Genomic DNA, 258,549 nt, shown 5'->3' with positions numbered 1-258,549 from the left:
TGGGGAAACGATAGATCGGGCAGGCTCATTCCTTGCGCATTCACAGCCATATAAGGAGACAATGAAAAACAGAGCCTCAAAAATCCTGCTCATTTCCTGTTTGAAGTTTCATCTTGGTTTCGCCTGTAGCATCAGTTCTGGGGCACTCACAGACAATATCTTTGCAGTTTTGGAAACATCAGAGTGTTCTCTTTCCAAAGCTGTCAATTATATGCATAGTTGAGCATCTTTTTGTGACAAAATATTGCGCCTAAAACGGGCACGTTTTTTTATCCAATAATGAAATAGCGCCCCCATAGATGTAAGAGGTTTTAACAAAGTTAACCATTTTCACTGTAGTGTCCAAAACGTCTTCCAAGCTGTCAGGCATTCCCTTGGCAGCAAGAGTCTCTCGATGGAAGCTGCAGTGTACCCAAGTGGCGTCGGGGGCAACTGCTTGCACGCGCCTTACCACTCCACTATGTTTCCCTGTTATGACTTAAGCGCCATCAGTACAGATCCCAACATGAGCAGCAGCTACGTCTGACTACATACGGACCGTTAGTGGAATTCCCACGAGAGAGTAACGGTTAATGTGATTGGTTGTTAATTATTTGACTAGGCTACCTGTATTTGACATTGATGTTATTTTGCTGAACACTAGATAGTTTCATTTTATTTTTGGCAGTGAAACTAAGTTATTCAGGCGGGGGAAAAAAACTCACCTAACTGTATAGCCCGGTTGGAATATATAAATGGACTTTTTAGAAATGTTTTTACAAATTCCCCAGTTTGGGAATACATGTATTAGAGGTTACATTTTCCCATTGTTGTTCATCATATCAAAATGGTGGACTGTTTTGTTGCCCCCTTCAAACTATATCTATTTTATTACATGACAACAAATTATCTTTTGGCATTGAGAACTTTCTGTACACATTTATCATTTACAGTAAACGAAAGCCTTTTATCAGGCATAAGGGTTACATGCAGAGGATGCAAACATGGTAACCTTGTTCATCCAAGGCTGTGGCATTAAACTTTGAATTATAATTCCTTTAAACCTGTGGACTGAATAACCCCACAAAATAAATACTAAACAGCCTAATAGTAGTCTCATGGGATCTGTGTATAGTCAACTTACGATGTGCCATTCATGTTCTATGGTGTGACATTCTCTTTGACAGGATATAGGTTTATCCCAGCAGCGGCGCTGTCTTATGAATGTGGAATCACATTGCGGTGACAATAATGGCACACTGTTTATTTCCAGGATATTCCTCATGGATGATTTACAGTAGCATAATAAATGACCAGTGGCATGAATCACATTGTAGCATAATGAACACTGTGAGTCACATCTCAAGCCTGATAATGCTGAGGTTTAAGACTAGGGCTGGATTGTCATAGCTCAATTCCAACAATACAAGAGTGTGTGTGTGCGTGTGTGTGTGTGTGTGTGTGTGTGTGTGTGTGTGTGTGTGTGTGTGTGTGTGTGTGTGTGTGTGTGTGTGTGTGTGTGTGTGTGTGTGTGTGTGTGTGTGTGTTTTCGTGTGTACGTGCTTGTGTGTGTATCCATTAGACCTGCATTTGTTTCCAAAAACGGCATTTAATCCTCTGTGTTGTCGCTGCGATAACTAAAATAAGGTTGGTGTTGGAATAGCTTTCCTTTTTTCAGCTGATGTGGAACAGGTCTTTGCTGGCTTACCTCCTACAACATTCATTAATAGTCTAGTCTATGATTGATGACCTCAGCTTTAGCTGCTTTGCTCCCATTCATCACCAGCACCGTAGGAAGATGGGACCCAAAATCTTTTTTTTCTTCTTTTTTTCGGTCCCTTCTTTTTCCCTCTTTGACATGAATGGAGCCGGAGTGGCGTTATGTGAAAAAGTAGTCACAAAAACGCTTGTTGATTTGATTAAGTCGGGCTTGTTGGTAAACATGCTGTTGTTGTCCTACAGAGGCAGTTTGCCGCCAATGAATCAGTTGCTGTCATATTGTTTCTGGTATGAATTATGTAGAATTAATGTATCTACTGTAGTACTATAGTTTGGTCTGACAGAGGATTGCAGGAATACATTTATCACATTATAAACACATTGTAATAGGTATAATACAAGTGTTTACTGAATGATTAATAATAGCTACAGAATCAAATCATACAAAGTAGTGATATTACTGAAGTTATTCAATTGTGTCGATTGGCAGTTCAGTATATACCAACCTGGACTCAGCGATAGACATAACGTAGAAAATGTAAGTCTGTCTCTCTCCATTTTGTTTGATATGTTACATTTTGTATGGTATGTATTATTTTGTTGATGTCCATCATATATTTTGTTTGATATGTTACAATCACAATTCGTATGATATATTATGAATTCCAATTTCATATTGCTAATGTTAGCTAGGTGGCTAAGTGCCTAATGTTAAGCTTGGCTAGGGGTTTGGGGAAAAGGTTAGGGTTAACTTCTACGATATAGGGGGCGCTCTTTTAATTTTTGGATAAAAAACGTTCCCGTTTTAAACAATATATTTTGTCACGAAAAGATGCTCGACTATGCATATAATTGACAGCTTTGGAAAGAAAACACTCTGACGTTTCCAAAACTGCAGAGATATTGTCTGTGAGTGCCCCAGAACTAATGCTACAGGCGAAACCAATATGAAATTTCATACAGGAAATGCCCCAGATTTTGAATGCGCTGTGTTCCAATGTCTCCTTATATGGCTGTGAATGCGCAAGGAATGAGCCTACATTTTCTGTCGTTTCCCCAAGGTGTCTGCAGCATTGTGACATATTTGTAGGCATATAATTGGAAGATTGAACATAAGAGACTACATTTACCAGGTGTCCGCCTGGTGTCCTCCGTAGAAATTATTGCGTAATCTCCAGCTGCATGCACGTTTCCATTTGGTTCAGAAGAGAAAGGCAACTGCCACGAATGATTTATCATCGAAAAGATATGTGAAAAACATCTTGAGGATTGATTCTAAACAATGTTTGCCATGTTTCTGTCGATATTATGGAGTTAATTTTGAAAAAAAGTTTGGCGTTGTAATGACTGAATTTTCGGGGGGTTTTCTTAGCCAAACGTGATGAACTTATTAACGGAGCGATTTCTTCTACACAAATAATCTTTTTGGAAAAACTGAACATTTGCTATCTAACTGAGAGTCTCCTCATTGAAAACATCCGAAGTTCTTCAAAGGTAAATTATTTTATTTGAATGCTTTTCTTGTTTTTGTGAAAATGTTGCCTGCTGAATGCTAAGCTTAATGCTATGCTAGCTATCAATACTCTTACACAAATGCTTGTGTAGCTATGGTTGAAAAGCATATTTTGAAAATCTGAGATGACAGTGTTGTTAACAAAAGGCTAAGCATGTGAGCCAATATATTTATTTCATTTCATTTGCGATTTTCAAAAATAGTTAACGTTGCGTTATGCTAATGAGCTTGAGGCTATGATTACACTCCCGGATACGGGATTGCTCGACGCTAGAAGTTAAGGTTAGGTTTAGGAGTTAGGAGTTAGGTTAAAGGCTTAACTTAGGTCAAACGTTTCCCCTGATAGAGCTGGTGTAACTGACTCAGGTCTGTAGGCTTCCTTGCTCGCACACGCTTGTTCAGTTCTGCCCACCTATTTTCTAGTGGATTGAGGTCAGGGCTTTGTGGTGATGGACACTCCAATACCTTGACTTTGTTGTCTTTAAGCCATTTTAACACAACTTTGGAAGTATACTTGTGGTCATTGTCCATTTGGAGGACCCATTTGCAACCAAGCTTTTACTTCCTGACTGATGTCTTGAGATGTTGCTTCAAAATAACCACAACATGGTGCTGCCACCCCCATGCTTCACGGTTGGGATGGTGTTCTTCAGCTTGCAAGCCTCCCCCTTTTTCCTCCCAACATAACGATGGTCATTATTGCCAAACAGTTCTATTTTTGTTTCATCAGACCAGAGGACATTTCTCCAAAAAGTAGAATCTTTGTCCCCATGTGTAGTTGTAAACCGTAATCTGACTTTTTTATGGCAGTTTTGGAGCAGTGGCTTCTTCCTTGCTGAGCGGCCTTTAAGGTTATGTGGATATAGGACTCGTTTTACTGTGGATATAAATTATTTTGTACCTGTTTCCTCCAGCATCTTCACAAGGTCTTTTGCTGTTGTTTGGCGATTGATTTGCACTTTTCGCACCAAAGTACGTTCCTCTCTAGGAGACAGAATGCGTCTCCTTCCTGAGCGGTATGACGACTGCGTGGTCCCATGGTGTTTATACTTGCGTACGATTGTTTGTGCAGATGAATGTGGTACCTTCAGGCATTTGGAAATTGCTCCTAAGGATGAACCAGACTTGTGAAGGTCTACAATTTTTTTCTGAGGTCTTGGCTGATTTCTTTTGATTTTCCATGATGTCAAGCAAGGATGCGCTGAGTTTGAAGGTAGGCCTTGAAACACATCCACAGGTACACCGCTAATTGACTGAAATGATGGCAATTATCAGAATCTTCTAAAGCCATGACATAATTTTCTGGAATTTTCCAAGCTGTTTAAAGGCATAGTCAATTTGAAAAATGACTTGTGTCATGCACAAAGTAGATGTCCTAACCAACTTGTCAAAACTATAATTTGTAAACAAGAAATGTGTGTAGTGGTTGAAAAACAAGTTTTAATGACTCCAACCTAAGTGTATGTAAACTTCCGACTTCAACTGTATCTTCCCGTCCACCCTGACCTTTTTGATGTTACCATACCAATCTTAACAAATTATACTCATTTGAGTGTCTCGGATTTACATTTACTATGTTACGTTTAATCTACGCGACCAGGCTGTATATACAGACCAATAGGGAATTAGTTAGCCCAGCACCCTTGAGCAGAAAGGGGGACGATTCGATTCCGAAGGATGGAATTGATCTGGCACCTGGATTTCTGCTGGGTTCACCTCCTCAAGACATTCCACTACTGTGGGGCCCTTGAGAGAGGCCCTTAACCCTACCATATGCTCTCCATCCAGGGGCAGTGCAGCTTGACCCTGTGCTTTTCTCAACTGTATGTGTGCTGTCTGGGGACTGAGGGTTGAGAACGGAGCAGAAGATTTCCGTTGTTCGCTGTAACTGGGACAGTGAAGTTGTATTGTATTCCACATTTAATAATAGTTTCATATATAGTTTCATTCACAACTCTTTGTGAGAAACTGTCAAACGGTTCAATGGTGTTACGTTTGGAATGCCCCCTACCAGCTCAGTGTCACACACTCAAACGCTTGACTGACGCACTGTCATTCACGTTTGACATAATCTCCAGGGCGCCACATGAAATAAAGGTTTTGATCATTTTTATTTAAGAAGAACAAAACAGTGTTACAATCATTAACCTCTAGCGTCGAGCAATCCCGTATCCGGGAGCGTAATCATAGCCTCAAGCTCATTAGCATAACGCAACGTTAACTATTCATGAAAATCGCAAATGAAATTAAATAAATATATTGGCTCACAAGCTAAGCCTTTTGTTAACAACACTGTCACCTCAGATTTTCAAAATATGCGAGTATTGATAGCTAGCATAGTATTAAGCCTAGCATTCAGCAGGCAACATTTTCAGAAATACAAGAAAAGCATTCAAATAAAATAATTTACCTTTGAAGAACTTCGTATGTTTTCAATGAGGAGACTCTGTTAGATAGCAAATGTTCAGTTTTTCCAAAAATATTATTTGTGTAGGAGAAATCGCTCCGTTTTGTTCATCACGTTTGCCTAAGAAAAAAACCCAGAAAATTCAGTCATTACAACGCCAAACCTTTTTCCAAATTAACTCCATAATACCGACAGAAACATGGCAAACATTGTTTAGAATCAATACTCAAGGTGTTTTTCACATATCAATTCAATGATAAATCATTCGTGGCAGTTGCCTTTCTCCTCTGAACCAAATGGAAAAGTGCACGCAGCTGGAGATTGCGCAATAATTTCGACGGAGGACACCAAGCAGACACCTGGTAAATGTAGTCTCTTATGGTCAATCTACCAATGATATGCCTACAAATACGTCACAATGCTGCAGACACCTTGGGGAAACGACAGAAATTGTAGGCTCATTCCTGGCGCATTCACAGCCATATAAGGAGACATTGGAACACAGCGCATTCAAAATCTGGGGCACTTCCTGTATGAAATTTCATATTGGTTTCGCCTGTAGCATTAGTTCTGTGGCACTCACAGACAATATCTTTGCAGTTTTGGAAACGTCAGAGTGTTTTCTTTCCAAAGCTGTCAATTATATGCATAGTCGAGCATCTTTTCGTGACAAAATATTTTGTTTAAAACGGGAACGTTTTTTTATCCAAAAATTAAAAGAGCGCCCCCTATATCGAAGAAGTTAATTCCCCCCAAAAACTTGATCTCGTCTGTTTTTTAGAATTCCAACAGATAATCTGGACTTCTTTGTATCCAAAATACTGCAGTCTAACAGGCTTATGTTAATTACTAATGCATGATCTCCTTTGATCATTTCTTCTGTTTTCTATACTGACTTTAGTTTAGACTGGTGAATCAACGTTGGTGAAAACTCCTGACTGTCCAATTGAGGTCAATGAAGATTTAACATTCAATGTTACTTCACGATTCCACTCCTTTCAGATCTGGTGATTTATGAACAGCTAAAAAGAGAGAGAGAGGCAGCTATTTTAGAGTGACTCTCCAATGGGGTTCAAGGTTGATTTAAAACATTCTTTAGCCCCTGATTCCAGTCCCTCAGATCTGTCCACTTAGGAAAAGCTAAAAAGGAAAATGCAAAGAGATGCAGCTATTTAAGAAGATTGGGGTGTGGCTGCTCTAGCTCAATAACAGCTTGTGTGACCTCTACAGCTAAATTCAGTTAGGCCTTTTAATTACGGCGTTTGGATGACACGGCTAATGATTATCTGTTAGCGCTGCCAATGTGATATAGATTGAGCTGGCCCCAGAGACACAGGGCGATAATGCATCTGTCTGATGTCTGTGTAGACGTGGTGAGGGCTAGCAGCCACCTCGGTAGCAACAAAGGGAACTGAAAAATACACTTAATCTGATACGATTAAGATGCAAAGATGTGTCACTGAATACAATCTTGTCTTGGCTTCTGAGGATGTCAGCTGTTGATATGACTCAGATGTGTGATATAATTAGAAGAAATGGAATGATTTGAAGATGTTGGTAGGATTAGAATTTGAAAGTGATTAGAACTTTTTTTATATACCAAGACATGAAAGCTGACTTCATTACGTGGTTCTTGTCATTTTCTGGTGACAACAAAACACTAAACCTAATTAAACTTGATCATTTAAACTGTAATATTGTAGCGGACAGGGGCCAGGGAAGTGAACCTGGGTCATTACCGTGAATGACAAATACCCTACACATCACACCACTAGTGTTATCCCGCTTGATTGGAATTGTAAAATGGCTCATATAGCGTGTATCACTACTCAGCCCAATCACCCTTCCGGGCAATGCTATTCCAATGGCCTCACAGCCGCCATCCCACTTCTGACACCAATGCAGCAAACGGCAGGGCAGGATCCTGCGACTCTGCAGTGAATGGGAAACAACCTACGCGTCGTGCTTGTAGGGTTAACACACTTGGTGGGAATAGTAACATGGCTCATATAGCGAGGATCGCTACAAGATGACAGATCTTTGTTTTATTGACAGAAGCACATTTGGTTTTTGAGCTGTGCAAACCAAGACCTGTTGACTTAAGTTTTGACCGCTTGTGCAGAATACTCATCTGACATTCCTTCTCCGGGTGTCAAAAACATTATCCATAACTGTTCTTTAACCTTGCTACTTGCAAAATAATACTGCTAAAAGACAGAATCTATTTTAGCTTTGAGATATCACCTGCCTTGGCCTCTGCTCTATTTTGTAGGTTAACAATTTTTTACTCAGGTGTTGACCATTTCCCCAGGAGAAGAGAAATTCTTGCAAGATCATCAATTGGTTTCTTGCAGGAACAGCTTGTTTATGTTCATGAAATTACACAAAGTGAGCGTGTATATTGGACCAACTTGACTTCACTCTATTTGGAGATGCATGCTCAAAGTAAAACTTATGATGAGGCATATTAATAGATAGTAATTATCTAATCCAAAGAGGAGAGGGTGGGTGCAGAAAGAGAGAAAGAGAAGAAGGGGGGGCAGAGAGAGAGAGAAAGAGGGTGGAGGGACAGAGAGAGAAAGAGAAGAAGCAGGGGGAGCAGAGAGCGAGAGAAAGAGGAGAGTGGGGGCAGAGAGAGAGAAAGAATTTAAACTCTTGGAATACATTACAATGTAAAACACAAATGTTGATAATGTATAAATAAACTGTTCATTGTTGGCATTAACCCAATGAGTCCCACCGTAACGCCGGCTCACTTTGGACTTCTAACCCCTTTTAAATATTGTGTGTTGGAGCTACAGACTTATGGGATGGACCATTGGATGAATCTATTACCTGATTAACGAGGGCTGAGCTAAAACGGTGTTTAAGAGACAACGGTGGATACCGTAGAGTCTGAATGAGCTAAAAACTATTACAGTAAAAGCTATCTATTAAAAACTGACTCTCACGATCATGCATATGTAACATGTTTCGCTCACAAGAGTTGTTAGAAGAGTTGTCTTCCACATAAAGATCATAGGAAATCCCATGATTTAGTGTCTATAATACTGTAATGAGCTCACATAGTTGCCGTCACAAACTCCAAAATCCACACAGTTGTCAATGACTAGTTGGATATTAATTTCCCACTGAGCAAACAATTTTTATACTTACAGGATTCATATAAATTCATTTTTATCAGGTTGTTGCTTTGGCAGATCTTATTTTTTACATTTGTCAATAATACTCATGAATGCAACCGTTTATGTGAAATTGTTTAGTGTTGCCCGGGTTGTCCTGAAAAGAAAATGGTAAAATACTTAATTGTGAGGCTAAATATAAAGGCTGGATATGCAGATAAATGAAAGTCAGATAAATTAAAAGCCCATTTTTGCTGGGGTCTCAGGACTGATAGGGTTAAGGGGAGAAGTTTTTTTCATCTCATAATTTGTCTTTTCTTAATTATTAATGAATAGTCATTACAATTGCTGCCGGCCTGTGGGTAACTGTATTTGTATTTCCCCCAAAAAACTATGTGTTTCCTGGCTACGTTGTGTGTGTACTCGTGTGGATGTAAACATTAAAAATGCTATCTAATTTGGGCAGGGAAACCAATAAGTTGTTGCTATTCCTGAGTCAACATTTAGTTTTGTGTCGATGTCTGGAATGCATTTGATAATGTTCTCTGAACTTTTAAAGAGAGTCATACTTTTAATTGATTGCACCAGTTTGGATGGCATATGATTTTCTACACTACTGTCCATTGTAGGCTGCTGTTTATGGGTAAGACCCATATTAAAGTACAGACGTTGGATCTTAAATTGAGCCAGTTTTCTACAGCAGAAATATAATCGTACTATGCAGATAATAATGAATGGACATTTTTGTAGGGGTTGATGCAGTTTTCAAAATTGAAATCTGAAATTTCATGCCTTACAGGAAAGTTATCCAGCAAACGGATGATTAATGTAAGATCCTACATATGTATTAGCCTTATTAAACTATAGGTCAGAAAACGTACTGTACATCATTTCATCCATTCTGAGGTACTCTAGTGAAATTTCCGGTCACAAATTGTAGACTTGTTTACATGCTGCTGTGTGGTTTGTTGCTAACCTGAATTTGCTACCTGACAACTTGTGGTTAACACTTTTTAATTACCGTTTTATATTTTACAATTTTTCCCCTCGCTCAACTTTTTCACCCCGGACGATTTATCTGGACGTGACTCGTCAGGACCTCCACCAGCCGAAGCTAAGTAGTTACACCAACGATGTTAGGATGAAACATTCAGAGGTCACCAAGCGCAACATAGCTTCAGCGTGTAAATTAGCTAGAAAGATGTCGCATTGAGTAATTGTCTCTGGACCCCTCCCAGTCAGGGGGAGTGATGAGCTCTACAGGAAAGTCTCACAACTCAATCGCTGGTTGAAAACTGTTTTCTGCTCCTCCCAAGAGATATAATTTGTAGATAATTGTCCCTCTTTCTGGGACACCCACAAACAGGACCAAGCCTGGCCTGCTGAGGAGAGACGGACTCCATCCTAGCTGGAGAGGTGCTCTCATCTTTTCTACGATCTAACTAACTCCCCTAGCTCCACAATGAGCCGGCCAGCTTAGTGGAGTCTGCCGCTAGCAAAGTCAGTGTAGTCAGCTCAGCTATCCTCATTGAGACCGTGTCTGTGCCTCGATCTAGGTTGGGCAAAACTCAACATGGCGGTGTTAGCCTTAGCAATCTCACTGAAATAAAGACCTCAATTCCTGTCATTTTTGAAAGAGAATGTGACATCTCACACCTCCAGGTTACACTAGTGACCCTATCCCCCACGCATCCCGCAAAAGAAGAGGTGTTGTTAACATTTGCGATAGCAAATTTCAATTCACAAGAAAGAAAAATGACTGCGTTTTCGTCTTTTGAGCTTCCAGTCATGAAATCTATACAGCCAACTCAATCAGTTTTTATAGGTACTATTTACCGGCAGTTTAGTCAGAAGACTTCCAGTTTGGTGTGGCGCCATTTCCGTTCCAATTTTCTGGAAGCTTGCTTCAGTCCTCGGGTATTTTCTGTATGCCAGGGAGCTAGTTTCTTATGACAAATGTTTTTAGTTTTTAGGGGTGCGACTGCATCTAGGGTATTGTGCAAGGTTAAATTGAGTTCCTCAGTTAGGTGGTTAACCTCGCTGGGATATAAAGGAACGCTAGCGTCCACACCTGGCCAAAAGCCTGTGAAAATGCAGAGCGCCAAATAAAAAAAATTCTAACTTTCATGAAATCACACATGCAAGATTCCAAATTAAAGCTACACTTATTGAGAAATCCAGCCAACATGTCAGATTTCAAAAGGCTTTTCGGAGAAAGCAAATGATGCTATTATCTGTGTCACGACTCCGACCGAAGGTGGCTCCCCTTCCTGGGGGGGGACATCGTTTCTGATCGGGGCGTCCAGTTCACGTCCCGAGTATGGAGGGCGTTCATGGACTGTCTGGGGGTCTCGGTCAGCCTGACCTCCGGTTATCACCCCGAGAGTAATGGGCATGTGGAGAGAGTGAACCAGGAAGTGGGTAGGTTTCTGCAGTCGTATTGCCAGGACCGGTCAGGTGAGTGGGGAAGATACATCCCCTGGGCCGAAATAGCCCAGAACTCACTACGCCACTGCACTACTAACGTGTCCCCCTTTCAGTGTCTGTTGAGGTACCAGCCGGTCCTGGCACCATGGCATCCGAGCCAGACCGAGGCTCCTGCGGTGGAGGAATGGGTGCAGCGCTCCAAGGCGACCTGGAGGAATGGGTGCAGCACTCCAGGAATCCCTCCAACAAGCTAGTGGACGGCAGAAAAGGAGTGCTGACCGCCACCGCAGTATGGCCCCCGTGTTTGTACCGGGGGACAGAGTATGGCTCTCGACCCGAAACCTGCCCCTCCGCTTGCCCTGCCGGAAGCTGGGGCCGCAGTGTGTAGGGCCCTTCAAAGTCCTGAGGAGAATAAACGAGGTGTGTTATCGATTACAACTCCCTTCCTATCATCGTATTAACCCCTCGTATCATGTGTCTCTCCTCAGGCCGGTGGTAGCTGGTCCCCTGCAGGATGGTGAGGTGCCTGAGGTCCCTCCTCCCTCTCTGAACATCGAGGGGTCCCCGGCCTACACGATATGGGCCATTCTGGACTTGAGAAGCCGGGTGAGGGGCCAGCAGTACCTCGTGGACTGCGAGGGGTACGGTCCGGAGGAGAGGTGCTGGGTACCGGTGGGGGACATTTTGGATCCGTCAATGTTGAGGGATTTCCATCGCCTCCATCCGGATCGCCCTGCGCCTTGTCCTCCGGGTCGAAGCGCAGCGGAAGCCGCGCATCGGGGGTGGTACTGTCACGACTCCGACCGAAGGTGGCTCCCCTTCCCGTTCGGGCGGCGCTCGACGGTCGTCGTCGCCGGCCTACTAGCTGCCACTGATTCTTTCCTCCCCCTCATTATGTGTTTATTGGTTACACCTGTTTTGAGTTTTTTGTAATTAGTTGGGCATTATTGTGCGGGATTCATTATTGTAACCTTTGTGTTTGGTGTAGACAAGCGTGTTGGTTTATGTTTGTGGAGTTTGCTGGACAGTTTTCGTCCCCTGTGTCGGGGGAATTTGTTTTGAGAACCCAGTGTTTCGTGGGGTGGCCGTTGTTCCCCGTGTGTGCATTAAAAGAGCACTATATTGAACTCTCTGCTTCCTGCACCTGACTTCCCACTCACGAACGTTACAATCTGAGGGTAGCACCTCCATAAACAAAGAGAGAAAACATATTTCAACCCTGCAGGCGCGACACAAAACGCAGAAATAAAATGATAAATTATGCCTTACCTTTGAGGAGCTTCTTTTGTTGGCACTCCAATATGTCCCATAAACATCACAAATGGTCCTTTTGTTCGATTAATTACGTCTATATATATCCAAAATGTCAATTTATTTACCTTTGATCCAGTAAAACACTGGTTCCAACATGCGCAACATGACTAGAAAATATCTCAAAAGTTACCTGTAAACTTTGCCAAAACATTTCAAACTACTTTTGTAAAACAACTTTAGGTATTTTTTTACGTAAATAATTGATGAAATTGAAGACGGGATGATCTGTGTCCAATACAGGAGGAAAACAAACTGTAGCTAGCTTTCAGGTCACGCGCCTCTAACAAAGAGTCTCTTCACTCTAGCCTCGTTCTGAACAGTGTTACTTCTTCATTACACAAAGGAAAAACCTCAACCAATTTCTAAAGACTGTTGACATCCAGTGGAAGCGATAGGAACTGCAAGAAGGTCCCTTGGAAATCTGGATTCCCAATTAAATCTCATTGAAAAGGGAGTGACCTCAAAAAATTAAATCTGAATGGTTTGTCCTCGTGTTTCACCTGCCAAATAAGTTATGATATACTCACAGACATGATTCAAACAGTTTTAGAAACTTCAGAGTGTTTTTCTATCCGAATCTACTAATGCATATCTTATCTTCTGGGGATGAGTAGCAGGCAGTTTAATATGGGCACGCTTTTCATCCAAAATTCCGTATGCTGCCCCCTATCCTAGAGAAGATAATAATACCCTAGATGCAGTCGCACCACTAAAAACAAAAGAAAATTGTCATAACTAGCTCCCTGGTATACAGAAAATACCCGAGCTCTGAAGCAAGCTTCCAGAAAATTGGAACGGAAGTGGCGCTAAACCAAGCTGGAAGTCTTCAGACGAGCTTGGAAAGACAGTACCGTGCAGTTTCGAAGAGCCCTCACTGCTGCTTGATCATCCTTTTTCCCCAACTTCATTGAGGAAAATATATAATTTATTTTTGATACTGTCGCAAAGGTAACTAAAAAGCATCATTCCCCAAGAGAGGATGGCTTTCACTTCCGCAGTGATACATTCATGAACTTCTGTAACGTCCGTCGTTGGAAGGAGACCAAAGTGCAGTGTGGTAAGTGTCCATGATTCTTTATTTACTCAGAACACCAAACAAACAACAAAAGAATAACGAACATCACGTTCTGCAGGCTTCACAGAGGTAACAAAAATCAAGATCCCACAAACACCAAAAGGAGAATGACAACTTATGTGATCCCCAATCAGAGACAACGATAAACAGCTGCCTCTGATTGGGAACCACACTCGGCAAAAAACAAAGAAATAAAAAACATAGAAATGAATTAACTAGAATGCCCACCCGAGTCACACCCTAATCAAAATAGAGAATAAAAGCCTCTATGGCCAGGGGGTGACAACTTCTATGACAAAAAGATCATAATTATGCTTCAACATAGAGATGGTGCCAGGTTTCCTCCAGACGTGACGCTTGTCATTCAGGCCAAAAAGGTTCATCTTGGTTTCATCAGACCAGAGAATCTTGTTTCTCATGGTCTGAGAGTCCTTTAGGTGTCTTTTGGCAAACTCCAAGCAGGCTATCATGTGCCTTTTACTGAAGAGGGGCTTCCATCTGGCCACACTACCATAAAGGCATGATTGGTGGAGTGCTGTAGAGATGGTTGTTCTTCTGGAAGGTTCTCCCATCTCCACAGGGGAACTCTGGAGCTCTGTCAGAGTGACCTAGGCCCTTCTCCCACAATTGATCAGTTTTGCCGGGCGGCCAGCTCTAGGAAGTGCTTGGTGGTTCAATTTTATAAAAATGTTTATTTCACCTTTATTTAACCAGGTAGGCCAGTTGAGAACAAGTTCTCATTTACAACTGTGATGTGGCCAAGATAAAGAAAAGCAGTGCGACAAAAACAACAAAACAGTGTTACAAATGGAGTAAACAAACATACAGTAAATAACACAATATGAATATCTGTGTGGAAATGAAGTAAGGAGGTAAGGCTATAAATAGGCCATAGTGGAGGAGTAATTACAAATTAGCAATTAACACTGAAGTGATAAATGTACAGATGAGGATGTGCAAGTAGAAATACTTGTGTGCAAAAGAGCAGAAAACAAAAACTAGTATAAACAACCTTGTCTTGAATTCAAACAATTTAATCTAGGCCTCGAGAAGGGGAGACACAAATTGTGCAATATCACCATCTAGACAGGAAGAGGAAATGATCGTCTTGAAAAACCTTTCCAGTGGTACTGATCTAATGATAAAGACTGAATATGTCCTCTGCTGGGGCCAATAAAACAGGCTACTTTTCGCTCAATTCAGAGTTGAGAATTTTGATAACTAGAGACAAACTAGAGAGTATTTTCTTGTATTTTCACCAAAACCAATTGCTTTCTAAACTATGTTTTTCCTAAGATTATATGTTGAAATATTGTGATGGGCCTAGGGCTACTTTACTGCTTTTCACTGAGAGCTGTAACTCAACAATCAGCTATTTGGTAAAGTAGGCTATTTGTCAGGCATGCTGCTCAAATTGCAAGCTTAAAACAATCCACAACTCATTGCTTTGTAGTATTTTGAATTATTGTATTTATTTCTGTAAAGGCACCAGTAATTAAATAGATGTTTTTTAATTAAATTTAATTCAGGGAAGCTTCCCCTAGGTTATGTGATGCACCGCCTATGCCAACTTCAATAACACAACATGACATTAAGGTGAAAGTAACCGATGAATAAAACAACTGTCTCAAATGCCGACATCAACATCAAAACAATAGGCGCCTTGCCTAAACGACTGACTGGTTATTTAAACCACTATCTCTGCTCTCTGAAAGAAAGGCGCACAGGGTGGTAGCTTCACTCTGAGTGATCTACATGGTCATAAAGCCAACCAACCGATACGCTAAAAAGCGGTGGTATTTTAATAGAGATTGGAATAAAAGTCAATTATTACTTTTTTTGTAGCCTACTTTTACGTTGATGGTCATGATCTCAGATGGACATGCCCATCTGATGCCCCTGCTTGCACTTAACTCTGTGTGCCTGGCTTCTGATCTCCGCTCATACCCAGCTAAATGCCAAGGCGGAGATCATTTACGCATTGTGACCGTCGCCGGTCCAGCTACACCTGGAGGAATTATAACTGGATACCCGTACGCATAGAGCTGGGTGATAAAAGCTTTGGAACTAGTCCGGGTGGAGTACTAACCAATTACTTGAGTACTAAGCAACACCCAACATGCAGGTGTTTACGAGGATGACACGAGTTTCACTGACGATGGAGTTACAGTAAAAGTCGCTCTGGAAGATTAATCTGGACTTAGTGAAAACGAGAGAGCGAAGCGGTCCCGAACTCCCGAGTATAGCGTGTCTGAGGACTGATGGCCGCAATTTGGAAGGAGAGACCTCGGATGAGCGAAGGAGTCCTGGTCCGTTACTGGACGGAAAGACTGGGCCGATTCAAGTGGAACACGAGGAGAGGAGAGGGACTTCCAGAGGAGAAGCCTCAGGCATCAGAGGAGATGATCCCAAACTAACCAGCACTACTTTCGCCTTGACACAATCATACAGTGGTTTGCTGTTTGGGACAAAACCGCAGCGTAAGTGATGATTATTCACCAAATGCATGTGGTTTTATATTATGACTGAAGAGAATTATGACTATTATGACTGAAGCCCTGTAAGGGCTTTTCATATCCTGCTGTCCAAGCTGTGTTGCGCATTGGTTCAGTTGGGCACATAGCCCAAATACTGTGTTTTGCCACATCCTGAATAAAGCATTCGGGACCACGTTGGACTGGTCTTGCGCACCAAGAGATGCGTGCTTGCTGCAGACTTAGTGACGGTGCATACCGATTGCTTCACATAGCGGTTGAAAAACATTCACTATAAAGTAGGTTGCAGGTAGGCTAGGCTACTCTGACAGGTGAATTCCAATATTAGTTTGAATGTAATATGTAATGAAAATGACTGCAATAAATGATAATCCTTAACTTGTCTTCTGTTTTTCAATAAATGTGTTTGCTAACAGGCTACATAAATTATACCTTGCTTCGGGTCCAATTTAATTGATTGGGCAGAGGTGTAAATATTTTTGACGGGGCAATAAATTCTTCTAACTTTGCTTGTAATCAAATTTCCATGAGAAGGAAAGCCTATGTTGTCATCTGAATTGCTGACTAGTTCTTACCACTTCTACCTTCACAATTCCTTTACAAAAGCTATAGATTATGCCTAGTTGAATTATTCGATTCTATGATGATGAATTATGTGGATTTTGTATGAGACGACCATTAAGCATCCTAAAAGCAACATCTGCAGTGGTATATTATTGTAGGGATACAGAGCCTGAGACAATGGTCTCTAATGGAATCAGAGGCAATGAAATCATCTAGTGAAGGATCTAGTCTTAACTTTCTTAGCAAAACATCCACAGCACTTATAACACTGTTGTAAATATGCCTTCGTTGGCCTCTATTATCAATATATGATGGCCAAGCGTGAAATTACATTGATTGGCAGTCTGTAATAGTGTGCTTACACATTCAAACAGAAGCATAGTTAAGTCATATTTGATTTTGGTCCATAACTGTTGCATGTTGTTCTGCCACCAACATCTGTCAGTCTACATAAGGGTATTAATTGGTGATGCACTACAACCCGTCTCATCCTCTATGAGTGAAGACAGCTTGTACTTTTTAACTGAGGTCCCAATTGAACGTGTAGGCCATGTTAATGATATGACCTGTCCCAGTTCTGGCTAATACTCCAGGTTTCTAATAAATACATGGTTGTTATGACACAGATTATCCATCTTCCAGTAGCAGCCAGATCATTCCTTCCCATTTATTTTGCATACTGAAAATATAGTGAAAAGATTTAATCCCCCAAAATGGGATAGAGGCCTTCATTTGAAACAGGATAGTGAAGCAAAATGAATAAAAGTCATTTCCACAACCACAAAGACTCAGAGTAGAGAAAACCACTGGGCCCTTTTATCATTCTCACATGTTCAATTTGTTGTTGTGGCTGCCTCTTTTTGCTCGAATTCATTTGGATGAAGGAGGAAAACAACTAATCTAACAGTTTCCGTCCTCTTGTCTGGAACGATGATGACATGCTGCATGAACTTGTTTTTTAACCCGTTTGGGGGAAGTGTGTGTGTGTCTCTCTTTGTGTGTGCACTCGTGTGCCTGTAAAACAGGGTTGCTGGGTGTACTTGTGCAATGTGAAACTGTGCAGATGTGCGTTCTTTGACAGCTGAGCTAGATATAACATTAGCGACGAAGATGGCTGAATTCAGTTAACCACCACCAGCACCATTCCTCGCCGTGCAAACTTCTAGTCCCGTGGAATAACTGGCTTGAACGTTTTAACACTTATCTCAAAGCTATGGACTTTTCTACAGTCTCCGACAAGCGGAGAACAGCACTGCTCCGTCACTGCCTTGGTACAGAGGGACAGAGGATTTTCAGAGCGCTTAGATCGGCTCCTATATTCACCGCTGCAGTCAGCCTCCTATGGAACCACTTCCCCGGGAAAGAGCGTGTGCTCCTCCAACACTACCGGTTACGGAAAAGACGCCAACGCCGGGGTGAGTCCATTCAAAGCTATGTGGCCAATCTGAGGGATTTGGCTAGCTCTTGTAACCAACTATGGGACACTTCAGGACGAGATCATTAGGGATCAGCTGATATAGAGTGGACGTTATGTGAAATGACAAGGGAGAAACTTATTTTGGAATCGGATCATTTACAACTTGATGGAGATAGCACTCTAGGTTGAAACGGCTTTGGAATGCTCTACTATGCTAACAGACAGCTCTGCAGCATACACTCTGCCCCCAGCCATTCTCACACAGCAGCTTCAGCTCGAGCAGGCGCACTACAACAATCACGCACTGCGCACTCCCTCCCATGTCAATAGCTGCATGGACATACACCAGACATGCCCGTGTAGCAGGCACACAGACAAACAAACAGAAGTAGCTGTGGCAACTGTTTATTTAATTTCACCTTCATTTAACCAGGTAGGCTAGTTGAGAACAAGTTCTCATTTGCAAATGCGACCTGGCCAAGATAAAGCAACGCAGTTCGACACATACAACAACACAGAGTTACACATGGAATAAACAAACGTACAATCAATAATACAGTTGGAAAATCTATATACAGCATGTGCACATGAGGTAGGATAAGAGAGGTAAAGCAATAAATAGGCCATGGTGGCAAAGTAATTACAATATAGCAATTAAACACTGGAATGGTAGGATGTGCAGAGGCTGCATGTGCAAGTTGAGATACTGGGGTGCAAAGGAGCAGGATAAATAAATAAATACAGTATGGGGACGAGGTAGATTGGATGAGCTATTTACAGATAAGCTATGTACAGGTGCAGTGAACTGCGGGGCTAGCTCTCAATATTCAAGGGTTTCAAACTGCTCAGCCCGTGGGAAAATATGCAAGAACTGTTCAAAATACAATCACTTTGCTAAAGTGTGTCGTTCTGCCCCAGCTACAAGCTCCACCCGGAACAGGCCCTTATTTTCATCTCGCTCTCAACATAATTACACTGACATCCGAACCGTCGCCACTAACCATGTGCCATTCAATATATGCACCGTACAGCTGGGTGAGTTGGGTTTGTCTTTGCTACTGGATACTGGCGCTGCAGTGTCATTGCTCAACCTTGCAACTTACTACAAGTTTTTCAGTCACCTACCACTCTAACAGCATTCCACTGCCCTGTGTGAGTATGGTAGATCCAAGAGACATTGCAGGCACCCTCCAGGTCCCAGTACACTGTGGTGCCAAGCACCTGCCATCATTTAGATTTCACGAGGCAAAGCGGGGTGCCTACCTCCTGAGCCTCGACCTCTTCACAGGCTTGGGGTTCACACTGAGAGAAGAGTGGATCAGCTATCCAACAAGTTACCGGCACATGGCAACAGAACTGGCCAAATCTGTTTGATGGACTGGGCTGCCTCACAATTTTTACTCACAGGCCCCACTTTGACCCCGTCTGCCCCACCATTGTCAGCTGTGACGCCTCAGCTGGAGCACTAGGAGCTGTCCTCTTACAGCTGCAGAATGGCATTGAGAGGCCCGTCACCTTCGCCTCAAGGGCCCTGAGCCCAACTGAACAACAGTACTCTGTGGGTGAACGAGAAGCACTGTGTGGCACTGAGAAGCACCTGTGTCTGGGCGTGCAAAAGGTGGCACCTCTACCTATACGGCCGGCTGTCCACGCTCCAAACTGAACACCAGTCCCTCACAACGCTACTGTCAGCATCAGGAACTGGCCACAAGCCACTTCGGCTGCACAGATGGGCCGACCGCCTCAGACAGTATGACTCTCAGCTGAAGTTCACTCTGGGGAGGGCATTGGGCAGACCTCCTCTCACGCTCATTTGACACTCCTACTCCGACCGTCTTGTCAGACAACAACGAAACATGCTCTACGCTCCCCTTCGGTCAGCCGTCTCACTGGAGGAGCTGAAGCAGGCATCGGAACAGGATCCCACCCTGTGCACCAACATGCGCACTGGTCAGCACGTGTGCCGGTAGAACTGGAAACTTTCACCAGAGTGAAGCACAAACTGTCTTGCTGGGAAGAAGTCTGTGTCTCTCTCGTTTTGCATTGTGGTCCCGAGTGGCCTTCGTGCACGTGTTCTATCAATGGTGCTTGAGGGTCATTCGGGCTTAGCAGCAATGTCAAGCAGCAATGTCGAGACCTTGTGTGGTGGCCAGGAATCGGCCATTACACTGAAAACCTGGTCAGGGATTGTGCTGCATGCCTCCTCAGTGGGAAAACAGGAAAGTTCACCCCCCTTCAGCCTCTCGCGTGGCCATAGCACCCATGGGAACACATCCAGCTGGACATCTGTGCCGAGATGAATGGGCATGCAGTCCCTCACCATCAGCGCTTCCTGGTGGTGACATATGACCCCCATTCTAAGAGGCCAGAAGTGGTTCCTATCGGAACTGTCACAACACAAGCCATCGAGGACATCCTAGAAAGCCTGTTCACAAGGTGGTGCCTACCCCTCACCCTCACCACGGACAATGGACCCCAGCTAACCTCTGTGAAGTTTTCCTCCTAACGCAGCAACGAGGGAATAAACACATCCAACTACAAACCACAAGCTAACAGAGGGGTGGAACGCTTCAACCAAACACTGAAGAACAGCATCAGAGCGCACCTGGTCCAGGGGTACCCTAAACGCTAATGCACTACAGCTCATGCAAACACACAACAACACAGGTCTCCCCGGCATCTGTCTTGCTTGGTCGTAAGATGGAACTGCCACTGGGCAGACTCCGAACACAGAGAGTAGCAGAACCGGCGACTAGGCTCCACCCAAGAAAAGCAGGCAGTGACCAGGCACCAAAGAGCAATGAAACAGCGTTTCGACAAGGCACACAGGGTGAAGAAGCCAACCATCCAAGTGTCAGACTGGGTCCGAGCCCGACGACCTCAGCGTTGCAACAAAATGTCCTCATTCTGGTCGGACCCCTTGCAGGTCAGTCAACAACTGGGGCCCACAACCTTCATGCTTAGCAATGGATCACACTGGCACTCCAGCCGCCTCAGAAAAGTCCCTGCCCCTCAAGGAACACAAATTCCCACAAAACTGACTTTACAGGCCAGAGACGCTACCTGATGGACCTCCTCCACTACTATCCGAGCCCCAGCCTCTGTGGGCTCCCCAAGGGCCAGAGCCCCAGCCTCTGTGGGCTCCCCAATGGCCAGAGCCACAGCCTAGGTGGCTGAAGAGCAGACTATGAGGGGAAAAAACTTGCCCTGCTCATCTGGGGGACTACTTAACCTCCGTTCATTCTTAGGCTCCGTTGCCATCCTAGTCAACTTCCAGGTCAACGAAATGAACTGGCTAGTTCGGAGAGTCGTTATTTACCTCTTCCGTTTAACTTCTCTAGGGTACATGAGACGGTAGCGTCCCACCTCTTCAACAGCCAGTGAAACTGCAGGGCGCCAAATTCAAAACACAAATCCCATAATTAAAATTACTCAAACATACATGCATTTTATATAATTTTAAAGATACACTTGTTGTAAATCCAGCCACATTGTCCGATTTCAAAAAGGCTTTACGACGAAAGCAAACCAAACGATTATCTTAGGTGAGTGCCTAGTCACAGAATAACACAGCCATTTTTTCAGCCAAAGAGAGGAGTCACAAAAAGCAGAAATAGAGAGAAAATTAATCACCAACCTTTGATGATCATCAGATGACACTCATAGGACTTCATGTTACACAATACATGTATGTTTTGTTCAGTAAGGTTCGGTAAATATCTGAGTTTACATTGGCGCCTTACGTTCAGAAGTTCCAAAACATCCTTTGATTTTGCAGAGAGCCACATCAATTTACAGGAATACTCATAATAAACATTGCTAAAAGATACAACTGTTATGCATGGAATTTTAGACCCACTTCTCCTTAATGCAACCTCTGTGTCAGATTTCAAAAAAGCTTTACGGAAAAAGCAAACCATGCAATAATCTGAGTCACAAATATATCCACCATATTATGCAGTCATATCCGCCATATTATGCAGTCAACAAAAGTCCTAAATAGCATTATAACTCTTCACTTACCTTTGCTAATCTTCGGCGGAATGCACTCCCAGGACTCCCACTTCCACAAGAAATGTTCGTTTTGTTTGGTAATGTCCATCATTTATGTCCAAATAGTTACTTTTGTTAGCGCGTTTGGTAAACAAATTCAAAGTAATGAAGTGGGTTCACTAAAAGCAGACGAAATGTCAAAAAGTTCCGTAACAGTCAGTAGAAACATGTCAAACGATGTATTGGATCAATCTTTAGGATGTTAACATAAATCTTCAATAATGTTCCAACTGGAGAATTCCATTGTCTTCAAAAGTGCGATGGAACATAGCTCCCTCATGTGAACGCGCATGGTGGAGAGCATGGTCAGCTCATGGCAGACCTTACTCATTCCCTTCTCCTTTGGCCCCACTTCACAGTAGAAGCATCAGACAAGGTTCTAAAGACTGTTGACAACTAATGGAAGCCTTAGGAAGTGCAACATTACCAATATACCACTGTATATTCAATAGGAGCTGAGTTGAAAATCGACCAACCTCAGATTTCCAACTTCCTGGTGGGTTTCTTCTCAGGTTTTTGCCTGCCATATGGATTCTGCTATACTGACAGACATTATTCAAACAGTTTTATAAACTTCAGAGTGTTTTCCATCCACATCTACTAATAATATGCATATTCTAGCTTTTATGTCTTTGTAGCAAGCCGTTTACTCTGGGCATGCTTTTCATCGGGACGTGAAAATAATGCCCCCTACCCCAAAGAAGTTAAGGGTTAATGTTTCTTTCTTGCAGGCATCACTCTAGGTTCTTGCCCGATGGACATTTTTACATATGGTACCAGTCTCTGGTTTTAGACAGGGGGGAAATGTATGGTATGACGCGCTGTTCGTCATACTGTATGTTGTTATGGTTTACAACATTGTGCTGCATTACAGATGGATGGGTTGTCAGAAGACTTTGAAAATGTACATTTGTGTCTTTCTCAAAGCTTTTGTCTACAGCTGTACACTGCTGCTACTCTCTGTTTATTTGTTTGTTACCTATGCATAGTCCCTTCACCACCACCTACATGTACAGATTATCTCAACTAGCCTGTACCCCTGCACAGTGACACGGTACCGGTGCCCCCTCTATATAGCCTCGTTATTGTTATTCTTATCGTGTTGCTTTTTATCATACATTTTTATTTTAGCCTACTTGGTAAATATTTTCTTCATCTTGAACTGTACTGTTGGTTAAGGGCTTGTAAGTAAGCATTTCACTGTAAAGTCTACACTTTGGCGCATGTGGCAAATAAAGTTTGATTTGATTTGGTAGATCTTAGAGAACAATTATGACCTGGCCCGACCAGAGAAAGTTCACCAAGGTAAAACGAGTACCCTTGGTATAATTCCATCGTCTTTCACAAGTTTCTCTCAAACCAGTCCATTAACTAAATAGAAATTACATTTGTGTAGACAATCTTAATAAAGCAACTAAACAAATTGCTGAACACAAGCACACAGCTCGGCGCTAGCCTGAAAAGGTTGGTCCAAGTTCCCCATTTGGAATCCTGGCCAAGACGTTAGCTCTGGGGGGCAAGTCAAGATGAATCCTGTCTAGTCGTAGCGGCGCATGGTGTCTTGCCACTAAGCTTCACTAGTTCCACTGCAGAGAGGAAACAAGGGCTGGGAAAACACATTTGTAAACACAAAAAAGTCCCTTTGGAAGAGGGCATTATTTATGACACCCCACCCTATCTTCCCCTCTTCCCTTATTCCTTCAGAGCAGTTAGTTACACCATAGCGCTAGGAAGCAAAATAGTGCCACTCTATATCCATTAGCATCACTAAATGGAAGGGAAGCCATCCAAGGGGTTAGAAGAGACAGACAGGGCTAGGAAAAAGCCCCTGTGTACATCCTACATCATGTTCCAGGCTCCTGCATGGATGCCAAAGCTGTGTTTAGTTTTGCCAACCAACTATGCCACCCTCTCCTCACTGTTGGGGGGGGGTGCAGTAAGGGGGTTGGCGAACAAAAATATTCTTCCAGACGAGTGGATGTTGTTGACTCAGAAAATTATTTTCAGTTCATTTCAAGACTTTCTAAGTTTAGTTCAGTTTATTTTGAGGGGAATAATCCATTTGTACCAGGATATTCCTTTGTTCGGGTTGAGGAGCCACGTGATTGAGTCTACTAAATGTACTGCAATTATTGAAACAAATTATCCAACTATGGTCTATACAGCATGCCTATGGTATGGCAATTAGGACTAACGGCCTAAATATTGCAGACGACAGTTACTTACTGAATGTGTATGAAAGACTTCCACATGTACAGTAGCCTTACAAAATGGGCCTCTTAGAGCAATTACTGTGTGTGTGTGTGTGTGTGTGTGTGTGTGTGTGTGTGTGTGTGTGTGTGTGTGTGTGTTTGCTTATGAACATTTCAGAAGGCCAGCTCACTTCATTGATAACATGCCAAATATATAATGAATTCTCTCCATGAGGTTTCTTACATTAAAAAACACTCACAGAATATGCAAATCCATATTTAGATTTTCCTCACTGGATGTATGAAGAACAAAGAGAAAACCGTGTGTTGCATGATGAAAAAATAACATAAAGAGAAAATAATTGACATTGATCACGCCAAGGCTGGCAGATGTTTGTGCAATATTGACAAACATGTAGATATTTACTATCAGTGAAGTGCGTTACTGGAAGCATCAACTTAAAAATGAGTTGATGGATGAAATAAATTATCAAGGTTGAAAATCCCTTTATGGCTTTTATGAAAATAACGATCAGCATGAGGCACAATAATGGCGGCCATTTTAAATCCACACTGGCAGGAAGAAGAAATACTGCCATTATATTTATAAACACCACTGACACTGAGAGACTCGACACTCAGCCCATCTCTCTCCCCATAGGGAGTCTAGGCTTGTATCCACCCAGAGCTCAGGCACACACACAGACAGACAGATAGACAAAGAAGACACCACATTATCCTTGTCTACATGCTTCAGAGGACACAACCTGTCTTGGGGAACATAACACCACTACTACCCAGGTCATCCTAGAGGGAATACTGGTAAACCACACCGCAGCACAGCTCAGGCATCACAAGCAGAGCATTCTGGGAGAGGTAGGGAGTAGAAGAGAAAAGGAGGGAAAAGCAATGATTTTTATTTCGATTATATGTAATGGACATACACAAAATTCACAATTGGTGAAGTGAAATGAAAGAAATAACTTGTTTCAAAACAACAACAAAAATGGAAAAGTGGTGCGTGCATGTATTCACCCCCTTAGCTATGAAGCCCCTAAATAAGATCTGGTGCAACCAATTACCTTGAGAAATCACATAATTAGTTAAATAAAGTCCACCTGTGTGCAATCTAAGTGTTACATGATCTGTCACATGATCTCAGTATATTTACACCTGTTCTGAAAGGCCCCAGTGTCACGCCCTGACCTTAGAGATTCTTATTTATTCTCTATGTTTGGTTAAGTCAGGGTGTGACTCGGGTGGGAGAATCTATGTTTTCTATTTCTTTGTTGTTTTTGCCTAGTGTGGTTCCCAATCAGAGGCAGCTGTCTATCGTTGTCTCTGATTGGGGATCATATATACATTGTGATTTTCCGTTTGGGTTTTGTGGGGAGTTATTTTCTGTTTAGCTGTTTTGTTGCATGACAGAACTGTGCACGGTCGTTTTTTTTGTACTTTGTTATTTTGTTGCAGTGTTCAGTTCAATGAACGCCTACAATGCTGCACCTTGGTCTCCTTCTTCAACCCACAAGAGCCGTTACACCCAGAGTCTGCAACACCACTAAGCAATAGGCACCACCAAACAAGCGACACCATGAAGACCAAGGAGCTCTCCAAACAGGTCAGGAAAACGTTGTGGAGAAGTACAGATCAGGGCTGGGTTATGTTTTTTTTATCAGAAGCTTTGAACATCCCACGGAGCACCATTAAATCCATTTTTGAAAAATAATGGCACCACAACATACCTGCCAGGAGCTGGCTGCCTAACAAAACTTACGGAGCGGGCAAGGAGGGCATTAATCCGAGGTAACAAAGAGACCAAAGATAACCCTGAAGGAGCTGCAAAGCTCCACAGCGGATATTGGAGAATCTGTCCATAGGACCACTTTAAGCCGTACACTCCACAGAGCTGGTCTTTACGGAAGAGTGGCCAGAAAAAAAAACATATCTTAAAACCTGTTGCGACTCTAGGGGCCGTATTTTCATTTTTGGAAAAAAACCGTTCCCGTCTTAAACAGGATATTTTGTCAGGACAAGATGCTAGAATATGCATAGAATTGACAGCTTAGGATAGAAAACACTAACGTTTCCAAAACTGTAAAGATATTGTCTGTGAGTATAACAGAACTGATGTTGCAGGTGAAAGCCTGAGAAATCCAATCCGGAAGTGCCCCATATTTTGAAAGCGCTGCGTTCCAAAGAGTCCCTAGTGAGCTGTGAATGTGCAATCAACCAGCTTACACTTTCTACGTATTCCCCAAGGTGTCTACAGCATTGTGATGTAGTTTTTTTACGCATTTATGTTGAAGAATAGCCTTAGGTGGCTATATTGCGTAAGTGGTCACCTGATGACTCCCAGGGTGACTCTCGTGTAAAATACAGAGGTAGCCATTACTCCAATCGGTCCTACTGAAAAACTAACTGTCCCGATGGATATATTATCGAATAGATATTAGACAAACCCCTTTGTGGATCGACTATTGTAACGGCTTTCTTCTGTTGAAGGAGGAGCGGACCAAAATGCAGCGTGGTATTTTTGAGACATATTTAATGAAGAATGAAAGAACACGAACAATACAAAAACGACAAACGGACCGTGAAAACCTAAACAGTCTATCTGGTGAAGACACAGAGACAGGAACAATCACCCACAAAACACTCAAAGATTATGGCTGCCTAAATATGGTTCCCAATCAGAGACAACGATAATCACCTGACTCTGATTGAGAACCGCGTCAGGCAGCCATAGATTATACTATACGCCCCACAAAAACCCCAAGACAAAAACACACCACAATAACCCATGTCACACCCTGGCCTGACCAAATAAATGAAGATAAATATAATATATTTCGACCAGGGCGTGACAGAACCCCCCCATAAGTTGCGGACTCCCGGACACACATCAAAACAATAGGGAGGGTCCGGCTGGGCGTCTGTCCATGGTGGCGGCTCTGGCTCCGGCGCGGGACCCCACTCTATAAATGTCTTAGTCCCCCTTCCTCACGTCCTAGGATAGTCCACCCTCGCCGCCGACCATGGCCTAGTAGTCCTCACCCGGAACCCCACTGGACTGAGGGGCAGCTCGGGACTGAGGGGCAGCTCGGGACAGAGGGGCAGCTCGGGACAGAGGGGCAGCTCGGGACAGAGGGGCAGCTCGGGACTGAGAGGAAGCCCAGCACTGAGAGGAAGCTCAGTACTGAGAGGAAGCCCAGCACTGAGAGGAAGCTCAGCCAGGTAGTTGGATCCGGCAGATCCTGGCTGGTTGACGGTTCTGGCAGATCCTGGCTGACTGGCAGATCTGGAAGAGCCTGGCTGACTGGCGGATCTGGAAGAGTCTGGCTGACTGGCGGATCTGGCTGCTCCATGCTGACTTGAGGCTCTGGCTGCTCCATGTAGACTGAAAGCTCTGGCTGCTCCATGCAGACTGGCAGCTCCATGCAGACTGGCAGCTCCATGCAGACTGGCAGCTCCATGCAGACTGGCAGCTCCTTGCAGATTGGCAGCTCCTTGCAGACTGACAGCTCCTTGCAGACTGGCAGCTCCATGCAAACTGGCAGCTCCGGCTGCTCCATGCAGACTGACAACTCTGGCTGTTCCATGCAGACTGACAGCACTGGCTGCTCCATGTAGACTGACAGCTCTGGCTGCTCCATGCAGACTGACAGCTCTGGCTGCTCCATGCAGACTGACAGCTCTGGCTGCTCCATGCAGACTGACAGCTCTGGCTGCTCCATGCAGACTGACAGCTCGGGCTGCGCTAGACAGGCGGGAGACTCCAGCAGCGCTGTAGAGGAGAAAGGCTCTGGTAGCGCTGAACAGGCGAGAGGCTCCGACAGTGCAGGAGAGGAGGAAGGCTCCGGTAGCGCTGGAGAGGAGAAAGGCTCTGGTAGCGCTGGAGAGGAGAAAGGCTCTGGTAGCGCTGGAGAGGAGAAAGGCTCTGGTAGCGCTGGAGAGGAGAAAGGCTCTGGTAGCGCTGGAGAGGAGAAAGGCTCTGGTAGCGCTGGAGAGGAGAAAGGCTCTGGTAGCGCTGAACAGGCGGGAGACTCCGGCAGCGCTGGAGAGGCGAGAGGCTCCGACAGTGCAGGAGAGGAGGAAGGCTCCGGTAGCGCTGGAGAGGAGAAAGGCTCCGGTAGCGCTGGAGAGGCGAGGCGCACAGTGGGCCTGATGCGTGGTGCTGGCACTGGTGGTACTGGGCCGAGGACACGCACAGGAAGCCTGGTGAGGGGGGCTGCCACCGGAGGGCTGGTGTGTGGAGGTGGCACAGGATGGGCTAGACCGTGAAGGCGTACTGGAGATCTTGATAGCAGTGTTGGCACAGGACGTGCAAGGCTAGGGATGTCCACAGGAGGCCTGGTGCGTGAGGCTGGCACCAACTTCACCAGCTGACTAACACGCACCTCAGGACGAGTATGGAGCGCTGACCCAGGTGCCATCAAATCCCCGACACGTTCCGTAGGGCGAATACCATGCAAAAAGCACCAACACAGCAACTCCCTCATTTCTCTCTCCTCCAATTTCCCCATTAACTCCTTCACAGTCTCTGCTTCGCTCACCTACAACACCGACTCTGGTTCTGGTCTCCTCCTTGGTGATTCTGTAACGGCTTTCTTCTGTTGAAGGAGGAGCGGACCAAAATGCAGCGTGGTATTTTTGAGACATGTTTAATGAAGAATGAAAGAACACAAACAATACAAAAACAACAAACGGAACGTGAAAACTTAAACAGTCCTATCTGGTGAAGACACAGAGACAGGTACAATCACCCACGAAACACTCAAAGAATATGGCTGCCTAAATATGGTTCCCAATCAGAGACAACGATAATCACCTGACTCTGATTGTTAACTGCCTCAGGCAGCCATAGATTATACTATACGCCCCACAAAAACCCAAGACAAAAACACACCACAATAACTCATGTCACACCCTGGCCTGACCAAATAAATGAAGATAAATATAATATATTTCGACCAGGGCGTGACAACTATAAACAACGTTTGCCATGTTTCTGTCAATATTATGGAGCTAATTTGGAATATTTGGGCCGTTTTCGTGACTGCAATTTCCAGGCAATTTCTCAGCCAAACGTGAAGAACAAACGGAGCTATTTCGCCTACAAAAATAAAACATTTTTGGAAAAAAGGAACATTGGCTAGCAAACTGGGCGTCTCGTGAGTGAAAACATCAGAAGCTCATCAAAGGTAAACGATATAATTTGATTGCTTTTCTGATTTCCGTGACCAAGTTACCTGCTGCTAGCTGGACAAAATGCTATGCTAGACAATTGATAAACTTACGCATGCTTGTCTTGCTTTGGCTGTAAAGCCTATTTTGAAAATCTGAGATGACAGGGTGATTAACAAAAGGCTAAGCTGTGTCTCAATATATTTAATTTGTGATTTTCATGAATAGGAATATTTTCTAGGGATATTTATGTGCATTGCGTTATGCTAATTAGTGTCAGGCGATGATTCCGCTCCCGCATGCGGGATGGGGAGTCAGTAGAGGTTAACTTCTTTCGACGAGCAATCCCGTAGCCTCAAGCTCATTACCATAACTCAACGTTAACTATTCATGAAAATCGCAAATGAAATGAAATAAATATATTGGCTCACAAGCTTAGCCTTTTGTTAACAACACTGTCATCTCAGATTTATGCTTTATGCATCTCAGAAATATGCTTTTCAACCATACCTACACAAGCATTTGTGTAAGAGGTATTGATAGCTAGCATAGCATTAAGCCTAGCATTCAGCAGGCAACATTTTCACAAAAACAAGAAAAGCATTCAAATAAAATAATTTACCTTTTGAAGAACTTCGAATGTTTTCAATGAGGATACTCTCAGTTAGATAGCAAATGTTCAGTTTTTCCAAAAATATTATTTGTGTAGGAGAAATCATTCCATTTTGTTCATCACGTTTGGCTAAGAAAAAAAACGAAAATTCAGTCATTACAACGCCAAACTTTTTTCCAAATTAACTCCATAATATCGACAGAAACATGGCAAACGTTTTTTAGAATCAATCCTAAAGGTGTTTTTCACATATCTATTCGATGATAAATCATTCGTCAATCAATGTCAATTATTTTCTTTTTATGTTATTTTTTCATCATGCAACACACGGTTTTTATTTGTTCTTCATACATCCAGTGTGGAAAATCTAAATATGGATTTGCATATTCTGGTAGTAGTTTTTAATGTAAGAAACCTCATGGAGAGAATTCATTATATATTTGGCATGTTATCAATGAAGTGAGCTGGCCTTCTGAAATGTTCATAAGCAAACACACACACACACACACACAGTAATTGCTATAAGAGGCTTTGTAAGGCTACTGTACATGTGGAAGTCTTTCATACACATTCAGTAAGTAACTGTCGCCTGCAATATTTAGGCCGTTAGTCCTAATTGCCATACCATAGGCATGCTGTATAGACCATAGTTGGATAATTTGTTTCAATAATTGCAGTACATTTAGTAGACTCAATCACGTGGCTCCTCAACCCCAACAAAGGAATATCCTGGTACAAATGGATTCTTCCCCTCAAAATAAAGTGAATTAAACTTAGAAAATCTTGAACTAAACTGAAATGAACTGAAAATCATTTTCTTACTCAAAAACATCCACCCGTCTGGAAGAATATTTGTTTGCCAACCCCCTTACTGCAACCCCCCAACAGTGAGGAGAGGGTGGCTAAACACAGCTTTGGCATCCATGCAGGGGCCTGGAACATGATTTAGGAGGTACACAGGGGCTTGTTTCTAGCCCTGTCTGTGTCTCGTCTCACCCCTTGTATGGCTTCCCTTCCATTTAATGATGCTAATAGATATAGAGTGGCACTATTTTGCTTCCTAGCGCTATCGTGTAACTAACTGCTCTGAAGGAATAAGGGAAGATAGGGTGGGGTGTCATAAATAATGCCCTCTTCCAAAGGGACTTTTGTGTTTACAAATGTGTTTTCCCAGCCCTTGTTTACTCTCCGCAGTGGAACTAGTGAAGCTTAGTGGCAAGACGCCATGCGCCGCCACGACTAGACAGAGGATTCATCTTGACTTGCCCCCCAGAGCTAACGTCTTGGCCGGGATTCCAAATGGGGCACCTGGCCCAACCTTTTCAGGCTAGCGCCGAGCTGTGTGCTTGTGTCCAGCAATTTGTTCAGTTGCTTTACTAAGATTGTCTACACACATTTAATTTATTATTTAGTTAATGGACTGGATTGAGAGAATTGTGAAAGACGATGGAATTATACCAAGGGTCCTCGTTTTACCTTGGTGAACTTTCCCTGGTCGGGCCAGGTCATAATTGCTCTCTAAGATCCATCAAATCAAATCAAACTTTATTTGCCACATGCGCCAAAGTGTAGACTTTCCCGTGAAATGCTTACTTACAAGCCCTTAACCAACAGTACAGTTCAAGACGAAGAAAATATTTACCAAGTAGGCTAAAATAAAAAGTAATGCTAAAAAGTAACACGATAGAATAACAATAGCGAGACTATATAGAGGGGCCACCGGTACCGTGTCACTCTGCAGGGGTACAGGCTAGTTGAGATAATAAGTACATGTAGGTGGTGGTGAAGGGACTATGCATAGGTAACAAACAAAGAAACAGCGAGTAGCAGCAGTGTACAGCCGTAGCCAAAAGTTTTGAGAAGGACACAAATATTAATTTTCACGAAGTCTGCTGCCTCAGTTTGTACGATGGCAATTTGCATTTACTCCAGAATGTTATGAAGTGATCAGATGAATTGCAATTAATTACAAAGTCATGCCATGCAAATGAACTGAATCCCCAAAACTTTTACACGGCATTTCAGCCCTGCCACAAAAGGACCAGCTGACATCATGTCAGTGATTCTCTCGTTAACACAGGTGTGAGTGTTGACGAGGACAAGGCTGGCGATCACTGTCATGCTGATTGAGTTCGAATAACAGACTGGAAGCTTCAACAGGAGGGTGGTGCTTGGAATCATTGTTCTTCCTCTGTCAATCATGGTTACCTGCAAAGGAAACACGTGCAGTCATCATTGCTTTGCACAAAAAGGGCTTCACAGGCAAGGATATTGCTGCCAGTAAGATTGCACCGAAATCAACCATTTATCGGATCATCAAGAACTTCAAGGAGAGCGGTTCAATTGTTGTGAAGAAGGATTCAGGGCGCCCAAGAAAGTCCAGCAAGCGCCAGGAAGTTGATTCAGCTGCGGGATTGGGGCACCACCATTATAGAGCTTGCAGCAGCAGCAGGCAGGTGTGAGTGCATCTGCACGCACAGTGAGGTGAAGACTTTTGGAGGATGGCCTGGTGTCAAGAAGGGCAGCAATGAAGCCACTTCTCTCCAGGAAAAACATCAGACAGACTGATATTCTACTAAAGGTACAGGGATTGGACTGCTGAGTACTGGGGTATTTCTCTGATGAATCCCCTTTCCGATTGTTTGGGGCATCCGGATAAAAGCTTGTCAAGAGAAGACAAGGTGAGCACCACCATCAGTCCTGTGTCATGCCAACAGCAAAGCATCCTGAGAGCATTCATGTGTGGGGTTGCGTCTCAGCCAAGGGAGTGGGCTCACTCACAATTTTGCCGAAGAACACAGCCATGAATAAAGAATGGTACCAACACATCCTCCGAGAGCAACTTCTCCCAACCATCCAGGAAGAGTTTGGTGAATAACAATGCCTTTTCCAGCATGATGGAGCACCTTGCCATAAGGCCAAAGTGATAACTAAGTTGCTCGGGGAACAGAACATCAATATTATGGGTCCATGGCCAGGAAACTCCCCAGACCTTAATCCCATTGAGAACCTGTGGCCAATCTTCAAGAGGCGGGTGGACAAACAAAAACCCAGAAATTCTGACAACTTCAAGCATTGATTATGCAAGAATGGGCTTCCATCTGGGCCACATCCTGACTGAAGGTAATTGACAGCAGGCCAGGGCGGATTGCAGATGTCTTGAAAAAGAAGGGTCAACACTGCAAATATTGACTCTTTGCATCATCTTCATGTAAGTGTCAATAAATGCCTTTGACACTTATGAAATGCTTGTAATTATACTTCAGTATTCCATAGTAACATCTGACAAAAATATCTAAAGATGCTGAGGCAGCAGACTTTGTGAAAATTAATATTTGTGTCATTCTCAAAATTTTGGGCCACGACTGTAGAAGAGGGGGGTGGGGGGGCAGGTTGCATGGTGGTTAGAGCGTTGGACTAGCAACCGAAAGGTTGCAAAATCAAATCCCCGAGCTGACAAGGAAAAAATCTGCCGTTCTGCCCCTGAACAAGGCAGTTAACCTGCTGTTCCTAGGCCGACATTGAAAATAAGAATTTGTTTTTAACTATCTTTCCTAGTTAAATAAAGGTAAATTGTCCTTTGGTGAATTTCATAAATTCTTCAGCAGTCTAATGACTTGGGGGTAGAAGCTGTTGAGAAGCCTTTTGGTCCTAGACTTGGCGCTCCGGTACCGCTTGCCGTGCGGTAGCAGAGAAAAGTCTATAACTTGGGAGACCGGAGTCTCTGGCAATTTTTAGGGCTTTCCTCTGACATGCCTGTTATATAGGCTATAGATGACAGGAAAGCTTCACCCCAGTTATGTACTGGGCCGTATGCACTACCCTCTGTAGTGTCTTATGGTCAGATGCCGAGCAGTTGCCATACCCGGCGGTGATGCAACCGGTCAGGATGCTCTCTATTGTGCAGCTGTGAAACCTTTTGAGGATGTGGGGGCCCATGATAAATATTTTCAGTCTCCTGAGGGGGAAAAGGTTTTGTCGTGCCCTCATGACTGTCTTGGTATTTTGGACCATGATAGTTTGTTGGTGATGTGGACACCAAAGAACTTAATTCTCGACCCACTCCACTACAGCCCCGTCGATGTTAATGGCAACCTGTTCGGCCCGTCTTTTCCTGAAGTCCACGATCAGCTCCTTTGTCTTGCTTACATTGAGGGAGAGGTTGTTGTCCTGGCACCACACTGCCAGTTTTCTGACCTCCTCCCTATAGGCAGTCTCATCGTTGTCGTTGATCAGGCCTACCACTGTTGTGTCATCAGCAAACTTAATGATGGTGTTGGAGTCGTGTTTGGCGGTATGCAAATTGGAATGGGTCTAGGGTGTCCCAGAGGATGCTGTTGATGTGAGCCATGACCAGCTTTCAAAGCACTTCGTAACTACCGACATGAGTGCCACGGGACAGTAATCATTTCGCCAGGTTACTTTCGCTTCCTTGAGCACAGGGACTATGGTGGTCTGCTTGAAACATATAGGTATTAGACTTGGTCAGGGAGAGGTTGAAAATGTCAGTGAAGACCCTTGACAGTTGGTCCGCGCATGCTTTGAGTACACGTCCTGGTAATCCATCTGGCCCAGTGGCTTTGGAAACGTTGACCTGTTTAAAGGTTTCGTTCACATCGGCTACCGAGAGCGTTATCAGAGTCATCCGGAACAGCTGGTGCTCTAGTGCATGCTTCAGTGTTGCTTGCCTCGACACAAACATAAATCGGCATTTAGCTCGTCTGGCAGGCTCGCGTCACTGGGCATCTCGCATCTGGGTTTCCCTTTGTACTCCGTAATAGTTTTCAAGCCCTGCCACATACGACGAGCGTCAGATGTGTACCGATGAATCATACCACAATCTTAATCGTGTATTGATGCTTTGCTGGTTTCGTGGTTCGTCTGAGGGTATCGCGGAATTTGTTATAAGCGTCCGGATTAGTCTCCCGCTCCTTGAAATCTAGTTAAATGTAACTACAGTTGGCTTATCAGCATTTGGGAGCCACAACAGGAGGTTTGTGCAACCTTAATTGGGGAGGATGGGCTCATGGTAATGGCTGGAGTGGAATCAGTGGAATGGTATCAATTACAACGTGATGCCATTCCATTTGCTCTGGTCCAGCCAATATTGTGAGTTGTCTTCCCGTCAGCAGCCTCCATTGATTTACCACACATTTACCAAATATGCCTGCATTGATGCCTGCTTTACAACATATTCAGGGTCAATTGCAATCACATTACATAGATTATATTTAGTTTCAGAACCAGGTACTAAGACCACAGAAGTCCCTAAAAGCCTTGAGGCTCATGTCTCCTCCATGGCTCAGAGCTACCCACTGGATGAACGGCTTTGAAGGTCAGCCAATAATCAAGCTAATGGTCTCATTATGTTTCCTGTACCATTGCCATGGTAGCGGTACTAGAGTAGGCCGTGGTGGAAGGATACGTTAAGACTGTTTGACTTGAGTGTAGTAATACGCTTGGCCACTGATCCCGTTCTGCTGTACAAGGGTGCCGACAGAGCACCGAGCCGAATGTCTTTCAGGCATGTGTGTGTTAGAGAGTGTCTGTGTGTGGGTGTTAATTACATTTATATAAATGACTGTCAAATGTGATTTAGTGTCATCTTCATTCTATTAAACTCCTTTTCCCACAGGGGTAACTCAAGATAAAGTACCGGCTGACCGTGACATTGTCTCTAGTTCTCTAACAGCTGATCTCAGTACAGTTTAGATGGTAGTGGTTGGACTGCATGGTGCAGTGTAGTAGGTAGATCGACATAGGTGGTATACGCAGCATGCTCCCCATGGGCATAGATTCTTGACCTTTGCCGCCTGCTTTTTTTTAGACAAAGTGGGATACTGTGTAACGTTGATCTCTCTTGGCATTTCCTGAACATTATCACACTAGGCAGAACGAGATGAGTCATTAATGATGTCAGAGGGGATGTTGAGGGAGGAGATCACCTACCTCTCTATCTCGTTCTCTTCTCACCCTCTCTTTCACCCGTTAATTTCTCTCTCTCACACACAAACACTCTTTCCCTCCCCCTTCCTCTTTCTGTTCCTCTCTCTCTCTCTTTCTCACTCAGTCGGGTGAATGGTGTCATGCTCGTGAGGGGTTGCCGTTGGTGCAGACTAATAATGACACATTATACCCCAGAACCTATACCCCAGGACCCACACTCAATTAACACACTGTCTAATTAGAATAATCTAGCGGTTTATCTATGAAAGAGACTGCGAGTGGTTGTAAAACCGGGCCACGCCACATTAACTTTACTATCCCCCTTCTCTTTTTATTCCCATTTAGATTTTAATGATAATAACCTGCTCAAACATTGGCCATTACCAAACATATTGCGTAAGCATCTTTCATTTAGTGGAGGGAAATAGATGCGGCTCAATGATAGGCAATTTGCTAACAGAGTCAGTCCGGGGAAGCAAGAAGTATGTGACTTTGAACTCCTGTCTCTCCATTGTATTTGCTAAAGGAAGGCTCTATTTCTATTTGTATCTCTCTCTCTCTTTCTGATCTTGACTATACTCATGAAAGTAGCCTCTAAAATAAATGATAGTCAAACAACTTTTCTCCTTCTCCCGAGCCTGCTATTTACTCACGGAAATAGATCTCTTTTTTGTATTTGTATATTTTATTTTACACTAGTATTGTTTCTTACTTTTCTCCACCCGCTCTGCATTCACACATTTACATTTTTTTATAACTCTTAAGGAGAAGTAAAGACGAGCTTGGTTTGAAATCTAATAATAGAGCAGTGCTCAGTAAAACAGAGGGAGAGAGAGATCATAGATATCAATGTATTATTCATTTGCAATTTCTTTAGATGAGTTTTGCTGAGTGAAAGGGGCATCAAAACATGAGTTGCTAGGTTTACCACTTTGGAATAGTTTTTTACAAAATGTGGGATTGTTATGAATGAAAAGGGCCTTGAGTTATCCATGATTGTGTAACCAGACCAGGAGATACTCTGAGCCCTTGTGATAGCCAAAACTAAGTGCATAAAGTAATACTCTGGGCCCTTGTTAATTAGACCCCACAGTTTAATCAAGTTAGGAAACGCTCAGGGGCCTAGTCATGAAAACACTTTGTTGTCAATGTGAATCTTATGAAGGCCTTGTGTGAACAATGCCCTTAGGTAAGGTGTTAATTGCTTCTAAATCTCTTTGATATGTAGGCTTGCACCTGTCTGCTCCATTGGACAACAGTCTATTTCTACCTCCAGACAGTCTACATATACGCAGAGGGGTTGTTACTGATTTCCTTTTGTATCTTGCCTGTCTAGGCATTCATCCCAAATGGCACCCTATTCCATATGTAGGGCCCATTGAGCTCTGGCCAATAGTAGGGCACTATATAGGGGATAGGGTGTCATTTGGGATTCAACATAGCAGGCGTCAATACAAAGACAAGGAAATTGCCTGATATCCTGGTTTGTCTGGGTGTGTGCCTTGAAGTTTCCTCAGTCCCCAGATTGATTATAAATAGCTACTACCACTGTTGCTATTGAGATGTAAGGCCATAATAGACTCACACACCGATAGACAGAGATATTCACACAGACACAGAGGGACATTATTAGATGGAGTTTGCTCAAGTTTAATATCCCTAGTCTCTACCACCATTGTCTCAGTCTCGGCGTCAGTCTCTATATAAATAGCTTCCTCTTGCTCTCTGTCTCCTGTCTCAGGCTGAGGTTGTTTGTTACCATTCCCGTTCACAGCTCACTTGCCACATATGAAAATATTTATGTGGGCCAAATTGAATTTAGTGATATATGGCTTGACAGACAGGGAAGCATTTGTAGGGCAGGCCATCTATGAAAGATGATGGAATCAAACATTGTCCTTCTGTGTAAACCTAACTGATTAACTTAATTTAACCTTGTGTAATACCCTAGAGGCAGTGGCACCCCTAAAAACAAAACTTTTGTCATGAGAAACTAGCTCCCCGGTATACATGAAACACCCAAGCCCTGAAGCAAGCTTCCAGAAAATTGGAACAGAAATTGAGCTACACCAAACTCGGAGTCTTCCGATTAGCTTGGAAAGACAGTATCCTGTAGTATCGAAGAGCCCTCAGTGCTGCTCGATCATCCTATTTTTTTCAAACTTATTTGAGGAGAATAAGAACAATCCTACATTTATTTTTGATACTGTCGCAAAGCTAACTAAAAATTCCCCAAGAGAGGAGGACTTTCACTTCAGCAGTGATAAATTAATTAATGAACTTCTTTGACCGAAAGATCATGATCATTATAAAGAAAATTACAGACTCCTCTTTAAATCTGAATATTATTCCAAAGCTCTGTTGTCCTGAGTCTGCACATCCCTGTCACGACCTAGGATCAAGGGAGAGACTCAAGATTTGTAATATTATATCTCTCGGCACATGGATGAAAATAGTAATGGCCTCTAAACCTTCAAGCAGCATACTGCACCCTATTCCAACTAAACTACTGAAAGAGCTGCTTCTTGTACTTATCCCTCCTATGTTGAACATAATCAATTTCTCCCTATCCACCGGATGTGTACTAAACTCACTAAAAGTGGCAGTAATAAGCCTCACTAGAAAAAGCCAAACCTTGACCTAGAAAATATAAAAATCTATCTGCCAATATCAATTCTCCCATTCCTCTCAATTTAAAAAAAAGCTGTTGCACAGCAACACACTGCCTTCCTGATGTCTAGTGATTTATACGAAACGCTTCTAGCAAAGTATACGAAACATGGTGGTTTTAGACCCCATCGTAGCACTGGCACTGCTCTCGTGAAGGTGGCAATTTACTTTTTAATGGTGCCAGACCATGGCTCTGCATCTGTCTTCGTGCTCCTAGACCTTAGTGCTGCCTTAGATACCATTGATTACCACATTCTTTTGGAGAGATTGGAAATTAGTCTACATGGACAAGTTCTGGCCTAGTTTAGATCTTATCTGTTGGGAAGATATCAGTTTGTCTCTGTGGATGGTTTGTCTGCTGACAAATCAACTGTAATTTTTGGTGTTCCTCAAGGTTCCATTTTAGGACCTCTGTTGTTTTCACTATATATTTTACCTCTTCGTGGCGTCATTTGGAAACATAATTTGAACTTTCACTGCTATGCAGATGACACACAGCTGTACATTTCAATGAAACATGGTGAATCCCAAAAATTGCCCTCCCTGGAAGCCAGCGTTTCAGACTTAAGGAAGTGGATGGCGGCAAATGTTTTACTTTTAAACTTGGACAAAACATAAATGCTCGTTCTAGATCCCAAGAAACAGATCTTCTGATGGATCTGACAATTATTCTTGATGGTTGTACAGTCGCATCAAATAAATCTTTAAAGGACCTCTGCGTTACTCTGGACCCTGAACATATCAAGACTCTTTCAAGGAATGCTATTTTCCATCTACGTAACATTGCATGAATCAGAATGTCTATCCAAAAATGATGCAAAATCAATCCATGCTTTTAGTCACTTTTAGATTAGACTTCTGCAATGCTCTAGTCAGTGCTAAACACAGCTGCTAGAATCTTGACTAGAACCAAACAAATGTGTTCACATTACTCCAGCGCTGGTCTCTTTACACTGGCTTTCTGTTAATGTGACCTTTTAAGTCTTTATTGAAGATTCATCTCTTCAGTAGGTCCTATGATTGAGTGTAGTGTGGCCTCGGTGTGAAGGTGAACGGAAAGGCACTGGAGTGAAGAACCACCCTGGCTGTCTCTGCCTGGCCACTTCCCCTCTCTCCACTGGGATTCTCTGCCTCTAACCCTATTACAGGGGACGAGTCACTGGTTTAATGGTGCTCTTCCATGCCATCCCTAGGAGGGGTGTATCACTTGAGTGGGTTGAGTCTCTGATGTGAGCTTCCTGTCCTGGTTGGCACCCCCTCTGGTTCGTGCCGTGGGGGAGATCTTCGTGGGCTATACTCGGCCTTGTCTCAGGATGGTAAGTTGGTGGTTGAAGAAATCCCTCTATTGGTGTGGGGGCTGTGCTTTGGCAAAGTGGGTGGGGTTATATCCTGCTTGTTGGGCCCTGTCCGGGGTTATCATCGGAATGTGGCCACAGTATCTCCCGACCCCTCCTGTCTCAGCCTCCAGTAATTATGCTGCAATCGTTTGTGTGTAGGGGGGCTAGGGTTAGTCTATATCTGGAGTATTTCTCCTGTCTTATCTGGTGTCCTGTGTGAATTAAGTATGCTCCCTCTAATTTTCTCTCTCTTTATCTTTCTCCCGCAAGGACCTGAGCCCTAAGATCATGCCTGATGACTCCTTACTGTCCCCAGTCCCCCTGGTCGTGCTGCTGCTTCAGTTTCAACTGTTCTGCCTGCGGCTATGGACCCCTGACCTGTTTCACGGACGCGCTACCTTGTCCAATACCTGCTGTTTTCATCTCTCTCTCTCTCTACCGCACCTGCTGTTTCCAACTCTGAATGATCGGCTATGAAAAGCCAAGTGACATTTATTCCTGAGGTGCTTACCTGTTGCACCCTCTATAACCACTGTGATTATTATTATTTGACCCTGCTGGTCATCTCTGAACATTTGAACATCTTGGCCATGTACTGTTATAATCTCCACCTGACACAGCCAGAAGAGGACTGGCCACCACTCTTAGCCTGGTTACTGTTTAGGTTTCTTCCTAGGTTCTGGCCTTTCTAGGGAGTTTTTCCTAGCCACTGTGCTTCTGCATTGCTTGCTGTTTGGGGTTTTTGGATGGGTTTCTGTATAGTACTTTGTGACATCTGCTGATGTAAAAAGGGCTTTTTAAATACATTTCATTGATTGGTGATTGATATTGTAAGCATTGTTTTAGCAAGTGCAGGGTAAGTTTGAATGGAATTGGTTTGTTTGTGATTTTGTTTTGGCTTTGTGTTTTTGCATAAACTGCAGACATTTAAGTATGACAGCATGGCTATAGTTTGTTTATGCTTGTATTGAATTCAAACTACGTAGGATTGTACAGTGGGATACTATTTTACAGATAGTGAATCCATACTGTATGTAGGATTGCACAGTGGGATCCTCATTTACAGATAGTGAATGCATACAATATATAGGATTGTACAGTGGGATCCTCTTTTACAGATAGTGAATCCATACTGTATAATCCTATATACAGTAGGATTGTACCGTGGGATCCTCTATTACAGATAGGGACTCTATAGGGGTCAGAACCAAAGCCCTACACGAGATATGGAGTTGTGAATTGAATTCCTCCACACTCTGTAGGCTACACATGTATTGACATATGGGGCGGCAGGGTAGCCGAGTGGTTAGAGCGTTGGACTAGCAACCAAAAGGTTGCAAGTTCAAATCCCCGAGCTGACAATGTACAAATCTGTCGTTCTGCCCCTGAACAGGCAGTTAACCCACTGTTCCTAGCCCATCATTGAAAATAAGAATGTGTTCTTAACTGACTTGCCGAGTAAAATAAATTTAATTAAATATAAATATACGTATGATGGATCAGATAGACAACACATGGGTTCTACTTCTAGATTCAACCCCCAAAGTTCCTCCTTAGTTCCCTCAATTTTCCAATCAGATTCCCTGTGCTTATTATCTAATTGTAGAATATGGCTGAGGAAGTGTGCTTGAGTTTCTCTGTTTTTCTGTTGTGTATGTGTGATATGGAATGCTAGCGTTTGTGGTCCTCTTTCTTTGTTTTCCATTCCACTGAATGCCGTCCCATGATGCTACAGTTCAACGAAGCAGGAAATGATACTTTGCAGAGCCACCATGTTTTCAGATCTTTCAAATGTATTTGTGTGTGTCTCTCTGTGTGGATGTGTGTGTGTGAGCGTAGTCAGCAGATGCACTGTGAGCTCTATGAGAGGGGCTTTTGTTGCAAGGTTTTAAATATTAATTGATTTTATGGTTAAACTGGCTTGACTATAAATGTTTCCTAGTTTGCCTTCTGTATTGACTGTGTTCATTTTTACATCTTTCTAGAAATAAAACTTAACCCTGAATTGTTTACCAATCTATTCAATGAAAACTAGAATGTAACTCTACAAAGTCCTACAGCAGGCCTACAACAGCATCATAACACCTAGAACTGGCATGGTAATTGTACAATCGTGTAACCGCAGCGTATGAATGAAGAGTGTCATGAAAACAAAAGAATTGTTCTGACTATTTGAATACATTTGAAGGTTACTGAGGGTCAAATATCATACCCCCAAGACACGCTAACCTTCCACCATTACAATAACAGGGGAGCTTAACATGTCTTGGGCAAATGATATTTGACCATCTGTAACTTTCTCAGTCATTATTCACGATTCATTCAGGATTATCCGTAATTATGGTAGCATCCACATTAATGTAGAAGTGTTTGGAAATATATTACATTCTTATTTACAATAAAAGTGACTCCTATATGAATTGTGTAGCAGATTACATTAAACAACATTAGAGCCGAAGGCAGGATTTGTGTATGTTTCAATTTGAACAAGATACTAGAAATATTGCCTCCGGTATACTGAGTAAGGATCAGTGTAGGGTGATTTACTAAATTTCTAAGAGCTCGGACATATTGGGCCATCCGATTTTAAGACATTTGAGAGAGATATCTGTTGCCGAAGAGAGATAATGCTTTGCTATCTCTCTTCAGTAGTGTGAGTAGACCAGAGAGTATTTCTTTATGATACTGCGTGTTCCTGAAAAACATTTCTAGCAAAGAAACGCCAATTGGGTTGAACGTGAGACATCATTAGTAAACCCGTTCCTGAATTGAAGGACCTGTGTGTGTGCTTGGAAGTTAACATTTCCTGTACAACAATGGCTAGCTCTGAATTCGATGCTAAGCTAACAAAGGGAAAGGAGACATTTCCCTTTGTTCCCAGCAAAACCCCACCCTTTGCGGGAATCCCTTGTGAATTCAACTTTCAGGGTTAAGTGACCGCTTGTGCTGAAGATTATTTTGTGAAAAAAGCAGAACTCATTGAAGTCGCTGATCAAATAATTGATGAGAGAACCCAGGTGAGAAAGATGGAAAAATTGGTCTCCGAGCAAGCTGAGGAAATCTCATCACTGAATCTCTCGCTCCACAATCAAGACCTCTACCTGCAAACCATGACATATAAGCATAAATCCTGTTAAGGATGCTGCAAATTTTCGCAGCTTTTTGTTAAAAATAAATCGCTCAACATTTCAATGTCCTGCTAGTCATGCCAGGAATATAGTATATGCATATGATTATGTATGTGTGGATAGAAAACACTCTGAAGTTTCTAAAACGGATGAAATGATGTCTGTGCCTATAACAGAACGTGTGTCGGAGTCAAAATCCCAAGGAAACCTGTTCACAAAATCGACGAAAAAAATATCAATCCGCCAGTCTCTGTGTTGTCTATGGCAAGGTAAAATAGATAGCGACCGGTTTACAGTTCCTACAGCTTCCACACGATGTCGCCAGTGTTGTGAATTGTATTGAAGTTAATCCTTGGTCAAATGAGTAATAGGCACATCCTGTCGTCGAGTCTTCCAGAGGAAGTTATGAAAGGGAGAAAATGGACGACGATTTCCAAACTTGCTGCTATTGAATACAGATCGCCCTGTGATCAATTTGATCGTTTATTAACGTTTACTAATACCTAAAGTTGGATTACAAAAGTAGTTTGAAGTGTTTTGTCAAAGTTTATAGGCAACTTTTGTAATTTTAAAAAAGTGACGTTGCGTTTTGAAACAGAGTTTTTCCTGGATTTGACTGTGTTCATAAATGGACGTTTTGGGCATACATGGACCGATTTAATCGAAAAAAAGACCCAAATTGTGATGTTTATGGGACATATAGGAGTGCCAACAAAGAAGCTTGTCAAAGGTAATGAATGTTTTATATTTTATTTCTGCGTTTTGTATAGCGCCGGCTGCGATAATTTTTTTGTTTACGTCCCCTTCGTGTGTTTCTGGGGGCTGCATGCTATCAGATAATAGCTTCTCATGCTTTCGCCGAAAAGCATTTTACATTTTACAAATCTGACGAGTTGGCTAGATTCACTGGAGCTTGGTGAAGCTGACAAGGTTTCAGACTTTGCCTATTTTTATTTATTTTACCTTTATTTAACCAGGCAAGTCAGTTAAGAACAAATTCTTATTTTCAACGGCCTAGGAACAGTGGGTTAACTGCCTGTTCAGGGGCAGAGCGACAGATTTGTACCTTGTCAGCACGGGGGTTTGAACTTGCAACCTTCTGGTTACTAGTCCAACGCTCTAACCACTAGGCTACCCTGCAACCCCAGAGTGTATGTCACTCTTCTCGTCATTTAGCGCCAACAAAGTCAAAGCTTGGCTTCTCCTCTTGGCCTTTCGGACACAATTTCCCCACAGGATGAAGTCAACCCTCTCCGTGCACTTGGCACGGAATGCCTTGACAAAATTGTCAAAAACTTCTGCACCTTTGACCCCGTTCCAGGATAGCCAAACGACACTAAGACGTTCTTAGCAGACATAGAGGATGCCTTGAATGGCTACCCGAACTACTGACAGGATTTACTTGTTGAAGCGAATGTCGAATATACACATGACAAGGTTCATCCATCTACAACAGCAACACATGCAAAACGACTGTGCGAAACTGGCCACGGATTTGAATATAGAATTCAGTGCTCCGGCAACTCACAACAAACGACAGCTTGCTGACTAACACTGTCAAATTAGCTCGGAATAAACACCCACAAGCATATTATCACAGGCTTCGTTCAGCTTACTTTGGCATACTCACTGAAACAGGAATGGAAGAGCTGTTCCCATTCAAACAAATGTTTCTGTCAAACATGTATCCCCGCTTCATTAACTACTTGCACCCTACAGACCACGTTGGTTTGCCAATCTCAGAACTTGAGATCACAGCATCTGAGGCATCAAAAAAAGTGAGCCGCATGAAGAGCCCTGAAATCTCGGTTTTGAACATTTAACAGGAGTACTCACTCCAGATAGAGGATGCATTAACAGAGATAGGAGCATTGAGTGATGACGCACAACAAAGGTATCTACCACGAAACCACGATACCAGTAACCACTATGGTCAAAATAGCTGTGAAGTATGTCTCCAGCGAAACGACTACCGCTACAATCAACCTGATCGCTACGTTCCTGCACCCAATCCACACAAAGTGTCAAGGCACAAGGGTAACAAAAGGTTCAATGATGACCGAAGCATAGAGCAATACTCTCTAGAAGCTCTGCTAAGAGAAGCACCAAAGCACCAACATTTTGAGACAGTGGAAAAAGATAAGTCACTATGACTAGATGTGGAATTTCCAGACAACAGGTTCACCGAAATTAACACCTTTAGCGAGGATGTTGACAATCAAATTACTCCCACTCTCACTCGAGACCCTAAGTCAAAGATGCCGTACTTCAAAACAGTCCTGCAAGACTGCTTAACCTGTGACGCGCTAATTGATTCAGGCTTGACAATTTCCCTCATCTCTCAAAAAATGTTCCATGATCTGAAAAGTGCTTTGAACCCAGCTAAATGCTCGTTAAAAACTAAACGATGCGACACTAAACTTCAAGGTTTAGACTACCTCACCTCTCACAATGAGACTCATGCTGAAAGTACACTTCCAAGACGTATCGCTTGTTTACCCTGTGTATGGTACCAGCCTCGAAACTGAACATCTGCTACTCGGAGCAGACATGATGGATCGCTTGTTTACCCTGTGTATGGTACCAGCCTCGAAACTGAACATCTGCTACTCGGAGCAGACATGATGGATCGTTTGGTCCCACTGATGGATTGTAAACGCAACCAATTGTGGTCACAGGTAACCTTGCCATCTCCACTGACCACACGTCTTCTCCTGACTGCAACACAGTCATCCACAAGGAGCATCTGTCGAAGGCACCCCTTGCAAAAAATACGTTTCGACACCTCTTGGTGCAGAATCTGACTCAAGCAGATATTACGATATCTAGTCACATTCAATCAGTAAACCTGATTGACTATTATTTTCATGATTGCGAGCCTACAGTCTCTGTGATTGAGCAACTTCCCTCCTCCTTGGAGTCATACAATACTGTAGCTAAGATTAACTTGTCTTGTCCTTTCGGACACTTCCGCGTCCACTGCATCTGTCTCAGGAAACAAAGCATCAACGTGCAGAGTGGACTCTGCTTCCGATGATACATTTTACAATTTGAGAGGGACTGAAACACCTTTCTATGGAACTAACGGTGTCAGTTCCACCACTGACCCAATGTCTCCCACTGGTGAAACAGTGTTCGCAGACAGATATCCTCGTCTCAGTTCACAGGTACTGGAAGGGTTGCTACATGTGGACGCTGTGGCGACTGGCAGGCCACAACAGCCACTGAGCGTTTTGAAGCACAAACATCAGGAGATCTGGATGAAAGATTACAGCCAATCCAGTAACAACGCAGATGCTGACAACTTGTATAAAGGGTCCAACCTTTTCTTTTGTGCCTTGGACACCAACACCTGAGACACAAAGGTGGGGGAGGATACTAGCCCAGACTTATGATGAGCCTTGTTGAGGCTGGTGGGGGGGTCGAGACTACATGCAACACTGTACGAGGCCGCCCGATCAGGAAACAAATCTAGTTATAAACTTCCCCATGATAACAGAGAGGAGCGGACAAGCCCCTTGACGGGGATAACCTTAGAATACATCTGAGATATGACTGTGGTGTACAACATTGGTCATAAAAGAAGTCCAGTGGACTTTCCACCTCCAAAAATAAATGGTAACAGTAATAATTCCTTGCCATGTTATTAAGTTTTCATCCAATACGTTGTCTATGCGATATGAAAATGAATTAAACTATTTTTGTTAGATATGAAAGTGGTTTTAGGAGTCATTAGAGATAACTTCTAATCATATCCTTTGCACATTGTTTCAGATGGACAGAGCCGCCCCCTTTGGCCAGAGTGTTTAAAAGAACTGGCTAAGAATTAACATCTCAGACCAGAAAACCGTGAGGCCGTGGTCTACACGTTGAAATGGTTAGATACTCTGAAGCTCTCAACACGAGGTGAAGAAAAATGAACTTACCAGACCAGGACACCGCCTGTCTGCAGCTACCAGTATAAAGTGCTTTGGAACTTTGACTATCTACCCGAGGAAAAGGAAACTCCCCTCTCAGACAATCACTGCTACGGCTAAGTAACTGACCTTAAGAAACCCAATGGAGACCGGACAACTAAGAAGAAGGACAGTGTGACCTCTGGTGGACAATCAGAGCATGTACAAGGGGCCCACAGGAAAGCCTCACCGAACCACATTCTTCCGAAGGAGGGCTCGTAACAACACGTAAATACATATATTATATCCAGTGGTGGAAAAAGTACCCAATGTCATATTTGATTAAAGGTATAGATAGCTTATTAGAACGTTGCTCAAGTAAAAGTCACCCAGTAAAATACTACTTGAGTAAAAGTCTAAAAGCATTTTCTTCTAAATATACTTAAGTATCAAAAATAAATGTAATTGCTAAAATATACTTAACCTCTCTGGGGTAGGGGGCAGTATTTTGACATCCAGATGAAAAGCGTGCCCAAAGTAAACTGCCTGTTACTCAGGTCCAGAAGCTAGGATATGCATATGATTGGTAGATTTGGATAGAAAACACTCTAACATTTTTAAAACTGTTAAAATAATGTCTGTGAGTATAACAGAACTGATATTGCAGGCGAAAGCCAGAGTACACACCATCCCCAAACAAACAAAAAATTCAATGGCTAGAATTTTAGTAATGAGGCCCAGTCCTCCCAGATTGCAGTTCCCAGGGCTTCCACTAGATGTCAACAGTCTTTAGAAAGAGTTTCAGGCTGGTTTTTGGAAAAATGAGCCAGAAATTGTAGTTATTCTATGTGGCTCCCATTTTGGCTGTAGTGTTTCCAAGCGTGTGGAGAAAAAAGCGCATTCTTTCTTATTTAACTCCAGTAATGAACATACCATTCGCTGTCTTAAATGTTATTGTTTATTTGCGTAGGATACCTAAGGTTTGATTATAAACGTTGTTTGACTTGTTTGGAAAAGTTTATTACTAAGGTTTGGGATTCATTTTGTATGCATTTTGATGGAGGGAAACTGAGTGGATTTTTGACTGAAGCACACCAGCTAAATTGAGTTTTTATGGATATAAAGAAGGACATTATCGAACAATTGGCCATTTGTGATGTAACTGGGACCTTTTGGAGTGCCAACAGAAGAAGATCGTAAAAGGTAAGGCATTTTTTATATTGCTATTTCTGACCTTTGTGTGATTTTCATGTTTTTGTATGCGGGGTGCTGTCTTCAGATAATCGCTTCATTGGCTTTCGCCGTAAAGCCTTTTTGAAATCTGACACAGCGGCTGGATTAACAAGAAGTTAAGCTTTATTTTGATATATAACACATATATTTTCAAGAATGTTAAATATTTAAATGTAGTATTTTTGAATTTCACGCTCTGCAATTTCACCGGATGTAGGCCAGGTGGGATACTACCGTCCCACGTACTTAAGTATCAAAAGTAAAATTAGAAGTTTAAATAATTTCTAATAATTTCTTTTAAGTAGAGCAGACGGGAACATTTTCTTGTTTTAAAATGTATGGATAGCCAGGGGCACACTTCAGCACTCAGACATAATTTACAAAAGATGCATTTGTGTTTGGTGAATCCGAACTTCTGGAGAGAGTTTGCTGCACAGAAAGTAAAGGGGCTGAATAATTTTGCACGCCCAATTTTTCAGTTTTTGATTTGTTAAAAAAGTTTGAAATATCCAATAAATGTCGTTCCACTTCATGATTGTGTCCCACTTGTTGTTGATTCTTCACAAAAAAATACAGTTTTATATCTTTATGTTTGAAGCCTGAAATGTGGCAAAAAGTCGCAAAGTTCAAGGGGGCCGAATACTTTCGCATGGCACTGTATATAATTAATGTGAGGACAGTACTAGAATGTATCCCTTTGTATCTCTCTTCCCCCCTCCATCTAACTTTACATTGTAACAAGCCGTCATATCTTGTCAATCCACTAAGGACCTTTGTCTCATGTAAGTGTGCATGTGTATTCTTCGTTGTTATTTAGTTTGCTAGTCAATTAACAAGTAAACCAATTTGTGTGGTATGCAATGATCAGTAAAGCTGGGGTTCTTGCAGATCCAAGAAGGTTGCGACAGTTCATATTATGAGAATAATATGAGGAAATGAATAATAAGTGACTGTGATCGATATATAATTTTTATATCTTTAGAGTTCAGTTCGGAAGAGGTAACTCTATAAATACCTTCTTCCTTGATGCCTCAAATTCCTAATTAGTTAATTGTTACATGATTAATTTAATTGGGTAACAATTAAACATAGGTATTGGATTGAATAAATAACAGTCATCAGATTAATGAAAGTCACGTAACAACACTGTCAATCATTTTGAAACCCATTGAATAAATGTTTTATTTAATAATGGAGACAGCGGTCATTTAGCTGACAGAAAAAAACCGTCACTCTCACAGCCCTAACACCCAGTATATACAGTAGCATCATGTCTTTTAAACAGTAAACAGATGCCAGTTTCTGGTATGAGATCACCTCCAGAGGTTTGCTACAATGTGGTAATCCCAACCCCCCTCAACATGTCAGTGAATGGTTTGACTCAGCCCTGTCTGACCTCACGTCAGCGGTTTATTGCCCATCACTCTGAGCTCGGGGAGGGGGGTGACGGCGTGTCACCATGGCCTTTGTACATTTCTTTGACAACTTCAAGCACCCCTCAAGCTGCAGCGATAGCGGCTCATACATCTCATGAATATTGCAGCTGGCATGGCGATGACATAAAATATGATATTTATTTACACCCAGGAAGGAAGATATTTTAATGCCTTTCCTGTTGAGGTATTGGCACTGGAGTAATAAGAAAAGGCAGATAGAAGGTAAATATGCAAATAGGAAGAAAAATGGTGATTTATATAATCCGCTTTAACCTCTGTCTTCTTCTAGGTTAATCCTGAGTTGTTACAGTACCAGGAAAGTTTTTTTCTTCAAATCATAGCAGCCTTGACTAATCTCTATTCTACACGGGGCATGTCAAAAGTCAGGCAGAGTTCAAATTAAGTATAAATTGAATTCTGCATCTACAGTTGAAGTCAGAAATTTACATAGATTTTAGCCACATACATTTAAACTCAGTATGGGCTTGCAGAATTCCTGATATTTAATCCTAATAAAAATTCCCTGTCCAAGGTCAGTTAGGATCACCACTTGATTCTAACAAAGTGAAATATCAGAATAATAGTAGAGAGAATGATTATTTTCCGCTTTTATTTCTTTCATCACATTCCCAGTGGGTCAGAAGTTTACATACACTCAATTAGTATTTGATAGCATTGCCTTTAAATTGTTTAACTTGGGTCAAACATTTCAGGTAGTTTTCCACAAGCTTCCCACAATAAGTTGGGTGAATTTTGACCCATTCCTTTTGACAGAGCTGGTGTAACTGAGTCAGGTATTAGGCCTCCTTGCTCGCACATGATTTTTCAATTCTGCCCACACATTTTCTATAGGATTGAGGTCAGGGCTTTGTGATGGCCAGACCAATACCTTGACTTTGTTGTCCTAAACTATTTTTTCACAACTTTGGAAGTATGCTTGTGGTCATTGTCCATTTGGAAGACCCATTTGCAACCAAGCGTTCACTGATGTCTTGAGGTGTTGCTTCAATTTATCCACATAATTTTCCTTCCCCATGATGCCATCTACAATGGGGCAAAAAAGTATTTAGTCAGCCACCAATTGTGCAAGTTCTCCCACTTAAAAAGATGAGGCCTGTAATTTTCATCATAGGTACAATTCAACAATGACAGACAAAATGAGAAAAAAATCCAGAAGATCACATTGTAGGATTTTGAATGAATTTATTTGCAAATTATGGTGGAAAATAAGTATTTGGTCACCTACAAACAAGAAAGATTTCTGGCTCTCACAGACCTGTAACTTCTTCTTTAAGAGGCTCCTCTGTCCTCCACTCGTTACATGTATTAATGGCACCTGTTTGAACTTATCAGTATAAAAGACACCTGTCCACAACCTCAAACTCCAACCTAGGTGTATGTAAACTTCCGACTTCAACTGTACATGAATTGGCTGTACTCTCCAAGTCCCCAGATGGATCCAAATCTCCCGAAGGACGAGGAACTCAGGCAATAAATTGTCTGTGGATTATTGAATTCCATCTTTCCCTCCCTTTCCTTCCCTGCTTCACGTTTGCCTGTCAAGCCTACTATCTGGCTCGCGTTCTCACAATCAACGATATCTGATATTATCAACAGCCTCGACGCAATCGGAATACATGCAATTGAACTTATGAATTTGGCCCATATTGTGAAATATGCAATATGTGGGAACATATGGGCCCTAGAGAGAGAGAGAGGTTGAGAGACCTGTTGGACAAAATTGAGACTTAGGTTCTTGTTTCGGTTCATGTCTAACACTATCCATACATGTGGAAAAAAAATATCACAAAGTCTGTGTTGGGAGCCTCCTCCAGTTCACAAGTAATGAATCTGGTCATTTATCTTCAGGCCTCTTGCAGCTATGTCATCATAAATCTGCTATGGGGATGTGAGATGAATGGTGATACATTATAATACTGCATTAGGGAGCCAAGATGGAGGAGGCTTTGCAGTCGTCCCCCACTATATGTTTACAAGCCAATGCATTGGCCATGGGTCCTAAAGCTTGAGTTCCAATGAAGTTTCTAGTTTGGAATACACATTTTCATGTCTAAAATGGAATAAAGTGCTTTATTTATGTTCAACCTTCCCAGCGGAAAAGACAGGTTGAGACAACGTCATTAGAAGCGTCACTATGACATTCGTTCAACCAGATTTCCCCAGTTTGCCCGCTGGATCCCTTCTAAGAGTTTGCATCCTTTTCTCTATTTTATTTCATTTCACCTTTATTTAACCAGGTAGGCAAGTTGAGAACAAGTTCTCATTTACAATTGCGACCTGGCCAAGATAAAGCAAAGCAGTTCGACACATACAACAACACAGAGTTACACATGGAGTAAAACAAAACATACAGTCAATAATACAGTAGAAAACTAAGTCTATATACAATGTGAGCAAGTGAGGTGAGATAAGGGAGGTAAAGGCAATAAAAGGCCATGGTGGCAAAGTAAATACAATATAGCAAGTAAAACACTGGAATGGTAGATTTGCAATGGAAGAATGTGCAAAGTAGAGATATAAATAATGGGGTGCAAAGGAGCTAAATAAATACAGTAGGGAAAGAGGTAATTGTTTGGGCTATATTATAGGTGGGTTATGTACAGGTGCAGTAATCTGTGAGCTGCTCTGACAGCTGGTGCTTAAAGCTCGTGAGGAAGATGTTTCCAGTTTCAGAGATTTTTGTAGTTCGTTCCAGTCATTGGAAGCAAAGAACTGGACGGAGAAGCGGCCAAATGAAGAATTGGTTTTGGGGGTGACCAGAGAGATATACCTGCTGGAGCACGTGCTACAGGTGGGTGCTGCTATGGTGACCAGCGAGCTGAGATAAGGGGGACTTTACCTAGCAGGGTCTTGTAGTTGACATGGAGCCAGAGGGTTTGGCGACGAGTATGAAGCGAGGGCCAGCCTACGAGAGCGTACAGGTTGCAGTGGTGGGTAGTAAATGGGGCTTTGGTGACAAAACAGATGGCACTGTGAGACTGCATTCAATTTATTGAGTAGGGTATTGGAGGCTATTTCGTAAATGACATCGCCGAAGTCAAGGATTGGTAGGATGGTCAGTTGTACAAGGGTATGTTTGGCAGCAAGAGTGAAGGATGCTTTGTTGTGAAATAGGAAGCCAATTCTAGATTTAAGTTTGGATTGGAGATGTTTGATGTGAGTCTGGAAGGAGAGTTTACAGTCTAACCAGACACCTAGGTATTTGTAGTTGTCCACATATTCTAAGTCAGAGCCGTCCAGAGGAGTGATGCTGGACAGCTGGGCAGCTGCGGGCAGCGATTGGTTGAAGAGCATGCATTTAGTTTTACTTGTAATTATTTAAGAGCAATTGGAGGCCACGGAAGGAGAGTTGTATGGCATTGAAGCTCGCCTGTAGGGTTGTTAAAACCTCTTAGAACTACCCATCCCGGATCTGGGAGAATTGTCATCAACTACACTAATTAGCATAGCGCAACGGTCAAATTTTTTTACTGGAAAATATTCATATTCATGAAATCACAAGTGAAATATAGTGAAACACAGCTTAGCGTTTTGTTAATCACCCTGTCATCTCAGATTTTGAAATTATGCTTTACAGCCAAAGCAATACAAGCGTTTGTAAGTTTATCGATAGCCTAGCATAGCATTATGTCCAGCTAGCAGCAGGAAGCTTGGTCAAGAAAATTAGAAAAGCAATCAAACCTCTTAGAGATCGCGCAACATTTCAACGTCCTGCTACTCATGCCAGGAATATAGTATATGCATATGATTAGTATGTGTGCATAGAAAACACTGAAGTTTCTAGAACTGGTTCAATGGTGTCTGTGACTATAACAGAACGAGTTCCGTGGTCAAAATCGCCAGAAAACCTGGTCACTAAATCGACGAAGAAAAAATCAATCCGCCAGCCCATATATTGTCTATTGGAAGGAAAAATAATTAAGGCTGACATTACAGTTCCTACAGCTTCCACACGATGTCGCCAGTGTTGTGATTTCGATTCAACTAAATCGTTGGTCATCTGAGTAATAGCCACATCCGGTTGTCAAGTCCACAGCTGTAAACAATGGAACCGGAAAAGTTAGTTATGTTTCCCAAACTCGTGCTTATTGAATACAGATCGCTCCGTGATCAATTTGATCGTTTATTAACATTTAGTAATACCTAAAGTTGGATTACAGAAGTAGTTTGAAGTGTTTTGTCAAAGTTTATAGGCAACTTTTCTAATTTAAAAAAATAACGTTGCGTTAAAAAAACGTGTTTTTACTGGATCTGACGGTGTTCATAAATTGACATTTTGGGTACACAAGGACCGATTTAATCGAAAAGACCCAATTGTGATGTTTGTGGGACATATAGGAGTGCCAACAAAGAATCTCGTCAAAGGTAATGAATGTTTTATATTTTATTTCTGCGTTTTGTGTAGCGCCAGCTACGCTAATTCCTTTGTTTACGTCCCTTCTGGTATGTTGGCGTGTTGCCTGCTATCAAATAATAGCTACTCATGCTTTCGCCGAAAATAATTTTACAAATCTGACTCGTTGGCTTGATTCACAACGAGTGTAGCTTGAATTGACTACCCTGCATGTGAATTTTAATGAACGTTTGAGTTTTAACGAGTGCTATTAGCATTTGGCGTAGCGCATTTGCATTTATTGTTGGCAGGGGGTGCGGTTGCGTCCCGGTTTGGCCAGACAGGTTAACCGGTTACCTTTGATCTTCTAATGTTTTCACTGACGAGACTCCCAGTTAGACAGCAAATGTTCCTTTTGTTCCATAAAGATTAATTTTATCCCCAAAATTCCTCTGTTTGCTTGTCACGTTATGTTCAGAAATCCGGTCACGACAACTCTGAAAAAATTCAAATTATATCCATAATATCGACAGAAACATGGCAAACGTTTTTTTTGTAATCAATCCTCAATGTCATGCCCTGACCATAGTTTGCTTTGTATGTTTATATGTTTTGTTTGGTCAGGGTGTGATCTGAGTGGGCATTCTATGTTGTATGTCTAGTTTGTCTGTTTCTGTGTTTGGCCTGATATGGTTCTCAATCAGAGGCAGGTGTTAGTCATTGTCTCTGATTGGGAACCATATTTAGGTAGCCTGTTTTGTCATTGTGGGTTGTGGGTGATTGTCTATGTTAGTTGCTTGTGTCAGCACAGTTCTTATTATAGCGTCACGGTCATTATTCGTTTGTATTCAGTGTTCAGTTCTTTCTTTAATTAAAGTATCATCATGAACACATACCAAGCTGCATTTTGGTCCGCTTCTTACGACGATAGTGACACTCAAGGTGTTTTTCAAATATCTATTCGATAATATATCAACTGGGACAATTGGCTTTTCATTAGGAGCGAGAGGAAAAATGACTACCTCTGTCTTTTACACAAGAATCACTCTGAGAGCCCTCAGCTGGCCACTTACGCAATGTAGTCGTTTACGCTCATTCTTCAACATAAAGGCGTGAACTTAAGTTCACCTTAGGCAATCTGGTTGATATCCCTTTCAGTGGCCAATAGGGGTGCATAGGAAGACAACGGTTTCAAAACATTAGTCACTTCCTGATTGGATTTTTCTTAGGCTTTCGCCTGCAATATCAGTTCTGTTATACTCACAGACAATATTTTGACAGTTTTGGAAACTTTAGAGTGTTTTCTATCCTAAACTGTCAATTATATGCATATTCTAGCATCTGGTCCTGAGAAATAGGCGGTTTACTTTGGGAACGATATTTTTCCAAAAATGAAAATAGTGCCCCCCAGTTTTAAGAGGTTAACACAGTGTCCAAAGAAGGGCCAGAAGTATACGAAGGGTGTCATCTGCGTAGGGGTGGATCAGAGACTCACCAACAGCAAGAGCGACATCATTGATGGATACAGAGAAGAGAGTTAGTCCAAGAATTGAACCCTGTGGCACCCCCATAGAGACTGCCAGAGGCCCGGACAACAGACCCTTCGATTTGACACACTGAACTCTATCAGAGAAGTAGTTGGTGAACCAGGCGAGGCAATCATTTGAGAGACCAAGGCTGTCGAGTCTGCCGATGACGATGTGGTGATTGACAGAGTCGAAAGCCTTGGCCAGGTCAATGAATACGTCGGCACAGTATTGTTTCTTATCGATGGCGGTTAAGATATCGTTTAGGACCTTGAGCGTGGCTGAGGTGCACCCATGACCAGCTCTGAAACCAGATTGCATAGCGGAGAAGGTATGGTGGGATTCGAAATGGTTGGTAATCTGTTTGTTGACTTGGCTTTCGAAGACCTTAGAAAAGCAGGGTAGGATAGATATAGGTCTGTAGCAGTTTGGGTCAAGAGTGCCCCCCCCTTTGAAGAGGGTGATGACCGCAGCTGCTTTCCAATCTTTGGGAATATCAGACGACACGAAAGAGAGGTTGAACAGGCTAGTAATAGGGGTGGCAACAATTTCCAGATTGTCTAGCCCGGCGGACTTGTAGGGGTCCAGATTTCGCAGCTCTTTCAGAACATCAGCTGACTGGATTTGGGAGAAGGAGAAATGGGGAAGGCTTGGGTGAGTTACTGTGGGGGGCGCAGTGTTGTTGACCAGGGTAGGGGTAGCCAGGTGGAAAGCATGGCCAGCCGTAGAAAAATGCTGATTGAAATTTTCAATTATAGTGGATTTATCGGTGGTGACAGTGTTTCCTATCTTCAGTGCAGTTGGCAGCTGGGACGAGGTGTTCTTATTCTCCATGGACTTTACAGTGTCCCAGAACATTTTTGAGTTTGTGTTGCAGGAAGCAAATTTCTGCTTGAAAAAGCAAGCCTTGGCTTTTCTAACTGTGTGTATATTGGATCTCTGGACTGTTTGAGAAAGAGAGAGAGGGGGGGCAGAGAAGGGGAGAGAGAGAATGTCAGGTAACATTGGAAACAGGCAGCCCATTTCTGATATTTTTTATACTAATTGGTCTTTTGACCAATCACATCAGATCTTTTCACATCAGATATTTTTCAGAGCTGATCTGATAGGTCAAAAGAGCAATTTGTGAAAAAAATTATCAGAATTGGGCTTCCGGTCTAAATACAGCCAGTGGGGGAACAAATCAAATCAAATATTATTTGTCACATGCTTCATAAACAACAGGTGTAGTCTAACACTGAAGGGGTATGTGGTAATTGAGGTATAGTCGATAGGTACATATTGGTAGGGATAAAGTGACTAGGCAATAGGATGCGGTGTACAGTTTGTCTCCGCCCCGGGAGGCTGTAGTAGCATAGGATCCTGGCCCGGGGCATGATCACTGCAGGAGAGAGGGAACATTGTTTTGAACTGTCCTGGTAATTAAGCACCGTCGTACAGAGTAAACCTCTCTCCTCTCTTCCGCTCAGTTCCTCTGATCATCCCCCCATCTCTCCCCCTGTCTCTCTCTTTCTCTTCTGTTCTCCCTCTTTTTCTCTTCTCTTTCTTTCTTTCTCTCGTTCACTTCTGCTTTCCCTATTTTAAACTTTCTCTCTTTCCCTCTGTTTTCCACTCTCTCTCCCTCACTCTTTCTTTCCCCGTTCTCTCAATCCGCTCCCCTCTCTTTTTCTAAGTGGGGAAAGGAAAGGAGGCCAAACAAAGAGTATTAATCTAGCCTTGTAATTAACGAGGACCTTCAGGTTTTCGCTGGTATATTTGATACGTCTTCAAATTCTATGAAACTCCTGCTTTTGCATAAAGGTACCTTGCAGTTAATTACTTCATGTTAATTATTTTGAAGTTATACTTCACCATTTTTAGATCAAGGTCAGTGATTGGTATATTGGGGTTACCGGTGACTGAAGTGTCACCACAGTTTTAATCATGCAGTGATACCTGTTTGATCTACATAATGGTGTGCTGTAGTCAGGGGTGAACTGGGACAAGAATTCATCCCTGCCATCTTATCCATGTGCTCTTTCTACTGTACGTTTATTGGCACCCTTTCCGTTTTACCATCCATGATCTTGTCTGTCTCTTTGCTGATGCCGATGATGCGATTAACTTTGAATGTGAGTTAGTATAACAGAGAAATTGCACACAAAAAAAATAAAGAAAAAAAAATATATTATCAGGCCCATATGAAAATATTTTTGTTTCGACCAGCCCACCCAACAAGAAAATGGTCCAGCACATCTGGCATTTGCCAGACTTGCCAGATGGCCAATCCACACCTGGCTGTAGTATGTCTATGTGTTGTCTTTGATGATATTGATGTTGTATTCAATTATAGAGTACTGCATGATATCTACATATTTCATGCTTGTCTCCACTTCCTACAACTGACTCTAACGAGAATTCATAGGCCTAGATTCACATGTTTCGGGCCATAGATAACGGTATGATGCTATAGTTTCATGTTATCCATCCAACGTGGAGAAAAACGGACATTACGGCGATATACTCAATCCAGTGATGTTCCCTCTTTGATGCCAAAGCAGTACATGACTGTTGGCCCTCAGACCTTCTTAAACTGTATTTATGAAGGAGGGAGAGAGAGAGAGAGAGAGAGGGAGTAAGAGAGTCCTGTGGGAAGTAGCGAGGGAGGTTGTAGCTGATAGTTCCTCTAACCCCCTAGAGGACAGGTACAACGTTGCAATGTGGCTTTTCACTCCTGTTGTGAACTGTACTGGTCCACATACAACATCTTGGATACAGGATGATATTACAGTAGCTCTTACATTCTGTAAGGGTTTCACTCTGTCTTGATCACTGTTATGTAATCCTGGTCCTGGGGACCCACAGTATGTGCAGGTTTTTTTTTTCACGGAGTTATGGAACAATGAAAGAAGTGAGGAGTGTGTTGAGTGGAATGAAAATTCATGGATTGTGTATATTCTGGATAAGGAGGCCTATAAATCATTTCAGATGATTTTCACTGTCTTCGTTCTTGATTTTGTATGTGCAGTATGTTTGTAATTCACACCTTATCCTTCCTCAATTACTCCCATGTCTCATTTTGCCACCGACTGAAATAACCGCACTCATTTCACACTAATGACTGAGCACCCATTCTACATGGGCTTCAAAAGGATTCAAAAAGCCCCAATCTAGCAGAGAACTCATGTTTACACAGGCTTCATCCCAGATGGCATCATATTCCCTACATAGTACACTATTTTTCACCAGGGCCCAAAGGGTTCTGGTGAAAAGTAGTTCACTATGGAATAGGGTGCCATTTGGGATGCAGTCACAGTGTGAAAAGTTCACCTCTTTCTGAATCAGTGGGCTGATTCATGTGTTTTAGTCGGCAATTTGAATTGGTTGGTGCTGTGATGTGAAAAGAATAAATTAAAGGCCTATGATCTTCCAAATGGCCATATCAACAGTGGGGCAATGGTTATGGTGTATGATGTAAATGCTTATGGGTGTTGGGCAAGGCCACATGAATGGACTTGCCCAATGCTACAATAATGATACACACATACATAATATATATATTTTTTCTTACTAGTACTATGCTTCCTAAACACAGTCCACTGTCATTCCTCTTGCTCAGCACAACATAACAGCATGTGAAGCAAAATGACATCCCAAAATGTTTTTTAACATTAAACCATTGTTCCTTTGAAACAATAGCCAACAATAACCTACCTCTTAATACATGGAATAATGCATTTGCCCTGAGCTTTTTATGTTCTTATCCCTGTCACTTAATTAAACCTATAAAAATGTTCCTCATTCATTCTCCATGTTTACAGATACAAACCCCAGAAATACAAACTGCATGCAGGCTTTGAGTAAAAAAAAGGATGGTTTGTTAGTTTTACATTTTTCTCCCTTTGTTATCTAGACCAAACAAAATGAATGGTCCCAGGAGAACGCGCTAGCAACAGCAAGAGGATGTCGGCCCTTGGGGGCAGAATCCTAATGACTGGGAAATAAATATATCATTTAAATACATATAAATATATAATGTGATCTCCTCATTAATTGTAGTAGGGAGACTGCTGAGAAGAGAGATTTCTTCCCACATCGCACCAACACTGCCACCATCTCTCATCATATGGGAGGAATTTGACGAAGGAATGGGGGGGGGGGGTGTGTCTGTGTATGCATGTGAGGTAAGTGGACTCATTGGCATATTGGTTAATCTCTGGAATTTTTGTATCTTTTCCTCAAAATAGTTACCAAATTATTGTTTACCTGATATATTCATATGGGTATTTTTACCTTCTGAGATGTTTGTTTACTTTGCTGCTATGAAGTGTTAGTGTCTGGGGTATTGATGTTAGATACTGTATGTGTTATTGTGATGGTAGATACTGTATGGGGTACTGATGGTGGATACTGTATGAGGTATTGATGGAAGATATGGTATGGCGTACTGATGGTGGATACTGTATGAGGTATTGATGGAAGATATGGTATGGGGTACTGATGGTGGATACTGTATGAGGTATTGATGGAATATATGGTATGGCGTACTGATGGTGGATACTGTATGAGGTATTGATGGAAGATATGGTATGGGGTACTGATGGTGGATACTGTATGAGGTATTGATGGAAGATATGGTATGGGGTATTGATGGTAGATACTGTATGAGATATTGATGGAAGATATTGTATGGGGTATTGATGGTAGATACAATATGCAGTATTGATGGTAGATACATTATGGGGTATTGATCCTAGATACTGTATGGGGTATTGATGGTAGAGACTGTATGGGGTATTGATGGTAGATACAGTATGGGGTATTGATGGTGGATACAGTATGGGGTATTGATGGTAGATACAGTATGGGGTATTGATGGTAGAGACTTATGGGGTATTGATGGTAGAAACTGTATGGGGTATTGATGGTAGAGACTGTATGAGGTATTGATGGTGGATACTGTTTGGGGGTATTGATGGTAGATAATGTATGAGGTATTGATGGTAGAGACTGTATGGGGTATTGGTGGTAGATACAGTATGGGGTATTGGTGGTAGATACAGTATGGGGTATTGATGGTAGATACAGTATTGGGTATTGATGGTAGAGAATGTATGGGGTATTGATGGTAGAGACTGTATGGGGTATTGATGGTAGATACAGTATGGGGTATTGATGGTATATAATGTATGAGGTATTGATGGTAGATACAGTATGGGGTATTGATGGTAGAGACTTATGGGGTATTGATGGTAGAAACTGTATGGGGTATTGATGGTAGAGACTGTATGAGGTATTGATGGTGGATACTGTTTGGGGGTATTGATGGTAGATAATGTATGAGGTATTGATGGTAGAGACTGTATGGGGTATTGATGGTAGATGCAGTATGGGGTATTGATGGTATATAATGTATGAGGTATTGATGGTAGATACAGTATGGAGTATTGATGGTAGAGACTGTATGGGGTATTGATGGTAGATACAGTATGGGGTATTGATGGTAGATACAGTATGGGGTATTGATGGTAGAGACTTATGGGGTATTGATGGTAGAAACTGTATGGGGTATTGATGGTAGAGACTGTATGGGGTATTGATGGTAGAGACTTATGGGGTATTGATGGTAGAAACTGTATGGGGTATTGATGGTAGAGACTGTATGAGGTATTGATGGTGGATACTGTTTGGGGGTATTGATGGTAGATAATGTATGAGGTATTGATGGTAGAGACTGTATGGGGTATTGGTGGTAGATACAGTATGGGGTATTGATGGTAGATACAGTATTGGGTATTGATGGTAGAGAATGTATGGGGTATTGATGGTAGAGACTGTATGGGGTATTGATGGTAGATACAGTATGGGGTATTGATGGTATATAATGTATGAGGTATTGATGGTAGATACAGTATGGGGTATTGATGGTAGAGACTGTATGGGGTATTGATGGTAGATGCAGTATGGGGTATTGATGGTATATAATGTATGAGGTATTGATGGTAGATACAGTATGGGATATTGATGGTAGAGACTGTATGGGGTATTGATGGTAGATACAGTGTGGGGTATTGATGGTAGAGACGTATGGGGTATTGATGGTAGAAACTGTATGGGGTATTGATGGTAGAGACTGTATGAGGTATTGATGGTGGATACTGTTTGGGGGTATTGATGGTAGATAATGTATGAGGTATTGATGGTAGAGACTGTATGGGGTATTGGTGGTAGATACAGTATGGGGTATTGATGGTAGATACAGTATTGGGTATTGATGGTAGAGACTGTATGGGGTATTGATGGTAGAGACTGTATGGGGTATTGATGGTAGAGACTGTATGGGGTATTGATGGTATATAATGTATGAGGTATTGATGGTAGATACAGTATGGGGTATTGATGGTAGAGACTGTATGGGGTATTGATGGTAGATACAGTATGGGGTATTGATGGTAGATACAGTATGGGGTATTGATGGTATTGATGGTAGAAACTGTATGGGGTATTGATGGTAGAGACTGTATGAGGTATTGATGGTGGATACTGTTTGGGGGTATTGATGGTAGATAATGTATGAGGTATTGATGGTAGAGACTGTATGGGGTATTGGTGGTAGATACAGTATGGGGTATTGATGGTAGATACAGTATTGGGTATTGATGGTAGAGACTGTATGGGGTATTGATGGTAGAGACTGTATGGGGTATTGATGGTAGATACAGTATGGGGTATTGATGGTATATAATGTATGAGGTATTGATGGTAGATACAGTATGGGGTATTGATGGTAGATACTGTATGGGGTATTGATGGTAGAGACTGTATGGGGTATTGATGGTAGAGACTGTATGGGGTATTGATGGTAGATACAGTATGGGGTATTGGTGGTAGATACAGTATGGGGTATTGATGGTAGATACAGTATTGGGTATTGATGGTAGAGACTGTATGGGGTATTGATGGTAGAGACTTATGGGGTATTGATGGTAGAAACTGTATGGGGTATTGATGGTAGAGACTGTATGAGGTATTGATGGTGGATACTGTTTGGGGGTATTGATGGTAGATAATGTATGAGGTATTGATGGTAGAGACTGTATGGGGTATTGGTGGTAGATACAGTATGGGGTATTGATGGTAGATACAGTATTGGGTATTGATGGTAGAGAATGTATGGGGTATTGATGGTAGAGACTGTATGGGGTATTGATGGTAGATACAGTATGGGGTATTGATGGTATATAATGTATGTGTTATTGATGGTAGATACAGTATGGGGTATTGATGGTAGAGACTGTATGGGGTATTGATGGTAGATGCAGTATGGGGTATTGATGGTATATAATGTATGAGGTATTGATGGTAGATACAGTATGGGGTATTGATGGTAGAGACTGTATGGGGTATTGATGGTAGATACAGTATGGGGTATTGATGGTAGATACAGTATGGGGTATTGATGGTAGAGACTGTATGGGGTATTGATGGTAGAGACTGTATGGGGTATTGATGGTAGAGACTGTATGGGGTATTGATGGTAGATACAGTATGGGGTATTGGTGGTAGATACAGTATGGGGTATTGATGGTAGATACAGTATTGGGTATTGATGGTAGAGACTGTATGGGGTATTGATGGTAGAGACTTATGGGGTATTGATGGTAGAAACTGTATGGGGTATTGATGGTAGAGTCTGTATGAGGTATTGATGGTGGATACTGTTTGGGGGTATTGATGGTAGATAATGTATGAGGTATTGATGGTAGAGACTGTATGGGGTATTGGTAGTAGATACAGTATGGGGTATTGATGGTAGATACAGTATTGGGTATTGATGGTAGAGAATGTATGGGGTATTGATGGTAGAGACTGTATGGGGTATTGATGGTAGATACAGTATGGGGTATTGATGGTATATAATGTATGAGGTATTGATGGTAGATACAGTATGGGGTATTGATGGTAGAGACTGTATGGGGTATTGATGGTAGATGCAGTATGGGGTATTGATGGTATATAATGTATGAGGTGTTGATGGTAGATACAGTATGGGGTATTGATGGTAGATACAGTATGGGGTATTGATGGTAGAGACTTATGGGGTATTGATGGTAGAAACTGTATGGGGTATTGATGGTAGAGACTGTATGAGGTATTGATGGTGGATCCTGTTTGGGGGTATTGATGGTAGATAATGTATGAGGTATTGATGGTAGAGACTGTATGGGGTATTGGTGGTAGATACAGTATGGGGTATTGATGGTAGATACAGTATTGGGTATTGCTGGTAGAGACTGTATGGGGTATTGATGGTAGAGACTGTATGGGGTATTGATGGTAGAGACTGTATGGGGTATTGATGGTAGATACAGTATGGGGTATTGATGGTATATAATGTATGAGGTATTGATGGTAGATACAGTATGGGGTATTGATGGTAGAGACTGTATGGGGTATTGATGGTAGATGCAGTATGGGGTATTGATGGTATATAATGTATGAGGTATTGATGGTAGATACAGTATGGGGTATTGATGGTAGAGACTGTATGGGGTATTGATGGTCGAGACTGTATGGGGTATTGATGGTAGAGACTGTATGGGGTATTGATGGTAGAGACTGTATGGGGTATTGATGGTAGATACAGTATGGGGTATTGATGGTAGAGACTGTATGGGGTATTGATGGTAGAGACTGTATGGGGTATTGATGGTAGAGACTGTATGGGGTATTGATGGTAGATACAGTATGGGGTATTGATGGTAGATACAGTATGGGGTATTGATGGTATATAATGTATGAGGTATTGATGGTAGAGACTGTATGGGGTATTGATGGTAGAGACTGTATGGGATATTGATGGTAGAGACTGTATGGGGTATTGATGGTAGATACAGTATGGGGTATTGATGGTATATAATGTATGAGGTATTGATGGTAGAGACTGTATGGGGTATTGATGGTAGATACAGTATGGGGTATTGATGGTAGAGACTGTATGGGGTATTGATGGTAGAGACCGTATGGGGTATTGATGGTAGAGACTGTATGGGGTATTGATGGTAGATACAGTATGGGGTATTGATGGTAGAGACTGTATGGGGTATTGATGGTAGAGACTGTATGGGGTATTGATGGTAGAGACTGTATGGGGTATTGATGGTAGATACAGTATGGGGTATTGATGGTAGAGACTGTAGTGGGTATTGATGGTAGAGACTGTATGGGGTATTGATGGTAGAGACTTATGGGGTATTGATGGTAGAAACTGTATGGGGTATTGATGGTAGAGTCTGTATGAGGTATTGATGGTGGATACTGTTTGGGGGTATTGATGGTAGATAATGTATGAGGTATTGATGGTAGAGACTGTATGGGGTATTGGTGGTAGATACAGTATGGGGTATTGATGGTAGATACAGTATTGGGTATTGATGGTAGAGAATGTATGGGGTATTGATGGTAGAGACTGTATGGGGTATTGATGGTAGATACAGTATGGGGTATTGATGGTATATAATGTATGAGGTATTGATGGTAGATACAGTATGGGGTATTGATGGTAGAGACTGTATGGGGTATTGATGGTAGATGCAGTATGGGGTATTGATGGTATATAATGTATGAGGTGTTGATGGTAGATACAGTATGGGGTATTGATGGTAGATACAGTATGGGGTATTGATGGTAGAGACTTATGGGGTATTGATGGTAGAAACTGTATGGGGTATTGATGGTAGAGACTGTATGAGGTATTGATGGTGGATCCTGTTTGGGGGTATTGATGGTAGATAATGTATGAGGTATTGATGGTAGAGACTGTATGGGGTATTGGTGGTAGATACAGTATGGGGTATTGATGGTAGATACAGTATTGGGTATTGATGGTAGAGACTGTATGGGGTATTGATGGTAGAGACTGTATGGGGTATTGATGGTAGAGACTGTATGGGGTATTGATGGTAGATACAGTATGGGGTATTGATGGTATATAATGTATGAGGTATTGATGCTAGATACAGTATGGGGTATTGATGGTAGAGACTGTATGGGGTATTGATGGTAGATGCAGTATGGGGTATTGATGGTATATAATGTATGAGGTATTGATGGTAGATACAGTATGGGGTATTGATGGTAGAGACTGTATGGGGTATTGATGGTCGAGACTGTATGGGGTATTGATGGTAGAGACTGTATGGGGTATTGATGGTAGAGACTGTATGGGGTATTGATGGTAGATACAGTATGGGGTATTGATGGTAGAGACTGTATGGGGTATTGATGGTAGAGACTGTATGGGGTATTGATGGTAGAGACTGTATGGGGTATTGATGGTAGATACAGTATGGGGTATTGATGGTAGATACAGTATGGGGTATTGATGGTATATAATGTATGAGGTATTGATGGTAGAGACTGTATGGGGTATTGATGGTAGAGACTGTATGGGATATTGATGGTAGAGACTGTATGGGGTATTGATGGTAGATACAGTATGGGGTATTGATGGTATATAATGTATGAGGTATTGATGGTAGAGACTGTATGGGGTATTGATGGTAGATACAGTATGGGGTATTGATGGTAGAGACTGTATGGGGTATTGATGGTAGAGACCGTATGGGGTATTGATGGTAGAGACTGTATGGGGTATTGATGGTAGATACAGTATGGGGTATTGATGGTAGAGACTGTATGGGGTATTGATGGTAGAGACTGTATGGGGTATTGATGGTAGAGACTGTATGGGGTATTGATGGTAGATACAGTATGGGGTATTGATGGTAGAGACTGTATGGGGTATTGATGGTAGATACAGTATGCTGTATTGATGGTAGAGACTGTATGGGGTATTGATGGTAGAGACTGTATGGGGTATTGATGGTAGAGACTGTATGGGGTATTGATGGTAGAGACTGTATGAGGTATTGATGGTAGATACAGTATGGGGTATTGATGGTAGAGACTGTATGGGGTATTGATGGTAGAGACTGTATGGGGTATTGATGGTAGATACAGTATGGGGTATTGATGGTAGAGACTGTATGGGGTATTGATGGTAGAGACTGTATGGGGTATTGATGGTAGAGACTATATGGGGTATTGATGGTAGATACAGTATGGGTATTGATGGTAAATACTTTATGGAATTGATGGTGGAGTTGCTTGAGAGATGGAAAACGTATTGCCATGGGGAAATGTACAGAGATATGCATAGATAGGTCAAACTCCTTTTGAAAAATGTTTTGTCACATTTCGTAAGCCAACCATATTCTGTGAGACATTGTTGTGATCAGTCTGCAGTTGTTGTCATCAGTCTGCCATTGTTGTCATCAGTCTGATATTGTTGTCATCAGTCTGACATTGTTGTCATCACAAAGTGCTCTAAGTTGAGTTGGTGACCACTACAGTAGCTACAGCTAAAGTAGACCATAACACTATAAGTCTGATGTACTCTAGACTAAAGGACTAAGTGACCCAGATCACACATTCTCAAAGCAACTCAACACAATGCTGATCTAGGATCAGCTCCCCCCTCTTAATCATTGTGATTTTAAAGGCTAAACTGATCTTAGATCAGTACTCCTACTCAGTGGTGTAAAGTACAGTACTTATGTAAGTAAAAAATACTATAAAGTACTACTTATGTAGTTTTGGGGGTATCAAGAAATAAAAAATTGTTACGGTTGTCTTCCTGGGAAGGAGAGGAGGACCAAAATGCAGCGTGGTTATGGTTGAACATCTTTAATAAAGAGAACAATATACATATACAAAACGTGGAAAAAAAAACAAAACAGTCCTAACTCGTGGAAAAAAACAAAACAGTCCTAACTGGTGCAAAACACAGAGATAGGAAACAATCACCCACTAAATACCCAAAGAATATGGCTGCCTAAATATGGTTCCCAATCAGAGAAAAGGATCAACACCTGCCTCTGATTGAGAACCACTCTAGGCAACCATAGACTTACCTAGAATACTACACTGAACACAACCCCATCAATCTACAAAACCCCTCGACAAGACAAACACATAATCACCCATGTCACACCCTGGCCGAACCACAATAATAAAGAAAACACAGAATATTAAGGCCAGGGCGTGACAAAAATAAAGAATTGTGCCTTCGGGTTTTCTTACTATAAGGTATTTCAAATGATTTATACTTTTGAAACTTCTGTTTTATTTTAGTAATTCCATTTATTTTTATACTTATGTATATTTATAAACAAACACTTTTAGACTTACTCAGGTAGCATTTTACTGGGTGACTTTCACTTTTAATTGAGTCATTTTCTATTAAGGTATCTTTATTTTTACTCAACTATGACAATGTAATATTTTTCCCAACACTGCTCCAACTCTGATATGCTTTGTTTATACGGGCCCAGGAAACTAGTCCAACAAGTAAACATTGTTTTCCAGGATCCGTCTGTTTCTTTAAATACCAATTTGTATTCTTGGCGTGGGTGTAAGACAAGGCTGGCAGTGCTTTGCTCTCAGTCTGGCAAAGTAGGCCTTCATTCTGGGGGCATATCCACTCAGTTTCACTAGGTGGTGCAGCAATTAACTATACACAGTGAAACTGGCTGCCTGGCTCTTTATTTAAAATTTTCTCTGTCAACAAATGGCTACTTTGTAGTGAAGATGTGAAGGAAAACTTCATGTGAATGAGGTTTATTGACATGTAGATTGCCATCAGGGAGGCAATTAAAGCCTACAAAACAACAAAATAATGTATTAGAAAAAACTTCTGTGAGTTTCCATACATTGAATGACTAGAGTATATATTATGGATACTTTGCAGAAACACCACTTTCTTTCAGACTCGGAAATAACAATGTTTATCGCTGAATGTTGGCTTCCGATGGGCTGCATATAGGCTGCATTCAAGTTGACAAAAGAGACCTATAATATACCGAGCCAAAGATAGACTTTTGCCGTGACAATCTGGCTAGTGGTTAGCGCCATTAGTGTTAGTGTGTTCTTGAGGTGTCGTATGCAGATCTCCTGTGGACTGACACATTGTTAGTTATTGACTCCCCTCCCCTTAGGGCCCTTCAGCGGTTTGCACTTATTGACTAATGTATCTCCCCACTTGAGGAATATCTCTTCTGAAGGGCTGGCCAGCTGTGATAATGTCATATAAATTATTCCTGTGCTCACAGACACAGAATGACATACATGTATAATAAGATTCTAAGGAAATTCGTTGGAACCGTAAACCAGCTTGGCAAGTTATCTGCTTATTTTTTTTTCAAGGGAAATCATGCTGTTTATGAGTAAACTTTGCCTCAGTGGCAAGATTGTTTTCTTTTATTTGTTGTTGTTGTCCCTTGATGTTACGACTTCCGCCGAAGTTGGTGCCTCTCCTTGTTCGGGCGGCGCTCGGCGGTCAACGTCACCGGCTTTCTAGCCGCCACCGATCTACATTTCTTTTTTCATTTGTTTTGTCTTGATTGTACACACCTGGTTTCCATTATGTTATAATTCATTCCCTATTTAACCCTCTGGTTCCCACATGGTTTTGTGGGTGTTTGTTCTTTGTTAAGTTGTCGCTCTTTTGTGTCGAGCTGGAATATTTTCCCAGTATGAAATTAGTTTGTGATTTATTAAAGTACATTTTACTTTACTCTAATAACCGCTGCACACTGACACTTAACACTGGGTGCCCTTTGTGCTTCTGAAATTTTCCCCTAATCACTATATAGTGCACTATAATTTTGACCAGTGCACAAAGGGATCTGGTCAAAAGTAGTGCACTTCATGGGGAGTCATTTGGACACAGTCCATTGACTGAGAACACAATCTTATTTATAGCAACGCCATGGGGAATAGTTACAGGGGAGAGGAGGGGGATGAATGAGCCAATTGGAAGCTGGGGATGATTAGGTGGCCATGATGGTATGAGGGTCAGATTGGGAATATAGCAAGGACACCATTGTTAACAACCCTACTCTTATAATAAGTGCCATGGGATCTTTAGTGACCTTAGAGAGTCAGAACACCCGTTTATTGTCCCGTCCGAAAGACAGCACCTTACACAGGGCAATGTCACCAATCACTGCCCTGGGGCATTGGGATCTCCTTAGACCAGAGGGAAGAGTGCCTCCTACTGGCCTTCCAACACCACTTCCAGCAGCATCTGGTCTCCAATCCAGGGACCGACCAGGACCAGCTCTTCTTATCTTCAGAGGCAAGCCAGCAGGATTACTCAGTCAGCCACCTCAGTGAACATTTTATTTTCCCGTTATGCTCGGCGGTGCAAGTGCACACAGAGGACTAACAATGGGCATTCTAATGACTTCCCACACTGATTAGCTTGAACATTTAATTAAAATGGAATAATCACAAAAAATAATGAGCAATTAAACACAGTATTTGGAAGTACTGTGCTTCATTTGTCATTTTAAAATCTGTTAAGTGGTACACATTTCATTGTACATTAATTATGGTTCTAAAGCCAAATCAGATGTCCAATCATATGTAGGCAACAGTAACATCATATCATAATTCAATGGTTATATAAGGTGGTTGATGGTTACTTTTGCCCTGGCTTGAAAAGTTTTTCTTTGTTCCCTATCGGTTTGTACCTTTTGTATTCAGAGGGGTGGGAGGGAATTGTTTAACCTCCTGTTCTTTCGAGTGTCTGCATATTACATACAGTATAACTGGCAGTTTAATTGTATTTTTCATTTATGCGCTGTGATGGCTGTAGCGCTAGACATTGACAGGGGAGAGTATTTTCAGACAACTCTCACAGGGATACAATTAAACAACTCAACAGAGACGGAGGATAGAAGAAGAAAAAAAAAATCCCTCCCTTGCGTGCACAGGGGTCATCCTCTCTTTCATTGTTTGTGTTTTCTCCTCCTACTCTTCTTTCTTTCCCTCTCTATCTCTTCCTACTTCTCATCTCCTATTACTATGTGCTTAAAAGGATCATTCAGACACAAGCTCCCCTGGAGTTTTGACTGAACACTCTCTCCTCTTTGAATGTTTGGCACAGGCCAGGTTCTTTTGAATTACGGCAACTTGGCTCATTAAAAGTCCGACTAGACTGTATGTGTCAAAGTCTACTACTCAACTGGGCTGCAGGTCTCTACTCTACAGAAAAAAGATCACATCTCTGTATTGCTCACTCTCTGTTTCTTTCAGATTGGCCGTCTCTGCTCCCATTCAACTCGGTACGAAGTAGTTGTGATTATCCTGGACTTTTATGTTTCATCTCCTCCTCCTCTGTAGGCCAGAGGAGAAGCCTGGTTTAGAGTTGTGTGAGGTGAATGGTAACATCTAAATGGTACATCTAAATATTTTAAAAACAAGAGACAGCGACAGGCGCTTCATCATTAGATAACCACTGACAGGGGACTCATTAAAAAATTTCAAATTCTCCCTCTTCCTAAAATAGTCCCAAAGCAGTTCAGCCTGCATACTGTTCGGTCCCCAGTACCGATTCAGTGTGTACCCATAGTCAAGCCCTCTGTCTTATATGATGTAGGCCTAATGGACTGGGTATGAAGTTGACATTAAATAAAACAATGGTAATGGTGGTCATATTGACAACATCATGTTGTTCAAGGATGATGATCTTGAAAATGATGCTTTCTATAAGATCCTTGCGCTTTTATGTTGCAGTTCAGAAAGGCAGGACAAAATACTGACCTTCCTATAGCACCTCTTCTTTATTAGCTAATGTCATGCTGAACTAATAGAACCTGGCCATGACCCCAGTCTCCAGGGTGTCTCATGGAGAGTGGGATGTGCAAAAAACACATTTACAATTCACACATGTATTAATAGACTTGTACATGTGTGAAATAGGACGAATATCAGCATCCATCGAATTATTATTAATCCAATATCACATAGTATTAGATATACTGTATTCTTAAGAGTCTATTCTATTCTCTCACTGCAGAAAAAAATCATACTGGCCTTGTTCATTTATCAAACAATGGGTCAGGAAAAAATCTCAAGAGTGTTTTCTCCCGGCAAGGATAGGATGCTTAGAAGACAAGTACAGAGTTAAGGCATTTTCTTGTTTGATATCATCCCTAGTAAAATATAAATACAATAAAAGGTATCTCTGTTCTTTTGCCTTGCTACACGTTTTGAAATGGGTCTGGGTCTGCGTGCTGTGTGAGAGTGAGTCTTCTCCCCTAGAAAACAGTATTCAAGGATTATTCCATAATTGGTTTCAGAGATAAGGTCTCCCTCATTCACAATGGGGATAACTCAATCCCTGATCTTGTTAGAGAGCTTTTAGGGCATAGAGAGGATCGACAGAGTCTCAGTCCAGCCTTTTGTTTTTATCTCACGGACACCATCTTCTCTCTGATGGCTCACCCTAAACCCCATAATGGGCTGGGGAAAGATTACATTAAGCATTCTGCTACAAATCAGATGAAAAGATTGTTCCGCTAGCCAGCCACATACAATGAGACGAGGACAAAACGGCACTGTCTGACTGTCTGCTCGCTTGGATGTTTACATTTTCTTCACACGTCTTTCTGAACTACAGTAATTTGAGCTAGCCAAGTAGCAGTACAGACTAACATTGTTTTGGGGGTTGCAATTCAGTCCTTCAGTTCAACCATTGTGACTTGTGTGTAAAAAAAAATGTCAGTGCTTGCCCATGGTCCTGTGTGGTCCCCTCTTATTGGGAGTTATTAAGGAAATTGGAATCATTATTTCATCAAGCAGATGAAATGTTTTCAGGTTTTGTGGTCAGGGCTTGAAATAAAAATCGATGCGGTGGATATTGAACCGTGGCCTCCCCTGAGAGAGCACAGAGATCTGAGGATGCCTTAAATACCTGCATTGTATTGATGACTGGATGTAACGGCTCTCTGTCTTACTGCTCTCTGTCAATTACACCAGAGTCAATGCTGATGTATAGTATCACATGTGTAAAACACGTATAGGTGATTATGTTGGTGCAGAAGCACCACTGAACATCATAATAATTGTGTTTATATTTTTTAAGTACATTTAAGTACCCATGGTTACCACCTAGTTTCCTAGTAAATACTTGGTAAATACCACTGGAAATAGTACTGCAATATAAAGTACCAATAATTGGTCAGAAATCTGTTTTCGAGGTCTGTTTATTGAAGTATTTTTGGGTCATTTTAGGAAGTCTAACGATTCTTAGATCAAATCAAATTTTGTTGGTCACACATATTTAGCAGATGTTCTTGCAGGTGTAGCAAAATGCGTAGTGTAGACTGTAGAGAGACACCTATATTTGTCCCACCCACCCACCCCTCCCTTCCTTTTTAAGAAACTTCTTACTGTACTGGGGGTTCTGCGGAGAGAGAAAGTTTGTCTCTGGTGCAAACCTGATCAGTTGGTATACTCACATAATCTGTTTTTCAGGAATCATGTAGTTGTATATTTCACTGGACAATCTGTGACAATACAGTGGTTCCTCCTTTAAAAGTTGTGAACCCCCCCTTGCTATCACAGACCAGATTTGCCCAATGTAATAAAGTCATGACTTTTCAAATATGTTACCTTACACGTTGTGTTGGTTGACAATATGTTAGCTAGCTACCTAATGTAAGTAGTAATACATCAAACTTGCCAGTATGTTAACTATATAGGCTAACTAACTAACCAACTAACTAACTACCCAATGTTAATTGACTTGATTTTTTTCGGCATTTTGAGTTTAGCTAAATGGTATAGTTTCTCATTGGACATTCTGGTGCTTTCGTAAATTTGTGTAACAGTTTTGAGTCCGTCCCTTTACTCACCCCTTTCTGGGCTCAAACCAGGGACCCTCTGCAAACATAGACAACAGCCACCCTCGATGCATTGTTACCCATCGCTCCACAAAAGCCACGGCCCTTGCAGAGCAAGGGGATCAAATACTTCAAGGTCTCAGAGCGAGTGACATCACTGATTACATTTGAACTATAAAACAACATGAGCAGGTCTCATTGCCAACAATAGAGAAGCAGGCCTTTGTCACGCCCAGTATATAGAGAGGCTTTTTAGTCTCTATTTTGGTTAGGCCAGGGTGTGACTAGGGTGGGCGTTCAATGTTCTTTTTTCCATGTTTATGTTCTATGTTTTGTATTTCTGGTTTTGGGCTGGTATGGTTCCCAATCAGAGGCAGCTGTCAATCGTTGTCTCTGATTGAGTTCCATACTTTAGCAGCCTGTTTTCCCACTGTGGTTTGTGGGTAGTTATTTTCTGTTTAGTCTGTTTTGACGGAGCTGTTTCGGTTGTTTCTGTTGTTCCTTTTTGTATTTAGTGTTCAGTTTATTAAAAATAATGATGAACACTTACCATGCTGCATCTTGTTCCACTCTTTCTCCCAACGACAACCGTTACAGAAACACCCACCACCAAAGGCCCAAGCAGCGTGGTGACGAGAAACAGCGATACTTGGAGAACATGACTTGGGAGGATTTTCTGGACGGCAAGGGACCCTGGGCACAGGCTGGAACTAAGAACTAACACAGCTAAGGCTGAGCGGAAACATTACGAGGAGTTGGCACGGCTGGCAAGGAAGCCCGAGAGGCAGCCCCAAAAATGTAATGGGGGGGGGGGTCACACGAGGAGTGTGGAAGAGTCAGGAGACAGACCTGAGCCAACTCCCCGTACTTATCGTAAGGAGCCAAGGATGGAACCAGAGCCGGTCAGGGTGAAATTGGAGGTGATCGACGGAAGCGAAGCAGAGACAGTGAAGGAGTTAATGGGGAGATTGGAGGAGAGAGTAATGAGGGAGTTGCTGTGTTGGTGCATGAGGCACGACATCCGCCCGACGGAGCGTGTCTGGGATTTGATGTCACCTGAGTAAGCTCTCCATACTCGTCCTGAGGTGTGTGCTAGCCGTCTGGTGAAGACTGTGCCAGCCCCACGCACCAGTGCTCCTGTGCACCTCCCTAGACCTGCACGTCCTGTGCCAGCTCGGCGCTACAGCTCTCCAAGACGTGCTTACCATGGCGGGCATCGTACTGGTCAGGCACCGTGTTATGCGGTGGATCGCACGGTGTCTCCAGTACGTGTTCTTAGCCCGATGCGCTACATCCCAGCTCCCCGCATCTGCCGGGCTAGGGGGAGGATCCAGCCAGGACGGAAGCTACCAGCCCTGCTCTCCAGACCCCAGTGCATCTCCTCGGGCCAGGATATCCTGCGTTGGCGCTGCGCACTGTGTCTCCCGTTTGTCTGCACAGCCCAGTGCGTCCTGTATCTGCGCCCAGCACGTGCCGGGCTAAAATCCCCATCCAGGCAGGACGGGTTGTGCTGGCTCTTAGTTCGAGACCTCCAGTGCGCCTCCACGGCCCTGACTATCCTGTGCCGCCTCCAAGGACCAGGCTGTCTCTCCATCTCCTTCCTCCAGAGTCTCCCCCCAGCCCAGAGCTGCCAGAGCCGCCCTCCAGCCCGGAGCTGCCAGAGCCGCCCTCCAGCCCGGAGCTGCCAGAGCCGCCCTCCAGCCCGGAGCTGCCAGAGCCGCCCTCCAGCCCGGGCGCTGCCAGAGCCGCCCTCCACTCAGGCGCTGCCAGAGCCGCCCTCCACTCAGGCGCTGCCAAATCCGCCCTCCACTCAGGAGCGGCCAGAGTCGCAGCCCCTCAGTCCAGAGGCGCCCCTCAGTCCAGTGGCGCCCTCTACGAGGGTCTTCAATCCGGGGCCCGCTGTCCACCTCTCGCACCCGAGCCGCAGCCGTAAGAGGGCCCACACACCTTTTAGTCTCTATTTTGGTTAGGCCAGGGTGTGACTAGGGTGGGCGTGCTATGTTCTTTTTTCCATGTTTTTGTTCTATGTTTTGTATTTCTGGTTTTGGCCTGGTATGGTTCCCAATCAGAGGCAGCTGTCAATCGTTGTCTCTGATTGAGAACCATACTTAGGCAGCCTGTTTTCCCACTATGGTTTGTGGGTAGTTATTTTCTGTTTAGTGTGTTTTGCACCTGACGGAACTGTTTCGTTTGTTTCTTTTGTCCCTTGTTGTATTTAGTGTTCAGTTTATTAAAAATAATGATGAACATTTACCACGCTGCATCTTAGCCCTCACCTTCTTCCACCAACGGTCGTTACAGCCTTGTGACGTTGAACAGTAAGCTGGGAATGGAAAGTTAGGAAGGCAAGTTGGTGAAACGGTTCTCAATGGAACTAATAGGAGCTGGCAGGGTGAAAAATGCACTAAACTAAGGCCTGTATTTTAGTGATTAGTTCAAAACGACCGCAAGCTTGACTACCGTTGCAAATCAACCCTAGTCCTCAGTGCTAACGTCCAGTGTGTGCTCCGAGAGCGAAATGGTCTGAATTTACAAACGGACAAATTTTCTCTGAATGGAAACACCATAATATGTATCAAATTAATTAAGCCAAATTTCTTATCAATCCTGGAAACTATGTTATTATAAAAAAGGTTTTAAATTATCTGGTAATGCCAATATGGAAAACTATCAAATGCTTCTCAAAGATGCCCCCTGGTGGTCAAACTAGCAATAACTTGCAGTAACAGAAGAAATGGTTGAGAATGAAATGCCACACAATTCTGCAGCAGCACACAGGGTGTGCCGCAGTATGACAACTTTTAAAGGAGGAACCAATGTAGCTATGAAGGACTGGACCTTTGGGATTGGAGCCTAGTTGGTACCCAGTTGATTTGATTTGACGGTAGAAGGGAAGCTCTACAGAGAGAGTGACGGTCTGGCGGTACAGATCGACCCCTGTTGTCCCAAGCAGACAATTCTCTCTATCTCCCTTAATTGCCAAGCAGGGTAGAAAGTGTATCACAGGTTATACTTTCCAGGAGGGCAAACTATGATGATGCTGTTCTGTACCCTGTGTCATGGTTCCATGTTCTGCACAGGCAGTCATGGAGAATGTTTTGTTTTGTAACATTTCTGATTATAAGCCCCCACCCCCTTCTCCCTTAAAAGGATAGCAGTAATAATGTCACAATGCATCAATGTGCAGTGACAAAAATGTCTAAGTGTTTAAGAAATCACAACATAACATCTGATTCCATTCTTAGACTGTGAAAGATAATTTGCTAGATATTTTTAGGTCCAAGGGTTATCTGTACATTTTACCCGGGTGTCACTCGCCATGCAATCGCTTTGTCTCTCTTGAATGCTTTAAAATTATAATTTTGGTCTCTGAATCAGTCATTATATTCCATCATAAAACATTGAGACACGAGAAACTGTAAGGTCTCAGACAGTTTACATCATTGTACTCCACCACCTACAATACAACTCTCTGTACAAAGTGAGATGTTATGCTAATTCAAAACAATGAATCAGCTGAACACAACACAGATCTTGATTAAGAGGTTCAGAGCTGAACTTTTAGTTTAGAATAATAGTCACCACATCGGAACTTCGGAATCTCAGAAGCATGAGTGACAAGGCCTGTTACGGTGGTCATTGCCATGTCATGCTAATTGCTAATGTTTTCCAACCATGTAAATGAATTAAACACACATAAATTGTGCTTTAATGGGTGTGTCAATGTCGTAGTAAGCAAAGCTGTCAGCCATCATTGCACACGTATATACATACATTCTCAAAATTAGGGTTATATTAATTTAGAATGGACATTTTGACTCACACGAGGGTCACCATAGTAGAAATGGCTTCCATCTAACCATTAAAGATGCAATATGCAGAAATTGCTCTGCCATTTACTGATTGCTAAAATTCTAATAGTTTGCAAAATGTCAATTTATGTGACAAAACAAGCAAGTATAGGGTACAGAATCATTATAGCATCTAAACTAGTGATGCACCGATATGACATCTTTGGCCAATACCGATATCCAATATTTTCCTTGCCCAAAAAAAAAATGATACCGATAAGTGATATTTAACAGTTTTGTGGCCTTTTAAGCATTCTAATACAGTTAAATAGTTAACACACACACATGGACGCAGTGGTCTAAGCTACAGCATCTCAGTGTATGAGGCGACACTACAGTCCCCGGTTCGAATCCAGGCTATATCACATCCGGCTGTGATTCGGAGTCCCATAGGGCGGCGCACAATTGGCCCAGCAGAGTCCGAATTTGGCCGGGGTAGGCCGCCATTGTAAATAAGAATTTGTTCTTAACTGACTTGCCTAGTTAATTAAAGGTTACACACACACACCATACTGACCAAAACATATTTGGTTGGCATTTACGTATGTCCCCATTACCAGCAAAACATCATCAGAACATATTTCTTTCATTTACTTGCTGTGCTGTTTCGTTGTTCATTTGTTCAGTCATTTCATTATTTCTATGGAACGCCGTTTGGGTCTTTGCTATGGAACGTTTGGGTCTTTGCGTGTCAAAATATACAGTATATCACAAAAGTGATTACACCCCTCACATTTTTGTAAATATTTGAGTATATCTTTCTATGTGACAACACTGAAGAAATGACACTTTGCTACAATGTAAAGTAGTGAGTGTACAGCTTGTATATTTGCTGTCCCCTCAAAATAACTCAACACACAGCCATTAATGTCTAAACCGCTGGCAACAAAAGTGAGTACACCCCTATGTGAAAATGTCCAAATTGGGCCCAATTTGCCATTTTCCCTCACCGGTGTCATGTGACTCGTTAGTGTTACAAGGTCTCAGGTGTGAATGGGGAGCAGGTGTGTTAAATTTGGTGTCATCGCTCTCACACTCCCTCATACTGACTGGTCACTGGAAGTTCAACATGGCATCTCATGGCAAAGAACTCTCTGAGGATCTGAAAAAAAAGAATTGTTGCTCTACATAAAGATGGCCTGGGCTATAAAAAGATTGCCAAGACCCTGAAACTGAGCTGCAGCACAGTGGCCAAGACCATAAAGCGGTTTAACTGGACAGGTTCCACTCAGAACAGGCCTTGCCATGGTCGACCAAAGAAGTTGAGTGCACGTGCTCAGCGTCATATCCAGAGGTTGTCTTTGGGAAATAGACGTATGAGTGCTGCCAGCATTGCTGCAGAGGTTGAAGGGGTGGGGGGTCAGCTTATCAGTGCTCAGACCATACGCCGTACACTGCATCAAACTGGTCTGAATGGCTGCCGTCCCAGTAGGAAGCCTCTTCTAAAGATGATGCACAAGAAAGCCTGCAAACAGTTTGGTGAAGACAAGCAGACTACGGACATGGATTACTGGAACCATGTCCTGTGGTCTGATGAGATCAAGATACACTTATTTGATTCAGATGGTGTCAAGCGTGTGTGGTGGCAAAGTTGAGGAGTACAAAGACAAGTGTGTCTTCGACTACATTCAAGCATGGTGGTGGGAGTGTCATGGTCTGGGGCTGCATGAGTGTTGCCGGCACTGGGGAGCTACAGTTCATTGAGGGAACCATGAATGCCAACATGTACTGTGAGATACTGAAGTAGAGCTTGATCCCCTCCTTTCGGAGACTGGGCCGCAGGGCAGTATTCCAACATGATAACGACCCCAAACACACCTCCAAGTTGACCACTGCCTTGCTAAAGAAGCTGAGGGTAAAGGTGATGGACCGGCCAAGCATGTCTCCAGACCTACACCCTATTGAGCATCTGTGGGGCATCCTCAAACGGAAGGTGGAGGAGTGCAAGGTCTCTAACATCCACCAGCTCCATGATGTTGTCATGGAGGAGTGGAAGAGGACTCCAATGGCAACCTGTGAAGCTCTGGTGAACTCCATGTCCAGGAGGGTTAAGGCAATGCTGGAAAATGATGGTGGCACACAAAACATTGACACTTTGGGCCCAATTTGGACATTTTCACTTAGGTGTGTACTCACATTTGTTGCCAGCAGTTTAGACATTAATGGCTGTGTGTTGAGTTATTTCGAGGGGACAGCAAATTTACACTGTTATACACGCTGTACACTCACTACTTTACATTGTAGCAAAGTGTCATTTCTTCAGTGTTGTCACATGAAAAGATATACTCAAATATTTACAAAAATGTGAGGGGTGTACTCACTTTTGTGATATACTGTATACTATTTAACATGATTTGACGTGTCAATTAAGCTTGTTCACCATTTTTTTTACGTAGTTATTACACTGATTACACTATCACTCGGATTTCATATGTCACAATTATTCATCGATACGTATGCTATGATGCTGGTAAGGTTATCTCGCGCACCTACAGTGCTGGTCATAAAAAAAATACATATATATATTTAGCTCGTAGATGCAAACAATGTTCTTCCCCAAAAACATAGCAAAACAACAATCTGTTTCAGTAGCTATAGTTAGCTAGCTAACTATATAGCTAGGTGTCATCATCTAAAATAACCCTAATTTATAAGACAGTTCTTATTTGATAAATGGTGGTCGGACCCATATATGTGAAGCTAGCCACAATAAGGATTAGCCACACGGTTAGCCTTCAAAATAAAACAGTATGGCATAATCTACTATTTGTATTCATTTGCATCACTGTCAATGACAAACTTTTATTTTGAAGGCTAACTGCAAATTCCACTATTATGCCTGATCCTTATTGTGACTAGCTTCGCAACACATAACCCGGTCCGGTCGAGCGTCACTAGCCAGATGAAGCTAACTGGCTGCTTACAATGTTAGCTTTGGGCAACAGGGTTCAGGGATCACCGCTGCTACCGATTGGATATAGTGGCTAACGCCACTGCCACGAAGCTAACACCAGTTAAACGTGAGCCAGGCACGTCTCCCGGCTAGCAAACTAAATTCCACAATACCTCTTTCGCCATCTGGCTTGGATTCTCTGTCGACACGGCGCCCCGCCGCACCACCACGACTGGTCTGCCGACGAATACTCCATCCACTGTGACTTCATCCGGCCTCCGTCGGAGCAGACGCTCCTACTAGCCCAGGGTTACTAACTTTAAACGCTGTGTCGCTAGCGTAGTGGCGGCTTCCCTGTTCCATCTACTGCTGCCCCCTGGACACTGATCACTTGGCTACATAGCTGATGCCTGCTGGACTGTCCATTAATCACGGTACTCCATTCTGTTTATTTTATTTTTTTATCTGTCGGCCCCAGCCGCAAACTCAGGCTCTGTGTGTAGTTAATCCAAACCCTCTCTGCCTAGTCATTGCCATTTTACTAGCTGTAGTTATTTTAGCTGATCAGCTGTTGTTGTCTCACCTGTTTTAGCTAGCTCTCCCAATCAACACCTGCGATCACTTTATGCCTCGCTGTATGTCTCTCTCAAATGTCAATATGCCTTGTATACTGTTGTTCAGGTTAGTTATCATTGTTTTAGTTTAGAATGGAGCCCCTAGTTCCACTCTTCATACCTCTGATACCTCCTTTGCCCTCCTCCCACACATTTGGTGACCTCACCCATTACAACCAGCATGTCCAGAGATACAACCTCTCTTATCATCACCCAGTGCCTGGGCTTACCTCCACTGTACCCGCACCCCACCATACCCCTGTCTGCGCATTATGCCCTGAATATATTCTACCACGCCCAGAAATCTGCTCCTTTTATTCTTTGTCCCCAACGCTCTAGGCGACCAGTTTTGATAGCCTTTAGCCGCATCCTCATCCGACTCCTCCTCTGTTCCGCGAGTGATGTGGAGGTAAACCCAGGCCCTGCGTGTCCCCAGGCACCCTCATTTGTTGACTTCTGTGATCGAAAAAGCCTTGGTTTCATGCATGTCAACATCAGAAGCCTCCTCCCTAGGTTTGTTTTACTCACTGCTTTAGCACACTCTGCCAACCCTGATGTCCTTGCTGTGTCTGAATCCTGGCTTAGGAAGGCCACCAACAATTCTGAGATTTCTATACCCAACTATAACATTTTCTGTCAAGATTGAACTGCCAAAGGGGAGGAGTTGCAGTCTACTGCAGAGAGAGCCAGCAAAGTAATGTCATACTTTCCAGGTCCATACCCAAACAGTTTGAACTTCTAATTTTAAAAATTAATCTCTCCAGAAATAGTTCCCTCACTGTTGCCGCCTGCTACCGACCCCCCCCCAGCTCCCAGCTGTGCCCTGGACACCATTTGTGAATTGATCGGCCCCCATCTAGCAGCCACACTCATGGTACTGGGTCCTGTGTGGCTCAGTCGGTAGAGCATGGCGCTTGCAACGCCAAGCGTCGTGGGTTCGATTCCCAGTAGGGCCACCCATATGTAAAAGTAGTGGCCCCAGCCGACTTGTAAGTCGCTTTGGACAAAAGCGTCTGCTAAATGGGATATATTATTATTATTATTATATTATATATTATATATTATTATTACTAAACGATATCATAACCGCCATCGATAAAAGACAGTACTGTGCAGCTTTTTCATCGACCTGGCCAAGGCTTTCGACTCTGTCAATCACCATATTCTTATTGGCAGACTCAGTAGCCTCTGTTTTTCTAATGACTGCCTTGCCTGGTTCACCAACTACTTTGCAGACAGAGTTCAGTGTGTCAAATCGGAGGGCATGTTGTCCGGTCCTCTGGCAGTCTCTATGGGAGTGCCACAGGGTTCAATTCTCGAGCCGACTCTTTTCTCTATAAATATCATTGATGTTGCTCTTGCTGCGGGCGATTCCCTGATCCACCTCTACGCAGACGACACCATTCTGTATACTTTACATTTACATTTACATTTAAGTCATTTAGCAGACGCTCTTATCCAGAGTGACTTACAAATTGGTGAATTCACCTTCTGACATCAGTGGAACAGCCACTTTACAATAGTGCATCTAAATCATTTAAGGGGGGGTGAGAAGGATTGCTTTATCCTATCCTAGGTATTCCTTGAAGAGGTGGGGTTTCAGGTGTCTCCGGAAGGTGGTGATTGACTCCGCTGTCCTGGCGTCGTGAGGGAGTTTGTTCCACCATTGGGGGGCCAGAGCAGCGAACAGTTTTGACTGGGCTGAGCGGGAACTGTACTTCCTCAGTGGTAGGGAGGCGAGCAGGCCAGAGGTGGATGAACGCAGTGCCCTTGTTTGGGTGTAGGGCCTGATCAGAGCCTGGAGGTACTGCGGTGCCGTTCCCCTCACAGCTCCGTAGGCAAGCACCATGGTCTTGTAGCGGATGCGAGCTTCAACTGGAAGCCAGTGGAGAGAGCGGAGGAGCGGGGTGACGTGAGAGAACTTGGGAAGGTTGAACACCAGACGGGCTGCGGCGTTCTGGATGAGTTGTAGGGGTTTAATGGCACAGGCAGGGAGCCCAGCCAACAGCGAGTTGCAGTAATCCAGACGGGAGATGACAAGTGCCTGGATTAGGACCTGCGCCGCTTCCTGTGTGAGGCAGGGGTGTACTCTGCGGATGTTGTACACTCTAGCACACTCTGCCAACCCTGATGTCCTTGCTGTGTCTGAATCCTGGCTTCGGAAGGCCACCAACAATTCTGAAAATTCTGGCCCTTCCTTGGACACTGTGCTATCTATCCTCCAAACAACCTTCAATGCCATACAACACTACTTCTGTGGCCTCCAACTGCTCTTAAACGCTTGTAAATCCAAATGCATGCTTTTCAACCGTTCGCTGTTTGCACCCGCACGCCCGACTAGCATCACCTCCCTGGATGGTTCCGACCTAGAATATGTGGACATCTATAAGTACCTAGGTGTCTGGCTAGACTGTAAACTCTCCTTCCAGACTCATATCAAACATCTCCAATCTAAAATCAAATCTAGAGTCGGCTTTCTATTTCACAACAAAGCCTCCTTCACTCATGCCGCCAAACTTACCCTAGTAAAACTGACTATCCTCCCGATCCTCGACTTCGACGATGTCATCTACAAAATAGCTTCCAATACTCTACTCAGCAAACTGGATGCAGTTTATCACAGTGCCATCCATTTTGTTACTAAAGCATCTTATACCATCCACCACTGCGACCTGTATGCTCTAGACGGCTGGCCCTCGCTACATATTTGTCGCCAGACCCACTGGCTCCAGGTCATCTACAAGTCCATGCTAGGTAAAGCTCTGCCTTATCTCAGTCCACTGGTCACGATGGCAACACCTACCCGTAGCACGCGCTCCAGCATGTGTATCTCACTGATCATCCCTAAAGCCAACACCTCATTTGGCCACCTTTCCTTCCAGTTCTCTGCTGCCTGTGACTGGAACGAATTGCAAAAATCATTGAAGTTGAAGACGTTTATCTCCCTCACCAACTTCAAACATCTGCTATCTGAGCAGCTAACCGATCGCTGTAGCTATACATAGTCCTTCGGTAAATAACCCACCCAATTTACCTACCTCATCCCCATACTGTTTTTATTTATTTACTTTTCTGCTCTTTTGCACACCAGTATCTCTACCTGCACATGACCATCTGATCATTTATCACTCCAGTGTTAATCTGCTAAATTGTAATTATTCACCTACCTCCTCATGCCTTTTGCACACAATGTAATATAGGCTCTTTTTTTCTACTGTGTTATTGACTTGTTTATTGTTTACTCCATGTGTAACTCTATGTTGTTGTCTGTTCACACTGCTATGCTTTTTCTTCTCAACTAGCCTACCTGGTTGAATAAAGGAGAAATAAAAAAATAAAAAAGTGACTATGCATATATGATGAACAGAGGGGTTGGCAGGTGGTGGGACACAATGCAGATAGCGCGGTCAGCCAATTTTTGGGAGCACTGGTTTTTCAGGCCAATTGAGGTAGTATGTATATATGTACATGAATGTATAGCTAAAGTGACTGTGCATATATGATAAACAGAGAGTAGCAGCAGCGTAAAAGAGGGGTTGGAGGGGCACACAATGCAAATAGTCCGGGTAGCCATTTGATTACCTGTTCAGGAGTCTTATTGCTTGGGGGAAAAACTGTTGAGAAGCCTTTTTGTCCTAGACTTGGCACTCCGGTACCGCTTGCCATGCAGTTGTAGAGAGAACAGTCTATGATTGGGGTGGCTGGAGTCTTTGAGGTCCTGGATGGCAGGCAGCTTAGCCCCTGTATCATTTTTGACATGCAAAGACCCAAACGGCGTTATGTATGTCGTGAAGCTAATAGCAGTGACGCTATTACTTTGTAACTCTGGTAGGGCAACATCTGAAGAATAGAGCATTTGGTAGTGTGTACCGGTGCTCGACCAGTCGGTGAAAGCCAACATCACCCACGGCAGAGAACGGTTGATTGTCAAGGGCAATGAATTCCATTATCTTGGCTTAAATGGATTTTGCCTTTGAGTTGTCTAGCTGAAAATATCTTACTCTTTCAAATGATTGCTCGACTTGTTGCCTGCTCGATCCACACAGCAGACATTGTGGGATAAGTTAGGAATGCTGTGTTGAACGTGTAGCGCCAAATTGTATGTGCCATAAATCCGTAATGTACTGTACCTACGTTATGTAGGTATGATTGGTTTCGCTCATAGGTGTTAAACTAGACATCAGCCGATACCGATGTTGGCATGTTTAGATAATATTGTCTGTTTCCGATATGTTCACCGATATATTGTGCATCCCTAATCTAAACCACTTTGAAATAAAGGTTCCATAATCCCAAATCTTGTATTTTCAGCTGTTTGAAGCTGGTGTACACAACCTGAGTTAAAAACGCACAAATTGTACTTAAGAACAGGAAGCATAGAAATAGCTTACATAGAACAGATGTACCGCTTCTTAGACTTGCTTTCAATGAGAATGCCAATTCTATAACACCCATTTCTATTTGAGTTTGGTTGGGTCGACCAAAAAAAGTGACATATTGCAGCTTTAAAGATTCAGCAGCATTATCTAATTACTTCATTATCTATCTCATGTGTTGACCGTCCGTGTTTCTTTTAGCAATTACAAACTGAGAATTAGCAGTATTCAACATAATCTCATCTCGTATTGATAATGTCAGAGTCTGTCACAATGAGCTGGAGTAGTGTATCATGATTGTCTGGCCATCATGGAGAATATGCCAATGAAATCCCTCGCTGACAATGAGAGAATTAATTGCAGGGACATTCATCTCCTCACAGCCATTTGTCCACATGTTCATTTGAAAATGTTTCTCCACAGAGGCAAAAGACAAGATGCCAAATGAGATAGATTGTCGAAAACATGACGCCCAGCTCGAATTATAACCCCGAAACCAATAAGGACATGACCTAAACTCATCATTACCTAAATTATTGAGAGAAGGTTGACATTGCCATCCTAAGCCTATTACTTCTCTCCTCAAATCTAAAATAAGTCCACACTGGAGATTTTGAAGAGAAAAAGGGAGAGAGGGAAGATTTTTTTCTCTTTTAGGGGTCCTATAAGACATCTGGCCACAATGTTCAAGGGCCATTTAGTTGTAAAGACATCACTTCTGATGCAATCTGTGTTTTCCTTCAGTAAGAAATGAAATCCCACAATGCACTGTAATGAGACATGGGGAGAAGTTGCCTGCATCTCTGTGGAAAAAAATAAATTCATATATTCACATTGAGTCCCGTACTCACATGGTAAGGGTTATTTTGTCGTCCTGACATCCTGATGAACTTTATCTAAAGGACAATTATTGTCAGCAAGTGATTTAGACAAATCAACTACTTTCAAATTGGACCTACTTCAAATCTGTTGAACAACTCTAGTTTTCTGAATCAGCTGTGGCTGATCAGCCAGTTATCAAATTAATGTAAATCTGAATAAGCAGTTTATTTTTCATAGTCAGAGTTTCAGTTCACAATACCAACTATGAATGGTGAAACATGGGGGAACAATAAATGCCGAAACGACTGCGGAGGGTCAAGGGTTAACCTCTTACATCTATGGGGGCGCTATTTCATTTTTGGATGAAAAACGTTCCCGTTTTAAACAAGATATTTTGTCACAAAAAGATGCTCGACTATGCATATAATTGATAGCATTCGAAAGAAAACACTCTGACGTGTCCAGAAATACCAAGATATTCTCTGTGCGTGCCCTAGAACGTGAGCTTCAGGCAAAACCAAGATGAGATGGAATCCAGGAAATGACAAGGATTTTTGAGGCTCTGTTTTCCATTGTCTCCTTATATGGCTGTGAATGCGAGAGGAATGAGCCTGCCCTTTCTGTCGTTTCCCCAAGGTGTCTGCAGCAATGTGACGTATTTGTAGGCAGATCATTGGAAGATTGACCATAAGAGACCACATTTACCACGTGTCCGCCCGGTGTCCTGCGCCGAAATTGGTGCGCAAAAGTCACCTGCCAGTATTTTTCCATGGGATACAGAGAGGAAAGCAAGCTTCCACGAACTGCATATTAATGAAGAGATATGTGAAAAAACACCTTGAGGATTGATTCCAAACAACGTTTGCCATGTTTCGGTCGATATTATGTAGTTAATCCCGAAAAAGTTTTATGTTGTAGGTGACTGAATTTTCGGTTCGTTTCGGTAGCCAGACGCAATGTAGAAAACGGAACGATTTCTCCTACACACAGACGCTTTCAGGAAAAACTGCGCATTTGGTATGTAACTGAGAGTCTCCTCATTGAAAACATCAGAAGCTCTTCAAAGGTAAATTATTTTATTTATTTGGTTATCTGGTTTTTGTGAAAATGTTGCGTGCTAAATGCTACTCAAAATGCTATGCTAGCTTTGCATACTCTTACACAAATTAGTCAATTTCTATGGTTCAAATGCATATTTTGAAAATCTGAGATGACAGTGTTGTTAAGAAAAGGCTAAGCTTGAGAGCAGACGCATTATTTTCATTTTATTTGCGATTTTCAGAAATCGTTAACGTTGCGTTATGCTAATGAGCCAGAGGCTTTAGTCACAAACCCGGATCCGGGATGGGGAGTTTCAAGAAGTTAAAGCGCTGACAGTCAAGTCAGTTCTGGAGGCAAAGAATGTGAATAATAGCCATTGTTGCAGTGATACAGTGGGGCAAAAAAGTATTTAGTCAGCCACCAATTGTGCAAGTTCTCCCACTTACAAAAGATGAGAGAGGCCTGTAATTTTCATCATAGGTTCACTTCAATTATGACAGACAAAATTAGAATTTTTTTCTCCAGAAAATCACATTGTAGATTTTTAATGAATTTATTTGCAAATTATGGTGGAAAATAAGTAATCTTGCTTGTTTGTAGGTGACCAAATAATTATTTTCCACCATAATTTGCAAATAACTGGCTGAATTTTCTGGAGAAAAATATTCTCATAATTGAAGTGAACCTATGATAAAAATTACAGGCCTCTCTCATCTTTTTAAGTGGGAGAACTTGCACAATTGGTGGCTGACTAAATACTTCTTTGCCCTACTGTAGATGAGGAGGAATCCTCATCAGAAAGTGAAAAATAAGTGGAGAGAGGGGAGACGGAAGTGGAGCAGGTGGTGGGATGGAGGGAACAGGGGAGAGAGGAGACGGTTGGAGAGATGAGAAAGAAGAGAACAAATTGGATTGCACCTCCGACGGGTATTGATGGTTCATATTGTGTAAGAGTTGGGAGAAAATATGAGGATTTAAGGGTTGAGATGTGTGATGAAGGTGGGATGACGAGGGTATCTGGAGAGATGGCAATCAAAACTGAAGAAACTTGATTGGATCTCCTGCGTGTTGGTTTCGGAGGGAATGCAGCCCGTCTGCCGGCTTTCAACCGGCCGGGGGGATCCTGAGAGTGGGAGCAGGAAGCAGAGGTGTGAAAAACGAAAGAAGTCTGTTGAGGATGCAAAGAGAAGACCACATTGGCTATGACAAAAGTGTGGGAACACCAACTAAAACACAATGGTGAGGATATGATAGGAGCGGATAGAGAGGGAGGGAGTGGGCCGGGGTTCAAGGTTGTTGCCTGGAAAGTAGTAGAGTGTTGTTAGAAGTGAAGAAGGACACAGTACTTGAGGCAAGAAATGCAATACAAGTGTTTTGACATTATAACAATGTGATGTAACATTGTCTTACACTATTGGATGGAGAAGGTTCTGAGGAAACCAAGAACTTGTTGAAATGGTTTGTTTGCCCAGGCTTATTGTGTTGTTAAAGACAGTACATTAGAGTTTATTAAGATTTATTCTATTAAACAGGCCTTAAAAAAATGTATCAGCCATTGAATGCCTTCACCATATGACCCCCATGGATTTTGATTCACAATACATTTTGAGTCCTTCTCTCATCTCCTTTGTACAACCACAAAGTATAGTGCTCTTACACATGGAGAGAGAGAATCTTGGGTCTCAGCAGTTGAACATGAAAGTAGTTTTTGTGAACGTAATGGATTCATTAATGTTCTACTCACATTCAAGCCCAAGGCAATGTTTAGTCACTTCATTAAAATGGGACACAAACGGCCAGTCCTGTAGTTTCTGCTCCATTTGACTCTGAGAAGTTCAGCCGGAATTGTCCTACTAGACCTACACTAAAGATCCAGTGTCTTTGAGATTCTCTACTGGAGAACAAGGGTGATGTGAAATTACTACAACTCATGAGAGATATGAAGCTAAACGGTTAATATCTATGTGTAGAGATAGATATGTTGTCTTCAAAATTCTCAACTAAACAACCTGATGCATGCTGATATAATCAGTAAATGAATAAAGAGCATTACAGGGGGTTGCTTGAGACTATTTACTGAATAATTCTGATTATGCAAAATGATCACAACTCTCAACTTATGAAAGATTGAGAATGACACGTACATCTGTGTACCGAGAGTTCATTACGTCTCTGACGATTCCACTTTTTCCGATATGACAGGGAAAACAGAATGCATTGACATTCCCATTTCAAACCCCTTGGTAAACGGCTCACACCATCTGTTCCTAAATCCAATGAATTACCTTTCAGGGGAATACATGTTGAAATGCCATGGCTCCCAGTTTGCCAGAGGCTTGGTGCTCCCAAAGCCTTTCTCTCCATGTTCCTGAGATGGTTTGGGCAGGAGGCCGACAGTGACAGAAAGTTGGTGTATGGAAGTGGCTTGGTTTCATATCTCTCTGATTGGATTGTAGAATTGACTTGGGAGTGTAAGGCTGCGTAAGACCATAGACATACAAGCTAAACCCGCCCTTGATGTTGTCTCCAAAGTCTACATTTAATCCATTAAGTTTATCATTCTCTGAATCAGTCTGATCATTAAATCAAAAAATATACTGTATGTTGGCAAGACGCATCTCAAGAACTTCAAATGTGTCTGAGCTTGTAAATAGACTTCTAAGAATATGTATTGTGTGTTTTTCATATCAGAGTGTAGCACTGTAGAAATATAGAGTGGGTTTAAGGTAATTTTCAATTCTAGATGGAGATATTATTTTGTGATATTTAAACATAATATTAACACAATATTCACTCTTTGAAATTGACAAAGGAGTAGAGGGGAAGGGAGAAACTACTCAGAGAGGATGTAAATGTGGTTTAATGTGAGAGAGGACAGCAAGGAGACGGAGGACACCCTCAGGTGGTTGGCAGAGATGAACAGGAGGAGAGGAGTCTGTGACCAGCATGATAGACGGACAGGGGGAAAAAACAAAGAGTGGAAAATTAAAAAAAAATGTTGAAGAAGTACACAAGTATCGTCTGCATAGGAGTGATAGGAGGCAACTGGGAAAGGCAGCGAGATGGCCCAGTGAGTGGGCGTCGAGTGAGGAAAAACAGAGGGCCGAGAGAGGAGCCCAGGGGTACAACGGTGCACTGAGGGTAATGAGCAGTGATACTCTCCAGGAAGCCAGAAGAAGTGAATGCCATTGGAAGAGTGGCGAGCAGGCGTGCATACAGCCTACTGGTGGGTTCAGAGATCTGCGCCACAGCGGGAAATTGAGAGCAAAGACCAAAAATAGTCCTTTTTTTAGGTTTTCAAAAAGAAGTGTGAAATGTTTGTTCTGTATATCCCTGTTTGATGAAGGACATAGAGGTCAAACTCACCCTTGGATATTTCCCTCTAGTATTAAAGTGATGAATGGCAAATACATCACTGAGATTTCATGAAAATAGAAAAGCTCCAATGAAATCAACCATCTTGAGCGATTCCCAGAGTGCTTCCACAGCAACAGTAACAACAAAGGAATGCAAACATTAATTATATTACTGTTTCAAACAAAGTTGTGAATAGGACCTATTTTTTCACAGTCCTGGACTCTGGTGACTTCTCGCATAGGGATTTTGCTGCTGTAATATACATGCACTGAATATGTGAAGAAATTAAGGAGCATTTGTAAATGAGCCCTGTCAGTTGGTTGTTGCATTTACTCTGCATGTTCACACAGTGAGTTCATATTGTCATGCTGACATTCAAGCTACATTTAATTTTGCAGTGGTTAACTGTGAGATCAAGTCACCCAGGGTGAGCCATGTGAATTGGGTGCCTGTTGTGGCCCTGAAACTGCTACATGTTCCCATTTCCCATCTCTTTCATTCACATTTAACTGATTTAGCAGTAGACTGGGAAACTAAATAATACAAAAAACACAGTCCTGCAAGATGTACTTTTTCTCACCCCTTCTTCTGCTAGGTTGCCAAAACAGAAGTACTAACAACGCAGCTCAGGGCTAAGTTCAACCTTTTCCCTCTAGAAGGAGGAGAGATGTCTGTTGAATTCTTCATTGTTTATAGGCCTAGTTGTTGAGGAGATTAACTGGGAGCAATTTTGCTTGGCAGAACAAGGGAGAGCCACAGGGGTGAGAATATAATTTACCCCGACTAACAAGACAAATCGCCCCCATGTTCCTACCAGCAAAATATTCTGCACAAGTAGACATACATTTTAGAATATGAATTCGTCATCAAATGGTCATGAAGACATTCTTTTTTTAAGTTAACATTATTATCAGGTTACATGGTATTATTGTTCATAATCTTCACAATTTTATAATGACATTCAATATTCATTCTCCATTGTTTTTATTTTAAACAGGCACTGATGCAAAGTTAAGGAGGGTGCACTGAGGTGTGATAGCACCATCAAGGTCCACATTGAGATGTGAAAATTATTAATGCAAATGACTAAATGACAGAGAGGAACATATCCATTAAACCTCTTGTGGGACAGGTGTTAGCTTGAGTGACAAGTCACAATTATACCCTGACTAACAAGGGACACTCACCCAGAGCTCAGGTAAAAAGGAATAAAGTCACAGTGTTGAATGTGTTTTAGTGACAGCAGAACCTAGAAGTTACTCTAAAACTCTTTAATCTACATTGAATACCTGCAGCCTTCTTTACGCTTTTGTTGCTGATATCACTTCTGAATTCGTACTCTTTGGGATTCAACATATTCCTATTGATGTCAGCTGCTTTGGAAGCGTTGCAGTCTCACAGTCACGCTGACTGGTTGCACTTGCCCTTTTAAGGCGCTCCTGTCTTTCTGTCTCTGCCTCGCAGACATGGAAACCAGGTGACAGCTGATGGGTCTAGCTAAGTCGGGTAAAGAACGCTCCAGATCCCAGTAATGAGGTACATGAGAGGGATTGTGTCTTTCTCCTTCATTTGACTTTAACACAAAAGTCTTTTAACTAAACTGTTTTGATTTTGTCCTGGATTTTCTTTGTTTCTTCTACGTTGAGGCTAAAGAGAAGCAAGTGTCTCAGAAAGGTCTCATAAGGTGTTTTCAATAGTTATTTTTCATTGCCATTAATCTATTTCCCCATCAGGTTGAATGTACACAATGTGTTTTTTCAGTGTACGTATCTTTGCTGTGTTTCCAGACTTGTAAACCAGTGACATTTAAATTAGGCGATCATGGGATATTGAATGGCTGATTTGTGGATAGTATGAGCTTAGGGGGTAATGCCATTTGACATAAATCTCTGATCCACATCAAAAAGAGAATAATATATCCTTCATAATGCATAAAACACCCTTAGTTATAATAGGTGGAAATGTTAAGTGCGATTGTCTGTGGCGTATGGACATCAGATGAGGATACACACTAAGTAGACACACAAAGTGGCTTTCCAAATATCTCTATGACTCCTTCCTTGTTTGTACATTTAGTTGTCAAGGAGTAATGACTGAAGGTGATTTAGCTGCAGGCTCTTAAGTAACTAACACTCCCTTGACCCAATTGGTTATTTTAACATCAAATTAATACCCTCAGACTTTCGTAAGTATTTGGAGTATTCATTAAGGTATAGTAGTTAAGTGGTTAATTATTTATATGGCAAACACATGCAAATAATATTTTTTACATATAATTCTGTATTTGGAGATCAAGGGAGGGCAAGTCATTTCCAGTTTGATGTGTGATGTTGTACAGGTGCACTGATGCATTGCCATTCTCTGCCCTAGTTTATAACTACTTTGTGGCTGATGTGTTTCTTAAGGACATGAATATTGCTTTGTGAGGCAGCCTCTGTGACCTAGACACAGACACCTACTCCATTTGAACACACACACACATTTAGCAATGCATTTAAGAACACACGAGCACGCACACACACTCATATACACACACACACACACACACACACACACACACACACACACACACACACACACACACACACACACACACACCTCCTCCATTTAGAATCTCCATATCTCCATATCCTTGGCAATATGAGGTAATAAACAGTTTCTCTTCCCACAGAACATGCAGATTCATCTTAATAATGTTCAATTTTGTGTAATATTTAACCCCAATTTGTTAAAGTGCAACTCCACCACTTTTCATCATCTCCAGCACCAAACCAGTGTCTACATACCGTATGTGATAACAGCCCAGAAGTAAAGTCCTAAAAAAAGGCTTCTCCATGACATCACAGGGAAGGATTAAAAGTAAAAACCTGTGATTTGCACTGTTTTTAAAATGCTCATAAACTTTGATGACATCATCGGGTGAAACTTTTTGAATGTTCATTTTTTTCTAAATGTAGAAATGCACTTTTTTTTCACCTATTTTGACATTAGTATTCCGCGGTAGATAATGAAAAGGTGGTGGAGTTGCCCTTCAACTTTTTTATTTAATAAAGAGGCCAGTCGTCTTCCAGGTGGCTCGCCAAGCATTTCTCCTCTTTTATTATCACAGGCCAAAAGTACAGGGGGAAGAGAGAGATAGAGAGAAAAAGGTTAGATATGGGAGGATGAGAATAAGTACTTTGCTATGGCACACACCTAACATGAGTGAAAACCAGCGGAGCCATGAGCCGAGGCATGAAGAATGATGGATTGCGTCAAGGTTCAAAGCAAAGGAAGTGAAGAAATATGTTTTAGCTGCAGAATAGAGTTGGAAAGATCCATTTAGTACTTGAGGGTGGGTTCACAACCTCTTTCCTTGTATAGTCCCAAACTCTCCCCATCAGCCACCCACTGCGGCAAGAGTGGTCAAGGTTTGCGGCCTTGGTCAGGCGTCTGTTTTCCTAGCCTCTGGTCCAGCAGAATGAACCCGAACAGTGGAAGGTTGCCAGATTGGATTTGTCTGAATACCCCTTTTGTGCTGTGCTGGTGGTATCGGGGTAGTCAGGGTGTTCAAAATAAAATAAATGACCAGGATGGTTGCGTTACCACGGAGTTCTGCTAGTCTCTACATAGTGGAATATCAGAGGAATTTCAATTGCCTGAGCAGCATGGGAGCTGGAACTAGGAATCAAAAAATATAGGGGAGTTGGCATCGAAATGACAAAGATAGTTTGTTTCTGAAATAGTCTTGTTACCTGCACATAGTCATTATACATCCATGTTCTGTGGCTGGTAACGGTCTTCATGTGAAACTTAAACTTCGATGAATGTAAGATCATCCACCGCATTTCTGCTTTCGTAGCCTCTCACGGATTGGACCCTTTTTTAAAATTTTCTCTGAAAATGACATACGCAAATCTAACTGACTGTTGCTCAGGACCTGAAGCAAGGATATGCATATTATTGATACCATTTGAAAGGAAACACTTTGAAGTTTGTGGAAATATGAAAATAATATAATTTCTTGTTAAAAGGTAGGGAACATGTTAATTGTTTATAACTCTGAAAACAACACGATTGAGACTCATTGTTAATACGACCTATATAGAACATTTAGCCTCTTCTGTTGAGACCGTCTTAAGACTGTTGTTTCATTTAACTTGTTGAGTATAGGGGCAGTATTTTGATGTTTGGATGAAAAATGTACCCAAATGAGACTGCCTATTTCTCAGGCCCAGAATCTAGAATATGCATATAATTGTCAGTTTAGGATAGAAAATACTCTAAAGTTTCAAAAACTGTCAAAATATTGTCTGTGAGTATAACAGAAATGATATTGCAGGCGAAAACCTGAGGAAAATCCAACAAGGAAGTGCCTAAGAAAAAAATCCTATGGCTTCCACATGGTGTGAACAGTCTTCAGACATAGTTTCAGGCTTATATTCTGAAAAATTAGCGAGAACGATCACATCGCGTAAGTGGATGGCTGGGTGCCAGCAGAGATTTGCATGCGCAACAGCTTGGAGCAGACATTTTCTCTCTCCCTCCGATTGAAAAAGCTACGGATACTATTTGGAATTTTTCTTCTGCCTGTCATGACCTGCACGAGCCTGTGGATTTCTGAACAAAACGCGCCAACCAAATGGAGGTTTTTGGATATAAAAAGTATATTTATTTAACAAAAGGAACATGTATTGTGTAACTTGGAGTCTCGTGAGTGCAAACATCCGAAGAGCAAAGGTAAGTGATTCATTTTATTGCTTTTCTGACTTTCGTGACTAATCTACTTTGCTGCTAGCTGTTTGTAATGTTTTGTTCGCTGAGAGAGATGTCCTAACATAAACGCTTGGATAGCTTTTGCTGTAACGCTTTTTTGAAATCTGACACGCCAGGTGGATTAACAACAAGCTAAGCTGTGTTTTGCTATATTGCACTTGTGATTTCATGAAAATGTAATATTTTTAGTCATTTAATTTGAATTTGGCGCTCTGCAATTCAGCGGATGTTGACGGAAATTATCCCGCTAACGGGATGGGTGTGCCAAGAAGTATTAAGCAACATATTCATACCTAAGTACCTTAGAACACCTCACAAAACAACACGATTGCCATTCAAGATTAATAAGACTGCCTATCAGATATCATTTTTAGCATCATGTTACATTTCCTTCATCACTGTAACTGTACTGCCTTTCACTTTACATCAGCAGTTTCTGATCTGAATATGACCTTCAGACTAAAGTTCAGCCTAGAAGCTGGTAGGAGCTTGTAGTCCGTCAGGCTTGATGAGGTGTCATTAGAGAGTGATTGATATCTTCAAATGGAAGTGTGGCGGTGAGAAAAGGCAACGTTTCCCCCTCAGACAGACGTCTGTATTAATAAAACATTAGTAGGAATAAATCACCAGATCTTTATGTGCTCTAAGAGGTTCTTAATGATTGTTGTTTTACCTCAGGTAGGTATACGTGTTCAGATGCAGTACTAGCACTTCTATAAGTCCTATAAGTCCTAAAAGAAAAAACTCCTGTGAACTTGTACCCACGTCACATTTCAACAAACATCTGTTCCATCCTTGATTGCTATGCAGCAACACTTCTTCTGTGTGTAATTATTTCCCTGCCTAGCTATGTTTTTCATGCATCGATTTGACATTTCAATCATTTGTCAGTTGCTCACAGGTTTCTAAAAACATTTTCATTAATTTGGGTGTGAATGGAATCATTATGCTAGTGGGTGACACAATGTTTTAACAGCTCTCTGGCGGGGATATTGCAGGAGCTTGTCATTTTGTTTACTGGGAAAGCATTTGGAGGTAATTCGTTGTGCAAATATTTACGATTTAATCTATATTCATTGTCCTGACTTGCTGTCTCTTTGTATTGTGCCTTTGCATGATGAACAGGGCAGTAACGATGAGGAATTCAATTCTGTCTGCACAGCACCGTTCTGAATCTAAAGTAGATTCACACACCAGCTGAAACAATTACAATGTGAAATGGTCTGTTCTTGTCAACTTCAAATTCATCTGTAGCCTACTTAGCTATGTTTCTCATACATTACACAGGACCATTTTCTTTCCTATATGGTTAATGTTGGCTGTGTGCCCTGTATGATAATGTTTTTAAAGTAATGTTCAAGGTACTGTAATAGAGGTAAATGTGATTCTTGTTTTAATAAAGCCTATGTCCAATAGCTACAATAGAAATAGACCGAGTGTACCCTCAAAACTCATAAGATAAAATATCCTGATTATTAGACATGTCACACGAACAGCCACATTACATCTGAGGTGTGCATACAAAGAGGAAATGACAACAAAACCGTATCCTCTATAATTCCCTATTCCATTTGTATTCATCAGGCCTCTCAAATCCTCAGTGACAGAAAATGACTCCCACTGGTCTCTCTGAAAGGATGATCGTCCTCAGAAGTTCATCACAGTGTAATGATAGGGATGAGAGACGGTACAAGGCAGGGAGGAGGGAAGCCATAATAGAAAGAGATTGGAGTGGTGGCTACACTGGCAGAGCTCACAGCTCACCGTAATGTAAAAATGACATTGTTGGAGAGGTGCCACCATACATTAAATAAAGTGCAATCCTGTACTCACTCACTAGGTGGGTTAATATGGCAATCTTCATGAGGAGGGGACCATGGCAAACCCCCATGTGGGAAAACAATGGGCCTCATTCAAATCCAACCCAATCAGAGAAGCCATAAACCAAACACTCGCTCGTACACACACACACAAAGACACACACACACAATCTGAAAAGCCATGAAATGGCATCTAGCTTTGAGTTTTACCAAACCATTGAAAATATGTTTTCCTGAGGACCTCTGTCTTTTTAAGTGACGTTGGTTGACTTTTATAGAAGCAGGCAGGTAGAGAGGGATCGTGGAAGAGAAGGGATGGAAGAAGGCTATTCGTCCCTTGTCACAATCAATTCCATTGAGTTACAACTAGTAACAGCTGATATCCATGTACTGTACCAAACTGATTCGGTTCATGAGTTTGTCCTCGTCTGCTGTGGTTTGCTCTGTAAAGAACTATCCACGTCACTGTGAACACATGGCATTTCACTCTGTCTATACAGAGCCATCAGAGTATTGTGCTGTGTCATGAACATTCACATTCATGCTGGAAACATTGACTTCTCACTCTTCAAATGCAAAAGTATAGGCCTAGTATAGCTCTAATGGGGATGGTGAGAACAACTTGTTGGACACACACACACCAGAGTCCAGTGTACCCACAGCGATGCTCTATTCCCTGTAGACTCCTAATTTGAGATGACATCATGCAGTAGATTTGGCACGACCACACAGAGAAGTGTCCCTCACCATGGGATAAAGAGCTGTGAAGATTAACCTCAAACCACAAAGGAGTTCCTTACTGGGTGTCAATAAGGCTGTTCAAAGGGTCTTTCTCTTGAGGCTTATAAGGTTATTTAGTTTTACACTGTTTACCATAAGTGCCAAGGCAACATAAGAGGCTTTTTTGCTCTTATAGCAATGTCCTTAAAGGGCAAATGGGATTGGGTTGAGTAAACGCATGTCATTATCCAGTAGTGAGTCAACAGTTTACTGTGGAGGGGCTCCTTGGTGACACAAGAGTCAGAGCAAGATCCTTTAATTAATCTTACCATGTTTTATCAACATCGCTGTGCCTCTTTGACACTCTTGCTGTCACACCTTGGTCTTAGTATTTTGTGTTTTCGTTAATTAGTTGGTCAGGCCAGGGTGTGACATGGGTTTATGTTGTTGTATTTCGTATTGGGGTTTTGTAGTTATTGGGATTGCAGCTGAGTAGGGGTGTTGCATAGGCTTGGCTGCCTGAGGCGGTTCTCAATCAGAGTCAGGTGATTCTCGTTGTCTCTGATTGGGAACCGTATTTAGGTAGCCTGGGTTTCACTTTGTATTTCGTGGGTGATTGTTCCTGTCTCTGTGTAGTGTTCACCAGATAGGCTGTAAATAGTTTTCACGTTCCGTTTGTTGTTTTGTATTTATTTAAGTTATTTCATGTATCGCTATTTTCTACATTAAAGACATGGGTAACCACCACGCTGCATTTCGGTCCGACTCTCTTTCAACAAACGAAGAACGCCGTTACAGAATCACCCACCACACACGGACCGAGCAGCGTGTCAACGGGCAGGAGCCACAGGAGAAGCAACAAAGGCAGCAACAGCGATCACAGGACTTCTGGAATTGGGAGGAGAAATTGTTCGGAGAAGGACCCTAGAATCAGGCTGGAGAATATCGCCCCCCCAAAGAAGAACAGGAGGCGACTAGAGCTGAGAGGCGCCGGTATGAGGAGGCAGCGCGGCGACGCGGATGGAAGCCCGAGAGTCAGCCCCAAAAATTTCTTGGGGGGGGCTCAGGGAGAGTGTGGCAGAGTCAGGAGTCAGACCTGAGCTCACTCTCACTGTTTATCGTGAGGAGCCAAGGAGAAGACCAGAACCGGTGTTAGAGGTGAGCGAAGCAGAGACTGTGAAGGAGTTAATGGGGAACTTGAAGGAGAGAGAAATGAGGGAGTTGCTGTGTTGGTGCTTTTTGCATGGAATTCGCCCGACGGAACGTGTCAGGGATTTAATGGCACCTGGGTCAGCGCTCCATACTCGTCCTGAGGTGTGTGTTAGTCGGCTGGTGAAGTTGGTGCCAGCCTCACGCACCAGGCCTCCTGTGCACATCCCTAGCCTTGCACGTCCTGTGCCAACACTGCTCTCAAGATCTCCAGTGCGCCTTCACGGTCTAGCCCATCCTGTGCCACCTCCACACACCAGCCCTCCGGTGGCAGCTCCCCGCATCAGGCTTCCTGTGCGTGTCCTAGGCCCAGTACCACCAGTGCCAGCACCACGCATCAGGCCTACAGTGCGCCTCGCCTCTCCTGCGCTGCCGGAGCCTCCCGCCTGTTTAGCGCTGCCGGAGCCTTCCTCCTCTCCTGCGCTGCCGGAGCCTCCCGCCCGTTTAGCGCAGCCAGAGCTGCCAGTCTGCATGGAGCAGCCAGAGCTGCCAGTCTGCATGGAGCGGCCAGAGCTGCCAGTCTGCATGGAGCAGCCAGAGCTGCCAGTCTGCATGGAGCAGCCAGAGCTGCCAGTCTGCATGGAGCGGCCAGAGCTGCCAGTCTGCATGGAGCAGCCAGAGCTGTCAGTCTGCATGGAGCAGCTAGAGCTGCCAGTCTGCATGGAGCTGCCAGGCTGCTTGGAGCTGCCAGTCTGCAAGGAGCTGCCAGTCTGCAAGGAGCTGCCAGTCTGCAAGGAGCTGCCAGTCTTCAAGGATATGCCAGAGCTGTTAGTCTGCATGGAGCAGCCAGAGCTGTCAGTCTGCAAGAAGCCGCCAGAGCTGTCAATCTGCATGGAGCAGCCAGAGCCGCCAGTCAGCATGAAGCAGCCAGAGCCGTCAATCTGCCAGGATCCGCCAGTCAGCCAGACTCTTCCAGATCTGCCAGTCAGCCAGACTCTTCCAGATCTGCTAGTCAGCCAGACTCTTCCAGATCCACTAGTCAACCAGTCTCTTCCAGATCTGCCAGTCAACCAGAATCTTCCAGATCTGCCAGTCAACCAGAATCTTCCAGATCCTCCAGCCAACCAGGATCTACCGGAGCCTACTACCTGCCTGAGCTTCATCTCAGTACTGGGCTTCCTCTCAGTACTGGGCTTCCTCTCAGTGCTGGGCTGCCCCTCAGTCCCGGGCTGCCCCTCAGTCCCGAGCTGCCCCTCAGTCCCGAGCTGCCCCTCAGTCCCGAGCTGCCCCTCAGTCCCGAGCTGCCCCTCAGTCCCGAGCTGCCCCTCAGTCCCGAGCTGCCCCTCAGTCACGAGCTGCTCCTCAGTTCAGTGGGGTTCTGGGTGAGGACTATTAGGCCATGGTCGGCGGCGAGGGTGGATTATCCCAGGACGCGAAGGGGAGGAACTATGACATTTATGGTGTGGGGTCCACGTCCCGAGCCGGAACCGCCACCATGGACAGACGCCCACCCGGACCCTCCCTATGGTTTTGAGGTGCGTCCGGGAGTCCGCACCTTAGGGGGGGGGGGGTTCTGTCACGCCTTGGTCTTAGTATTTTGTGTTTTCGTTAATTAGTTGGTCAGGCCAGGGTGTGACATTGGTTTATGTTGTTGTATTTCGTATTGGGGTTTTGTAGTTATTGGGATTGCGGCTGAGTAGGGGTGTTGCATAGGCTTGGCTGCCCTAGGCGGTTCTCAATCAGAGTCAGGTGATTCTCGTTGTCTCTGATTGGGAACCGTATTTAGGTAGCCTGGGTTTCACTTTGTATTTCGTGGGTGATTGTTCCTGTCTCTGTGTAGTGTTCACCAGATAGGCTGTAATTAGTTTTCAGGTTCCGTTTGTTGTTTTGTATTTATTTAAGTTATTTCATGTATCGCTATTTTCTACATTAAAGACATGAGTAACCACCACGCTGCATTTCGGTCCGACTCTCTTTCAACAAACGAAGAATGCCGTTACACTTGCACTCTCTCTCTCACACACACACGGGCAGGCATACACACACACACACACACACACACACACACACACACACACACACACACACACACACACACAAACGCATGCCACACCAACACACAATTGACACGACAACAAACACTCTTACACACACAGCAAATCCACCCGCCCCCACTTAATTAACCAAGCCTATTCAAATAAAATGTTATGTGTCACATACACGTGTTTAGCAGATGTTATTGCTGGTGTAGCAAAATGCTTGTGTTTCTAGCTCCAACAGTGCAGTAATATCTAACAAGTGATATCTAACAATTACACACAATCTAAAGTAAAGGAATGGAATTAAGAATATATAATTTGGACGAGAAATGGTCAGCGCGGCATAGACTAAGATACAGTAGAATCGGATAGGATACATTATATACATATGAGATGAGTAATGCAAAATATGTAAACATTATTAAAGTGAGAGAGCCCTAAAGTCACGGGCAGTGCAGTTGCTGTACAAGGTGGTGATACAGCCCAACAGGATTGTGCATCAGTTGTGCACCTGTAAATGTTTGTGAAGGTTTTAGTTGCCAAGACAAATTTATTCAGCCTCCTGAGATTAAAGAGGCGCTGTTGTGCCTTCTTCACCACACTGTCTGTGTGGGTGGACCAATTCATTTTGTCAGTGATGTGTATGCCGAGGAACTTGAAACTTTCCACTTTCTCCACTGCGGTCCCGTCGATGTGGATAGAGGGGTGCTTCCTCTGCTGTTTCCTGAAGTTCACGATCAGCTCCTTTGTTTTGTTGACGTTGGGTGAGAGGTGTCTCGTCATTGTTGGTAATCAGGCCTACTGCTGATGCGTCATCTGCAAACTTGATGATTGAGTTTGAGGCGTGCATGGCCACGCTGTCATGGGTTGAAAGGGAGTATAGGAGGGGGCTGAGCATGCACCCTTGTGCGTGCTCAGCGTTGAGGATCTGCAAAGTGGAGGTGTTGTTTCCTACCTTGCCCACCTTGTGGAGGCCCGTCAGGTAGTCCAGGACCCAGTTGCACAGGTCGGGATTCAGAACAGGGCCTCAAGCTTAATGATGAGCTTGGAGGGTGCTGAATGCTGAGCCATTGTCAACAAATAGCATTCTTACATAGGTATTCTTCTTGTCCAGATGGGATAGGGCATTGTGATGGAGATTGCATCGTCTGTGGATCTATTGGGGCGGTAAGAAAATTGAAGTGAGTCTAGTGTGTCAGGTAAGGTAGAGGTGATTTGATCCTTGACTAGTCTCTCAAAGCACTTTATGATGACAGAAGTGAGAGCTACGGGTAATAGTCATTTAGTTCAGTTACCTTTGCTTCCTTGGGTACAGGAACAATGGTGGACATCTTGAAGCATGTGGGAACAACAGACTGGGATATGGAGAGATTGAATATATCCGTAAGCACTCCAACCAGCTGGTCTGCGTATGCTCTGTGCACGTGGCTAGGGATGCCGTCTGGGCCAGCAGCCTTGCGAGGTTTAACACGCTTTAATGTCTTACTCTCATTTGCCATGGAGAAGGAGAGCCCACAGTCCCTGGTAGCGGGTTGCGTCGGTGGCACTGTGTTATCCTCAAAGTGGGTGAAAAAGGTGCTTAGCTTGTCCAGAAGCAAGCTGGTTTTCTTTTGTAGTCCATGGTTGCATGTAGAGGCTGCCACATACACCTAGTTTCTGAGCGTTTGCACTTTGTCTCGATACTGACGTTAGCTGTTTGATTGCCTTATGGAGGGAATAACTACACTGTTTGTATTCGGCCATATTCCCAGTGACCATGCCATAGTTAAATGCGATGTTTCGCGCTGTCAGTTTTTGTGCGAATACTGCAATCTATCCATGGTTTCTGGTTGGGTAGGTTTTAATAGTCACAGTGGGTGGGTACATGGTCTCCTATACAATTCCTTCTCAACTCAGTCAACGTCTCAATGTATTCGTCTATGTTTTTCTCTGAGGCTACCCGGACCATATCCCAGTCCGCGTGATCAAAACAATTTTGAAGTGTGTATTCCAATTGGTCAGACCAGCGTTGAATAGTCCTAAGCACGGGTACTTCTCTTTTCAATTTCTGCCTGTAGGAAGGGAGGAGCAAAATGGAGTCATGATCAGACTTGTCAAAGGCAGGGCGGGGGAGGGCCTTGTAGGCATCCCAGAAGTTAGAGTAGCAGTGGTTGAGTGTTTTAGCAGTGCGAGTACTATAGTCAATGTGTTGATAGAACTTCGGTAACGTTTTTCTCAAATATGCTTTGTTAAAATTACCAACCTCAGGATTTGTGGTTTCCAGTTTGCATAAAGTCCAGTGAAGTTCTGGTTGGGGATAGTAGTATTCCTGGTCGTAATGCTGGTAATCCTGGTGCGTTACCGTCACTGATATCCAAAAGTTTTTCCCGACTATATGTAATAACACAAGAAAATGTCCTGGGCTAATAATGTTAGAAATAACCCATCATTTCTTTTAAATACTGCAAAACCTCCTGAGAGCTTGAAGCACAGCAGCCCTATCCGTAGTTTTGAAAAAGGTTAAGTATAAATACTTACACTGAATTTCACCTCTCAATGTACCCACTTTGACTGCTAAGGAGGTATGGCATCACATGCAATTTGACTGACTGCTGATCTGTGAGTGCGCGTTAGACCTGGACAGCTGTCTAGCCCATAATGAAATGTGACGGATACAGAGCCTTGCATAAGTATTCACCCCCCTTGGCATTTTTCCTATTTCGTTGCCTTCAACCTGGAATTAGAATATATTTTTTAGGGATTCGTGTCATTTGATTTATACAACATGCCTACCACTTTGAAGATGCAAAATATTTTTTCTTGTGAAACAAACAACAAATAAGACAAAAAAGCTGAAAACTTGAGCATGAATAACTATTTACCCTTCCAAAGACAATACTTTGTAGACCCACCTTTTGCAGCAATTACAGCTGCAAGTCTCTTGGGATAGGTCTCTATAAGCTTGGCACATCTAGCCACTGGGATTATTGCCCATTCTTCAAGGCAAAACTGCTCCAGCTCCTTCAGATTGGATGGGTTCCTGCTGGTGTACAGCAATCTTAAAACCTCTTGAAACTCCCCATCCCGGATCCGGGATCGTGACTAAAGCCTCAGGCTCATTAGCATAACGCAACGTTAACGATTTCTGAAAATCGCAAATAAAATGAAAATAATGCGCCTACTCTCAAGCTTAGCCTTTTCTTAACAACACTGTCATCTCAGATTTTCAAAATATGCTTTTGAACCATAGCAATTCACTAATTTGTGTAAGAGTATGCTGAACTAGCTTAGCATTTTGAGTAGCATTTAGCACGCAACATTTTCACAAAAACCAGATAACCAAATAAATAAAATCATTTACCTTTGAAGAGCTTCGGATGTTTTCAATGAGGTGTAGGAGAAATCGCTCCGTTTTGTACATCACATTTGGCTACCGAAACGAACCGAAAATTCAGTCACCTACAACGTCAAACTTTTTCAGAATTACCTCCATTATATCGACCGAAACATGGCAAACGTTGTTTGGAATCAATCCTCAAGGTGTTTTTTCACATATCTCTTAATTGATATATCGTTCGTGGAAGCCTGCTTTCTTCTCTGAATTCCATGGAAAAATACTTGCAGCTGACTTTTGCGCACCAATTTCGGCGCAGGACACCGGGCGGACACCTGGTAAATGTGGTCTCTTATGGTCAATCTTCCAATGATATGCCTACAAATACGTCACAATGCTGCAGACACCTTGGGGAAACGACAGAAAGGGCAGACTCACTCCTCTCGCATTCACAGCCATATAAGGAGACAATGGAAAACGGAGCCTCAAAAATCCTGCTCATTTCCTGGATGCCGTCTCATCTTGGTTTTGCCTGTAGCTCACGTTCTAGGGCACGCACAGAGAATATCTTTGCAGTTCTAGACACGTCAGAGTGTTTTCTTTCCAAAGCTACCAATTATATGCATAGTCGAGCATCTTTTTGTGACAAAATATTGCGCTTAAAACGGGCACGTCTTTTTATCCAAAAATGATATAGCGCCCCCAGAGTTTCAACAGGTTAAAGTCACAGATTCTCAATTGGATTGAGGTCTGGGCTTTGACTAGGCCATTCCAAGATATTTAAATGTTTCCCCGTAAACCACTCCAGTGTTGTTTTAGCAGTATTCTTAGGGTCATTGTCATGCTGGAAGGTGAACCTCAGTCCCAGTCTCAAATCTCTGGAAGACTAAAACAGGTTTACCTCAAGAATTTCCCTATATTTAGCGCCATCCATCATTCCTTCACTCCTTGCCTGGTCCGTGAGTTTTGGTGGATTGTTGGTTGGTTTGTTGTGGTGCCATATTCTTTCCATTGTTTTTATAATGGATTTAATGGTGCTTCGTGGGATGTTCAAATTTTCTGATATTTTTTTATAACCCAACCCTGGTCTGTACTTCTCCACAACTTTGTCCCTGACCTGTTTGGAGAGCTCCTTGGTCTTCATGGTGCCGCTTGCTTGGTGGTGTTGCAGACTCTGGGGCCTTTTAGAACAGGTGTATATATACTGAGATCATGTGACACTTAGATTGCACACAGGTGGACTTTATTTTAATAATTATGTGACTTCTGAAGGTATTGGTTGCACCGGATCTTATTTAGTGCTTCATAGCAAAGGGGGTGAATACATATGCACGCACTACTTTTCCATTTAAAAAAAATAAAAAATTCTTTTGAATTTCACTTCACCAATTTGGACTATTTTGTGTATGTTCATCACATGAAATCCAAATAAAAATAAATTTAAATTACATGTTGTAACGCACAAATTAGGAACAACGCAAGGGGGGGGGGGTGAATACTTTACGTTCACTGTACGTGGCATGCTGAAAGTCAAGGAGCACAGCACACAGGACCATGTCGAACGAATCACAGCCACTAATGAGACTTAACAGTCTTAATTCTCCTCTCTCCATATTACATCCTTTATTTTCTAGTTCATACTCAGAGTTCTACAGTTAATTGGAAGCTATTAACAACAGGAGGCCTGATATTTAGGTATTTTGACGTGCCTAAGGAGATAATAGTAGCTTGGAGGATTGTGATTTGAGCCGGTTAGTTGTTGCAGACATGTTATTTACATGAAAGGATTGCAGAAGCAGTGAATACCTACTTTGGAAAAATATTTCAAAGAGTGAGGTGAAATGATTTTAGAAAATGATATGTTCTTTGAATGGGGTTGAGTTTGTTGTGGAATAGAATTTTCAAAAAACACAGAGACCTTAGAAGAAAAATAAAAGAACACTGTGGTTTATCTTGCCATGGAACAAAAAATATACCTGTACTCTTCCCTTATTCAACACTATACTTTCTCAAATATGCATTTACGTGCCTTAATATGTTATTTTAGCTCCAGTTGTACTTGTCAGCAGAGTAGAAATTCTCCAAGCTTTTTCTTATTAGCTAACTTCTGAAATAGTCACATTTTTGTTTTTGAGTGCTCTTTTGAGAATAAAGAAAAGCTACTTAACGTATAAACGTTGTCAGATCCTTCGGAGCCCAATCTTGTTAATAAACGACCCATGTTCTAATTCTCTCCACTGCTTAAATCTCAAATGGAGAGAGAGAGAGAAGAAAGGAGCAGAGCTCTCACATAATCTTATTATCATGCTCAATTGAATTGCTAAGTGAAAAGGCTGTTTTATCAAAATTAGAACATGGGCCAATTTGGGTTTTATCTTTTCCCCTCCAAGGCTGGGAAATTTTGGACTTCTAATTGGTTAATAAAGAGTCTCTCTAACACAGTTAGAGTACTGTAAAGAGACCTATATAAATTACCTTTACATAGTTATCTTGTAGGACGAACACTTTACTAGAGTAGTCAAGCAACCTTCTGTTTCATGGAAATAAATGTTTTAAAATGTTCATATGACCTTTAGTGCTCATAGACCTACAGTTTGGGTAACCCCTAAAAACCTCTCCAAAGCACTGGCGGCCCCTGGCTGACTGGCGGCTCCTGGTTTGTTTTTCTATGATTTGGGTATTTCTATGTTTCGGCCTAGTATGGTTCTCAATCAGAGGCAGGTGTCATTAGTTGTCTCTGATTGAGAATCATACTTAGGTAGCCTGGGTTTCACTGTGTGTTTGTGGATGATTGTTCCTGTCTCTGTGTTTGCACCATATAGGGCTGTTTTTTGGTTTTCCATGGTTATTGTTTTGTAGTGTTCGTGTTTATCTTTTTTTTATTAAACATGAATCAATATAACCACGCTGTGTTTTGGTCTGCCTCTCCTTCAAGTAAAGAAAACCGTTACAGGTATAGACAGTACAGTTGGTACCATAGCCTTCAGCTAACCTGACTTATTTCTTTATGCAGTTGTGATGGATCAAATATTGAACCTTGGTCATCTGCATGACTCGAGCAGACTGCATAGCCTTTAGCTCTAGGGGCTAACTAATCGGACTTTAGTGACTGTAGCAATAACTGACCTCAAATATGCACAAATCAACATAGCGCAAGCTGTGAACCTCCATAGTGATCGCCCTACAACCCTGCGAGTGTATCCCAGGCCTAGTCCGCTTTTCTGGGGTGTCTTTTCACTGAGTATGCTGCCCTAATATGGACACCTTAGCAATATTCGGATAATATTTTTGTTGATTCTGACTTGGTTGTGTTTTTAATGAGGAAAAAATTGTCCTCGAATTGAACAATAAATTATTTAAAATCTCCTAACAATTAAAAAACACTGCTTGTTTTCTTATTCTTAAGGTTTATTTTAACCAACAGAGATATTTTGTATTGTAAATATGGAGTTAGATATTCATGTTCTGCCATTAAAATAGTGTACAGATTTGCCTTCAGGACCATGTCTCTCAACAGGGGAAGATAATGAAAATGAATCTGTGACAGACAGACAGACTATGTTTCCTGTAAGTGTATTTAACACACTGTTTTCATCCCCTCTGTGATTCGCTATCATTTCTCATCGTTTACTCTGGAAAGACATAAGTATTAAAAGGTGCAGGGAGCAACTACTGCCAAAGCTATTCTCCAAAATGGCTGATCAATCATAAAGAGTCGCAAATAGCAATAATGGATGGCATCGTGGCTGGTGGGAAAGGATTGGCACGGTAACGCACAACAGCCATTGTCTACCCCCCTGACTCTGCCTTATCAGGATGTTAATGCTGGCGGGTGGCCCCCGCCAAGTCAAGCCGTTTTATTGGTGGATCGTATCACGTTGAGCCAATGGATCAGTTGGTTGATGGATGACAGCGACCATCCCCCCCCCCCCCCGGTGTCACCCGCTGAGGGAGAAACCATATCTATACGCAGGCCACTAAAAGGACAACATATTGCATTTTTAATTGCACCTGACAGAAGTCATGACTACACCGGCACACTATCGGTAACACTCCACTTTGAAAAGGATCATCTTTATTTTTACAACTCCTCCTCCATATTGGATACAGCTAGGTGACTGACAGGAAGAACAAAGTTGAAAAAATATAATTACAATTTTAAGAGATGAGGCTCAGAGTTAATCAGGTGTCCTGCTGTCGCCTTGTCGTGTCACCTCTGAGGAAGATTCACAATGACACACACTGGTATGCCTGTGGTGAAGAAAGACTCCCTCCTTCTTTCCCTCACCTCTTCTCTGCCTGACAGGGGGAACAGAGGAATATACCAGAGCTGTGAAAAATAGAAAGAAAAGGAGAAGATGAAAAAAGACTCCAAACTAATTCCTATCCTTCATTTTATGAATAAAGTAGAAAATGTCTCAGTAACCACAAATGATATGTCAGTGGTTAAATTAAATGGGAACGTGAAAGTGTTTGGGATTTGTTGCAGGAGGTGTTCGGTCAGAGAAGATGTTGAAGATGAATCTAATTGCACTTTGAAGACTGTATTTATACCATTCAGTTGTCTTGCTACTTCTATTGTAGTGTACTCTCCACTTATGACCTTGTTCTTAGACCCTAGTCTACTTATGTCTTCTACCCTGATGAACACTGTGCATTAGACCATACCAACGCTCCAGTATATCTCCAAACCTGGTCTCACATCACATCATCCTGCATTTTCTCTGGCACCTACTCTTTACTTTCTTGTATTTTAGTCCTTTACTCTTTTAGTATTTGTCCTGTGATTAATGTACCGTGAGAGACATTAAAGTCTCTGGCCTGAGGTTCACGGTTCAAAGTTGAAGGTAGAGAAAAGGAAGGAGATATCTCACCACTCAAGACTGGAGATAAGATGGAGTCAGAGAGAGAGAGAGAGAGTGTCTGGGTCCGCCAGGCCTGGCTTGTGCTTTTATCCTTCTTCCTCAGTGTGCACGTTCAAACCCCCACCAAGGATTCTACTGGGCAGCCAGATAGCATTTGATTCGCTCGACTTACCTCAAGGGCTATCTCCAGCCTGAGAGACAGTTGCACCATGGGAAGGGAAAAAAGGGCGACCATAATGTAATGTAAGAGAAGGACACAGCTTGTGCCCTCACTCTGGAAATGTCAAACATACAGAGCAGGTATAGAGAGCATTGAGAGAACACTTTTGATGACACTTTAAGTTAGCATTAAGTTAGCTTTTCCAGAGTTCCTGTTTACCAGGGATTAGGGTTGCATTATTCTGACTCTAATCTGAAATGGAAAAGGTGTTAATGACAAGTGATTATGAAGTGGAATGCGACCACATAAAGAATTCAGATCAAGATGGAAGAATGTTGTGTTGGGATGTGCCACGTAATGAGAACATGTGGAAACTAGTGCATTTCTGTTGGTGTGAAAGGTTACATCTTACAAATATATATGAAAAGCAGCTATTTCTCTTGAGATGGTTAAGTTAAATGAAAATAAATATTGACTGTGTTGTGTACATTTCAGGTGTTTTTGTGTAATAGCCTATGACGGTGGTGTGATCAATCGATCACATTTGAAAAAACAATAGTAGTGATAGATGAGAACACTCTCATTCCACATTTCATGGGAGGTCTTTAATTAAAATTCCAAACAGATAAGCACCTCCATTCCGGTTTAATGAGCATTCACTAAATGTACATTGATTTTAATTAGGCCTCCTCCTGGCAGTGTATAACTAACTCAACTCCCTTCTGCTGTAGGGAGAGAGAGAGAGAGAGGAGGGAAGAAGAGAGAGAGAAGGAGATGGTGTGGAGAGAGATGGTAGAGATAGGAGACAGAGATAGGAGATGGAGAGAGAGAGAGGATGGGCTGAGGGAGGTGGAGATAGTGGAGAGGGGGAGGGAAAGAGGGAGGGAGGGCTGTGGAGTGATAGAGAGAGGGAGAGATGGAAGGGACAGAGGAAGGGAGGGAGAGAAAGAAAGGATATGATGATAGAGGAGAGAGGCTTGGATGAGAGAGAACGAGCAAGAGGGGAGAGAGGGATGTGTGGGAGGGAGAGAGATAGAAATGAAGGGAGGACAGAGGAGGGCAGATAGAGGTGGAGGTAGGAAGAAAAATTGAGTTTAGAAGGGAAAGTACTAGCGAGAAAGAGGCAGCATGGGGGAGAGGCATGGGTTGAGGGAGAGGAGTGTTATAGGAGAAAGTAGGGAGGTGTCACATTCTGACCATAGAATTTTATTATTTCTATGTGTATTCTATGTTTTCTATTTCTTTGTTGGCCGTGTATGGTTCCCAATCAGAGGCAGCTGTCTATCGTTGTCTCTGATTGGGGATTATACTTATGCAGCTTTTTTTCCCCACTTGTTGTTTGTGGGATCTTGACTATGTATAGTTGCCTGTGAGCATATTTGTAGCGGTTCGTTCGTTTATTGTTTTGCTTTAAGGTTCACATAGCAATAAAGATGTGGAACCCAGATCATGCTGCGCTTTGGTCCAGTTATTATAACGATCGTGACAGGAGGGAGATAGAGGATAGGAGGCAGAACACCACAGGGAAACCTTGGCTTGGCTTCCTCCCTAGTTCTAATCACACTCGTTGGATCGTATGCGACAGGGACCACTACAGAATGATCACACCCGTTTGTCGATACGTGTGAAAAGGTTAAGAACACACAACCTTGTGATCCAGAGATATGGGATAGGATTGTATGTTCGATGCCAGTCGTAGACACTGGTTTAAATTGTTTTGTTTGAACCCTATCCCAAACCTTAACCATTACCTTAACCATTCAGAATGAGTGACTAAACTTAATCCTTAACTTAGAAATGTAACTAAGGCAATAAGAATCATCATCGCTATAATGGTGAACAGGCAGAGCTCCATCCAGACCTACTCTTTCATACCGTGTTAAGCACTCATTCTGAATGGTTTACCCTATCCCAAACCTTAACCCATGGGATTACACCCATCCACCACCCTGGTCCACAGCCTGTCCTCGTATCGCTCCTCCCACCAGCCTCCATTGGTGTTTGTGTGTGTGTGTGTGTGTGAGACCGTTGGCAAAAATTGTTAAAGCTGCACATTATATTCATGTGTTACATTTTAATGGGAGATCTCCCACCGTTTCCCTACCACCTGAGCCGGCGTAAACATGCTACCGAACAGACTATTTAACAGCCAGCGCTTCCCCTTGTTTCAGGCAGGGTTTAGGTATAGTGCTACAAGCTCATGTAGCTTCTTTCTGTCTCTCCCTCTCTCACGCACACACCCACACACAAATGTACTCTATGTACACACACACACACACAGACACTTTTTTTTTCTCTCACTATTGATTTATTTAACCATTATTTTACCAGATGAGTTCACTGAGAACACATTCTCATTTACAGAAACAACCTGGGGAATGGTTACAGAGGAGAGGGAGGGGGGGGGGGTGAATCAGCCAATTGGAAGCTAGAAGTAATTGTGTGGGGGCCATTAGAAAGGTGCTTATTAAATGCACTTACTGCCAGCTCTATAGCATACATGTCAGTCAAGGCAAATCGTGACATGAAAAGGGATCCTGTTTTCCAACGACAGTAGCTAAATAGAACACACACACACACCACTTGGGTAGAACCATCAAACCTCTCTTTTTGTGGTGTGTGTGTGTGTGTGTGTGTGTGTGTGCCTGGATAGAGCCATCAAACATCTCCCATTTCCCTTTCTCATAATCAAGCCTCTCCCTCCACTTGATGTAGTAGTTGCTTGGCCGCTGACACATTACTAAAAGGCTGGGGGCCTTAATCACTTTTGGATAAAGATAAGCGTTTTGTTCGGCTGCCATTCTGGTGTCGTCTGCTCTTACGTTTGCTTTTTTGGGGATCCGGACGTCAGATGTCAGTCATAGCCCTTTTTGTAGACTTCCTACTTGAGGAAGTATTGGATTCCAAAAAAAAGTTATTTAGCGCCTCTGTGGTTTTGAGGTAACGTCAAAGTCCAAATGTAAAAGGTCAGAGACATCAGGTAGGTTCCCTCCTCTAAGCGACACAGGCCTTATTATATATAGGTACTGACCTGTGACATATCAGCCGGCCTGTGAGTGAGCCCACCCTGAAAAGTGATGTAATTTGGAACATTGTCACTCCTCACCCCTACCTGACCCCATGATGGCCCATTGGGAGTTGGGGATGGGAGGCAGGAGGGTGTAAATGGCAAGGCAGAGATGGAAGGTATGTCCCAGATCAACCTTTCTCTTTCTGTCTTTCTATTTATTCTTTCTATTTATTTTCTCTCTCTCTCTCTCTCTCTCTCTCTCTCTCTCTCTCTCTCTCTCTCTCTCTCTCTCTCTCTCTCTCTCTCTCTCTCTCTCTCTCTCTCTCTCTCTCTCTCTCTCTCTCTCTCTCTCTCTCTCTCTCTCTCTCTCTCTCTCTCTCTCTCTCTCTCTCTCTCTCTCTCTCTCTCTCTCTCTCTCTCTCTCTCTCTCTCTCTCTCTCTCTCTCTCTCTCTCTCTCTCTCTCTCTCTCTCTCTCTCTCTCTCTCTCTCTCTCTCTCTCTCTCTCTCTCTCTCTCTCTCTCATTCAAATGGTGCTGTTCCTGGGCCTTCAGAGTAGAGTGTACCTGATCAGTAGTGTGGTTATGGGGGTTAAAAAGTGTAGCTACATTCTAGGTATGCAAAATAGAATAGGTACTGAAGTCTTTGAATGAGAGGAATCGCTGTGTAAACAGGCAGAGGTCTCATTAACATACACCTATACTGGTGTCTCAAGAAAAATATATTAAAACAAACGGTCAACTAATGTTCCCCACACGACGTTTATGTTTTAATGATTTTTCTTTGACATGTTGTATAACACAGCTTCTGTATAGTTAATTCAAGCATGATGTCACATGCAGCCCCAGTTATCCACAAGGACACGTTCTGAGGTGTTGTTTTATTAGCCAGGCGTTTCCGCCACACCACACTGATTTAACACTCCTGAGGGACTAGATACTCATTCAGGCTAATACAGTTAAACTTCTGACTGGCTTGGAGGAGTGGTGAACTATTTTCTCAGTCACTAGCGACCTATCATTAGCGCGCCACATAGCTAAATCAGCATTCAAAATTGCGTTTGGCACTTTGTATTGCTCTTTAACATTTTGTTATGCGAATAATATATTTTGCGATGCAACCAGGGTGTTCGGAGGGTAACGCCGCTGACATTTTTTCCCATTCATTGCAGGCCAATTGGGGTGAGTGTACTTGAAAAATGGCCGTGAAGTGAAACTTAGTTCTTTACAGTTTGTGCCATTCCGTATTGCATTGAATCAATTTTCAGTCAACGAAACAGGGCCAAAAAAGATTGCCGTTATGTAAACCAACTTATGTTACAAGGATATGCTGAAAGTTCAGTATTTTTCAAAACCGCCCCACATTTATTGCTTTCACCATTTGCATTCCGTTTGTGGTTGGGCGAGCAGGGCATTCTCTGAGACATGATTAAGATTTGCATGAGGGTGATACAAGCTGACACAACAAAAGTATCCTCTGGGATTTCAGCTGGTGCCCCAGTTATTCGATGTGAATTTTCTATTCATGCTGTCATGGAGGAGGAATGCTTCCTGTCTGTGTGGTGCCACCCCCTGGCAGAGGAGAGCGAGCTTGTCTGACGACATCAGGCCCCTTCAGGAACTTTCACACACACACACTCTTAAGCAAGAACATGCAAGCGCACACACACACACACACACACACACACTATCAACACTCCAAGAAAAACTCAGTTTTGCTTTGCATTTTACAAGCATGGCATGAATCCAATTTTCTTATTTTATGTTATTCTTCTTCTCTCTCTACACTGCCCTCTGGCAGTACAATCTTGCTGCGCCCGAACCATCTGCTCACAGTCTTAGGAAGAGGAGAGGGTTCCCGGAGTGGTGGCACCAACTCTCAGAGAGAACCATCAGTGGCTCCCCAGTGAGGTCCAGGCCAGTCCTTGGGACTCTTAACCTTTATGGGATCGGTGTTTCCCCCGCGAGACAGTTGCGCTAAAGTGGTCTAATGTGATTAGCATGAAGTTGTAAGTAACAAAAAAAAGTTCCCGGGACATAGACGTATCTTATATGGGCAGAAAGCTGAAATTCTTGTTAATCTAACTGCACTGTCCAATTTACAGTAGCTATTATAGTGGAAGAGCACCATACTATTGTTTGAGGAGAGCGCACAATTATGAACTTGAAAATGTATCAATAAACCAATTAGGCACATTTGAGCAGTCTTGATACAACATTTTGAACAGATATGCAATGGTTCATTGGATCAGAATAAAACATTGCACATACAATGCTGTGGCCAAAATCTAAATTGCACCTGGGCTGTAATAATACATTATGACCTTTGTCTTGCATTTCAAAAATGATAGGAAAAAATGTAAATGACACGTTTTTTTCATTCTATTACTTTTACCATATCTAATGTGTTATATTCTCCTATATTAATTTCACATTTCCAAAAACTGCAAAGTATTTCCTTTCAAATGATATTGAGAATATGCCAATCCTTGCATCGGGTCCTGAGGTACATGCAGTTGCGTATGTCATTTTCGGTGAAAATTTAAATAATGTGTCTAATCCTTAATAATCAAATTCTGGCGTCAACCTCGGAATTAACAACACAACCCGGAGGTGGTAATGTCAATCATTATTGACACTGTGACCATCTGACTATTGTGGCATTCATATAAAGACAGTGTTGTCTCACCAATATCACTCTTTGTTTGTCTCCTCCATAGACGCCATATGTGCCCTGGTTGCGTTAGCCTACCAATTAGAGGAGCATACACTGAATCCCAAATCAATCCCTTGGCCCTTTCTACCCACAAGCCTCGCCTGTAGATCTAAGATAGGTTTAAGCAGAATTTTCATAACTTTTTAACAATTTACCTTCTTAATAGGCTGGGGGGAATTTTAGCTGTACTGCTTGCACCAACAGTTGAAGTCGGAAGTTTGCATACAATTAGGTTGGAGTCATTGAAACTTGTTTTTCAACCACTCAACAAATTTATTGTTAACAAACTATAGTTTTGGCAAGTTGGTTAGGTGTTACGGATACAGGTATCCTGTGTGTATGTATCCTGTGTTTGCTCTCTTTCTCCCCTCACAGGTGAAAATCATCACTCCCCAATCAGTCACCAATCAATCAGAAGACACACCTCTTCCTGTTTTCCTACCCTATCACAGTTCCTTTCCCTTGGTTTAAAAACCCTGTCCGTTGTTTGCTCTAGAGCTCAATCTCTCTCTGTAAATGCCATGTCTGTAGGTCTCTGTGTTTCACGCTTGTTGTGTATTAACCTCTCTCTTTTGTTTGAGCACCTCCATAGCACTTTGTCATCACCTGTGAGTTTTGGTTATGGTGTTTGTTTGATTGCTGGTGGGAAAAGGGGAAACCAAGACAAGTCGCCCATGGGCATACACTACCCGTAGGTAGACTTTGTTAAATACACGAGTTAGAACTGGGCGGACCACCCACTGTATTTTTGGTTAGTTAGTTAGCTGTTGTTAAAGTAGGCTAGTCTAGCTTAAAGTTTTTTTGAATACTTATTGTTTCTTTCCTTGGGTCCAGCTCAGCCCCTTTTCCTGCTCCCCCCTTTACCGTGTGTTTATAAATAAACCTAGAGTTTGACGGTAGATTTCAGTTGTCCTGGTTGTTTTGTTCTCACTTTTACTTTGTCACAATTATAATTTGCATGAGTTGTTACGGGTCTCATTACCATCTCCCCCCTAGACTGTCGGGCCAAAAGGGATTCGTAACATAAGGACATCTATTTTGTGCATGACACAAGTCATTTCTCCAACAATTGTTACAGACATATTATTTCACTTACATATCACTGTATCACATTTCTAGTAGGTTAGACGTGTACATACACTTAGTTGACTGTGCCTTTAAACAGCTTGGATAATTCCAGAAAATGATGTCATGGCTTTAGAAGCTTCTGTTAGGCTAATTGACATAATTTGAGAAAATTCAAGGTGTACCTGTGGATGTATTTCAAAGTCTACCTTCAAACTCAGTGCCTCTTTGCTTGACATCATGGGAAAGTCAAAAGAAATCAGCCAAGACTGCAGGAAAAGATTGTAGACCTCCACAAGTCTGGTTCATCCTTAGGAGCAATTTCCAAAGGTACCACATTCATTTGTACAAACAATAGTACACAAGTATAAACACCGTGGGACCACGAAGCCATCGTCCCGCTCAGGAAGGAGAGCCGTTCTGTCTCCTAGAGACGAATGTACTTTGGTGCCTAATGTGCAAATCAATCCCAGAACAACAGCAAAGGACTTTGTGAAGATGCTGGAGGAAACTGGTACAAAAGTATCTATATCCACAGTAAAACAAGTCCTATATCTACGTAACCTGAAAGGCCGCTCAGCAAGGAAGAAGCCACTGCTCCAAAACCTCCATTTAAAAAAAGCCAGACTACGGTTTGCAACTGCACATGGGGGCAAAAGATCATACTTTTTGGAGAAATGTCCTCTGGTCGGATGAAACAAAAATAGAACTGTTTGGCCACAATGACCATCGTTAAGTTTGAAGGAAAAAGGGGATGCTTGCAAGCTGAAAACCATCCCAACAGTGAAGCACAGGGATGGTAGCATCATGTTGTGGGGGTGCTTTGCTGCAGGAGGGACTGGTGCAATTCACAAAATAGATGGCATGAGGGAGGAAAAATTATGTGCATATATTGATAAGACATCTCAAGTCATCATTCAGGAAGTTAAAGCTTGGTCACAAATGGGTCTTCCAAATGGACAATGACCCCAAGCATACTTCCAACATTGTGGCAAAATGGCTTAAGTACAACAAAGTCCAGGTATTGGAGTGGCCATCACAAATCCCTGACCTCCATCCTATAGACAATGTGTGGGCAGGACTGAAAAAGCGTTTGTGAGCAAGTAGGCCTAAAAACCTGACTCAGTTACACCAGCTCTGTCAGGAGGAATGGGCCAAAATTCACCCAACTTATTGTGGGAAGCTTGTAGAAGGCTACCCAAAATGTTTGACTCAAGTTAAACAATTTAAAGGCAATGCTACCAAATACTAATTGAGTGTATGTAAACTTCTGATCCACTGGGAATGTGATGAAAGAAATAAAAGCTGAAATAAATCATTCTCTCTACTATTATTCGGAAATTTGCGGAGCCCCTAGTCCAACTGTACATGCCTTAGATTCCTCCTTTGTCCCACCTCCAACACATGCGGTGACAACACCCAGTATAACCAGCATGTCCAGAGATGCAACCTCTCTTATCATCACTCAGTGCCTGGGCTTACCTCCACTGTACCCGCACCCCACCATACCCCTGTATGCACATTATGCCCTGAATCTATTCTACCACGCCCAGAAATCTCCTTTCATTCTCTGTCCCCAACGCACCAGACAACCAGTTTTGCTAGCCTTTAGCCGTACCCTCGTCCTACTCCTCCTTTGTTCCTCAGGTGATGTGGAGGCTAACCCAGGACCTGCGTGTCCCCAGGCACTCTCATTTGTTGACTTCTGTAATCAAAAAAGCCTTGATTTCGTGAATGTTAACATCAGAAGCCTCCTCCCTAAGTTTGTTTTACTCACTGCTTCAGCACACTCCATCAACCCTGATGTCCTTGCCGTGTCAGAATCCTGGCTTACAAAGGCCACCATAAATTCTGAGATTTCCATACCCAACTATAACATTTTCCGTCAAGATAGAACTGCCAAAGGGGGAGGAGTTAGCTTGCAAAGTTCTGTCATACTTTGCAGGTCTATACCCAAACAGTTCGAGCGTCTAATTGTAAAAATGAATCTCTCCAGAAATAAGTCTCTCACTGTTGCCGCCTGTTATAGTGCCCCCTCACCTCCCAGCTGTGCACGGGAACCATATGTGAATTGATTTTCCCCCATCTATCTTCAGCGTTTGTTCTGTTAGGTGACCTAAACTGGGATATGCTTAACAACCCAGCATTCCTATAATCTAAGCTAGATGCCCTCAATCTCACATAAATCATCAAGGAAACCACCAGGTACAACCCTAACTCCGTAAACATGGGCAACCTCATAGATATGATTATCACTCCAGTGTTAATCTGCTAAATTGTAATTACTTTGCTACGATGGCCTATTTATTGCCATACTACCTCACGCCATTTGCACACACTGTATATAGACTCTTTTTTTTCTATTTTGTTGACTGTACGTTTGTTTATTCCATGTAACTCTGTGTTGTTTCTGTCGCACTGCTTTGCTTTATCTTGGCCAGGTTGCAGTTGTAAATGAGAACTTGTTCTCAACTATCTCACCTGGATAAATAAAGGTGAAATAAAAAAATATATACAACAAATTCACATTATTAAAATAAAGTGGTGATCCTAACTGACCTAAGACAGGGAATCTTTACTAGGATTAAATGTCAGGAATTGTGGAAAACTGAGTTTAAATGTATTTGGCTATGGTGTATGTACACTTCCAACTTCAACTGCACATGGGTAGGATCTTTATTTGGGTCAGGAAAATACTTCTGCAGCAACAGGAATGTGAATTATGATATGGATTATAAAGATAGATTTTTTTTAGGTGCTCATACAATTTTTTTAAGGAAGAAATCTAGTTTGAAATTTCAAAGTGGAAATGGACAAACTACATAAGCCTTTTTAAACGTCAAATACTCTACAAGTTTAACATGTCCTACAGGAGTGCCTAGGGTTGATTTGGGATTCAGTGATGGAAAAAAAAACACTGAGTTCTCTGGTCTTCTGTTTTGATATCAAGTCTGACCACTGGGTCTCTAGAATATGGTCAGCCATCTTGGTCTGTGATTCACCCGTCACTGTGTTCAGTGGATTATCAAAGTCCCCCTTCCCTCCTCGCTCTCTTTCCCGCTCTACAAACCGCTCAGATCAAAGCTATCTGAACAGAGAGACGGACTGAAGGAGTGTGCTTGTCAGGGGCCAAGACTGGCAGCACTGAGGGATAGAGAGAGAGAGAGAGAGAAAGGGTTCAAAGTGGCATACAGGTTGGCAAAGTACTCCTTGACTAGTGTTGTGTTAAAGACAGAGCCAAAGGGACAATCATAACATGCCAATGTATAGACAAACACCTGTTATTGGTGTTCTAAGAGAATATAGATTAAGTTTGCCCAGTCGGTCATGTCTTCTAAGAGAATAACCTGTGGCATACTTAAATGTTTCTGTTTATTATCTAATAGGTTTGAGTTAAAGGCTTATTACATACTTATAACACCTGTGATGTGTTTTTTGTTTCCAGTTGATCCTGAATCTGACCAAACTCAAGGACTTTCACCTGGGGAGTGTTACAGAGAGCACCTTGTGGAGGTAACACTAGTAGCCTTTCTTCATATCTCCTTCTCTCTCACTTCCTCACTTCCTCTCTCCCTCTCTTTCTTTCCCTCCCTCCTCTGACACGTATTCAGAATCATCATAGGAACAATAGTGCAGTCTCTCTCCACCCTCTTTCTCTTTTCTACTCTCTCTCTCCCCTCCATCTTTCTCTCTCCCTCACTGCTTTGTACAAGACTGCTAGATACAAAGCAGCATTGCACTACTGAGCATTGGGCAGGGTGCCCCAGGTGAACAATGACTAGTCTTTACTCTTTGAAGCTATAAGCCATAACCCCCATCAATATATTTTAGTACCGAAAAGGTTGTCTTCATTCATTACTTTTGTTGCCGTTTTTCTTGTCGCTTTGCTAGCGGTGACTGTAGTGGTGACACAGCAAGAGCTTGCAGTCCTTTCAGGCAATTTGGTGTGTCAATACAATGAAAGTTTAATGATTCTTGTAAGATTATAGTGATGCAGCTCCTGCGTGTGTTTATGGAACCTGTTGCATGTGTCAGGCTGACGACAAGGAAGAGAGAGGGGGAAGGGGAGAAGAGAGGGACTCAGTGATTTTGTTTAGGGCGTGGTTGTGGTGGAGAGAGAGCGAGAGAGAGAGAGAGATGAAACAATGAACAGACTTTCCTAATTTAATGTTCTGTGTTTTGTTATTCCAAGACCTACATTTAATGAACTATAAAACCCTCTTTTTTTATCTGTTCAATTCATATTTATATTATTATCTGTATGTGTTACACATAATACTGCATCATGTTTGACTCCAGTACAGACTCCAGTAATTTGACTTGTTTAGATAGCCAGCTAGAACCCTTTATCTGTATGTGGCTATGGGATTTCAAGGTTAATACCTCTCTTCAGAACACAAAACAAATCTGCCCTGTTACGCTCGTTGTTTTGAATGAGGAGACCAAGGTGCAGCCTGGTAGGCGAACATCTTACTTTATTTCAAATGAACACCGAAAAACAACAAACTACAAAACAAATGTAAAGTTCTGCAGGCTCCACAGCAACTATACAAAATCAAGATCCCACAAACTAAGGTGGGAAAAATCTGCCTAAGTATGATCCCCAATCAGAGACAATGATAGACAGCTGCCTCTGATTGGGAACCATACCAGGCCAACATAGAAAATACAAAGATTGCCCACCCTAGTCACACCCTGACTTAACCAAATAGAGAATAAAAAGGCTCTCTAAGGTCAGGGCGTGACACTCCCTTCATATTTGAGGAGGTTTTCAGACAGATATTCAAACTAAAATAAGTCTGACAATGACAACTGGTATGTGGGGTTTTTCCTTGAGGCTAGAGAAAGCGAGCTGGTTTACTCTTTAAATATCTGCAAAGATTAGCAATGTTCTTTAATGGTCCCGTACTGTTTAATGTCAAGGTATGAGTCAGTTGCTGGACAGTCAAAGTGACACAAAATCTTTCAAAATAGATATCCAGTATCTAACCTAAGACATTGTTCAATCGCGAAGGTCTGTTTAATTAGTTACAGAGCAGAGAACAATCTGCTTCTGCGAGTCAGACTCCAAGAATAATCCAAAATGAATTGTTTTAGAAAATATATATTTCAACATTCACCAACAGTGAAGCTCTTCAAAATGAGCTACAGGGCAGGAACAAGGATAAATAAGCCAGGTGTTTTTGTCAGCATTTAAAGTAATTGAAGTCAGGTGTAGTCATTAAGAAGAGTAAATAGTCCAGGGTGTTAGGAGAACGTTGACATCCCCAAGCCTCTGAGATGTGACCTGCCATTCATTCAGCCGAGTCATATCCCTCCACCGTGAGAAGGCGGTTAGAGCAGTAACCCACCCGTTGTATGAGACTTGCCCTGCTTGGCTGGGTTTCTGATACGTCACTGTGACACTTGCCACAGTGCTGGGATTCCGAATCTACAAAACAAGGGCACAAAATATCATATTCGACTTTGTTCATATGAGTCCTGTTGGGACCGAGACAGAGAGGGAGGTTGAGAGAAAACGTGTAGAAACAGAGTTAGAGAGAGATCAATCTAAATACTAGTCAGAAACTTCCAGAACATGATAGTTCATACCCATGAATCAACAACTGATCGTACTCATAAACTTTGCTCTGTTTCTCTCTGTCCGTAATATTAATTGTTAATTGAGATCACAGCTATGCTAAGTAGATTTTGGGTCCGGAGAGATCATTAGTCTGTTTATACCACGGCGTCCATGCTGTTGGTCCACATGGCAGGACAGATGTTGACTTTTCAATAAAGGTCAAGACACCAGCCAATGCCTTCAAGTATCTGAAAGTCAGCCTGTCAATTTTAATGAAGGCCCTGACCTTAAACTATGGAAGAAGATCATTAATTCCTGTGAATAATATTCAATAGACTGGTCCCATATCTCCATGGGATGATTCAGGGATGTGAGTGAAATGAAGCCAGACTGTACCGTCTACCCCAACAATGATCATTGAATTCTTGCAACAATACTTTCTTTTAAGTTATTCAGATCTGCCTCCTCTTTTCATCTGTCTTCTGAGTATCTTCCCTTGGCGGTTGAGCAGTTTATTGCTCCTTAATTATTTAGTCTTATTAAATAGGTACACAGGTATAGAAACACAGAAGCTTTTGATATACATTGTGCGATGATTTGCGTATTAAACACCCAAGTGGGAAATTTCATTAGCATGCGATCAATGGGGAATTTGCTTTGGTGTACCCTTTTCAACTTTTGTGTAGGTGGCCAAAAATGATCTCCCATACTGAAAATCCTTGTTCCTCAGGGTGTTTATAATATGCTTACCGAAGAAACACTCACAGTATGTACCTTGTCACTTAATCACTCAGTCGGAAGTCGACGGAGGACACCAGGCGGACACCAGGCGGACACCTGGTAAATGTAGTCTCTTATGGTCAATCTTCCAATGATATACCTACAGATACGTCACAATGCTGCAATGTGATACAAACAAAAGATAAAAAAAACAGAACATGAGCGTGCATAACTTTTCACCCCCCCCCCCCCCCCTAAAGTCAATGCTTTGTAGAGCCACCTTTTGCAGCAATTGCAGCTGCAAGTCTCTTGGGGTATGTATCTATAAGCTTGGCACATCTCGCCACTGGGATTTTTGCCCATTCTTCAAGGCAAAACTGCTCCAGCTCCTTCAAGTTGGATGGGTTCTGCTGGTGTACAGCATTCTTTCAGTCATGCCGCAAGGCCATTCCAGGACATTTAAATGTTTCCCCTTAAACCACAAGAGTGTTGCTTTAGCAGTATGCTTAGGGTCATTGTCCTGCTGGAAAGGTGAACCTCCGTCCCAGTCTCAAATCTCTGTAAGACTGAAGCAGGTTTCCCTCAATGTCCCTTTATTTAGTGCCACCCATCATTCCTTCAATTCTGACCAGTTTTCCAGTCCCTCTCGATGAAAAACATTCCCACGGCATGATGCTGCCACCACCACGCTTGACTGTAGGGATGGAATTGCGGGGTGATGAGAGGTGTTGGGTTTGCACCAGACATAGCATTTCCTTGATGACCAAAAAGCTACATTTTAGTCTCGTCTGACCAGAGTACCTTCTTTCATATTTTTGTGGAGTCTCCCACACGCCTTTTGGCAATCACCAAATGTGTTTGCTTATTTTTTCTTTAAGCAATGGCTTTTTTCTGGCAACTCTTCCATAAAGCTCAGCTCTGTGGTGTGTACAGCTTAAAGTGGTCCTATGGACAGATACTCCAATCTCCACTGTGGAGCTTTGCTGCTCCTTCAGGGTTATCTTTGGTCTCTTTGTTGGCTCTCTGATTAATGCCCTCCTTTCCTGAACTGTGAATTTTGTTGGTCGGCCCTCTCTTGGCAGGTTTGTTGTGGTGCCATATTCTTTCCATTTTTGAATAATGGATTTAATGGTGCTCTGTGGGATGTTCAATGTTTTGAAAATGTTTTGTAACCCAACCCTGATCTGTACTTCTTCACAACTTTGCCCCTGACCTGGTTAGAGAGCTCCTTGGTCTTCATGGTGCCGCTTGCTTGGTCGTGCCCTTCGCTTAATGGTGTTGCTGACACTGGGGCCTTTCTGAGGCAGGTGTAAATTTACTGACATCATGTGACAGATCATTTGACACTTAGATTGCACACAGGTGGGCTTTATTAAACTAATTATGTCACTTCTGAAGGTAATTGGTTTCACCAGATCTTATTTAAGGGCTTCATAGCAAAGGGGGTGAATATATATGCACGCACCACTTTTCCTTTTTTTTGTTTTTTTGTTTAAATTTTTTGAAACAAGTAATTTTTTAAATTTCTCTTCACCAATTTAGGACTATTTTGTGCATGTCCATTACATGAAATCTCCAAAAATATATATTTAAATTGCAGGTTGTAGTGCAAGAAATGGGAAAAAAGCAAAGGGGATGAATACTTTTTCAAGGCACTGTTCATGGAACTCAGAAGGCATCAGTGCCATTGTGAAAGGTATACAGTGTATTGGGAAAGTATTTAGGTCCCTTGACTTTGTTTTGTTAAGTTTCAACATTATTCTAAAAATGGATGATTATCATTTTTTTCTCATCAATCTACACACAATACCCCATAATGACAAAGCGAAAACATGATGATATATATCTTTTTTTTACACAAGTATTCAGACCCTTTACTATGAGACTCAACATTTCAATCAGTTGCATCCCTTTTCCATTGATCATCCTTGAGAGTTTTCTACAACTTGATTGAAGTCCACTTGTGGTAAATTCAATTTAGAATAAGGTTGTAATGGAACAAAATGTGGGAAAAGTGAAGGGGTCCTAATACTTTCAGAATGCACTGCACTCTGGGGAAAGTCTTGGCTGGCTAGACACACAGGTCTTCTAAAGGTAACGTCTAGTGAGTTGGAGTGGAGATGACTTCCCTGCATCTTTGCCTTTCCATTGACACCCTCCTGCCCCCCATCCCCCACTCCCAATGGGCCATCATGGGGTCAGGCAGGGGTGAGGAGTGACATTGTTTCAAATTACATGAGTGCCTATATATAATAAGGCCTGTGTCACGGAGAGAAGGGAACCTACCTGATGTCTCTGACCTTTTACTATTGGACTTTGACATTACCTCAAAACCCCAGGTATCCAATACTTCCTCAAGTAGGATGTCTACAAAAAGGGCTACAAAAAAGTTTTCAGAACGAGTCTCGTATTTTGTAGAATATCTATGTATATCCTATTGTGTTATCGGCAAAGCACATACAGTACATTCCATATCAGAGCAGCTCAATCTTGATTATTCATAAACAGATGTCATCCAGGACTCAGCTGAAAACACAGGATTTGCCAACATAGTCCTTTGGGTCAACAGATAGGCTTTAGTCCATGGCATTGTAACGATTTGAAGGAATCCCTTCATTCATCTACATCTTCCGTTTTATGAAAAACTATATTGTGTTTGCAGTCATTTCAATGGGCACATCCTTCTCCCCTCCCATTTCCTGGGGTCTGTTACATTGATCACTCATTCTATTATAGAAGAGGTCATTTATGTAGCTCCTTTCTCACAATATTTAAATTCAAAGCTTTTCAAATTAATGACATACTCTTGGGTTTCCCCCTCATATCCTGAAGCACACACGTTCTGTCATAACAGTAAATGGTTGGATTTCGTCACCAGCTCTAACTGCCAGCAGGCTTATATTACGGGTTTTCAACACAATAGCGACAGAAGAGCAGCTCCCATTTGAAGCCGCAGCTCTCGCCACCACGTGTCAGTTATACAGGCAAAATCATTTTACTTCTGAGCATAAATGCGTGATTCATTCGTTGTTTTTTTCGTGTGGCACAGAAGTTGCCGTTCGACTTGTATGACCTTCTACCTCGTTGATGTGATACTAGTTTATTTTTTTATTTTGTATAAACCACTGGACTGGTCATGAATCCAAAATTGGAAATGCGGTCTTTATAATTCGTCCAAGGATGTACAGGCCAGTGTGTACTTGTACAAATTGTACACTGACCAGTGAATGCAGACTGCACTGTACATGTTGCCTCAGATTTTAGTCTACCATTCCTACAAGTCATGCTGTGTGTGGCCTTAGAAGTCTTGAGTGCACCACTGTTATTCTAACATAAATTACATAAATACTACAAGAAATGTCACTTTCTGACAACCGTTGTGAGGGATCCTGATTGGTTGTCTGTGGTTGCTAGTGGGTGATGTGGGTGTGCTGTTTTTGATTTGCCTACCAATTGTCCCTACCACATGAAAGTGAAACCACACCGCAATGGACGCCAAGGACTTAAATCCATCGAGATTGTGGATGGACTTTTGCCAAAGCTGTGACAGAGTTCTGAGAGCATTCTCAGGGGACTGAAAGAAGGTAGCAGGGATGTGTCGAGAGAACAATGCCAGCCGGACTTATCTGATCCCTGTGACCCTGACCTGGAAAACAACATTATCCATTTCAATGAAGCAGATTAGTCAGAATGTTGCTTCTTCCCCCATCCTTAAGTTTTGGGAAGTAAAAAAATAATAAAAAATCCTTCTTTTTTTCTTTACTTCCTCCTCCAGATCAACTCATCCCACCTCCTCATGATGCCTGAGTTATAATTTCCACATGATTGGCTCTGAAACTACTTATAGAGAGGGAGAAGGAGGAAATAGATCAAGGATGTAAGAGGTGGAATATTGCTTCCTCTCACTTTCACTCTCTCTGAGAGTTCTACTTTTTTCTATATCTCTTTGGAGAGTTGCTGGAAACAACAAAACACATTCCCTTTAAGGGGAACGCAGCAGGAAGTAAGGCCGTCAATATGTTTGATAGTACAATATCAAACACTCCTTTTAGAAAGCATGAGTTAAGACATCTTATATTTCCCCATTGCCTTTTAGCCATTGTATTTAACCCCAGATCCCAGCCTGAAAAACAACCCTGGTTGCAGTTAAACAATTGCATGTGTGCTATTCATTCCACAATGTTGTTTATACTCGACAGTGAGGGGGAAATTATTAAGTTTTGATTTCTGCATACAGAGTTTGATGCCCATCAGTCAACCAGAGTTATGGCTAGATATAAATCAAGAGTTTGTTTGTGCCCCCTCGTTCATTATGGCATGGCTTTGAAAAGCCTGGCAAGATTCCGTACAATCATTGTAAATGCTAAAGTGCTGTCATGACTGTCCTGTGAGGATCCGAATTGGTCAGATCAGCTTGGCAATGGATGACAGTAACCAGACCTTCTCTCACCCACAGAAGAGGGGAGGAGGGAACAGGGTTGGTTTGACAGCTAAGGAGAGGAGATCTACGGTCTCCCTTTCCAAAATTCCACAGGGAAATGTGTTTTGTCTACACAGAGGTTTCCCGCCAAAACTCTAACACGTTCTAAAGCAAATACTAGAAAAATGTTCTTAACACAAGGTGAGGAATAGTCAGTGGTGAGCTATAGAGAACTAATGTCATATGGGTGGTATTTTGTGATGTCATTAAAAAGGTTATAATGGAAATACTGTAACTTGAAAACTATATACACTACATGTATGAAGTCTCCCTTCTTAATATTGTGTATGAAATATGAAAAATGATGAAGATAGTTTTGTTAGGAATGTGATTTTTGGATCCATACGAGAATCTATCTCCTATAAACTGTGCATAGTAAGTAGCCAGACCCGAGTGAGGTCAGATAGTGTGTCAGCCTGACAGAACCATCCTCTTTGGCCAGAGTGCAAAAAAAGGATTGGTAAAGAAATTAACATTAGAACAAACAAAAAACGTGAAGCGGTAGCTACACATTTGAAATGGTTGGAACTTTGAACCTCAACATGAGGTGAAGAAAATAAACTCATCTCCCAGTCCAGGAAGGATGGGGAGCAGCAGCCCACGTCTCAAGTGGTTTGAACTCAGAATATCAATACAGGGAAGAGGTGAGAAGCTCACCTCTCAGACACTCACTGGTACAGCTGATTAGCTGTCCTAAGTTAAGTATCTAGAAAAGTGAATTTAAGTGGGACCACTGTACTAGTCTTTTCAAATCAACATAGTACGCTACTCTCATCAACCAAAGGGAACCGTCGACATGGCTGGTTAGCCCATCTTCCAAGGAGCATCTTACAGAATGAACAACAGTAGAAGACGGGAAAGGAGTGACTCCTTTCGGACAATCAGAGTCATAAAAGCGTGCCGCTGAAAGGCCCATCACCCTTCCTAAGGAGGGATGGTTCTGACAGAGATCCACGGCAAACAAAGGCATTCACACATGAATACATTCATGATTTCTTAATCCAAACGTGCGGCGGATCGTGTGCAAAGTATATGATTACTGAGAGAATAGTTTCTAAAATGTATCAATGATAAGTGTCTCTTTTTATCTCTCCCTCTCCATGTCGTTCTGTAACAAACCACCATATGTTGTGTCAATCCACTGGGGAACTGTTCTTAATGTATTAAGTGTGTATGTTATCATGTGTTATTATTCAGTTAGATAGTAAATAAAGAATTAAACCAATTTGTGCAGTACTGATTCATAAGCAAGGCTGGGGTTTTTGCAGATCCAAGGAGGCTACGGCTGTTCAGAATTATGATATGATAAGAGGTAATGATTAATACTTTGACTGTTTTATGGATTTGATAGGTAAAGACCTTCAGAGTTTAAATCGGGAGATGGTAACTATTTAAACATTCGCTCTTGTGGTGCTCCAAATTCCTAATGAGTTTTTACATGATTAATATAATGTTTTTTTTTATAAATAACAGTCACCAGATTAATGAAAGTAAAGTCACGACAGTGCACACAGAGAAAGAGACAAACCATTTATTTCCCTCACATACTCTATTTAACTACATTTTTATGTGATTTCTGGAATGTTTTGAAAGAGTGGCAGTCTTTAGAGAGGCGTAGAGATACTTCAGCAACATCCAACTAAAGGAAAGTGGTTTATTGACTTACCCAAAATGCCAAGGGACTGGTTAGAACAGATGATGTGTGAAGTAACACACCTTTTTCACATCACCCCCCAAGGCTTATAGTGAAGAGAAATGGAACCTTGAACTCTTCCATCCACAAACAAAAAGCAGCAGGACTGGGGGCCGTGAAGATAACCTTTAAATGGTCACAGAAACAGTCTAAATCAATCCTGATGAAAATGTAAAGAAGCATAGATAACTGCAAAAAATTAAGGAAACACCAAAATAAAGCGTTGCGCCACCACGAGCTGTCATAACCACTTATATACGCCACTTATATATAAGTGTCTGTAACTGTATTGGAAGGATACAAACATCATTCTTCCATGAGAAAGGTTGTCGATGGTGGTGTGAAAACCCTGTCTCAAGCACCACTCCAGAATTGTCCACTTTAATCTCTCATAAGCGTTTAATTGAGTTGACTGAGTTACACACACACGCTTAAAAAAAATAATACATATATATATATATTACCTTTATTTAACAAAGCAAGTCAGTTAACTTCTTGGCGCTACCCATCCCGTTAGCGGGATCATTTTCGTCAGCAACCACTGAATAGCATAGCAGTCAAATAATAGTACAAAAAAATATTCATATTCATGAAATCACAAGTGCAATATTGCAAAACACAGTTTAGCCTTTTGTTAATCCACCTGTCGTCTCAGATTTTGAAATTATGCTTTACAGCGAAAGCAATCCAAGCGTTTGTGTAAGTTTATTTATAGCATCGCATAACATCATGTACACTTAGCATCAGGAAGCTTGGTCACGAAAATCAGAAAAGCAATCAAATTAATTGTTTACCTTTGATGATCTTCTGATGTTTTCACTCACGAGACTCCCAGTTACACAACAAATGTTCCTTTTGTTCCATAAAGATTATTTTTATGCCCAAAATACCGACGTTTGTTTGTCACGTTATGTTCAGAAATCCACAGGAAAGTCCTTTGGTTGGTCACGACAACGCAGACATATATTCCAAATAATATCCATAATGTCCACAGAAACATTTCAAACGTTTTTTATAATCAATCCTCATGTTGTTCTTAAATATATATATTCGATAATATATCAACCGTGTGTAGGTTTTTCCATAACAGTGGTAGGATCAATGGCGGCTTTACTCAGTTGCGCAAAAACTCACTCTGAGAGCCCCCACCTATCCACTTACGCAATGTGATCCTTCACTCTCATTTTCCTAAATAAAAGCCTGAAACTATGTCTAAAGACTGTTGACACCTTAGGGAAGCCATAGAAAAAGGAATCTGGTTGATATCCCTTTAAATAGGCTTGCATAGGAACAGAGGGGTTTCAGAATAAGAGGCACTTCCCGAATGGATTTTCCTCAGGCTTTCTCCTGCAATATTAGTTCTGTTATACTCACAGACAATATTTTGACAGTTTTGGAAACTTTAGAGTGTTTCTATCCTAATCGGACAATTATATGCATATTCTAGTTTCTGGGGCTGAGAAATAGGTAGTTTCAAATGGGTACGTTTTTTTTAGCCAAAAACGAAAATACTGCCGGCTACAAGCAAAATAAATTATTATTTTCAACAATGGCCTAGGAACAGTGGGTTAACTGCCTGTTCAGCAGCAGAATGACAGATTTGTACCTTGTCAGCTTGGGGATTTGAACTTGCAACCTTTCAGTTGCTAATCCAACGCTCTAACCACTTGGCTACCCTGCCATCCCCTTTAAACCCCCTATGCGCCTTTGAGACCCCTCTTTCAAAGTTACTGAAATCTCTTCTTCTTGCCATGGTAGTCAAAATATTGAGATTTAAACTTGTCTCATAGATGTTTTTCCCCAAGTTCAGTAACTTGCCACAAATATCTTATCTTGTGTTCAATCTTGGTTGTGAATGGAGGCATGTATGGATGTCATAAAGGCCATGCCTAAAGTGCCATGGAAGTATAACTTATGAAGTTTAAACGTTCATGTCTCATAATTTTTCACTGTCCAGAATCTTGCACAAAGTGCCACAAAATAATGATTTGTGAAATGTAAACTTTCATGTCTCTTAGTTATTCCCTGTGTCCCGTGACATATGACACATGCTGTATCTTGTGCTCACTCTTGGTTGTTATATTCATACAGTTGCATGAAAGTTAGGGTTTGGTACATTGGGAGATTGAAACATTCCTGTCTCATACCTTTTCTCCTCCACACTGCTCAGTAACACTTGAAGAATAATAATAATACATTTAGGGGGTGCTTATATTTGTCCTGTTACAAGTGTGTCAAGGAAATGTGTTTCTTGCATATCCCAACTCCACCTGAGACACCTGCAGGTAGTGGGGTTACGACCAGGGTCACTGTTGCCCAGTGCCCCTGGAGCAATTTGGGTTAAGTGCCTTGATCAAGAGCCCAGCAAAAGATGTTTTACCTTGTTGGCTCCAGGATTCAAACCAGCGACCTTGCCAAATGCTGTAAACCTCCAGGCTACCCTCTGTAGCTATACAGTACCTACAGTGCTTACTCTTGGTTTTTATCTAACATCTTAATTTCACACAATGGGAATATTTATTGACTTCCTAATTTATTATCAAAAAGCCAGAGAGCCTAGGTGTTATAGTGAATCTGTTTGTGCATCAAACACATTTCTCTGTTCCTGTCACACCCTGACCATAGTTTGCTTTGTATGTTTCTATGTTTTGGTTGGTCAGGGTGTGATCTGAGTGGGCATTTTATGTTGAATGTCTTGTTTGTCTATTTCTATGTCTGGCCTGATATGGTTCTCAATCAGAGGCAGGTGTTAGTCATTGTCTCTGACTGGGAACCATATTTAGGTAGCCTGGGTTTCACTGTGTGTTTGTGGGTGATTGTTCCTGTCTCTGTGTTTGCACCAGATAGGACTGTTTTTAGGTTTTCACACATTTATTGTTTTGTTAGTTATTTCATGTCTAGTTCCTTTATTAAAGAACATGAATAACCACCACTCTGCATTTTGGTCCGCTTCTCCTTCACCAGAGGAAAACCCTTACAGTTCCTGCTGTTGTTCTGTTTCACATGTGGACTGTTTCATATTTCCTCTTCCTGTCTCTGTTGCCTGTTTGGCATTTCTCAAGGTCACTCCAAGTGTTGAGATAAAGACGAAAAAACACATCTCCTCTCACCGATTGGACCCAGTCAGTAAATGTGAATGTTTTTATTCATTCACGCTTGAGTTTCCACCCTCCTACATGTCTCTCACCAACGATCCACTGTGCTCTTCCGGGCAAACACCTGCAAATATCTTTATGTACCCTTAATGTGTCAATTCTCCAAAAGTTATTTTCAATTATGCTTCAATGGATTCTGTTATTAGAGGAGATATTCTTCTACAGCTAATGTACTTTAGGGGTGAGAAGTGTGTGTGTCTCAATGCCTCTACGTTGTGTATATATTCCAACAGATAAACACTCTGACAGCTTGTACAATGCTGGTCCCCTTCCTGAGATAAGGTATGCTGATGGCAGCAGAGATTATTAAAAGCTTTATTTGCTGCCTTTGCCCTCGACCCCTTCCTCTACTGATGCATTCTCTAAATTATTTTTCCCTCTTTTTATTTTCTCCTCCCTTTGGTAAGGCATTGCCCAATTCATGCCCATTACGGTTTGCCTCTGCCAACCAAATCTCAGCCGCTAAATTCTCATCTCTCATTTTCCTGTGTCATCCAGAGGTCTCAGCATCCATCCAGACAGTTGACTCATCGGGTCTAGGATCTGGTGTTTGGACCCATATTACATCCATAATTCCCCTGCAGTCTGGCTAGGAACAAAAATAACCTGTAGTATCTCAAACAATAGCTGTAGAAATGTTTCACTGTGGATTCAGACTTTGTGTTCCGACCCCTTTAAGACTGGATGCCGAGGCTTCGTCTATGTTCAGAACAATGTTTAAGCATCAGTCAGAGGAAAGATCATGTTTAGTGCCTGAAGGCTTGATCTTGCCTCAGGGTTTTCAGCTAAGAACTTTTCTTTTTTTTTCTCATCTCTCTCACAGTTGCAATGTCAGGTAAAGTTTTTTATTTTTGTTAATCCCACTTCTGACACTAACAACCCGACAATGTCAAAGTTTTGGGCCCCGGTGGAATTTGTTGACAGGGTTTTTCCAGATATTCTTCTTGGCTAGTCTGTTTGGTGTCTTTGTTATTCAATCACGCAGTTACTATCTCTTTGGTTTGGTCAGTGGCCAGCCAAATCAGCTGCAAGAGACCCAAAGAGACCTCAGTCTGTGAGTTAGCGATGCAGGATAGATCACCAACCGTTAGGTCGCCCTGCTGGAATAATACATGAGGACCTCTGAGTCGGTTGTGCTCCTGAACACCCCAGTCTATATCTCTTGTTTTTGTGTGTTACTGCAGACTGAGGTGATTTGGTTTGGGAGTTTGGTCCCACTCTCGCTTTGAAGTACTGAGCTTTTTCCTCTCTCCCCAGAGCCTGGTCTCCACACAGTGCCTCTGCACACCAACCACTTAATTGTTCTGCTTTACATGCAGCCATCTGGAAAAGCCTGACAACAATGTCTAATGTGATTTGTGGTCACAGATTATTTTTCTTTACTATTCAGTTGATGTTCATGGAGAAACATACACATTGTTTTCTCCCTCTCTTTCACACCTCTCTGAAATGGATTTAGTTACAAAAAAGCCCCCCACTTTATGTCAGAGCAGATGGAACCTGGTTAAAACACTGGGGGGGGTTGAATTTCCGAGAAGAAAACATCAGGGATTCTGGTATTTCCCAGGACGGTTACATATACATTTTACATATTCGGCAATCTGCAGTACGAGGTAAATGGTGGAGATGTTGTTTCCTACCTTCACCACCTGGGTGCGGCCCGTCAGGAAGTCCAGGACCCATTTACACAGGGTGGGGTTCAGACCCAGGGCCTTGATCTTAATGATGAGCTTGGAGGGTACTATGGTGTTAAATGCTGAGCCCTAGTCAAAGAACAGCATTCTTACATAGGTATTCCTCTTGTCCAGATGGGATAGGGCAGTGTGCAGTGCGATGACGATTGCATTATCTGTAGATCTGTGGATCTATTGATCCTTGACTAGTCTCTCAAAGCACTTCATGATGACAGGAGTGTGTGCTACGGGGCGATAGTCATTTAGTTCAGTTACTTTCTTGGGTACAGGAACAATGGTGGCCATCTTGAAGCATGTGGGGACAGCAGACTGGGATAGGAAGCGATTGAATATGTCCATCAACACTCCAGCCAGCTGTTCTACGCATGCTATGAGGATGTGGCTAGGGATGTTGGGATGCTGCAGCCTTGAGAGGGTTAACACCCTTAAATGTCTTACTCACGTCGGCCACAGAGGAGAGCTCACAGTCCTTGGTAGCGGGCCACGTCGGGGGCACTGTGTTGTCCTCAAAGGGGGCGAAGAAAGTGTTTATCATGTCTAGAAGCAAGACGCCGCTGTCCGCGACATGGATGGATTTTCCTTTGTAGTCTGTGATTGTCTGTAGAACCTGCCACATACGACTCATGTCTGAGCCATTGAGTTGCAACTCCACTTTGTCTCTATACTGACGTTTTACCCGTTTGATTGACTTACGGAGGGAATAAATGCATTTTTTTGTATTTGTTTGTATTTGGCCATATTCCCAGTTACCTTGCCATGGTTAAATGTGGTGGTTCGCGCTTTCAGTTTTACACGAATGCTGCCATATATCAACTGTTATGGGTTAGGGTAGGTTTTAATAGTCACTGTATATTATCCCTCAATGTATACTATAACACAACAATATTACTTAGTACTTAGATATGTATCTATTTCACTGTAGGTGTATTGTAGTCTGAAGCAAATGCTTTGCATTGCTTGTTCCTGGAGTGAAGCTCATAGTAAATGAGAGTTTAACTAAAGGTGTTGAGAGAAGTTTTATTTTGTCTCAAACTGTGTACAATTGGATTTTTTTTAAATGTATTTTTTTTATGGTTTTACGGTTGATTAATTCTTGATTAAACGCCATCAAGCAGTCTGATATACCTTCAAGAACTAACTTCTTTACTACGGTAAAAGCATTTCATCACTAATATCCACACTACCTCAGGGTTTCTTCCTCAATGCAGGCAGACACAACAACAGCAGACAGTGTAACTACTGCAGTACCTAACCCCCTCTCTGATAGTCAAGGAATATTTCAGACTGCTGCTATCTTCCATCAGCAAGTCAAAACCCCATTGGTTTCAGATGCTTGGGAAGCATTGTGATATTTTATAAATTGCTACTCCAACTAAAAGGGGGAGTATTACCTATTTACTGAACTGCTGAAGGAACTTAAGCTACATTTAGCTTCGAATTTAAATTATCAAGGTAATTGGCATTTAGTCTTTTTCTCAGAATCTCAGTTCACTGGCAACAATGCCTCTGGCTCTCTCTGTCTCACTCTCCCTCAACAAATTTATACTCCAGACCAGAACCTAGACATAAACACCTAGAGACCAAACACCAGATAAACAACCGTCTCAGTGGACAGGGCCTGATGAGGATGAAATTACTGAATAAAAAATGAGGAAAGAGGAGAAGTGCCTATTGTATGGCGGTGTGGCCAGGTTTAAACTCTGCAATTGCATGCATATTATGACTACAGCTTCCTTCCCCGCAGACACTCATGAATATGTAGTGATTCTAGGTTTTGGAAAAACAAAAAAGGCACCTCAATAATCAGGAGGCATATGTGTTATGGTTTGGAGGTTTGATTGATTGCATTTCTGACTGATTGTACAGTCTGTCTGTGACACTCTCACACCAGAGCCTTAGTACTTGAGGATAGAACTAAGTGGTGAAAAGTAAAATTGATTCATAGCCTACATACAATACCACACAGGAGCTTGCTATCTCTTCAATTTATACTTGACAAGCAACTCAGTCAGACAGCATTCCGTGTCTTCGCTGTAATGTCTCTGCCTGGCGCATGAGGAGACTCAGACAATATAACGCAGCCCTTGGAGGCTCCCTAGTGCTCAGAGGCCCGTTCCACATTATATTTCCCTCTCCAATCAGTCATCGCCTTGTTCAATTCCCCAACTCTCTTTTAATATCCTGTAGAAGCTGTCAGCATCCCCTCATGCAAGGTCTGTCTTTCTCGTTATTCTACTTTGCAATCATCGTGACCGTCTCTCCCTGGCACTCAGGAAAGAGCTGGAATGAAAAAAGATCTTATTGTAATTTCACCTGAATCTCTATTACTGGCAGAGCTGCACAACTCTCTGCCGACTACGCCATCAGGAGAAAAAAAAACAACGAAGAGCTATAAAATAATAATCTGTTGGCACATCCATATTTAAATATTATTTCATTTTAAAGTAGTTATCGGGAGAACCTATCCGTTATTAAAGGTGATATGGCCCCCAGATGTCTGTGAATGGTTTGTTTACGTTAGCACCTATCAATAATTGGTTAACCTCTTTCATTCCGCTGGCGCAGGGGTTATAACACAGAATGTTTTTTGCCCTGTGCAACATGGTAGTATATATTTAGTTTGCATGTTATAGGATCAAAGCCCTTGAGCACCCTAGTTATAAGGGTGAGATAGCCAAGTACTGTAAGGTGTACAATAACAGGGCTATTTGATATGACATGGTTCAAAGTCAAGATCATTGATTTTGGTGATAAATCTATCTTAAGATGTGGCTGTGGTTGGAAGCAGGTGTTGGTAAATAAGTCTGTATATCTGTCTGTTTATACATTGAACTGCCTGTCTGTCTGTATTTCTCTGTCTAAACATATTTTTTGCATTTACAGATCAACAGACTGTGGATCCACCTATGAGAGGATGAATGACAAAGTGGGATCTAAGACTGTGCTGAGTTACCTGTATGTCTGTCCATCCAACAAGAGAAAGGTAAGACAAACTTCAAAAGAGTGATTTTCAATAACACAACAATGATTAAGACTTAGAAGAACTTAATTACAGTTAGTTGAGTGAACTAGAACTGAATTGTTCGTTGTCCATTCTCTGCTGCCGCTATTTGTTCTTTCTGATCAAATCAAATGTTAGCTCGAAGTGAAGGTTAGACGGCAGACTGACTGTTAAAAAAATATGTTTTATGGTTTGAATAAATGTTTTCTATCAAGCATTTAAATTTGTGAGAAGCCCAAAGTTGAATGACCTTATTTAGCTTACATTGCCTTGTGCTGGCATCTTGCCTGCACTTAGGAAAGTACATTCAAGAGTGCTACAAGCAACACTTACTCATACTGTAGTTATAGCCTCAGAACATTTACCATGACACAACACAGAGACCATGAAGAGCTCTTGGAAATAGAAAACATATTGTTGGTGTGTATATAAATGCTGAAGCAGAAGGTGAATTCACCAATTTGTAAGTCGCTCTGGATAAGAGCGTCTGCTAAATGACTTAAATGTAATGTAAATGAAGCAAAACTAATAAAATAGAAGGTGCATCTTCTCAAATCAAATCAAATTTTATTTGTCACATACACATGGTTAGCAGATGTTAATGCGAGTGTAGCGAAATGCTTGTGTTTCTAGTCCCGACAATGCAGTAATAACCAACTAGGAATCTAACTAACAATTCAAAAACTACTGTCTTATACACACAAGTGTAAGGGGATAAAGAATATGTACATAAAGATATATGAATGAGTGATGGTACAGAGCGGCATAGGCAAGATACAGTAGATGGTATCGAGTACAGTATATACATATGAGATGAGTATGTAAACAAAGTGGCATAGTTAAAGTGGCTTGTGATACATGTATTACATAACGATGCAGTAGATGATATAGAGTACAGTATACACCCTACATTATTCATCTCATATGTATACGTATGTGAACATTATATTAGGTAGCATTGTTTAAAGTGGCTAGTGATATATTTTACATAATTTCCCATCAATTCCCATTATTAAAGTGGCTGGGGTTGAGTCAGTGTGTTGGCAGCAGCCACTCAATGTTAGTGGTGGCTGTTTAACAGTCTGATGGCCTTGAGATAGAAGCTGTTTTTCAGTCTCTCGGTCCCAGCTTTGATGCACCTGTACTGACCTCGCCTTCTGGATGATAGCGGGGTGAACAGGCAGTGGCTCGGGTGGGTGTTGTCCTTGATGATCTTTATGGCCTTCCTGTAACATCGGGTGGTGTAGGTGTCCTGGAGGGCAGGTAGTTTGCCCCCGGTGATGCGTTGTGCAGACCTCACTACCCTCTGGAGAGCCTTACGGTTGTTGGCGGAGCAGTTGCCGTACCAGAAATAGAAAACATACAGCCCGCCAGGATGCTCTCGATTGTGCATCTGTAGAAGTTTGTGAGTGCTTTTGGTGACAAGCCGAATTTCTTCAGCCTCCTGAGGTTGAAGAGGCGCTGCTGTGCCTTCTTCACGATGCTGTCTGTGTGGGTGGACCAATTCAGTTTGTCTGTGATGGGTACGCCGAGGAACTTAAAACGTACTACCCTCTCCACTACTGTTCCATCGATGTGGATAGGGGGGTGTTCCCTCTGCTGTTTCCTGAAGTCCACAATCATCTCCTTAGTTTTGTTGACGTTGAGTGTGAGGTTATTTTCCTGACACCACACTCAGAGGGCCCTCACCTCCTCCCTGTAGGCCGTCTCGTCGTTGTTGGTAATCAAGCCTACCACTGTTGTGTTGTCCGCAAACTTGATGTTTGAGTTGGAGGCATGCGTGGCCACGCAGTCGTGGGTGAACAGGGAGTACAGGAGAAGGCTCAGAACGCACCCTTGTGGGGCCCCAGTGTTGAGGATCAGCGGGGTGGAGATGTTGTTGCCTACCCTCACCACCTGTGAACATTTTCACACTAGCTGGCCGGACTTGATGATAGTCTCTATAGTCTACTTGAATGTAGAGTATCCAGAACATTTCCCAGATACTGGGCTGACCAAGTCAAACACACAGGACAGACAGCAGATCTGCTAATAGCGCCTTGTCGTTTCTCTATCATGGTGATAGACTGAGGATGTTGCAGTTTGGTTCACCGCAGTTAGGGAATTACATCGTAGTAAAAGCTAGTCGTGAGATCCTAGGATGTCCGGATGCCCTCGTTAGAGCCACGCTTTGTAAACAACCGCCATTCACCTCTGACTTCAACCAACCCACATTCCTCCTAACCTTATCTCTGATCTCATTATGGATGTGCCCAACTCTCTCTTGGATAAGCTGGAACTTGTTTTTTCCTCATTGCATTCCAGTGGCTAAGCTTGGCATCTGTGTGTCTAGCGTGGGAAAATCAGGAAGACAGTTATCTCTGTTGAGATGAGGCAGTAATGACCCTTAGATCACCATGGCAATACATTTGTGCATTTAATGCCTCAAGGGTGTCTTTTCTCACACGTGAATATAGTATGACAATTGATTTCCACACAATAAGATTCTGTTAACGTCACTGACTATATTCTCATGTTGTCTAAAGGAACAAATCCAGAGGTTTGACCTTTCTAAGAGCAGGTTATATATTTGAATGATGATGCTGACATTTATCTTCACGCTTGTGAAGAAAACACCCATCATGAATTGTCCTTATGCATGTTCAGCCTTATTCCGAGGTCTTCTGCACGGTTTGACTCACAACCACTGCTAATAATGAAGAGTAGCATTCTAGACGTATAAATATAATTAATAGACATAAAATGAATAGACAGAATTGAATGAATTCTATTTCTATGGTTGTATGGTTGCAGCGAGACATGTTGTTATCCCAATTCACCAGAAAGATAGAACGCAATTGATCTATGTTTGACATGATTAATCTGCTGTGAGGCATCATCTCCTCCGCTCCTCTCTTTGTTTGCGGTCATCAGATGGCTCGAGCTCCGTCCAACAGCAGGCTGCAGCCCCTCAGACAACACAACAATAACTATGGCACTCTTCGCATGACGATTAGCTGGGCCGCTGGACTCCCACCGACTAGCTGATCATAAGCAGACAACATGTAGAGGTTATCCTAACAACCTGTATTAATCTAAGCTTTGTTACTGACCTCACTCCTCTTTGTTCCCAGGAGATGCATTGGTGATCAATTGCAAAGTGGATGTGGAGCGAAATCTTATTTACCTGCCGTTTATATTTTTGATCATGTGATATTTTTTGACGATGATGTGAGCTGTTACGTAAGCTTCCCTCGTGGAACTTAGTGCCTGTTAGAACTGATTCAGGAACAGATCGACATGCCCATGTCCATATGGATCTACATAAACAATCTCTGAAAGGAAATGAATGACATCTACTGAGAGACGGGTTATGAGAGGTTTTTGTCCAGTTATGTGTCGGATCTCCACAAGGAGATGTGGGTGTGGAGTCAGGCGCAGGAGAACAGAGTTCCAAAGAAAGGGTGTTTTATTTTAACAAGCTAAAAAGGAAAACCAACAGGACTCAGGGCTATAGAAAATATACTGGAACAAACCCCACTCCGACACAGTCCAGGGAACCCCCCCCCCCGTAGAACAAGAGCGAAATAAAACGCACCCCAACCTCACTGACAGTTCAATAAAAATAATCCAGCACAAAACCCCAAAGGAAATGTCGAATTAAATACCCCCCCCCCTCCCTAATTAAACAAAGTGAAACCAGGTGAACACAAAACAGACATAACCAAAAGAAAAGCAAAAGGGATCGCTGGCAGCTAGTAGACCGGCGACGACGACCGCAGAGCTCCGCCCGAACAGGGAGAGGACCCACCTTCGGTGGAAGTCGTGACATTATGGTATGTGTCCAATACATTTTTCTACATTTTGTAAGATAAATTATGTTTAAATGTATATATATATACACAATGGGGAGAACAAGTATTTGAGACACTGACGATTTTGCAGGTTTTCCTACTTACAAAGCATGTAGCGGTCTGTAATTTTTATCACAGGTACACTTCAACTGTGAGAGACAAAAATCCAGAAAATCACATTGTATGATTTTGAAGTAATTAATTAGCATTTTATTGCATGACTTAAGTATTTGATACATCAGAAAAGCAGAACTTAATATTTGGTACAGAAACCTTTGTTTGCAATTACAGAGATCATGCGTTTCCTGTAGTTCTTGACCAGGTTTGCACACACTGCAGCAAGGATTTTGGCCCACTCCTCCATACAGACCTTCTCCAGATCCTTCAGGTTTCGGGGCACTGGGCAATATGGACTTTCAGCTTCCTCCAAAGATTTTCTATTGGGTTCAGGTCTGGAGACTGGCTTGGCCACTCCAGGACCTTGAGATGCTTCTTACGGAGCCACTCCTTAGTTGCCCTGGCTGTGTGTTTCGGGTCGTTGTCATGCTGGACGAACCAGCCACGACCCATCTTACTGAGGGAAGTTGTTGGCCAAGATCTCGCGATACATGGCCCCATCCATCCTCCCCTCAATATGTCCCCTTTGCAGAAAAGCATCCCCAAAGAATGATGTTTCCACTTCCATGCTTCACGGTTGGGATGGTATTCTTGGGGTTGTACTCATCCTTCTTCTTCCTCCAAACACGGCGAGTGGAGTATAGACCAAAAAGCTATATTTTTGTCTCATCACACCACATGACCTTCTCCCATTCCTCCTCTGGATCATCCAGATGGCCATTGGCAAACTTCAGACGGGCCTGGACATGCGCTGGCTTGAGCAGGTGGAGCTTGCGTGCGCTGCAGGATTTTAATCCATGACGGCGTAGTGTGTTACTAATGGTTTTCTTTGAGACTGTGGTCCCAGCTCTCTTCAGGTCATTGACCAGGTCCTGACGTGTAGTTCTGGGCTGATCCCTCACCTTCCTCATGATCATTGATGCCCCACGAGGTGAGATCTTGCATGGAGCCCCAGACCGAGGGTGATTGACCGTCATCTTGTACTTCTTCCATTTTCTAATAATTGCGCCAACAGTTGTTGCCTTCTCACCAAGCTGCTTGCCTATCATCCTGTAGCCCATCCCAGCATTGTGCAGGTCTACAATTTTATCCTTGATGTCCTTACACATCTCTTTGGTCTTGGACCTTGTGGAGAGGTTGGAGTCTGTTTGATTGAGTGTGTGGACAGGTGTCTTTTATGCAGGTAACGAGTTCAAACCGGTGCAGTTAATAAAGGTAATGAGTGGAGAGCAGGAGGGCTTCTTAAAGAAAAACTAACAGGCCTGTGAGAGCTGGAATTCTTACTAGTTGGTAGTTGATCAAATACTTTTGTCATGCAATAAAATGCAAATTAATTACTTAAAAATCATACAATGTGATTTTCTGGATTTTTGTTTTAGATTCCGTCTCTCACAGTTGAAGTGTACCTATGATAAAAAATTACAGACCTCTACATGTTTGTAAGTAGGAAAACCTACAAAATCGGCAGCATATCAAATACTCCACTGTATTTTTTTAATTTAATGTATTTTTTAAATTTTTATAAATTATGTTTATTCTTGAATATGTCACATGGCAAATAATATTTACCATGCAGGAAATTAAATCAGGGTGGTTACAGATGAATCATCTTTGGCAGTTAATTAATAGATTTCCAGACTTATCCAATTCCTTTTATTGTCAACATTTAAAGTGTATGTTCTGCCTTCTACTAAATGCAACAGTGATACAGGGGATATACAGAGGACAGCTATACACACAGCTATACAACAAGCCCTCAATAGAGATATGTCTTAATATGAAGTGTATTACAGTAAATATAAAGGGAGCCTGGTTGAAAAGGACTCACCTAAATGATTATTAGAGAGCTGAGAAATGTTCAGTGTCTCCCTGTATAGTGGTGAAGAAACACTGATCCACGCAGACCCTTCAATGACTTGTAGCATTTGTGCTTTCCCCTCTTAAGTGGAGAGAGAGAGAAAGGGTTAGACAGAAGAATCAAAAATGCAAGGTGAAATGCAATTTCCACTCACAATAAACGCTGTCGCTTAATACAATATTATGGAAAATGATTAGACCTGATGTTAGAAACTATAAATTACATGTGACAAGGCCCTGCGACACTGGGAGAAATAGAGGGTGCCCTTCGAGGTCCCTCGTCCCTCAATGAGGGCAATTAATGGCAAAATTGGAAGGTCAGGCGAATAACAAACAAAAAAAATCGAAGGAACATATCAAAAAAGAAAGAAAAACTGGCACGGAATCCGCAGTCAATTTATTGACTTTAATGAAAAACAATTTATCTAAATCACCACAAGAGAGGATTCCTCGTTAAATCTGGAGAAAGAGGAGTGGGGAGGATTCCTAGTTAAAGCTGTTGAAAGGGGGTGGTATTTTTGTCAGAGACAAATGTACTGCTGTTTTTCCAATTCAAATCTGATGCAGGGAAAGAAAACAGTTGTTTGTGCTGTGACACTATTCAAGTCACGCTTTTCCCTTCTCCTTCTTCTGTCTGGGTTGAGTAGTTTATTATTAAAGCCAGGTGTCAGGTTAAGGTCTTATTGCATTACATCACAAAGAGAAAGCCTATCCGAGCTATCAGAAAAACCGCCTCAGCTTCTACATCCTAATCCTTCTGTTCCATCCAACACAGGAGGACTGGGCTCTAGCCTACAGCCACGACCAGAAGGTGAGCTCCATGTCATTTTTTCACTGCAGTTGATTGTTTTGATACAGTAAGCTTTGGATTTGGAACTGTGATACACAGTCGGATAAAGCTCCAAGCTGTTGATGTTTTATCTTTGTTGATCCCGGTTCCAAAGGCGCTGTAATGTTTTATTGAATATTCTTCTGTCGTCTCAAATGGTTTATTTACCTTCTTGAAGTTTTAATTAGAATATTGATTGTTGTTATATGTTTGATGGTACTTTAGTTCGACATTACCTCATGCTGTGGAGAGCTCTGTACCCGCTTTTCACACAGAGGTCACATCCTTTATAACCCCCTGTATAGAAGACTTGACACTATGGCCATTGAATATGACCCAGCTACCAAGATGGCTATCACAACAGGGGAGAATGGTTAAGTTGGAGGAGGGTGGAGACATATCAGTCCTAACGAAACGTGTGGATTCAGAGGTTGTCACTATGGGGAGGTCCTCATGAAAAAATACTTTCTACACAGTCACTTCGATCAGATGCAATTTTACAGTTTTCATTTGCTAAGATTTCGGTCTGTGATGGCCTACTTTGGAGAATGCGGACTATAAGAGTTTGTAACACAAAACACCAACCCTATAGATGTTGGTGATATTTTGTTTTCTTTAAAAGGATGGGCCTTTGTGGACATGGAACACTCTTAGAAGACATACCTTTGTGGACATGGAGACAACATACCTTTGTGGACATGGAACACTCTCAGACAACATACCCTGTGGACATGGGACACTCGCAGTCATCATACCTTTGTGGACATGGAACACCCTCAGACAACATACCTTTGTGGACATGGAACACCCTCAGACAACATACCTTTGTGGACATGGAACACCCTCAGAAGACATACCTTTGTGGACATGGAACACTCTCAGACAACATACCTTTGTGGACATGAACACCCTCAGAAGAAATACCTTTGTGGACATGGAACACCCTCAGACAACATACCTTTGTGGACATGGAACACCCTCAGAAGACATACCTTTGTGGACATGGAACACTCTCAGACAACATACCTTTGTGGACATGGAACACTCGCAGACAACATACCTTTGTGGACATGGAACACTCTCAGACAACATACCTTTGTGGACATGGAACACCCTCAGAAGACATACCTTTGTGGACATGGAACACTCTCAGACAACATACCCTGTGGACATGGGACACTCACAGTCATCATACCTTTGTGGATATGGAACACCCTCAGACAACATACCTTTGTGGACATGGAACACTCTCAGACAACAGACCCTGTGGACATGGAACACTCTCAGACAACATACCTTTGTGGACATGGAACACCCTCAGACAACATACCTTTGTGGACATGGAACACTCTCAGACAACATACCTTTGTGGACATGGAACACTCTCAGACAACATACCCTGTGGACATGGGACACTCGCAGTCATCATACCTTTGTGGATATGGAACACCCTCAGACAACATACCTTTGTGGACATGGAACACTCGCAGACAACATACCTTTGTGGACATGGAACACTCTCAGACAACATACCTTTGTGGATATGGAACACCCTCAGAAGACATACCTTTGTGGACATGGAACACTCTCGGACAACATACCCTGTGGACATGGGACACTCGCAGTCATCATACCTTTGTGGATATGGAACACCCTCAGAAGACATACCTTTGTGGACATGGAACACCCTCAGACAACATACCTTTGTGGACATGGAAACCCTCAGAAGACATACCTTTGTGGACATGGAACACCCTCAGACAACATAACTTTGTGGACATGGAAAACCCTCACAAGACATACCTTTGTGGACATGGAACACCCTCAGACAACATACCTTTGTGGACATGGAACACCCTCAGACAACATACCTTTGTGGACATGGAACACTCTCAGACAAGATACCTTTGTGGACATGGAACACTCTCAGACAACATACCCTGTGGACATGGGACACTCGCAGTCATTACATTTACATTTACATTTAAGTCATTTAGCAGACGCTCTTATCCAGAGCGACTTACAAATTGGTGAATTCACCTTCTGACATCCAGTGGAACAGCCACTTTACAATAGTGCATCTAAGTCATTAAGGGGGGGGGTGAGAAGGATTACTTATCCTATCCTAGGTATTCCTTGAAGAGGTGGGGTTTCAGGTGTCTCCGGAAGGTGGTGATTGACTCCGCTGTCCTGGCGTCGTGAGGGAGTTTGTTCCACCATTGGGGGGCCAGAGCAGCGAACAGTTTTGACTGGGCTGAGCGGGAACTGTACTTCCTCAATGGTAGGGAGGCGAGCAGGCCAGAGGAGGATGACCGCAGTTCCCTTGCTTGGGTGTAGGGCCTGATCAGAGCCTGGAGGTACTGCGGTGCCGTCCCCCTCACAGCTCCGTAGGCAAGCACCATGGTCTTGTAGCGGATGCGAGCTTCAACTGGAAGCCAGTGGAGAGAGCGGAGGAGCGGGGTGACGTGAGAGAACTTGGGAAGGTTGAACACCAGACGGGCTGCGGCGTTCTGGATGAGTTGTAGGGGTTTAATGGCACAGGCAGGGAGCCCAGCCAACAGCGAGTTGCAGTAATCCAGACGGGAGATGACAAGTGCCTGGATTAGGACCTGCGCCGCTTCCTGGGTGAGGCAGGGTCGTACTCTGCGGATGTTGTAGAGCATGAACCTACAGGAACGGGCCACCGCCATGATGTTGGTTGAGAACGACAGGGTGTTGTCCAGGATCACGCCAAGGTTCTTAGCGCTCTGGGAGGAGGACACAATGGAGTTGTCAACCGTGATGGCGAGATCATGGAACGGGCAGTCCTTCCCCGGGAGGAAGAGCAGCTCCGTCTTGTCGAGGTTCAGCTTGAGGTGGTGATCCGTCATCCACACTGATATGTCTGCCAGACATGCAGAGATGCGATTCGCCACCTGGTCATCAGAAGGGGGAAAGGAGAAGATTAATTGTGTGTCGTCTGCATAGCAATGATAGGAGAGACCATGTGAGGTTATGACAGAGCCAAGTGACTTGGTGTATAGCGAGAATAGGAGAGGGCCTAGAACAGAGCCCTGGGGGACACCAGTGGTGAGAGCGCGTGGCGAGGAGACAGATTCTCGCCACGCCACCTGGTAGGAGCGACCTGTCAGGTAGGACGCAATCCAAGCGTGGGCCGCGCCGGAGATGCCCAACTCGGAGAGGGTGGAGAGGAGGATCTGATGGTTCACAGTATCGAAGGCAGCCGATAGGTCTAGAAGGATGAGAGCAGAGGAGAGAGAGTTAGCTTTAGCAGTGCGGAGCGCCTCCGTGATGCAGAGAAGAGCAGTCTCAGTTGAATGACTAGTCTTGAAACCTGACTGATTTGGATCAAGAAGGTCATTCTGAGAGAGATAGAGGGAGAGCTGGCCAAGGACGGCACGTTCAAGAGTTTTGGAGAGAAAAGAAAGAAGGGATACTGGTCTGTAGTTGTTGACATCGGAGGGATCGAGTGTAGGTTTCTTCAGAAGGGGTGCAACTCTCGCTCTCTTGAAGACGGAAGGGACGTAGCCAGCGGTCAGGGATGAGTTGATGAGCGAGGTGAGGTAAGGGAGAAGGTCCCCGGAAATGGTCTGGAGGAGAGAGGAGGGGATAGGGTCGAGCGGGCAGGTTGTTGGGCGGCCGGCCGTCACAAGAAGCGAGATTTCATCTGGAGAGAGAGGGGAGAAAGAGGTCAGAGCACAGGGTAGGGCAGTGTGAGCAGAACCAGCGGTGTCGTTTGACTTAGCAAACGAGGATCGGATGTCGTCGACCTTCTTTTCAAAATGGTTGACGAAGTCATCTGCAGAGAGGGAGGAGGGGGGAGGGGGAGGAGGATTCAGAAGGGAGGAGAAGGTGGCAAAGAGCTTCCTAGGGTTAGAGGCAGATGCTTGGAATTTAGAGTGGTAGAAAGTGGCTTTAGCAGCAGAGACAGAGGAGGAAAATGTAGAGAGGAGGGAGTGAAAGGATGCCAGGTCCGCAGGGAGGCGGGTTTTCCTCCATTTCCGCTCGGCTGCCCGGAGCTCTGTTCTGTGAGCTCGCAATGAGTCATCGAGCCACGGAGCGGGAGGGGAGGACCGAGCCGGCCTGGAGGATAGGGGACATAGAGAGTCAAAGGATGCAGAAAGGGAAGAGAGGAGGGTTGAGGAGGCAGAGTCAGGAGAAAGGTTGGAGAAGGTATGAGCAGAGGGAAGAGATGAAAGGATGGAAGAGGAAAGAGTAGCGGGGGAGAGAGAGCGAAGGTTGGGACGGCGCGATACCATCCGAGTAGGGGCAGTGTGGGAAGTGTTGGATGAGAGCGAGAGGGAAAAGGATACAAGGTAGTGGTCGGAGACTTGGAGGGGAGTTGCAGTGAGGTTAGTGGAAGAACAGCATCTAGTAAAGATGAGGTCGAGCGTATTGCCTGCCTTGTGAGTAGGGGGAAGGTGAGAGGGTGAGGTCAAAAGAGGAGAGGAGTGGAAAGAAGGAGGCAGAGAGGAATGAGTCAAAGGTAGACGTGGGGAGGTTAAAGTCGCCCAGGACTGTGAGAGGTGAGCCGTCCTCAGGAAAGGAGCTTATCAAGGCATCAAGCTCATTGATGAACTCTCCGAGGGAACCTGGAGGGCGATAAATGATAAGAATGTTAAGCTTGAAAGGGCTGGTAACTGTGACAGCATGGAATTCAAAGGAGGCGATAGATAGATGGGTAAGGGGAGAGAGAGAGAATGACCACTTGGGAGAGATGAGGATCCCGGTGCCACCACCCCGCTGACCAGAAGCTCTCGGGGTGTGCGAGAACACGTGGGTGGACGAAGAGAGAGCAGTAGGAGTAGCAGTGTTATCTGTGGTGATCCATGTTTCCGTCAGTGCCAGGAAGTCGAGGGACTGGAGGGAGGCATAGGCTGAGATGAACTCTGCCTTGTTGGCCGCAGATCGGCAGTTCCAGAGGCTACCGGAGACCAGGAACTCCACGTGGGTCGTGCGCGCTGGGACCACCAGATTAGGGTGGCCGCGGCCACGCGGTGTGGAGCGTTTGTATGGTCTGTGCAGAGAGGAGAGAACAGGGATAGATAGACACATAGTTAACAGGGTACAGAAGAGGCTACGCTAATGCAAAGGAGATTGGAATGACAAGTGGACTACACGTCTCGAATGTTCAGAAAGTTAAGCTTACGTAGCAAGAATCTTATTGACTAAAATGATTGAAATGAAACAGTACTGCTGGAGTAGGCTAGCTGGTAGTGGCTGCGATGTTGACACTACACTAATCAAGTCGTTCCGTCGAGTGTAATAGTTTCTACAGTGCTGCTATTCGGGGGCTAGCTGGCTAGCTAGCAAGGTTGATTGCGTTCCGTTACTTAAAACTTTGTGGACATGGAAAACCCTCAGAAGACATACCTTTGTGGACATGGAACACTCTCAGACAACATACCTTGTGGACATGGAACACTCGCAGACAACATACCTTTGTGGACATTAAACTCTCTCAGAAGACATACATTTGTGAACATGGAACACTCTTAGACAACATACTTACCGTTCTGATGAAACGATTCCTTAAGCACTGATGCGATGTGGAATCCAATGGTGATTAGTAAATTAGATAATGAAGTAAATTTAGTTGTGAGTCAATACAAGTGCAACTTTAAAACAGTCTGTCCTGTACTGATAACATATTGAGTTTTCCTATATTCAAACAGATGTGTCTCAAGCTTTGTCAGATCACTTTACTATTTGTCTTCAGTCTTTTTGTATTCAATGCAGGTCAAATTCTGTCTCTTTACCAAACTGTTTAGTAAACTGTTCTATTTCGAGTTCTAGAACTCTGGGTGACTTGTCTTGACTCTTATCTCAGAACGTGTGCTCAGTGTGAAGACATGATTACTATGGATGTAGCTGTTCCCCTCTCTCTCTGACTAAGAGCGATACAATTAAGAGTGTCTGTGACACGTCTCAAAAAGTAAAGTTCCCTCAGCACCAGTCTTTTAATACAAGTGTTCTCTGTGTTTAATACCCTTATACCCTGTTTGTGTATGTCAAGAGGAGAACCCCAGGTGTCTGACATAACTTTGTTATCCCCAAATAATGTTCCTGTCAGCCCCCTGTAGTCTCCCACTCAGACGCACAATGTCAGATGAAGAACGTCAGTCTACCACATTCTGTACAACAACCAAATCAGATAGTTGACATGTTGGAGATGCATTTATTCACACTTCCTTTGAAAAAAGTGATTAAAAAAACTTTACCAACAGAAACAAGTCACATTTCTTCACACAGTCAAACGAGCTCACAGTATCCAACATCACCTGAGTCACTCATTTTTGTGACTTCTCCAGTCTCTGACTCACCTGCTCTACAGTGCATATTGGGATTTGATTGATCCCTTGTCTGCATTAGGTTGTTGCCTGTTACAGATAGCAGGATTACTGTCATTAGTCAAGTGGGGGAATGATGGCTCAGAGCCCAATAGATTATAATACAATAGACTATAACCAAAGAGTTTTGTGGACAAACATACCAAAGCTGAATGCATGCATACATACACACAACCACAAAACTTAGACAGAGAAGACTAAACTAGAAAGCACAGGCCTGGTGGAATTCAAACTCAATAGGATGCAGTCGTGGCAGCGCTGGCACAATGATGCAGAGAGAACAGGGGATTGAAATCAAAGGGAAATTATGGATACAGCGAGGAGAGATAGAGCGGGAACAGAGGGGAGTTACTCTTTTAATAGAATAGCAGATATGCATTGTCACAACAGCAGATGGATTGTTGTTGTTAAATAGCCAATGTACTAACAACAAGGAAACAGATTGTAGCGTGTGTGAGAAACTTGCCATACACCTGTGTTCCTTTGGTGATATTGTGGATGTGTGACATCTTTTTGGTTTCTCAGCATGTCGGCCTATTTATATTGAGTGCAACGCCCCAGTTGATGGACTGCCACTTCCATTCAATCCACAGGTTGTCAATGGGGTTCCAGTCTGGAGACTGAGAGGTTTATTGCAAAATCTTGATTTTGTGGTCAAATAACCATTTCTTTATGGATGTTCATGTGGGCTTGGAGTTATTATCTTGTTGGAAGATTCACTTGGGGCCAAGTTTCAGCCTCCAGGCAGAGGCAAACATGTTTTTTGCTAAAATGCCCTTGTACTGGGTAAAGTTCATAATGCCGTTGACCGTGCCCCAGGACAAGTGGAAGCCAAATATCACCATAGCATCAAAGATCCACCACCATATTTTACAGTAAGCATGGGGTTCTTCTCATCATATGGATATTTCTTTAGACACCAAAACCACTACTTGTGTACGTGGCCAAAGAGCTTTCTTTTCATGTCAACCATAATATAATAATATATATATATATAATAATATATCCCATTTAGCAGACGCTTTTGTCCAAAGCGACTTACAAGTCGGCTGGGGCCACTACTTTTTTACATATGGGTGGCCCCAGCGGGAATCGAACCCACGACGCTTGGCGTTGCAAGCGTTGCAAGCGCCATGCTCTACCGACTGAGCCACACAGGACCAACAAATGTAAATTCCTAGAGATGGCTAAATGGCATTGGCACCTGAATTAGACCCTGTGATACGGTCGGATGACGTGCAAATAGAGCTCGTTGGCCATGCATAATTACTTTTTTTGTTTATTTTTATTTTTTTATTCTTTTATTTCATACTGTATTTTTTGCTCATCTTCGTCAAAGGTGCCTGTATGTATGACATCCTTTTGTCTTTTTAGGATGGGCAGCTTCTGTATTGCATTCCAAGCCCCAGTTGCAAGGATACATCAGGCTACCTTTACACAGATACTGGGTTATTGGGCATTGGGTTATGTCTTATGAGTAGCCCCTCCTTGCTGTTGGTGAAGACCACACGTCCACAGGGTGTGATTAGAACTCCTATCCAATCACCTGAAGGCTTTGATGTTTCAGAGGCGTCATAACCTTTATGTGGAGGAGCTGTCAGTTTATTGGTAATCGCCTGTCAAGTCGTGTGTGTGTGTGTGTGTGTGTGTGTGTGTGTGTGTGTGTGTGTGTGTGTGTGTGTGTGTGTGTGTGTGTGTGTGTGTGTGTGTGTGTGTGTGTGTGTGTGTGTGTGTGTGTGTGACAAGGGAGTGGGATTGGGAGTGGGAGTGAAGATTATGAATTAAAGACTGGGGAAAAAGGGAGATTGATGTTGATTAATGGATGTTTGAAATTTTATTACAGTTTTTCTCAATTGCTTTGGCTCAATCGCTTTGGCTCAATTATATATATATATATATATATATATATATATATATATATATATATATATATATATATTTTTTTTTTTTTTTAAACAATAAGTTCACAACTCTGAACAATGAGTTTCTTGTCCACACCAGATTTTAATTTCTTATTAATTTAAGCAAATTGCACAGGTTTTGGCACGTGTGCAAAAGAGTAAGTACAATTGTCTACAATTTGCCCAATAACTACATGCACATGGCTTGCTGATGAAAACTGACGAGTTGATTCTCAGTGAAACTGTCGTGCTCTTCACAACTTCTAAACATTCTTTCATTGTGTGAGCCGTCACATGCAAAATCAGTCAGACATACAGTGGGGGAAAAAAGCATTTAATCAGCCACCAATTGTGCAAGTTCTCCCACTTAAAAAGATGAGAGAGGCCTGTAATTTTCATCATAGGTACACTTCAACTATGACAGACAAAATGAGAAAAAAAATCCAGAAAATCACATTGTAGGATTTTTAATGAATTTATCTCAATACTTTGTTATATACCCTTTGTTGGCAATGACAGAGGTAAAACGTTTTCTGTAAGTCTTCACAAGGTTTTCACACACTGTTGCTGGTATTTTGGCCCATTCCTCCATGCAGATCTCCTCTAGAGCAGTGATGTTTTGGGGCTGTTGCTGGGCAACACGGACTTTCAACTCCCTCCAAAGATTTTCTATGGGGTTGAGATCTGGAGACTGGCTAGGCCACTCCAGGACCTTGAAATCCTTCTTACGAAGCCACTCCTTCGTTGCCCGGGCGGTGTGTTTGGGATCATTGTCATGCTGAAAGACCCAGCCACGTTTCATCTTCAATGCCCTTGCTGATGGTAGGAGGTTTTCATTCAAAATCTCACGATACATGGCCCCATTCATTCTTTCCTTTATACGGATCAGTCATCCTGGTCCCTTTGCAGAAAATCAGCCCCAAAGCATGATGTTTCCACCCACATGCTTCACAGTAGGTATGGTGTTCTTTGGATGCAACTCAGCATTCTTTGTCCTCCAAACACGACGATTTGAGTTTTTACCAAAAAGTTATATTTTGGTTTCATCTGACCATATGACATTCTCCCAATCTTCTTCTGGATCATCCAAATGCTCTCTAGCAAACTTCAGATGGGCCTGGACATGTACTGGCTTAAGCAGGGGGACACGTCTGGCACTGCAGGATTTGAGTTCCTGGTGGCGTAGTGTGTTACTGATGGTAGGCTTTGTTACTTTGGAGCCAGCTCTCTGCAGGTCATTCACGAGGTCCACCCGTGTGGTTCTGGGATTTTTGCTCACCGTTCTTGTGATCATTTTGACCCCACGGGGTGAGATCTTGCGTGGAGCCCCAGATCAAGGGAGATTATCAGTGGTCTTGTTGTTACGGTTTTCTAGGTGTGAAGGAGAGTCGGACCAAAATGCGGCGTGTAGATTACGATCCATGTTTAATAAACTGAAGAAACACGAATCAAAATACAAACATTACAAAAACAATGAACGTAATGAAAACTGAAACAGCCTAATACTGGTGCAAACTAATACACGACAGACAAAAGGACACTAAGGACATAAGGACAATCACCCACGAAACACTCAAAGAATATGGCTGCCTAAATATGGTTCCCGATCAGACATAACGATAAACACCTGCCTTTGATTGAGAACCACTTCAGACAGCCATAGACTTATCTAGAACACCCCACTAAGCTACAATCACAATACAAAACACACCACATACAAAAACCCATGCCACACCCTGGCCTGACCAAATAAAAAAAAATAAAAACACACAAAACAAACACAAAATGCTTAGACCAGGGCATGACAGAACCCCCCCCCCCCCCCCCCAAGGTGCTTATCTGTTACAACTTTCTATGTGTGAATGAGAGTTGGACCAAGCGGCGTGTCAACAGGCAGCAGCAGCAGGAGATACATAATAAGGATTTCTGGACTTGGGAGGAAATCCTTGACGGAGAAGGACCCTGGAGAATATCGCCGCCCCAAGGAAGAACTGGAGGCGGGGAAAGCGGAGAGGCGCTGGTATGAGGAGGCAGCACGGCGACGCGGATGGAAGCCCGAGAGTCAGCCCCAAAAATGTATTGGGGGGGGGGGTGGGTGATTCTGTTACGTTCATTGTTTTTGTAGTGTTTGTGTTTAGTGTGTTTTTCATTAAACATGGATCGCAATCTACACGCCTCATTTTGGTCCGACTCTCATTCACACATAGAAAGCCGTAACACTTGTATGTCTTCCATTTTCTAATAATTGCTCCCACAGTTGATTTCTTCAAACCAAGCTGCTTACCTATTGCAGCCTGGTGCAAGTCTACAATTTTGTTTCTGGTGTCCTTTGACAGCTCTTTGGTCTTGGCCATAGTGGAGTTTGGAGTGTGACTGTTTGAGGTTGTGGACAGGTGTCTTTTATACTGATAACAAGTTCAAACAGGTGCCATTAATACAGGTAACAAGTGGAGGACAGAGGAGCCTCTTAAAGAAGAAGTTACAGGTCTGTAAGAGCCAGAATCCGTGCTTGTTTGTAGGTGAGCAAATACTTATTTTCCACCATAATTTGCAAATTAATTAATTAAAAAGCCTACAATGTGATTTTCTGGATTTCTTTTCTAATTTTGTCTGTCATAGTTGAAGTGTACCTATGATGAAAATTACAGGCCTCTCTCACCTTTTTAAGTGAGAGAACTTGCACAATTGGTGGCTGACTAAATACTTTTTTGCCCCACTGTACATGTATATTCCATAAATATCTATGACATGGAATGTTTGTGATGTCTGTAAAATTGGTAAATTACCTGCCAGGTGACATAGTGATGAAATAGGAATCACAATCTCACCAGTCAAGTAAATATATGGAGCTTGCCCATGGCACAATCACTACCATTTTTGAACATGGAGGAACATCACAACTCTGAACAGCAGCTACATGCTCGTGGAAGAGAAATAAGAAGATGTGTAAGAATGCGTGGTGGTGGTGTTAGGGGAAGACATAATAGAGGAAGAGGTCGAAGGCAAAGATTACGAGTCCCTGATGAAATCAGAGCCACAATTGTGGCCCATGTCATAAACCATAGTCTTACAATGGAAGAGGCTGGTGGGAGAGTACAGCCTAATGTAAACAGGTCCACAGTGTTATAAACCATGGTCCGACAGTGGAAGAGGCTGGTGGGAGAGTACAGCCTAATGTAAACAGGTCCACAGTATTGTAAACCATGGTCTGACAATGGAAGAGGCTGGTGGGAGAGTATAGCCTAATATAAACAGGTCCACAGTGTTATAAACCATGGTCCGACAGTGGAAGAGGCTGGTGGGAGAGTACAGCCTAATGTAAACAGGTCCACAATGTTATAAACCATAGTCTTACAATGGAAGAGGCTGGTCGGAGAGTACAGAAGGCAGTAGTTTTGGAATTGTTAGCTGGATTACTCATTGGTTATTACTGCATTGTTGGAACTAGAAGCAAAAGCATTTTGCTACACTCGCATTAACATCTGCTAACCATGTGTATGTGACAAATAAAATTTGATTTGATTTGAAGAAGCTGGTCGGAGAGTACAGACTGATGTAAACAGGTCCACAGTGTTATAAACCATGGTCTGACAATGGAAGAGGCTGGATGGAGAGTACAGCCTAATGTAAACAGGTCCACAGTGTTATAAACCATGGTCTGACAATGGAAGAAGCTGGTCGGAGAGTACAGACTAATGTAAACACGTCCACAGTGTTATAAACCATGGTCTGACAATGGAAGAAGCTGGTCGGATAGTACAGCCTAATGTAAACAGGTCCACAGTGTCATCAATTGGAAGAGGCTGGTCTGAAAGATGTTCTGAAAGAGCTGCAAAACCTGGACCCGTACAAATCAGCTGGGCTTGACAATCTGGACCCTCTATTTCTGTCACGGGTGCACCTCAGCCACGCTCAAGGTACTAAACGATATCATAACCGCCATCGATAAAAGACAGTACTGTGCAGCCGTCTTCATCGACCTGGCCAAGGCTTTGACTCTGTCAATCACCATATTCTTATCGGCAGACTCAGTAGCCTCGGTTTTTGTAATGACTGCCTTGCCTGGTTCACCAACTACTTTGCAGACAGAGTTCAGTGTGTCAAATAAGAGGGCATGTTGTCCGGTCCTCTAGCAATCTCTATGGGGTGCCACAGGGTTCAATTCTCTGGCCGACTCTTTTCTCTGTATATATCAATGATGTTGCTCTTGCTGCGGGCGATTCCCTGATCCACCTCTACGGAGACGACACCATTCTGTATACTTCTGGCCCTTCCTTGGACACTGTGCTATCCAACCTCCAAACGAGCTTCAATGCCATACAACACTCCTTCCGTGGCCTCCAACTGCTCTTAAATGCTAGTAAAACCAAATGCATGCTTTTCAACCGTTCGCTGCCTGCACCCACACGCCCGACTAGCATCACCACCCTGGATGGTTCCGACCTAGAATATGTGGACATCTATAAGTACCTAGGTGTCTGGCTAGACTGTAAACTCTCCTTCCGTCATCTACAAGTCCATGTTAGGTAAAGCTCCGCCTTATCTCAGTTCACTGGTCACGATTGAAACACCCACCCGTAGCACGCGCTCCAGCAGGTGTATCTCACTGATCATCTCTAAAGCCGACACCTCATTTGGCCGCCTTTCGTTCCAGTTCTATGCTGCCTGTGACTGGAAGGAATTGCAAAAAGTTGGAGACTTTTATCTCCCTCACCAACTTCAAACATCTGCTATCTGAGCAGCTAACCGATCGCTGCAGCTGTACATAGTCTATCGGTAAATAGCCCACCCAATTTTACCTACCTCATCCCAATACTGTTTATATTTATTTACTTTTCTGCTCTTTTGCACACCAGTATCTCTACCTGTACATGACCATCTGATAATTTATCACTCCAGTGTTAACATGCCTTTTGCACACAATGTATAAAGACTCTCTTTTTTTCTACTGTGTTATTGACTTGTTAATTGTTTACTCCATGTGTAACTCTGTGTTGTCTGTTCACACTGCTATGCTTTATCTTGGCCAGGTCGCAGTTGTAAATGAGAACTTGTTCTCAACTGGCCAACCTGGTTAAATAAAGGTTAAATAAAAATATATATATATATATATATATATATATATATATATATATTGTACAGGGAGTTTTACTGTACTTCAATGATGCCTGTATGTACTTCTTGAAGTTGTAGATAGCCTATTCTAGAATCAGAAATGTTACGTAAAACTAACTTTATATTTTTTGTGTTACTATATAGAGAATAACGGAACTGGAAAGACGTGAAATGACCCACATTCTTGTTTTTGTGGACGAGGCTGGGTTCTATCAGGCCAAAGGCAGGAGGCGTGGCCACAATCTCATTGGACACCGAGTCACAATTGGCACACCAGGCCAACGTGGGGGCAATATTACAATATGTGTTGCCATTTTGAGAATGGTGTGAGCACACATTCCTCACATTGGGCCCTGTAACACCCAACTTCTCCTGGCCTTCCTAAATACACTTTACAGAGATCTAATACCAGAACACGAACAAGGTTTAGTTAGACTAGATTTGCCAAATTATGTAATTGTGTGGGATAATGTCAGCTTCCAGCGAACCAGCATTGTTAGGGAAAGGTTTGCTCTGCATGAAAGGATAACAATGGAGTTCCTTTCAGCATGGTGGTTTGTTTCAGCATGGAGGTGGAAAGTATATGACTATCGGGCACAAGATCAGATGTCTCTGTTAGATGACATGAATGCTGTTTGTGAGGACATCACAGGCGATCATTGCAAGGGATGGTTGCGCCACGCAAGTAGATTTACCCCCCGGTGCATCACAAGGGAAAACATCAGATGTGATGTTGACGAAAATCTCTCGCCAGACAAACAAGAGCGACAGGGTGTCCACCAAGAAGGGAACTTGTAGTGTTACATCCTGTGAGGAGGTACAAGTTATTGTTTTTAACAGAACAACTGCAGGTTTTCTGTTGTGTTTTTCATTTTTTTTGCATGGATGCCATTTTGTGGCAAATTGTCTGTTCACTATAGATTACTTTATATATAAGAATGGACATGCAAGTGTGAATTTTCTGTTTACATGCTACAAAAATTAATTTACTGTATACATACAAATGTGCATATCCTTTTTCTGTGTATTACAGTATTGTACAGTATTGACTTTTCCCAGTAAACTTTAACCTACTGCTGATATCGGTATCTAAAAAGCTCAGTGTGATACAATAGCATTCAGCTAGACGAAATGTACATTATTGTATACTACAGTAAGCAGTCAGTGTCAACTATAAAGTAGAACAAAACTGAAATGTTTTATGTAACAAACTGCAGTGGTGAAAAAACAACGAAACATTTTTTGACAAAAAAAAACTTTTCATTTTGGTGGCATTGGCCAATTTACTGACACAATAACTAGGTTTTGAAGCATGAATGAAATGTTTTGGGTGAGCTACTACATTTTGCAGACATGCAATAGAGTTGTAAAGTCCCATCAAACAGTTGTGACAATTGCATTTACAGTTTAGAGAAAGTTAAGACTGTTTCAAAAAATTTGCTAAAGTGATTGAGAAACTGTAAACAAAGCATCTATTTCAGTTAGAGGTGTTCTTTATTTTACTGCTGTTATTTGTTGCTTGCAGTGGAGGAGCTGATGTCAGTTGATCGGTTTTGTCAATTTGTTTTGAAACAGGGCCTCCAGAATATATTCACTTCCTTCTCTCAGTTATTGGCCCATATTACAGTGACAGTGAGGGACAAAACACGGTTTGCATATGTCCCTTCCGTGAGCTGGCACTGATGGTGATATGACACTTTATTACACCTCTCCCACTCCCTCTCTTGTTTCTCCCTGTCCCTGCCTTTTGAATCCCCCTCAGACAGAAGTCAGAGTGTGTATCTCAGTGTCTCGGCCAGGGACAAGGCTGACATTTAACTTTTCAAATAGGATCAGCTGGGTATCAGTGCCAGAGCTGCCAACCTTCCATCATTATTCTGTGGGGAACACATAATGGTCGACGTGATGGATTCTGCCTCTTGCTGAACCTCGCCTCTTAACTAAAATCCAACAGCCTCGGTCTGTGGCCGGCTCCACTTTCATATGTTGCTAACATAACCCGCTCTGCGTTTTTTTCTTGTTTATTAGTATGATAAAGTCTCCCTCTGAGGGAGAGCGATAGTGAAAGGGGCATCCATTTGAATCCATTCGTGTTTATGGTCGTTTGAAGCTGCCAGCCAACGGTATTGGTTTCCTCATCTGTTAGAAATAGGGGATTATCAAAGCAGCTTCCTCCTTCAATTAGAAATAGGGGATTATCAAAGCAGCTTCCTCCTTCAATTAGAAATAGGGGATTATCAAAGCAGCTTCCTCCTTCAGTTAGAAATAGGGGATTATCAAAGCAGCTTCCTCTTTCAATTAGAAATAGGGGATTATCAAAGCAGCTTCCTCTTTCAATTAGAAATAGGGGATTATCAAAGCAACTTCCTCCTTCAATTAGAAATAGGGGATTATCAAAGCAGCTTCCTCTTTCAATTAGAAATAGGGGATTATCAAAGCAGCTTCCTCTTTCAATTAGAAATAGGGGATTATCAAAGCAACTTCCTCCTTCAATTAGAAATAGGGGATTATCAAAGCAACTTCCTCTTTCAGTGGAATGTTGATGTGGACGGGAGTTGGTCTATTCTGGAGTTGGTCTATTCTGGAGTTGGTGTATTCTGGAGTTGGTCTATTCTGGAGTTGGATTATACTGGTGTTGGGCAATACTGGATTTGGACTATACTGGGGTTGGACTATTCTTCAGTTAGTCTATACTGGAGTTGGTCTATACTGGAGATGGTCTATACTGGAGTTGGATTATACTGAGGTTGGACTATACTGGAGATGGTCTATACTGGAGTTTGACTATACTTTGTCGATACAGAAAACTATACTTTGTCGCAGTAACGCAGGGTTGGTCTGTGCTAAAACTTCCAATCAGATACTAAACCTGGGCGATTCTGCCTCATGGGCTGTAGATTTGGACAGCAAGACAAATTGAACCAGCAAAGCTGTACTCTACATTATTGATTTTACTTTTATAGAGCATCAATTCCAGTATATCTAACCTGTAGAGTTATACTACACACCTGGTTGTAATTATCTACCTTTCCCATGACATTAATAACCAAACACAATCAAAAGCCCAGACAATGCTTATTCATTAGCATTTTCATTCTCTCTCAGCTGCAATTCCTTTCCCACATATATACACTTAGACATACATTCAGTGCCAGTTCTATTTGAATCTTCGATGCCCTTGAGGTTTAGAACCTACAGTATTTGTTTAACGTGGCCGGAGTTTGGCTCTTTTGGACAACATTAGTAATGTACTAATTGGAAAGTCAGTGAAGGACCAAAGATGTGTTCACCCGAAAAAAAAACCTTGATGTAATTTCCCATCCACCACCCCCCATCTCTAGATGCACGCCCCGTCCACTCCCCCACATTTCCCCTAATGATCGTAACTCAGGGGCCTATAAATCGTGAACAATAATGAAACTAAGTGTCTCATCATTATGTGGTCTCCACCTATCCTCTCTCAGAGAAAATCTACCTTTCCGTAAGCTTTTATATATATTTTCTTTTACTAATGACATCCTTGTGCCATTTTGTGGTCTTTGGCGTAAGGGGGTAAATTGAATTATGGTGACTGAAGTTGGATGGGCCCATTTTGGGTTGTGGTATAATGCTGTTGCTGTTAGTTCGTTCACTATGTGGTAGGAAACCCCATTGGAGTTCCATGGCAAGATGGTTGTCACGTTAACCACTGCATGTGCATTCATAACATGTCTGTAGGGGTTTTAACATGTTCATCGTGCCACCACAGAGACATAAACCAATATGTCTATATATAAAAAGATATAGTCTCAAGCTTATTGTAAAGCTGAACTCCCCATAAGGTGAAACAGTGCCACTGTTCCTCCCAGCACATGTGTTATTGCTTTTGTTTAGTTGAAGTAACTGAGGAGAGGAACATCCAGCATCGCAGTAAAAAGAAATCACAGTACATCCTCTGCTGTTCTATTGTGCTTGCAATGACGTTAGAGAAAAACAAAACAGTATTTGTTGTTTGAAGTAACTTTGATGTTGTAACATTGCAAATGGACATGGCAGTTACATCATTAAGGATTCCAGCTTTAAATGCAAACCTATTGTTTAGTAGTAATCTACCATACAAAATGGTATATAGCAACATCCTTTCAATATGGCATATTCCATGTACACTTATGTTTAGTATTGTATTGAGCATGGAAACAAACATTGTAGATAATGTTGACAATATGTCACCCTACAGCCTACTTTGTAGTTTACTTGTTTGTGTGATGCAGGTCATTGTTGGAAGGAAATATCCTCTGAAACCCAACACGATACAACATGTTGTTCAACTGTACACTACACTTGCCAAGCAAGGTGACCTGGAAGTATAAGAATAGTGATTTTAAGAATCATCAGGGTGCATTTTGGATGGGGAGCAAATTAATATCATGGAGGCTGAATAATGAAAGAGGGAACACTCCAAAATGTACCTTTTACTTTTTGTTTCTCATCCTGTGTAGAGTGATGGATGGACCCTTATCCCCCCTTCTACTATCCTCTTTCTGTTATTCAGATAAAGTCATGAACAGGAGTTGAGTGCGGCCCAGAGTAAACCATACTCATCAAGGGCATGTGAAAATGTCAGAGGGATAGTTTGGCTTCTCCTGGTTTCACAGGGATCATACTGAACAAGTGCGACCCACATCTGGATAAACCCGCGTCAGTCTGTCAGGGTCTTAGGATTTGAAGGTATTATCAGTCTGGATGAGAGAGGCAGGCTGGGAAATGAGAAAATAACACTCTGACTGTTGAGAAAAATGGGCACATAACTTTAGTGGCAGAACTAAGTTGTGTTGCAAGGAGGGTCAGGGAGAGGTAAAATGTTGCTTATCGCTAAGGTGTTATATCATAAAAATCACATATACGGTTGTTCTCTTGACACTTTCTACCTCATTAACCTTGTCGATTAGGCTTCTCCAACATTTGTCACTTGCCATTGTTTTTGCTTTTCAAAACATACAGGCACCAAATGAATGTGACGAATGTTGGCTGTTGGCGTTTCGCTTGCTAGCAGAACAAATCATTTTTCTCCATTCCCTTCTCCCAGGGGTGCAGCTACCAAAAAACTAATCAGGAAATGGTAGGAATCAGCCTTGTTGATCGTGCCACACAGTCCCTCCAGTCCTTCTATAAGAAAACATTGCTTGAATTAATCCACCCTAATGATGCAAATTGTATGCGGTTAAATATATTCCACACAGAATCGTATCGCCACTAAACGTTAGCCCAAATGCAACGGGGGACATCCATCTCCATAAAGTATGCAGAGCGAGAAAATAAATAGAAAAAATACATTATTCAGGATTTTCTGTCCTCATTTGCATTACATTGACTCTATAAAAATGAATTAGCATTTCCAATTCTGTGGTAATAATAGTAATATGTGGGATATTGCCTTTCTGTGGATGGGTTTCAGCTCTGGTCGTTGGAGGAGTCTCCTTCAGATAAGCTGGTTTAAATCAATCCTTGTCTAGTAGGAGTCAGTGAATTTATAAATCCCAGAGTGCTTTCGCTTACAGGATCGTCTCTTGTCATTGTAATCCGTGGCTGACACCTTTCTGCTGCTCAATACTGATTCTTCATTCTAAAACCTCTGTTTCTGACATCGACAAGACTTAAATAGATGTACTGTAATACAGAGAGAGCAGTAAACCATTTTTCTGATTTAAGAGCTTGTGTTGTGTTAGCAGTAGCAATATCTGCCCCTTATGTGTGTTCCCAGACCTGTAGCCAGGAAGTAAAAGTTTAGTATCCAACTGTGGTTGTATTATATAGTATGGTGCAGACTCTGCAATGGAACACACTGTATGACAAAATGGCTTCCTTACGTCAGCAGTTTCACTCCTCCATATAAACTGATCCTAAAAAGTTAAGGTTGATCTTGAGTCAAAATGGCCTCCCCAGTCTCCACCACTGCAGTGCATAGGCCCACTTTGTCATAATGTGACCAGCAAAGTGCTGTGGAGTCAGATCCCAAAATGGTTCCTCAAATTAAAAACACACTCCTGTCTATTAATTTAACAGTATGTGCTGATCTACATCCTAAATGTCCTCCACCACCAACACAGTGCCTCCCTTCTCCCACCCACCTTAGACCTGGATGCGACCCTGCAAAGTATTGCTGGTCCAGACACAAAATGGCTGCTCCTTCTCCTTTTCCACTGTGGTGCATTTATCAGCTCAATACCCCTCCAGATGGCAGGTCTTGTCACGTTCTGACCTTAGTTCCTTCGTTTTGTCTTTGTTTTAGTATGGTCAGAGCGTGAGTTGGGGTGGGCAGTCTATGTTTGTTTTTCTATGTTGGTTTCTGTGTTCGGTCTAGTATGGTTCTCAATCAGAGGCAGGTGTCGTTAGTTGTCTCTGATTGAGAATCATACTTAGGTATTGTTTTTCCACCTGTGGTTCGTGGGTGTTTATTTTCTGTTCTGTGTTTTGTTGCACCATTCAGGACTGTTCATTTGTCGTGTATTGTTTTTTGTTTCAGTATTCTTCTTTATTAAATTACAATGAATACTTACCACGCTGCGCATTTGGTCCTCCGATCCTTCTCGCTACTCCTCCTCAGAAGAGGAGGACGAGATCCGTTACAGGTCTCTTTATCCAACCGTGGTTGTATTATATAATGTGGTGCAGACTCTGCAATGGACCCCAACGTATGACAACATGGCTTCCTTACATCAGCAGTTTCACTCCTCCGCATAAACTGATCCTCGAAGGGGATGTTGATCTTGAGTCACCACCCAACTTAGATCAGGAAGCGACACTGCAAAGTATTGCTGAGCCAGAGACAAAATTGATGCTTCTCCTCCTCCTTTTCCTCCTTTTCCTCCTCCTCCTCCTCCACTGAGGTGCATTTCTCAACTCAATGTCCCTCCGGATGGCAATGGCAGGTATCTTTAGTGCTCAGCCCAAATGTCAGCTGAAGCTGCACCAGGTCGGCTCCCCTTGCAGTTGACTGGACCCAGCAGGTCTTCTCAGGACACCTTTATTGGACTTCAATTTGAAACACACTGTCATGATAATGACAATACAGACCTCCATTTTGCCTTTAACAATGGACTAATAAGGGCCCATATTGCCTTTAGCAGTGAACTAATAGTGTCATTTTCTCTGCATTTACCTCATAGCACTTCACAGAGCAGTTATTCCTAATTGGATAACAATGCAGACATACCAAGCCTAAGTACTTAGTTAGATATTATTAATTTACCTTGTGAATCACCACATGTTTTCACAGTCTAGACATGTAGAAGCAATATACGTACACATCCACACACATTATTCCACCATAACATGAACCTTTTAAAATCTCTTTACGCACCACTAAACTACACCTATAAAAGCTGGGTCTAGAAAGAGGTTGTTGTTGACTAGTTTGCAGAGCGTATCCAACCGAGCGGAATAGATGACTGAGCTCAGCATTCATCACTCCTCCCCACCAGAGATGAAACATTTGGTGACATTGTGAACCAAAGCAGTTGCAGGGCCGTTTGAACGGCTGCTATCATTTGTTATTTAACTGCGGTAGTGCAGATGTCTGCCCCGTTAAGATCCATTGAGGGACGGTGGTGGGTAATACGTCACCGCAATGCGAGAGGGAATTGGTATTGGTTTATAGGAAAGTGGGCTCCATTAGCGTGTGGAGTTCATCTCATGAGATAATTGTTTTATTTGGCAAGTGCATACTACTAGCAACATGAGATTTTCTGCTTACATGTTCGATACGGTATGCTGTATGAGAATACATGCTGTTGCCATTGCAGCATGTTTCATTTTTACATATGTCATTGACCTCTGTGAGGATGTAATACTGTGCTGTAATATGTATTACAGGTCTATAAGTCTAGAAGACTGTGATTGTGAAACTGATAGCTAGTTAGTGGTGGTGCGCACTAAATAGCTTTTCAATCGGTGACGTCACTTGCTCTGAGACCTTGAAGTAGTGGTTCCCCTTGCTCTGTAACGATGCTTCGTGGGTGACTGTTGTCGATGTGTGCAGAGGGTCCCTGGTTCGCGCCCGCGTATGGGCAAAGGGACATTCTAAAGTTCTACTGTTACAACAGCATGGCATCCATCAAACCTGGTGAACATCTATACAGTATTATCAGGTCCAATTCCATTTACAGTATTTGTTCAGCAATTTCAAACATAACTGTCAAATTAACTACATCTACCTCTGGAGTTTATTACAGAGTATCAGCTCTAGTATGGACATAGTATACATCCCAAATGGCACCCTATTCCCTATGTGGCTCTGGTCAAAAGTAGTGCACTATATAGAGAATATGGTGGTATTTTTAAATTTTATTTAGCTAGGCAAGTCAGTTAAAAACACATTCTAATTTACAATGACGGCCTACCCCGTCCAAACCCGGAACTGGATGGCGCTGGGCCAATTGTGCACTGCACTATGGGACTCCCAATCATGGCCAGATGTGATAAAGTCCAGAATCAAACCAGTGTTTGTAGTGAGTCTTAGACCGGTGTGCCACTCGTGAGCATATTGACAGCGGTGGGATTCAAACCCACGCCCCGGAAGAGACTGGAGGCTTAATCCAGCACCTTAGACCGCTCGGTCACACTATCATGTAATTTGGGACTGAACACGCTCTTATTTCTATAGAACATACAAGGGGTGACAAGTGAAGCAGTAGACTGTGCTCTGGATCAGAGACCTCTTATTCCCAAACACCCAGGCAGTTCAAACAATCCAGATGGTTCGTTTGCATACACTTTCACATACTCCCCCCATAGGATCGTCTCCAGCACCTCCGTGGTGCATTCTCCTGGCTCCATAAATCCCCCCCAAAAAAGAGTCACACCCCCCCACCCTCCCTTCATCGGAGCCAAGGCACTGTCAAGCAGTGCGGTTTGATTCAGAGTACTGTACATAAATGCTTAAGGAACTCATATGAGGCTAAATTAGGTGTTGTAAAAGTGACGTACAGTGTTTGTTTGGGACACGGGTCTATAATACGTCATTATCATTTCCATATCTCAAAATGTACTATTTCAGCTGGGCGGAGATTCTGTCTTTATTTCTTAGGGTGCTGTTGGGGTGTTAAAGGCCCAATGCAGTCAAAAATGTGATTTCCTATGTTTTATATGTACAGTATGTCCACAATATTAGGTTGGAATAAGACTGATAATGATGATAATGCCCTTTTAGTGTAAGAGCTGGTTCAATAGACTGCCTGAGATTTCAGCTGGTGTTAGTGTGATGGAGTTTTGGCCTTCCTGGTGACATTGAGATAAAAATGACTATATTGGACCTTTAATGAATGACGTTGTTTTGGTGGCGAAAGAGAAGCCAGTTGACCTATCTAGCTTCCAGGGTTCAGATGAAAGAAGGCAGTAGGATAATTAGAACCCCAGATAACCTTTCTGTGACTGCAGGCTTGTTTTTCCTACATATCTTTGAACACAGGGGCGAGAACATCAGTGAAAAAAAGATTAAAGTTGAATAACTCTGAATGAATGAATGAAACCCAAAAACAACTCTAGTATGTAGCCTGAAGTACAGCAACAACAAAAGTAACAATTTCTGATACTATAACTTTAAAATTCAAAATGCACTCGCACATCTGAGCAATCTATTTGTGCAGGTGCATGGTAACAGTTCATAATAAGCTTACGTATCGACCTCACGGCTTTCGTCAGAGCTTTTGTGAGTTAAAAAAAAAATGAGCATCCTTATGTACAGCTCGAAAGGGGTTGGAGGCGAAGGAAAAATAAATAAGTGCTACCAAATATAACAGTATGTGTTTCATAAATATTTGAATAAAGTGTGTCAATTAGACGTGTTAAACACATCTGTAAAACCACAAAGAGTTTTCATTAATCATTGAGTACATCGTACGGAAAACTTCAGAGTAATCTTAAATAGGGGCAGAATTCATGTTCAAATTCACAACATCACATACATAGGCGTTTCATCATTAGGACTTTGAGGAAATAATGTCTGGAGGGTGAAAATCCCAAAACATTCTCTTTTACACAGAGTATTATTTATATCACCTCTCCTGTCTGATATCTTAACTTTCTCTATGTCACACAATCTAAAGGTAGGTGTGAATATTTCTGTCATCCACATACAGGAAAATGGTTCCAAATAAATGACATTATTACGTGTTCCACCACCCATGTTATTTACATTATTAAATGTCCATGTGGGCTGTACTATGTAGGTAAAACCTCTGGTTCTCTCAAACAGAGAATTAGTGAACATAAAAGTTCAATCAGGTGAAACGACAGGGATTATCCAGTCGCAGTACATTTTAATGACCGAAAGCATGACATTTCTACCTTATTACGTCTTATTTACACACTTTATTTGAATATTTATGAAATGCATTATGTTAAATTTGGTTGCACATATTTGTTTTTCCTTCGCCTCCAACCCCTTTCGATGCGTGGAACGGATGTGGGTGGGGTTAGGTCTACATAAGGGTGCTAATTTAAAGAAACTCGCAAAGGCTCTGCCGTAGGCCGTGAGGCCGATTCGTAAGCTTATTAAAGATCAGTGATACTATCAAGAGCAGTGTACGGTTTCCTTTTTCCTTCATCTTGATACTACAACTTTGAAATACCATTTGATTCCTTCTAAACTTGATCTGCTACTGTATGAAGTTAATAAAGTACAGGTGCATCAAAGCTGGGACCGAGAGACTGAAAAACAGCTTCTATCTCAAGGCCATCAGACTGTTAAACAGCAACCACCAACATTGAGTGGCTGCTGCCAACACACTGACTCAACTCCAGCCACTTTAATAATGGGAATTGATGGGAAATGATGTAAAATATATCACTAGCCACTTTAAACAATGCTACCTAATATAATGTTTACATACCCTACATTATCCATCTCATATATATACGTATATACTGTACTCTATATAATCTACTGCATCCTTATGTAATACATGTATCACAAGCCACTTTAACTATGCCACTTTGTTTACATACTCATCTCATATGTATATACTGTACTCGATACCATCTACTGTAGCTTGCCTGTGCTGCTCTGTACCATCACTCATTCATATATCTTCATGTACATATTCTTTGTGTATAAGACAGTAGTTTTGGAATTGTTATTTAGATTACTTGTTGGTTATTACTGCATTGTCGGAACTAGAAGCACAAGCATTTCGCTACACTCGCATTAACATCTGCTAACCATGTGTATGTGACAAATAAAATTTGATTTGATTTGATTTTTAAATAAGTAGAGTTAATTGTTGCCCTGTAGCACACTGTAAATTAAGCCTCCTGTTACTAATCGCAAGCACAAGTCAAACACATTCTGCCATCTGCCTTGCAAATGACTGCCACTTTAGCCCAGGGCTCATACAGAGCTCACAGTAGGCTAAACATCCACAAGACCCAGACTGTTGTCAAATGATCCCTGTTTCCTCTATGTCAATCAGGATCCAGACATGATGGACAGAATGACTGTGATCCTAGTCATCACCTCATAGCCACTACCATAATGAATAGGTAGTAATAGTACAGTGTTCACGAGCATGTGTTGGTGATATCATGTACTGTATCTATGTACAGCTAATAAAAGAGACCATGTTGAAGGGATGGCTGTCAAGATTGAATGCATACTGTATAGCACAGCTATATACTGTCAGACTGGTCAAGACACTGTCAGACTGGCCAGGACACTTTCAAACTGGCCAGGACACTGCCAGACTGGACAAGTCACTGTCAGACTAGTCTGCACTTGTTAGACTGGCCAGAACCCTGTCAGTTTGACCAGGACACTGTCCGACTGGTCTATACACTGTCAAATTGGCCAGGACACTGTCGAACTGGCCAAGACACTGACAGACCGGCCAATACCCTGTCAGACTGGCCAAGACCATGTCAGACTGGCCAATACACTGTCAGACTGGCCAGGACACTGCCAGACGGGCCATTACACTGTCAGACTGGCCAAGACCCTTTCAGACTGGCCAGACTCTGTCAGTTTGGTCAAGATACTGTCAAACTGGCCAACATCCTTTCAGGCTTGCCAGGACACTGTCAGACTGGACAAGACCCTTTCAGACTGGCCAGACTGTCAGTTTGGTCAAGATACTGTCAAACTGGCCAACATCCTTTCAGGCTTGCCAGGACACTGTCAGACTGGACAAGACACTGTCAGACTAGCGTGGACTTGTTAGACTGGCAAAAACCCTGTCAATTTGACCAGGACACTGTCAAACTGGCCAGGACACTATCAGACTGGGTGCGACACTGTCAGACTGGCCATGACACTGTCAGCCTGGCCTAGGTAATTTCAGACTGGCCAAGACACTGTCACACTGGCCACGACACTGTCAGACTAGCCTATACACTGTCACTTTGGCCAGGACACTGTCAACATCCTGTCAGATTGGCCAAGACTCTGTCAGACTGGCCAAGACATTGTCAGACTGGTCAGGACACTGTCAGACTGTCCAATATCCTGTCAGACTGGCCAAGACACTGTCAGACTGGCCAGTAAACTTTCAGACTAAGTGTGCTAAAAGGTAAAGCACTTTGCCTTGTGGAGACATGACTTACATCTTGTGATGCATCAGTCACAGTAATATGCTCACATTCTCTCATAACAAATCACCTCCAGATATTAATTTTCAGACTGGTGAAGACACTGTCAGATTGTCCAAGACAATATCAGACTGGCCAAGACAATGTCAGACTGGCCAAGACACTGGTAGACTGGCCAAGATCCTCTCAGACTTGCCAGGACACAGTCAGATTGTCAAGGACACTGTCATACTATCCAAGACACGTACAGACTGGCCAAGACACTTACAGACTTGCCAAGACACTGTCAGACTGGCCAATACACTCGCAGACTGGCCAATACACTCTCAGACTGGCCAGGACACTGTCAGACTTGCCAGGATACTGTCAGACTGGCCAGGACAATGTCAGACTGGCCTAGGTACTGTCAGACTGGCCTGGACTTGTCAGACTGGCCACTATACTGTCAGACTAGCCTATACACTGTCAATTTGGCCAGGACACTGTCAGACTGGTCAAGACACTGTCAGACTGGTCAGGACACTGGTAAACTGGCCAGGACACTGCCAAACTGGCCTGGACTTGTTAGACTGGCCAAGAACCTGTCAGAATGGCCAAGACACTGTCAGATTGGCCAAGACACTGTCTTTTTAGCCAGGACACTGACAGCCTCGAAACGACTCTGTCAGACTGGTCAAAACACTTTCGAACTGGCCAAGACACTGTCAGACTGGCCAGGACACTGTCAGACTGGCCAGAAAAATGTCAGACTGGCCAATACATTATCAAACTGGCCAGGACGCTGTTAGACTGGCCGTGGACACTGTTCATTCTGGCCAGGACACTGTCAGACTATCCAAGACACTGTCAGACTGGTCAATACACTCTCAGACTGGCCAGGACACTGTCAGACTTGCTTGGATACTGTCGGACTGGTCAAGACACTGTCTGACTGGCCAGGACACTGTGAAACTGGCCTGGACAAATCAGACTGACCAAGACTGGCCAAGACACTGTCAGACTGGCCTGGACACTGTCAGATTGGACAAGACTCTCTCAGACTGGTCAAGACACTGTCAGACTGGCCAACATCCTGTTAGATTGGCCAAGACACTGTCAGACTGGTCAAAACACTGTCAGACTGTCCAATATCCTGTCAGATTGGTCACAACACTGTCAGTTTGGCCAGGATCCTGTCAGCTTGGGCAATACACTGTCAGACTGGCCAAGACACTCTCGTACTGGTCAATACACTGTCCGGCTGGCCAAGACACTGTCAGACTGGTCAAAACACTGTCAGACTGTCCAATATCCTGTCAGATTGGTCACAACACTGTCAGTTTGGCCAGGATCCTGTCAGCTTGGGCAATACACTGTCAGACTGGCCAAGACACTCTCGTACTGGTCAATACACTGTCCGGCTGGCCAAGACACTGTCAGACTGGTCAAAACACTGTCAGACTGTCCAATATCCTGTCAGATTGGTCACAACACTGTCAGTTTGGCCAGGATCCTGTCAGCTTGGGCAATACACTGTCAGACTGGCCAAGACACTCTCGTACTGGTCAATACACTGTCCGGCTGGCCAAGACACTGTCAGACTGGTCAATACACTGTCAGACTGTCCAATATCCTGTCAGATTGGTCACAACACTGTCAGTTTGGCCAGGATCCTGTCAGCTTGGCCAATACACTGTCAGACTGGCCAAGACACTCTCGTACTGGTCAATACACTGTCAGGCTGGCCAAGACATTGTCAGCCTGGCCAGTACACTTTCAGACTAAGTGTGCTAAAAGGTAAAGCACTTTGCCTTGTGGAGACATGACTTACATCTTGTGATGTATGAATCACAGTATTATGCTCACATTTTCTCATAACAAAGCACCTCTAAATATTAAATCCAATACTCCCATCTTACTGATATCAGTCATATGGCCAATGTTAAAATAAAGCCCATTTATTCTCTCTCTTAAAGTCCAAGGCATAGCTGTAAACGATCTGACTGGCTGGCTGCAGACAATATAAAAGCTGCTGCTGTCTGGTAAAAGAGGCCTGTGTTAGATCTTGGAGCCTTGATTGTGAATCAGACTGCGAGATGCCCACTCTTTATGGCCCCAATGCACCATATGCATAAGCGATAATGTTTGTGCTCTGATAATGTTCTTCATTTTCTGATAATGTTCTGCAGAATCCACATAAGAATAAATGATTCTTAAAATGAAGACACAACATGCTGTGTGACGCTCTCCGTGCCCTCATGCGCCGTGAAGTTATGTTTTTGTAGATTATCAGTCTGCTTGACACGTTCTCAAACGCTTACATGGTCTTCCTACCTAGCTTAGGCACAACAATCATGACTCTCTTTTTCCATCTCTCTTTCCTGATAAACCACGTTCTACTTTTAAAATACTGAATTTGGTGGTTTTGCCTTCTAAAGTACATAACTGTCACGCCTGCTCCTGCTCTCTGGTGCACGAAGGTGCCAGGCTGCCTTTCATTACGCACACCTGTCACCATCATTACGCGCATCAGAGCTCATTGTATTCACCTGGACTCCTTCACGTATTTATTGCTTTCCCTATATCTGTTTGTTTCCTCTGTTTTATCCCGGTGTCAGCAATATTGTCGTTTCCGTTTCCCTTGTCCAGACGCTGTCCGTATTCTGTTCCTGTCCGAAGTTATTAAATGTTCACTTCTGGTACCTGCTTCTCGCCCCCAACGTCGACCCTTACAATACAAGCCTCAAAACACAATGACGTACATACCGCCATATAGATTTCTATTTAAATCCACCATTCCGTGAATAGATGATTGGAACCAACAACTGTTTACTCAATCCTTTAACCACCATTTAGAGAAGATTCCCTGGCAGCTCTCACTCTTTCAGTCTCTTGGCTGTCGCCGGGCAGGACTCATCAGTGGCTCTTCATCTGGTGGGTGTTTTGATTTCTAGACGCCAGTAGGAAACTATGAAGCTCACTTTCTGACAGCTCTGAGCTTCAGACTTTAAAATGTCATTGGTCTGATGAATTAGTGCAGCTTCAGCTCACACAGTGGCATTATGTCACTATCCAGAGTGATGAGAGACTAGCCTGGCCTAACTTCCTGCTCCACCTGGCTGCCACCATAGACTCCTACTGGGAGGAACATGGCTCCGCCTGCCTGCCACATGCAGGATCCTATGAGGTGGAAGATGGCTTGGGACCTCTATTTAATTACTGAGGTTGTAGCTACAGGATCAGATCTGGTACCAAGCCAGCGATAAATAACATGATGATTATGATGATGACAGTTTAGTTATTATTGTGTGTGTGCATATCAAGTTGTTTGCATACAGCGCTTATGGCAAGGTGCATCTGGTGTTTGATGATTGTTGACCTTTGTGATAGTTCGGCCTTCTGTGTGTCTATCCTAATATGTTTTTAGCATCTATGTTAAGGTGCATCTGGTATTTCATGATTGTTATCCTATGAGCCAACACTGATAAAAGACACTGCCAACAACAAACACTATGGATCCTGTTTAGCTAAACATGATAATACAGTAGCTAACTGATTTTCTGTACATCATGGTTTTCTATTTAGCAATTTAACAATTTAACATATGTTGCAGCTGTTGCCTCTAATTACTACGTTCTCTGTGAAGTTGACAGATGAATTTACTTCCGTCGAGAAATGGCACAGGAGGGTTCGTCGCACACTATTTGAGGAGGACGAGCTGGTGGTAATGGCTGGAGCCGAATCAGTGGAATGGTATCAAATACAACCAACACATGGTTTCCATGTGTTTAATGCCATACCATTTACTCCGTTCCAGCCATTATTATGAGCCGTCCTCCCCTCAGCAGCCTCCACTGAGAAATGTGTGTCCTTTTATTGGAGTTAAATGGCAGATTTCCACTCTGATAAAAGTAGAACATTAGCAATGAGTTTGACTGGGGCCACCAGCTCTGTCTGTAGGACTAAAATAACAACTAAAACAACAACAGCCAGCAGGATGCAACATCAGTAGCATCAATCAGTGTAATGGAACAAAATGCTCCCTGTCATTATGCACCCAGGAAATGGGAAATGTAATTAGACCAATGAAATTAGGCCATGGGCACTACTATACCTGATTGTCAACAGGGCAATACATTTATTTTTGGACACTTATATCCATAATTTACAGTAGCATTCTGGATTTGTATTATTCTTCTGATATATAGGGGCTAGAATAAAATGTTTTCCCAACCTATGGTTTCCATTTGTTTGATGGATAATTTGATATATAAGCACTCCACTTAATTTGGTCACCAGGAATCCACCAAAGGTTTTGCTGTTCCAGGGAAAGCAATTCATAATGTTCAACCTATTTTTCACCAAACATATTGGACTTGAAATGCTATATCTATACATAGTGCTAATTTACATGGAAATGGGAACAGGGTAACACGTGTTAGGTTCTGAACGAGCAGAGTAAGAACTCACGGACAACTAGAAAAAGCTCAAACCAAGTTTATTCACCGGCTGGGTCATACAGCTGCAAAGACATAGACATGTTTATATAAGCACATATATTTATAACCTTCTAATAGGCGTGGTCAACTCCTTACATATCTAGACAACCATACATCTCTGTTGCTAGGCAGGAATTTAACTGTTTCCTCTCACTGGGGTCGTCACAGCCCTGCCTGTTACTACAACTTTTGTGGGTGTGAAAGTGTGTGAGTGAGATAGGACTGCAAAAGGAGAGATGTTGTGTTGGGCCTCTCTGTCCCCCCTTCCTGAGGTTACTTCTCACTTCGTCTGTTGATTTGACCTCGAGATGCATCCCTCACTCCTCCCTAGTTCCGCAGCCGGCCTGCCTTATCAGAGATGACCAATTGCCTTTCAAACTCCCTCCTCGGAAACATGGAACAGAGGATGAAGTTTCTACCCTCAGTAACTTTCCATTTTCCTTTCCAAATCTACACTTCATTGACCCCAACACACGCATTCCTTATACATGTAAAGTTATCAATGAGTTCTAGTCTGGGTACGCACTTCCCTGGTGTTATTCGGCCTTGACTCAACCCCACTGTCACTTTACTTCCTGTATTGTGATAAGTAGACTGATATGTTCTCTATCTCTCTATTCTTTCTCTTTCTATGTTATTCCTCACAGTTGTACGCCTCCCTGGACTTTGGGAGTAAATAGCAGCTGGTTCATGAGCACGTGAAGAGGTTCTACTGGTGAGTCATACGCTTGTCTTCTTTCTTTCTTCTCATCATCCCTCTCTTCCTCTCGTCCTCTATGTTGTCCTGATATTTTCCTTTGTTTACTCAGACTCTCATCACAAACTGTTTTGGAGCATCAATAGCAGTGTGTGGAACAATGTGTTGTTTGCTTTTTGCAATACAAGAGCCTGTGAAAGATATTGACAGTGAAGACAGTGAAGAGGCGACTCCGGGATGCTGGGCTTCTAGGCAGAGTTGCAAAGAAAAGATTAAGATGGGAAAAATAACAAACACTGGACAGAGGAACTATGCCTAGAAGGCCAGCATCCTGGAGTTGCCTCTTCACTGTTGACGTTGAGACTGGTGTTTTGTGGGTACTATTTAATGAAGCTGCCAGTTGAGAACTTGTGAGGCGTCTGTTTCTCAAACTAGACACTGCAATGTACTTGTCTTCTTGCTCAGTTGTTCACCGGGGCCTCCCACTCCTCTTTCTATTCTGGTTAGAGACAGTTTGCACTGCTCTGTGAAGAGAGTAGTACACAACATCGTATGAGATCTTCAGTTTCTTGGCAATTTCTCGCATGGAATAGCCTGCATTTCTCAGAACAAGAATAGACTGACGAGTTTCAGAAGAAAGTTATTTTTTTCTGGCCATTTTGAGCCTGGTATCGAACCCACAAATGCTGATGCTCCAGATACTCAACTTGTCTAAGAAGGCCAGTTGAATTGCTTCTTTAATCATAACAACAGTTTTCAGCTGTGCTAACATAATTGCAAAAGGGTTTTTTAATGATCAATTAGCCTTTAAAATGATAAACTTGAATTATCTAACACAACGTGCCATTGGAACACAGGAGTGATGGTTGCTGATAATGGGCCTCTGTACGCCTATGTAGATATTCCATAAAAAGTCAGCCGTTTCCAGCTAAAATAGTAATTTACAACATTGTCTACACTGTATTTTTGATCAATTTGATGTTATTTTAATGGATAAAATATATGCTTTTCTTTCAAAAACAAGGACATTTCTAAGTGACTCCAAACTTAAAATAGGAAGATACAGTATAATAAGTCGTGGCCGGTGGCATGAGAAATAGAGCACACAGGAAGTCCCTGTTGCCTCTCATCTAATCACGTCAGCCCTTATCCCCCCAACAGCCAACCGCATTGGCCCTCCCCATTCTGAGGAAGTGCACACTCATCACATATATAGCCCAACGCTTTCTTTCCTAGCGATGTAGGGGATGCTGTGTGTGTGTGTGCGTGTGCGTGTGCGTGTGTTTTGAGCTGCCGCCAGCTATGTCCACAGCAATTTGCATAAATCCAGGGTCTGCTTTTCATCACATATCCTAAATAATTTGCTCAACCCATCCTTGATCCAACCCCATCAAGGACGTTAAACTCTGGCCCTTAATATTAGTACCATGGTCAACCTCAAGTCATTCTTACAGACAATAGGTTTATCAGTCTCACTCTGCTACATCACACTGTAGGAACGCCATATCTGTCCAAGATAATTCACTACACCCAATACAATGACATAATAGGGTGATATACATTACAGTGACTTGAATTATGTGGCACAGTATTTCCTGTGTACAGTGCCTGACTAAAGAAATACCATATTTAGGTTGCTGCATATTCACACTTTTGTGACAGATACTACTTTCTGGTGGAATAACAAACCCACAGCGTCTGGGTGTTGCTGTGGGGTAGCTAAGGGTAATCTGACAATTTGTGACACATCTCTGGGGAGATCGTCCTCACAAGGAAAGGCATTGCTATTTTATTGCCATCATTGTTGAGACAACGCTGAAATGAGACGTCTATGTCTGGAGTGGAATACCCTTGCTGAGACTCATCTCCCTCTGTTTATTGTCTTCTTCCTTCCTTCTCTTTAGCTCCATAACTCGCCAAGGCAATGCCACCCAGGGTCATCCATAGGTGAAATTGTGAGATTGTTTATTCTAGCTACAGTATCTGCTGCTGCTGTTGTTAGAGCCCCGGAATCAGAGACAGTTTAGTTTTCTGTACACAGAGAATGATCATAGTTGATCATGTTGAATAGTGACAAACCTACAACTTTACATACTGTAGTGTATGAAACCATCACTATTATAGAGTGGAAAAGTATTAAGACCCCTTGACTTTTTCCACATTTTGTTACGTTACAGTCTTATTCTAAAATGGATCAAATTAACAGACTACACAGACAATATCCTGTAATGACAAAGCAAAAACAGGTTTTATGAAATGTTAGCAAAAGTATAAAATCAAAAATAAAGAAATATCATTTACATCAGTATTCAGATCCTTTTATGAGTACTTTTTGAAGCACCTTTGGCATCGATTACAGCCTCGAGTCTTCTGAGGCATGCCACCATGAGCTTGGCAAATATGTATCTGGAGAGTTTATCCCATTCTTCTCTGCAGATCCTCTCATGCTCAGGTTGGATGGGGATCATCTCTACACAGCTATTTTCAGGTATCTCCAGAGATGTTTGATCTGGTTCATGTCCGGGCTCTGGCTGTGCCACTCAAGGGTATTCAGAGACTTGTCACAAAGCCACTCCTGCATTGTTTTGGCTGTGTGCTTAAGGATGTTGTCCTGTGAACCTTCGCCCAAGTCTGAGGTCCTGAGTGCTCTGGAGCAGATTTCATCAAAGAGCTCTCTGTACTTTGCTCCATTAATCTTCCCCTTGATCCTGACTAGTCTCCAAGTCCCTATCGCTGAAAAAACTCCCCACAGCATTATAGTGCCACCGCCATGTTTCACTGTAAGGATGGTGCCAGGTTCCTCAAGACATTACGCTTGGCCAAATACAGTAGTTTAATCTTGGTTTCATCAGACCAGAGAATCTTGTTTCTCATGGTCTGAGAGTCATTTAGGTGCCTTTTGGAAAACGCCAAGTGGGCTGTCATGTGCCTTTTACTGAGGAGTGGTCCAGCTCTAGGAAGAGTCTTGTTAGTTCCAAACTTCTTCTATTTAAGAATGATGGAGGCCACTGTGTTCTTGCGGACCTTCAATGCTGCAGACATTTTTCAGTACCCTTCCCCAGATCTGTGCCTCATCACAATCCTGTCTTGGAGCTCTACAGACAATTCCTTCGACCTCATGGCTTGTGTTTTTCTCTGACATGCACTGTCAACTGTGGGGCCATATATAGACAGGTGTGTGCCTTTCCAAATCAGGTCCAATCAATTTGTAGAACTCCAATAAACTCCAATAAAGTTGTAGAAACATCTCAACGATGATCAATGGAAACAGGTTGCAACTGAGCTGAATTTAGATATTTACAGCAAAGGGTCTGAATACTTATGAACTTAAGGTATTTCTGTTTAGTATTTTTAATACATATTTTGTTTGTCTTTATGGGATATTGTGTGTAGATTAATAAGGGGGAAAAAACAATTAAACCAATTTTAGAATAAGACTGTAACGTAACAAAATGTGGAAAAAGACAAGGTGTCTGAATACTTTCCGTATGCACTGTATATATAAACAGTCAGTACACTGTCGCAAGTTTAACACTATCACCTCTATTGCATGTCAATCACAAACCACAACAAAGTGCCCCAAGTTCAATTCATACAGACATATAGCCTCGGTTTCCAGGCATCCTCACAGTCCCAGGAATAGGGGGCATGATCCACAGCTGGATGAATCCAGATATCCAGTAATCTCTATCTCCTCATCTTGCAGGTATACAGTATGTGACATGCCAGGCTCTAACATGCTCAGAGCCCAACAGAAACTACCCCTTCCCTAAATACATCGACATCAGCTCACTGGCTGTCCAAGATGACTATGTTTATTCAGGTAAGGCTCTGAGAATAATATATTGTACCATATTGTATGTAGACCATGATGCATTGCATAGGATGTGCATTGTTAGCCTTAAATGATATCTGCATGTGTTCTGTATTACGCACAACTTGGTTTGGATTGGACTGGGAGGGGATTTGCATATTTTACAGCACCACATGCAACAACTAGTTGATCCTCAGGTGTGAGGAAATGGTATGATAGAGCAATTCAACTGTAATTCATAAATGTTTAAAATATTTATGATTAATTGTGATGTTGACACATTGTATTAATGGCAACATGTTCTTGGTGAGAATAGATATGGGGACCACTGAAAGACACAACGTTTTTTAATTGTTCATTTTGCAATCTGAACATGTAAATGGTATTCATGAACAGTTGTTATGCTGCACGGATATTTTATTTCTAGCTATTTCCATAAATTCTATTGTCAAAAAACAATAGAGACACATTCTGTATAAAGAAAAGGCACCTCGCGTGACATATGTAAAATATGCAAACCTTTTGTTTGAACCTTCATTCAAGAGTCTGCATTTGCACAGTATTCTGATTCAGATGTGAAACCTCGGGAGTTTCATATTCTTCCACACCAGTCCCCTGCATGTCATATTAAACATCATTTATGAGAGAGAGAGAGACATCTGAAATGGTAATATGATAAATTCTAAGGAGCGCTAGTACAGTTTTGGGGTTATCTTTTAATTTCTCTCCAGCCATCTGCATAGTATTTACTTTGACATTGTGCAAATGAGGATGCATGAATTTAAAAGTAAACAGGAAAATAGGAATAATTATCCCGCCATTCGAGTCCAGTATAAATAACTTTTCCATCCATATTGAACTCCAAAGGCCTACCTTGTTGTTTGAAGTATTTGAAGGGGAGAGATATAGATGTATTTCTATTAGAACATGAATTAGGGACAGAAGTTTTTCTAGGTCAGGTCACATGGTCACGTAAAGCTCCTTGTCCTCAGTATTTCAATTAGAGCCAAGAGTTTTTCCTTGAGCAAGTGGCTTGACCAGGAAAACTGAAGCCTCTAGTAATGTATGCTATCTAGTTATGTATTATTTCTTAAACTGTTACCCCAGGAAATCTTAAGTCTCATTACATACAGCTAGGAGGAACTATTGGATATAAGAGCAAAGTCAACTTACCAACATTACAACCAGGAATACGACTTTCCCGAAGCGGATCCTCTGTTTGGTCCACCACCCAGGACAATGGCTCGGATACCAGCAAGCGACCCAAAACACAGACGGAGCGGTCTTCTGGTCAGGCTCCGAAGACGTTCATATCGCGCACCGCTCCTGAGTATGCTACTAGCCAATGTCCAGTCTCTTGACAACAAGGTAGGCGAAATCCATGCAAGGGTAGCCTTCCAGAGAAACATCAGAGATTGTAACATTCTCTATTTCATGAAAATATTGCTCACTCGGGATACGTTATCAGAGTCGGTACAGCCACCTGGTTTCTTCACGTATTGTGCCGACAGAAACAAACATCTCTCTGGTAAGAAGAAGGGCGGGTGTATGCCTTATGATTAACAAGCCGTGGTGTGATCATTACAACATGCAGGAACTCAAGTCCTTTTGTTCACCTGACCTAGAATTCCTTAAAATCAAATGCCGACCGCATTGTCTACCAAGAGAATTCTCTTTGATTATAATCACAGTCATGTACACTACCCCCACCCCCCCACCCAAGCAGACAACTCGACGGCCCTGAAAGAACTTCATTGGACTCTATGTAAACTGGAAACCACATATCCCGAGGCTACATTTATTGCATCTAGGGATTTTAACAAGGCTAATCTAAAAAAGAAGGCTCCCTAAATTTTATCAGCATATCGAATGCGCGACCCTGGCTGGGAAAATTCGGCATCATTGTTACTCTAACTTCCACGATGCATACAAAGCCATCCCTCGCCCTCCTTCCGGAAAATCTGACCACAACTCAATTTTGTGTCTCCCAGCCTATAGACAGAAAGTAAAACAGGAAACGCCCGTGCTCAGGTATGTTCAACACTGGTCCGACCAATCTGATTCCATGCTTCAAGATTTCTTCGTCATGTGGACTGGGATATGTTCTGGATAGCGTCAAACCACAACATTGATGTATATGCTGATTCTGTGAGCGAGTTTATTAGCAAGTGCATCGGTGATGTTGTACCAATAGCAACTATTAAAACCTTCCCCAACCAGAAACCGTGGATTGATGGTAGCATTTGTGCTAAACTGAAAGTGCGAACCACTGCATTTAATTAGTGCAAGGCGACCGGAATCATGACCGAATACAAACAGTGTAGCTATTCCCTCCGCAATCAAACAAGCTACGCGTCAGTATAGAGACAAAGTAGAGTCGCAATTCAACGGCTCAGACACGAGAGGAATGTGGCAGGGTCTACAGTCAATCACAGACTACAAAATGAAAACCAGCCCCGTCACGGACCATGATGTCTTGATGCCAGAAAAACAAAACAACTTCTTCGCTCACTTTGAGGACAATACAGTGCCACCGACACAGTCCACTACCAAAACCCGTCCCGCGAACAAAATCCTTCACCGCAGCCAACGTGAGTAAAACATTTAAACGTGTTAAACCTCACAAGGCTGCCGGCCGAGACAGCATCCCCAGCCACGTCCTCACAGCATGCGCAGAACAGCTGGCTGGTGTGTTAATGGACATATTCAATCAATCCCTATCCCAGTCTGCTGTTCCCACATGCTTCAAGAGGGCCACCATTGTTCCTGTTCCCAAGAAAGCCAAGGTAACTGAGCTAAACAACTATTTCCCCATAGCACTCACTTCCGTCATCATGAAGTGCTTTGAGAGACTAGTCAAGGATCATATCACCTCCAGCCTACCTGACACCCTAGACCCACTCCAATTTGCTTACTGCCCCAATAGGTCCACAGACGACGCAATCGTAATCACACTGCACACTGCCCTAACCCATTTGGACAAGAGGAATACCTATGTAAGAATGCTGTTCATCGACTACAGCTCAGCATTTAACACCATAGTACCCTCCAAACTCGTCATTATGCTCGAGACCCTGGGTTTCGACCCCGCCCTGTGCAACTGAGTCCTGGACTTTCTGACGGGGCGCCCACCAGGTGGTGAGGGTAGGAAACAACATCTCCACCCCACTGATCCTCCACACTGGGTCCCCACAAGGGTGCGTTCTCAGCCCCCTCCTGTACTCCCTGTTCAAACATGACTGCGTGGCCATGCACGCCTCCAACTCAATCATCAAGTTTGCAGACGACACTACAGTGGTAGGCTTGATTACCAACAATGGTGAGGCGGCCTACAGGGAGGAGGTGAGGCCCCTCGGAGATGATCGTGGACTTCTGGAAACAGCAGAGTGAGCAGCCCCTATCCACATCGACGGGACAGTAGTGGAAGGTAGAAAGTTTTAAGCTCCTCTGCGTACACATCACAGACAAACTGAAATGGTACACCCACACAGACAGCGTGGTGAAGAACCTCAGGAGGCTGAAGAAATTTGGCTTGTCACCAAAAACACTCACAAAACTTTACAGATGCACAATCGAGAGCATCCTGTCGGGCTGTATCACCGCCTGGTACGGCAACTGCTCTGCCCGCAACTGCAAGACTCTCCAGAGGGTAGTGAGGTTTGCACAATGCATCACCAGGGGCAAACTACCTGCCCTCCAGGACACCTACACCACCCGATGTCACAGGAAGGCTAAAAAGGTCATCAAGGACAACAACCACCCGAGCCACTGCCTGTTCACCCCGCTATCATCCAGAAGGCGAGGTCAGTACAGGTGCATCAAAGCAGGGACTGAGAGACTGAAAAACAGCTTCTCTCTCAAGGCCATCAGACTGTTTGACCACACTCTCCCTAACTAAACCCACAACCACTCAAACTAAACCTCTGACTGGATCTTCAATTCAGGGAACCTACAGTTTTCTTCCATTGCTTCACAGACGAATGGATTCAGCAAAAAGGGGAAAAGAAAAACCCATCATCCCAATTTCTCTTTCAGTTCAAATCTGCCCCGGGTTACTCTACATCAATTTTTTGCATTGTAACTCTCAGTTGCAGGTAGAACTGTTTCTGGCGAGCGTTCACTGTGCCCACTGATCTTCCCTCCCCAATTATTTATGTATCTCTCTCTTTCTTCCCCCCTCTCTCTCGGTCTCTCTCTCTCTCTGTCTTCATCTTTCTCCCTCATGCCCTCCTCCCCTCTTGTTCTCCCTCTCACCTCACATTCCGTCCATCCAATTGACCAGTACACTTAGAAGCACACTAAGAGGCCTAATTGGTTCTGTCATATAATAATGAGCCTACTTCACCTGCCCCTTTTACGCAGAAAGCCTATCAACTTGTTTTGTGGATAAATTCTCGATTAATGGAATTACGAAAGAGGAAGTGGATTAAATAAATTGCTCCTTAGTGCTGAGGCTAGGATAATCACACTTTTGTTGACAAAAATAGTTTTCCTATCCTGAGAGTCTCTGAATCATGTGCTCTAATTACAGGTTTTTAACACTTTCTTCTCCGCTGGCGGTGTTTGTACTGCATAGGCTAACAGCAGCTAACAGCTCAAGTGTTTGCTTGCTGAGGCGCTGGTATCATTAAGGACGACTTTCCTAAGACAGGCCACTGAGCATTGCTTGGGAAAGTTAAAGATTCCTCTTGACAGAGAGTAATGAGACTATTGATTGTCCCTACGAGATATTTACCCAAGTCTAACTCCTAAACCACAAAGGGCATCGACAACAGGAGAGGACGTGAGAGGAGCAGTTTCCTCTGTATGCTAGTTAGGAGAGTTTATTGTTATTTTCTCAATAATAAAGTCCGGAAATAGCCATTTAAATTTCTTATGGATCAATGTTCCTCTCTGACAATGAAGTGTACATCTTTACATCATAAACAATGTCATCCATGTTCGCTTGGGTGAAGGTTGCAAGATAGGTAATGATTGATACATTTCTGAAGGTTTTAGATTAATCCAAGTAGTTAATTCATGTTGAAAACAGTGAGTCACAGATGTGCAGCATGGAGAAATGTTACAAGTGAACACAAAGGGAATAGTCAGTGTCTTGGCTCAATGTGTTTCCAGGTTACTACAGCAGGACAGGACAGCTACTATGTGTCCTCCCAGAGGGATCCATTCCTCAAAATCAAACTGCCCAAATATTCTCTGCCTAAGGTAAGCAACATTCATGTTACAGGGATAAACACATGCCTCCGGTGATACATACAGTTGATCAATTATACATATAGAATATCTGTATTTTATTTCGCACATTTCTCTTATTTTTTTAACTCTGCATTGTTTAGAAAGGGCTTGTAAGTAAACATTTCAAGGTAAGCATTTCAAGTCTACACCTTTTGTATATGGCGCATGTGCCAAATAAAATTGCATTTGATTTGAAGTAACCAGCAATGTCACCCCTTGATTTCTCCCTTCAACAAAAGGATTTAGCTAAAGAAATAACTGCAGCATTACAAAATTATACATTTACATTTTAGTCATTTAGCAGATGCTCTTATCCAGAGCGACTTGCAGTTTGTGCATTCATCATAAGATAGCTAGGTGAGACAGTCACATATCACAGGCATAGAAAGCACACCTTTCCTCAATAACGTAGCTGTCAGTAGAGTCAGAGTTGGGGGGGGGTCAAGTGCAAGTGATGGTTACACTTATTATTTTAAGGTGAGGAGGAGGATTATTTATGATACTGATTGAAGAGATAGGAATTCAGAAGATGGGCAGGGACTGCTGTCCTAGCTTCAGGGGGAAGCTGGTTCCACCATTGGGGAGCCAGGACAGAGAAGAGCTTGGACTGGGCTGAGCGGGAGCTGCCCTCCTGTAGGAGTGGGAGGGCCAAGAGACCTGAGGTGGCAGAATGGAGTGTTCGGGTTGGGGTGTAGGTTTTGAGCATAGCCTGAATGTAGGGAGGGGCAGTTCCTCTTGCTGTTCCATAGGTAAGCACCATGGTCTTGTAGTGGATTCGAGCTTCAACTGGAAGCCAGTGGAGTGTGCAGAGGAGCATGGTGACATGAGAGAACATGGGAAGGTTGAAAACCAGGTGGACCGCTGCATTCTGGATAAGTTGCAGGGGTTTGATGGCACAAGCGGGGAGCCTGGACAACAGTGTGTTGCAGTAGTCCGGACAGGAGAGGACAACTGCCTGGATTAGGACCTTCACGGCTTACTGTGTGAGGTAGGGTCGTACTCTATAGATGTTGTAGAGCATGAACCTGCAGGAGCGGCTCACTGCTTTGATGTTTGCAGAGCACGACAGGATGTTGTCCAGGGTCACATGTACTTTGCACTCTGGGAGGGTAACACTGTGGAGTTGTCAACCGTGATGGAGAGACGTGATGGACAGATGTTTGAGCAGGCAAGCCTTTCCCAGGAGGAAATGCAGCTCCGTTTTGTTGAGGTTGATCTTGAGGTGGTGGGCCGACATCCAAGTTGAGATTTCTGCCAGGTACGTAGAGATGCGTGTCACCAGCTGGATGTCAGAAGGGTGAAGGAGATAAGTAGTTGAATGTCATCCACACTGCAATGATAGGAGAGACCATGTGAGGATATGACAGAGCCGAGTGACTTGGTGTATAGAGAGAAGAGGAGGGCCTAGAACCGCGTTCTGGGGAACAGCAGTAGTGAGGGTACGTGGTGCAGACACATATCCTCTCCACGTCACCTGGTAGGAGCGGCCTGCCAGGTAGGATGCAATCCAAAAGTGTGCATAGCCTGAGACACCCAGTCCTGAGAGGGTGAAGAGGAGGATCTGATGGTTCACGGTGTCAATGGCAGCGGATAGATCTAGGAGGATGAGAACAGAGAGAGAGTCAAGCTACAAAAGAGCGAAATTAGATAATCTGTAAATAACTAGGTAAGATACGCAAGTGAGAGACTGGTGTGAAGCCCTCCTCTCTGACCTTGAATAACTCCGGAGAACAACTGGGCAGATCCGTCTTTGTTTCGGCGGCGGTCTTAGTTTTGCGATAAAACGGCCACGGACGCGACCACCGCTTATAGCTGCTGCTGAAAAACTAGGGGAGACTGAAAACCTAACAATAGTTGCTAATTGCCTAGAAGATGTTGAGAGCACACCTCCCTGTACTACTCAATGGTGTGTTGCCTCATAGTATGTAGTTTCACTCATGTAGTCTCACTCTTCTATTGCAGCTGTTAAAAGACATTGTCTGTTGTGTGGAGTACATTGGCAGCTATAGTGTTAAACATTCAATATGCACACGAGACCTGATCGTGTGATGCCCAACACGTACTCGGCAGCTTGTTTACAACCCCAACCCACAAGATCCATCATTTCTTCATAAATCCTCTAATCTCTCCAACCCCCCCATCCTCTGTCACCAGGACCTCCATATCTTCAGCACAGACAAGCACCAGGTATTCGCGGGGTGGTGCAGGAGTGAAACCAGAATGATACCTACAACCTGTACCTCTCCAACATCCGGGGCATCCTCTTCACCCTGGCCATGGAGAACGTCAAGACCACCTGCGGCAACCAGATGCTGGACCTGTATGAGGCAAGTGTTCAAAGTGTGTGTGTGTGTGTGCGTGCACATGTGTACATGTGTGTATGTTCCTATGACATCACATTAACATTCATTGTGGATCGTCCCTACTTTTTTCCCCTTCTTTCTCAGGATGAATCCCCAGTTTATCATCCAGACACTGGCAGGTGTGATGGAGGGAGGTAGAGGAGTGAGATATGGGTCTGATCTTCAGATTCAGAAGTCATTAACAATGATACTACTCAAATCAAATTGAATCAAATTTTACTTGTCACATAAGCTGAATTACAACAGGTGTAGATCTTAACCAACAATGCAGTTCAAAAAATAGAGTTAATAAAATATGTACTACTGTAAATAAACTAAAGTAAAAAATAAAATAAAAAGTAACTCAATAAAATAACAATAACGAAGCTACAGTCGTATGAAACATTTTTGGCACCCCTGACAATTTCCATCATTTCCATTTAGAAATAATGGGTGTTTGGATCAGCAATTTAATTTTGATCTATCAAATTACTGATGGACACAGTAATATTTCAGTAGTGAAATTAGGTTTATTGGATTAACAGAAAATGTGCAATATGCATCAAAACAAAATTAGACAGGTGCATAAATTTGGGCACCCCAATAGAAAAATCACATCAATATTTAGTAGAGACTCCTTTTGCTAAAGTAACAGCCTGTAGACGCTTCCATTGGCCTCTAATGAGTGTCTGGATTCTGGATGAAGGTACTTTGGACCATTCCTCCTTACAAAACATCTCCAGTTCAGTTAGGTTTGATGGTTGCCGAGCATGGACAGCCCGCTTCAAATCATCCCACAGATTCTCAATGATATTCAGGTCTGGGGACTGGGATGGCCATTCCAGAACATTGTACTGGTTCCTCTGCATAAATGCCCGGGTAGATTTTGAGCTGTGTTTAGGGTCGTTGTCTTGTTGAAATACCCAGCCCCGGTGTAACTATATCCATCTATATCCAGCCCCGTTGTGATTCTTCAACATTATTCCACAGAATCTGCTGATATTGAGTGGAATCCATGCGAACCTCAACTTTAACAAGATTCCCAGTACCGGCACTAGCCGCACAGCCCCACAGCATGATGGAATCCCTACCAAATTTTACTATGGGTAGCAAGTGTTTTTCTTGGAACACTGTGTTCTTTTGCCGCCATGCATAACGTCCCTTGTTTTGACCAAATAACTCAGTCTTTGTTTCATCAGTCCAGAGCACCTTATTCCAAAATGAAGCTGGCTTGTCCAAATGTGGGTTTGCATACCTCAAGAGACTCTGTTTGTGGCGTGTGTGCAGAAAAGGCTTCTTCCGCTTTCACTCTCTCATACAGCTTCTCCTTGGGCAAAGTGCGCTGAATTGTTGAACGTTGCACAGTGACACCATCTGCAGCAAGATGATGTTGTAGGTCTTTGGAGGTGGTCTGTGGGCTGTTTTTGACCGTTCTCAACATCCTTCGCCTTTGCCTCTCCAATATTTAACTTGGCCTGCCACTTCTGGCCTTAACAAGAACTGTGCCTGTGGTCTTCCATATCCTCACTATGTTCCTCACAGTGGACATTGGCAGCTTAAATCTCAGCGATAGCTTTTTGTATCCTTCCTCTAAACCATAATGTTGAACAATCTTTGTTTTCAGGTCATTTGAGAGCTGTTTTGAGGCCCCATGTTGCCACTCTTCAAATGAGAGTCAAAGAGAACAACAACTTGCAATTGGCCACCTTAAAAACCTTTTCTCATGATTGGATAGACTTGTCTATGAAGTTCAAGGCTTAATGAGCTCACCAAACCAATTGTGTGTTCCAATTAATCAGTGCTAAGTAGTTACAGGTATTCAAATCAACCGAATGACAAGGGTGCCCACATTTTTGCATAGCCTATTTTTCCGATTTAATTTCATACACCTTAATATTGCTACACTAAAAGTCTTTGTCTGGCCAATACCCCAGTACTCAGCTTTTATTAGAAAATGAATGGCATGCCACTGTGATCATTTTCTGTGACGACAGATTAAATTATTATGCAGCCTCAGAGGGGTGCCCAAACTTTTTCATACGACTGTATGTACATGGGAAGGTACCAAGTCAATCTGCGGGGGTACAGGTTAGTCAAGGTAATTTGTACATGTGTACTGTAGGTAAGGGCAAAGTACTACTCATGATCCTTCTAACATATGTGTTAACGGTTTACAAAAACAGGCTTAGTATTAAAGTTGATTTTCATACCGAGTGAGTAAAAATCATCTTGCTAACCCAACCCTCTATCCCGCCATCTCTTCCTCCCTTCCTCCCCCTCTGGCTTTTCCTCCCTCCTACCACTCACTTATTCAAAAACTATTTATAGCTCGAAGTAGGGAATCGGTACTTCATCATTGGGCTGTCGTTGATTTGTTGGCCTACCACTCTGAGTATTAACTGTGTTAGGCAATTCAGGATGTTCTGTAATATTCAGTGTTGAAGTTCATACCTCTGGGAGATGGATTGAATCAAGAACCTAAAGCTAAATTGCTACGTTTAACCTGAATGGGAGTCAGAGAAAAATGTTTTGACTGAAGGAAAGATTGTCCAGATTGAATCCAACTGACATTCAAATTACTCCCATTAGGCTAAAGTGGGAAGCCGGATTTTTTAAATAACCTTATATAATTGATTTGAGAGCGCGAAAGACAGAAAAAGAGAGAGAGTGGGAAAGAGAAAGTGAGAGAATACTGACGAGAAGCAATTCATTATTTGACGAGAGCAGGGAGAACAGTAAAAGACTCAGTCTCTCTGTTCCCTGTTGAGCCCAAAGTACTTAGTGGCCATTGGGCTTGAGGCCATTGGGCTTCTGAAGGCCAACACTCCAGGGTATGTCACAACAATACTTGGGACTCCGACAAAGTACTTTGGTCAGACTAATATCTATTTTTCAGAGGAATTCAGATGAATAGTCTGTCTCTTAAAGACATGTTAAAGATTAAAGTGAAATGTTAAAGAGATACATAGAGCATAACTTCAGTTTACAATAGTTTGTGATTAGCGCATGCATGCATACACAGAGGGTTAAACTAGTTAACACAACATCATATTGAATGGAAAACTGGATTTGCGTCATTTCAACCAGTTTTACCCACTCGGTATGACCATTCATTTTACCCACTCGGTATGACAGGCTAGTCAACGTAATTTGTACATGTACTGTAGGTAAGGGCAAAGACCGTTTTTGTAAACCGTTAACACATATGTTAGAAGGAGCAGGAGGAGTACTTTGCCCTTACCTATGGTACATGTACAAATTACGTTGACTAGCCTGTACCCCCGCAGATTGACTTGGTACCTTAATATTAAATATAGACTGATGTATGCATGTGGATCTACCTACATAGACAAAACGAACAACACAACAACTTTCAGCACAGTAGTACTAGTATGATAAACGACCACTGAGAAACCAGACTTCCCTCAGTACATGCGGTCGTTCTCCCCGCAGAGAGCCTTTTACAATCTTTCAATATGCATTAATGAAGCTTTCTGCAATCTATTAGAAAGATGGATCAACTGCTAAATCAGAGAATCAGAGGCTCCGAATGGGGAGGAAATGGGGGGGAGGGTTTAAGAGAGCTTCATTAGAGAGCTAACACACACACTCACAAACCGCTAGGCTAACAGAAAGGATCATCATCCTCATGACCATTAGATATTACTGGAATACTGGACGTTGTTGTTTTGCCTACATAGATGTTCCCACACGCACGCATACAGGTAACTGCCAAAATAAAGGAGCATGCGTCTGGCTATCTGTAAATTTAAAAAAAAACAAGGTTTGCTCTATATAAGGAATTTGAAATTATTTGTCTGTAGTATATTTAAACCCAAACACTTTAATACTTTTACTCAAGTAATATTTTACTGGGTGACTTTTACTTTTTGTCATTTTCTGTTTGAAGATGGAGCTGAAGAACATGGCTGACATTTGACATTCTCCCAACCAATTGTGCAACACTGAAACATGCACGAGAACACCAGTTCTTCTGGATGTCTGTGTGATAACGCTCTCGGTAGCCGATGTGAACAAAACCTTTAAACAGGTTAACATTCACAAAGCCGCTGCGCCAGATGGATTACCAGGACGTGTACTCAAAGCATGCCCGGACCAACTGTCAAGTGTCTTCACTGACATTTTCAACCTCTCAATGACCGAGTCTGTAATACCTATATGTTTCAAGCAGACCACCAGAGTCCCTGTGCTCAAGGAAGCGAAGGTAACCTGCCTAAATGATTACCACCCCATGGCACTCACGTCGTAGCCAAGAAGTGCTTTGAAAGGCTGGTCATGGCTCACATCAACAGCATTGTCCCGGACACACTAGACCCACTCCAATTTGCAGAACGCCCCGAAAGATCCACAGATGACTCAATCTCAGTCGCACTCCACACTGCCCTTTCTCACCTGGACAAAAGGAACTCCTATGTGAGAATGCTGTTCATTGACTACAGCTCAGTGTTCAACACCATAGTGCCCATGAAGCTCATCACTAAGCTAAGGACTCTGGGACTAAACACCTCCCTCTGCTACTGGATCCTGGACTTCCTGAAGGGTAGGCAACAACACGTCTGCCATGCTGAGCCTTAACACTCGGGCCCCTCAGGGGTGTGTACTTAGTCCTCTCCTGTACTCCCTGTTCACACATGACTGCGTGGCCAAACACAACTCCAATACCATCAATAAGTTTGCTGATGACACAACAGTGGCCTGATCACCGACAATGATGAGACGGCCTATAGGGAGGAGGTCAGAGAACTGGCAGTGTGGTGCCAGGACAGCAACCTCTCCCTCAATGTGAGCAAGACTAAGGAGCTGATTGTGGACTACAGGAAAAGGCGGGCCGAACAGATCTCCATTAACATTAATGGGGCTGTAGTGGAGCGGGTCGAGAATTTCAAGTTCCTTGGTGTCCACATCACCAACACACTATCATGGTCCAAATACACCAAGACAGTTGTGAAGAGGGCACGACAAAACCTTTTCCCCCTCAGGAGACTAGTAAGATTTAGCATGGGTCCCCAGATCCTCAAAAGGTTCTACAGCTGCACCATCGAGAGCATCCTGACCGGTTGCATCACCGCCTGGTATGGCAGATGCTTGGCATTTGACCATAAGGCGCTACAGAGGATAGTGCGAACCGCCCAACACATCACTGGGGCCAAGCTTCCTGCCATCCAGGATCTATATAATAGGCTGTGTCAGAGGAAGCCCATAAAATTGTCAGAGACTCCAGTCACCCAAGTTATAGACTGTTTTCTCTGCTACTGCACGGCAAATGTTACCGGAGCGCCAATTCTAGGACCAAAATGCTCCTCAACAGCTACGTCTGGTCAGGGGAGAGAGGTGCCCCGTCCCACCTCATTAGCCGTGTCCATCCTAGGTTGCCGTGTTTCTCTGACGATGTCAAACGTGGTGCCTATTAGTGCCACATATACTGGATGGACCCTGAGACCCCTCAGGAAGTTTGAAACAACTGGCGGCCCTCAATGTCTGCTGCAGTATTGGTCTTATTTAAAGCACAGTCGCCAGGTTTTCCCCCATTACACTACCATCCTGGGTGGGTTATCGTAGGAAGACAGTTTGACTCTCTCTCTCTCTCTCTCTCTCTCTCTCTCTCTCTCTCTCTCTCTCTCTTTCTCTCTCTCCAGTCTGATGTCTGCTGCTTCTTGTATCCTAGTGCAAGACGCTGCCTTGTTGAGTGTTATTCACAACCTTGTCACACACAGTACTCTAGTGTTCTCACATCTGAAGTGATGTTGATGAGATGTCAGAATCAATAGAGAACAGGCCCAGAGGATGACAGTTTCCCAATCTTTAAAACATTTTTTTTGTTGTCTCCCACGACCTTTCTGCCCCTGTTTTGTATTTGTTACAAAATGAAACAGTTCTATTCTGGTTTGTTATGTGTGTTGTGTTTTCCTTCTACACCACGTCGCTGTAGACTGTAAGTAAACCCAAGACACATGACGTTGTTGTTTTCTCGTCAAGTTGTTATGCCTCCACACTTTGAAAGTCAGAGAGTGTTATATTTTGTATTCTTCTGTTCAGCAGAACGTGTGTTAAATGTAGTCAATTATATACAACCTGAGATTCTGCGACTGACTGTCTATGGAGACTATTCACTAAGCTGATCTTCCATGAACCCAGTTGACTCACTGTAATTGAGAGCATCAGGTCTTGTATTCAGAGAATTAATGTTGATCAAAGATCAGATCCCCTGGTCCATGTAATCTCATTTAAAAGTCCAAACGGATCCTAGATCAGCACTCCTACTCAGAGTTATACTGAACAGTGCCTTTGTTTAAGTATTCTGACCCCTTGACTTTTTCCACACTTTGCTACTTTACAGCCTTATTCGATAATGGATTGAATAAATAAAAATCTACAAACAATCTACAAACAATACCCCATAATGACAAAGTGAAAACATGTTTTTAGACATTTTTGGAAATCTATTAAAAATACCAACAGATGTACCTTATTTCAAGGAGCGGGACACTAATCCGGACGGTTATAAGAAATCCCGCTATGCCCCCAGACGAACCATCAAACAAGCAAAGCGTCAATACAGGAATAAGATCGAGTCCTACTACATCGGCTCTGACGCTCGGCAGATGTGGTAAGGCTTGAAAACTATTACGGACTTCAAAGGGAAACCCAGACGCGAGCTGCCCAGTGATGCATGCCTACCAGATGAGCAAAATGCCTTTTATCCTTGCTTCGAGGCAAGCAACACTGAAACATGCATGAGAACACCAGCTGTTCTGGACGACTGTGTGATAACGCTCTCGGTAGCCGATGTGAGCAAGACCGTTTAACCTGTTGGTACAAGGGGGCAGTATTTTCATTTTTGGAAAAATAACGTTCCCAAATTAAACGGGATATTTTGTCAGGACAAGATGCTAGAATATGCATATAATTGACAGCTTAGGATATAAAATATTCTAAAGTTTCCAAAACTGTAAAAATATTGTCTGTGAGTATAACAGAACTGATGTTACAGGCGAAATCCTGAGAAAATCTAATCCGGAAGTGACTCATCTTTTGAAAGCCCTGCGTTCCGATGCGTCCCTATTGAGCTGTGAATGCCCTATCAACCAGATTACGCTTTCTACGTATTCCCCAAGGTGTCTACAGCATTGTGACGTAGTTTAACGCATTTATGTTGAAGAATACCAGTAGGAGGCTTCATTGCGCAAGTGGTCACCTGATGCTCCCAGAGAAAATATTGTGTAAGATACAGAGGTAGCCATTATTCCAATTGCTTCTACTGAGAAACCAATTGTCCCGGTTGATATATTATCAAATACATATTTGAAAAACACCTTGAGGATTGATTATAAACCGGAAACAGCCTATACTGGTGCAAAGTAACACAGCAACATACATACAAAGCAAACTATGGTCAGGGTGTGACAATAAACAACGCTTGCCATGTTTCTGTCGATATTATGGAGCTAATTCGGCATTGCCGTGACCGCAATTTCCGGAGCTATTTCGCCTACAAAAATAATATTTTGGGAAAAAATGAACTTTGGCTATCTACCTGGGAGTCTCCTGAGTGAAAACATCCAAAGTTCATAAAAGGTAAACAATTTAGTTTGATTGCTTTTCTGATTTTCGTGACAAGTTTGCCTGCTGCTAGCAAGGCATAATGCTATAATGCTATGCTAGGCTATCGATAAACTTACACAAATGCTTGTCTAGCTTTGGCTGTAAAGCATAGTTTGAAAATCTGAGATGACAGGGTGATTAACAAAAGGCTAAGCTGTGTTCCAATATATTTCACTTGTGATTTTCATGAATAGGAAGATTTTCTAGGAAGATGTATGTCCGTTCACGGGATGGGGTGTCACTAGAGGTTTTAAACAGGTCAAAATTCACAAAGCTGTTGAGCCAGACGGATTACCAGGACGTGTACTCAAAGCATGCGCGGACCAACTGTCAAGTGTCTTCACTGACATTTTCAACCTCTCCCTGACTATGTAATACCTACATGTTTCAAGCAGACCACCATAGTCCCTGTGCCTGAGGAAGCGAAGGTAACCTGCATAAATGATTACCGCCCCGTGGCACTCATTTTGGTAGCCATGAAGTGCTTTGAAAGGCTGGTCATGGCTCACATCAACAGCATCCTCCCAGACACCCTATACCCAGTCCAATTCACATACCGCCTCAACAGATTCCCAGATGACTCAATCTCATTCGCACTCCACACTGCCCTTTCTCACATGGACAACAGGAACTCCTATGTGAGAATGCTGTTCATTGACTACAGCTCAGCATTCAACACCATAGTGCCCACAAAGCTCATCACTAAGCTCAGGATGCCAGATGGTAAGAGTAGGCAACAACACGTCTGCCATGCTAATCTTTAACACTGGGGCCCTTCAGGGGTGTGTAATTAGACCCATCCTGGATTCACTGTTCACCCACGACTGCATGGCCAAACACGACTCCAACACCATCGTTAAGTTTACTGATGACACAACAGTGGTAGGCCTGATCACCGACAGCGATGAGAGAGCCTATAGGTGGTAGGTCAGAGAACTGGCAGTGTCGTGTGAGGACAACATCCTCTCCCACAATGTGAGCAAGACAAAGGAGCTGATGGTGGACTACAGCAAAAGGCGGACCGAACAGGCCCCCATTAACATCGACGGGGCTGTAGTGGAGCGGGTTAAGAGTTTCAAGTTCTTGGTGTCCACATCACCAACGAACGATCGTGGTCCAAACACACCAAGAAGAGGGCACGACAAAACCTTTTCCCCCTCAGGAGACTGAAATGATTTAGCATGGGACCCCAGATCCTCAAAAGGTTCTACAGCTGCACCATCGAGAGCATCCTGACCGGTTGCATCACCGCCTGATCGTAAGGCGCTACAGAGGGTGGTGCGGATGGCCCAATACATCACTGGGCACCCCCCCCCTTCCCCAATCTATTTGTTTTGTACACTGCTGCAACTCGATGTTTATTATCTGTACATAGTCACTTCACCCCTACCTACATGTACAAATTGCCTGACTCGGTACCAGTACCCCCTGTATATAGCCTTATTATTGTGTTACTTCTTTATTTTTTTTACTTTAGTTTATTTGGTAAATATTTTCTTACCTCTTCTTGAACTGCACTGTTGGTTAATAAGGGCTTGTAAGTAAGCATTTCATGTTAAGGTTTCCCTACACCTGTTGTATTCGGCGCATGTGACAAATAAAGTTTTATTTGATTTCGATTTGATCTTTAAATACTTATTCAGACTTTTTGCTATGAGACTCGGAATTGAGCTCAGGATCATCCTGTTTCCATTTCCCGTAGAGCTCCGAGACATGATTGTGTTGAGGCACAGATCTGGGGAAAGGTACCAAAAAATAAATGTCTGCAGCCTTGAAGGTCCCCAAGAACACAGTGGCCTCCATCATTCTTAAATAGAAGAAGTTTGGAACCACCAAGACTCTTCCTAGAGCTGGCTGCCCAACCAAACTGAGCAATCAGGGGAGAAGGGCCTTGGTCAGGGAGGTGACCAAGAACCCGATGGTCACTCTGACAGAGCTCTAGAGTTCCTCTGTGGAGATGGAAGAAACTTCCAGAAGGACAACCATCTCTGCAGCACTCCACCAATCAGGCTTTTATGGTCGAGTGGCCTGACGGAAGCCAATCCTCAGTAAAAGGCACATGGCAGCCCACTTGGAGTATTCCAAAATGCACGTAAAGACTCTCAGACCATGATAAACATGAACTATTTGGCCTGTATGCCAAGAGTCATGTCTGGAGGAAACCTGGCACCATCCCTACAGTGAAGCATGGTGGTGACAGCATCATGCTGTGTCAATGTTTTTCAGAGGCAGGGACTTAGGAGACCAGTCAGGGGATCAAGGCAAAGTTGAACGGAGCAAAGTACAGAGGGATCCTTGTTGATAACCTGCTGCAGTGTGCTCAGAACAATGACCCTAAGCACACATCAAAGGCATCGCAGGAGTGGATTCAGGACAAGTCTCTGAATGTCTTTGAGTGGCCCAGCCACAGCCCGGACTTGAACCCAATCGAACATCTCTGGAGAGACCTGAAAATAGCTCTGCAGCGACGCTCCCCGTCCATCTTGACAGAGCTTGAGAGGATCTGCAGAGAAGAATGGGAGAAACTCCCCAAATACAGGTGTGCCATGCTTGTAGCGTCATAACCAAGAAGACTCTAGGCTGTAATCTCTGCCAAAGTTGCTTCAACAAAGTACTGAGTAAATGGTCTGAATACTATTACAGCCACACCCGTTGCTGACAGGTGTATAAAATTGAGCGCACAGCCATGCAATCTCCATAGATAAACATTGGCAGTAGAATGGCTTTATGGAAGAGCTCAGTGACTTTCAATATGGCAGCGTCATTGGATGCTACCCTTCCATCAAGTCAATTCATAAATTGTCTGTGCTGCTAGAGGTGCCCCGGTTAACTGTAAGTGCTGTTGTGAAGTGGAAATGTCTAGCAACAACGGCTCAGCAGCAACGTGTAGACCGCAGATGCTCACAGAAGGAGACCGCTAAGTGCTGCAACACTCACTACTGAGTTCCAAACTGACTTTGGAAGCAACGTCAGCACAACATCTGTTTGTCGGGAGCTTCATGAAATGTGTTTCCATGGCCTAGGAACTGCAGAAAATCCTAACATCACCATGTGCAATGCCAAGCGTTGGCTGGAGTGATGTAAAGCTCACTGCCATTGGACTCTGAAGCAGTGGAATCATTCTCTGGAGTGATGAATCATGCTTCACCATCTGAAACGCCGACTGCGAGCCAGGCCTAATTGCCTAACATCAATGCCCGACCTCACTAATGCTCTTGTGGCTGAATGGAAGTAAATCCCCGCAGCAATGTTCCAACATCTAGCGGAAAGCCCAGAAGATTGGAGGGGGACCAAAGTGGGGACCTACTCCAGAGTAATGAACATGATTTTGGAATGAGATGTTCGACGAGCAGGTATCCACATACGTTTGGTCATGTAGTGTATGAGATGGGATTTGTTGCATCCCATTTAGAACAGAGCCCTATGGGCTCTGGGTGGCATTTGGGATTCATTTGATGTGTTATTGTGTTGTGAATCTGTTCCAGGATAATTTTTGATGAGGGGCTGCCGTGGACCAGCTTCTCCTTGGTGACTCTGTTCGTGGACGGGATGGTGGCAGAGGCCGGAACAGGGAATCAGATCATGACGTGAGTAGGGACGATGGAGGATGAGGGATGAGATGAGTAGTGACAAATGGTCTAGAGATGTAGGCATGATGTTATTTTGTCCTCCGTTCTTTTGGGACCCTGTTCCTTTCGGTGAGGAGGGAGCGGGGGTAGCGAGAGATGGAGAACTGGAGGGAGGATGTGTTTCGACTCACTGTGCCAGGACACTGGTTTTTTTTTTGAGGGGGAGGGATGATTGGAGATGGAGGGAGAGAGAAATTGAGGTATGACGTGTTTAATCTTTCTTTCTTCCATTCTTTTGGTGAAAGGGAGGAATTATGTAATTTCTCTGCTCGTTCTCTTGCGAACCCTGTTCCTCTTGGAGAGAAGGTATGAGGGGATGGGGAGGAAAGAATATAGGAGTGGGAGGGAGGAATTTTAATTAAACAAACACTGATATCTCGTCTTTATTAACAGACGTCTAAATGGGAGATGAGGACTGGTAGACATATTTAACAAGGAATATTCAATTACTCATAGACTTGAGGTAATTGTTGAAAATGTGTAGCGCTAACCACCCCTGTCGAGTTATATTGTGTACCCATCCAGTTGCCATGTTCATGATGAAAGAACAGTGAGGTTATCTTACTTTGGTTTTCAAGGTTTTTCGGACACTTTGGCTCGGACCTATGGCTAATCTTCAACAGGGAATGTGTCATGCCAGCTCCCGCTCCCACTCCCCCTCCATGGCACTTGAGGGCGCCAGGCTACCCGTCATCATACACACCTGTTACTAACATTACGTGCAGCTGCGCTCATTGGACTCACCTGGAGTCCTTCACTTTGTTGATTACCTCCTCTATACTTGTTCCTTGGTTGTGTTCCTGTTGTCTGCATTGTCCGTATAGTGTGTTTGTGTTTCTGTCCAGACGCTGTTCCTGTTCCGTTTCATGTCGTATAGTGTTAGTTATGTGTTCCTGTCCAGTACCTGCTTCTCATTTCTGGGTTGATCCTTTCAGAATGTGGAAACCACTTCAAGAAACATCAGGGAGTTGTTTTTGTTTTGTTGGTGACGCCGGACCCAGGGCCGCCGCCGAAGGAACCAGGGGTGCCCAACCCAGCTCGTCGGGCTACCACACCCGAGCTGGCTTGAGACGTTTCCTTGCCATGGTTGGCTCGGAAGGCTCCCATCCCATGTCATGCTTCAGCCGGCTCATTGGGCTCCTATGCTTCAGCCGGTCCATGAGTTTTCTTGTTTTGTTGGTGATGCCGGTCTTGGATTCCGGCGCCGATGGAACCGGGGGTGCCTAAGCTGGATCGTCGGGCCGTCATGCAAGCTGGCTCGAGAGGTTTCCTTGGCTCGGCAGGTTCCCATCCCACGTCATGCCTCGGCCGGCCCATGGGGTTTCTACGCCGCAGTGCATGGTATCTGAAGCAATTGCCTTACAAAATCTATGGATAGTAGCCCATAATTGCATCTGTCAAACAGGTACAACTCTTATTTCTTGAATAGGAAGAAATAGGCTCCAACACAAAGCCCTTTTGTTGTTAAAGTAAAGCAAATTAAACTGCTGCTGCTACATATTAACGTAGGTTATGTAAATGGCTTAAATATGGCTTACAGTGAAGTCAACAACTCTGATAAATAGCTTCAATATGGGCAACAAATATATTGTTTTATTAAAATCCATTATATCAGTAGCAAGCTTACCTCCGGTCCTCCTTTTAATCTTTGATTTCTCCCTCTCAAACTGAACAGGGCATCAGTAGGCCTAGACTGCGCAGACACAGATATATCATTTTTTGGACAAATTCGGAAGAAGCCTTTGACCCGCCTCTTAAGGGGCCACCTTAAGAGCATTCATTTGTTAGGCAGCACCATCCCAGCAGCGCAAAAAACTCTGAAATACATTTTCTTAGAAATATAATTTTACCCTGTGATTCTCCTACCATGCTCTTCATATAGCCTAGACCTATAGCATATAGTATATTCTATGGATCATTTGATTGTGACCACAGTTGTGGCACTTATTGTGCACCAGAGAATCAGGGATGATTTGGGCACACATCGAGATGCTAAACTCAGCAAAAAAGAAACGTTCCTTTTTCAGGACCCTTTCAAAGAGCATTCGTAAAAATTGGTTGTTAAGACACAAACAGCTTACAGACAGTAGGCAATTAAGGTCACAGTTATGAAAACTTAGGACACTAAAGAGGTCTTTCTACTGACTCTGAAAAACACCAAAGAAAGATGCCAGGGTCCCTGCTCATCTGCGTGCCTTAGGCGTGCTGCAAGGAGGCATGGGGACTGCAGATGTGGCTGTACTGTGAGACGGCTAAGACAGTGCTACAGGGAGACAGGACAGACCGATGATCGTCCTCGCAGTGCAGACCACGTGTAACAACACCTGCACAGGATCGGTACATCCGAACATCACACCTGCGGGACAGGTACAGGATGGCAACAACAACTGCCCGAGTTACACTAGGAATGCACAATCCCTCCATCAGTGCTCAGACTGTCAGTGCTCAGACTGAGAGAGGCTGGACTGAGGGCTTGTAGGCCTGTTGTAAGGCAGGTCCTCACCAGACTTCACCGGCAACAACATCCCCTACGGGCACAAACCCACCGTTACTGGACCAGACAGGACTGGCAAAAAGTGCTCTTCACTGATGAGTCACGGATTTGTCTCACCAGGGGGATGGTCAGATTTGCATTTATTGTCGAAGGGATTATCATTACACCAAGGCCTGTATTACTATTTCCCAAAAAATAGTAAACCCTCCCCCTGACTGAAATTTAAAAAGCATGCCCCTCCCCCATTTTCCTCAGGGAAACAATGTTTTTACATGGTAGATAACGTACTTCCAGTGTTTGAGTAGTTCAAATAAGCTCAATAGGTTAACATAAGAATGGTTTGACTTGCTGTTCTATGCTAATTTGACATTTGAAAATGACATACTGTATTCCCATGTGCGTTCACTATATGGATTAATATCCTGTATGTATTTCACAGGGCGAGCCGTGTGTGATGGGCCAGAAACATAACATATGAAACGCAGACTAGGAAACTATTGCATGCTGGGAAAAGACTACACCGAAGTCCTCTCTGCTGAGTCGAGTATCTGTCGGGCCCAGGATTTTGAATGGTACTTATAGTATACTAGTATAATAACTCACAATTTGCAGTATAATATGACACATGAACACATGTCCTAGAACATCTTATCACAAATTATTTATTTTTCAAATCTTCAACATGACTAGTTAAACAGAAGTTCAGCAATCATTGTCCATAAAAGAGAGAGACATGTTGAATGATGCTATGTATATGTTCTCCCATTTAAGCCAATTTTGGATTTAATACTGTCACGACTCCCACCGAAGTCGGTCCCTCTCCTTGTTCGGGTGGCGTTCGGTGGTCGACGTCACCTGTCTTCTAGTCATCTTCACTCCACCTTTCATTTTCCATTTGTTTGCCTTGTTTTCCCGCACACCTGGTTTACATTCCCTCATTACTCTACGTGTAGATTATCCTCTGTTCCTCCGCATGTCTGTGTGTGGTTTTGTTCGTTCGATACATGTGTGACGCTACAGGCTGGTTTTGCGCCGGGTATTGTTATTTCACTTGATCCTTGGGCCAGAGTGTTGACGCAGTTGCGTCCGGGTGTTTTCCTCTGCCTGAATAAAGTGTGCCTGTTCACTCATCTCTGCTCTCCTGCACCTGACTTCCTTTGACCAGTTGCACACACTCTGACAAATACATATTTCAGCATCCCATTAATTTGGTGCATTTTCGGTTCATTTTCGGTGTCAGTGGGTGCATTTTCGGTGTTTTTAATCTTCTAAAGGCAGGGAAGAGAAAAGCAATGATACATTTGTATATAAATGCCAGCGGTGTCAGGTCAGACTGTATGAGTTTCAATTAGAATCCATTGAATCCTGTGATAGTTGTTTTAAATTATATTGGTACTGAAATTATTATTTGATAAATTTCACAAACTTCCTGACTACTCTCTTTCTTGCTCTACACCTGATGATAGAGACATTGAAATTAAAAAATTAAAAACAATCTCTTTGAGAAACGTTCCGAGTGAATAACAGTAAAACTTTATTGCATAACAGGGTGACAATGCATCGGCCTGTTGTTCTGTTGTTCTGTGAACAAAAGGTCCAGGGGTTGATTCCAAAGTTGGACAGTGACCAGACTGAAAACAGAGGTTAAATACTGAACAAAAATATAAACGCAACATGCAACAACTTCAAATGAATCACTGAGTTACAGTTCATATGAGGAAATCAGTCAATTGAAAAAAAAAAATTGGCCCTCCTCTATGGATTTCACATGATTGGGAAATACAGATATGCATCCGTTGGTCACAGATCCCTAAAAAAGAAATGGGCCTCACAATGGACCTCAGGATCTTGTCACGGTATTGCTGTGTATTCAAATTGCCATCGATAACATTGACGTGTGTTTGTTGTCTGTAGCTTATGCCTGCCCATACCATAACCCCACAGCCACCACGGGGCACTCTGTTCCCAACGTTGACATCAGAAAATGGCTTGCCCACTCTACGACATATGTGGTCTACAGTTGTGAGGCTGGTTGGACATACTTCCAAATTCTCTAAAATGACACTGGAGTTGGCTTATGGTAGAGAAAATATCATTAAATTCTCAGGCAACATCTCTGCATGCCAATTTCACGCTTCCTCAAAACTTGAGACATCTGTGGCTTTGTGATGTGCGACAAAACTGCACATTTAAGAGTGGCCTTTTATTGTCCACATCACAAGGGGCACTTGTGTAATTATCATGCTGTTTAATCAGCTTCTTGATATGCCACACCTGTAAGGTGGTTGGATTAATTTGGCAAAGGAGAAATGCTCACTAACAGGGATATAAACAAGTTTGTGCACACCATTTGAGCTCAGTCAAGTTTTTGTGTGCATGGACATTTCTGTAATCTTTTATTTCAGCTCATGAAAGATGGGAACAACACTTTACATGTTGTGTTCATATTTTTATTCAGTGTACATACATAGATATCGGTAAGGTTCTGCGTTTCTTTTCTTGGTCAACCTTGTGTTCTTTTTCTTTGTGTTCTGGAACGTAGCCCTGTTGTTAATTTTTTGTTCATTGATTTCACCTGTGTTCGTTTCTCACCTGGTCTCATCAGCTCCCTATTTAGTTCAGTTCTTTCTGTTTACATGGTTGTGAGGTATTGTTTGTTTTTGACTGACTACCTGTGTTTGAACATTACCTGCCTGTGACCATGATTCCTGCCTTCTGCAAAGGCTCACTAAACAGCTGCCGCGCTCTGCGCTTGAATCTACACCTTTTTTCCTCCCTTACAATATCACACTTTATATATTCTATTGATAATAAGTGAGGAGAGATTAGTATTCATATGTAACCAAAACACCCTGGCAGTCTGCATGACTATAATGTACTAAACTGGACACCATTCTTTTGTTTGACTTAAAGGAAAGTAATTGAATCAATAAATTACCAAAGCTGTGATTCAGTGGTGCTGTTATGTCCTTAACTGGACACTGTACCCTCATTGGACTCACTTTGTCCCTTATAACTATTATCCCAACCAACCAAAACACCATAACTTCACTTGACAGCCTGTCAATAAATTGGGGTAGGTTCATAATCACACTGAGGTCAGACCAGACCATAGGGAGTCCTAGACGGACCTCAGGCGTTGTTGCTTCCTGTTAGTTCAGGCTAGGTAATTAATTGATAAATCAATGACAGTGTCATAATTAGAATCGGCACTTGCCTAACCTGCTTTGCCCAGATGTAAATCACTTTGTGATTGGGAGGAAGCTAACGTCAGCTGGTGGAAGTCAGCCATCCCTGATCTGGCTGCCTGTGTTGACATGGAGTCCCCCAGGGCTCAGTCTTCCTACCTCTGCTGATCTGGAGCATTTGTCAACCGCAGCTCAATCAATATATAATAATGATGCAAAGATGATCTATTATTTGTATTATTCTGAGGGGATAGGAAAGGGAAGCTGTAACATATAACACAGTAATACTGTTGGTCCTTGGGATCAAAATCACATCAAATTGTATTTATCACATGCTTCGTAAACATCAGGTGTAGACGAACAGTGACATGCTTACTCACGGGCTCTTTCCAACAATGCAGAGAGAAAAATATAGAAAAGTAATAATAAATACACAGAGCAACGATAACTTGGCTATATACACGGGTTCCAGTACCGAGTTGACCTGCAGATGTATGAGGTAATTGAGGTAGATATGTACATATACAGTAGGTACAGGTAAAGTGTTGATATTGATCACATTCTGTATGTGATTTGTTATAGTGATTATGGTTATGAACGGCGTAGAGAAGGAAACTGTCTACCAGCGTTCTGGTTCAACCCAGCTGTTGTATCAAGGTGCTGCAGCCAAGGACAGAAGTACCTCAACAGCACAGGGTGAGTTGCACATAGGGACACTATTTTGTAGCGTTTCTATGTTGTCTATTCGAAGTGAAAGCAACCCTTCTCTATATTTCTGCTTAATGAAAGGTAAAATATCTTTCAGTTTTTTAAAATGTTTTCCATTACATTTTTAAAGCATTATGATGGTCATATTATGGTCCATGTTAAAAATCCTGAATAGGTATCACGCATTTCAAAATTCCCCAAGGTTAATAGTCAAGTTTTGTCTCGGAGTTAGTAAGCATTTTGGAGTTTTGTCAAAGTGAACCACAAATACTGTACGTCTTGTGTCAGACATTAAATTTCAGGGTTAAAAGTTATGTTTTCTTTAGTAACTACTAAGCATTTTTAAGTTTAGTCAAAGAATAGCAAGTCTTGTTCACTTGCTCTGTCACATCCACAATCACTTTGAGGTTAAAAATAAAAAGTTTGCGATTTCTAGTCAAGCTTCGTTGATGAACGTGACCAGTACCTTAGCCTTGTTAACTAGTGGTGTCATGAAGAAATAATCTCAGTAAACCATACTAAACATGTTCTAACTCATTCATATGGTATCTTCTTAAGGTACCGAAAAGTGGTGTCCAACAACTGCGTCAAGGGAGTCAAGGACATGTACACACCCAGGAAGCAGATGTGTCCCAACAGGGCTCCAAAAGGCCTTTCTCTCTCCACCAGAGAGGGCAAGCTTACTGCCGACCTGCACACCAACGTCACCTTCCTAGTGCATCTGGATGAGGTAGAGCTGGGCCAAAAGCCAAAATGGCTTCCTTTTTGTATATCATTATTCTGGGCCTAGGAGCCCAAATGGACACCTTTTGTATACATTACTGTTATGAGTTGCACTGATTTTTACCTTAAACCATGGAATTAAAATCTATGTGTTTTGTGTATTCATGCATAGTTGTAAAAGTAGCCCAACTCACTCACTGTAGGCCTGTTACTGAGTGAAATATGGATTTGTTTCCCATGTTCGGCATGGATGTTTCTCCAGAAATACGCCTGAAATGATTTCCCTGCTATGTCATCTCATATACACCAACTCCTGTAAGTTTTAATAGTCACTTGCAACATAATATCACCCACACACAGCTACAGAACCAAATCCTGAGCCGAGAGACCTTAGAGAGAGATGCACCCCTGGAGACCCTGTTATAGAGGGATAGACTCAGAGTAGCCTCCTTCTAGAGCCAGGGCCTTGCCTTGATCCCCTCACTCCCTCGACACTGTTCAACCACCTTATATTAAATTCAAGTGGAAAAAGTGCCGGAGTGCTCTGCTCGGTGTGGTGGTGCTTTCCCCCTGCACTGCAACTAAGAAGTAAGTGTCTTTCCCACTAGGTCTCTCCCGGGCCCAGCTGACATATTACAGTGTGATGAGTTGAGGAATTGAGGGTCTATTTCTTTCATTAAGAAATGATTCCTCTGAAAGATGGAAAGGGGGTAGGAAAGAGAGAGAGAGGTGGGGGGAGGACTTATGCATTCGGGAAATCCTTCATTCCCATTGAATTCAGACTTTAATTTATATTCATGAAGCCCGAGATGGCAGTATTTCTTGGTGAGAGCAAATGGCCCTAAATATTTAAGTGGTATTGCTACTGTACCTCAGGAGTAAATGTCAGTTGGCTTAGAGTATCTTTACCGCACCTAATGTCTCTAGAGAGTTTAAAACAGCAGGTCTGGGACAAAGTAGCACATCCGGTGAACAGGTCAGGGTTCCATAGCCACAAGCAGAAGTGTTAACTGGGGTAGCAGCACAACCAGGTGGACTGGGGACAGCAAGGAGTCATCAAGCCATGTAGTCCTGAGGCTCAGGTCCTCCGGGAGAAGACAGAAAAGAGAGAGAGAGATGGCGAAAGAGAGAAAATTTGAGTAAAAGAGAATTACAAGTAGAGCATTGCAGTAATCTAATCTAGAAGTGACAAAAGCATGGTTACATTTTTCTGCATCATTTTTGGACAGAAAGTTTCTAATTTTTGCAATGTTACGTAGATGAAAAAAGGTTGTCCTTGAAAAAGTCTTGATATGTTCAGGGACGAAAGTAACGCAAAGGTCCATTAAAGTTTTATTTGAGACGACTCTACAACCATCAAGATTAATTGCCAGCTTCAACAGAAGATTTTTTGGTTTCTTGGGACCGAGAACTAGCATGTCTGTTTTGTCCGAGTTTAAAAGTAAAACATTTGACGCCATCCACTTCCTTGTCTGGAACACAGGCTTCCAGGAAGGGCAATTTTGGGGCTTCACCATGTTTCATCAAAAAGTACAACTGTGTGTCATCCGCATAGCAGTGAAAGTTCAAATTATGTTTACGAATGACATCACCAAGAGGTAAAATATATAGTGAAAACAATAGTGGTAATAGTAACACCATCTGTCATTTCCACAAGGTGTCTGCAGCATTGTGACGTATTTGTAGGCATATCATTGGAAGATTGACCATAAGAGACCACATTTACCAGGTGTCCGCCCGGTGTCCTGCGCCGAAATTGGTGCGCAAAAGTCAGCTGCAAATATTTTTCCACGGAATTCAGAGAAGAATGCAAGCTTCCACGAACGATATATCAATGAAGAGATATGTGAGAAAACACCTTGAGGATTGATTCCAAACAACGTTTGCCATGTTTCAGTCGATATTATGGAGTTAATTTGGAAAAAGTTTGACGTTGTAGGTGACTGAATTTTCGGGGGTTTTTGGTAGCCAAATGCGATGTACAAAACGGAACGATTTCTCCTACACACAGACGCTTTCAGGAAAAACTGCGCATTTGGTATGTAACTGAGAGTCTCCTCATTGAAAACATCCGAAGCTCTTCAAAGGTAAATTATTTTATTTATTTGGTTATCTGGTTTTTGTGAAAATGTTGCGTGCTAAATGCTACTCAAAATGCTAAGCTAGCTTAGCATACTCTTACACAAATTAGTCAATTTCTATGGTTCAAAAGCATATTTTGAAAATCTGAGATGACAGTGTTGTTAAGAAAAGGCTAAGCTTGAGAGCAGATGCATTATTTTCATTTTATTTGCGATTTTCAGAAATCAGTAACGTTGCGTTATGCTAATGAGCCTGAGGCTTTAGTCACGGTCCTGGATCCGGGATGGGGAGTTTCAAGAGTAACGTTACGTTATGCTAATGAGCTTGAGGCTATAACTGGATACAGGTTTTTTTCATAGCCAAACGTGGACAAAACGGAGCGATTTGTCCTACACAAATAATATATTTTTTTTAAACTTAACATTTGCTATCTAACTGAGAGTCTCCTCATTGAAAACATCTGAAGTTCTTCAAAGGTAAATGATTTTCTTTGAATGATTTTCTTGTTTTTGTGAAAATGTTGCTGGCTGAATTCTAGGCTTATAGCTATGCTAGCTATCAACACTCTTACAAAAATGCTTGTTTAGCTATGGTTGAAAAGCATATTTTGAAAATCTGAGATGACAGTGTTGTTAACAAAAGTCTAAGCTTGAGAGCAAATATATTTATTTCATTTCATTAGGTCCGGAGAGATGTTGAACAAAACCCACTGAGTCGATGATGGCTCCGATAGCCTTTTGTAGTGGAACTGTGGACTTGTAAATCCATGTAAATATTGAAGTCACCAAAAATGTGAATATGATCTGCCATGACTACAAGATCCGATAGGAATTCAGGCAACTCAGTGAGGAATGCTGTATACAATCCAGGCCTGGAAGCAGTAGCTATAAAAAGAGATTGAGTAGGCTGCATAGACTTAATGACAAGAAGCTCAAAAATTAAAACGCAGTTGTTGTTTTTTGTAAATAGAAATGTGCTATCGTGAAGGTTAGCAACACCTCCGCCTTTGCGGGATACGCGGGGGATGTGGTCACTCGTGCCTCATTTAACACAGTGAATTCATCAGGCTTAAGCCATGTTTCAGTTAGGCCAACACATCAATATTGTGATCAGTGATTAGTTCATTGAGTATCACTGCCTTGGAGGTAAGGGATCTAACATTAAGTAGCCCTATTTTGAGATGTGAGATAGCACAATCTCTTTCAATAATGACAGGAATGGAAGAGGTCTATTTCCAGTGAAATTGCTAAGGCGAACACCACCATGATTAGTTTTGCCCAACCTAGATCAACGCACATACATGGTCTCAATGGGGATAGCTGAGCTGACTACACTGACTGTGCTAGTGACAGACTCCACTAAGCTGGCAGGCTGGCTTACAGCCTGCTGCCGGGCCTACACCTTATCCCATTGTAGAGCTAGAGGAGTTAGAGCGCTGTCTATGTTCGTAGATAAGATGAGAGCACCCCTCCAGCTAGGATGGAGTCTATCACTCCTCAGCAGGCCAGGCTTGGTCCTGTTTGTGGGTGAGTCCCAGAAAGAGGGCCAATTATCTACAAATTCCATCTTTTGGGAGGGCAGAACACAGTTTTTAGACTCTGCTGTAGAGCTCATCACTCCCCCTAACTGGGAAGAGGCCAGAGACAATTGCTCGATGTCGACACATCTTTCTAGCTGATACACCCGCTGAAGCTATGTTGCGCTTGGTTACCTCTGACTGTTTCATCCTAACATCGTTGGTGCCGACGTGGATAACAATATCCCTATACTCTCTACACAGTTTTAGCCTTAGCCAGCACCATCGCCTTAATGTCGGTAGACCTGCCCCCTGGTAAACAGTATATGGTCGCTGGATTATTCGTTTTAAGTCTAATACTACGGGTAATGGAATCGGCAATGTCTAGGGTTTTCAATTTGTCAGAGCTAATGGTGGGAGGCTTCGGCGTCTCAGACCTCGCAACAGGAGGAGGAGAGAACAGAGAAGGCTCGGCCTTGGACTCTGACCCGTTGCTTAATAACCTGTTTGGTATAGGGGGCAGCATTTTCACGTTCGGATGAAAAGCGTGCCCAGAGTAAACTTCCTGCTACTCAGGCCCAGAAGCTACTGTATGCATATTATTAGTATTGGATAGAAAGCCCTCTGAAGTTTCTAAACCTGTTTGAATGATGTCTGTGAGTATAACAGAACTCATATGTCAGGCGAAAACCTTAGAAAAATCCAACCAGGAAATGGGAAATCTGAGGTTTTTAGTTTTTCAACTCATTGCCTATTGAATATACATTGTCTATGGGGGCATATTGCACTTCATAGGGCTTCCACTAGATGCCAACAGTCTTTAGAACGTTGTTTGAGGGTTCTACTGTGAAGTGGGGGTGAATGAGAGCTGATTCAACCAGAGGTCTGCCAGAGTGGCAGGAGCTGATCACATGCTCACCCGTGAGAGCGACCTGCATTCCATTGCATTTCTAAAGACAAAGGATTTCTCCGGTTGGAACATTATTGAAGATTTATGTTAAAAACATCCTAAAGATTGATTCTATACATGATTTGACATGTTCCTACGAACTGTAATATACATTTCTGAACTTTTGCCTGGACTTGCCCTCGCCTTGTGAGTTTGGATTTGTTTACTAAACCCGCTAACAAAAGGAGGTATTTGGACATAAATGATGGACTTTATCGAACAAAACAAACATTTAGTGTGGAACTGGGATTCCTGGGAGTGCATTCTGATGAAGATCATCAAAGGTAAGTGAATATTTATAATGCTATTTCTGACTTTTACTGACTCCACAACATGGCAGGTATGTGCATGGCTTGTTTTTGTGTCTGAGTGCCGTACTCAGATTGTTGCATGGTTTGCTTTTTCCGTAAAGCTTTGTTGAAATCTGACACAGCGTTTGCATTAAGGAGAGGTATATCTATAATTCTGTGCATAATACTTGTATCTTTTATCAAAGTTTATTATGAGTATTTCTGTAAATTTATGTGGCTCTCTGAAAATTTGCCGGCTGTTTAAGAGGCACAACATTACTGACCATAAAGAGCCAATGTTAACTGAGATTTATTTTTGGATATAAATATGAACTTTATTGAACAAAACATACATGTATTGTGTAACATGAATGAGTACCATCTGATGAAGATCATCAAAGGTTAGTGATTAATTTGATTTCTATTTCGGCTTTTTGTGACTCCTCTCTTTGGCTGGAAAAATGGCTGTATGTGTTTTTGTGACTAGGCCCTGACCTAACGTAATCATATGGTGTGCTTTCGCTGTAAAGCCTTTTTGAAATCGGACACGATGGGCAGATTAACAAGAAGTTAAGCTTTAATTTTGTGTATTACACTTGTGAATGTATGAAAGTGACATATTTTGAAAAAGAAACAAATTTTTTTGAGCTCTGCCTTTTCAGCAGAATGTTGCCGAGAGGTTCCGCAAGCCAGAAGAAGTTTTAATGGGGAAAACCGGTTGAAAGTTTCTGTCGGCTGAGCATTCCTACAGCATTTCCTTCCAGAAGCCATGAGTAAGTTTTCCAGCTGCGGGGACTGTGTGAGGGGATTTATACTACTATCTGTACTTATTGGTGGCACAGACGCTGTTTCATCCTTTCCTACACTTAAATCATCCTTGCCTAACGATTGCATCTGAAGTTGAACTTGCAGCACGGCTATCCTCGCCATAAGGACATCGTTTTCCTGTATATTATGAGTACAGCAACTGCAATTACAATCCATAATGTTAATGTGGCTACTTAGCTTAGGCTGGCGGAGGGCCTGACTAAGCACATCCAGATAAAGCATCCGGGATGAAAAAGTTGACTGAAAATATATAAAACGGGAATTAAAAAGTAAAAACCGTATAGTTGGCAGGTAGCAAAGTAAGATTAGCAACAAAGTGCACGGCAGCACATAAAGAGGTCTACAAATACACAGCCAAATTAATGGAGAAAACATTTATTATAAATTCAAGAGAATAAACCATTAATTAAAGTACAGTTTAGCAGTGGTGTGTAACACATTGTAAGACTCAGAACATGACATCAAAACCTGTCCAATAATGTTAACGAACAGTAACACATACCAGTTTTTAAAATAGAAAAAACAGCAATCATTAGGAATTATTCATCAATTACCATGTGAATAGTTACACAACTTTAAATAAAGCTAAATAAAGGTTAAAAAAATAAATAAGCTTAAAGTTTTTTTTAAAGGTGTATGTTTTTAACCAGTTCATAACATGTAATATGAATGTCAGAATTAATTAACAATAACTAACTAAACTGTTTGTTTATTGTGTGTGTGTGTGCGTGCGCATGTGGCCTACCAGTGGGAAAGCTGGGGGTGTTTCTTCAGTTTGAAATCTGGGGTGATAGTTGACAGGGCAACTCTGAGGTCATGCTGGCTGTCCAGTTTGTTTCTGCTTTTACTTTTCAGCACGGCCATAGCAGAGAAGCCACTTTCACACAGATAGGTAGTGCTGAACGGTAGCATGATTCTGAATGCATGACAGGCGAGAGCAGGATACTCTCCCGCTGAGCTTCACCAGAACTGTGGCAGTGTCATTTCCGGGACACGCATGCTTAGTCCAAGATCATATGACAGCTCTACCAGCTGATCCTCTCGGATCGGCAACGTGACGCTTCCCTTCTCCACTCAAAAGGGGTCCCGTATCCAGTAGTCTTGTCTCCTGTTCTGCTCCAGAAAGTAGTCGCAAAACTTTCCTTGCAGCTTGACAAGATGCTGTTTTTGAGTGTGTCGCCGTGTGCTTTGTTAATCAGATTCTGAATCTCGAAATCAGCATGTCAATACTCCTGTTAAAAGCATGATTTACCCAAATGATAAGCTTCATATTGAAGGCATCAACTTTGTCACTCTGTTCAAATATCTGTCAGGTAAGCAACCTGTGCGAGCCATTCCTCACAATCGAAATGCTGCGTTTCCGGAATAAACGCAGCAATTTCCACCCGAAGCTCATAAAAGCGACCCAGCACTTTACCCCTGGAAAGGCAGCGGACTTCTGCATGATAAAGCATCTACTGGTGCTCACTCCCCATAGCCCTACAGAAGGCCTGGAAACACCTGCTTTTAGTGAAACTCTTTTTGATATAGTTGACACACATGCACCATGTCATTCGCTGTCAATGCCTCCCTGTGTAGGAAGCAGTCGGTGCTCTCTCCAGGATCCACTTTACTACTGCAATGTGCTTTCCTGTCATGGCAGCTGCCACATCAGCGGTCACACCTCCACCGGACCTGTTCCACAGAGCCCAGGTGCATATCAATTGTGTTAAAGACAGCCTCTGCAGTGGTGTTGGTGGGCAAATATGCACTAAAAAGGAACTGCTCCTCAAAGTTATTATCCCACACATGTCTAACATAGACCATTTCAATTGCATGGTTAGCCACATCTGTGGATTCATCAAGCTGCAGTGTGCAATGGCCATTTTCACTGATGCGCATAATGTCTGGCACTTTATGTCCTCAGACATGTCCTGGATTCTCCTCCTCATGTTGTCATTGGATAGGGGTATAGTTTTAAGTTTGTTGGCGGGTGACTCTCCCAAGATTTCAGCGCACAAATCTATCGCAGCAGGGAGTATGAGATTCTCTGCGCTGGTGTGTGCTTTTTTTGCACATAGCAATGTGCTGGCCCTCAAGGTATATGTAAGGGGGGCATACTTGCGGGCAGAGAAGTCAGACGCAGGAGAGCAAACACTGTGTTTCCAAAAGGCGCAGTTTAATAACAAAAAAACTACCGGAAAACAGAACAATCAAATAATGGGTACATAAACCGACGCACACAAGGTCAGACGTGCACAAGCACTTACAAATAAACAATCCCCTACAAGGACATGAGGGGGAACAAAGGGTTAAATACATAACATGTAATTGATGGGTTGGAACCAGGTGTGATGGAAGACAAGACAAAACCAAAGGAAAATGAAAAGAGGATCAGCGATGGCTAGAAGGTCGGTAACTTCGACCGGCAAATGCTGCCCGAACAAGGAGAGGGACCAACTTTGGCGGAAGTCGTGACATTACCCCCACCCACGACACCGGCCTCAGGGACGACCCGGAGGGCTAGGCGCAGGGCGAGGCGCAGGGTGATCCGGACGAAGACGGTGGAACTCCTACAGCATAGATATGTCCAACACGTCCTCGACCGGAACCCAGCACCTCTCCTCCGGGCCGTACCCATCCCACTCTGCGAGATACTGAAGGCCCCTCGCCCGGCGCCTCGAATCCAGTATGGAGCGAACGGAGTACGCCACGGCCACCGATGACCAGAGGGGGTGGAGGAACCTCCCGCACTTCGGACTCCTGGAGCGGGCCAGTCACCACCTGCCTGAGGAGAGACAGATGGAACGAGGGGTTAATACGGTAATCGGGTGGTAGCTGTAACCTATAACAAACCTCGTTCACTCTCCTCAGGACTTTAAATGGCCACACAAACCACGGACCCAGATTCCGGCAGGGCAGGCGGAGGGGCAGGTTTCAGGTCGAGAGCCAGACCCGGTCCTCCAGTGCGAACACCGGGGTGACACTGCGGTGGCGACCTGCATTCCTCTTCTGGCGCGTCACGGCCTGCTGAAGGTGGACACGAACGGCTTCCCATGTCTCCTCCACGCGCTTGAACTAGTCGTCCACCGCAGGAACCTTGGTCTGACCCTGATGCCAAGGCACCAGAACCGGCTGGTACCCCAGTACGCACTGGAAGGGAGAGAGGTTAGTGGAGGAGTGGGGGAGCGAGTTCTGTGCCATCTCAGCCCAGGGCACAAACTCCGCCCACTCCCCCGGCCGGTCCTAGCAATAGGACCGCAGAAACCTACCCACATCCTGGTTCACTCTCTCCAACTGCCCATTACTCTCGGGGTGAAACCCTGAAGTTCGACTGATCGAGACCCCTGGATGTTCCATGAATGCCCTCCAGACCCTAAACGTAAACTGACCCCTATCAGACACTATACCCTTAGGCACCCCATGGTGCCGGAAGAAGTGTGTAAACAAGGCCTCCGCAGTCTGTAGGGCCATAGGGAGACCGGGCAGAAGGAGGTGACTACAGGACTTAGAGAAACGATATACAATGACCAGGATCGCGGTGTTACCCTGTGAGAGTGGAAGATCTGTCCGAAAATTCACCGTCAGGTGCGACCAAGGCTACTGTGGAACGGGTAAGGGGTGTATCTTACCTCTGGGTAGGTGCCTCGGAGCCATACACTGGGCGCACACCGAGCAGGAGAAACCATAAACCCTCTTTTTTCATAAGGCCACCAGTACCTCCCGCTCAAACAACGCACTGTCCGACCGATCCCAGGATGACCAGAGGAGGGTGACGTGTGGGCCCAATAGATCAACCGGTCACAAACAGCAGACGGGACGTACAGACACCCAGCATGACACTGGATGGGAGCAGGCTCTGCACGTAACGCCTCCTCAATGTCCGTGTCCAGCTCCCACACTACCGGCGCCACCAGGCAGGAGGCAGGGAGTATGGGAGTGGGATCCATGGGCTGCTCCTCTGTGTCATACAGCCGGGACAATGCGTCTGCCTTAACGTTCTGGGAGCCTGGTCTGCAGGAAAAGGGTAAACACAAAATGGGTGAAAAACATGGCCCACCTTGCCTGGCAAGGGTTCAGTCTCCTCGCTGCCCGGATGTACTCCAGATTGCGGTGGTCAGTCAAGATGAGAAAAGGGTGTCTGGCCCCCTCATGCCAATGTCTCCATGCCTTCAAAGCCTTGACGACAGCCAACAGCTCCCGGTTCCCCACGTCATAGTTTCACTCCGCCGGGCTGAGCTTCTTCGAGAAGAAGGCACATGGGCGGAACTTCGGTGGCGTACCCGAGCGCTGAGAGAGCACAGCTCCTATCCCAGCCTCGGACGCGTCCACCTCCACTATGAACGCCAAAGAGGGATCCGGATGGGCCAGCACGGGAGCCGAGGTAAACAGAGCCCTCAGGTGACTAAAGGCCCGGTCTGCCTCAGCTGACCACTGCAAGCTTACCGGGCCCCCCGTCAGCAGTGAGGTAATGGGAGCCGCTATCTGACCAAAACCCTGGATAAACCTCCAGTAGTAGTTGGCAAACCCTAAGAACCGCTGCACCTCCTTTACCTTGGTGGGGGTTGGCCAATAATGCACTGCTGAAATGCGGTCACTCTCCATCTCCACCCCTGAGGTGGAAATACGATACCCTAGGAAGGAGACAGACTGTTGAAAGAACAGGCACCTCTCAGCATTGACGTACAGGTCATGCTCTAACAGGCGACCAAGCACCCTGCGCACCAGGGCCACATGCTCGGCTCGTGTAGCGTAGTATATCAAAATGTCATCAATATACACCACCACACCCTGCCCGTGCCGGTCCCTGAAAATCTAGTCTACAAAGGCTTGGAAGACTGAGGGAGCATTCATCAACCAGTACGGCATTACGAGGTACTCATAGTGCCCTGAGGTGGTACTGAAAGCCATCTTCCACTCGTCTCCCTCCCGGATACATACCAGGTTGTAAGTGCTCCTGAGATCTAGTTTGGTGAAGAAGCGCCCCCCGTGCATTGACTCAAGCACTGTGGCTATGAGCGGTAGCGGGTAACTATACCTCACAGTGATCTGATTCAGACCCTGATAGTCAATAAACGAGCGCAGACCTCCCTCCTTCTTCACAAAAAAGAAACTCGAGGAGGGGTGAAGTGGAGGACCGAATGTACCCCTGACGCAGGGATTCGGAGACATATATTTCCATAGCCTCCGTCTCCACCTGTGAGAGGGGATGCACGTGACTCCTGGGAAGTGCAGCGTCTACCAGGAGATTTATCTCACAATCGCCCCGAAGCTAAACAGATAGTGAATAAGCAGAGAGAGAGAGAGAGAGAGAGAGAGAGAGAGAGAGAGAGAGAGAGAGAGAGAGACAGACACAATAATTGGTTTTACATTTGGCTATTGTTGTGTTTGTTGCTGGACCGGAGCCCCCTTGTGCTAATGCAGTGTAAGAAATGAAGATCCCAATTGCATTGCGTTACAATGTGCCACGATGATGCTGGGAGTTAGTTGTGCTTGCTCGCAGGCTATGGGTGGGATAAGTAGGAGAGTTTGGTCGCAGCAGCAGCTGGAGCCCCCAACAACACTTGTGGTGTGTGTGTATGTGTGTGTTGCTCCTAGGGAAGTGCCAGATGTATCCCACCTGATTAGACCTGCTGCAGATACTCTAGTGACAGAGTACACACACACAAACACACACACAGACAGAGAGAGAGAGAGAGAGAGACACACCTCATTAGCAGTAACAGGCAAACACACTGCTCTCACGGTGGGGCGGAACATGATGCAACCCCAATGTTGGGCTGGTGATGACTGCTTGTGTCTGTGTGTGAATGGAGCCCAGCAGTATGTTGACTAGTGTACCTGCCACCCTACTGTCTCTTGATTATTACACTGCCTCGACCTCCCTGTCGTTCTCTCTCTCCTTCACACACACACACACACCACAGGAGTCAGACACTCCCACTGGTGTTATGTAACATGTCAGACTCAGGATGCACGCTAATGGAGATGTCACAACACAACAACAATGGAATTGTGTTTTTTTAAATAATAATGGTGTTTCGGACACCTTTTTTCTTCTTTTGTTCTGTCTTTCCTTCATCTTTAGTCCTTACTTTAAACTTGACTTGTTGTCCAGGGTGACTCAATGAGAACCAACATCCAACTGGATTTCAGAGATGGCATGGCAGTCTCCTAATCCAACCTGAGCTGGATTGAAGAGGGGATCAGATACAAGACGGATATTCCATTTCTCGGCCTTGGCGGTAACACTCTGGGATTTGATTCCACCACCTTGTATCTCCATGTTATATGGACGTCACCTCTATACATTTGTCTATTGTGTCAGGTATATTCAATTCCAACCATTGAGGACTGAAGTACATTTTGTTTCAGTTTCTACTGTACATGGTAGATAATTGGTCAGTTACTGTGATGTCGGCCAAAGATTGGGCACAGTGGTCACTCATCTGGTGACTCTGCTCAATTCCGTGGGTTGTCGGTTAGGCAGCCTAGCATGATGGTAACCTCCCAGCCCCTCAGTAACCCGGCTCAGTAACTTTGCTTCTCTCCCGTCCACCCCGGTTAGTGAATGATTTTTATTTTAATCCTGCATTTGTGATTGCATCTTTTGTTCGACAAAATGGCTGCATATCGTCTGTGTCTTTGTGGTGGTTTGACATAGCACATATTTATGTTTCACTGTAAAACATTTTAGAAATCTGACTCGCTGGGAAGATGAACAAGGTGTTTATCTTTCATTTGAGGTATTGGACTCCCCATCCCGGATCCGGGATCGTGACTAAAGCCTCAGGCTCATTAGCATAACGCAACGTTAACGATTTCTGAAAATCGCAAATAAAATGAAAATAATGCGCCTACTCTCAAGCTTAGCTTTTTCTTAACAACACTGTCATCTCAGATTTTCAAAATATGCTTTTGAACCATAGCAATTGACTAATTTGTGTAAGAGTATGCTAAGCTAGCTTAGCATTTTGAGTAGCATTTAGCACGCAACATTTTCACAAAAACCAGATAACCAAATAAATAAAATCATTTACCTTTGAAGAGCTTCTGATGTTTTCAATGAGGAGACTCTCAGTTACATAGCAAATGTGCAGTTTTTCCTGAAAGCGTCTGTGTGTAGGAGAAATCGCTCCGTTTTGTACATCACATTTGGCTACCGAAACGAAACGAAAATTCAGTCACCTACAACGTCAAACTTTTTCCGAATTAACTCCATAATATCGACCGAAACATGGCAAACGTTGTTTGGAATCAATCCTCAAGGTGTTTTTCACATATCTCTTCATTGATATATCGTTCGTGGAAGCCTGCATTCTTCTCTGAATTCTGTGGAAAAATACTTGCAGCTGACTTTTGCGCACCAATTTCGGCGCAGGACACCGGGCGGACACCTGGTAAATGTGGTCTCTTATGGTCAATCTTCCAATGATATGCCTACAAATACGTCACAATGCTGCAGACACCTTGGGGAAACGACAGAAAGGGCAGACTTACTCCTCTCGCATTCACAGCCATATAAGGAGACAATGGAAAACAGAGCCTCAAAAATCCTGCTCATTTCCTGGATGCCGTCTCATCTTGGTTTTGCCTGTAGCTCACTTTCTAGGGCACGCACAGAGAATATCTTTGCAGTTCTGGACACGTCAGAGTGTTTTCTTTCCAAAGCTACCAATTATATGCATAGTCGGGCATCTTTTTGTGACAAAATATTGCGCTTAAAACGGGCACGTCTTTTTATCCAAAAATGAAATAGCGCCCCCATAGCATCAAGAGGTTAATGTGTCGAGGTTAAATATTTCTAAGAATATTTTTGCATTCGATGCGCCACCGTTCCCCTGAACGGGGGGAGGTGGCGTTCCCTGAATCCAGCCAACATTAAGGAGGTGCTATCCTCAGATAAAAGCATTGTTTGCTTTCGCCGAAAAGCCTTTTTGAAATCGGACGTGTTTGCTGGATTCACAACAAGTGTAGCTTTAATTTGCTATCTTGCATGTGTGATTTAATGAAAGTTTGATTTTTATAGTAATTTATTTGAATTTGGCACTCTTCATTTTCCTTGGCTTTTTTTTATTAACCTCCCAGAGAGCATGTCAATACAACGCACACATATAAAGTGAATCGATTGAGTGCTTTATGATAATGATGGCTGGTCAACGAATCAACCTCAGATGATTCGTTGAGAGCCCCGAGACAAAAGTACAAAGGTGTTTTATAGCCAAGATACACTGTTTTTAACCTACATGACGAACAACGGATGTATAGAATGGGTCACAAGGTTAAGATTGATACTTATATTTCACAGCACAAAGTATCTGCTGTAAAAACAGTTATCTTTGTGTAGAGACCAGGGTCTGGCCCTGGAGTCATCTCTCCCTGGTACCATATAGAACAGCAACATTAATAAATCCTCTTAGGGATATGGAGACGCTAGTGTCTCTTGTGGCGAATAACCTGGGGAAATGCATAGCGCCAAATTCGAATAGTACTCGATAAAACTCAAACTTTCATTAAATCACACATGCAGGGTACTCAATTAAAGCTACACTCGTTGTGAATCCAGCCAACGTGTCAGATTAAAAAAATGCTTTTCGGCAAAAGCATGAGAAGCTATTATCTGATAGCATGCACCCCCCCGAACCAACTGAACGAGATGTAAACAAAAGAATTAGCGTAGCCGGCGCTACACAAAACGCTGAAATAAAATATGCGTTACCTTTGACAAGCTTCTTTGTTGGCACTCCAATATGTCCCATAAACATCACAATTGGTCCTTTTTTTCGATTAATTCCGTCCATGTATACCCAAAATGTCCATTTATAAAGCCCGTCTGATCCAGAAAAAAATTGCTTTCCAAAACGCAACGTCTTTACAAAAAATTTCAAAAGTTGCCTATAAACTTTGCCAAAATATTTCAAACTACTTTTGTAATTCAACTTTTGGTATTTGTAAACATTAATAATAGATCAAATTGTTGACGGGGCGATCTGTATTCAATAGCAGCAAGTCAACAATACTTGCACAATTTTCTCTCTTTCATAACTATCCACAGTGTAACCTCTGCCAGGAAGTGCCTCTTCTTCATTTCACCAAAGATTTACTTCAACCCAATTCCAAAGACTGGTGACATCCTGTGGAAGTTGTAGGAACTGTAAACTGGGCGCTATCTAATTTCCCTTGACAAAGACAATACAGGGAACTGCCAGAGGGATTTTTTTCTTTTTCTGAACAGTTTTTCCTTGGGGTTTTGCCTGCTACACAAGTTCTGTTATAGTCACAGACATGATTGAACCAGTTTCAGAAACTTCAGAGTGTTGTCTATCCACACATACTAATCATATGCATATACTATATTCCTGGCATGAGTAGAAGGACGTTGAAATTTTGCACGCTTTTTATCAAAAAGTAGAAATAATGCACCCTAACCTCTGGAATGTGATCTCTTTAGGTTTTTTCACCCAAAAGACATCGTAAATTTCCTATCAGTGTTATCTCCCAGAGGCCCATCCTTAGTAGAACAGACACAGATAAGTGTTCTAACAACTCCTTATTCTGTTGCATAAAACAAACATTTGATGCAATAAAAGTATTATAACATAATCTTGTGATTTCCACCGTACTCCATTCAAACTTTTACGGACGTTTAACACAAAGAGTTGCCTGTATTGCAGAACTACTGGTAATTCCGTGTCCACTAAAAGACCAGGCTCACCGGTAGGGGTGAGTACTCTGTGGGCCATACGGATAACTTTCCCTCTCTTCTTACTCGCACTATGAACGCTTAACCAAGTTTATTCATACGTTTCCGCCAACACAAGCATATAAACTTAGCAAAAAAAGAAACATCCTCTCACTGTCAAATGCGTTAATTTTCAGCAAACTTAACATGTGTAAATATTTGTATGAACATAACAAGATTCAACTATGACAAACTGAACAAGTTCCACAGATATGTGACTAACAGAAATGGAAAAATGTGTCCCTGAACAAAGGGAGGGTCAAAATCGAAAATTATCAGTTAGTATCTGGTGTGGCCACCAGCTGCATTAAGTACTGCAGTGCATCTCCTCCTCATGGACTGCACCAGATTTGCCAGTTCTTGCTGTGAGATGTTACCCCACTCTTCCACCAAGGCACCTGCAAGTTCCCTGACATTTCTGGGGGGAATGGCCCTAGCCCTCACCCTCCCATCCAACAGGTCCCAGACGTGCTCATTGAGATTGAGATCCGGGCTCTTTGCTGGCCATGGCAGAACACTGACATTCCTGTCTTGCAGGAAGTCGCGCACAGAACGAGCAGTATGGCTGGTGGCATTGTCATGCTGGATGGTCATGTCAGGATGAGCCTGCAAGAAGGGTACCATATGAGGGAGGAGGATGTCTTCGGACAGCGTTGAGATCACCTGCAATGACAACAAGCTTAGTCTGATGATGTGACACACCATCCCAGACAATGACGGACCCCCCACCTCGGAGTAATGCTGATTCCTTCGGCGATAAACGCGAATCCGACCATCACCCCTGGTAAGACAAAACCGCGACTCGTCAGTGAAGAGCACTTTTTTCCAGTCCTGTCTGGTCCAGCGACGGTGGGTTCGTGCCCATAGGCGACATTGTTGCAGGTGAAGTCTGGTGAGGACCTGCCTTACAACATACCTACAAGCCCTCAGTCCAGCCTCTCTCAGCCTATTGCGTACAGTCTGAGCACTGATGGAGGGATTGTGCATTCCTGGTGTAACTCGGGCAGTTGTTGTTGCCATCATGTACCTGTCCCGCAGGTGTGATGTTCGGATGTACCGATCATATGCAGGTGTTGTTAGACGTGGTCTGCCACTGCGAGGATGATCAGCTGTCCGTCCTGTCTCCCTGTTGCGCAGTCTTAGATGTCTCACAGTTCGGACATGGCAATTTATTGCCCTGGCCATATCTGCAGTCCTCATGCCTCCTTGCAGCATGCCTAAGGCATGTTCATGCAGATGAGCAGGGGCCCTGGGCATCTTTCTTTTGTTGTTTTTCAGAGTCAGTAGAAAGGCCTCTTTAGTGTCCTAAGTTTTCATAAGTTTGACCTTAACCTCTAGCGTCGAGCAATCCCGTATCTGGGAGCGCAAACAGCCTCAAGCTCATTACCATAACGCAACGTTTCCCATTCATGAAAATTGCAAATGAAATTAAATAAATTTATTGAAACACAAGCTTAGCCTTTTGTTAACAACACTGTCATGTCAGATTTTCAAAATATGTTTTAACCAAAGCTGCACAAGCATTTGTGTAAGAGTATTGATAGCCTAGCATAGCATTAAGCCTATCATTCAGCAGGCAACATTTTCACAAAAACAAGAAAAGCATTCAAATAAAATTATTTACCTTTGAAGAACTTCGGATGTTTTCAATGACGAGACTCAGTTAGATAGCAAATGTTCATTTTTTTCCAAAAAGATTATTTGTGTAAGAGAAATAGCTCCGTTTTGTTCATCACGTTTGGCTAAGAAAAACACCGGAAAATGCAGTCAGTCACTAATTTTCCAAATTAGCTCCATAATATCGACAGAAACATGGCAAACGTTGTTTAGAATCAATCCTCAAGGTGTTTTTCACAATTCTATTTGATGAAAAATCATTCCTGGCAGTCGGTTTCTCATCCGAGGCAAACGGGAAAATACTGCAGCTGGAGATTACGCAATAATTGCAACGGAGGACACCAAGCGACCACCTGGTAGATGTTGTGTCTTATGGTCAATCTTCCAATGATATGCCTACAAATACGTCACAATGCTGCAGACACCTTGGGGAAAACGTGGAAAAGTTAAGCTCCTCCACAGCTATATAAGGAGTCATTGCCATGAGGCGGTTTCAAAAAATGAGGCACTTCCTGATTGTATTTTTATCTGGGTTTTTTCTGTAACATCAGTTCTGTGGCACTCACAGACAATATCTTTGCAGTTTTGGAAACGTCAAGAGTGTTTTCTTTCCAAAGCTGTCAATTATATGCATAGTCGAGCATCTTTTCGTGACAAAATATCTTGTTTAAAACGGGAACGATTTTCATCCAAAAATTAAAATAGCGCCCCCTATATCCAAGAAGTTAATTGCCTACTGTCTGTAAGCTGTTAGTGTCTTAGCAGTTCCAGAGGTGCATGTTCATTAATTGTTTATGATTCATTGAACAAGCATGGGAAACAGTGTTTAAAACAATTACAATGGATTTTTACGTATTATCTTTGAAAGACAGGGTCCTTAAAAAGAGACGTTTATATTCCAATTTTGATGCATTCCTTCTTCTCTCCAACCCTTACAAATATTACGGTTCGACAGGAAGACAAAGTGATGGGGTAATAAACCATTGCTTCTCCCTTAAGGTGACCTGACCTGACCCCCTTGATGCCTAATTCAAAGCTCTCTCCCTTTATCAATGCCTGCCACATGTGATCGCTTCGCTGTACTCAATATTTCAATAGGATACCTGATATAATGTAGACATACATTACCCTTGCTTCCTCAGTGACATGAATAAGTATATTTAATATTCTCAGAACCAAACAGTGTTAAACATGATGTCTATGGTATTACGTACTGTCACGACTCTCCTTCCTGTTCGGTTGGCCCTTGGCGGTCGTCATCACCGGCCTACTAGCTGCCACTGATCCCTTCTCCCCTTTCTGTTTATTGGTTTCAGGTGTTTTGTGTGTAGGCTGATCAGTCGGGTTATGTTAGCCAGTAGGCCCACCTGCTCTTTGTGCGGGATTGTATTGTGTTGCTACTGTGCACGTTTGAGGTTAACGTGTTTTTCATTCTTGGGCTTTTCTCCGGACTGTTTGATTCCCCGTGTTTGGGGAATTTGTTTTGTGTGGGCCTGTGTTTTGTGGGGTGTCTTATGTTCGCCGTGTGTTTAATTAAAAGCACTACTCTGTACTCTCTGCTTCCTGGGCCTGACTACGCACCCACTACGCCCAGAGCATTGTAGAATCCCGCAATTTATCCAATCCATCGATGGAGGAACGCATCCTCCATCATACCACCGTCCTTCATCGGATAGGATCGGCTATGGATCAGATGATGGAGAGAATGGACCGATGGGAGAGGAGTGGTCTCCTCTCTTCACCTCTGGTTCCTCCGATGAGTCCACCTCCTCCTCCACCTGCGTCCGGCTCTGGCGCACTTCGTCTTGCGCTCTTGAGGGAGCGGCGGCTGGGTGCCAGGGTTTTTTGCTCCAACTCTAGTTGTACCTGGCTACCGTGAGACCGTCTCCCTCGGGGGAGGAGAGTGTGAGTGTCCTCGTCTCCTGCCTGACAGGTCGTGCTCTGGAGTGGGCAAACGTGGTCTGGAAAGGCCCAGACTCGGCGAAGGAGCACTATCCAGAGTTCACCCGCCGCTTTCGTACCTTTTTTGACCACCCTCCTCCTGCACCAGCTGTGGTCGGAGAGGACACACGGCCGACCGGTGCTGGAGGAGCCCGTCTAGGAGTCGAGAGGGCAGGCAGAACACTTCTCGGTCACCCCAGGTGAGTCAGCACCAAACTCACCCAGAACTCCCTGTTGGTCACATATTTGTATTTATTTTTTCTTTGACATTTCTCCCTCTTCCCAGCATAAGGCGCTAGTTGATTCAGCTGGGAACTTTATGGATTGCGGACTCGCCATCAAGCTGGGAATTCCGCTAGTGCCGATAGATCCCCTTCCCCATGCACTCCTTAGATAGCTGGCCATTAGGGTCAGGGTTGGTCAGGAAGGCCACGGTTCCACTGGACATGGGGAATCATAAGGAGCGGATTAGTCTCTTCCTTATCGATTCACCTGCGTTTACAGTGGTGCTGGGGGTTCCCTGGCTGGCTAGTCACAATCCCAGGATTTCCTGGAGACAGAGGGTTCCCCAGGGGTGGTCAGAGGAGTGGTCAGAGGGGTGTATGGGAGTTTCCATCGGTGCCACGTCGGTGGAAAGTCCAGACCAGGTTTCCACTGTTCGCATTCCCCCTGAATATGCCGATTTGGCGATCGCTTTCTGTAAGAAGAGGGCGACTATATTACAGCCTCATTGACAGGGGGATTGTGTGATAAATCTCCAGGTAAACGCTGCGCTTCCCAAGAGTCACGTGTACCCTTTGTCGCAGGAGGAGACGATGGCTATGGAGACATACGTCACGGAATCTCTGGGACAGGGGTACATTCGGCTCTCCATTTCACCCGTCTCCTCGAGTTTCTTTTTTGTGAGAAAAAAAGAGGGAGGTTTGCGTCCATGCATTGATTATAGAGGTCTATATGCCATCACGATCGCTACGGCGGTAGAATCATTTCACAGAGCACGGTTTTAGTACCACATCGGGCCATTATGAGTACCTCGTCATGCCATAGGGGTTAAAGAATGCTCCAGCTGTCTTTCAATCCTTTGTAGACGAGATTCTCGGGGACCTGCATGGGCAGGGCGTGGTGGTCTATATCGATGATATTCTGATCTATTCCGCCACCCGTGCCGTGCGTGTGTCTCTGGTGCGCAGGGTGCTTGGTAGACTGCTGGAGCATGACCTCTACGTCAAGGCTGAGAAGTGTGTGTTGGCTGACTCCAACCATAGTTAAGGAGGTGCAGCGGTTCTTAGGGTTTGGCAATTACTACCGGAGGTTTATCCAGGGTTTTGGCCAGGTAGCGGCCCCCATTACCTCACTGCAGAAGGGGGAGCCGGTGCGTTTGCGGTGGTCGGCAGAGGCTGACAGAGCCTTCAATAGGTTGAAGGCGCTGTTCACAGATGCACAGATGCACCGGTGTTGGTGCACCCGGACCCCTCTTTATCATTCATAGTGGAGGTGGACGTGTCCCAGGCTGCGGTGGGTGCCGTGCTATCACAGCGCTCGTGCACGCCACTGAAACTCCACCCCTGCGCTTTCTTTTCGAGGGAGCGTAACTATGATGTGGGGGACCGGGAGTTGTTTGCGGTGGTAAAGGCGTGTGGAGACACTGGCTTGAGGGGACTAGGCACCCTTTTCTCATCTGGACTGACCACCAGAATCTGGAGTATAACCGGGCAGCTAGGAGATTGAATCCGCGTCAGGCAAGGTGGGCCATGTTCTTCACCCGATTCAGGTTCACCATTTCTTATAGACCAGGCTCCCTGAACATGAAGTACGACGCGCTGTCCTGTCTCTATGACACGGAGCATCGGCCCATCGATCCTACTCCCATCCTTCCAGCCTCTAGGCTGGTGGCACCGGTGGCATGGGAGGGAGTGAACCAAGAGGTGGGTAGGTTTCTGCGGTCGTATTGCCAGGACCGGCCAGGGGAGTGATCTAGGTACTTCCCATGGGTGGAATGGACCAAGAACTCATTCCATCACTCCTCTACGAACCTATCACCATTTTAGTGTGTGTTGGGCTACCAGCCGGTCCTGGCACCATGGCATCAGAGTCAGACCGAGGCTCCTGCGGTGGAGGAATGGGTGCAGCGCTCCAAGGAGACCTGGAGAGCCATCCAGGAATCCCTCAAGCAAGCCGGTGGACGGCAGAAGAGGAGTGCTGACCGCCACCGCAGTGAGGCCCACGTGTTCGTATCGGGGGACAGGGTCTGGCTCTCGACCCGAAACTTCTTCATTACACAAAGGAAAAACCTCAACCAATTTCTAAACACTGGAGACATTCAGTGGAAGCGGTAGGAAATGCAAGAAGGTCCCTTAGAAATCTGGATTCCCAATGAAATCTCATTGAAAAGAGAGTGACCTCAAAAAAAAAAATCTGAATGGTTTTTGCCTCTGGGTTTCGCCTGCTACATAAGTTCTGTTATACTCACAGACATGATACAAACCGTTTTAGAACCTTCAGAGGGGGTTCTATCCAAATCTACTAATAATATGGATATCTTATCTTCTGGAAATGAGTAGCAGTTAGTTGAATTTGGGCATGCATTTCATCCGGACGTGAAAATACTGCCCACTGTCACCAAGAAGTTAATGAAGATGACTATGATAGAGGTGGAGCAGTCTGTTCAGACATCTTAGTAGTATGTCACAAGTTATTATCTTAGCTGTACTGGTTCTAAGTCTTATGGGAGGATGTAGGGTTTAACTCAAGTCAGAACTTCTGACTACTCTAAGTGAGAAGTTCAAGGAGAAGGTGAAGGGATCAAAGTGTGATCATCCATTTTGTCCATGTTCCTTCTTCCTCCAGCCGGTGATCAGCTTAGACGGGAGCATCTCGTACACCTTCACCAGCGAGGGAATGAACACTGTTACGGTCCAAGCGTCTTCAGAAAACGCCATACTGCAAGACACCAAGACGATAGCAGTACAGGGTAAGGATCAGTATGACCTCTCTATAATCAAATTATTCTGCTTGATGTAATACAATTAGCACATCTAGCAGTCATCTCACTTCGTATGCAACAGTTGAAAGTAGTTCAAACTTGAATATGTAAGGATATATGCAAAAGGGGACATTTCCATCTGAGAAAGCAAGCAATCATCTCCTCGTGTCAAATCATGAGCACACTCACACACTCACACTCACACACACCAACATCCCTGTCAGCTTTTCCCCCATCAGAAGACAGTTAGAGGAGGGGCACACCCAGAACAAAGGACAGTGGGGAATGAGGAGGATACCTTGAGAATAATGCACCTAGATCAGGGGCTGAATTAACGGTCTGTTTCTGTTTCTCCCCTGGGTCTCTCTCTCTCTCTCTCTCTCTTTCTGACAGAGTTCTTCAAATCTCTGCTTTTATCTTTCTCCGGAAATCTGGACTAGTGCAACCCTGACATCCCAGAGTGGAGACAGCATGTGGGGAGAGTCATTAAGAAGGCTCTGCTCCAAGTAAGTGTGAATTCCTTCCTTCTCTCTTTTTCTCCCTCTCTCTCGTTTTTTTCTATCCGCTCAGACACTTCGGCGTTCGTCCTCGGGCTGTCCCGTGATTCGTTATCACACAGGTGCGAGAGGCTCAGCTTCTTCTTCCCAAGGCGAGGCAGCTTGATGAGCACTAATAAATTATTTTCAGAAGTCGAAGCGATGAAATGCGTGCTTTGGAATTAGGCTGGAAAGAAGGAGATCTTAGGCATTACCGTGACATTGGATGTGCATAATAACTGCGGAGGAGAGCTAGCGCTGATATGACATAGTTAAGTGCGTTATTCTTCCACTTTGTTTGGAGGTTTAGGCCTATAGCGTGCGACTTGTGGCCTCTCTATGTCTTCAACTCCACAGTGTATTTGACATGAGAAGTGACTCAGGTGATCTAGGCTGAGAGCCAGTGGAGGGAGCTATTGTGATAGAGGTCAAAGTGAGGCTTTGTGTGGGATAAAGTGCACTTTGTCACTTGGGATCCTGGGAGCCACATAGTATGTTCATGGCAGTATAGTATAGCACCAGTCAATTGAATTGTGTTGAACTGAGGGGCACACTCAGTTATATAAAGCTCTGGATCTAGCTTGGGCTATTAATTGCTAGCCTCTATATTTGTATACTCCTGTCATGTTCTGACCTTTATTTCCTTTGTTTTGTCATTATTTAGTATGGTCAGGGCGTGAGTTGGGGTGGGCAGTCTATGTTTGTTTTTCTATGATTTTGGGGATTTCTATGTTTCGGCCTAGTATGGTTCTCAATCAGAGGCAGGTGTCATTAGTTGTCTCTGATTGAGAATCTTACTTAGGTTGCCTGGGTTTCACTGTTTGTTTGTAGGTGATTGTCTATGTTAGTTGCTTGTGTCAGCACAGTTCTCATTATAGCTTCACAGTCATTATTTTGTTTATTGTTTTGTATAGTTTGTATTCAGTGTTCAGTGCTTTTTTTATTAAAAAATCATCATGAACACATACCACACTGTGTTTTGGTCCGACTCTCCTTCCCAGGAAGAAAGCCGTGACAGAATCACCCACCAACCAAGAACCAAGCGGCGTAGTAACAGGCAACGGCAGCAGGAGCAGCGCAAGAAGGAGGAATGGACATGGAGGACGTTTTGGACGGCAAGGGTTGCTACACATGGGAGGAGATCCTGGCGGGAAAGGATCGCCTCCCTTGGGAAAAGGTGGAGGCAGCTAGGAGAGCAGAGGCAGCCGGAGAGAGGAACTGGCGATACGAGGGAACACGGCTGGCAAGGAAGCCCGAGAGGCAGCCCCAAAAATTTCTTGGGGGGGCACGGGGAGTGTGGCCAAGGCAGGTAGGAGTCCTGCGCCAGCTTCCCGTGTCCACCGGAGTGAGAGAGGGTGTCGTACTGGTCAGGCACCGTGTTATGCTGTGGAGCGCACGGTGTCCCCAGTGCGGGTGCATAGCCCGGTGCGGTACCTCCCAGCTCCTCGTATCGGCCGGGCTAGAGTGGGCATCGAGCCAGGTGCCATGAAGCCGGCTCTACGCATCTGGTCTCCAGTGCTTCTCCTTGGGCCGGCATACATGGCAGCAGCCTTACGCATGGTGTCCCCGGTTTGCCTGCACAGCCCAGTGCAGGCTATTCCACCTTGCCGCACTGGGCGGGCTACGGCGAGCATTCAACCAGATAAGGTTGGGCAGGCTCGGTGCTCGAGACCTCCAGTACGCCTTCTCGGGCCGGTCTATCCAGTGCCACCTCCACGCACCAGCCCTCCGGTGGCAGCCCCCCTGCAACAGGCATCCTGTGTGTGTCCAGAGCCCAGTACTCCCTGTTTCTCCTCCTCGCACTCGCCCTGAGGTGCGTGTCCTCGGCACAGTACCACCAGTGCCGGCACCACGCACCATGCCTACAGTGCCCCTCGTCTCTCCAGCGCCGATAGAGCTTTCCTCCTCTCCAGCGCTGCCGGAGCCCCTCAGTCCAGAGGCGCCGGAGTCTCCCGCCTGTCCGGCGCTGCCGGAGTCTCCCGCCTGTCCGGCGCTGCCGGAGTCTCCCGCCTGTCCGGCGCTGCCGGAGTCATCCTTCACCCGGCACTGCCGGAATCTCCCGTCCATTCGGGACCCATTTCTAGGGTCCCCAGTCCGAGATCGGCGGCGAGGGTCGTCGTGTTTAGGATGCCACGGAGGCGGACAATGAGGCGGAGAAAGACTATGGTGAAGTGGGGTCCACGTCCCCCGCCAGAGCCGCCACCGCGGACAGACGCCCACCCAGACCCTCCCCTATAGGTTAAGGTTTTGCGGCCGGAGTCCGCACCTTTGGGGGGGGGGGGTTACTGTCACGTTCGCACCTTTATTTCCTTTGTTTTGTCATTATTTAGTATGGTCAGGGCGTGAGTTGGGGTGGGCAGTCTGTTTGTTTTCTATGATTTTGGGGATTTCCATGTTTCGGCTTAGTATGGTTCTCAATCAGAGGCAGGTGTCATTAGTTGTCTCTGATTGAGAATCATACTTAGGTAGCCTGGGTTTCACTGTTTGTTTGTGGGTGATTGTCTATGTTTGTTGCTTGTGTCAGCACAGTTCTCATTATAGCTTCACGGTCGTTATTTCGTTTATTATTTTGTATAGTTTCTATTCAGTATTCAGTGCTTTCTTTTATTTAAAAAATCATCATGAACACATACCACGTTGCATTTTGGTCCGCTTCATACGACGATCGTGACAACTCCTGCTGTTCGCGTTCAGTTCACCTTCAAGATGAAACATATTCCATCGTGTCAAAGTAAATAACTCCCCACGATAAAGCGAAGATGAGAAGAAAAGAAGGGGCATCAACATCGCAATTAAAGTCAGGGCCCATTAAACTGCACTGTTGCCATACTACAGTACAGCTCTATGGATGACAGTTGTGACAGCCAGGCAGGGCAGCACTTTTGCTCCTCAGCTGATTCCAACCTACCGCCTAATAGAGGTTTGAATGGGGAGTTCAGGGTCTGAGTCAATAGCTTACTGGTGCTCTCCCATGTTGTCCCTAGGAGGGGTGCGTCACTTGAGTGGGTTGAGTCACTGATGTGATCTTCCTGTCCGGGTTGGCGCCCCCCCTTGGTTTCGTGCCGTGGGGGAGATCTTCGTGGGCTATACTCGGCCTTGTGGTCAGTTGGTGGTTGAAGATATCCATCTAGTGGTGTGGGGGCTGTGCTTTGGCAAAGTGGGAGGGGTTATATCCTGCCTGTTTGGCCCTGTCCGGGGGTATCGTCGGACGGGGCCACAGTGTCTCCCGACCCCTCCTGTCTCAGCCTCCAGTATTTATGCTGCAGTAGTTTATGTGTTGGGGGGCTAGGGTCAGTCTGTTATATCTGGAGTATTTCTCCTGTCTTATCCGGTGTCCTGTGTGAATTTAAGTATGCACTCTCTAATTCTCTTTCTTTTTCTACATTTCTTTCTTTCGGAGGAGTACCTGAGCTCTAAGGACCATGCCTCAGGACTATCTGGCCTGATGACTCCTTGCTGTCCCCAGTCCACCTAGTCGTGCTGCTCCTCCAGTTGCAACTGTTCTGCCTGCGGCTATGGAACCATGAATGTCGACCGGACGTGCTACCTGTCCCAGACCTGCTGTTTTCAACTCTCTAGAGACAGCAGGAGCGGTAGAGATACTCTGAACGATCGGCTATGAAAAGCCAACTTACATTTACTCCTGAGGTGCTGACCTGCTGCACCCTCTACAACCACTGTGATTATTATTATTTGACCCTGCCGGTCATCTATGAACATTTGAACATCTTGGCCATGTTCTGTTATAATCTCCACCCGGCACAGCTAGAAGAGGACTGGCTACCAGGACTGGAGTTTTTCCTAGCCACCGAGCTTCTACACCTGCATTGCTTGCTGTTTTGGGTTTTAGGCTGGGTTTCTGTACAGCACTTTGTGACATCAGCTGATGTAAGAAGGGCTTTATAAATACATTTGATTGATATGATTGAGTTCAGTAATAAGTTATTCCATTTCCTCCCCCTGAAAATATGGAAGATGACCGAAGGCTCCCTCTCAGGTTCCAAACAGTGACCGTTTGCAAATTCATTTATTTTAGTATGTTACACAGAAGCCCCCCGCTGGTTTCACCACCAACTGTTAATTCACCTCTGTGTGGTGGTTAACATGTCCTCTCTTTTCCCCAAGAGAGAGCACTTCTACTGTGAGGAAGCTGCTCCAAAAGCATTTGCTGTTAAAATATTAAAGCAACCAGATACAGTCCCGCAGAGGTGATTTTTTTCAGTCAAATTTTGGCTTGGACAATGTTCTCTCCAAAACGTTTACTCATCTGACTGTATGACTCACCTACTCTCCTCCCTTAACCCAGATCAGATTTTTCACTTCAACCAATGACTTTGGGGAGCATAAAATGCCAGCACTACCCAAGCACACAGAGCCAGAAGGCTATTTAGACTACCGATCGATCGCAAAGAGAACAAACATGGCCTGAGTGTATTGATTTTTACAGGGGCTATTGCATCCCACCCCCGTCCTTTTCCCTCTCCCATTCCTTCCATGCCTCTTTCCCCTCATTGTGAGTCATTCCCTTGCTCTGTATTTGTCCACTATTTTGCTACTCAAATAGTGATTTTAAGGCTGATAATTGATGTTCGTCAAGTGTATGTTACTCGTCTACTATGCCACTCCATTGTCCGCCGAAAGGGCCATAGAGTACACGTAAAAACATTAGTGGCTTTTAAAATGGACACTGATTGCTGGTTGGAACTCGTGCCTCGCTGGTAAATCCAAAGTGGATGAAGGCCATTAATAAGAAAAACATTTAGTAGTAGCTATTTTGAAGGGGTGGAGAAACAGTTGTTTGGCAAGACGTACTTTTCCCATCGAGAAAACATGGAGTTGGAGATTGGATTGGAAAAAGGATAGCACTTTATTTGACATCTAGGGTCATAACACATTAGGACACGGTCATAACCATGTCATAGGAGGTCATAACAGCTGAAACAACTTGTCATAAACTGTGTCATTACATATTGCGTTATTTTATGGCTGGTTATGACCCCTACATAAGAGTGTCAAAACCCGCTAAACCTACTACACAAAGCAAACCGTTCCATTACACCGTAGCCTACTTGTCAAGGGTATGTTTATGTTAAATTACATTTTCTAAAATGTACCATATTAACTTGCAAACACACATTGATGTCAGACATGTACTTACCCCAATGCTCTGTTGCTCATGACTAGGATGAATGCAGGAGGAGATTTCAGGAGCAGGACAAGACACCCACTTTGTGACTGATGACTGACATAAGGGCACGTATGTGATAGGTCTATCTGGTTTATATGATTATGAAATGTAAAATGTAATGTAATGTTATTATGCTTCTTGACAGTGTCATGAAGTGTATTTTCTTAGTCCAAGTAAAGTTACACCGGATTGTCATAATGCTTCATGACAGTGTGTATTTTCCGTAAGTTATTCAAAATATGATGAAAGAAATTCATTACAACAGCATCCAAGGATTTAACTCTAAATTGTATTATTTATTCAAATGTGTGTTTTCCCTGCCAAGAAGCTTCCTTTCCCCTGGATGCAGCAGATTAACATAAATCAGAAGAGTATTCTACAATGCAGTGACAACGCTAAAGAAAGCTAAAAACCTCAACTTCATACTGTGTTTTTTAGGTGCTAATAACATTTAGACTACGTTACCCAGCAGGCTATGCGGAAGGCAGATGTTTGAAAAATGCCTTGCATGGCTAAATATGGAGTTTTCTTGCTGAAGTACATGTTCATTAAAAGTAGTAGTTAAAACTACGCCCCTGTTTGTCATTATATAAGGAACAAACATAACACATACCAAATATGTATACGGCAATAGCAAACACGTTCACACTTTCTCAAATACATTACAATCATGTTTTCTCAATATTTTCATAACATAGCTAAAGCTAGCACTCAACTATTCATGTAGCTAGCTACTTAACAGTTAGCTACCATCGAGTTAGTGTTTGTTTAGCTAAGGTTAGCTCCCATACCACTAAGTATGGTGGTGTTCAAAACAATTAATTACATGCATGCATTGTTGCAGCAACAACAGTACATCTGATTCACTCTCTCTAAATAGTGCTATTTCTACAAATTAATTATAGAAGTCTTCCGTATTAAATGTAACAAAAACCCGTGGACAACTAACAACATTAACTAGCTATTGTAGGCGCTAAGTATACATGTATATAATGTTGTGAACAAAAAGATGTGATTCCAAAATATGGATTTTTTTTTTTTGTTTGTTTGTTGCTGTAAGTGTAATAATATTAGCCAGATACGCATATCACATACATGACTGTCAGTCATAAGTTCCAAAGAGGGTATTTTGTCCTTCTCCTGCATTCATCAAAGTCATCAGCAACGGAGCATTAGACTAGGCGCATGTTCGATATCAATGTGTGTACAATTACAATGGTAGTAAAATTGCCAATTTTAGGACATTTTATATACCGTACTATTTACAAGTAGAATGGATTGGTTTGCCTTGTGTGGTAAGTTTTGTGGGCTTTGACACTCTTACATGTAATAAACACACATTCCTGAGTCGCTCATCTTTTCAGTTTGCTGCAGCTAGCGACTGGAAAGAGCTGCAACAAACACTCAAACTGGACAGTTTTATCTCAATTTCTTCATTCAAAAACTCCATCATGGACACTCTTACTGACAGTTGTGACTACTCTGTGTGATGTATTGTTGTCTTTACCTTCTTGCCCTTTGTGCTGTTGTCTGTAATCAATGATGTTTGTACATGTTTTGTGTTGCTACCATGCTGTGTTGTCATGTGTTGCTATCTTGCTATGTTGTTGTCTTATGTCTTTATGTAGTGTTGTCTCTCTTGTTGGAATGTGTGTTTTGTCCTATATTTATATGTATATTATTATTATTTTTTAAATCCCAGCCCCTGTCCCCGCAGGAGGCCTTTTGTCTTTTGGTAGGCCGTCATTGTAAATAAGAATTTGTTCTTAACTGACTTGTAAACATATACAGTACATGTCAAAAGTTTGGACACACCTACTCATTCAAGAGTATTTCTTCATTTTTTGATGATTTATTTACAAATCAAGGCATACTTAACCAGCATAGTTACCACAGCACTCTGGTTTGCGCTTAGTGGGACTATCATTTGTTTTTCAACAGGACAATGACCCAAAACACACCTCTAGGCTGTGTAAGGGCTATATGACTAAGAAGGAGAGTGATGGAGTGCTGCATCAGATGACCTGGCCTCCATAATCACCTGACCACCTGACCATTGAGATGGTTTGGGAGGAGTTGGACCGCAGAGTGAAGGAAAAGCAGTCAACAGATGCTCAGCATATGTGGGAACTCATTCAAGACTGTTGGAAAAGCATTCCAGGTGAAGCTAATTGGGAGAATGCCAATAGTGTGCAAAGGGTGGCTACTATGAAAAATCTCAAATATAAAATATATTTTGATTTGTTTAACACTTTTAGGTTACTACATGATTCCATATGTGTTATTTAAAAGTTTTGAAATCTTCACTATTATTCTCTATTGTAGAAAATAATCAAAATAAAGAAAAACACTTGAATGAGCAGGTGTCCAAACTTTTGACTGGTACTTTGTCATCTAAATATATGTGTCATAACAGTGCTATGACAAGGTGTCAATTAAAGTGTTACCGAAAAAATAAAGTAGTATTAATAATGACTTGTCATCTATTGGTTTGGTGACATATTGATGCATTGTTTATCTGGAGGTTGCATTGGGTTATTACCACATGTTGGTCAAGCCAAAAACTATTTAATTGTCACCTCCCTCTCCTTTGATTTCAAACATGTTAAATATGTATATTATCTAAGGGCAGTTTTTTTTAATAGTATAATCAGCGCCACATTCTTCCAGTTTATTACACAGTATGTGTTGCACTTTATTTGCGACAGTTGTCATTGTAAAATACTTGCTTTTACCATAATTTTGCATTTACCTCGGGAATATGAATGTTGCTCAGCTTGTTATAAGCACATTGTTTTTAATTGAAGTAAAGGCAACCATTTGAAAATAGCAATTTCACACTACCACAGTCTTTTAAATGTAGGATATTAAAAACAGGGCACGTTCTCATAATGCCCTATCGTTGCTGTGGATCTACCCATAATCCATAGCCAGATTTATTTACTGTTGAATAAACTTGGCGGTGGAGTCATCCCTTGTCCCAGTTCTGTTGTTTTGGGCCTACACTACATCATCACACAAATTAGACAAAATAAATACAATTTGGTGCTGCATACTTATTATTATTATTTTATTTTTTTCACCTTTATTTACCAGGTAGGCCAGTTGAGAACAAGTTCTCATTTACAGCTGCAACCTGGCCAAGATAAAGCAAATCAGTGTGACAAAAACAACAACACAGAGTTACACATAAACAAACATTCAGTCAATAACACAATAGACAAATATATGTACAGTGTGTGCAAATGTAGAAGAGTAGGGAGGTAAGGCAATAAATAGGCCATAGAGGCAAAATAATTACAATTTAGCATTAACACTGGAGTGATGTACAGATTATGAGGTGCAAGTATAGATACTGGGGTGCAAAAGAGCAAGAGGGTAAGTAATTATATGGGGATGAGGTAGTTGGGTGGGCTATTTACAGATTGGCTGTGTACAGGTACAGTGATTGGTAAGCTGCTCTGACAGCTGATGCTTAAAGTTAGAGAGGGAGATATAAGACTCCAGCTTCAGTGATTTTTGCAATTCGTTCCAGTCATTGGCAGCAGAGAACTGGAAGGAAAGGCAGCCAAAGGAAGTGTTGGCTTTGGGGATGACCAGTGAAATATACCTGCTGGAGCACGTGCTACGTGTGGTTGTTGCTATGGTGACCAGTGAGCTGAGATAAGGTGGGGCTTTACCTAGCAAAGACTTATAGATGACCCGGAGCCAGTGGGTTTGGCAACAAATATGTAGTGAGGGCCAGCCAATGAGAGCATACAGGTTGCAGTGGTGGGTAGTATATGGGGCTTTGGTGACAAAACAGATGGCACTGTGATAGACTACATCCAGTTTGCTCAGTAGAGTGTTGGAGGTTATTTTGGAAATTACATCGCCGAAGTCAAGGACCGGTAGGATAGTCCGTTTTAAGAGGGTATGTTTGGAAGCATGAGTGAAGGAGGCTTTGTTGCGAAATAGGAAGCCAATTCTAGATTTATTTTTGGATGGGAGATGCTTAATGTGAGTCTTGAAGGAGAGTTTACAGTCTAACCAGACACCTAGGTATTTGAAGTTGTCAACATATTCTAAGTCAGAACTGTCCAGGGTAGTGATGCTAGTTGGGCGGATAGGTGTGGGCAACAATCGGTTGAAGGGCAATACGGCCACTGGAAGGGAATAGTTTTTAGACAATGTACAATCTACAAACTGTGGTCCTGTATAATACCATTTTGTTTTCATCAAATTGATTATAGTAAAGCATATGCATTTATGATACATAACCCTATTGTAGCAGACTGTTGTGATGTAAAAAATATAATCTCAACTGTACTCCATGGGTGTTATTAGTGCCACAATAATATACAGTATGGGATCAATATTGGCAATGAAGCAAGAAAATCTCCAAGGCGTTCCCAGATTAGCCTTTATTGTATTGCTCTGTTCTTATGTTTAATGTCCGTCTTCCTCTACCCTCTGTTACAGGACCCTTGGTGGATTCCATGCCGAGACACAGCAGTTCAGCCATGCTGATGCTCCCATCAGCGGTATTCCTTGTTTTTATCAGTGTTTCTCATCTACAAATTCAAGAGGTATGTACTGTACTGTGTGATTATATCCTTGAAAACTATCATCGCAGCGCTGCGCTAATCACCTGTCATCATCATTAATAATGCATATTATAATAATATGCTAGATCAGTAGGGCCTGCAGCAATCAACAGTGAACTAAAGATTTTCTCATTTTCTTTAATTTTAAATACTGAGGTTTCACTACAATGTCTTATCAAAAGCTCTTAAACTGTTGTTTCACATGTGGCTGACTCATTGTTGCATTTGTTTCCTGGTTTCCTTCTGAAGATACACAACTCCTCCTTTTTCTTACCAGTTAATTCCATGTAAAGAAACAATGTAGCCTTTATAAACACTATGTATTGTAAACACTGCAGGTCAAAAGTCAGCATTGTTATACATGGAGATATGACCCATGTGTTCTAGTCCAATAAAATTAATTTGGACAATGTATATGAAATATTGGGGGGGGGGGGGGGATCTTTCTCAAAAAGGAAGTTCAACATTACCAAATCAGCAACTTGCTAATAACACAATAAACAACAATTTATCACACCATGTATCTTATGTTTAACCCTGGTGTCCATCTCCTTTTCCATGACTTCTTTGGCCGTAGAGAACTCACTGAGAGTGATTTTATGAGTGCTGTCGCTCTGGTTGACTGAACAATGTATATGTTAATCCAGGGGATTGTTCTGCAGATTGGTAAATGTGGACAAACAACAGCCATGTTACAATAGGGAATGACTATTTAATGATGGTCCGTCCCTTCGGCAGCATTTCTCAAAGATTTATATTCCACTTTTTGTTCTTTGACAATACTAAATTAACCCCTGGACGTGTTATTATCATGAAGCCAATAGATATCTAAGAAAATCTATCCATCATTAAATTGCCATACGACATCAATGTCTAATTGTGAAATAAGACTGTAATCCGAATGCATGTACATTTAGCATAAAAATCTTTCTCCATTTATATTTATAAATCGAAATATGTGTTTCATCCACTCGTATTACAAGTCATTTTGTTATTTAATTGTTTTGGTTTGTGTGTCACATTTCAATAAATCTGTTTCCTCTTTAGATTCATGTGAGAATTTCCATATCCATAATTGATGCGTTTTACGCAGACTTTTTCACCATTTTAATAATTCAGCTACTAACAGCCAAAGTACGGTAACAGCATATTAAGCAATTTAATGATAGTTTTCTTCACATAACATCACTGACTCATGTACATGTGCTTCATGTATTCAAATAACTCTAAATCTGTTTACTGCAGTAAATCTACAGTTTAAAACTTCTTCAGGATTGGTGGGTCCGCTGTGGGACGGTTGAGCTAACGTAGGCTATTGCGATTAGCAACAAGAACATTTCCCAGGACATATGTCACGCCCTGACCATAGAGAGCCCTTGGTTCTCTATGGTGTAGTAGGTCAGGGCGTGACTAGGGAGGGTTCTAGGTTATATATTTCTATATTAGTGCTTATGGTATGGTTCCCAATTAGAGGCAGCTGATGTGGGATATTGTTTTTGAGAGAGTGCATGTAGCACCTCAGTACTGCACAGTCACTGTTTGTTTCTTGGTTAGTTTCACTAAAGTTCACTAAGTTTCACTAAAATATAGATGTGGAACTCCAATCACGCTGCGCCTTGGTCCGTCTCTCCACACGATCATGACAGAATATCCCACCAACACTGGACCAAGCAGCGTGTGACGGAGATAAAGGAGTTTTGGAACAGGGAGGAGATCATTGGAGGACATGAGACCCTTCCTTGGCGGAAGGGGCATGGAAGGACAGCGACGACACCAGTGACCACGGCCATAGAAACCCCAATATTTTTGGGGTGGGAGGCACATGGAGCTGGCGGTCGAGCAGCAGAGAGTGCCAGAGCCTGTTTGGGAGTCGTAGGAGGAATTAGATGAAAGATTCCGGAGAGAGGTGGTAGCGATGAGAATGTTGCAGCACAGGCTTGCTGAATAGTGTGACACCAGTCAGGTGCAACCTGTGCCGGCTCCACGCATCACGCCTCCAGTGTGCCCCCCCATTCCGGTACATCCTGTGCCTGCTCCTCGCACTTGCCCTGAAGTGCGCCTCCCCAGTCTGGTACGTCCTGTGCCTGCTCCTCGCACTCGCCCTGAAGTGCGTGTCACCAGTCCGGTGCAACCTGTACCGGCTCCACACACTAGGCCTCCATTGCGCATTCACAGTCCAGAGCTTCCTGCGACGTTCCGCAGTCCGGAACCTCCTGCGACGTTCCGCAGTCCGGAACCTCCTGCGACGGTCCGCAGTCCGGAACCTCCTGCGACGGTCCGCAGTCCGGAACCTCCTGCGACGGTCCGCAGTCCGGAACCTCCTGCGACGGTCCGCAGTCCGGAACCTCCTGCGACGGTCCGCAGTCCAGAGCTTCCGGCGACGGTCCGCAGTCCGGAACCTCCTGCGATGGTCCGCAGTCCGGAACCTCCTGCGGGCCCTTTTACGACCTCTACCAAATGGTAGCTATAAAGGCAGAGGATGCGCACAGTGCAACAATATGATGAAGTGTGACTATTTCTGCCCCCCGCTTACAGGAAAACAGTTCAAAATAAATGACATTATTACGGGCTCCACCATCATGTTATCTACATGATTAAATATCCATGTGGGCTGTGCTATTATTGGTAAAACCTTCCGCTCTCTCAAACAGAGAATCAGTGAACAGAAAAGTTCAATTAGGAGAAAGGACAGAGATTATCCATTCGCAGTACATTTTAATGATCTAAAACATGACATTTCTACCTTTGGATATTGTGGCATAGAGACATTCAAGATATCAGACAGGGGAGGTGATATAAATAATACTCTGAGCAAAAGAGAATATTTTTGGATTTTCACCTTCCAGACATTATTTCATAAATGTCTTAATGATGAAATGCCTATGTATGTTATGTTGTATATTTGAACATGAACTATGCCCCTATTTCAGATTACTCTGACAATTTTCTTGTGCTCTACCCAATGATTTATGAAAACTTGTTGTGTAGGTCATTGTGGTTTTACAGACGTCTTTAATACATTTTATGTACACACTTTATTCAAATATTTATTAAATAAATCCTTTGACTCCAACATGTAAAGGTGCTAATTTAAAAACTCACAAAAGCTCTGAGGCCATGAGGCTGATACGTAAAGCTTAATAATGAGCAGTGATACTATCAAGAGCAGTGTGCGGGTTCCTTCTTTTTTCTCAGATGTAAATACTAAACACACATATGTATTTTCCCCCACATAATTCAACTTTAGTTAGAGGATTTGCATTTAAAGATAATTTAATGTCAATTCAATTATTTCTTTGCAGTAAAAACAGCTTTGTGAAATGTAATTAGCACAAATTTTAAAAGAAAGACAAAAGAAAGGGAAAATCGTACTTTGCTGCCACTACAAAATAACATATTCTTCCCTCTCACCTGTCTTCCCTTTTCTCTCTTTTACATCCATGGTGGTCACCACTCCATGCTTGTTGTGTTTGTTGACAGCTTTACATGATGACTACACTGCTTGCGTCGCATGCGTGAGCTTTGCAAATAATTTTAGACATGCATGTTATTCAATCATTGCACCACACCGCTCACGGACGCCAACTAGCGTCTGCGTTGCCAAGGGCTAAAATAGAAGTCAGTTCTATTTGTGACGCTGTGGCGCTGCAAATCCTGCCTCTCCCTTCTCATCATTGGTTTATAGAAGCAGATACCCACGTGCCATCTCCTCATTGGTTATACCCACGTGGGTGACTGAAAGGCGAACAGAGGTCGGTGGTGGTAATACACCTTTTATGAAAGTTAGTTGCCAATCGCCATATAAGTCCAAAGAAGAAAAAGCCTGGAAGGAGGGGAGATGACTAGACGATTTGGTTGAGTATCTTATGTGTGGATTAATTGTCGGAGTGAAGGACCTTGTGCATTTCAGGTAAAATAACAACTCAACGTTTATATCCCAGGACAAATTATCTAGCAACAGCAAGCTCGCTAAATAGGACAAGTTAGCTAGCAACTGCAAGCTAGCAAGCTAAATTGCCATAAATGTGGCTATGTCCCCTTTAGCCATAGAAATACATTTCATGGAAAATTGCCCAAAGAGAAAAAAAATGATATCTCATCATATAATGTTTTTGTTGTAAATAAGAGGATAGACAAGAGGAATTTTGTCCTGCAGTCACAGATCCATTTTTGCTTTATATTCAAAAACCTCAATGAGTCATCATGTAATAGTATTATACCAGCAGACCTACAACACTAGGGGTGTATAAAATCACTGTGACATTTAAGATTGTCAAAAACATTAGCCAATAACTGTTTTTTATTTATTTGGGTCTATAGTGTAATTTACTATTAACTTCCAATCCCCCATTATATATATATTTGTAAATATAGATATTGTTTTAAATGTACAAATATTTTTTAACTATATTTTCCTAATTTATTATTTTACCTTAACCCTGCCACCCCTCCCCTATTTGGAGTAAACTAATTCAATATATTTTCCCTCTTTATTATTTTCCCCTAACCCTACCACCCCCTCTCCTAATTGGAATAAACTAATGGACAACAATACTTAGGCTTCCCACTTCCAACATATATACATACTACATATATTTCAGACAGTATGTTGTATTTTAGTTATTTTGTTTGCTTTTTGTTCCAGCCTTCAGCTACACTCCATGTAATGTTTCACAAAAGTTCTGAACCTTTCTATTCTCATATTTTCTACAGATTGTAAATTAAAGATTAACACCTTTGCTAAGAGCATTATTATATTATTCATTGATTGACTATGACTTTTCAAATCACCCAGCAGTGCTATTTGCAGAGTTAGCTCCAAGTAAATGTTAAAAATTGTCAGCCATTCCTGAACCTGCGACCATAAACAAGCTACATCTGGGCAGTCCAAAAAAAACGATCTCATGATTATGTCTCTTTGCATCAAAATCTGCAGCGCTGGGATGGTTGTATCCCCCCCCATACATATAATGTTCTATTGGTTGCAAGAAGTTTTGAATCCGCCGTCATGGAATCGGTACATCGTAAATCTCCTCCCAGTTATTTTCCAACCTGTTATGGAGCAGCTGTGAAGAAAAACAATGGTGAAATGGTGTTGGCTCTCAACCATTAGAAACCCAATAGCAAAGCTTACAACTAAATAGCCAACGAATTGGCTACACTGATTTTCTGATTTTACCCTTGTATTTTATTTAAATGTTCTCTATGCAAGCTCACAGAACAATACACACTCACGCACACTGACACTCCAACACACACGCACACACACAGACACACAGACACACATAACATGCACACACACTTATACTGACTCTAGACCCACAAACTCATGTACAATCATCATGTACACTGCTGCTACTCTGTTTATCTTATATCCTGATGCCTAGTCGCCTTACCCCTATACATATTTTCCTCTATCACTCCAGAATCCCTGCACATTGTAAAAATGGTACTGACCCTGTATATAGCGTACTTCTCTTATTTATCATGTTTTTGTTCTATCTTGTGCTATATTTAGCACTCCATTGAAATTGATTACTGCATTGTTGGGTTTACAGCTGGCAAGAAGCACATTTCACTGTACTTGTGCAATGTACATTAAAACTTGAAACTTAAGACTAAGGTGTGCAAATGCTCACTTCTGACAGGTAATGTCTAGTGTTTATCCTCTTCACATGGACACAACCCAGTCATCCAACTCCACCAAGAGAATCATTGGAGGAGAAGACTAGATATTGCATTCTTAATTGCAGTGTCCCGAACATCAAGTCTCAGTGCATGTTTAAGTGTGCCGTTCAGACTTATTGCAGCCCAATTTGGAGATCTACTGTCGACTCGTTAGAAGTTGATTATTTACTCAATAACCCTCAATTACTCAGTCAGCAGAGAGCAGAGGGCAAGACGAGAGTATCGAGATTCGTAAATGTTGTAAACATATGGAAATAGTGTGGTTTTGACGTTGCACAATGTAGACAAAGTTGCTTACAACATGTCTGACAAATACCTGTAACAAGGAATGGCAAGAGTGTGGCGCAAATCCCCAGTTCTCCAGGAGGAGGGTAGACCACCCCTGTGTTATTGTAAGTAGAATACCATTGAATGCTTTTCCCCGTTCCCACAAATGTTACAGGTTGTATACATACATACCAAACACATGTTATGTAGTACTATCGGACAAACCTCTCAGACCACCAGTGATTAGACCCTACCACTCACTGAAAAACATGTTGTTTCTCATTTTCCCTCTCACACAATTAAAACATAATTTTTTTATGTTTATCACCCCTGCATCTTAATACAAGTCTCCTGCCTCCTTTTGATGTAGGTACTTGCCTTTAGAAGGCCCGGCCGCTCTTTCTACAACTTAAAGAATGAATCACCTTGTAAAATATGGGAGGCATACTATTGACGAAATGGAAATGGAATGCTGACCCAGCAAGCATCACTCAACTCCAAGATTAATTAACAATTTGAGCCCCCATGTCCCTCTAATCAGTCTTTCATCGACGATAACTCAAAGGACTAATTAATTTTCATTAAAGGGGTTTTTCACACAGAATTATCACTGATGACACTTTTTATTTTTTACTTTCTCACCAGTGAAGAGCATTGGGATGGTTGTGGGTGGAAAATAACTGAATCTTCACAACAATGTGCTGTGAATGTAATGGCTCTCGTTGGTGGTAGGAAGAGTAGTCCAAAGTGCAGCGTGGAAAGTGTTCATGATACTTTTATTAAAAAAACACTCAAACAAAATAACAAAAGCGTAAACAAAAGCGCACAGTTCTGTCAGGCTAACACACTAAACAGAAAACAAGACCCCACAACCTAAAGGTGGGAAAAAGGGCTGCCTAAGTATGATCCCCAATCAGAGACAACGATAGACAGCTGCCTCTGATTGGGAACCACACACACACACACACACACACACACAGGCAAAATAAAGAAACAGAAAACATAGAATTTCCCAGCCGAGTCACACCCTGGCCTAACCAAACTTGAGAATAATAAGGATCTCTAAGGCCAGGGAGTGACAGTGAAGTAGATGGTGAAATGCTTAACAACTTTTAATGGACTGAGTTATAACAACATGCATCTAAATGACGAAATACCTTCAGAAAGTATTCACACCGCTTGACTTTTTCCCACATCATTGCTAAACAACCATTTTCAGGTCTTGGCATTGATGTTCAAGCAGATTTAAGTCAAAACTGTAACTCGGCCACTCAGGAATATTTACTGTCTTCTTGATAAGCAACTCCATTCTAGATTTGGCCTCATGCTTTCCGTTGTTGTCCTGCTGAAATGTGAATTAATCTCCCAGAGTCTGGGGGAAAGCAGACTGATCCAGGTTTTCCTCTATGATTTTGCCTGTGCTTAGCTCCATTCCATAAATGTTTTATTCTGAAAAACTCTCCAGTCCTTAACGATTAAAAGCGTAAACATAACATGATGCATGATGATGCAGCCACCACTATTTTTTTGAATATTTGTCAAATGTAACCTTTATTTAACCAGGTAGTCCAGTTGAGAACAAGTTCTCATTTACAACTGCGACCTGGCCAAGATAAAGCAAAGCAGTTTGACACAAACAACAACACAGAGTTACACATGGAATAAACAAACATACAAACAAACATGCAATAAAAAAGCTATGGTGGCGAAGTAATTACAAAATACCAATTAAACACTGGATTGATAGATGTGTAGCAGATGAATGTGCAAGTAGAGATAATGGGGTGCAAAGGAGCAAGATAAATAAATACAGTATGGGGATGAGATAGTTGGATGGGCTATTTACAGATGGGCTATCTACAGTGATCTGTGAGCTGCTCTGACAGCTGGTGCTTAAAGCTAGCAAAGGAGATCTCCAGCTTCAGTGCAAACATTGCAGTATGTTTCAGTCATTGGCAGCAGAGAACTGCAAGGAAAGGCGGCCAAAGAGGAATTGGCATTGGGGGAATCCAGTGAGATATACCTGCTGGAGCGCGTGCTACGGGTGAGTGCTGCTATGGTGACCAGTGAGCTGAGATAAGGCGGGGCTTTACCTGCTGCAAAGACTTGTAGATGACCTAGAGCCAGTGGATTTGGCGACGATATGAAGCGAGTGCCAGCCAACGAGAGCATACAAGTGGTGGTGGGTAGCATATGGGGCTTTGGTGAAAGAACGGATGCCACTGTGATAGATTGCATCCAATCTGGTGAGTAGAGTGTTAGAGGCTATTTTGTAAATGACATCACCAAAGTCGAGGATCGGTAGGATGGTAAGTTTTACCAGGGTATGTTTGGCAGCATGAGTGAAGGCTGCTTTGTTGCGAAATTGGAAGCCAATTCTAGATTTAATTTTGGATTGGAGATGCTTAATGTGAGTCTGGAAGGAGAGTTTACAATCAAACCAGACACCTAGGTATTTGTAGTTGTCCACATATTCTAAGTCAGAACTGTCCTGGCGGGCAGGTGCAGGCAGCGATCGGTTGAATAGCATATATTTAGTTTTACTTGCATTTAAGAGCAGTTGGAGGTGATGGAAGGAGAGTGTATGGCATTGAAGCTCGTCTGGAGGTTAGTTAACACAGTGTCCAAAAAAGGGCCAGATGTATACAGATTGGTGTTGTATATGTAGAGAATATTGAGAGTGGTACTCAGTAATGTGTTGTATTGGATTTGCCCAAAACATAAAGTGTTATATTCAGGAAAAAAAGGCAATTGCATTGCCACAGTATTACTTTAGTGCCTTGTTGCAAACAGGATTCCATCTTTTCACACTTTCAATTAGGTTAGTATTGTGAAGTAACTACAACGTTGTTGATCCATCCTCAGTTTTCTCGTATCACAGCCATTATACTGTTTCAAAGACACCATTGGCCTCATGGTGAAATCCCTGAGCTGTTTCCTTCCTCTCTGGCAACTGAGTTAGGAAGGACGCCTGTATCTTTCTAGTGACTGGGTGTATTGATAGACCCTCCAAAGTGTAATTAATAACTTAAACATGCTCAAAGAGATATTCAGTGTCATTTTTTTAGCCATCTACTAATAGGTGCCCTTCTTTGATGATGCTTTAGAAAACCTCCCCGGTCTTTGTAGTTGAATCTGTATTCGAAATTCTGTCACGTCTACTTCCGCTCATCCTCTGCCTCAGCTGGCTCGTCAGGCTTTCAAGCCTTAGCTGGCTCGACAGGTTCCCAAGTCTCGGTTGGCTTATCAGGCTTCCATTGCCAAAGCTACCGGGGATACCTCAGCCGGCTCCTCAGGCTCCCATGCCTCAGCCGGGTCGTCAGGCTCCCATGCCTCAGCCAGCTTGTCAGGCTCCCGCTCCTCAGCCAGCTCTCCAGGTTCCCGCGCCTCAGCAGAAGCGACAGGCCTGTTCCTGGTCCCCCAGACCGTCCCTTTTGTCGGCATCCTGTGGATGGAACCGCGCATCAGGGAGGAGGTACTGCCACATCTACTCATGCTTCTCATTTCTGGGGCTCATTGCCGCCAGTTTACTCATCATTACGCACACCTGTCACCATCATTACGCGCACCTGTGCTTCATGAGATACCTGGACTCCATCACCTTCCTGATTATTTCCCCTATATCTGTCACTCCCTTTGGTTGTTATAGTTTCTGTTCCTTTGTTTCATGTCTGTACGCTACTCTTGTTTCTTGTTTTGTTCCATGTTCTATTTATTATTAAATTCAACCCATGTACTTGCTTCCCATACACATGACAAATTCACTGCTCGAATGAGGGACCATACATAAAATTGTATATGTGGGTTACAGAGATAGTCATTAAAAAATAACATTATTATTAATAATAATAAACAATATTGTTCCATACAACTTATGTGACTTGTTAAGAGACCCAGATGCAGACACATGAGGCAGATGGTTCCAGTCTCAGAGGTTTATTGAATATAAAGGGGTGGCAAAAGGCAGGTTGCAGACAGGCAGGGGTTCGGAATCCTGGAAATAGTTGACAGACGTAGACAGCAGCCAGTCTCATGACAGGCAAAACAGGTCGTAACTGGGGAGACTAGAACAAAAACCAGGAAGAGGAAAAAACAGGGAGAAAACCGCTGACATGACTTGATGGGATAAGATGAACTGGCAACAAACAAACAGAAAACACGGGTCTAAATAGACAGGGGATGAAGGGGGGGGAATGGGAGACACCTGGTGGGGGTGGAGACAAGCACAAGACAGGTGAAACAGATCAGGAGGTGACAGGGCTGAATACTTATTGACTCAAGATATTTCAGCTTTTCATTTGTAATTAATAATAAATAAAAATGGTTAAAACTCTTACATTTTGAAATTATGGGGTAATAGATCCATTTTAAATTCAGGCTGTAACAAAACAAGATTTGGAAAAAGTTAATGGGTGGGAATACTTTCTGAATGCACTATACATATTTGAATACATTGGTCTAGTAATTCAACAAAATATGATGTTAATAAAATAAAATAAAATCAAAGTTTATTTGTCACGTGCGCCGAATACAACAACCTTACAGTGAAATGTTCACTTACAGGCTCTAACCAATAGTGCAAAAAAGGTATTAGGTTAACAATACGTAAGTAAAGAAATAAAACAACAGTCCGGGTAGCTATTTGAACAGGAGTCTTATGGCTTGGGGGTAAAATCTGTTGAGAAGCCTTTTTGTCCTATACTTGGCACCACTTGCCATGCGGTAGTAGAGAGAACAGTCTATGACTGGAGTGGCTGGGGTCTTTGACAATTTTTAGGGCCTTCCTCTGACACCGCCTGGTGTAGAGGTGCCTTGGGGTCAGAGGCCGAGTAATTGCCGTACCAGGCAGTGATGAAACCATGTGTCACGCCTTGGTCTTAGTATTTTGTGTTTTAGTTAATTAGTTTGTCAGGCCAGGGTGTGACATGGGTTTATGTTTGTTGTATTTCTTAGTGGGGTTTTTTAGTTATTGGGATTGTGGCTGATTAGGGGTGTGTGTTGCATAGGTTTGGCTGCCTGAGGCGGTTCTCAATCAGAGTCAGGTGATTCTCATTGTCTCTGATTGGGAACCGTATTTAGGTAGCCTGGGTTTCAGTTTGTATTTCGTGGGTGATTGTTCCTGTCTCTGTGTTAGGTTTCACCAGACAGGCTGTATAGGTTTTTCAAGTCCCGTTTGTTGTTTTTGTTATTTCATGTATCGTCATTTGTTCTATTAAAAACATGAGTAACCAACACGCTGCATTTCGGTCCGACTTTCTTGCGACAAACGAGGAACGCCGTTACACCATGCTCTCAATGTTGCAAATGTAGAAACTTTTGAGAATCTCAGGACCCATGCCAAATCTTTTTAGTTTCCTGAGGGGGAGTAGGCTTTGTCGTGCCCTCTTCAAGACTGTCTTGTTATGTTTGGACCATTCTAGTTTGTTGTTGATGTGGACACCAAGGGACTTGAAGCTCTCAACCTGCTCCACTACAACCCCATTGATGAGAATGGGGGTGTGCTCAGTCCTCCGTTTCCTGTAGTCCACAATCATCTCCTTAGTCTTGGTTACGTTGAGGGATAGGTGGTTATTCTGGCACCACTCGGCCAGGTCTCTGACCTCCTCCCTACAAGGTGTCTCGTCGTTGTCGATGATCAGGCCTACCACTGTTGTGTCGTCTGCAAACTTAATGATGGTGTTGGAGTCGTACCTGGCCATGCAGTTGTGGGTAAACAGGGAGTACAGGAGAGAGCTGAGCTCCAGTGTTGATGATCAGCGTTGCAGATGTGTTTCTACCTACCCTACCCGGTGGACCGTCAGGAAATCCAGGATCCAGTTGCAGAGGGAGGTGTTTAATCCCAGGATCCTTAACTTAGTGATGAGCTTTGAGGGTACTATGGTGTTGAACGCTGAGCTGTAGTCAATGAATATCATTCTCACATAAGTGTTCCTTTAGTCAAGGTGGGAAAGCGCAGTGTGGAGTGCAATAGAGAATGCATCATCTGTGGATCTGTTTGGGCGGTATGCAAATTGGAGTGGGTCTAGGGTTTCTAGGTTAATGGTGTTGATGTGAGCCATGTGAGCTAACCTTTCGAATAACTTCATTACTACGGACGTTAGTGCTACGGGTGTGTAGTCATGTAGGCAGGTTGCCTTTGTGTTCTTGGGCACAGGGACTATGGTGGTCTGCTTGAAACATGTTGGTATTACAGACTCAGACAGGGAGAGGTTGAAAATGTCAGTGAAGTTGGTCAGCACATGCCCGGAGCACACGTCCTGGTAATCCATTTGGGCCTGCGGCCTTGTGTATGTTGACCTATTTAAAGGTCTTACTTACGTCGGCTATGGAGAGCTTGATCAGACAGTCGTCCGGAACAGCTGATGCTCTCATGCTTGCCTCAGTGTTGCTTGCCTCGAAGCGATCATAGAAGTGATTTAGCTCGTCTGGTAGGCTTGTGTCACTGGGCAGCTCGCGGCAGTGCTTCCCTTTGTAGTCTGTAATAGTTTTCAAGCCCTGCCACAGAAGACGAGCGTTGGAGACGGTGTAGTATGATTCAATCTTAGCCCTTTATTGACACTTTGCCTGTTTGATTGTTCGTCGCAGGGCATAGCAGGATTTCTTGTAAGCTTCCGGGTTTGAGTCCCGCACCATGAAAGCGGCAGCTCTACCCTTTAGCTCAGTGCGAATGTTGCCTGTAATCCATGGCTTCTGGTTGGGGTATGTACGTACAGTCACTGTGGGGACAATATCCTCGATGCACTTATTGATAAAGCCAGTGACTGATGTGGTGTACTCCCCAATGCCATCGGAAGAATCCCAGAACATGTTCCAGTCTTTGATAGCAAAACAGTCCTGTAGTTTAGCATCGGCTTCACCTGACAACTTTTTTATAGACAGAGTCACTGGTGCTTCCTGCTTTAATATTTGCTTGTAAGCAGGAATCAGGAGGAAAGAGTTGTGGTCGGATTTACCAAATGGAGGGTGAGGGAGAGCTTTGTACGCGTCTCTGTGTGTGGAGTACAGGTGATCTAAAAATGTTTTCCCTCTGGTACACATTTAACATGTTAATAGAAATTTGTTAGAACCGATGTCAGTTTCCCTGCATTAAAGTCTCCAGCCAATAGGAGCGCTGCCTCTAGGTGAGTGGTTTCCTGTTGGCTTATTTCCTTAAACAGCTGACTGAGTGTGGTCTTAGTGCCAGTGGCTGTCTGTGGTGGTAAATAAACAGCCACAAAAAGTATAGCTGAAAACTCTCTAGGCAAGTAGTGTGGCCTGCAATTCATCACAATATACTCTACTTCCGGCGAGCAAAGTCAAGAGACTTCCTTAGATTTCGTGCACCAGCTGTTGTTTATAAATATGCACAGACCGCCCCCCTCATCTTACTAGAGTGTGCTGTTCTGCCTTGCCAGTGCAGCGTACTGTATATCCCACAAGCTGAATATCCATGTCGTCATTCAGCCACGATTCCATGAAACATAGGATATTACAGTTTTTGATGTCTCGTTGATAGGATTTTCGTGATCGTACCTCGTCTAATTTATTGTCCAATGATTGCACGTTGGCGAGTAGTATTTACAGAAAGGTCAGCTTTCCCACTCGCCTTCTCCGGGTCCTGACAAGGCATTCAGCTCTCTGTCCTCTGTACCTGCGTCGTTTCCTCTTGCAGATAACGGGGATGTCGGCCCTGTGGGGTGTTTGGAGAATGTCCTCTGCGTCCTCCTTGTTTTAGAAAAAATCTTTGTCTAATCCGAGGTGAGTGATCAATCTCCTGATATCCAGAAGCTCTTTTTTTGCTGTAAGCTACGGTTGCAGAAAGATTATGTACAAAATAAGTTACAAATAACCATTTTAACATGGCGCCGGATGAAATAAGTCAATAACTCAGTAGGATTAAAAAAATGATAGTAGTTAAATAAAATCAATAGTGGTTTCACTAAATTATCAGTGGTCAATCAACTCTCCAAATGTCCTCAAATGTGCCCAACTGTATGACTCCGGAAGTTACTGTGTTCCTTTCACAAGGCTATTGACAGAAATACCTGACATGGGATAACGATGGCACATAAATGTAGAAGGAAAAAACAGGTCTTGGCAGAGTTATTATTCATACACAGATGACAAGCAGAAGCAAATGAGCTGTGAACGAGGGCAGCTGTCCCTGCTGTTGCATGGAGAACTCTGGACTTGGAGGATACAATAAGTAGTATTAGTGCACTTTAGACTAAAGCTTATGATTAACTATTAAATAATTCTCATTGGAGGATTGTGTCGAGGTAGGAGAGGGTGAAATGGCAGTGAGAGGGATTTTTTCTCGGATTTCACAGATGCCGTCCTGGAAATAACTCCACTCGCCAAGCTAAGAGAGAGTTGATTTAGAAAATGAAAATGAAATGGTTTTTGGCGTATCCATTCTAGAGATTCTGATTGAGCCTGACAATGTTTGAGGAGAGAAGATTTGTTCTTATAGCTATTCATATGATTGTAAATAACAGAGGGCCCTACAATACTGAAGCGACTAAACAAATAGTATGGAACAGAACACGCTTTCATTTGATCCTATATCATGAATATAGTTCTTCTAAGCCAGGCGGTCGGTACTACAGGCTATTCATGTTCAGGCACTTCCAGAAAAACTCTGAAAATGGAACAGTGAGACAGTGGACTGTAGCTCTTTTCTTGTTCTTCTTTAAAACATGTAATGCATTCCCTGGTATCTGGCATCATGCACTGCCAGTTTGAACCTGGTGGATATGGCAGCTCACTTCGGCCTTTTATACCAGAACCCATGACCAATCAATCAAATATATTTCTAAAGCGCTTCTTACATCCGCCAATGTCACAAAGTGCTGTACAGAAACCCAGCCTAAAATCCCAAACAGCAAGCAATGCAGATGTAGAAGCACGGTGGCTAGGAAAAACTCCCTAGAACGGCAGGAACTAGGACGAAACCTAGAGAGGATCCAGGCTCTGAGGGGTGACCAGTCCTTTTCTGGCTGTACCGGGTGGAGATTATAACAGTACATGGCCAAGATGTTCAAACATTCATAGATGATGAAGGGGTCAAATAATAATAACCGCAGGGGTTGTAGAGGGTGCAACAGGTCAGCACCTCAGGAGAAAATGTCAGTTGGCTTTTCATAGCCGATTATTCAGAGTTAGAGACAGCACGTGCAGTAGAGATAGAGTCAAAAACAGGTACCACGTCTGGTGAATAGGTCAGGGGTCCATAGCCGCAGGCAGAACAGTTGAAACTGGAGCAGCAGCATGACCAGGTGGACTGGGGACGGCAAGGAGTCATCAGGCCAGGTAGCCCTGAGGCATGGTCCTAGGGCTCAGCATCTCCGAGGGAGAGAAAAGAGAGAAAGAGAGAAAGAAAGAGAGAGAACATACTTAAAGGAGTCACCAAGCCAGGTAGTCCTGAGGCTCCCTCTTCCTCCAAGAGAAGAGGGAGCATACTTAAATTCACACAGGACACAGGATAAGACAGGAGAAATAATCCAGATATAACAGACTGACCCTAGTCCCCCGACATAAACTATTGCAGCATAAATACTGGAGTCTGAGACAGGAGGGGTCAGGAGACACTGTGGTCTCGTCCAACGATACCACCGGACAGGGCCAACCAGGCAGGATTTAACTCCACCCACTTTGCCATAGCACAGCCCCCACACCACTACAAGGTTGAGTATAGCCCACGAAGATCTCCCGTACGGCACGAAACCGAGGGGGGCACCAACCCGGATAGGTAGATCACGTCAGTGATTCAACCCACTCAAATGACGCACCCCTCCTAGGGACGAAATGGAAGAGCACCAGTAAGCCATTGACTCAGCCCCTGTAATAGGGTTAGAGGCAAAGAATCCCAGTGGAGAGAGGGGAACCAGCCAGGCAGATGCAGCAAGGGCAGTTCGTCACTCCAGTTCCTTTACGTTCACCTTCACACCCTTGGGCCAGACTACACTCAATCATAGGACCCACGGAAGAGATGAGTCTTCAATAAAGACATAAATGTCGAGACCGAGTCTGCGTCTCTCACCTGGACAGGCAGACCATTCCATGAAAATTGAGCCCTATAGGAGAAAGCCCTGGCTCCAGCTGTTTGCTTAGAAATTCTAGGGACAATAAGGAGGCCTGCGTCTTGTGACCATAGCTTACGTGCAGGTATGTATGGCAGGACCAAATCGGAAAGATGGGTAGGAGCAAGCCCATGTAATGCTTTGTAGGTTAGCAATAAAACCTTGAAATCAGCCCTAGCCTTAACAGGAAGCCAGTGTAGAGAAGCTAGCATTGGAGTAATATGATAACATTTTTTGGTTCTCGTCAAGATTCTAGCAGCCATGTTTAGCACTAAATTAAGTTTATTTCGTACTTTATCCTGGTAGACGGAAAGTAGAGCATTGCAGTAGTCAATCTATTTTTCTGTATAATTTTTGGACAGAAGGTTTCTGAGTTTTGCAATGTTACGTAGATGGAAAAAATAGCTGAAATCATGAGGTGAAAGATATATGTAACGTTGGCCAAATCTTCTGGAGATGGATTCACCTTACAGCTGAGATGTGAAATGTGAAGAATTGGCTTTCATTTTCCAATGTGTAAATACAATCCAGCTTAGCTCCAAGCATCTATTACCCAACCCACAGGTCTATCAGCAACCATCGACCCCATTACAATGTATTACAGGTCTTTTAGGCTATGTTTAGACAGGCAGCCCAATTTTGATATTTTGTCCACTAATTGGTCCACTTTTGACCAATCAAATCAGATCTTTTCCTTTTTAGAGCTGATATGATTGGTCAAAAGACCAATTAGTGGAAACAAGATCAGAATTGGTCTGCCTGTGTAAACGCACTCTAATAGACCTGTAAGACATTGTAATGGGGTCCCAAGGTAAAATGGAGAAACAGGCCCCAAGATTAATCCAACCCTAGGTATAAGGAGACTGCTCAGAAGGCTTTCCCCTCGCGAGTCAAGACAAATGGCCCTTGTTTATGCCAGGCTTTGCCGTCCAGCGGTATTCATTTCATGTCTAAGTTGGCCCATCTGCCAACTACACCAGAAAACTGAAAAAGTGTAATAAACTGTAATCGATGACGAGACTTTATTCGCTATTAAGTGACAGAGTACTTTTATAGTCTGGTGAAGTGCCAATCCCTTGAGGGGACGGTGGCTTTGGAGATGACAATGCTTGCCATATTTCTTGACAAGGGTATTTGATCAAGAGCAAATATTCTGCCTCCAATCAATTCTTCACCGCTTATTCAGCTCTTACCGTCTACAGGCGGCTCGAGGATAACATAAAAAAAACGTGGCCACTTAGACAACGTTCATTGTTGATGTTCGAGTGGTAGCGAGTGTCACACGGCGCAGATGTCAAATTAGAGACAATTTACCTGTCAGTATCCAAAGAATAACAAGGGAGCAGATCAGAAGGGGAGGTGGCATGCCGTGATACCATGAAGTCATCCTGTCACCGTAGTTATAAAGAAACCAGTGCCTCGTAGGAGTACCTCTTACATGTTTGGAAGGAGGCACGCAGCAACTTCACCACCATAGTGAAGTAGAGAAAATATTGTAAAGAAATATAACATCTCTAAAATATCAAGATACAGTACAGTATCTACCATAAGATACAGTATAGTGTCACGCCCTGTAGTAGGTCAGAGCGTGACTAGGGGGTGATCTAGTATATCTATTTCTATGTTGGTGCTAATGTGGTTCCCAATTTGAGGCAGCTGTTTATCCTTGCCACTCAGTAGACAATGGACCTGATCGGACAGCTCAGAGCCTCTGCTCTTTTCTGTCCATAAAAAAACTATTGGATTGGTGGAAGAGGCAGGGCAGGCCAGGAGCAAGGAAGCAGGGTGTGGTCAAGCAAGGCATCCCCCGAGGCTAGATGCCCTAACGTTTTTATCAGAACGGGCGTAGATTAGTTTCGCCTTTTTTCTTTTCCCGACATGAGTTCATGGTGTTTTACTTTAAAAAATAAAATAGAAGTAAAAAATAAACATTTAAAAATAAGGGATAAAAAACATCATTAAAATTATAGCTCACAACTGTGTAGGGGGAGGGCGGTGGGGGCGCAAAGGAGTGCATTCACATATATCTACACATTTTCATACACAAACAAATGATTGTAATTTTTGTATTTTAGTATTTTATTTTCTATTTTTGTATTTGTATTTGTATTTTTTAAATTAATTAATTAATTCATTGATTTATTTTTTCTCTCCTTTCCTCTCTTCTAGGTCCGTTTCAGCATTATGGACAAGGGTGTATCTGTGGTCAATTTGGCCTGTCCCACGGCTTCCTTCAATGATGGGTTGTGAGTGGCTCTGTTGGTGAACTTCTGGCTAATGATTGACTGTCCATTGTTGTTTGATGTCAATCCAGATATGCTGTTAACGTAGTGGTTGCTGATGTATCTTGGTAGTCTGTAAGCCATTTTTATTGCCATGTTTTGGACTATCTGTAGCCGGTCCATCTGCTGCGGTGAGGCTGTTATCAAGGCTGGCAGGGTGTATTCAAAGAGGGATCGGATGTAGCTGATGTAGCTGTCTTAGAATGTTATCGGTGGTTGATTTTCCTTTCCTGAAGCCAGCTTGGTGGATTCCAAGGAGGCCCATTTCCTCGGTGTGGCCGCTCATTCTTTGTGTGAGTACTCTCTCCAACAGCTTCCCGACATGACTGAGGAGGCTGATTGGTCTATAACTTGTGACGTTGTCTGGGTCTTTGCCAGGTTTGTGGATCATTGTGACATCTGCAGATTTCCAAGGTAGGGGAAAGTAGCCTTCCGTGAGACATGCTGTGAAGAGGTTGGAAAGGAGGTGCAGGTATTCATCAGGTGCTTGTTTGATGAGTGTGCTGTCAATGTTGTCTTCCCCTGGTGCTTTGTTTTTTTTTTCCAGGTGAGTCTTGATTTCTTAAATGCTAACAGAGCGGGTGAGGGGATGGTCTACTGGTGTACTGATTTGAGGTGTACACTGTTTTCTGCATTTCTCTGTCGACACTGGTTTTCCAGTCTTTGTCAAAGAGAGGATCGTCGGGACAAGCGTGAACATTTTGTAGGTGGTTTCTGAATTATGTTGCTTTTGATTGGGGATCATATTTAGGTAGCTATAGGTAGCTATTTCCCCACCTGTGTTTTGTGGGATATTGATTGTTTGTTAGTGTGTTTGGGCATTACGTCTTCACGGTCTTTGTAAGTTTTGTTATTTGATTTTGTTAGTTTCACTTAAATAAATGTGTGGAACTATACTCATGCTGCGCCTTGGTCCGCTCATTTCCAAGATCGTGACATATAGTATTTACAGTAACAAAATACAGTAGCTTTAACCTGAACTTACTGTATAGCATGACTGCATTGTCAGAAGTTTACCCTGTAACACAAACAACTGCTTTCATCATTTGTTAAGAAGTATAGGTGACAGCAATTCACAAACTATCACATTAATCTAATTGACAATATTTATGCCCAACCTTTGTTTTGCAGCCTTTGCATTTACCATAAGTATTTTACAACTACTGTTGTAAAGCTGCTATTTGATAATGGCATGCCTGTCACTAGAGACACACCCATACATATCTCCCTAATAGCTGTAGATAATGTATTCTCCACACAGTAACATTGTGACAGACAGGAATACAGCAGTACATTATTATTCCAAGTCCCATAGCAGTGCACTGTCTAAATGCCTGCAGCAGTGTAAGTAAGTGATGGCTGATTCTGATCTGCAGTGTTGGTGCTTGGGAGAGCATTGTGTACACTTCAGCCCCTGGCTGTAGCTTCTGTTGCTGGCTGAATCAGAAGTCATGTATCAAGGTTTGTTTAGTCACGACAAGCTGTCAGACGCTCCACAGTGATGTTGTTTGCTAGCTCCTTAGTGATTTCAAGGCTTATGAATTAGGAGAAACTGGAGTTGCTAGACTTTGAGTAAAGGTATGTGCTGAAATTGGGCTTTTTAAAAACTTTTTTCCCCCAATACTTTTGACACATTTTAGCACTGTATTTTCTCAATACTTTTTTAAACACTAACACTTGGACAACTGTAATGAAGACATAATGACCTGCATAGCATCATTTATCACTCATCGCTCAATCAATCAAATGTATTTTGTAAATCCCTTTTTACATCATCAGGTTGTCACTTAGGGCCCGATTCCGACTTAGGAAATCACGCCTTTCCTATGTACTTCTCAGTAGCTGGTATTCAGACTTACCTTATGAAGGTGTGTAAACAGGGTGGTTCTCTTGCATGTCTTGAACAAATGGAATTCAACCCCCTGAAAAATGTACCACTTGCTGAACAGATTTTCTTGTGCAGTTTTTATTCAATAGGATTTTCAGTATATTTATATTTTAATCATTCCATTAAATACAGTGCACATTTAATTCAAATTTTGTCGACAGACTAGAATACCTCAAGAAAACAGTTTTAGAAAATAGGGATCAATGAAAGAAAGCTATCTAAATACAGGTATATTTGTCTATGTTTCAACCCCAACTTGTAGATTAAGAAATACTCTGATCTTGTCGATTATTTAGGCACATTTTAGGGTTAGGAAAGAATGTATGTCCCCCATAATAAAAAATAAACAAAATGATGAATCTGGTTTGGAGAGCCTTTACGCACTAAATATATTCTTTAATCAAAAATACAGTGCTTTGATTCATTCAGAAAATTGCCACATTCAATTCTTTAACCTATGATTAGTTGGGTTTGTGTACATAGAATTAAAATAGGGACAATAGTGTACAATAATAGGCCATACCCTCGTCTATTGCCTGCACTAACCATGGAACTGTGTGATGACACAGCTAAGTATTGCGTCATGCTTTGGGTTCAAAATGTTGAGGCTTGGTCTGCACTCCGTTCCGTAATAATTTAATTAGCCTACATGCTTTTTTTAAATTATCAGCTCTTCTAATGATCTTACCTTATGATGTAGAAAAATACATTTATTTGAAACTATTTCAAAATGACAGTTTCTTTACAGTAGAAACATTGAAATAAAGATGAAACAGAACAGCACTGATGATGCATGCATTTGTAGGATTTGTGCAATGAAGAGTATTACAATGGTCTGCCCTTAGAATCATAATACATGTGGTAAAGAGGTCAATGGAATGCAGACCACGGAGAATAGCGCACATTCATCAAATCTGACCTAACAAAGTAGATAGTCAAATCCGTCATGATTGATGTATTGTAACAGGCCCACAATATGGGTACTAAAATCCAATTTGCATATATGTGGCTGTTTCCGCTACTTAACATTTAGAAGTTGTCCCTTTTCAACTTTTAAGAAGCGACTGCTAAATGCTAATTCCTGAGCAATGAGGAGATTCAGGAAATTTCCCCCATGGTTTCCCGCTCATAGGGCGAAAGGAGCTTCGAGACTCCTGGGATGAATGGTTGTACTCCACCGTAATGATGGCATTGCATGCCGAAGGATTGTCTTTCCAAAGAAATTTAGGAGAAGTAAATGGAATTATACACTTCCGTTCAAAATTTGGGGTCACTTAGAAACATATTTGTTTTTGAAAGAAAGGCTCATATTTGGTCCATTAAAATAACATTGAATTGATCAGAAATACAGTGTAGACATTGTTAATGTTGTAAATGACTATTGTAGCTGAAAACGGCAGATTTTTAAAAATGGAATATCTACATAGGCGTTCAGAGGGCCATTATCAGCAACCATCACGCCTCCAAAGTCCTCAACTGGCAGCTACATTAAATATTTCCTGCAAACACCAGTCTCAACATCAACTGTGAAGAGGCGACTCCAGGATGCTGGCCTTTTAGGCAGAGTTATTATTATTATTATTTTTTGCTCCTTTGCACCCCAGCATTACTACTTGCACATTTATCTTCTGCACATCTATCAATCCAGTGTTTAATTGATCAATTGTAATTACTTCGCCACTACGGCCTATTTATTTACCTTACCTTCCTAATCTTACCTCATTTGCACACACTGTGTATAGACTTTTCTATTGTGTTATTGACTGTACGTTTGTTTATTCCATGTGTAACTCTATGTTGCTGTTTGTGTCTCACTGCTTTGCTTTATCTTGGCCAGGTCGCAGTTGTAAATGAGAACTTGTTCTCAACTGGACTACCTGGTTAAATATAGGTGAAAAAAAAGAACAGACACTGGACAGAGTTCTTTTGCCCATCTTAATCTGTTTGTTTTATTGGACAGTCTGAGATATGGCTTTTTCTTTGCAACTTTGCCTAGAAGGCCAGCATCCCGAAGTCGCCTCTTCACTGTTGACGTTGAGACTGGTGTTTAGCGGGTACTACAGGATTTAAAGAAGCTGCCTGTTGAGGACTTGTGAGGCGTTTGTTTCTCAAACTAGACACTCTAATGTACAGTCATGGCCAAAAGTTTTGAGAATGACACAAATATGAATTTTCACAGGGTCTGCTGCCTCAGTTTATATGCTGTCATTTGCATATACTCCATAATGTTATGAAGAGTGATCAGATGAATTGCAAAGTCCCTCTTTGCCATGCAAATGAACTGAATACTCCCAAAACATTTCCACTGCAGTTCAGCCCTGCCACAAAAGGACCAGCTGACATCATGTCAGTGATTCTCTCTTTAACACAGGTGTGAGTGTTGACGAGGACAAGACTGGAGATCACTCTGTCATGCTGATTGAGTTCAAAT

General features: G+C 42.9%; 1 protein-coding gene and 1 long non-coding RNA gene across 2 annotated transcripts; both read left to right on the top strand.

Annotated features, from left to right (window-relative positions):
• The first annotated feature begins 15,522 nt into the window (after window positions 1–15,522).
• LOC135524121 (uncharacterized) lies at window positions 15,523–136,180 on the top strand. Its single transcript, XR_010452908.1, has 3 exons — window positions 15,523–16,036; window positions 119,344–119,411; window positions 136,087–136,180. It is a non-coding gene; the product is annotated as an uncharacterized LOC135524121 (long non-coding RNA).
• A 63,288-nt stretch (window positions 136,181–199,468) lies between these two features.
• On the top strand, window positions 199,469–236,357 carry LOC135524111 (VPS10 domain-containing receptor SorCS1-like). The gene is made up of 6 exons (XM_064951319.1): window positions 199,469–199,648; window positions 202,847–202,960; window positions 203,531–203,702; window positions 225,487–225,610; window positions 226,016–226,128; window positions 235,808–236,357. The coding sequence occupies exons 1-5, from the start codon at window positions 199,551–199,553 to the stop codon at window positions 226,060–226,062; spliced, it is 555 nt and encodes a 184-aa protein (XP_064807391.1). The 5' UTR covers window positions 199,469–199,550; the 3' UTR covers window positions 226,063–226,128; window positions 235,808–236,357.
• The last annotated feature ends 22,192 nt before the right edge of the window (window positions 236,358–258,549 follow it).

This window comes from Oncorhynchus masou, chromosome 4 (assembly GCF_036934945.1).
Source record: "Oncorhynchus masou masou isolate Uvic2021 chromosome 4, UVic_Omas_1.1, whole genome shotgun sequence".
In the NCBI taxonomy this organism is placed as follows: domain Eukaryota; kingdom Metazoa; phylum Chordata; class Actinopteri; order Salmoniformes; family Salmonidae; genus Oncorhynchus; species Oncorhynchus masou.
Note: the sequence above shows the minus strand (reverse complement) of the source record. Positions and strands in the feature narration are given on the sequence as shown.

Excerpts from the sequence above, each read along its gene's own strand:
- LOC135524111 (XM_064951319.1), top strand. The coding sequence starts at position 199,551 with ATGAAACGCAGACTAGGAAACTATTGCATGCTGGGAAAAGACTACACC. Across the intron at positions 199,649-202,846 it reads CGGGCCCAGGATTTTGAATG|TGATTATGGTTATGAACGGC; the intron begins GTACTTATAGTA and ends GATTTGTTATAG. Across the intron at positions 202,961-203,530 it reads AAGTACCTCAACAGCACAGG|GTACCGAAAAGTGGTGTCCA; the intron begins GTGAGTTGCACA and ends TATCTTCTTAAG.